Source organism: Sphaerodactylus townsendi, linkage group LG14, assembly GCF_021028975.2.
Source record: "Sphaerodactylus townsendi isolate TG3544 linkage group LG14, MPM_Stown_v2.3, whole genome shotgun sequence".
Taxonomy (NCBI): domain Eukaryota; kingdom Metazoa; phylum Chordata; class Lepidosauria; order Squamata; family Sphaerodactylidae; genus Sphaerodactylus; species Sphaerodactylus townsendi.
In genome coordinates this window covers 39929194-40172986 of record NC_059438.1, presented here as the reverse complement: position 1 = coordinate 40172986, position 243793 = coordinate 39929194, and the positions used below count along the sequence as shown (strand labels likewise).

The window sequence follows — 243793 nt, the reverse complement described above, 5'->3', positions numbered from 1 at the left end:
CTCAGGGCACGCACAAACAGTCGCCCTCACCCTGCCCCCCCCCCCCCCCACACACATCTAGACTGGCCTGGGCCGCTGGACTCGATTAATAGCATTAAACCTAAGACCTAGTTTTGGGGAAGCAGTGTAGGTAACCCTGTTAAGCGCTGCTAAACCCCACTGATTTTCATGTGAAGAACTAAAGTGCGATCCTTTACCTGGGAGTAAGCTGAGTTGCTGGCAATGGGGCTTGCTTCTGAGTAAACCCTCCTAGGGTCGTGATTCACCCATTGGAAGAGTTGCACGGTTGCTTCAAAGCAAAGCCACCAACTACCACCAAGCTTACTTCTGAGTAACACACGCCTTGGAGCCAACTGTTTTTTCTAAACTAAAGCCTCAGCATTCTGGTTAAATTGCCGCATTGGCACTTTGCGATAAATAAGTGGGTTTGGGGTTGTAATTTGGGCACTCGGTCTCGAAATGGTTCGCCATCACTGAGGTAGGATGATGTGATACTTAACCTGAATTAGAAGTTTAGTAATAGTTCAAAGCCACTGAGATTTATTTATGGTTTTAATTAAAAGTGACAAAGGGTTCCAGTCATGCCTGCTTTGGATCAGCAGCATTAGAAGGTTTTGCCAAATAGCCTAAAAACAAAAGTTCAAATTGCATATTCTTGTCACTGCTCAAAGACTCCTAATTACATTTTTCAAAATGCTGCGGCGTCCTTCCAAAGGGCTTCCAGCTGTCTCCAAATGTTACCTTCAGCGCACAGCATTAATAACCAGTCTTGGCTTATTCAATGTCTTCCGGTCTGACGGGATGAGGCAATGGTATAATTGATTTCTTCTCTGTGTCTCGCGACAGGGCTTTCCTCATATCTGTGAATATGAACGCGGTGCAGACAAAAACAAGGACTAGTCAAACACTTTGTTGCAAAACAAGGAAATGGGAAATAAGAAATCAACAAAGTGAAGATTAAGCTGAAACACAACCAGTAGCGGGGGATGGGGAGCAGACAGGCACTTCCTGCAGGAACAGGCTAATTTTTCCTCTGTCTCTTATCACCTACTAAACTTGCCACTGAGGTCAGACAGGATCCTTCATAACTTCCCTGCTCCATCATGAAAACCCACAACACCCCATCTTAGTAGAAAAGCCTCCAGCTGCCAGTGATGGGACTTGTGAATTGCAACCCTGAGCAGATGAATTGTCTGTACAGTGCTCTCATTACAAGAATTGATAAGAGCAGCCCTCTATTTGATGGAGGATCTCGTTGTAGAGATTACACTTTTGCACAACGAGCAGCGTGCACGGAGGCATAGCACAGCGGAGCATATCCCAAACATGCGTGTGAGCTTTGGCACAAAGAAAAAGTCGGAGTCGGAGTTGTCAAATAAAAAGGGTATTCATTAGTGAACTCCATTCTGGCCCTTAGGGGATGGGGCGGTTTACAAATATAATAGATAGATAGATAGATAGATAGATAGATAGATAGATAGATAGATAGATAGATAGATAGATAGATAGATAGATAGATAGATAGATAGATAGATAGATAGATAGATAGATAGATAGATAGATAGATAGATAGATAGATAGATAGATAGATAGATAGATAGATAGATAGATAGATAGATAGATAGGTTCACTATTCTATTCTAATCTAGCTGGATGGGGGTAGATGCACTCTGCATCCGTCCTCTCTATGCACATGGCGATGTAGGTTAGAGATCAAGATGGAGAGTGAGAGAGAGAGTGAGAGAACCGGAAGGAAGGAAGGAAGGAAGGAGGAAGGAAGGAAGGAAGGAAGGAAGGAAGGAAGGAAGGAAGGAAGGAAGGAAGGAAGGAAGGAAGGAAGGAAGGAAGGAAGGAAGGAAGGAAGGAAGGAAGGAAGGAAGGAAGGAAGGAAGGAAGGAATCCCTAAGAATATCAGTCTAACCTCATCAAAGGGATAGTGCCAGCAGGATAGAGTAAAGGTGACAATCCCTGGGTCCCTATCTAGCATCTGACTTACTAGTAAAAACCCCTCTGTGGTTGAGGCAGGAAACAGCGTAAAGTCCTTCTCTTCCAACACTATTTACCCTTTGGGTCCTGAGATCCGGCCTGGTGCCTGGAATGTAACAATATCTACTACTGATTCTGCCTGTGTGTTTTGGGGAGCTCTGCCCTGCAAGATCCAATCTCTATGCATGCTCAAAAGAAAAATCAAAATCAGCATCTGAACGTAAGATTTCTGAAAGCATTCGCTATTGTCCTAGTTCCGTGGTGGCGAACCTTTGCTACTCCAGATGTTAAGGACTACAATTTCCATCAGCCCCTGCCAGCATGGTCAATTGGCCATGCTGGCAGGGGCTGATGGGAATTGTAGTCCATAACATCTGGAGTGCCAAAGGTTCGCCACCACTGTAGTTGGACAAACCAAATGATGCCCCAGAACTGTCTTGTGCCTCCTTAGTCTGCTTATGCGTCAGGAACAGCTGGGAATTTAGAAAACGATCCAGCTAAAAGTAAACATTCCTGAAAGATTCATCTCTTTTAGCAGAAAAACTATGTACATGCTTAAACATCTGCCAGTGAAGTGGGTCACCAGAGTGCTCATTTTAAACTGGTTCGTGGCTTCAATCTAGACAAGACTCACATGAACCAGTTCCACGCATATATTTACAGCCGTGCATCACATCAAGAGCAGCAATGCCGCAGGCCTTCATGACTCGCTCCCATTTGTCTGAACTCCAAACACTCACCGTAAGCATCTTCATCAGGCTCCCCGTTGCTGGCAGAGTAATATTCTAGCACCGTTCTGTACACGCTGTAGCCGAGTTGTTTGTACATATTCACGGCAACTTGATTCGATACTCTTACAAAGAGGTCCACAAAAAATCCGCCCTTTCTTCATCGGGGGAGACAGAGGGGAAAAACAAAAAGAGGGCACTGAGGCAAAACAGCAAAAAAGATTTGCAATAGTGCTATCTGACACAAGGGGCTGTATAAAAATCTACGGGAAGAAAAATTCCGACATTACACAGGCAACCTCTATCACAATTCAGACACCTCCCAAACTATAACATAATAACATTAAACACAGCAGGCCAAAAACAACATTTTACACAATAATAACTCAGGCCCCTTCCGCACACGCAAAATAATGCGTTTTCAAACCACTTTCACAACTGTTTGCAAGTGGATTTTGCCATTCCGCACAGCTTCAAAGAGCGCCGAAAGCAGTTTGAAAGTGCATTATTCTGCATGTGTGGAATGAGCCTAAGTTAATTTAAAACAGTTTACAAAATCTATAAAACCATAAAAACACAGCAGCAGAAATATTATATTATATGGTGCCCGATCCCAAGGCCGGGAGGGGACAGTAGTGCTAACTAGGTGTTATATCGGGCGTGCCAATGATGGTGTGGCACGCAACACAGGGGCATCCTGGAGGGGGAATCCATGGCTGGCCTCACCAAAAGCCCGGTGGAACAAAACTGTTCTACAGGCCCTGCGGAATTCACCAAGATCCCGCTAAAGCGGTTGACATAACATCTGTGTTGACAAATCAACTATGGACAAAGGTCATTGTAGCTGTCCCAGACCAGAGTGTTGAGCCGATGGAAAATAAAAGCCAACTGAACAGCTCTAAATCATGGCTGGTCCATCTTGTTTGAAAGCTCAAACTATTATTTGGGTCTAACCCACATCCAGCACACAAACCAAGGTTTGTTTGTTTATTTTACCCCTCGCTTCCCCTTCCCTTTTCCCCTCTCTTTTCCCTTTTAGCTCATCCCCCTGAGGTAACTGAGGTGCCATTGCGTATTGTGGAATTGGTTGTTTTAAGATTAACTGCAAACTGTTGTAAACCACTCTGAGCCTGTTTACAGGGAAGGATGGCCTAGAAAGTGAATTATAAATATGAATAAATAAATACATTTGATTTCTATCTTGCCCTTTCCTAGGATAGAAATATAAAACAATCACAAAACTTTGCATCAACTTTCACATAGATAAAAACCTAACTGGCTAAGATAGGGCACAAAAAAATCAAAACATCTTTCTTATATTGTTATTCACCATAGGAGGGGAATCGTTCCCTCCATGGTAAGGGTTCCCAAGACTATATACCAGGGGTCTGCAACCTGCGGCTCTCCAGATGTTCATGGACTACAATTCCCATCAGCCCAAACATCTGGAGAGCCACAGGTTGCAGACCCCTGCTATATACTAACAGCAGAAGACATGCACCTCTAGTAGGGTCCAGTAGGGGAGCCAATTGTTGGAGAACAGTTGCAGCCCTCAACAATAGGCCCAGTGGTGGGATCCAAAAATTTTAGTAACAGGTTCCCATGGTGGTGGGATTCAAACAATGGCGTAGCACCAATGGGGCTGGGTGGGGCACAACAGGGGTGTGGCTGGGCATTCCGGTGCGGTACGTTAATAATTTCTCTGTGACTGTAAACAACTCTTACTGTAAAAAAAAGCTCCTAATTTCCAGCTGGTATCTTTCTGTCCACAATTTAAACTCATTATAGCAAGTCCTATCGTCTACTGCCAACAGAAACAACTACTTCTCCTCTAATTGACTGCCTGTCAAATACTTCATACTTTCAAATAATTTTGTTTCTAGAAATCAAAAGAAGGGTACTTTCCTTAAATAAGGAACTTTACCCTATTACTAAAACATGTTTTTAAAACAGCCCAACAGGGAGAATTATCCCGTTTTCTACCTTCGCTAACCAGCCACATAGGAAACAGCAGGACTTTATGATTTTTTGGACCTAATGGAATTTCTAACAGAAAAGCGGACCCATTTAGTAACCCCCTCTCGGCACACACAGATAATTAGTACCCCACTCTCGGGAACTGGTGAGAACCTGCTGGATCCCACCTCTGCATAGGCCTCTCCATCTTACAGGCCCTGCAGAACTGAGCCAATACCCACAGGCCCTGGGGCTCTTTTGACAGAGTTCCATCAGGCTGCAGCCAGGGCCAAAACAGCCCTGCTCTGGTTGAGGACAACCAGGTCTCTCTCAGGCCAAGGACCACCAGGAGGCTGTTCCCAGATGAGCGAAGCGCTCTGTGTGGAGAGACTTGGCGTGATGTTTGGACTGAACCACTCTTAAAGACAACTGGAACTGGAAACAGGACTAAGTCGGACAGGGCTGAGGTGGTGCGGACCTAACTCAAGATGTAGCTGTAAACAATGTGGGGTCAGAACCATGAGATATGGGGAAGGGAGTATTACAGGAATCAGCACTTCCACCTTCAGGATTTAAAATCTACATCAGGTTGTCCTCACTATGTTGATGACACCCAGCTATACATTACACTGAACAAGTCAACAGATCCTGCCATCTCTGTCCTACGCTGGGCCCGAAATACCATAGCCACGCACAGAGCAATGAAATTGAATCCAGGTAAGACAGAGGTGAAGCTGGTTGGGCGCGGTTGCTGCCTCGGCAGCAGGTTGGCTTCCAATTACAGGTGGAGAACAGCTCTCCTTAAGGCAGGGGTGTCCAACTCTGGTGCCCCAGATGTTCAAGGACTACGATTCCCATCAGTCTCTGCCAACATGGCCAATTCGCCATCTGTGAACATCTGGGGCACCAGAGTTGGACACCCCTGCCTTAAGGAGAGCTGTGAAGAGCTTAGGAATCCTGTAAGACCCCCCCTCCTCCTGGAGAAGCAGGCAAGATTGGCAACAAAGAACACAATTTAGTAACTGCATCCAGAGCAGAGGCTTATTTGCTAACACAGAATCTCTCTGTCGGTAGCAAGACCCTGGTATTCCTCAGAGGTCTCCAATCCAAACACCAGCCAGGGCCAATCTTGCTCAGCTTCTGAGTTCTGATGACATCAGGCTAGCCTGGGGCTGTCCAAGTCAGGGCAAGGTACTAGTGCTTGCCTTACCCTTAAAGCCCATTGTGACTTGGGACCCAAAATCTGAAGGATACCCTTTCCCAGTACAGACTAATACAGTATCTCTACTCCCACTTCACAGGGCCTATTGACTCTTCCATCTCTGCTCAGGGTGTGTTCCGCTGCTACAGAGACGGTTTCGGTTGCCTCCTTCTGCTCTAGAGTGACCTTCCAGAGGTGAGGCATGCATCCATGTTCCATACCCTGAGGAGAGGCTGAGAGACTGTACTAGCCAAGAAGGTATTTGGCATGGTCTAAATAGCTCATAATATCATGGTTGGTCTCCAACAAGTCTCACAGGAAACGCAACCAGAATTTCTGCAGACCAGTACATTACTGAACAGATACAATTGCTTACAGCTTAGTAAACAAGATCTTTAGAGAACAGGATTCACCTTTCTGATATTTCTTCAAGCAACTCCATTAGCTTAGCAGCCAAACCCAGCCGGCGAAATTCAGGCGCGACAGAGAGGGCAGTAACGTGGCCATGCCACTCCTCTCTGGCCACTGAGCCTTCCGCTTTCCCCATAACTACGAGACAAAGGAATATGAGTTAGCTCATTTGAACTAGAAGAAGAAGAGTTTGGATTGATATCTCCCCTTTCTCTCCTGCAGGAGACTCAAAGGAGCTTACAATCTCCTTGCCCTTCCCCCCTCACAACAAACACCCTGTCAGGTAGGTGGGGCTGAAAGAGCTCCGAAGAGCTGTGACTAGCCCAAGGTCACCCACTGGCATGTGTTGGAGAGCACAGGCCGATCTGAATTCCCCAGATAAGCCTCTACAGCTCAAGCGGCAGAGCGGGGAATCAAATCCGGTTCCTCCAGATTAGATACACGAGCTCTTAACCTCCTACGCCACTGCTGCTCCTAGCACATGTCCATCTCACAGCAGCTTTCCCGTTATCTTCTCTAAAAGGGCAGAGATCGTTGCTGGCAGTAATTTAGAAAGTTCCAGTTCCAGCCTTTTTATTAGTTTGGCATAGTGCCAGGCAAACGTTTCACTATACAGCTTAGGCCAGTTCAATAGGCCTCATTTTGGATGCTGAAGGCCAGGGCCGTGCAGATACCACGATTTCTCACTCCACAGAATTCAGCATTTGCCACAAAATTCAAGGCCTTGAGAGGCTAAGCTTTTATTTATTAAAAAAAAATATTTCCAGTTCTTATGGCTGCTGAAGTAGGTTTAAAAATATGTGGACAGAAAACCAGAAAGCTGAACAGAGGTAGTTAAGAAGCAGCACCAGCAGGAACCATTTATCACCATCCCATCGTTATCAAGTTACTCAGAATTAGAAGATTTGGGTTAACCATGAAATCTGTCAACCATGAAATCATAAAATCAGACTTCTAAACCATTTGTCTTGTTCAAAATACAAAACAGGAAAATAACTAGAGGAGCCACTACAGCATATCATGTTTTACTGTCCAAATAGGGAATACTTAAGGTATAAGTATCGACCATTGTATACATCTTTTAATGTAGATATGACAGATGATCAAAGGATAAAGTATTTCCTGGGTGGATCAAATCAGGATTTTTCTGAATTAGTTGCCAAGTTTCTGTTGGATATAATTGGTACATCTGCTAAGGGAGATTTTTATATTAAATGATGGTTATTTGAACTGTAACTATGTTATTCTGGTTGTAAAATGTTTCTGGTTACAAAATGTTTTATTGTATGATGCCAATAAAGGTTTTGTGTACGCGTGTGTAGAGGAGCCATCTATACATATCTTCTCAGAAGTAAGTCTCACATTATTCATTGAGTCCTGGTCTCGAAACCGTCCTTAGGACTGCAGCCAAAAGCTGTCACCATAAATATATTTACTTGGGAATAAATTTCACTGAAATCGAATTAGCCTTGCTCCCAGATAGGGTATTCAAAGGAAAGGAAACAATTTAAACCCAGGAATGAGAGGAAAACTCTACTTACTGTAACCCATTAGTTCGCCACCAGGTGCTTCCGCAACAATAAAATACTCTGGCCAGTGGGCCAAGTACTGTAAGTAAAATGGAATCCCGTACTATGGGTATTGTAGTTAAGAAACTTTCACCCAAAAGTTGAGCTTCTTAAAATGAACAAAAGTAAAATACTGAAAAAACTGTCAAAGGCTTTCATGGCTGGACTCAACTGGTTGTTGTGGGCTTTCTGGGCTGTGTGGCCATGGTCTGGTAGATCTTGTTCCTAACGTTTCGCCTGCATTTGTGGCTGGCATATTCAGAGGTGTATCACAGAGAGAAGCATGATGCTGGCAGGGGATGATGGGAACTGTAGTTCATAACATCTGGAGGGCTGCGAGTTTGACACCTATAAACAAACAAATAACCACGGATCCTTGCTGGGTGACCCTGGCCCAGCTCACAGAGATGTTGTGAGAAGAAAGCCAAGGAGGGCAGAACAATGTTACCTGCTTTGGGTCCCCACTGGGGAGAAAGGAGGAGGAGGAGGAAGAAGAAGAAGAAGAACAAGAACTAGAAGAACAAGAACTAGAAGAACAAGAAGAAGAGGAGGAAGAAGAAGAAGAGAAAGAGGAGTAGTAGTAGTTTGGATTTATAACCCCCCTGTCTCTCCTGCAGGAGACTCAAAGGGGCTGACAATCTCCTTGCCCTTCCCCCCTCACAACAAACACCCTGTCAGGTGGGTGGGGCTGAGAGAGCTCCATAGAGCTGTGACTAGCCCAAGGTCACCCAGCTGGCGTGTGTGGGAGTGCACAAGCTAATCTAGTTCACCAGATAAGCCTCCACAGCTCAGGCGGCAGAGCTGGGAATCAAACCCGGTTCCTCCAGATTAGATACACGAGCTCTCAACCTCCTACGCCACTGCTGGTAGGGTATAAATGAAGTATACAAAACAGCAACGTATGAATAAATACAGGCGCACTTGTTCGGTGCGGCTCCCCAGTGAAGTTGGCAGCAAACACGAGCTTGCTTTCCATATAATTCATTAAAAACACGTCCCGGTTCTTCGGCTTCAGGCTAAAAAGGATACCGTCTCTGTGAGAGGGTCTAAATTGCTGCAAGGAAACAAAAATAAACGTTATCTAAAGCAGGGGCGACCAACTGGAGCCCTCCAGATGTTTGTGGACTACGATTCCCATCAGCCCCCGCCAGCATAATGCTGGCGGGGGCTGATGGGAATCGTAGTCCACGAACGTCTGGAGGGCCCCTGTCAAAACACAAGAGAACGCGAACATGAACACAACATGAACACAACGTGAGAACTGCTCGAAGCACGTACAGAGAAATACCAAGCGCGTGCTCGACACGCATCGCAGGTGCATGCCCCGTAACGTGTGAACAGGGCGACCGACCCTCGTGCGAGGCGAGTCCCAGGCTCGGTGCAGACGGAGACGCGCAGGAAAGAGACGCCCCGATCCCCACCCCCACCCCCACCCCCGCCTGCTGCCCCCTCCTCACATATTGTTGAAGCGGAAGAGGTCGTTACAAGTGAAAGCCCGCAGCGAAGTCATGGCGGCAGATCCTGCGACTCCTCCCGGGCGCCACCGAGGCTACTGAGGCAGGCTCAGGCCTTACCCGGCCCTTGCTGAGCCAGTTGCTAGGCAACCGCCCAGGAGGCGCGACCTAGGCGAGGGGCGGAAGGGAGGCCACGCCGCCTTCGTCATCACGCGGCGACCTCTGGACGGAGCGGGAGAAGGAGCGAAGAGAATAAAGCTCCGCCCAGAATCCAAGTGGAGGCTCTTGGGCGCCCCCTACCGCAGCCTTCGCTTTGGAGACTCTCTCTTTGAGGCTTTGGAAGAGCAGATCAATTTAGTTCATTGAACCCCACTTTTCTCCCCCAATTGGGAACCCTGATCAGCCTTTTGCCCTTAAATCCTCACAACAACGGTGTGAGGCAGGTTTATCTTTTTAAAAACAATGTCATTAAAGCTTTATCTAATTCATATGAGAAATGCACCCAAAAAGAAAGGGAGAAAAGAAAATATTGCATGTTGCACAATTTTTCTGAATTTAACAAAATTTTACAGAGAGCTTCTGACTTTCCTTGCTAAGTATGCAAATAATAGTCCTCTCAAACCCTTGCTTGTTTATCTGGTTTCTACCTACATGGTGAAAAACCTTCCATCTAAAAGACAGAGGAAAGAAGGGAATAATAATAATAATAATAATAATAATAATAATAATAATAATAATAATAATACTTTATATTTAAATCTTACAACCATCTTTGTACCATATACCCAAAAGTCAAGTTATTATTTTCAGTGTTCAATATATTCAATCCCTAACTTCCTTTCATCTTAAAATCCGAAATCCACTTATCTTCTATATATCTAGTCAATTTTACCGATTTGGCTAGATCCACAACTTTAAATTGTCATTCATAAATTTTGGGCACCTCCTCTAACTTTCACTTCTTGACCCATGTGATTCTTGCAGCAATAGAAAAATATCTAAAAAGTTCCGAGTCGTGGGATCCAAAAATTTTAGTAACAGGTTCCCATGGTGGTGGGATTCAAACAGTGGCGTAGCACCAATGGGGCTGGGTGGGGCATGACAGGGGTGTGGCCAGGCATTCTGGGGGCGGGGCATTAATAATTTCTCTGTTACTATAAAAAACTCTTACTGTAAAAAAAAGGACTTTATGATTTTTGGACCTAATGGAATTTCTAACGGAAAAGCAGACCCAATTAGTAACCCCCTCTCGGCACACACCAATAATTAGTAACCCACTCTCGGGAACTGGTGAGAACCTGCTGGATCCCACCTCTGGACCCATGTGACTGCAAGAATGTCTCTCCTGCTACATTACACTATGACAGGTTTGCTCATCAGAGCACTGTGCAGGTAAAATTGGCAACAGGTAAAATCTGCAACTGCCTAGCCACGCACATTCTTTTGATGGTTCCTACTGCCTTGCCGTCTCGACATAGTTCCCGCAAAAAGTTGGTACCTCGCTGACCCGGCTTGGCGTGCTTAATTAACAGCTGCTTGTTGATTCTTTTGCTCCTGGGAATGCAATTATCTCATCCCCTGGCCTTGGAGAGGTTTGTGGCCAGCAACTGTTTTGATTTTGGGAGGCGAGGGGGAGAGAACTCACCCAGGCATATAAACTTTGCTATGCTAACCAACATTCACTATTCATAGACCAACTCTTATCCAGAGGTGGGATCCAGCAGGTTCTCACCAGTTCCCGAGAGTGGGTTACTAATTATTTGTGTGTGCCGAGAGGGAGTTACTAATTGGGTCTGCTTTTCCGTTAGAAATCCCATTAGGTCCAAAAATCATAAAGTCCTGTTGTTTCCTATGTGGCTGGTTAGCGAAGGTAGAAAACGGGATAATTCTCCCTGTTGGGCTGTTTTAAAAACATGTTTTAGAAATATGGTAAAGTTCCTTGTTTAAGGAAAGTATCCTTCTTTTGATTTCTAGAAACAAAATTAAGTATTTGAAAGTCTTAAGTATTTGACAGGCAGTCAATTAGAGGAGAAGTAGTTGCTTCTGTTGGCAGTAGACGATAGGACTTGCTATAATGAGTTTAAATTATGGACAGAAAGATACCGGCTGGAAATTAGGAACTTTTTTTTAACAGTAAGAGTTTACCGTAACAGATAAATTATTAATGCCCCGCCCCCGGAATGCCCGGCCCCGCCCCCGTCGTGCCCCGCCCCGCCCCATTGGCACTATGCCACTGTTTGAATCCCACCACCATGGGAACCTGTTACTAAAATTTTTGGATCCCACCACTAGTTTAGACCTTAACAGTCTCCTTGCTTAATGTGGGAAAGTGGTAGGCAGGGTGACTGCCCCATCAGGTGCCCTCTTTCCAAGAATTCACCCCAACATTTCAATTTTTGTGACTTCTCATTGCCTTTGCCTGCTCTCTGGTGACCAAATAAAATACCTCATGTCCATCTAGAGAATAAAACCTGCTCCTGTAGTTAAGTATGTCCTTCAGAAACCATGTCTCCTGGTACTGGAAGAAATAACATACTTTTCCAGAAAAAGGTTAATGATTACATTGCTGTAAAAAAACAACCGTGTTCCATTATGTGCCGAAGGAACAGAAAGGAGCTTTGTGGTCCCTTGACAACACAAACTTTAGTGGGCTTGCATCTAAGATGCCATAAAGACTGGTTTTTTTATTTCTACTGTGAGAGATTAGTATGGTTCCCCCTCTTTCAGCCACAGATAAAAAGAGAAGGAGGTCATCTTAAGCATGGGCATGCTTCGGAGATGCCCATTCCTTCTTGGAAGCCCACCCACTCCACATACATGTTTTTCCTCAACACTGTCTCTCTCTCCACCCCTGTCTTTTCTCTGACGCATCAGAGTTGCCTATTATCAAAATCAGGGTAAGACTTCCTTTATGAGCAGCAGTGGCGTAGTGGTTAAGAGCAGGTGCACTCTAATCTGGAGGAACCGGGTTTGATTCCCCGCTTTGCCACTTGAGCTGTGGAGGCTTATCTGGGGAATTCAGATTAGCACTCCAACACACGCCTGCTGGGTGACCTTGGGCTAGTCACAGTTCTTCGGAGCTCTCTCAGCCCCACCTACCTGACAGGGTGTTTGTTGTGAGGGGGGGAAGGGAAAGGAGTTTGTAAGCCCCTTTGAGTCTCCGACAGGACAGAAAGGGGGGATATAAATCCAACTCTTCTTCTTTAAAGCCGAGGGCCTTTCTCCATTCTAACAAGAACAGCTGCAACCCAAAATTCACCACCGGGTCATTCCTAATACCACAGTGGAGTTTGAAATGGAGAATTATAGGCTGGTTCTACACTGTGGCAAGAGCTTGTTTTGTCCAGAATTAGAGAAGCAATAATATAGGGCATCAAAATACCTGGGATTGTTATAAACAAGCATCGCTTCAAGGCCAAGATGTTTCTGGGAAGGATTGCAAAGTGCCTTGAACAGATAGGAGGAGATATCTTCAGCTCATCGCAGTCCTGTGCTTCTGCAAACTCTATGCTGGGGATCATTAGGAAAGGAATTGAGAATAAAACTGCAAAGATTGAGTTCATGCCTCCTTTAAGCATAAAGCCGTAAGTGGTGAATTTGGAGTAATTGTGTTCAGTCTCCTGGTCAGCCACGCTATCTCTCAAAAAAAAAAGGATATCGAAGAGATAGAAAAAGTGCAGAGAAGGGCAACGAGGATGACTGAGGGACTGGAGCACCTTCCTTATGAGGAGAGGCTGCAGCATTTGGGACTCTTTAGTTTGGAGAGGAGACGTCTGAGGGGGGATATGATTGAAGTCTATAAAATTATGCCTGGGGTAGAAAATGTTGACAGAGAGACATTTTTCTCTCTTTCTCACAATACTAGAACCAGGGGGCATTCACTGAAAATGCTGGGGGGAAGAATTAGGACTAATAAAAGGAAACACTTCTTCACACAATGTGTGATTGGTGTTTGGAATATGCTGCCACAGGAGGTTGTGATGGCCACTAACCTGGATAGCTTTAAAAAGGGCTTGGACAGATTTACGGAGAAGTCGATCTACAGCTACCAATCTTGATCCTTCTTGATCTCAGATTGCAAATGCCTTAGCAGACCAGGTGATCGGGAGCAGCAGCAGCAGAAGGCCATTGCTTTCCCATCCTGCATGTGAGCTCCCCAAGGCACCTGGTGGGCCACTGCGAGTAGCAGAGTGCTGGACTAGATGGACTCTGGTCTGATCCAGCAGGCTCGTTCTTATGTTCTTATGTTCCTCAGTATCTCATTTCAGACAGTCTTCCATTCTGATTCCAATAACAAATTTCAAGCAAGTTTGGCCTTATACTGTTTCAATGCCAGTTCATGTGCATTTCTCAAAGGATACACAACACTGACCCTTTGTCCATGCTTTTTGAGGAGAAATATACAGGCCTGTTGTGGGGTTGAACCTCAGACATGGAGGTTCTAGTTTCTAACTCCGTGGTGGCGAACCTTTGGCACTCCAGATGTTATGGACTACAATTCCCATCAGCCCCTTCCAGCATGGCCAATTGGCTTCGCCACCACTGTACTTTGTTTCAGCCTGCACTGGACCCGGAAAAATGTCCTTTGATTGCTCTTATTGACAAGTGTCTAATATCTCTTGAAAATGGTTAGTATGTGGACACTTGTCAATAAAAGCAAGCAGAGGCTGCTCTTCAGCCAGGCCCAGTGCAAGACTGTACCACTTCATGGTTAAGGTGTTTCAGTTGGCCTCGTCTTCCAGTGATCCTCTGACCAAAAGGGAATTGTGCTAACCCCTTACCAGCTGAAACCCACCTGTTTGGTGTGGGAGAACAGCACAGAAGCTCCAAGTCCCTGTAAGCTCTGAATCTAGAGGTGGGGTGTTCCAGCCAAAGCAGAGTTGGAAACGCTGCTTAGACTCATCCTGCCTTATACCTGAGGCACTGAATTTCTCCCTGAGACCTGCCTGTGCATTTTAATCTGGAGGAACCGGGTTTGACCTTGTGCTAGTCACAGTTCTTCTGAGCTCTCTCAGTCTTGGTTTGACCTTGGGCTAGTCAATTCAATAAGCCCACGATAGTATAAAAATACAGTTCCAGTTAAAGAGTGAATAGTAAAAAAACTCCGTGCTTGTCATACATTCAGTTTACAAACTTCTGACAAAAACTTTGCCACTATAAGGCAACAATGAAAATCCTGACAATTTAAAAGCATAACTACTTTATCTGATTCAGTACAATCAATCATAGAGTCTATGGCTTGGGATAACAGACTGGATCGGAGTCCTTGGTATAATAAGCAGTTCAGGAGAATGTGTGGGATGGAATCCAGCTGTCCTATGCTACGGGACAGAACCTCTTATCGCTTGGAAGACCTTTCAGTCTTCCTCTATGTAGCGGAGATGGCATGATGTTAAATCTAGCCAGCATATAGGCTCTCCTGTGTATGGGATTTGTGAGCATTGTAATATAATAGGCTGGATATCCCTGCATAAAAGGAATTGACATATTCGTTGGTGAACAAGATTTATTTGCCAAGCTCTGCAGTTGTTGATAGTCCATTGCTAACAGCCTCTCTTTAATGAGGGCAAAAGTTTCAGTAAAGGTTAGCATATTGAAGGAGTCACTGTCATAACCCAGTTCCCCGATCTTTGCTGTAACAATTGTGCACCATTTTGAATGGTGGAGTTCGCTCAAGGTAAGTTGGGTCAATGAGTTTCTGGAGCTTCGGTTGTGAATATTTAACCAGAATTTTATAATGATTAGCCAAATAGTGGCCTCTATAGAATATTGGCCAGATTCTAAACATAAGACTGCGTACGGGACGCAGTTTGGCACGCCAAATAATTTGTGCAAGAATTTGGAGTGGAATGATTTGATAATGCTGTTATTCTGAAATAGTCAAACAGAAGCTCCATAGGGTAGCTGTGCTCTCACCTTCGCTTGGAAGACTTGCAAAGCTGGGGGAATATATTGGTTACCCCTGGAGTAATAGAACCTCTTAATGGCGCTAATACTTGATTGAGCCTGGGCCAGTGCATATTTTAGATGAGTGGACCATGACAGGTTGTTGTTAAACCAGAGTCCTAAATACTTGAAAGTTGTTACTTGCTCGATATAATGGCCCTTTATCTTCCAGGTTTGCTTTTTGTTACTTTTCCCAAAGACCAGAATCTTAGTTTTATCATAGTTCACCTGCAGATCATTTGTCTCGCAGAAGTTGACAAATTTATGCAGGAGTCTTGTTAAACCCACATGAGTGAGGGACAGTAGGGCTGTATCATCCGCAAATAGCAGAAGAGGGACATGCTTTAGGCCGATCCTAGGGCTATGCCCATCCACCCGGGCCAGGGCTATGGGGAGATCATACAAGAAGATGTTGAATAGTAAAGGGGCTAAAACGCAGCCTTGTTTGACTCCCTTTTTTACCTGGACCGGGTTTGATAGAAATCCCCTATGGTCTTTCACCTGGCATGAGTTTTGGGTGTGCAGTTGTTTAATCAGGAAGAGAAGTCTTGGGTCGATGTTAAGGGCTGCAAGTTTTCTCCAGAGTTTTTCTCTGTTCACCGAGTTGAATGCTCCCTTGAGGTCCAAAAAGGCCACACTTAATTTGGAAGAGCTGTTCTTGGAGTATTTATTAGCTAAGTGGGCCAGAACATGGGTCTGGTCTAGTGTTGATTTCCCCTTGGAAAAGCCCACTTGTTTGGGGCCGATAATACTGTTTTGCTTGACCCATAACTCTAATCTAGTCAGGAGAAGCTTAGCATATAGCTTCCCTATAATAGAGAGCAGGCTAATGGGTCGATCATTTGCTGGATCGTTTTGGTCACCTTTTTTGAATATTGGGACCAGCATGGAGGAAGTCCATGCCTTCGGCATTATCCCCTTTTCGTTGATCCTTGTAAAGAGATTTGCGAGCAAGTCTGCCCACCATTGTGGGTTTGCTTTCAATGTTTTGGGGATAATGGCATCGCTGCCTGGAGCCTTGTTTGACTTTAACTTCTGTATCAAGGGGATGATAGCTTGACAATTTACCGGATCCCAGCTTGGACCCACTGGGATTTCGCTGTCGCCATTGGCTTCCTTGGGCTAGTCACAGTTGGGTGACCTTGTGCTAGTCACAGTTCTTCTGAGCTCTCTGTCTTGGTTTGACCTTGGGCTAGTCACAGTTCTTCTGAGCTCTCTCAGTCTTGGTTTGACCTTGGGCTAGTCACAGTCCATCTGAGCTCTCTCATCCCCACCCACCTCACAAAGTGTTTGTGGTGAGGAGGGACGGGAAAGGGGTTTGTAAGCCCCTTTGAGTCTCCTTACAGGAGAGAAAGGGGGGATATAAATCCAACCTCTTCTTCTTCAGAACTGTTATTTGAGACATATTGTATCCTCATTTTATCCCAATTTCTGTACTCCATCAGTTACAATTCATGTGGAACGGGCAGAAGGAAATCCTGAGGTCTTGACACTAACAGAACATTTGACAATGAGCCACAGCTAGTATGCTGTCGGTGTGATCATGCCCCATGTGACATACAGAGGTGCAACAGGTGTGTTTTCAGTCCCAGCCCCCCCCCTCCCCATGAGGTGGACTATATAATACTTCCAGAAAGCCCACAGCTTGGCCCTACATGTGCAAAAAATAAGCGACTCCTTAAACAAAGTATTTTCTCACACACACGAAGGAACACACTACAAGGGATTATGTACAAAACTACCCCTTTATCCGTTACAAAATGCAATACAACATAAAAAGTGGCAGATGTGTGGCAAATCGACATAACGCATACATATCTTTACATACAGAATTTGCTTCCAGAGTCATCTTCTTATCATGTTAGTGTATTAAGGTATAATGACCCTCCAAAAAATTCAGCATACAAGAGCAATCATATGGTTCAGAAAATGACAGAACGATCCAGCTTGCCAGGATTCTTGAAAAGGAGGGATTTTTAGAATCAAGGTTTTCAAAAAGATTACAGTTACCTGGATTTTGGGGTGCCGTTGGTGAACCTGAATGTAGATTCTACTAAGATGATACTATTCAGCTGTCTAGTTTAACCGATTATCTAGTGGGATCCAGTGATCTACCAATGACAAGCAGAATTCCTCCCAACCCACCCAACATCTTTTATTTTCACCCCTTTCCCCCAGGTACAAGTTGACTGCCATAATTATACACTAGAGCAGTGCTGGCGAACCTTTTTGAGACCGAGTGCCCAAATTGCAACCCCAACCCACTTGTTTATTGCAAAGTGCCAACACGGCAATTTAACCTGAATACTGAGGTTTTAGTTTAGAAAAAAGGGTTGGCTCCGAGGCATGTGTTACTCAGGATTAAGTTTGGTGGTATTGGTGGCTTTGCTTTGAAGCAACCGTGCAACTCTCCCAACGGGTGAATCACGACCCTAGGAGGGTTTACTCAGAAGCAAGCCCCATTGCCAGCAACCGAGCTTACTCTCAGGTAAAGGATTGCGCTTTTGTTCTTCGCATGAAAATCAGTGGGGTTTAACAGCGCTTAACAGGGTTACCTACACAGCGGTACCAAAACTTGATCTTAGGTTTATTGCTAATAATCGAGCCCAGCAGCCCAGGCCAGCCTAGATGTGGGGGGGGAGGGGCACTCTGCGCGTGCCCACAGAAAGGGCTCTGAGTGCCACCTCTGGCACCCGTGTCATAGGTTCGCCACCACTGCACTAGAGGTTGGGATGAACAGATTGACTTTTTGAGAAGACCTCATTTGAAGTCACACCCAGAATTCCAAGTGATCACCACATTTAAGGCTGTGCAAAAACTTCATCCAAATTACTGTACATCGGCCATGTTTCACCTTTATGGCATTCTAAAGAAGCCAGACTTCAAGGGACTCACATCTGAAAGTTCTCATGCATTCAATTCCCTGTCTAAACTACACACTCCATTTCCTATTGCCTTTTCATCCTATGCTTATTTACAGAGAAGTCAGCCTCTATAAGCACAGTGGGCATTACCCTTAGGTAATAAGACTGCAGCTTAATCCTTTGGTTTTCTTGTACCTTTAGATGAAAACAAACTTACAATTACTACTTCCATCCCTTTAAAAATTGCTTTTTGCTTTTAGCCACCATCAAATACATTTCTATGTTGCTTGCTTCATGAATACACTAGTTTATTTTCTGCTGTTTAACATAACACATGTCAAATCAATTTGCACACCTACGATATAACACACATTAAAGTTCTTCATCACCTCCTTCATCCATGTTCTGCAAGCAGCCTGAACCAGCAGACTAGAGGAACCTTCGGGAGAATACTTTCTTTCAACTGAGTGATCGTCATCCAGTTTCTCTCCTCAAAAATGTCCAAGAGGAAAAAGAATCAGCATCACATTCGCAAACACGCAGTGAATCGCTGGAGGGTGAAAGCCCTCTAAGCTATTCACATTCTTTGAGCCCAATTCTCTACACAAGGATAATTAATACATATTAAGGAGCAATCACACCACTGGGCCTTGACCTGGATGGCCCAGCCTAGCCAGATTTCATTAGATTTCGGAAGCTATGCAGTGGTGGGATCCAAAAATTTTAGTAACAGGTTCCCATGGTGGTGGAATTCAAACTGTGGAGCAGCGCCAATGGGGCTGGGCGTGGCATGACGGGGGCATGGCCGGGCATTCCGGGGGAGGGGCATTCCTGGGCGGGGCTGTGGCAAGGACGCAGCCGCTGCGCCGGTCCTTGGGCGGGAAACGAATGCACGCAGGCAGGCTGCCACGCACGCCGGTGCACCTCCTACTAGACTGCTTCAAGTTCTGTGCGCTACTGCTGAGAGGAGGGGTGTAACTAAGGCAAAAATCACGTGGTAAAATCACCCATTAGTAACCCCCTCTCGGCACACACAAATAATTAGTAACCTGCTCTCGGGAACCTGTGAGAACCTGCTGGATCCTACCTCTGAAGTTATGTATGGTCAACCCTGGTTATTAGTGGATGAGAGACCACCGAGGGAGTCCAGAGATGTTACATAGGAAGTTGCTACGTAGGCAGGGCCGGAGCGAGGGGGAACTGCGCCTGGGGACGTGTGCGCCCTGTGCCCTGCCATGCCCCCACCCGCCCTAGAATGCCCTGCAATGCCCCTGCCATGCCCTTGCACCGGTGCGTGCCCGCTGCGTCACGTATCCCCCGCCCCCTTGGCACGATGTCACTGGGAAGAGGAAATGGCAAAACACCTCCGTCTGCCTCTTGTTTTGAAAACCCTACGGGGTCCCAATAAGCTGGCTATGACTTGGTAAGGTATTTTCCACCACCACAGAGCTGTAACTGTGAACATAACAGCAATACATTTTAATCCTAAATAGGTTCTTTATTACACTGTCTCAGATTCAAGGAAATCAGATCCAAGTATGTGAATCTTACTCCTTTACATTCACCCCATCTCCCCAATTTAATTAGATTACACTACTTGTTGGATAATCCTGATCCTTCTCTCTGTATGATAGTGGCAGACTTTCTCCTGGAAATTACTAAACGGCAGTAGATTTCCTTCGACCTAACATTTATTTTCTGTACTGTATATGCTTTTTAATCTGTTTTTATTATTGTTGTACTGTTGTCTATGCCAACAAAGGCTTGCTCTAATCAAATAGGTTCTTTGTGTTGTCTCCCTATATGCATTAATTTTTTTCCAAATACCCCATCTCTCCCTTCAACTGTTTATCCAAGATTGCAATTGACGAATAGTCCGTAAAACATCGTGTATCGGGTCTGCTAAAGGCCTCGGGCAGCCAACGCCCAAAATACTAACGGCTTTTGCAAAAAGCAGACTTTAAAAACAGACGGGGCAGGGTAGAAAGAGGCAAACAACAATACAAAACTCAAACCCCGCCAAAAAGGTCAAGGCACTCCTCTAAAACCAGCAAGAGATTTATTTTGTATATTAAACGTTTTAAAATATCACATGCATCATTATAGATTTCTATAGTTTAAAAATATTTTAAGAACCGTGACAGTTTACCTGCAACTGCTATAAAGTTTCTGTGAAATATATAAAGACACATCGCCTTCAGTAAAATAATAATAATTAAAAAAAAAAGAACTATTTTAGCGAAGGCTATTGCCGTCCATATAGAGTTTACAGATGCCCTGCATCGGACAGTATTGCTGACGCACGCTGGTGAAACTGAAGGAAAATCAGTCAGCATGCCAAAAGGTCTGCCCTATCACTATATTTAATTGAAAAACTGTGCTTGGACTGAGGATGAGAATAAAAGGCAGTACAGACCTGCAAATGGACATAGTGCAGTATATTTGAAAAGGTCTGTGGTGTGGTGCTCCGTGAATTGTGCATGGTGGCACCAACGGGCTGCCTACGTTATGCGCGTTATTTGTAGTCATGGATAGTGGCTTTACTAGGCGGGTGGATTGGAGTCCTACAGACCAGCTCACTCACAAGAAATGTTCGGTTGTGAGACAAAAGATATTTCCAGCAACTTTACAAAAATCACCAGCTTTATGACAAGTGGTTGCCGTTGTCGTTCTGAAAAACAGCTCCGTACGGGTCACTGTTGATACGCTTATAAACAAAATGGAAGACCTGGGGCTGCGGCCGACTGTGCAGTTCGGCTTTGATTTTTTGAGGATAAGTGTCCTCAGTCAGTTGCTGCCAAGTGTCATCGATGAAAAGAAAGAGGCTGTAGTCTTCAGGAGTGTCCACTTTGAACTTCTTCGCACAGAGCTGGCACACGTCCTCGGTGGTGATATACGGTCTCACGAGCAAGGTTTTCCCTGTGCAACCGCTACTTACTTCCTGGAATGCCACTCGAAGATAGTTCTGTGGAACGAGGAAAGATGTGGGGAAAATAAAAACTCACAATGAAGACCCAACAAAGATAACTCCATTCAGGGCACCCCTGCCATGCTATGCCCCCTCCCTGTCCCCGCACTGGCACGTGTTCTGTGTGTCGTGCGCGCGCGCGCACACACACACACACACACACACGGTGCTATGCCACTGACTCCATTCCTTGCCACTAGACATCACTCAGGGAGCTCAGCGATCTGAAACGCAATGACTTCTCTTGCTGCTAAGTCAGAGGTTCTCAAACTGTGTTCAGGAGTCTCAAACTGTGTTTTGAGAGCATTCCTTTGAACATAGTGATGTTTTCTCATGCTTGTGCATTGTAAGAGAAGATCACTAATCTTTCAGGAAAATTAAGATCTTGCTGAGACCGATAAACTTCCAAGAAGCTCAAGTTCAACCTTTTTCAACGTGACAGGAGATCTGAGGATTCATCTACCATTTCCTGGACCATTTGTGTTCTAGAATGCTCCGTTTAGGTCCGACTGCCTACCTAGTTCTGTCCCCAAGAAACTGGGACGCAAGTGGAGCATTTTAGAACAAAGATGGTCCAGGAAATAATGGATGAATCTCAAACCTCCTGTCATATTTATGTTGAGAAAGGTTATTTTGTGAGAAAACGAGGCCTCGTCAGCTTGACAGAACTGTGCACGGGATTAAATAGCAAGACACATTTCTTCTACCCACTACAATAATTGGGAAGCGCTAAAGGAAAAGAATTTTTAATTCCCAACAATAAAAACAAAAGGGAAAATAAACATCTACTGACTGAAGAAAACGCAATTGGTGGTGGTCGGGATTTGAGGAAGGAAAGAAAGGAAGGGGAGGTAGAGAGAGAAGAAAATAGAAATGAGGAAGGAAGGAGAAACAGAGAATGTGCAGTTAGAGCACTGACTGTCCTCAAACACAGGCCGAAACGTGGTTTCAGAATGCAACCACTGAAATCTTTTGTTTTCATGAGGCAAAACATCCCACAAACTTATTTTTGCTGGAGTGTCCTCCAGCGCATTTGAAAAGTTGCAATCCAAACTCACGTTTCTGGCCAAGTAGAATGCAGCGCGGCGAAACGTTAGCAACGTAACAAAACAACACTGGTTTTCAGAAAATATTTGCCCTGAATGGCCACAATCGGCACATAAATGCAATGGAGTAGCATAATGTTACATGTGGGTTGTATCTCATATATCTACCTATACATACATAAAGTGAGGGGGGGGGTATCTAACAGGCACATGCAAGAGCGGGCACTAGAGTGCGGGCAGGCATTCACTGCTCTAGCCACAGTGGGGGGAAAGGATCCGTTAAGGTCTGCAACCTGCAGCTCTCCCGATGTTCATGGACTACAAATCCCATCAGCCCCTGCCAGCATGGCCAATTGGCCATGCTGGAAGGGGCTGATGGGAATTGTAGTCCATGAACATCGGGTGAGCTGCAGGTTGCAGACCTTAAAGCAATGGTAGAAAAGGTACAGGAGAGGTGAATGTTCTGCATCCTCTTGCCATGTCTCTTTAAACATTACTCTTTAAACATTAAACAGAAATAAACATTAAACATAAATAAACATAAATCAAAGTTTATTTGCATGGGGCAGAGATATGAATGAAATCCCAATCAAATCTACAACCACTGCCTTTATTGGCATTAAACATTAAAATTACAAAGTACTCCAGTTTGAGTCACGTGTCCTCGTAACTACCAGTATTAGCAGAAACTTAGCCGCCTCCAGAGGTGGGATCCAGCAGACTCTCACCGGTTCCCGAGAGTAGTTTACTAATTATTTGTGTGTGCCGAGAGGGGATTACTAATGGGTGATTTTACCACGTGATTTTTGCCTTAGTTACGCCCCTCCTCTCAGCAGTAGCGCGCAGAACTTGAAGCAGTCGAGCAGGAGGTGCACCAGCGTGCGTGGCAGCCTGCGCCTGTGTGCATTCGTTTCCCGCCCAAGGACTGGCGCAGCGGCTGCGTCCTTGCCACAGCCCCGCCCAGCAATGCCCCTCCCCTGGAATGCCCGGTCATGCCCCCGTCATGCCCCGCCCAGCCCCACTAGCGCTGCACCACTGTTTGAATCCCACCACCATGGGAACCTGTTTCTAAAATCTTTGGATCCCACCACTGGCTGCCTCCACTATTGTTCATGAGTGCCGATCACTCAAAAGATACTCTTCTGTTTCCCTATCAGAAAACAGCACGCCCCCTTTAAGGAGTGGCTTTATTAATGTTCCTTGCTGGGGTACATAAAGTTTACTCCTGTCCTGAGCTTCATGTCTGTGGTGGGATACAAAACAACACCTTCCACAGCGGCCCACGTCTATCACTGTTCTTGCTACGAACATCACCACGGAGGCTGTCTTGCGCACACCTCAGTGGCAGCAGAAAAGTCACCACCTGGAAAACACAAATCGTACCTGAAAGTCATCAACAGACGGGATTGTTCTGTTGGTGGTCCTCCGCTTGTGCCACTGCCGAAGGGTATTGCGGGCTTCTGAACACAACAGGCGGGCCGCTTGTTCTTCTTGGAAGTTCTTGATTAATGAAAGGGCTCCATAAGCACTTGTCAAATAGTACCCGCCTGTGAAGAAGAAGAAGAAGAAGAAGAAGAAGAAGAAGAAGAAGAAGAAGAAGAAGAAGAAGAAGAAGAAGAAGAAGAAGAAGAAGAAGAAGAAGAAGAAGAATGTTCCAAGATCAGTTGGCGTAAGCTTGGTTAAGTCACCGCGTGAACGAAAATGCCACAATCAGAAGAGGACTTGCTGGCTTGTCTCCCACCGCTCTGCACAGCCGAATTCCAGAACCTTCCATGAGCCCAAGAGGCTCAGAAGAAAGCTCCAAACTCAACCCTGAGGAGCTGTGTTTCCATAATTTTCCTAAACAGAGAAAACTAGTTTGCTACCTGGCCCAAGAGCCCTTCTGAAGCTCAGAAGAAAGCTCCAAACTCAACCCTGAGGAGCTGTGTTTCCATTATTTTCCTAAACAGAGAAAACTAGTTTGCTACCTGGCCCAAGAGCCCTTCTGAGGCTCAGAAGAATGCTCCAAACTCAACCCTGAGGAGCTGTGTTTCCATAATTTTCCTAAACAGAGAGAACTAGTTTGCTACCTGGCCCAAGAGCCCTTCTGAGGCTCAGAAGGAAGCTCCAAACTCAACCCTGAGGAGCTGTGTTTCCATAATTTTCCTAAACAGAGAGAACTAGTTTGCTACCTGGCCCAAGAGCCCTTCTGAGGCTCAGAAGAAAGCTCCAAACTCAACCCTGAGGAGCTGTGTTTCCATAATTTTCCTAAACAGAGAGAACTAGTTTGCTACCTGGCCCAAGAGCCCTTCTGAGGCTCAGAAGAAAGCTCCAAACTCAACCCTGAGGAGCTGTGTTTCCATAATTTTCCTAAACAGAGAGAACTAGTTTGCTACCTGGCCCAAGAGCCCTTCTGAGGCTCAGAAGAAAGCTCCAAACTCAACCCTGAGGAGCTGTGTTTCCATAATTTTCCTAAACAGAGAGAACTAGTTTGCTACCTGGCCCAAGAGCCCTTCTGAGGCTCAGAAGAAAGCTCCAAACTCAACCCTGAGGAGCTGTGTTTCCATAATTTTCCTAAACAGAGAGAACTAGTTTGCTACCTGGTGTTAAATTCTAGTAGATGCTGCAAATTCACCAGGGAGTGTCAGGTGGCTCTTTGAAAAGGTATCTCATCAGCAGCTACACCCTTTTTTTTTTTCAAACCGCATTCCAGAAAATCCTGGAGCTCCTCAAAAGCTCGCCGGGATTCCCTCAGGCGACCAACAAGCTTCTCTGAACGCAGGCCGTTTGGCTACAAAAGAGTCTTCTGAAGCGTTTCATTCTGGAAATCACTGCGAAGGGCTGGCAGAATTGGAGCTACCTCCGTCCCTCGTAATGTAAGCTGGGACAGGTCATGTGGGACAGCGAAGTTCAGGGGACCTGGTCGACACGCTGCCCACCCCAGAGCCCAGCACCAGGACAACAGCAATTCTGTGGCATATTTTAGGGCAGTGGTGGCGAACCTTTGGCACTCCAGATGTTATGGACTACAATTCCCATCAGCCCCTGCCGGCAATTGGCCATGCTGGCAGGGGCTGATGGGAATTGTAGTCCATAACATCTGGAGTGCCAAAGGTTTGCCACCACGGTTTTAGAACATGTTCCCTGTAGGCAGAAAGTCTGAAAACCATTCAGCTACATCAGCCACCTTGGAGCATTAGGGCCGAATTTCTCCAGATTTCTCAGCATTCCTCCCTTCCCATGCCTTATGGACTGAGGGGGAGATCAGTGTACAATGAATTCTGCCACCCACTCACAATGATTTGCGGAGGGGGGGATGCTAGTATACACAGAGGAGGGTTTGAAGCCATTTGCAGTAGGGAGAGAACAAGAAGAAGAAGAGGAAGAGTTTGGATTTATATCCCCCATTTCTCTCCTGTAGGAGACTCAAAGGGGCTGACAATCTCCTTGCCCTTCCCCCCTAACAACAAACACCCTGTGAGGTAGGTGGGGCTGAGAGAACTCCCAGAAGCGATGACTAGCCCAAGGTCACCCAGCTGGTGTGTGTGGGAGTGTACATGCTAATCTGAATTCCCCAGATAAGCCTCCACAGCTCAGGCGGCAGAGCCGGGAATCAAACCCGGTTCCTCCAGATTAGATACACGAGCTCTTAACCTCCTACGCCACTGCTGTGTTTATTTTAAATTTGTATCCTGCTTTTCTCCCAAACAGGGACCCTGCCTAGCCCAGAAAGTATCAACAACCAACCTCTTGGCCAGAAACCTGACACTGTATGTTGTTATTTTGCTCTTGGGAAGGAAGGATGCTTGCCAGATTTAGCACTGGGTTGCTTTCAGCTGTTGTGGGGGAGGAGAGACCTCTGGAAGCCTTCACGGTTCCAGGCTGACAGTAAGCCAAAAATTTGCAAACACAAGGCGAATTTAAGAGGAAGGAACCCAGCGCTTTAAGAGACAAATCCCAAGTCTTGTTTTGAAATCTGAAAGATTTTTGAATGCGTTACCAAAAGCAGCTGGAAGCCAAGAGGTTCTAAGAATGAACTAATTCTTGTTATATTTCGCAATGTGTAGCAGGGCAGGTGTTCTCTCTTTTTGGCTGTGTATGATTGAGAAACTACTGCCTACGGAGCAGAAGTGGCGTAGTGGTTAAGAGCAGGTGTACTCTAATCTGGAGGAACCGGGTTTGATTCCCCTTTGATTCCCATGGGGAATTCAGATTAGCCTGTGCACTCCCACACAAGCCAGCTGGGTGACCTTGGGCTAGTCCCAGTTCTTCTGAGCTCTCTCAGCCCCACCCACATCACAGGGTGTTTGTTGTGAGGGGGGAAGGGAAAGGAGTTTGTCAGTCCCTTTGAGTCTCCTTCAGGAGAGAAAGGGGGGGAGGATACAGAGGTGGGATTCAGGGGGTTCTGAAGGTTCTGTAGTACCTGTTGTTAAAATATAAAATATCACTTTTTAATACTTAAAATATTTTTATTAAGTATTAATATTTTTAATACTTAAAATAAAAAAGTGATATTAAATATATATATTTTAATACTTTTTAACAGTCATTATTTGAACCCCACCACCATCGGAACCTGTTGTTAAAATGTTTGAATCCAACCACTGGGATGGGATCCAACTCTTCTTCTTCTAAGTACTTTTTCAATACCTGCCTTTTTAGACACACCTGTCAAAAAAGTGAGGTGAAAAGGCAGCCAAGGGGACAGCTAGTACAGCTCAGTGGTTAAAAGATGGAAGCTGTGTATCAGAAAGCCTCCGTTAAAGAAGAAGAAGAAGAGTTTGGATTTATATCCCCCCTTTCTTTCCTGCAGGAGACTCAAAGGGGCTTACAATCTCCTTGCCCTTCCCCCCACACAACAAACACCCTGTGAGGTAGGTGGGGCTGAGAGAGCTCCGAGAAGCTGTGACTAGCCCAAGGTCACCCAGCTGGCGTGTGTGGGAGTGCACAGGCTAATCTGAATTCCCCAGATAAGCCTCCACAGCTCAGGCGGCAGAGCAGGGAATCAAACCCGGTTCCTCCAGATTAGATACACAAGCTCTTAACCTCCTACGCCACTGTTTCTGCCATGAACTCGCTTTGTGGTCCTATGAAAGGTATCCTCTCAACTTTGCAGCTCCCTCTCCCACCCTGTCTTTGAATTTGGGAATGATAATATTACTGCAGCAGCAAAGAGCATGAAACACACAGAATGTCGCAAGATGCTAAATAAACGCAAAGTATCATGAATCAGACGCTTAAATAACTTTCAATGCTGAACTGTGGAACTGAGCAAAGAATACCCATATCGCTGTCTTTTTGACTTCTACAGATTTTCTAGGTAAAGCAGGTAAGCCAAGTCACACATGTGACCACTAAAAAGAGTGAAGAGGTCCAGTTTGAAACATACCATTCCCAAATCCCACTTCCTAAATTCTTGAGAATCTCAAAGATTGCACTAGCATTTATGGAATTCAATGCCTATTATTCCAGCAAATGTTTCTCTGCAAGTTCCAGACCAACACACTAGAAGCAATCCTGCACTTAATTCCAGAGGGCGGTTGAAAGGCGTGGCGTCGTCTTGTGTGAGCAGAAAAGAATGAAGCATGAAGACATTAAACTGGACAACAGTTTGGAAAGCTCTTCACAGTTTGGAAAGCTCTTTACTAAGAGGGAAAGAGGAGCGGCAGCGGCTAAGAGCAGGTGTACTCTAATCTGGAGGAACCGGGATTGATTCCCCGCTCTGCTGTGGAGGCTTATCTGGGGAGTTCAGATTAACCTGTGCACTCCCACACAAGCCAGCTGGGTGACCTTGGGCTAGTCACAGCTTTTCGGAGCTCTCTCAGCCCCACCTACCTCACAGGGTGTTTGTTGTGAGGGGGGAAGGGCAAGGAGATTGTCAGTCCCTTTGAGTCTCCTTACAGGAGAGAAAGAGGGGATATAAATCCAAATCTTCTTCTTCTTTGTTGCCAAAGGAACCAACCCTTTCACCTGCAACTGAAGAACTGCCTTACTAAATGCCAATAGGACCCTGAAGGAAGACTTCTGCTTTGAAAGAGGAACAATCTGCTATCAGTAGAGGCGTTCAGGAGCAGCAGTGGCATAGGAGGTTAAGAGCTCGTGTATCTAATCTGGAGGAACCGGGTTTGATTCCCCGCTCTGCCGCCTGAGCTGTGGAGGCTTATCTGGGGAATTCAGATTGGCCTGTGCACTCCCACACACACCAGCTGGGTGACCTTGGGCTAGTCTCAGCTTTTTGGAGCTCTCTCAGCCCTACCCCCCTCACAGGGTGTTTGTTGTGAGGGGGGAAGGGCAAGGAGATTGTCAGCCCCTTTGAGTCTCCTGCAGGAGAGAAAGGGGGATATAAATCCAAACTCTTCTTCTTCTTCTTGAAGGAAGCCAGCTCTAACGTGACTTATTCCTGTGACTCTAACATGACTTATTCCCGTGGCCTGTAAAAAATGCATAAAACACTAAAAGCTATCCACATTGGCTGAACCTTCACCTCATAAGAGGCATTTTCAGACTCTTGGTATAAAACCTATGGCCTGACCCTTCCCCTATTCACAAGAATGTAATTCAAGCCTCGCTGAATCCAACTGGTTGTTCAGCAAACAAAGACAAGCACAGCTAGCACTGTGAAGACGTGCTCCACCGAGACATATTTTCCCTCCTTCAAGGATTCTCATAAAACGCCTCCACTGATAGCAGATTGCTCCTCTTTCATTCTCCAAACAGCTAGAGATGCTCTCTCGACTTTTTATCTGTTTGGCTGGGATTATCAGGATGTTTTGTTTGTAAAAATTGCCCGGTGGCAACAAGTTAGGCACTCTGGGGTGTTTTTAAAAGCCTCAGACTATCAGCGGTTTGCATTCCTGGGTGGAAGAGTCACTGTCGGAGCTCCGAGGGCCTTCACCTTCTCCATGCAGCAAGGACGGGTCCAACAGTTCCATCATGTACTCAATTTCAGCATCCAGCTCCAGCATGTCACATTGGGCCACAACGTAGGTCAGCACCGGCAAGAAGTCATCCGCGCCGTACATTCTCCCTGGATGGGGAAGGGGGGAGAGGGAAAAAGCAGACCACAAAGATCAACCCAGCTCGCTTCCAAATCTTTTCACTGGCTTTCTGGTTTTTAAAAGCTATCTTTCCTACCAGCAGAGCATTCATAAGAACATAAGAACTAGCCTGCTGGATCAGACCAGAGTCCATCTAGTCCAGCTCTCTGCTTCTCGCAGTGGCCCACCAGGTGCCTTTGGGAGCTCATGTGCAGGATGTGAAAGCAATGGCCTTCTGCGGCTGCTGCTGCTCCTGAGCACTTGGTCTGCTAAGGCATTTGCAATCTGAGATCAAGGAGGATCAAGATTGGGAGCCATAGATCGACTTCTCCTCCATAAGACGCAAGAAAGAGCCTGCTGGATCAGACCAGAGTCCATCTAGTCCAGCACTCTGCTACTCGCAGTGGCCCACCAGGTGCCTTGGGGAGGTCACGTGCAGGATGTGAAAGCAATGGCCTTCTGCGGCGGCTGCTCCCGAGCACCTGGTCTGCTAAGGCATTTGCAATCTCAGATCAAGGAGGATCAAGATTGGTAGCCATAGATCGACTTCTCCTCCATAAATCTGTCCAGGCCCCTTTTAAAGCTATCCAGGCTAGTGGCCATCACCACAGGAAGCAGCATATTCATGCTACCTATGCGCACAGGAGGGGGAGGGTGGAAGGGGGCTTGACACCAGGCTCTCCTCGAGTGGGGGCACAGCCAGAGCCCCCCCAACTCATCAAGGCAGCAGATGCCGCTCTGCCTTCTTCAGACCGTGTGGGCTGCTCGGCAGTCTCCTCCCCACTCGGATTCCATTGCTCCGGCATGGTCTCTGCAGCAAACTCCAAGTCAGGTGGCGAGGGGGCACCGCAACTCATAAGCAACCCTAGTTGCTAACTGAAAAGACTCAGGAGCCAAGCTGACTTCTTTTAGTTAACCGCTAGGGTTGCATGGCGCCCCTCCCCCCCCCCCGAACTCCACTGCCCCAGTTAGAGGCCGTGCCTTAGTGCGAGGACACGGTGACTCGTGAGCAACCCTAGTTGTTAACTAAAAGGAGTGACTCAGCTAGTTGGCTTGGCTTCTGAATCAGATGTTGGTTTGAGCGTGTGTGTGTGTGTGTGTGCGTGCGTGTGTGCGTGCGTGCGTGCATGTGCAATTTCAGTGCTTGCCCCAGGAGCCATTTCCTATACCTGTGCCCCTGATGCTACATGTCCTGGATCTGCTTCTATAAATCAAACTGAAGTTCACTTGGACCCAGAAAGAATATGAACTTGGATCTGGCAAATTAACAGTATATGAACATACGTTTGCAGGAGTATAGATGTCCTATGAACAGGATAAAGTGCCATTAGGCTGGCCTAAGAGAGCCAGTGTGGCATAGTGGTTAAGAGCAGGTGCACTCTAATCTGGAGAACCGGGTTTGATTCCCTGCTCTGCTGCTTGAGCTGTGGAGGCTTATCTCGTGAACCAGATTAGTTTGTGGACTCCAACACATGCCGGCTTGGGCTAATCACAGTTCTTTGGAGCGCTCTCAGCCCACCTACCTCACAGGGTGTTTGTTGTGAGAGCGGGAAGGGCGATTGTAAGCTCCTTTGAGTCTCTTACAGGAGAGAAAGGGGGGATATGTTCTTATGATATAAATGTTCTTGAGTTCTTATGATATAAATCCAAACTCTTCATTTTCTCTAAGAGGAAAAGATCCATTGAATCAAAGGAATCAAAGTTCCTTTCCCACTCTGTCTTCCATAATCTATGAAAGTAAGGTGTTTGGGACAGAATCTGGTTGCAGCAAATTAATTAAAAAACATTCATTAATATTCTGCCTGTCTTCCCAGTGGGGACTCAAAGCAACTAAGGTCCTTTCCACACAAACCTTTTAAAACATTTTGAGGCAGGAAATAAAACGAAGATTTGTCGATGGAGTTCCACGTTGCTTTCTCCCTTTGATTCTGAAAATGTTGTATTTCTAGCTGCAAAATGTTTTCAGCTGATCCTCATTAAAAATGATTCTTTAGGCCAGTGATGGCGAACCTATGGCACGGGTGCCAGAGGTGGCACTCAGAGCCCTCTCTGTGGGCACGCGCAAACAGAGCCCCCCCCCCCCCACATGTAGGCTGGCCTGGGCCGCTGGGCTCGATTATTAGCATTAAACCTAAGACCTAGTTTTGGGGAAGCAGTGTAGGTAACCCTGTTAAGTGCTGTTAAGCCCCACTGATTTTCATGCGAAGAACTAAAGTGCAATCCTTTATCTGGGAGTAAGCTCGGTTGCTGGCAATGGGGCTTGCTTCTGAGTAAACCCTCCTAGGGTCATATTCACCCGTTGGAAGAGTTGCACAGTTGCTTCAAAGCCAAGCCACCAACTACCACCAAGCTTACTTCCAAGTAGCGCACGCCTTGGAGCCAACTGTTTTTTCTAAACTAAAACCTCAGTATTCAGGTTAAATTGCCGTGTTGGCACTTTGAGATAAATAAGTGGGTTTTGGGTTGCAATTTGGGCACTCGGTCTCGAAAAGGTTCACCATCACTGCCCTAGCTAGTATTTTGTTGTGGGCCAAGACGTCTAGGGCAAAAAAAAAAGAAAAAAAAAGCTACACTGGATTTTGAATAACAGAACTCTGAAGGCTTAGGAAACTGTTTCAAACAGTTACTTTGCCCATTCAATACAAAATGCGATCATGACATACATAAACAAAGAATACAAAATCGTGCTTTCCAATGTTCTTCACAGCGCACTTTAAAAGGAGAGCTTGTTGCAGTTTCAGTAGTCTGGTTTGGGTCCAAACCTTCCAAGTATCGAAGAATCAGAATCACATCTGGCAGGGTCAACAATGCAACCCTCCTCCAAGGATTTCACATCTGCAAATTCTGCAGTCGAAAGGATGCCAGACATGATACAAAGCCCTTGCAGCTGCCATTAAGACTTCATATCTGGCAAGCCTCAGGAGTTTTCTGCCTCCCAGATGCACACAGGCCCGGGGGGGGGGGGGGGCACTTATTATTTGTATCAGAAACTACAAATATTGCTTCTGGGAAGTATTCAAAAATAGATTCCAAGATCTACCTTGCCTTCTGACTGCTCTTTCCAAATGCGTTCCTGCATCTTTTGTCCCACTTCCCCAGAACTCCAACACGGTCTCCCTCTCCTCTCTCTATAACTGTGGTGGCGAACCTTTGGCACTCCAGCTGTTATGGACTACAACTCCCATCAGCCCCTGCCAAAGGTTCGCCACCACTGCTCTATAATCACTACAGTCACTCCAGAAACAAAAGGCAGCTGGAAATAAACTGAGCCAAAGTTTTTTTCATGCAGATGTTTTGCTCCGTGTCGGTGCTGTTTTCAAGACCATCCGTGTTATACCATCTTCTATTCCGCTTCTATAGTTCCCCAACCTTGGCTGTGATCTTTCCCACATCTGGTTCAGCAGGACCATTTTGAAAATACAGCAGTCAACGTGGACCAGAACAAGTGCATTTTTGCAGGTCCCACCAACATTGGCCCCATTTTCCCATGTCTCACGGTCTGCTTTCATCCATCCCACCTCCAAGAGGACCTTTTCTGGGCTTTTAAAATAATAAGGAATTGCTATATTGCTATAGCATTATAACAATCTATTGCCATGGTATATTAGCTTCCACCTTTCATTGGTTTAAAAATATAAGTCTCTAGCCCCTACATTGCAGAGTATCTGAAACCAACAGGGTGAGTCACTTGTGCTTTTTTAAAAAGAAAGCTAGAAACCAATAGATCATTATAATAGATTGTTATCATGCTTTAGCAAACCCAGTTAAAAAAACCCTTCCAGTCGAAGAAGAAGAATTTGATTTATATCCCTATTACTCTCCTGCAAGGAGACTCCAAGGAGATCATAAACTCCTTTCCCTTCCCCCCCTCACAACAAACACCCTGTGAGGTAGGTGGGGCTGAGAGAGCTCAGAAGAACTGGGACTAGCCCAGGGTCACGCAGCTGGCATGTGTTGAAGTGCACAGGCTAATCTGAATTCCCCAAATAAGCCTCCGCAGCTCAGGCAGCAGAGCGGGGAATCAAACCCGGCTCCTCCAGATTAGAGTACACCTGCTCTTAACCTGCTCTGAAATATTGGGTGGTGAGAGGCTGAGGCAAAGACAGTACGATTGGAACTGCCGTGGGAATGCACTGTTGCCACAGCAAATGCAAATGTATTATGAAATGCCAGAGAAAGAAAAAAGGGAGATTTCAAAACTCTGCTGGAGACAAAACAGTTGCTGATTTCCTCTCATTCTTCCGAAGCATACCTGGATCAAACAGGCTCAAAGTCTGCTGACTGAGGACATCATCCTCATCCTCATCCTCATCATTTTATTTTATTTAATATACCGCCCTATCCCCAAGGGGCTCAGGGCGGTGTACAGCATAAAAACATCACACATAAAATCGTCACAAAATTATTAGCATAAATACAATTAAAACAACAGTTATTTCCTAACATAGCGGCCCACGAAACCCTTGCTTAAAAAACCCTCCCCAGGAAAACATATATATATATATATAATGGGTCCCGATAATATGAGGGACCCATATTGTTGTTGTTGTTGTTGTTGTTGTTGTTGTTGTTGTTGTTGTTATTATTGTTGTTGTTGTTGTTGTTGTTATCATTATTATCATTATTATCATTATTATTATCATTATTATTAATTAGGTTTATATACCGCCCTCCCCCGGAGGGCTCATATGGGGCAGAGAGGAGGGGCAGGGCAGGGGCAGGGGGCACCCTCAGTGGCTGGTCTCACCAAAGGCCCAGTGGAACAACTCGGTCTTACAGGCCCTGTGGAAATTACCAAGGTCCCGCAGGGCCTGGACAGCTGGAGGGAGAGCGTTCCACCAGGCCGGCGCCAGAGCAGTACTTACCTGAATTGTTCTCCATCACAGTGTAAATCAGTTTGCAGACTCTCAGCAACAGCATAACTTTCTTTTCAGGAGAGTACATTTTCTGCATGGTCATGAACTTGACTTTAATCTTCTCAACATCCACGAAGTCTGGCGTGGGGACAAACACGCCCAGCTCCTGCGGGTTCCTCTGCCGGACAAGTTGAAGGTTCTCTTTCAGCTGCTTCCAAGAGCCGTCGGCCACATGGAACTCTTTCAGCATCGCCTCAATGTGGCCCTTGAGGGGCTTCAGGATGCTTTTGTGCATGGCCTTCTCCAGCACCACATCTGCAAAGAGACAGGGAAAGCCAGGTCAGTGTCTGGCAAAGAGCGTTCCTGGGGGAGAAGAGGCCGTGGAAATAATCTGCTCAAGCTGAAATAGTTATTAAACAAGAGTTCTGGAAAAAACATCTTAAGCAGCAAAAGGATTTCCAGATGCATTTTATCAGGAGGGAAAAGTGGAACTTGCATTTGACTTATCTTGAGCAAAGAGGAAAATGTGAAATAAACAGAGGAGCAGTTGGTGCAAACCAGAGTTGATTGCAAGATGTTCCGCTAACCATTTTTATCAGCCTTTGCATTTCCACTTTAATTTTTTAAAAAATATATGATGGATGTTGCAAGTCAAATTAGATCACTGGGCGCTGTGTGGTTTCCGGGCTGTGGGGCCGTGTTCTAGCAGCATTCTCTCCTGACGTTTCGCCTGCATCTGTGGCTGGCATCTTCAGAGGATCTGATGGCCGTGTTCTAGTAGCATTCTCTCCTGACGTTTCGCCTGCATTTGTGGCTGGCATCTTCAGAGGATCTTCAGAGGATGCCAGCCACAGATGCAGGTGAAAAGTCAGGAGAGAATGCTGCTAGAACCCGGCCATACAGCCCGGAAACCACACAGCACCCCAGTGATTCCAGCCGTGAAAGCCTTCGACAATACAAATTAGATCAAATTAGAAATGTATATAGAAATGTATACCACTGCACCATGCTGGCTCTCTACTGTTTGCCCATCGATTCACTGGTAGGACCAGAGACGTAGCGGGGCAAAATGGCACACCGTGCCCTGTGGTAGCTATGGCCCCCCTCGTGCCCCACTTACCTGAGCTGGCGGCAGTCCCAGGCAGCCTAGTGGGGCAGGGGTGAGGGGCGCCCTGCGGCGGCCCCACTAGGTCACACCTTCACCAGAAGGAGCAGCCTGGCGGGACTAGGCCTGGCCAAGGGGGGAAGCGGTGTGGGGGGCAATTTTGCCCTGCTCCCCCGTGGGCACCAGCCCCTCCTCCACCACACTGACTCAGATGAGCCAAGTTGGCATGGGGTGGAGGTGTGAATGCACTGTTGACAAGGCGAGTCTGCGTGGGGGAAGCAAGGGGGGCGCAAAATCCCCCCCCAGGAGTTGGTGCGGGGGAGGAGGGGTGTGGGGAGCAATTTTGTGCACACCCCCACGCGACAGGATGGCTGTGACTCCACATGTCCCCGTGGGAGCTCTGCCCCTGGGTAGGACCACTCTCTAGTAAAAATAAATAAATAACACCCACACAGAGTTCAAGCAGTCTGAATCAGATGGGCTTTGATCCAAACTAGACCTAATAAGTGGTGATTCTGCAAACCTTAAAAAGCAGACTTTTAGAACAGGAATACCATATCTTGTTGGGGCAAGCAAATAAATCATGCTCACCCCTTTCTGTTGGAATAGTACCAGAACAGAGGCACATAGCCAAATATCTTGAACTATTAACTGAACCCCAACAGAGATGGATTATTACAAGGGCCAGATGCAATACTTTCCCATCAGCCATTACAAAGGGTCGCTACCTATCTATCCCTCTCCAGGATCGGGTCTGTCCACACTGCAAAAACCAAGTGGAGACTCTTGCTCACATTATACTCGACTGTCCGAGATATGTGGGCATTAGGAATTTCTCTCCTGGGCAGGTCTGAGACAAACCTGAAGGAGATTCTGACAACTCTGTTGTGGAGCTTTTGTTAAATAACACAGAGGCCATGCTCCTGGAAAAAGTAGCAAAATTTCTTTTACAAGTGACAGGACTTTCTAAGTAACGTCCAATGCTAGATACAGTTTCTCTGTTGGTGTTTTGAATGTACTTTTGATCTGTACTTCAGAAATGTCTGTAACACTCTGGAGCCTATTTTAATATGCCCAATAAAGGTTGTTGTATTGTAAGTGGTGACAGTGATGGACTTGTCTGTGAAGTCAAAGTGGCCTCAGAGCGTGCCACATGACAGAGCTCAGTTCTATGGAAGCAGGGGACGGGACACAAGCTCTTCGCCACACTAAAATTAGAACGTTCACAGCCTGCAGTACCTCCGTTTTCTTTCCTTAAAGTTCAAACGCAAAGTAAACGTGTGCTGGCATTTTAACCTTTTTACAAGCATTCCAATAAAAATGCTCCCCCCCCCCCAAATGGATCAGAATTTGTTTGAATAAAATATTGAAACGAAGTTGTGTGCTTTACTGAGCTATTTTCTCCATTAGTACCTGCCTATTCTCTACACACCCCAAAAGCTGCAAATGTCTAGGACAGGGGTAGGGAACCTGCGGCTCTCCAGATGTTCAGGAACTACAATTCCCATCAGCCCCTGTCAGCATGGCCAATTGGCCAATTGGCCATGCTGGCAGGGGCTGATGGGAATTGTAGTTCCTGAACATCTGGAGAGCCGCAGGTTCCCTACCCCTGGTCTAGGAAAAGGGCCAGAGAAATACAGCGGAACCTCGGTTTTCATTGCCTTCGGTTTTCATCGGTTTCCATCGATTTTTTCAGTGAAAAATTTGCCTCGGTTTTCATCGATTTGCAGTCAGGTGCAGGGGTTTGTGGAGAAAAATCACCCGGACAAAGCTGTTGCAGGCCGTGTCTGCAACTTGTTGAATGACAATGTCTTGCCCCATTTCAGACAAATCTTAAAGAGGCGTCAGAAACAGACCTCTTTGGACAGCTTTCTCGTGCGACATTGGTCCACTGGCTCTGAAGCTGGTCCTAGTGTTATTGTTTGTTACTGTTTTCAGCATTAAACACTCTGTTTATTCACCAAAAATGGGTTGTTGGTATGTTTTTTGGAGTGTCTAGAATGGATTAATTGGATTTATATTGATTCCTATGGAAAAGTTTACCTCGGTTTTCATCCGTTTCGGTTTTCATCGATTCTTTTCGGACAGATTGCCAACGAAAACCGAGGTTCCACTGTATAGCCCTTGAACTTCAATGTCTAATTGAAGTGCTGCAAGCAACCATCCATACATGTGGATCTCTAGCTAGAAAACACTTTTCAGTAAAAACATTGAGCTAGATGCCAAAACTGCAGAAGAAACTGTGTTGCATTCTTTTGTTATTATGGGGAAAAAATTATGTTTGTTGGGTTTTGATAGCTGGCTAAAATACACACATTCCTCCCCTCTCCCACACACAAGCCGCCCCCAAAACAAGCCAATATCTGTGAAGCAAATGAAACTCTGTTTCTTCGATATGAGACGACAGACAATACACAGTCAATATTTGTAACCTTGAAGTAAATGGGGATGGGGCTCTTTTATCAGTTATGCTCAGCCTGGCTCCTGTTAAGCAACAGGCTTTACATTCCTGTTACCTTCCCCCCAATTGAAGCCCAGTTTCTGTCAGCATCACCATGAGGAAGTGAACATTTTGCCTCTGGAAGAAGCCTTAGAGAAGTGGAGGGAGTTAAAGAATCCCTCCAGGACAGTGGTGGCGAACCTATGGCATGGGTGCCAGAGGTGGCACTCAGAGCCCTCTCTGTGGGCACAAGCAAACAGAGTGCCCCTCTCCATCTAGGCTGGCCTGGGCCACTGGGCTCAATTATTAGCATTAAACCTTAGTTTGGGGGAAGCAGTGTAGGTAACCCTGTTCAGCACTGTTAAACCCCACTGATTTTCATGCGAAGAACTAAAGTGCGATCCTTTACCTGGGAGTAAGCTCGGTTGCTGGCAATGGGGCTTGCATCTGAGTAAACCCTCCTAGGGTCGTGATTCACCCGTTGGAAGAGTTGCTCGGTTGCTTCAAAGCCAAGCCACTGACTACCACCAAGCTTCCTCCCGAGTAACACTCGCCTCTGAACCAACAGTTTTTTCTAAACTAAAACCTCAGTATTCAGGTTAAATTGCGGTGTTGGCACTTTGCAATAAATAATCGGGTTTGGGGTTGCAATTTGGGCACTCAGTCTCGAAAAGGTTCGCCATCACTGCTCCAGGAGCAGCAGTGGCATAGTGGTTAAGAGCAGGTGCATTCTAATCCGGAGGAACCAGGTTTGATTCCCCGCTCTGCCACTTGAGCTGTAGAGGCTTATCTGCGGAATTCAGATTAGCCTGTGCACTCCCACACACGCCAGCTGGGTGACCTTGGGCTAGTCACAGTTCTTCGGAGCTCTCTCAGCCCCACCCACCTCACAGGGCGTTTGTTGTGAGGGGGGAAGGGCAAGGAGATTGTCAGCCCCTTTGAGTCTCCTGCAGTCCAGGGAAAATCACAAAGCCCTCTGGACCTCCAAAGTGTGAAGGGCACACTCCATTTCATTCTGTGGCTGGGGAAAGAATACGTCTTGATTGGGGTGAAGTTTCAAGACTACCTTGGGCCAGAATTCAAGGGATAGATATAAAACCATCCTTAAGTCAAAGGGTCTGGATATCACTCACTCTCCTGGCTAACATTATGGCGGCCACAGATTTGATGTTCATAAAGAGCAGTCTGAATGAGCAAGCAGCCACCGGTTCAAAGGGCTTGCCCATCAGTTTGACCAGCACTAGTGAGAGACTTAATTGGGGAGTAGGGGTTGGGCCGATGGAAACGAGTTTAACAAGCTTTCGAGGAACACTGTGGATTCTTTTTGGGCAAAGACTGATTTGCCCTTGATGTATATGTGTGGAAGAAGGCTACGGCTGCTAGATGTACCTTAAGAACATAAGAACTAGCCTGCTGGATCAGACCAGAGTCCATCTAGTCCAGCACTCTGACCAAAGTTGAGGTAATGGCCCCAGTTTTATTTGTAAAGTGAGCACGCATTGGCTTTTATTTACATATGTATAAGAACATAAGAATATGTATATAAGAACATAAGAGCGAGTCAGCTGGATCAGACCAGAGTCCATCTAGTCCAGCACTCTGCTACTCGCAGTGGCCCACCAGGTGCCTTTGGGAGCTCACATGCAGGAAGTGAAAGCAAGGGCCTTCTGCTGCTGCTGCTCCTGAGCACCTGGTCTGCTAAGGCATTTGCAATCTCAGATCAAGGAGGATCAAGATTGGTAGCCATAAATTAACTTCTCCTCCATACATCCATCCAAGCCCTTTTTAAAGCAATCCAGGTTAGTGGCCATCACCACCTCCTGGGGCAGCATATTCCAAACACCAATCACATGTTGCGTGAAGAAGTGTTTCCTTTTATTAGTCCTAATTCCTCCCCCCAGCATTTTCAATGAATGCCCCCTGGTGATAAAGAGAGAAAAATTTCTCTCTGTCAACATTTTCTACCCCGTGCATAATTTTAAAGACTTCAATCATATCCCCCCTCAGACGTCTCCTCTCCAAACTAAAGAGTCCCAAACGCTGCAGCCTCTCCTCATAAGGAAGGTGCTCCAATCCTTCAATCATCCTTCAATCATCCTCCTACCTTGGCGGAGTAGGAGGAAAAACCCCATGGAATAAGCTTGGGAGATGGTAAAAAATCTGACCAAGGGGGCGTGCTGGCTCACAATGAGAATCCTTTTCCAACGTTTTGAAAAGTTTGAAAAGCCATGTTGAAGGCTTTTTAACTTTTAGTAGTTCCAGTTTCTCAGGGAATGAATGGGCCATGCTGTCAAATGCAGGTTGTTATATGTTCAGGGGTAGGAAGGAGCCCTGCCACAGGAGATCATGAACATCTCAAAAACTGTAGCTTAATTTCTTTTATTTTATTAAGTTTATCTGTAAACTGTAGTTAAAGTGGGAAAGCCATTATTCTACACATGACCAGTTAGACATTGCATTTGTTTTTCAATGTCCACTGCCTTAGTAAAGCCTTACGTTTTATTTTGTTTTCTTTTACTCACAGCCCTGAAGCCTTTTGAATCAGCAAACCGTTCCCTCAAGCATCACAAGAACAACAAACTGGGCAGGTAGTAAGCAGTCAGATCGTTGTTAATTAAATCTGACTCAACAGTAACTCTCTTTAGACCTACCATTAGCTACTTTAAAGTAGAAACAGGAAGTGGTTTGATGGGGTGAGCAATTGCCCTGTGACTTCTAGAAGGCCCAGCTGTATCCTGTCCTGAAACCCACTTTTGCTATCTTTTGGAGCAGTGCAACATTTAATCAGGGGACACACACACACACACACACACACACACACACACACACACACACACACACACACACACAACACACACACACACATGATTGAGCTATCCTGAATTGATCTCTGGTTCCTCCTTCCTGTCATACTTACAATACTGCCCACCCATAACATTTTGCTTAATGAAACTTCACCCTCACATGCTATAGACTTTTACAGACTCGCAGGATTCAAAGGTAGATGGTCACAAAACTGATACCTCCTATCTTACAGAAGTGTGGCAAGAACTATAACTGGATGTGAAGCATTCTGTGCATTCAACATATGTAAATATATGTACTCTCTCTCTCTCTCTCTGTGTGTGTGTGTGTGTGTGTGTGTGTGTGTAGAATTCTGTCCATTCAAAACTTATTTTAATTTATAATTACTACATAGTACCAAACTGCAATATGTGTACATTGTTGTACTTGGGGTCTACAAACTACAGCTCTCCAGATGTTTATGCACTACAATTCCTGATGGGAATTGTAGTCCATAAACATCTGGAGATCCGGTGTATTGTTGAAGGCTTTCACAGCTGGAATCACTAGGGGGGGGTGTGTGGTTTCCGAGCTGTATGACTGTGTTTTAGTAGCATTTTCTCCTGATGTTTCGCCTTCATCTGTGACTGGCATCTTCAGAGGATCTGGACAGCTGTAGTTTGCAAACCCCTGTTCTAGATCGTTCTGGGTCTCATTTGTATTTTAAGATAGGCCAAGAAATTTACTAAACAATTAGGTGAAAGAACAGACACAACTGAATAATACTGGAGCAAAAAGTATCTCCTGGCTAAACCAAAGACTGGGCACTTGGTTTGTCTTAAAGTTATTCTGAATATAGTTATATAAACACACTGGAAACTGATGATGTGGACCAGCTGGGGCATTCTGAACAATAATAAATAACAACAACAACAAGCAGCCACCTTATTGTTAACATGCAGTTTTTCCACAATCACAGATCATGGCTGCCAACTCTCCATGGATAATCCTTGGTTCACTTTCTGCACCCGAGCCCACAACAAAGTTGAGTGCATGTGAACTTTTGCTTGAGCAAGCACAGCCTGGACAGGAATGAATCCTTCCAAGCGGATATAACTGCTTAGGGAAGAGAGAAAGCCGTGACTGGGACTCTGGACAGCATGCCAAGATGAAAGGGGCAATGCTACACAACTGGTACTTTGGAGGCTCTAAATACAAGCTTTTAGCAGTCATCCTCATTTTCAACGAGTGACTAGAACCAATAAAACACCAAAAAACACTGCAGGGCAGGCACGGAAGCCGGTGGTGCTTTGGCCAAAAATGTCTAGTTGGATTTCTTTAGCATATCAACAAGATCCTTTATCTGTGATAAAGATGAACGTGCTTCCAAGAATGTTATTTCTCTTCCAGGTGTTGCCAATAATTAATACCATAACATGTTTCACACAGTGACGAAAAGATACCAGCAATTCCATTTGGCAAGGCAAGAAACCAAGAACAAAATATAAGAATTTACAAGATGCAAAAGGGAGAGGAGGTTCGGCTCTGCCAAATCTAACGTTTGTATTTTGATGCAACTGTATTGGTGCGGATCAGAGAATGGGTGCTGTTGAAGAACCAGGGGGCATTCATTGAAAATGCTGGGGGGGGGGGGGAGAATTAGGACTAATAAAAGGAAACACTTCTTCACGCAACGTGTGATTGGTGTTTGGAATATGCTGCCACAGGAGGTTGTGATGGCCACTCACCTGGATAGCTTTAAAAGGGGCTTGGACAGATTTATGGAGGAGAAGTCGATCTATGGCTACCAATCTTGATCCTCCTTGATCTGAGATTGCAAATGCCTTCGCAGGCCAGGTGCTCAGGAGCAGCAGCAGCAGAAGGCCCTTGCTTTCACCTCCTGCATGTGAGCTCCCAAAGGCACCTGGTGGGCCACTGTGAGTAGCAGAGTGCTGGACTAGATGGACTCTGGTCTGATCCAGCAGGCTAGTTCTTATGTTCTTAAGAATACTAGACTGTTGGGCCTGGAGGGGTTTGATAGAAGATTTGGGTGGCATGGTTACTTGAGGTACAATAAAGCAAAGATTTATAAAGAATTTATAAATCATTATGTTAGAAGGAGTCTGCTCTGGGCATGGTTCAGATATAAAAGATTTACTGCAAGTGTAACTCCCTTGTGGTTGTCCCCAATTGAAGCGTTGTCAAGAAAATGAGTGAATATGCAGGAGAAATGGCTTACTTGCAGAGAATTTTTGCTGTACCAGAATGAGAAATGGGACATTAGCCACTCGATGAATTAAAAGATATAGTTAAAAATTGCTTTCATTATTATCAATTAGTAGAAACATTCAAAGCAGATAACAAAAATACAGGTTTTGCCACACAGATGACAGAATTTGAAAGGAACCTATGGATAAACGATGATAAATTGATTACTATAATGTGCAAGATGTTATTAAAGTGAGGAATCGGGGGTAAAATCAGAGCTGGTAAAATGGGATACAAATGTGGGGAGAAGGATACAAATGGAACAATGGCAAAGATTATGGAAAAAAAACATTTGAAATTTACAGCTTGTATAACTTGAAAGAAAATTATTATAAGATGATGTGTAGATGGTATTTAACACCAAAAGAGGTCTAAAATGTATAAGGGAATATCAAACAAATGCTGGAAATGTCAACAACAGGATGTTCTTTTTGTCAGATGTGGTGGACATGTAAACAGGCAAAATTGTTTTGGGATATGATTTTAAAAGAAATGCAAAAGATTTTGAAAAGAACAATTGAAGAAAAACCTGTTGAGGTTGATGGGGGAAAGTATTCCTGATCAATACAGAAAACTTTTTACGTATATGACAACTGCAGCAAGCATTTTATATGCATACAACTGGAGGGGCAGCAAAATTCCAATAAAACAAGACAGGATCTTAAAAGTCACAGAGTATGCAGAGATGGCACGGTTGATAGCGGTTATAAGAGACAAGAATACCGACAATTTTCTGAAAGACTGGAAATCCTTTGCGGACGACTTTCTGAAAACTGATACAGAGAAACAATGGCAGGATTCGACACTCAAATGAAAACAGCAGATTGGTTTAAGACAACTATAAGAAGGACTCAAAGTGAAAAAAATGTAGATATTAATTATAAGCACGGAGTTAGATTTATGCTTGGATCCTTAGTGAGGTAGCGGGACGTCACCATATATATGTGTAGGTGTTTGTCTATGTGTGTGTTTTCTTTTAATTTAGTATTATTATTATAAGGGGAGGGGGGGACCAGATCAGGATCTTTTCTTTCATCTTTCTATGTATGTGCTGTTCAGATGTGTAAATTATTCAAATTGCTTCAGGTGCATTACCAGTCATCTCAGCAGGCCTATCCCACAAGATTGTTATCTGAATTAGAAGACTTGGGAGCCACCTGTACTTCGTGGGCCATGCTGACAGGGGCTGATGGGAGTTGTAGTCCATGGACATCTGGAGGACCATAGGTTGGCCACCCCTAGACTAGTGCCTGAAGATGGAAGTAAAGGGCCCATTCCTTTCCTATAAACCCTCACCTGTCTTCAGTCTGCATTCTCAACCTAACACCTGAGCAGCTCATAGGAGGGAAGCAATCTGGCCATAGTGGGTCTATGCCAGTGGTGGTGAACCTATGGCACGGGTGCCAGAGGTGGCACTCAGAGCCCTCTCTGTGGGCACGCGTGCCCAGAGTTATCATGTGGGTGGGACGGAAAATCACCCCCCCACACACACACCTCTAGGCTGGCCTAGGCACAATCCTTTACCTGGGAGTAAGCTTGGTTGCTGGCAATGGGGCTTGCTTCTGAGTAAACCCTCCTAGGGTCATGATTCACCCATTCGAAGCATTGAATGGTTGCTTCACCAAGTTTACGCCTGAGTAACGCGCACCTGAGACCCAACCGTTTTCTCTAAACTAAAACCTCAGTATTCAGGTTAGAAGAAGAAGAAGAAGAGTTTGGATTTATATCCCCCCTTTCTCTCCTGTAGGAGACTCAAAGGGGCTGACAATCTCCTTGCCCTTCCCCCCTCACAACAAACACCCTGTGAGGTGGGTGGGGCTGAGAGAGCTCTGAGAAGCTGTGACTAGCCCAAGGTCACCCAGCTGGCGTGTGTGGGCGTGCCCAGGCTAATCTGAATTCCCCAGATAAGCCTCCACAGCTCAAGCGGCAGAGCGGGGAATCGAACCCGGTTCCTCCAGATTAGATACACGAGCTCTTAACCTCCTACGCCACTGCTGCTCCTACGCCACTAAATTGCTGTGTTGGCACTTTGTGATAAATAAGTGGGTTTGGGGTTGCAATTTGGGCACTTGGTCTCTAAAAGGTTCGCCATCACTGGTCTATGCTGGCTCTGCTCTCCTTTCTCCATGGCCATCTTGCTGTCTTCCGGACTCCCTGGCAGCCTCACTTTCTAGCCCGAGCTGATATGCCTCACGCCGGGGACAGAGGAAGAAGGAAGAGAGAGGGAAAAAAGGCACAGGGGTGGAGACAGACAGTCCTACAGGTTCAGAGACACCCGGATTATGCAATTTATATTAATGCACGAATGCGTGTTTGCTTTGGAGCAGTAGTCCTGCGGCTCTTTTGGTTGATGATAACTGCAAATGTGGCTCTCGAAGAGCTGTAGTGTGAGTAATAATTGAATGACACAATTATTCTCCCTCTGTCACATTAATGCTACAACTTGGAGTCCAAGCAATGAAACTGATCAGCAGGAGATTAAAAATTCACGCCATAATTTTATTGCAATGGGTCATTTTTAAGTGATGTTGTGGGCGGCTTTGCACAGAAAGGGGTGATATAAACGGGTTTAAAATAAAATAACGACAATTCAATATAACGTCTACGTTCAGGGACAGTGTGTATCTGAATAGCAGGTGCTACGAGTAAAACAGAAGGGAAGACTTTCATCTCTGCTGAATAACCTGGCTGGCCACTGTTAGGCACAGGTTGCTGAACGAGATGGACATCTAAGAACATAAGAACGTAAGAACATAAGAACTAGCCTGCTGGATCAGACCAGAGTCCATCTAGTCCAGCTCTCTGCTACTCGCAGTGGTCCACCAGGTGCCTTTGGGAGCTCACGTGCAGGATGTGAAAGCAACGGCCTTCTGCTGCTGCTCCTGAGCACCTGGTCTGCTAAGGCATTTGCAGTCTGGCAGAGGCGGAGTGCTCATAGGGACATGTGCGGTCACATGTCCCTGGCCACCCGCCAGCTGGTCACACGGGGGGCAGAGAATTGCCCCCCACGCCTCCCCTCGGCCCTGCCCTGCCAGGCAGCTGCTTTGACCAGTGGGGCCAAGGGGCACCCTGCAGCAGGCTCCTGCCAGCTAAGATAAATGGGGCGCTGGGGGAGCATGGTTGGTGGGGGGCGTGGGGGCGTCAGGGCGGGGCGCCTGGAGCAGCTGTTGCCCTGGGTCCAATTTCCCCCCTACGCCTCTGACTTCTGGCCTGATCCAACAGCACTCCTCTTAAGTTCACGATGAACACACATGAAACATAGTCCGTCATTTAAAATGCACTACCCAAATGCGTGTTTATTAGTGTCCTTGTGCAAATACTAACACTTCTCCATTTTTCCAATAACATCCAGGAGTAAATAACTACAGAATCTTTACATCTGGAGACATCACAGTTCTGTAAACCAGACCACTACGACCACAAAATTAAAACACCACACAGCCTGACCTAGAAAGAAAATTATTTGACAGCCCTGACTTTTGTTTGCCACAGGCATGCAGAAGCAGCAAAATAAAACATGCAATAGAAAGATTAGGTGAGTCTTTGTTCTATTGTCTGCGTGGAATGACTCAGTCTGCCTACACACAGCTCCGTGCTTCGGTCAGCAAACTTCTGATGTTCCTGCTTTGCTGTGGTTAGCTGCAGAAACCTCAAGAAGAAGGACTTCTGCTTGGCTCCATCTGCTTCTCTGCACAATCAGAGACTCTTCACTCCTCTATTGATTGCTCAACTACATGCAACCAGCTAAAACATATAGCCATTAACATATGGAAGTTGCCATTCCAGCCAGCGCCAACTTAGTTTCAGCCACACCCGTGCACCAAAAGGCAAGCCAGCCACAAGTAAACACGGCCATTTCTTTGCAAAACAAACAAACAAGCAAGCAAAAACCCCAGAGCCAAAAAGAAACGATGCAGAAACAGGAGAGCATTGGCAGTTAGACAACTCGCAGGAATCTCTTTCATAATACACCCTTAAACTATCTTGTGTTTCTCTCCAGTTTTTTGGATCTGATCACAGGATGTAACTTGTTCGCAATATATTCCCTGAATGCTGGATCAACAATGAATCGGCCATATGGAAACAGTTCCTCGATTCACAAACTGCCAAAGTTTTGGCGCAAAAACACATTGCCATTCCCAGAGAAAGCTGTTATCGGTCTGAGCTACAAACAAAAAGCCTGCCCCGGACGCCCGGCGAATGAAGCGAGGGGGAGGAAAACAGCTCAGTGAAATGAGCTCACAGGGAAAATATTTGGCTCCGAGGGAAGTTTACTACGAACACAGCCTCCCGGCCGTCTTGAACCAGCGCCACACAGACAGAGAGACACCATCAGGGGTTAAAACTGAATTTACAAGATGTTTTGTTCCTCCAAGATGACTTGTTTTGGTGGCTGCGACGTAGGCCTAAAATTTAGGCGTAGCCATTGTCTAATCCTAAACGTGATTTTTTTCAAAGGCACATACCACTTGGCTGAGTGTTACCACGTGGACGTAACAAGACTGCCACCTAAATCGTTTAGCATTGCAAGCATTCTGCATTTGTTCCTGGAATGCGCCCCTCTATTCAGGCACCCTTAACCTGACCGCTCCCCCCGCCCCTTCCTGGGGTGTCCGCTGTGAGCCTTGTTGCCTTGTTGTTGTCACACCGGGGCAGCCTGCGGCAAGCTCCTGCCAGCTAAGATAAATGGGGCGCTGGGGGAGCATGGTTGGTGGGGGGTGTGGGGGGCGTCAGGGCGGGGCGCCAGGAGCAGCTGTTGCCCCGGGTCCAATTTCCCCCCCTACGCCTCTGACTTCTGGCCTGATCCAACAGCGCTCCTCTTACGTTCACGATTAACACACGTGAAACACAGTCCGTCATTTAAAATGCACTACACAAATGCGTGTTTATTAGTGTCTAAACCAAATTGGTTCATCATTATTCGGCACAGAATCAAATTTTTAAATATCAAATATGATACTTAAAACAAACATAGAACTTCTTTTAAAAGATAGGTATCTTCTCCAATCTGTCTAATATTCGGCATGGTAGGATACCTATTGCTGTATTATTTTGCTTTTAACTTGCTAAACAGATCTATTTTTATTGCAATTTTATATTAGATTGTATGTTTACATTGATGTGTAGGGGTATTTACTGTCATTTGCTCTGGCTATTTCTTTTAAAAAAAAACTCTGAAGTGATTTGAATCCCTCGAAGTCAACTGTCAAGTTATGTGGACTATTTCCTTGCTACTGAACTATGCCTATTAAAGGTTAATAGATAAAGATAAAAGGTGTTATTAGTGTCCTTGTCTGAACAATCTCGTATTCACAAATTTTCACCTCAATAAAATGGATTTTAATTAGGAAAAGAAGGCACTGCTTTAAACTGCCAATAAGAAAATGTGGCCCTTTCCAATGGACACAGAAATAGGTATCTGCCAGAGGAACTTGTTATTTCTCACAGGTGAGTTTAGGCAAAGGAACTGCCCCATCACTTACCTATTTGGTCTTCTGGGATCAGCGATTCAATGGGGGGATCCAGCTCAGAGCTCTGGGACAGGTAGCTTTTGACTTGGGTCATGAACTGCCGGATCGTCTGGAGCAAGTCCGTGCTGGAAACGTGGCACTCTTTGTTTTCCTGCAGAAAGCTCACGTAGTCCTGCACCAGGCAGCCGAAATAGGTGCGCTTGTCTCGCGACATCTCCGCGATTCTCTTGATCATCCTCTTCTCCGGGGTCATGAAGGAGCTGAACACCCCGCTCACTTTCCGCAGCTGGGATTTGACAATCTTGGGGAGCACAAACGAGCTGCTCCGTTTCTTCTTGGGCTTCAGGGGCGGCGCCATGCTCTCCTGGTCGCTCTCTTCTTCGTACTCTTCCAAGCTGCTGTTGGTGTCTCCGTCGTAGGTGAAGAGCGGCATGCTCCGGTCGAAATCCAGCGAGTCCGAGGACGAGGTGGAAAGACTCATGTCGCTCAGCCGCTGCCTGCCTCCATTGCACTGAACCTGTGACTCAGAACAGGCAACCGAGCCTGCTAAATTTTGCTGAGGCGGGGCTACAGCTGGAATGCTAGCAGTGTCTGGCCCGTGCACGGAGTTACGGCTCGGCTGAGCTCCCTCTGAGAGCTTCGCGCTGCTCTCTGCCTCGAAAGAGAGTGCTTTCTTCTTCAGGCGAGGTGGTGGGATGGGGGTCGGCCTCTTCTGCAGCAGTTTTGAGTTCCAGTGTTTGTGGCGATCGTCGGTTTCTGGCACGCTTGCCTGGTTTATCGTCCTGGACAGCTGAGGGCTGGCGAGGAAGCTATGAATAGAAGGCGGGGGAGGCCGCGGCGGGGGGGAGCGAGACCTCTCCGGGCCGTTCACGTCTTGAGTTCTGAGGCAGGGCCTTTTCAGATTCCCCCCAACATCTTGGCTGTGTACTTTCAGGAAGAGAGGGTTAATAAAACACAAGGCTCCGTTGGTCTGGCTGCATTCCAGCTCTGAAGGCGTCCGGGTCCTGATAGAATGAACTCCATTTATGAGGCAGAGCTGCTGGGAGCCCTTGGAAACGCAGTCCGAAGGCACGGGCTTCTGGAGGGGCGGAGGGTTTTGCGGTCTGTCGTTAGCAGGGGAGCTCCAAAAACCTGAAAATCATTAGTGAGTTACTGTGAGAATGCAAATATTATGCAGCTGGGTGCTCAGCACGTTCGCTCAGCAACACTCACTCACAGGGGAAAAAAATATATCGTTAACAGGCAGCTGGAGTCACTTCCGGCCCTGAGGTGGAAAATCCAAACTGCATCCCTTCTAAAATTAACTTTGGGCAAGTCCTCTTGGGCAGGGCAAGCGTCACAGGGAAAGCTTCACTTGGTTTCCTAGGAGAACCAGGCCCTGTGTACTAGGGGTCTGACGGGTTCTCCCTATCTGCTGCATGAGACCACTGTCCAACTCAGCTTTGCAGAAGACATGTCTGTTACCACTGCCAAACTCTAGGCCAGGAGTGGCCAACCTATGGTGCTGCAGATGTTCGTAGACTACAATACACAGCAGCCCCTGCCAGCATGGTCAATTGGCCATGCTGGCAGGGGCTGATGGGAGCTGTAGTCCATGAACATCTGAAGCGCCATAGGTTGGCCACCCCTGCCAGTGGCGTAACTAGGCAAACTGAAGCCCTGGGCAAAACCTGAGTTTGATGCCTCCCCCAGGCGCGTGCCCAATGCAATGCGCACACCCCCCCCCTTGTAGCTACGCCCAGTGGCGTATCTAGGCAAACTGGAGTTTGGCGCCCCCCCATGGGCAGCCACCCTACCCCACTGTGACCAAGCAATGATTTTTTACACCAGATTGTTTCAAAGTCACCATCACATTATAGAACATGCCCCAACTCACAAATCTGAGCACAGCAATAGGCCATTCCACACAGCAGAAATAATTTTTTGAAAACATTTTCAAAATGCTTTCAAAATGTTTTATTACTGCTATGAAAACATTTTATGGTGTTGTATCCAGTACCCCCAATTGGGGGAAACAGCATCACTTTCAATGTTTCAAAGGAGAATCTGGGCTCCCTCGTTTAAACAAGTGATGCTGGAATCCACCCCCAAACAGCATCATTTTCAATGGTGTTTAAACTAGGGAGCCCAGATTTTCCTTTTAAATCTACCTTAATCTGGGGTTCCCAGTTTAAACAACATTGGAAGTGATGCTATTTTGGGGCTGATTCTCCCCCACCCTGAAACAGCATCACTTGCAATGTTTAAACTGGGGACCTCAGATTCTCCCTTTAAATCCATGTCAAAGGCGGGGGGATGTAAAAGGAAAATCTGGGGAAATTAGGGAGGTGCCTGCTGGCAGGGGTGCAATTGTTAAGCTGGCAGCACCAAACTTTCAGGGTATCTTTAGGAGACTCCCCTAATGATACCACCCAGGTTTGGTGAAGTTTGGTTCAGGGGGTCCAAAGTTATGGACCCTCAAAGGTGTAGCCCCCATCTTCTGTTAGCTCCCATTGGAAACAATGGATGATGGGGCACCCCCTTTGGGAGTCCATAGCTTTGGACCCCCTGGACCAAACTTCACAAAACCTGGGTGGTATCAGTAAAAGATTCTCCTGATGATACCTCCCAGGTTTGGTGAAGTTTGGTTCAGGGGGTCCAAAGTTATCGACCCTCAAAGGTGTAGCCTCATCTCCTATTAGCTCCCATTGGAAACAAAGGGGGATGGGGCACCACCTTTGGGAGTCCATAACTTTGGACTCCCTGAACAAAACCTCACCAAACCTGGGTGATAGCATCAGGAGAGTCTCCCGAAACATCCCTGAAATTTTGGTGCTGCTAGCCTAAAAACTGCACCCTCTGCAGGCCAAAAATGGAAAAAACACTGAAAATACAAAAAATCCCACAAACAAACCTGCGCCCCCCACAGGGCTGCGCCCAGGGCAACTGCCCACTTTTCCCAATGGGAGGAACGCCTCTGACCCCTGCTGGCAGTAGCTAGAGCAATGATGGCGAACCTTTTTGAGACCGAGTGCCCAAATTGCAACCCAAACCCCACTTATTTATCGCAAAGTGCCTACCTGGCAATTTAACCTGAATGCTGAGGGTTTAGTTTAGAAAAAACCGGTTGGCTCCCCTTCCTCCACCCCACCCGCTCGAGCAGGGGCCAGCCTGCTCTAGCCTCCAGAAAGTCCCGTGTGCCTCTCTCTGTGCCTCTCTAGCATCTCTGCCTACTCTGCACACACACCCCTCGGGCAGCGGCCACCCGGAGCACCGGCACCAGGCCCGCCAGCCAAGTCCTCCCTGCTCACCATGGTGCGCACATGTCGTGCTCAGTGGCCCAAGCCAGCCTAGATGTGTGTGTGTGTGTGGGGGGGTGATTTTCCGCCCCCCACATGTTGAACTCTGTGTGTGCGTGCCCACAGAGAGGACTCCGAGTGCCACCTCTGGCACCCATGCCATAGGTTCGCCATCACTGAGCTAGAGATTTCCCATTGTTACAACTGATCTCCAGGTGACAAAGATCAGTTAATCAGAAGAAAATGGCTTCTTTGGAAGGTGGACTCTATGACATCCTACCCCACTGAATTCCCCCCCCCCCCTTCAAAATCTCCAGGCATTCCCCAACCTGGAGCCGGCAACCCTATGCCTGTGTTCAGAAAGCAAAGGTTCTCAATTAAAGAGAGGCCTAAGAAAACAGGAGTTTCTCCTGAATCCCCACCCCCACCTCTCCTGTCCGCTTTCTAGCACTGAGTGCTTGTGGGGGCTGCGTAAAATGCAGGCTTCTGTTGCACTCACAATACCCATCGCAATGCTACTTTAACGGGTACACTTTCCCTTACCTGCATCATTTCAGACGCAACAAACAAAGTAGCCAATGCTGGCAGCCTGTTGCTTCAATAGCACAACGCCCTTCTGCACAAACTTGAGAGTGCTGTCACTGCCAGAGTTGGGAAATGCCTGCAGATTTGTGGGCGGAGCCTGGAGAGGGTGGGGTTTGGGGAGGGGAGGGGCTTCAGCAGAATGTAATGCAATAGAGTCATTTTCTCTAGACCGGGGTTGGCGAAGTTGTGGTGCTCCAGATGCTCACGGACTACAATTCCCATCAGTCCCTGCCAGAATGGGAATTGTAGTCCGTGAACATCTGGAGCACAATAGGTTGGCCAACCCTGCTCTAGAGGAACTGATCTATATCCTGGAGATGAGCTCTCCAGGTCCCACCTGGAGGTTGGCAATCCCAATCATGGCATGGGTTCCCTTGGAGGAATCCCAGAGCACCATATCAGCACAGTCATGTCATTTCCAAGTTTGCTCCAGAACGGACATTGCACCATTGCAGCAATGGCAATTTCTCATCCCCATTTCCTCCCACCACCCCACTGAGAAGCGGCAAGGCAGTGGGGCTGCCAGGCGTAGGGCTCCCCCTGGCAAGCTGCACTGCCCACCGTCACTCGGCGCAGCAATGGGGGAATTTTTTTTTTACAAAACCAATGTTGCTGACATTAATACATCTCATTGGGTACGACCTGGAAGGGACAAAGTGTTGCTCTAGGACAGTGATGGCGAACCTTTCTGAGACCGAGTGCCCAAATTGCAACCCAAAAACCACTTATTTATCACAAAGTGCCAACGCGGCAATTTAACCTGAATAACCCCCTCGAGCAGGGGCCAGCCTGCTGTAGCCTCCAGCAAGTCCCAGATGTGCCGCTCTGCACCTCTCTAGCATCTCTCCCGCCCCCGGCAGCAGCCACCTGGAACACAGGCACTAGGCCCGACAGTGTAGCTCTCGTTGTCATTACAAAATGAGGGGCAACTGCAGTACCACACAGAAGTTCTCTCTGCCGTTTCCTTGTCTCAGTCACTAACAGCCATCATCCCCTCTTCCAGTGGTGGGATCCAAAAATGTTAGTAACAGGTTCCCATGGTGGTGGGATTCAAACTGTGGGGTAGCGCCAATGGGGCGGGGCTGGCCTTTCAGGGGGCGGGGCATTCCTGGGTGGGGCTGTGGCAAGGACGCAGCTGCTGCGCCAGTCCTTGGGCGGGAAACGAATGCACGCAGGCGCAGGCTGCCACGCACGCCGGTGCACCTCCTGCTAGACTGCTTCCAGTTCTGCGCGCTACTGCTGAGAGGAGGGGCGTAACTAAGGCAAAAATCACGTGGCAAAATCACCAATTAGTAACCCCCTCTCGGCACACACAAATAATTAGTAACCTACTCTCGGTTCTCTGAGAGAACCTGCTGGATCCCACCTCTGCCCTCTTCTCTAGCAATAGAGAGTACCCAGTTCTCTCTTTTTAAAAAGTCTACAGCTCTTTAAACTGCGAAGTTATAAGGGGAAATGTGCAGCATGAACTTTTCCTCCAATAACTCCATGAGGAACAAGGTAAGAGACTTGCTTTTTTCTTTGAATGCCAGAAGCTAACAGACTACAGTCATGGCTTGTTATTAAAACAAACAAAAAAGATTTAAAAGGGGAAAACATAAGGAGAGAAAGACTAATGGGGGGGGGAGGAGGAATTCAGATTAGCCTGTGCAGATTAGCCTGTGCAGATTAGCCTGTGGGGAATTCAGATTAGCCTGTGGGGAGAAAAAAGGGGGGGGGGGAGGAGGAGGGGAGGCTGTTTCCAAGAGCAAAACAGCTCACCCCCACTGACGATTCTAGACTTTTTCGGAACTTACGGGTCTGAATCCAAGACTCTGCAGTCCACCTGTCAAATTTCAAGATCCCCAGAATCTGGGGAGGCGAGAGCTAAGAAAAACTTGCTCTGCAAGCCAGCAAAATAGCAGCATCAGCAATGTGTAATCTGGGACCACTTGTAGGCTCAACCGGAGTGAAATGCCATTCCCCCAGAAGTCCAGACCTTTATCATGCTACAGTAATGTAGCAATTCCTGTTTTCTTTTTTTAAGCCGGTGGGGTAAGAAAAATGGCACCAGTGTAGGTGGAACCTGACAAAAATGCACAGGTCCCCACCCTTACAGCACCCAAAGACTCTCCGGCGGCAGTCTCTCCCTAAGGGTTGCACCAAACCAAATTTGGGACATCTTGCATCAAAGCAGGGAAGAAGAGGAAGAGTTTTGGATTGGATTTATATCCCCCCTTTCTCTCCTGCAGGAGACTCAAAGGGGCTGACAATCTCCTTGCCCTTCCCCCCTCACAACAAACACCCTGTGAGGTGGGTGGGGCTGAGAGAGCTCCGAGAAGCTGTGACTAGCCCAAGGTCACCCAGCTGGCGCGTGTGGGAGTGCACAGGCTAATCTGAATTCCCCAGATAAGCCTCCACAGCTCAGGTGGCAGAGCGGGGAATCAAACCCGGTTCCTCCAGATACACGAGCTCTTAACCTCCTACACCACTGCTGAAGAACACAAAAGCAGGATGCCTAGAAAACGGCATCGTGTGGTTGCTCCTGAACACGCTGCCATGGTAAGGAAATCTAGGCAGAACAAAACAACTAGGTGGGAAAAGCCTTACAGCAGGGGTGTCCAACTCTGGTGCTTCAGATGCTCATGGACTACAATTCCCAACTGGCCATGCCAGCAGGGGCTGATGGGAATTGCAGTCCATGAACATCTGAAGCGCCAGAGTTGGACACCCCTGCCTAACAGGAACGGGGCCTAATATCTTCCTCTTCCAATTTCTTTTCTTCTAGCTAAGGGGACTGCAACCTGTGGCTCTCCAGATGTTCATGGACTACAATTCCCAACTGGCCATGCCAGCAGGGGCTGATGGGAATTGCAGTCCATGAGCATCTGAAGCGCCAGAGTTGGACAACCCTGCCTAACAGGAACAGGGCCTAATATCTTCCTCTTCCAATTTCTTTTCTTCTAGCTAAGGGGACTGCAACCTGTGGCTCTCCCCAATTGGCAACCTGTGGCTCTTCCCATCAGCCCCTGCCAGCATGGCCAATTTGTAGTCCATGAACATCTGGAGAGCCACAGGTTGCAGTCCCCTGTTCTAGTTGATTGAGTCTCCATCACGGGAAGGAGGAGGCAGTTTCAAGGCATGCAACGGCAAACAAGCGCAGCTCGGCAGCGAGCTCCCTTCCTGGGACACGGGCTGCGTGTACCAATCCCCAACAGCCCTCCCTATTCAGCCCAGGCCCTTGAATTGTGCCGTATCGTCCAGAGAGGAAAGAGGAAAAGCCAACGGGGACCCAGTTCAGAGAGGAAGCCAAACAAGGTGGCCCGAGGCTAGAGCTGAGTAATTAGGCGGGGAGGTTTCGGTTTCCTGAGTAGCTGCTTGCATTTCTCCATGAATAAGTTGTGCAAAATAGTACAAATGGCAGAAATATGCAAAAAAATATGCAAATGTCTTTTGGCTGGGAAAATTTAGATGGATTGGAGCTTTTTCTTGCTGCAGAATGTGCAACGCCCGGCTGCAGAACTTATTGTTTTTTAGTGCGCACAACTGTCAGGGGGATAGTATCTATGTGACTGAGATGCATTCCTACCTCAATGTAATTGCTTTCAACCATTAACCAATGCTGCTAAAAGATATATAAGAACATAAGAACATAAGAACTAGCCTGCTGGATCAGACCAGAGTCCATCTAGTCCAGCACTCTGCTACTCGCAGTGGCCCACCAGGTGCCTTTGGGAGCTCACGTGCAGGGTGTGAAAGCAATGGCCTTCTGCTGCTGCTGCTCCCGAGCACCTGATCTGCTAAGGCATTTGCAATCTCAGATCAAGGAGGATCAAGATTGGTAGCCATAGAGCGACTTCTCCTCCATAAATCTGTCCAAGCCCTTTTTAAAGCTATCCAGGTTAGTGGCAGCATATTCCAAACACCAATCACACGTTGTGTGAAGAAGTGTTTCCTTTTATTAGTCCTAATTCTTCCCCCCAGCGTTTTCAATGAATGCCCCCTGGTTCTAGTATTGTGAGAAAGAGAGAAAAATTTCTCTCTGTCAACATTTTCTACCCCATGCATAATTTTATATACAATCATATCCCCCCTCAGACCTCTCCAAACTAGAGTCCCAAACGCTGCAGCCTCTCCTCATAAGGAAGGTGCTCCAATCCTTCAATCATCCTCGTTGCCCTTCTCTGCACTTTTTCTAGCTCTTCGATATCCTTTTTGAGATGTGGCGACCAGAACTGAACACAGTACTCCAAGTGTGGTAGCACCACGGCTTTATATAAGGGCATGACAATCCTTACAGTTTTATTATCAACTCCTTTCCTAATTATCCCCAGTATAGAGTTTGCCTTTTTCACATATTTGCCTTTTTCACATATGTAACCAGTCTGCTATATGTAACCACTGCCTTTTGGAACATTCTTTCCTTGATCTTTACTTTATGGCTTCACAAGCTTTGTAGATAACTAGGCTTCCTCTGACACCCTGGTCCCATGGGAAACGGAGATGCATCCATTATCTCGTGGGGGCAGGAAACCAGGTGGCTCTCTCTTGCTATCTGCTGCCAACCTTGGGCTGCCTTAGCTCTGGGGGCTGTTTTTCACAACTTCTTGGGAAACTGGGAGGGGGGACTTGTTTCAGGGATAAAGGGGATGGCAAAGGTCATGTTTGTCAGAACTGGCTTTGCCAAGCTTGGGCGCTTTGTTGCCGAATCAATAAACGCTACTGATCAACAACACAAGAGTCTGTTTATTGGCTTAAGGTTGGAGACCTAACAGCCCTGGAGGAACCTGTATGTAGACATCCTCTGTATTCATGATGCCATTTAGATGGAGCAGCTACAGCTGCTTCAGAACAATTCCAGAGGACAAAACCTCTTCATTTTTACAGTCCAGCTGGAACTCATGAAAGAGCAGCCCAGCTACCCATGCCCTTCTTTGGGAATTGGCTAGACCAGCGTCTGAGCTCTCTAGGGAATGCCGATTTAATTTTGTGGATATCTGAACCTCCATCATCTGCCTGTGCCGTGAATAAACAAATACTGTGTAAAAATACCCTAAGTAAAATTATCCGGGCAAAAAAAGTACTTTTCATAAGCATTTACAACAGCTGTAGAACATCTTGTAATTGAAGAATGGTTGTAAACAAGATGGATGATCCATAGAACCCAGCGAAAAACCCGTATCTGCCCAGATGTCGCTACCAAAAAATCACAGATCCATTCCAACTGCTTCAGTATACACAAGCTATCCTCCCATGTATCTTGCCCCCTCTCGTTCAGGAATCACCAAACTGTAATTTTTTATAGTTTTGGGGAAGTGTGAGCCTGATATATCCTTCTACCAGTATATCTAGGAACTTTTATGCCCTCTGAGAATCTGCATGATGAAGTAGACAAGAATGCCAGACTAGTGCCGAGAGTAGAGTTCAAATCACTGCTCAGGTTAATTTGGGCCAGGAACCACATATCACAGGCCAGCCTACCTCATAGGGTTATTGTGAAAGAGGGACACGGGATAACTACCCTGAGCTTCTATGGGGAAAAGACATTATAGCTTTCTGGAGCAGGCAACCCTATCCAATGGTCCAGGCGACCGACTGCGACACCAAGGCTGTGCTGGCTTGCATTCCCGAGGAGGAGGAGGAGGAAGATTTGGGTTTATGTCCCCCCTTTCTCTCCTGTAAGGAGACTCAAAGGGGTTGACAATCTCCTTTCCCTCCCCCCTTCACAACAAACACCCTGTGAGGTAGGTGGGGCTGAGAGAGCTCAGAAGAACTGGGACAAACACCCTGTGAGGAAGGTGGGGCTGAGAGAGCTCAGAAGAACTGTGACTAGCCCAAGGTTACCCAGCTGGCATGTGTTGAAGTGCACAGGCTAATCTGAATTCCCCAGATAAGCTCAAGCGTCAGAGCGGGGAATCAAACCAGATTCCTCCAGATTAGAGTACACCTGCTCTTAACCACTACGCCACTGCTGCTCCTGGCGCTGTGAGAAGGCTTAAAATGCTAAAAATCTCCTTGCTGCTCGGAAGCCCCCGCTGGGCTTACGCTGGTCTGGGGGCGTGGCCAAGAAAGGACCCGATGTTAGTCAGCTTCTTCCTGGTCTTTGCTCTGCTGTGCTGGTGGCTGGGGCTCTGGGCAATGGCTGGGAGGAAGCCGACTGATGTTGGCTCCTTTCCTGCTCGCACAACGCCGGCAGGAAACCAGCGCTTTCCCACCAGTTCGGGGGGGGGGGGGAGCACAGCGCTGCCTCGATGCAGAGGCGGCAGCCGTGCGAACAGTGCCGCTGGAACTGTGTTTTTACCAATCCGGGGGTGCTGTTTTTGGCCTGTGTGGAGTGGACCCTAGTTCACGCATGGAGGGGAATGAGGTAGAAATGCTGTGACAGAATGGATGCCTCTTCTTCAGACTGTGATGTTTTGGAGTGCAGTGGCGTAGGAGGTTAAGAGCTCGTGTATCTAATCTGGAGGAACCGGGTTTGATTCTCCGCTCTGCCGCCTGAGCTGTGGAGGCTTATCTGGGGAATTCAGATTAGCCTGTGCACTCCCCCACACGCCAGCTGGGTGACCTTGGGCTAGTCACAGCTTCTCGGAGCTCTCTCAGCCCCACCTACCTCACAGGGTGTTTGTTGTGAGGGGGGAAGGGCAAGGAGATTGTAAGCCCCTTTGAGTCTCCTGCAGGAGAGAAATGGGGGATATAAATCCAAACTCTTCTTCTACTCTTCTTCTTCCTCTATGTTTACATACTCCCTGCAAAACATAAACAGCAAATCCAAGCAAGGGGAAGGGGTAGAAGCTCTCTACTGGCTGAGCTAACTTTGCATGGGTTAAATTAAAGATGTATTAATACTTAAGAACATAAGAACATAAGAACAAGCCAGCTGGATCAGACCAGAGTCCATCTAGTCCAGCTCTCTGCTACTCACAGTGGCCCACCAGGTGCCTTTGGGAGCTCACATGCAGGATGTGAAAGCAATGGCCTTCTGCAGCTGTTGCTCCCGATCACCTGGTCTGTTAAGGTATTTGCAATCTCAGATCAAAGAAGATCAAGATTGGTAGCCATAAATCGACTTATCCTCCATAAATCTGTCCAAGCCCCTTTTAAAGCTATCCAGGTTAGTGGCCATCACCACCTCCTGTGGCAGCATATTCCAAACACCAATCACACGTTGCGTGAAGAACTTAAAACAATCTGAAACAAGTTTTCTTTAAACAAAGCAAAATCACGAAAAAAAAGGAAATTTCCACAGATTTCCAGCTTTGTCTGCATGAAGCATTAATACCAAAAATGAAAATATTATGGCTTGCTATTTAACACCATAACTAAACTTGGATCTTTAAAGTTACTGTTAATGAAAGTCACACGAATCTCTATTGGATCTTATTTTAACAATCCTTAACCTTCAAAAACACTAGTCATCAATTTATTTTGTTCTATTTTGCCCAAATAATCAATCAAGGGTTTCCAACTGTCCAAAACTGTAACTGCTGTTTTCTTGAAGTAATGAAGTGAGTTTAGCCATCTCTGCCAACTCTAATATGATTCTTCAATTGTAGTATAGATTGACTTTTCTATTTCAGTGCATAAAGTATTCTTTCTGCTGCTTGTGATATATAAAAACAAAGTCCCATGTTTTATTTCCAGAGATCTATCCGTAAGCCCCAACAAACGGGTCTCAGGTTTCATTTGTATTCTTTTGAATTGTTGTACGTACTGTCCTCCCAACAATTCTCAGCTTTTCCACAAGTCCCGTATAAATGATGAAACATATTTCCATACAGCATTTTTAACGCAAAGAAAGTTCAGAGAGGAAATCCACCAGTCTCCTCTATCGCTATGGAGCTCTGCCTCCTCACGCTGCTGCCTGCGTGAACCATGTCTTATGTTCTTGGATAAACACGATAGCTAAAGAGATCCGTCCCAGACCCTCCAAGGCACCGTTTCTTAAGCACATGTCTCAGAGATCTTGCTCTAAAGCTCCACTTAGAAGAAGAAGAAGAAGAAGAAGAAGAAGAAGAAGAAGAAGAAGAAGGAGGAGGAGGAGGAGGAGGAGGAGGAGGAGGAGGAGGAGGAGGAGGAAAGTTTGGATTTATATTCCCCCTTTCACTCCTGCAGGAGACTCAAAAGGGCTTACAATCTCCTTGCCCTTCCCCCCTCACAACAAACACCCTGTGAGGTAGGTGGGGCTGAGAGAGCTCCGAAAAGCTGTGACTAGCCCAAGGTCACCCAGCTGGCGTGTGTGGGAGTGCACAGGCTAATCTGAACTCCCCAGATAAGCCTCTACAGCTCAAGCGGCAGAGCTGGGAACCAAACCCGGTTCCTCCAGATCAGAGTGAACCTGCTCTTAGCCACTGTTCTTAGCCACTACGCCACTCCTGCTTTAGTTTTTAATTACTGTCTGCTGAGGAAAGGAAACTTCACACAGGCCAACCCAAGGAAAATACTTACTCAGTCCCTGCTGAGCCACCTCTTCAAGCTCGGCCTCTGTCGTTGCTGCAGCGATCGCACGGGGCAGCCTCAAAGTGAACGGCAAGACGTCCCTTGTTTGGAAAAAAAGAATTATGTTTGTCAGCTTGCTCTGCGCTCCCGTGCATTTCTCCTCGCAAAATACGCAGCGGTGTCCAGATACGTGCATTTTGTTCGGAAGCAGAAATGTGCCCTCGACGACTTCCTTTTTTATTTCAACGCTAACTTCTCTATTGGGGAACCTAGGGTGTGTTTGTCTGAGGGACTGAGATCTCTTATTTTAACGTAAAGATGCAGTCCACTCGCAGCTCTGTAAAGAAACTGTTGCGCAACGCGTTACCGAAAGTTCTCGAGGGCCTGAAGCGCCTGCATGCTGCGGTTCAGTTGGGGGCATGCAAATTTTATGTGTGCGGAGGGAAAAATCTGGGTTACGAGAGAGCGTATGGCAGTGATGGCGAACCTATGGCACGGGTGCCAGAGGTGGCACTCAGAGCCCTCTCTTTGGGCACGCGCAACCAGAGTTACCCCCCCCCCCCACATCTAGGCTGGCCTGGGCCGCTGGGCTCAATTATTAGCATTAAACCTAAGCCCTAGTTTTGGGGAAGCTGTGTAAGCGCTGTTAAACCCCACTGATTTTCATGCAAAGAACTAAAGCATGATCCTCTACCTGGGAGTAAGCTCGGTTGCTGGCAAAGGGGCTTGCTTCTGAGTAAACCCTCCTAAGGTCGTGATTCACCTCTTCAAAGAGTTGCACGGTTGCTTCAAAGCAAAGCCACCGACTGCCACCAAGCTTACTCCCGAATAATGCGCACCTTGGAGCCAACCGTTTTTTCTAAACTAAAACCTCAGTATTCAGGTTGAATTGCCGGGTTGGCACTTTGAGATAAATAAGTGGGTTTTGGGTTGCAATTTGGGCACTCGGTCTCGAAAAGGTTCGCCATCACTGACATATGGGTTCCTGAGACAGTTTGTTGATGGGCCGTTGTTCACTGATACAGCACACTCTGTCCCAAACTAACCCCCTGGCATTTCCAGTCAATGAGCCAGTGCATGGAAGCATTTCAGTGGCGTAGCGCCAAGGGGGCGGGGCCTGGCAGAGGTGTGGCGGGGCGTTCCAGGGGCGGGCTGGGGCGCAGGGCACACGCATGTTCCCCCTCGCCACGGCTCTGCAGCAGTTAGAGTTCTGGACTAGGATCTGAGAGACCCAGGTTTGAATCCTCAGTCCGCCATGGAAACTTACCCTCTCAGCCTAACCTTCCTCGCAGGGTTGTTGTGAGGATTAAATGGAGAGGACAATGACGCAAGGCACTTTTGGTTCCCACTGGGGAGCAAGGTGAGGTATAAATGAAGTAAGTGCATAATGGATTTGAGGCAGCTAGGGTGGGAGAAACCTCTCAAATCTTGGGGAGCCACAACTAACCATAATAGGAAATTTTGTGACAGGCTATAAGGCAACTATTTATCGCTCATGGGAAATTTTACTAAGGGAAAATGCAAGCTTCTAACTTTTCAGGGGTCAGAATAGAATTATAGAGAGACCTCCTATTTACACTATGCCCAATGGCTTAAAACAGAAACATGTAAGAACAAGGACATTCACGTTTAAAAATGAAATTTTTGGTTATATGTAGAATACATAGGGAGAAATTCCAATCAAAAAATAATATAAAACAGTTTTTAATGAGGCAAGAAAATGGATCTTAAAACACGAAAATACTCAATGGGGTATAAATACAGAAATGGACTGCATATGTTTTCTGTGACTAAGTGCAATTGTTTTTTGTGGTTACTTCTCTTGCTGTATTTTGTGAGAGCAAAAACTTAAAGCTGTTGTAATGAGATGGATGTAATTAGTATCACCTGCATGTTTTGGGGAGCATTTATCTCCCAGCTATAACAAGCTAGCACACTGCAATTTATGACCAACTAGGGCTCTTGATAAAGGCAGTAGTGGTATCCAAAAATTTTAGTAACAGGTTCCCATGATGGTGGGATTCAAACAGTGGCATAGCACCAATGGAGCTGGGCGGGGCACGACAGGGGCATGGCTGGGCATTCCGGGGGCGGGGCATTGCTGGGCAGAGCTGTGGCAAGGATGCAGCAGCTGCTCCAGTCCTTGGACGGGAAACAAATGCACGCAGGCGCAGGCTGCCACACACGCCGATGCACCTCCTGCTAGACTGCTTCAAGTTCTGCGCGCTACTGCTGAGAGGAGGGGTGTAACTAAGGCAAAAATCACGGGGCAAAATCACCAATTAGTAACCCCCTCTCGGCACACACAATTAATTAGTAACCTACTCTCAGGAACCTGTGAGAACCTGCTGGATCCCACCTCTGGATAAAGGGATACGGTGGGCATAATACCAAGATAAATGTAAGGAAACATAAAATTGACTTGAATTATATTATATTCTATAAATGATTACGTGACATTTATGTGACATTATACATCCATAATTTAGATTCCCTCGAATGACTCCCGACAAGTCAGATTTGGAACTTCCAGTTCCAATGAAGAACTGAAAACCCTGCACAACCACAGATAGGGTTTGGGTCTGGCACATGTATAATTTTGTTCTGGAACATGTATAAATTCTCTATAAGTTATGGACATTTAAGATTTATGGACTCTGGTGATTTAAAAAAAAAGGACTTAAATGTTCTTTAAAAGTTTTTTGGGAAATGAAATTTGTATCTGTATTAGGAAATAAGTAGTACTATATAGGAATTTGTATATATGGTTCTGGTGGGTTTTCCGGGCTGCGTGGCCGTGGTCTGGTGGATCTTGTTCCTAACGTTTCGGCTGCATCTGTGGCTGGCATCTTCAGAGGTGTATCACAGAGAGAACCGGTACCTAATTATTATTTTTGTTTGTTTGGAGAACCAGTTGTTAAAAGCAGCTTTCACAGTCCCGGAGAAGAGGCGCTAAAAGCCCCGTCACACCCTCTCCCAGGGGAGCAAGGCGGTTTTCAGTGCAGCAGCAGCAGCAGCAAGGCCCCGTTGCCCCACTACACCCCCACAAGAAGTTTCTCCGCAGCAGGTAAGTGGGTGGAGTGGGGGGGCATGGCAGAGGGGGTGCATGCAGCCGGGGGGGGGCGCATGGCATGGGGGGGCAAACCAGTTGTTAAATTATTAGAATCCCACCACTGGGAGGACCTATAAAAAGAGAAACACTGGAGAAACACTACAACCCAGAGGTGGGATCCAGCAGGTTCTCACCAGTTCCCGAGAGTGGGTTACGTGTGCCGAGAGGGGGTTACTAATTGGGTCCGCTTTTCCATCTCCCCGCCCTTGCCTCCCTGAGAGGCATACTGCCTTTGAACGTGAAGGTCCCAAATAGCAATTGCGACTAATAATGTAACTCCCTGAGCTGGGTTAATCCCTTTCAGGTCCTGCAATTCATTGATTCTCAGCCTGTCGTACCTGTTATCTCACCAGTCTCTATCTAAGAACCTGTGTGTTTCACCATTGCTGTGTTCAGATTTGTGAGTTGGGGCATTTTGTATAATGTGATGATGATTTAGAAATGACCTGGTACAAAAAAAATTTTGGGGGGTCGTGGGGGGGGGTGGCTGCCCATGGGGGGGCATCCAACTCAGGTTTTGCCCAGGGCTCAGGTTTGCCATGGAACGCCTCTGCCCCCTTTGCTGAGGGGGGGCTGGCGAGGGAACCTGTTACTAAAATTTTTGGATCCCACCACTGCTACAACCCCAAACTCCGTACCAGCACAGATGCAGCCTGACTGGAGGTGTAGGGGCAGGAATCAGAGTTCTGCTTCATCCATTAGAATAGCCAGTGATGGAGTTTTCCTTGGAGGAGCAAAACCAAACAGCCACCAGCCAGTGGAGGATGCAGGCCAGGTGGAATTGGCTGCTGATGGAACTTGCGGACTCCCGAAGCTTTGTACCTCTGTTTAAAATCTCTACAAGCAGTAAGCTTAATTTTAATTTAAAATTATTATTATTATCACTTATTTTTACTATTCCATCTTTGTTTACATCTTCGTTACCCTCCTAGGGCGGAGTCCGGCCGTTCCCTCTTTTTGGGGAGGCTTTTAATGAATTGGGTTATGGGACGCCTGTTATTTATTGTTTTGACCGCTATTTTAATGGATTTTAATAGATTTTAGTAAATGTAACAATTGTTTATGTGGTCACTATTGTGATCCTTTGTTATACATTGTATATATGCTGACGCTGTTGTGCACCGCCTAGAGCCCATTGGGGATGGGAAGTCTACAAATCCAAATAAAGCGAGCGAGCAGAGCAGAGCCGGTGACCGGAGAGCAAACAAGCTAGCTAGATGGATAGATGGATGGCTGGATGGCTGGATGGCTGGATGGCTGGATAGATAGATAGATAGATAGATAGATAGATAGATAGATAGATAGATAGATAGATAGATAGATAGATAGATAGATAGATAGATAGATAGATAGATAGATAGATAGATAGATAGATAGATAGATAGATAGATAGATAGATAGATAGATGATAGATAGATAGATAGATAGATAGATAGATAGATAGATAGATAGATAGATAGATAGATAGATAGATAGATAGATAGATAGATAGATAGATAGATAGATAGATAGATAGATAGATAGATAGATAGATAGATAGATAGATAGATAGATAGATTGATTGATTGATTGATTGATTGATTGATTGATTGATTTTAAGGCTAGTTTAAAGACAATTCAGCCTCACCTGCTAATACAGTAGAAAGCAATCAGCCTGAATAAATCCGCAAAACTTATTCCAGATCCTTCCAGGGAGAAGGCTGAAAAACAAGAGAAAACAAGTTCAGTTGCTCAATACATGTTCCAAGAAACATTGTCAAGCATGCTTTCTATGCAGTAATGAATCTGCAGAACACAAACAATTGTTAGTAAATGAACATCTGCACTACCTCAGCCAAAATTCTGTAGCAATAGGCCTGACTTTTTTTTTAAAAAATCTGAAGATGTCTCAACAGTTCAGTAAATGGGTCACAAAATCTGAATTGCACAACTGTCGCAAATCGAAAAACCAGTCAGAAACCAGCTGGCACAGCCACCATCTTCAGGTAGCATGAGTTGAGGTTCCATGAATGACACATCCCACAGAAATCCTTTCAAGGTCACAGGTGTGCCCTGAGATGAGTTGTGTGCATCTAGCGGTACATAGTGAAACCCATTACATCATTATTTTCTCATTACCAATAAGGTGCTTTCTAATAAATGCAACTTAAATGGAAAGTGACGGATTAATATCTAGACCAGTGGTGGCGAACCTTTGGCACTCCAGATGTTATGGACTACAATTCCCATCAGCCCCTGCCAGCATGGCCAATTGGCCTTGCTGGCAGGGGCTGATGGGAATTGTAGTCCGTGAACATCTGGAGTGCCAAAGGTTCGCCACCTCGGATCTAGACCAGCGATTCCCAACCAGGGTCCCGTGGTACCCAGGGGTGCCGTGAGCATGTCCCAAGAGTACCGCAGCAATGCTACTGGCCCCCCTCACTTTTGCGGTGTCCCCCATTGGCACCAACCATATGGAGCTGGCCCAGGGGGCAGGGCCTGCCGCAAGGTCAGCAGCCACTTCCCGCCCTCCCACCCCCCGTGCTTCCATTCACCCTGGGAGGGGAAGGTGGGGGGTGGCAAGGAGGGGAACTGGGAGGGGAAGGTGGGGGGGAGGATGTAAGGGGTACCGTGAGATATGAAGAGTGAGGTCAAGGCTACTGTGATGTCGAAAAGGTTGGAAAACACTGATCTAGACCAGTGATGGCAAACCTTTTTGAATCCGAGTCCCCAAATTGCAGCCCAAACCCCACTTATTTATCGCAAAGTGCCAACCCGGCAATTTAACCTGAATGCTGAGGTTTTAGTTTAGAAAAAAAACGGTTGGCTCCCTCTTCCCCACTCGAGCAGGGGCCAGCCTGCTGTAGCCTCTAGCAAGTCCGCGCACACTGCTCTGTGCCTCTCTAGCATCTCTGCTTCCTCTGTGCCCCCCCCCCCTTGGGCAGCAGCCACCCGGAGCACAAGCACCAGGCCCGCCAGCGGAGTCCTCCCTGCTCACCGCAATGTGCGCACATCGTGCTCAGTGACCCAGGCCAGTCTAGATGTGTGTGTGGGGTGTGTGTGTGATTTTCCGCCCCCCCCCCCCCACATGATGAACTCTGTGTGTGTGTGCCCACAGAGAGGGCTCTGAGTGCCACCTCTGGCACCCGTGCCATAGGTTTGCCATCACTGATCTAGACAATCGCATGTTCAAAACAAGCCCCAAACTGGTGGTATATCCATCATCACAATTTTACAGATGATTCTGTTTCCATAGATTTTTTCCAGCCTGTGGCTCAGACACCCATGTTTTTCAGCTACTAAAAAAGGAAAACCGAAAAGCACTCGCAGGGGTTTTTCCCTTCTCTTTCCCTCCACCATGGCTAGTTCCTGAGTCACTTTTTTATCCTTTTTGGCAGACTCTACCCCTGCCTTCTCACCCTCCTGGCCAGTTTTCAAATGCTATTTTGGGTTGTCACAGCAGCTCCAAACATCCCCTGAACTTTGGTGTTTGGGATTTTGTATCATTTGTGCACATGCAGATGACATTATTAACCTTTGGGAGGAAAAAAGGTAGTGCCCAGTGCGAGATCCAGGCCAACAACAACCTTTATTTGGCATATAAAATAAGTTCTGGAACGTTACCAGACTTTTGTGATGTACAAAGCAAAGAATATGATCCAAACGCAGACAAAGAAACTGTATCTAGCATTAGAAGAAGAAGAAGAAGAAGAAGAAGAAGAAGAAGAGGAGGAGGTGGAGGAGGAGGAGGAGGAGGAGGAGGAGGAGTTTGGATTTATATCCCCCCTTTCTCTCCTGCAGGAGACTCAAAGGGGCTTTCAATCTCCTTGCCCTTCCCCCCTCACAACAAACACCCTGTGAGGTAGGTGGGGCTGAGAGAGCTCCGAGAAGCTGTCACTAGCCCAAGGTCACCCAGCTGGTGTGTGTGGGAGTGCACAGGCTAATCTGAATTCCCCAGATAAGCCTCCACAGCTCAGGCGGCAGAGCTGGGAATCAAACCCGGTTCCTCCAGATTAGATACACGAGCTCTTAACCTCCTACGCCACTGCGTTACTTAGAAAGTTCCATCACTTCTAAAAGAAAGTTTGCTACTTTTTCCAAGAGGCCCGTCTGTGCTGTTTCACAGAAGCCCCACAGCAGAATTGTCAGAGTCTCTTTCAGATTTGTCTGGGGCCAGCCAAGGAAAGAAATTCCTAATACCCAGGTATCTTGGACAGTTGAGTATAATGTGAGCAAGTGTCTCCACTTGGTTTTTACAGTGTGGACAAACCCAATCTTGGAGCGGGATAGATAAGTAGCGACCCTTTGTAATGGCAGATGAGAAAGTATTGCATCTGGCCCTTGCAATAATCCATCTCTGTTGGGTACATCTCTGAGTATCCAACTCAGTTAATAGTTCGAGATATTTAGCTATATGCCTCTGTTCAGGTACTATTCCAACAGAAAGGGGTGAGCATGATTTATTTGCTTGTTCCAAAAGCTCCAGGTCATTACTGACCCATGGGGTGACAAATCACGAGATTTACTAGGCAAACTATGTTTACTGGGTGGTTTGCCATAGCTTTCCCCAGTCATCTACACTTTATTGCCAGAAGATGGGTACTCATTTTATCTAATTCTTCAAAACAAAGCTATAACTACATACCGGAGGGAGAGCAATTTCCTATCTTAAGCTGCGGCTGGCCATGTTGCACAAGTTGAGCTTAAACCATGGCTATCAGGAACAGTGACAGAACAAACCTCTTAACACATATTAGAACTAAAATGTCTAGCAGAAGCTTTAGACCATGGGTGGCCAACCTATGGTGCTCCAGATGTACATGGACTACAATTCCCATCAGCCCCTGCCAGCATGGCCAATTGACAGTGCTGGCAGGCACTGATGGGAACTGTAGTCCATGGACATCTGGAGCACCATAGGTTGGCCACCCCTATGCTAGTGCGTTTGCTCTCCCAGCTGGTGTAGGGAGCAGCAGTGGCATAGGAGGTTAAGAGCTCATGTATCTAATCTGGAGGAACTGGGTTTGATTCCCCGCTCTGCCGCTTGAGTTGTGGAGGCTTATCTGGGGAATTCAGATTAGCCTGTGCACTCACACACACGCCAGCTGGGTGACCTTGGGCTAGTCACAGCTTCTCGGAGCTCTCTCAGCCCCACCTACCTCACAGGGTGTTTGTTGTGAGGGGGAAGGGCAAGGAGATTGTCAGCCCCTTTGAGTCTCCTACAGGAGAGAAAGGGGGGATATAAATCCAAACTCTTCTCTTCTTCTTCTTCTTTACGCTAGTCGGGTGGGGAAACGCGTTGGCGAAGCACTGTCCACAGCCCAATCCGCCATCACCCCATCGGGATTGGCTATAAAAGAGGTTCATTTCTGCTAGGATTCAACCACGTGGGCTTTAGAGAGTTTCACTGACTCAGTTGGTTTCACTGGAACTCAGATGCATGAAACTCCTCTGCCCATGACAGAAGAGCTGAGAAAACAATGTTAAAAGTGTGCGCGTTTTAAATTACTTACTGTACGCACTCTCTTTTATTGCAAATTCCTTGAGGCACGAACCCAAGTCGGTGGTTGGCAGACGCAGAGATAAGACTTTCTTTTGCATTCTTGTCGACTTCCTAACAAGGAAGGTCTATTAAAACAAGAAATATACACAAAAGCCAGGTCTTAAACAGAGGTATTAGCAATCTTTTGGGGAAAAAAAACGTCATTGCATCCCTTCCTTCCTGCTGAGTCAGTATGATTAATCATTGAGAAATTCCAACAGAGATGCCAGAAACTTCGTTAATATTCTACTAGGATTTGCTGTCCCCCTGTTAATTTGAGCATGAGCCCAGTGACCCATTCAAGACTAGCAGCGTTTATTTCAATTGGAGCTTTTGAAAATCATGGCCAACTTCTTCAAATATATATAGAATCATAGAGTTGGAGGGCCATTGAGTCCAATCCCCTGCCATGCAGGAATACACATACAAAGCACTCCTGATAGATGGCCATCCAGCCTCTGTTTAAAAACCTCCAAAGAGGAAGACTCCACCACTCTCCAGCAGCATTGTTGAACAGCCCCTACAGTCAGAAAGTTTTTCCTAATATTGAGGTGAATGAAGCTACTGGCCACCTGTAGTGCAGCGAAGCAACAGCCCAAGGCTTACCTGGGAGCTACCTTTGTGTCCACATAGCAGGAAGCAGGTGCAGAAAAACACCCTCAGCTCCCATCCTTTTTTCGCTCGCCACCTGTTCCCCCCACCCGCTCACCACCCGTTCATTCGTGTATAAGTCGAGGGGGGGGGGGGCTTCAGCACAAAAAATGTGCTGAAAAAGTAGACTTATACTCGAGTATATATGGTAGTCAATACTGGACGTGGTGGTTCAACCATCTCATCCAGCGTAAAGACAGCATTACACAGTGTGTGCGGGGTGTGGATGATGTGTGTAGTATCAACTTGATTTCAGCACTTCTTCAGTATTCCCAATTGTTACCCAGCAATATGGGATTCACATTTGTATCCATGCTTGTAGACCAGCTACATGGGATTATTCCTCGAGGGAAAGAGATCTCATTCACTGGGAGGTGCTCTTGTGTGAGAGTGTATGTCAAGCAGCTGACCAAGAGAGATGGACGTGGTCCCGGGTGTGAAACCAGTTTCAAGATTTCTAGAAGACAGAACATTTGGGACAATCAAACAAAACCTCTAGGGCAGGGGTCTGCATACTGTGGTTCTCCAGATGTTCATGGACTACAATTCCCACCAACCCCTGCCAGCATGGCCACTTGATGGGAATTGTAGTCCATGAACTATCCTGGAGAAACTCCCACAGCTATGTCTAGACCACCTCTACTCTAGAGAGTGACCAATAATGGTTTCCGGGCTGTATGGCCGTGTTCTAGCAGCATTTTCTCCTGACGTTTCGCCTGCATCTGTGGTTGGCATCTTCAGAGGATCATCCACTGAAGATGCCAGCCACAGATGCAGGCGAAAGTCAGGAGAAAACGCTACTAGAACACAGCCACGCGGCCTGGAAACCACACAACACCCCGGTGATTCCGGCCGTGAAAGCCTTCGACAAAACCTCTAGCTTTTAAAAGCTGAACGGAAGACGGTTCTTACTCCCGGAGGCTGCGTCTGCAGGACTTCTGCCGTTTCAGCATCGTTCAAGCCGAGCTGTAACCAAACGGGATGCGTGTGAAGAAGCTTATCGAGTACGCTGAGCTTACTGGGCAGGCTGTCGTATCCAGAATCTCGTGGGAAGCTTTTAAAATCTTTTTGAGCTGGACACAAATCGCTCATGTCTTTCTCCAGGCTGCAAAGCAACAGAAAGGAAAATTAAAAAGCCACAATTTACCTTTCTCAAGAGGACATCAGCACTTTCAAGACAAGCAGTTCTTTTAGTACTGACCTTTAGGAACGTATCATACCAGCAGGAGCAAATGTTCTTAAGACACTGGATGTGATCATGAATAAGATTACACAATAAGAAAGTCCATCCAATCTTCATTCTCTCCCCACACCATTTAGTGCTTTTAGTGGTAAAAGTCTCTGTAAAATAACTATGCTATATAATAGCTACCTACCTCCCGAGTGCAGATTTGAACCCGGGTCTGCCCAATCCTAGTTGGACCACAACGCTGGGCTCTCTCTTCGTGCTGCTGGGGATGTCTTGGAAAGCCAGATCAATTTCCGGGCAATTCTTACACCCATTCGCTTTTGTAAGGCAATCCTTGTGCAAACGCACTTATCCTTATCACTCTAGTGTCTTTGTGTGATGCAATGAATGGCTGTTTCCAAAAGCTTTCCACAAACTAATTGAAGTCTCAAGGCGGCTGAACACACACACACACACACACACACACACCTTCTGTTTCTCAAAGCAACCATGCAGAAGATCACGACTAGACTTTCCAAAGGTACAGAGGCAATTTTTTTTTCTATTCCTAAAGAATTCCTGAACAGTGTCTATGGACCCTTCGCTTAACTTAGCCCACTATGTTACTACCTCTGATAGGGAACAGCTGTTTGTACAAAAATTCCGGCACTGAAAATGCAGCCAGATGTGGAGCTGAGCAGATGTTTCAAGCAGCATCAGGCCATCAGGAGCAACATTTGCTCTGTAAGTAAGGTTACTGTACTTTCATAAGGATTATTGTGCAGTCCTCAAATGCAGCCTTTCTAGGATACGGTGCTCTTTATATAATGGCACAGACAGGCAGAGCGGCATTTTCTAAATACTGCCTCAAGAAGAAGAAGAAGAAGAAGAAGAAGAAGAAGAAGAAGAAAAAGAAGAAGAAGAAGAAGAAGAAGAAGAAGAAGAAGAAGAAGAAGAAGAAGAAGAAGAAGAAGAAGAAGAAGAAGAAGAAGAAGAAGAAGAAGAAGAAGAAGAAGAGTTGGATTTATATCCCCCCTTTCTCTCCTGAAGGAGACTCAAAGGGACCTACAAACTCCTTTCCCTTCCCCCCTCACAACAAACACCCTGCGAGGTAGGTGGGGCTGAGAGAGCTCAAAAGAACTGTGACTAACACAAGGTCACCCAGCTGGTATGTGTTGGAGTGCACAGGCTAATCAGAATTCCCCAGATAAGCCTCCACAGCTCAAGCGGCAGAGCGGGGAATCAAACCCGGTTCCTCCAGATTAGAGTACACCTGCTCTTAACCACTACACCACTGCTGCTCTTCTGGTCACGTGGAGGGCGCAAAATCAGCCCCCCACGTGTCCTGCTGCCTCGTCGTTTTCGTGTGCCTCAACCCCATCCGAGGCAAGCAAAAACGAGGCAGCAGGACTTCCTACTGCCTCCAAGCGCCTTCAACCCCACCCTGGACTCCTCCCTCCCTCCCTCCCCCCCTGCCGGTTGGGGTCCCAGCTGGCAGCCTGCAATGTCTTCTGATTGCAGGCTGCTGGCTGGGAGTCCAGCCGGTGGTGGGCACCCTAGACCTTGCCCATGTCCATGGTGACATGGGTGGGGTTGAGGGCAGTGGCGGGTGGTGGAGCTGGGGGCATCAGAGGCGGAGCTGGGGTGGTGAGGGGGCAGAGCCTGGGGGGCGTCCTGGAGACAATTTGTCTCCGGGCACCATTTACCCCCAGTACGCCTCTGGGAGGCACCACTTGAAGCCCTGAAGCCCCGATCGGCTGGGGTAGATGAGGCTTGGAGCAGAAAGCACACCCTGCACGCTCTCCATCCCAAGCCCCTCGCCAGCTTTGCCCTCCCAGCTTTCTTTGAGACTTTTGAAGTACTTTTCAGGGGTTTGCTGTCTTTCAGCAGAACCAAGAGATTGTACATGGGGTAGAGGGAGGGGTAGATGGCCTCTGTGCAGCCCCGACTCCAAAGAGGGTTTCAGAGGAGCAGCAGTGGCGTAGTGGCTAAGAGCAGTGGCTAAGAGCAGGTACATTCTGATCTGGAGGAACCAGGTTTGATTCCCCGCTCTGCCGCCTGAGCTGTGGAGGCTTATCTGGGGAATTCAGATTAGCCTGTGCACTCCCACACACGCCAGCTGGGTGACCTTGGGCTAGTCACAGCTTCTCGGAGCTCTCTCAGCCCCACCCACCTCACAGGGTGTTTGTTGTGAGGGGGGAAGGGCAAGGAGATTGTCAGCTCCTTTGAGTCTCCTGCAGGAGAGAAAGGGGGGATATAAATCCAAACTCCTCCTCCTCCTCCTCCTCCTCCCCCCCTCCTGACTGAAAGGCATCCTGTAATTCTTGTGCCAAAAGCAGGTATTGCAGAACCAATTTAGCACAGCAGAATCTGAGACATGGGATAAGAAAGCTGTACGCTTTACCGGAATGTTGACAAGCCGCCCCTTGGGAACGCAAGCAAAGGTTATTCCCACCCTAAGTCACTATTTCCTGGCACTGCCTTCACAATGGGCTCATTAAGTGACTTCACAATGAAGAGCTCCACGGCACTGCACCAGTGCCATAAGGGGAAAACCGAAGGGCTCGTGGTTTATACTTGCCAGGGAGGCACACAGTTACCAGGATTTCCCACTGGATCAGTGTTTGACTGCAGGAACACTGTCTGCGTTCTGGGAAGAAGCAAGCTATTTTTGAATAGAAGAATACCACCAGCATCTACCCATGCTCCAGAAACAAGGGCTCATTCCGCACATGCAGAATAATGCGCTTTCAAACTGCTTTCAGTGCTCTAGAAATCAAAAGAAGGAGACTTTCCTTAAACAAGGAACTTTGCCATATTTCTAAAACATGTTTTTAAAACAGCCCAACAGGGAGAATTATCCCGTTTTCTACCTTCGCTGACCAGCCACATAGGAAACAACAGGACTTGATGATTTTTGGACCTAATGGAATTTCTAACGGAAAAGCGGACCCAATTAGTAACCCCCTCTCGGCACACACAGATAATTAGTAACCCACACTCGGGAACTGGTGAGGACCTGCTGGATCCCACCTCTGATTCCAGACTCACCTTTGTATATTTGTGGGCCTGTCTTCCAGCATCAGATCTGTCTGTACCATTTCTTGTTTCAGTTCTCCAATTTCTGATGCGATTGTGTCAATCAGCTAGAAGAGTAAGAACAGTATGATGTCAAAAGAAGTAGAAGAGGCATGGAAAGGGAAACTCAAATGGATGATTCACTCCACATTACAATGCTTTTAACATGGTCAGATTTGGGCTTCCCTTCCGGGGGGGGGGGGGAGCAGGGAACCAGGGAGGAAGGATGAAAGGCAAGTACTATTCCTGAATCCAGGAATTATTAATGGTGAGTACAGTTGAAAAGTTATCAGGAAGGGCCACTGGATTAATCATATAACGAGCATTGACCATGTTTCCTTTGTATGGAAATATATGGGGAATTTGGGGGGATTTTAACTGTGTAATAAAACATATTTTTACTTTATTTTATACCATCAGCTTTGGCCTTATTTTATATCTCCACAAAACCAATTATACAGACAAAACTTCTAATAAGAGTGTGAGGAAACAACTGGGTTATGACAGCGACTCCTTCAATATGCTAACCTTTACTAAAACTTTTGCCCTCATTAAAGAGAGGCTGTTAGCAATGGACTATCAACAACTGCAGAGCTTGGCAAATAAATCTTGTTCACCAACGAATATGTCAATTCCTTTCACGCAGGGATACCCAGCCTATTATATTACAGCGCTCACAAATCCCATACACAGGAGAGCCTATATGCTGGCTAGATTTAACATCATGCCATCTCCGCTACATAGAGGAAGACTTAAAGGTCTTCCAAGCGATAAGGGGTTCTGTACCTGTAGCATAGGACAGCTGGATTCCATCCCACACGTTCCCCTGAACTGCTTATTATACCAAGAACTCCGATCCAGCCTGCTATCCCAAGCTATAGACCCTATGATTGATTACACTGAATCAGATAAAGTAGTTATGCTTTTAAATTGTCAGGATTTTCATTGTTGCCTTATAGTGGCAAAGTTTTTGTCAGAAGTTTGTAAACTGAATGTATGACAAACACGAAGTTTTTTACTATTCACTTTTTAACTGGAACTGTATTTTTATACTATCGTGTACATGCCAATAAAGGCTTATTGAATTGAATTGAGTGTGAGGAAACGGCTCCCCCCCCCCCCCCCCCGCAGGTATCATAGATTTGGAGGACTTAAAATTGCTAGAGGGACATCAGGAAGAGCTACCTGACCTAGGGATAAAAGATACCTTAACCCTGAGTGACCCTGAGAGAGGGGTGGGGTCGGGGAACTGATAAAACTCCTGGGAGCAGGAAGGGGAGGTCTATTTTTGCTGGGCCACTGAAGGAAGCACAGCTCATGCCTGGGCTCTGGAGTCCATAAGAAAAAAAGGGAGAGAGCAGCCATTTTTGGACCATGTGCTCGCCCAGGGAGCTGACCCAGTCTTCCAGGTAATAGGAACTCTGTGAGGATCATAACCTTCTACACTTAAGCGCCTACCCTATTGTAACATCTGCTAAGGTATGTCTAGAGAAGGATAGAGGAATTGCGTTTATATCTCATTTGTTTTGGAAACCCTCACTCGATCTAGCGCAGTGCTAAAACATACTTGTAACCATTCTGTTTTTAATAATTGGGGAACAGTTCTCTGAGGGCTAGAGGGCAAAACACATAAATCCCAGGTTAGGGACAGAGACAGAGTATACAAGTGTCTCTATGCTAATAGTAGAAGCATTCGACCTAAAATGGGGGAGCTGGAGTACAGAGTTTTGAAGGAGGACATTGATATAGTGGGCATCACAGAGACATGGTGGAATGAGGAGAACCAGTGGGATGCTGTTATCCCAGGTTGCTGGCGGCCCCCCCTGCTGAGGAAGGGATAGGACAGGGCGACATTGGGGGCGGAGCGGCCCTCTACATCAAAGAGACCATAGTGTCACATAAAACAGACAACGCAGGGGGCGCCGATTCCTCTACAGACGCACTGCGGCTATCAATACCAGGGGTGAAGCATAATTTAACATTAGGAATATATTATCGTCCCCCTGACCAAAGCATCAAGAGGATTCTGGAGATGGAAAAAGAAATTAGAGAGGCCAACAGCAAAAAAAAAATGTCGTGGTAATGGGCGATTTTAACTATCCCCATATAAACTGGAAAAATGCATGTTCAGGCTATAGTAAGGAGAGAACATTCCTGGATATGCTAAAATGACTGTGGTTTAGAGCAGATGGTTGTAGAACCAAACCAGGGGAGATGTGATCCCCCCCCAGATCTAATTCTATGTGGGACCCAGGACCTGCGCGGGAAGTCAGTGTTGTTGAGTCGAGCAAAACAGCGACCACAATTACGTTAACAGATTCAGTATCTCGTAATGCTACCAAGCGACAACTACTAATGTAGTTACATTTGCCTTCAGAAAGTGAAATTTCAAAAGATGAGGGGGATAGTGCGCAGGAAGCTGAAAGGGAAAAGCAACCGTGGCGAGAGTCAAAAATGTCCGCTAAGATGCTTGGAGGTTATTTAAAAACACAGTCACAAAAAAGCTCAGCTGGAATGTGTTCCTCGCGAGGTTAGAAAAGGCAGCCACCAGTCTAAAAGAAAGCCACCATGGCTATCAAGGGACGCTGATGAAATTATTAGGGAAAAAAAGATGTCTCTTAGGAAATGGAAGTCCAACTTAACTGATAAAGAATACCAGAGAGAAATCACAAATGGTGGCAAAAGAGAAGCAAGTTAGCTGTAAGGGGAGGCAAAAAAGGATTAAGGAGGAACACATGGCTGTGAACATCAAAACCAGCAACAAACAGTTCTTCAAGTACATCAAAAGCAGGAAGCCAAAAGCAAGGGAAGCCGTAGGTCCAAGTTAGATGACAAAGGGAACAAAGGGTAAAAGCTAAAAGATGACAGGGAGATTGCAGAAAAGCTGAATGAATTCTTTGCATCTGTCTTCGACTCCAAGAGGAGGTGAGGCAAAAAATTCCTGCACCTGAACCAAGCTTCTTAGGAGGCTAATCCGAGGAACTAACAAAAAAAGATAGTGGTAGACAAGGAAGAAGTTCTGGCAGCGTTACATTGATAAACTAAATGTTACCAAATCCCCTGGCCCAGATTGCATTCACCCAAGAGTTCTTAAAGAGCTCAAGCATGAAATTGCTGATCTTCTCACTTTAATATGCAACTTATCCCTGAAATCAGGCTCCATCCCTGAAGATCATTGAAGATGGCCAATGTCACACCAATCTTTAAGAAAGGATCTAGGGGGGACTCGGGAAATTACAGGGGCCAGTCAGTTTGACATCTGTTCCTGGTAAATTAGTAGAATCTTGCTCACAAAGATAAAAATTATAAAAAACATGTAGAAAAAAGCAAGACCTTCTGAGAAACAGTCAGCATATCTTTTGCAGAGGCAAATCCTGTCTTACAAACTTTACTAGAGTTCTTTGAGGATGTAAACAGGCATATGTGGGATATGTGGGAACCAGTGGACATTATTGTCTACTTGGATTTCCAAAAGGCTTTTGACAAAGTTCCTCACCAGAGACTATTGAAAAAAACTCAGCAATGAAGGAATAAGAGGGGAAGTCCCCCCTATGGATTAAAAACTGGTTGAGAAACAGGAAGCAAAGAGTGGGTGTAAATGGGAAATTCTCACAATGGAGAGATGTAGGGAGTGGTGTCCCCCAATTATCCAGATTATGACTAGTGCTCTTTAACCTATACATAAAAGACCTGGAAGTAGGGGTGGGTAGCGTGCAGGCCAAGCTCTTGCAGATGATACCAAATTATGTAGGGTGGTGAGAACTACAAAGGATTATGAGGAGCCCCAAGCCGACCTTGATAAATTAGGTGAGTGGGCTAAGAAATGGCAAAAAACGCAGTTCAATGTGTAGCAAAATGCAAAGTGATGCACATAGGGGCAAAAAATCCAAAACTTCACATACATGCTACAGGGGTCAGTGCTATCAGTCACAGACTGTGAAAGGGATTTGGGCTGCCTTAGTTGATAGTTCCATGGGAATGTCAACTCAATGTAGCGGCAGCTGTGAAAAAGGCAAAACTCTTAAGTGCTGGGGATAATTAGGAAAAGGAATTGAGAATAAAACTGCAAAGATTGTCATGCCCTTATATAAAGCTCAGAAGCAACCGTGCTATGGAGTACTGTGTTCGGCTCCGGCCTCCACACTTCAAAAAGGATATTGAAGAGATAGAAAAAGTGCAGAGAAGGGCTAATTTAGGATGATTGAGGGACTGCAGCACCTTCCTTGGCGAGGAAAGTGCTGCAGCGTTTGTGGACTCTTTAGTCGGAGTGGAGACGTCTGAGGGGGGATATTATTTAAGTCTATAAAATTATGCATGGGGTAGAAAAAGTTGACAGAGAGAAATTTTTCTCTCTTTCTCACAATACTAGAACCAGGGGGCATTCATTGAAAATGCTGGGGGGAAGAATTAGAACTAATAAAAGGAAACACTTCTTCACGCAACGTGTGATTGGTGTTTGGAATATGCTGCCACAGGAGGTGGTGATGGCCACTCTCAACCTGGATAGCTTTAAAAAGGGGCTTGGACAGATTTATGGAGGAGGCAGAAGTCGATTTATGGCTACCAATCTGGATCCTCTTTGATCTGGAGATTGCAAACAATGCAGCCAACGAGTCCAGCCAGTGCTCGGGAGCAAATGGCCGCCAGAAGGCCATTGCTTTCACATCCTACATGTGAACTCCCAAAGGCACCTGGTGAGCCACTGCGAGTAGCAGAGAGCTGGACTAGATGGACTCTGGTCTGATCCAGCTGGCTTGTTCTTATGTTCTTATGTTCTTACCATCTAGGCCTCCGCCGTTGTGGATGCGCTATCGCAGGAGTCTGCACCAGTGGAGCGATCCAAAAATTTTAGTAACAGGTTCCCATGGTGGTGGGATTCAAACTGTGGCGTAACGCCAATGAGGCTGGGCGGGGCACAACGGGGGCGTGGCCGGGCATTCCGGGGGCGGGGCATTCCAGGGCGGGGCTGTGGCAAGGACGCAGCCGCTGTCCCGGTCCTTGGGCGGGAAACAAATGCACACAGAGCGCCAGGCTGCCATGCCGCCGCGCTTCGGTGCACTTATCTGCTAGACTCGCTTCCAGAAGTTCTGGCGCCCACTACTGCTGAGAGAGGAGGGCGTAACTAAGGCAAAAATCACATGGCAAAATCCCCAATTAGTAACCCCCCTCGGCACACACAAATAATTAGTAACCTACTCTCGGGAACCTGTGAGAACCTGCTGGATCCCACCTCTGGTCTGCACCCTGTGGCTCTCCAGATGTTCATGGACTACAATTCCCATCAGCCCCTGCCAGCATGGCCAATTGCTGACCCCTGCGCTATTGTAATAGGAGGGCACCAGGAGGAAAGCTGGCAATTGGCAAGCAGCTGCTCCAACCTGCCCTGTGGAACCCAGGAGAGAGGAAACAGGGGAAACCGAGGCTCGGCCTCAGAGTTGCAAAGGAGGCTGGGGAGCCCTGACCCTCCCCCGCGGGAAGTTCCTCAAACAGTCAGGTGGTGGCAGCAGTTTACCCAGAGAGAGAGAAAGAAAGCCCTTTCCAGGGAAAGGTGCCAACCCCTGGTTGAGGCTAAGGGTGCAACAGGGCCTGCTGGGTAAAGCGGGTCTGTTCCGCCACAAAGAACAACAAGAGAGTGGAGCGCAGTTAAATTAGCAAAAGGCTGCAGATGTATAAGTCACAAAGGCATGAGTCAGCACTCAAAGGGTTCCTATTGCGAGAGTGTCTTGCAACATGGGTGTTCCCAGGGAAAGCACCACGGTTAGCAGAATAGGTCCACAGGATCTTAATCAAATCGGAGAAATGGTAGCAGTTGCTTAACTCTTCCACTAAGATCAGTGAACTTCAGCGTAGTTTTGGCTGGATTGATTCATGCTCTTTCCGTTTATAAAGCCCACAACGAGTTATATTTCCACACTCTTCCTAATGCAGTAATGGCGAACCTATGGCACGGGTGGCAGAGGTGGCACTCAGAGCCCTCTCTGTGGGCACGTGCAGAGTGCCCCACCTTATCCTGGAAGCTGGCCTGGGCGGCTGGAAACGATTAGAGCGTTGGGCTGCTGGACCTGGTTTTGGGAGGAAGCGGTATGGGTAACCCTGTTAAGCGGCTGTTAAACCCCGGCGGGTTGGCGGCAAAGTATTGAAGGACTAAACCGCCGCGATCCGGAAAAGCGCTAGGGATGGGAAGCTCTGTTGCTGGCAATGGGGACTTTACTTCGCAGAACAAACTTTCCCTCTAAGGGTGCGTTACTTCGTAGGACACATTGGAAGAGTTGCACAGTTGCTTCAAAGCAAAGGGACAGGGCAAAAGCACCAAGACTTACTCCTGAGTATACACGCCTCGGAGCCAACCAGTTCATGCGCTAAACAAAAACCTGAGCATAATTCGGGATCCAGAGGATGATTGGCGTGTTGGCACTGGGCGATAAATAAAGAATTAGGTTTTGGGTTGCAATTTGGGCACTTCCGGTCGCCGAAAAGGTTTTATCTCCTGCCCTAGTGGAACGAGGCAGGCTGGCGTTGCTATAGTTCTGCTAGGAAAAGGGCCACATATTTGGGGTGAGGCAAAACAAGGGTTTTCTCAGACCACGTGACGGTGCCGCGCTGACCTCGGACGGCTTTAACACAAACAAAAGACTAACTCTTAACATATCGTCAAATCAAGCGGGAACCATTCCTGCAGCAAACCACATTATTTTTCTGCAGGCAAAAAGCAGACTGGCTGCCAAAGGAGAAATCATCTCCCGCTCAAAAGGCCAAATATACAGCACAGCTTAATTTCGGTACAGGCAGATAAAGAACTACCATGTTTCCCCGAAAATAAGACAGTGTCTTATATTAATTTTTGCTCCCAAAGATGCGCTATGTCTTATTTTCAGGGGATGTCTTATTTTTCTGTGTTCTGTTCGTCGGGCATGCTTCCAAAAAAAAACTTTGCTACGTCTTGCGTACTTTTGGAGGATAAACATATATTTACGCACTTAGCAGCAAAACCTCTACTACGTCGACGTTCACAGAGGTTCAATCGTCTTATTTTCGGGGAAACAGGGTATCTTGCCATTGACAAACTCACTCTTCGGGGAAAGAGAGTTTCAAAGCATACCCAACCGAGTCAGATTCTTCCTTTGCCACTTGGTTATCCCTCTCTGACATTTTTGCTTCAAACGTTTATATCGTTCCCCCCCCCCACCCTTCTGATAAGTTCAAAGTAGTTTCCATCAAAAAAATAAATGACAAATAAAAAACCAACTTCCTAAAGACACAAATGGGTTAAGATCTGTGGTGGGATCCAAAAATTTTAGTAACAGGTTCCCATGGTGGTGGGATTCAAACAGTGGCATAGCGTCAATGGGGCTGGGCGGGGCATGGTGTTAAGAACATGGACGGCATTCCGGAGGTAGAACAGGCTGTGCGGGGACTGGTGGCAAGGACGCAGCCGCTGCGCGGATCGCTTGGGGCGAGAAGCCGAATACTGCGCAGAGCACAGGCACCACGCGCGCCGCGGCAGTGCGCGACTCCTGCTAGACTGGTTCAGGCAGAGGTTCTGCAAAGGCGCTGGCTGGGAGGAGGACGCATAACATAAAAGAGCAAAAGATTCACGTGGCAAAATCACCGGTGGCACCCTGTTGCGGAAACACAAATAATTATGGCGAAAATACTCTCGGGAGCCGCTCGTGAGAACCTACTGGATCCCACCTCGGCCTAGAGCCATGCAGAAGATCTGCTAGAAAAGAGACAGAAAAGAAAGACTTTCTACCATTTTCTACCTTGGAAAAACTTTCTACCATTTTCCGCCTGTTATATTTTTAAAATACTGTATACTGCTTGGCATCCCACTGGGGGGGGAAAAGGATATAGAATAGGACAAATAAATAATGCAACTTATGTTCTAGAGAAGGGATTAAGATCCTTCCTTGCCGCTGGCGTCTGTGGAACCAAAGGCATTGCAGAATAGATGATCTTAGAGAAACAGATGGTGTTGACACATAACACAACCCTAATATCACACCAACAATAAAACTGGATTGTGCCTCTTTTTTGCTGACACCGCCCCCACCCTCCTCCATCAGTACATGTAAGGCAGAGCAATACTTACAACAACTTATAACAAGAACACTGATTTTCTGGATCCGCGTCAGTCGGGGGGGGGGGATTCCTAAAGATTTGGCGGGGGAGCTGAGGGAGGGCAGAATTTGGGACTTCAGTGGGGTATATATATAAGGCCATAGAGTCCCTTAAAGGACCTGTTTTCTCTGGCGCAACAGATCTCGAACGTTTGGAGATAGGTTGTAATTCCAGGAGGTCTCCAGGTTTCACCTGGAGTTTGGCAACCCTAGCAGGCCCTCTCAGAGGCTCATCCCACCATCTGTTAAAGCCCTCCGCCATGATGAAATAAAAAAACAAACACTTGAAAAGGCATCAAAACGTGCCTACAAACCCATGAAACGCGCCAAATGACGGGCTAAACTTTAGTAAGTTTTGTTGAGGTCCACCCCAAATTTTGTCGTTAGTGGGCGCCATTGTGGTGCCTTAGCGGTTGCGAAGCAGTGGACTCTAATCTGGAGATCCGGGTTTGATTCCCCACTCCTCCACATGAGTGGCGGACTCTAATCTGAAGAAGAGGAAGAAGAAGAGTTTGGATTTATATCCCCCCTTTCTCTCCTGTAGGAGACTCAAAGGGGCTCACAATCTCCTTGCCCTTCCCCCTCACAACAAACACCCTGTGAGGTGGGTGGGGCTGAGAGAGCTCCGTAGAGCTGTGACTAGCCCAAGGTCACCCAGCTGGCGTGTGTGGGAGTGTACAGGCTAATCTGAACTCCCCAGATAAGCCTCCACAGCTCAGGCGGCAGAGCGGAGAATCAAACCCGGTTCCTCCAGATTAGATACATGAGCTCTTAACCTCCTATACCACTGCTGCTCCAGATGTGAACCAGATGTGTTTCCGCACTCCTACATTCCTGCTGGGTGACTTTGGGCAAGTCACAGTTCTTCGGAGCTCTCTCAGCCCCAACCTACCTCACAAGGTGCCTGTTGCGGGGAGAGGAAGGGAAAGGAGTTTGTCAGCCCCTTTGAGTCTCCTTATAGGAGAGAAAGGTGGGGTATAAATCCAAACTCTCCTTCTGTTTCTTCCCTCCTGCCTGTGCCCAATCTGGACCCATTGGTTGTGAAGAGTCTTTTTTATAATGCTGGGCTACTTGGACTTTGCTCAGAACCAGCCAGCTAGATCTTATAGTCCTGATCTGTGTTTGATCACACAGAATAATTATGCCCGATCAATCAAGGGATCCTGAGAACTCACCCAAACATGACATATTTAACAACACAGTGATTTGGTGGGTGGGAAGGAGGCCATTTGAAGTCATTATTGCATTGAGTGACAAGTACACAAATTTAGGAGACCTTGTATGTCAGCCAACATTATATATATAAAACAAACACACACATTAACGAAGGCTTTCACGGCCGGATTCAGCTGGTTCTGGTGGGTTTTCCGGGCTGTGTGGCCATGGTCTGGTGGATCTTGTTCCTAATGTTTCGCCTGCATCTGTGGCTGGCATCTTCAGAGGTGTATCACAGAGGGAAGCCTGTTACACACTGTTAAGAACAAGATCCACCAAACCACAGCTGCACAGCTTGGAAAAACCACCAGAACCAACACACATTACCATTTGATAGCAATACATAAAGCCAAGGGGCCTAGAAGATTTTTTAAAAATCCTTTTGCACAAGTATTTTATTTGCTTCACAGGCCCATTATGCATGGAAGGATTATTTCAGGGCTCTTCCAGGGGCGTAATGCTCATTGGGCAAAGTCGGCAGTTGCCCAGGGCGCCCCCTTGTGGCAGGCACCAAAAATGCAGGGTTTATTTGTGGGTTTTTTTGGTATTTTAGTGGGTTTTCTGTTTTTGGCCTGCAGGAGGCACAGTTTTTAGGCTAGAAGCACCAAAATTTCAGGAATGTTTCAGGAGACTCTCATGATGCTATCACCCAGGTTTAGTGAGGTTTGGTTCAGGGAGTCCAAAGTTATGGACACTGTGTTTCCCTGAATCAAACTTCACCAAACGTGGGTGGCATCATTAGGAGAGTTTCCTAAAGATACCCTGAAAGTTTGGTGCTGCTAGCTTAACAATTGCACCCCTGACAGCAGGCACCCCCCAAATTTCCCCAGATTTTCCTTTTAAATCCCCCACCTTTGGCATGGATTTAAAGGGAGAATCTGAGGTCCCCAGTTTTAACATTGAAAGAGATGCTGTTTCAGGGTGGGGGATAATCCACCCCAAAACAGCATCACTTTCAATGTTGTTTAAACTGGAAACCGCAGATTCTCCCTTTAAGGTGGATTTAAAAGGAGAATCTGGGCTCCCTAGTTTAAACACCATTGAAAATGATGCTGTTTGGGGGTGGATTCCAGCATCACTTGTTTAAACGAGGGAGCCCAGATTCTCCTTTTAACTCCACCTTAAAGGGAGAATCTGGGGTTCCCAGTTTAAATAATACTGTGGTGCGATGCTGTTTCCCCCAATTGGGGGGACTGGATACAACACCATAAAATGTTTTCATAGCAGTAATAAAACATTTTGAAAGCATTTTGAAAATGTTTTCAAAAAAATTTATTTCTGCTGTGTGGCATGGCCCATTGCTGTGTTCAGATTTGTGAGTTGGGGCATGTTCTATAATGTGATGGTGACTTTGAAACAACCTGGTGTAAAAAATCATTGCTTGGTCATGGTGGGGGAGGGCGGCTGCCCATGGGGGCGCGCCACTGGACGTAGCTACCAGGGGGCCGGGGGGTGCGTGTTGCACCGGGCACACACCTGGGGGGGACATGAAACTCAGGTTTTGCCCAAAATTCCAGCCCCGCCTAGCCACTACTCGGGCTCTTCACTGTGCAGTGGGCTTGCGCCCGTCTCCTCAAGCATTTCTGCTCGCAACGCTTTATGCGCCTGACCTACTTCCTGCAGCAGAGTTTGTCTACTGAACTCTGCTGGCTCTCAGTTCCTGGTTGTCTTAACTGCATCCATCAAATCAGTCTTAAAGGCTCAAATCTCTCCCCCACAACTTCTCAACACAAACATACGCACACTCACTCTTCCTGTTGCTGCTGCCATGGCAGGGAACACAGAGGCTTGTTTTAAAAGAAAGGCTGTTTTGGAATAAAGTTTTTAAAACCACAAAAGTAAAGCGGGGGAGGTGGGGTAAAGCCAAAAAGTGACCCTGTTTATACTACTGGTAAAGCTGTCCCATTCTGGTGGAGAAGCAAATTAAAGTTGTGCTAGAAGTGGCCTCCAGTGGAGACTCAAAGTGGCTTGCAATCATCCTTCTCTTCTCCATTTTATTTTCACAACAACCACATAAGGTAGCTTAGGCCGAGTATGTGTGGATACACTGCAGGAAGAACGCAGTCTCTTTCTCTATGGTGCCCTATATTATCCTTCCGTAAATTTGGTAGCGCCAGCCAGCCCCCCCCCCTGCCCGGAACCCAAGCAAAAAATGTGCTACCTGTCTGCTCTAATGGGCCTTCCAGTGTTTATCTGCCCCCTGCTGGACACAAAGACACAGCTGCACATTTACAATCATGAAGCAATCACCTGGCTATATACATATTTTTCTGCTGTCAAGTCACAGCTGGTTTAAAGTGACCCTGTAGGGCAGGGGTCTTCAAACTATGGCCCTCCAGATGTTCATGGACTACAATTCCCATCAGCCCCTGCCAGCATGGCCAAGTTGTAGGGCTCATGGGAATTGTAGTCTATGAACATCTGGAGGGCCATAGTTTGAAGACCCCTGCTGTAGGGCTTTCAAGGCAAAACACTTTCAGAGGCGTTTTGCTATTGTTGGCCCCTGCATGACATCCTTGGTATTCCTTGGATGTTGCCCATCCAAGTACTAAGCAGAGCTGACACACACACCCCGCCGACCCCCCCCCCCTTAGCTAGATCAGGCTAGCCTTGGACTATTCATGTCAGCTGGCTATATAGGCAAGTTCTGTGCCAGTCATTATGCTGGTGAGCGTGCATTAAATCTCCTAAACGCAGACTAGGTGTGTCCCTACTTCAAAGTGCCGCCTTACATTACAGAGAACAACAGACTTTTCCTCTATTTAAAAAGCTGCCCCCAAATGTTGTGGTTTCTTTTCTAGAATTGAATGGCAAATATATAGAGCAGTGAAAATGCTGGGGGGAAGAATTAGGACTACTACCAAAGGAAACGGTTCAACTCGCTCAAACGCGGTGATTGGTGTTTGGAATTTGGCGCCACAGGAGGTTGCGATGCATACCAACCTTGATAGCTTTACGGGCCTGATTGTAGACCGGGATGGAGGAGAAGTCGATCTATGGCTACCAATCTTGATCCTCTTTGATCTGAGATTGTAAATGCCTTAACAGTCCAGACGCTAAATAACAGCCGCAGAAGGCCATTGCTTTCACATCCTGCCTGTGAGCTCCCAAAGGCACCTGGTGGGCCACTGCGAGTAGCAGAGAGCTGGACTAGATGGACTCTGGTCTGATCCAGCTGGCTTGTTCTTATGTTCTTATATTCTTATGTGATTCCCAAAGTGGGCGCTACTGCCCCCTGGTGGGTGCTGCAGTGATCCGGGGGGAGGTGATGGCCACAGGTGCATTTGGGGGGCGATGAATAACTGTAAGGGGGCGGTGAAAGCATAAAAGAAAGAAGAGAAGATTTAGAAAAATTGATTTACTTTTATTCAGCTCATAACCGGCTTAACTTCAATTTCGGAACAACGTGACTGGACGCTATTCGGTTCCCGCATACAGGGGTTTGGCAATATTTTTTCTTGAAAGGGGGCTGTAGGCCAAACAAGTTTGTAACCACCGGATACAGGAGGGAAGACGGGCGTCCCGGTGAGCCCGCTCTCCATTCTTCCAGAAGCGGTGGGATACACCTCATCCTGGGCGGTGAAGAAGTGAGAATCATATACCATATCAGGCACTCCTCAAGGGACTTGTGGGCTTATGGGAGGAGAACAGAGTCACCAGAGATGCCTGCCTCCATCTCAAAGAATCTGCTTCTTCCCAGCCAAATGGAAGACAGGATCACCTCTAATGAGGTCTGCTGGGTCTCAGTGTCCTGGAAGATGGGTGGGGATCTCCCCATTAGCAAGGGTAGGGGTCTTGACCTGTATTTGTCCCAGCCATCTCCAACCCTAACACCAAGGCAGCCGAGGCTGACTGAGACTGGGCGGAGGAAGGAAGACGTCTCTAATGAGTCATTAGTGCCAGCTGCTGACCCTGTTAATGGAGCTGAAACTGAAACTAATGGCTCAGAAGCCTCAGGCTTCTGAGAGTTGGGCCTTCTGGTGTGTCACTAGCCCTATTTAACTGCCAGCCAGCTCTTTTGAGCATTCTCTAAGGGGCTTTCCCCACTGACAGAGTTGAACTGGTTTCTACCTAGGTTCGCCTCAGTGAATCCCCACTGCCACCGAGCTCAACATTGTTTTGTCTCAGTTCCTCCCCCGCCACCCAGAACTGCGACATCCTTGTCGCAGTTATGAACTATACTTTTCTGCCGGAACAAGGTCGATACCACTTCGAAGCTTCGAAGTGGGGAAGCATCGAAATGACACCTCATCTGTTCAACCAATCATGAGCTGCTTTTGTGGCATGCACAGAACAGGAGAGTCGTGGCGGGCAGAAAGCGCATGTAACTGTAAACTGCAAAACCTGTAAAAAAAAAGAATGCTCCCTTTTCCCGCCGTAACACAAGCTCCAATCACGATCGAGGAGCGAAACAGGCACCAAAATGATCCCGCCCACTTAGCTCGGTTCCAGGGGGCCAACTCAGTTGCTGTGGGGACAGCCTGGAATCGCCCTCCACTGAAGGGAACCGAGTCGACCTTAGTTCCCTTCTGTAGTGGGGAAAGCCCCTAAGAGGCAGTGGTATGTGCCAGAGGCGTAGCTGCAATGGGGACATCTGAGGCAGCTCACCCAGTGTGCCGCCACTGAAGTCATGTGTCGGGGGTGGGGGCGTGGGTGGGGCAGGAGGCAGCGTGCGGGCAGTTCATGCCCTGGGCGCAGTTCCTCCTCCCTTTGTCACTGGTACCTGCCGTAATCTCTCAGAGGCAGCAGAAGGCAGCTGAACAGAGAGCAAAAGGTGAGCTCTATTGGGGAAAGGGTTAGCCTTTAAACCATATCTTTAACAGTTTTTATCAGTAACAACCAATCTTTTGGAAGAGAGTGGATGGTGAGTTAAGAGATTTGACTGGGGGCAGAGGCTAGCTAAACAGGCAAGGCTAACACACTTGTTTTCTGCTGCTCCAGAGGCTAGGACAAGGAGTAATGGATTCAAGGTACAGGAAAAGAGATTCCACCTAAGCATTAGGAAGAACTTCCTGATGCTCAGGGCAGTTCGACAGTGGAATATGCCGCCTCAGGATACGGTGGAGTCTCCTTCTTTGAAGGTTTTTAAACAGGCTGGATGGCCATCTGTCAAGGGTGCTTTGATTGTCTGTTCCTTCATGGCAGGTGGCTTGGACTTGATGGCCCTTGTGGTCTCTTCCAACTCTACGATTCTAACATGATTCTAACAGACAAACAGCCCAGATCTTGGTGATCTCACACCTCCCACTCCTCATGACTTGGGACCCTCTGAACCAGTCACTGTTCCCAGCCCACCTGACTCTTCCTCACCAATGGGAAGGAGGCGCAGGCATATGAGCGACAAAATGCAAGAGAGAAGGAAAAGTCTGAGGATAGCCAGATGATCATTGCCGGCACTCAGCTCGGCTGAGGGTCCTGATTCCACTGAAGCAGCCGGTTCTCAGGCATGAAACAGAAGCTGAAAATTGCCTCTGAAGAAGCAACACATCTTGTTCTCGCTTCCTAAAACCTTGACCTGCCTGGCCGCCTGACCCTGAACCTGGACTGTTTGACTGCTGTGACTCACTCTGGGACAACCCTCCAGCCTGGACTCTCTCTGCTCCTTGACTTACCTGGACTGTTTTGACTATCCTCCTGGAAACTCCTCAGCTTGGCCCCCTCTCTCTACTCCCTTGGCTGACTGGACTTTGTGACCACGCATTACACCTTACCGCGCTCTTAAGGCCAAGGATTGGGAGTGTGGCCCCCGACAGGCGTCTGAGGGGGGATATGATTGAAGTCTATAAAATTATGCATGGGGTAGAAAATGTTGACAGAGAGAAATTTTTCTCTCTTTCTCACAATACTAGAACCAGGGGGCATCCATTGAAAATGCTGGGGGGAAGAATTGGGACTAATAAAAGGAAACACTTCTTCACGCAATGTGTGATTGGTGTTTGGAATATGCTGCCACAGGAGGTGGTGATGGCCACTCACCTGGATAGCTTTCAAAGGGGCTTGGGCAGATTTATGGAGGAGAAGTCGATTTATGGCTACCAATCTTGATCCTCCTTGATCTGAGATTGCAAATGCCTTAGCAGACCAGGTGCTCGGGAGCAGCAGCAGCAGCAGGCCATTGCTTTCACATCCTGCAGGTGAGCTCCCAAAGGCACCTGGTGGGCCACTGCGAGTAGCACAGAGCTGGACTAGATGGACTCTGGTCTGATCTAGCAGGCTAGTTCTTATGTTCTTATTTACTTGCATAAGCATTTTATTGTCATTGTGCACGCACAATGAAATTTACAGCAGCATTCCTCGATGCACACAATTTCAGACTCATACATCATACTCATACAATTTCAGACTCATCCCCCATCCTCACTTTCCTCTTCCTCCACCCATCCCTACACAGCCCCAAACACATCAACACGAAGCCGCGGAGTTTAGCATAGCCACAGCTCTAGAGTAGAAGCTGTCTCTAAGCCTCTTTGTCCTAGATTTGATAGTCCTGTATTGCCTACCAGATGGTAGCAGTTCAAAAAGAGAGTGTGCTGGATGAGACGGGTCCCTCAGAATATTTTGGGCTCCAAAGAACTAAAAGCACTTTCTTAAGAGAGGGGATTTCTTTCAGGTTTCCCAATTTCCGCTGCAGTCTTCTGAAGTTTTGTTCCTTGGTGCGGGGTGTCCGTGGACCCAGAGGAACACCACCTTCAGTCTTCAGAATGTGTGGTTGGATAGAGTCTACTGTCCAGTTGTTCAGTGAGAAATTAAGCAAACTTGCAGGCAACTTCCACTGAGATGGACAACAAGAACCGGCACTTCTTTTCACAGGCTGGCTTGTTGTGTTTCATTTTATTAATGTTTAATACAGTCAAATACATTTCAGGCTACCTGCATTTTGGTCCTGCATTTACTTTCCCCTTCCCTTGAAGTAGGGGTGGCCAACCTATGGTGTTCCAAATGTTCATGGACTACAATTCCCATCTGCCCCTGCCAGCCCCTACCAATTGGCCATGCTGGCAGGTGCTGATGGGAACTGTAGTCCATGGACATCTGGAGGACCATAGGTTGGCCAGCCCTGCTTGAAGCATACCTTGAAGCTGCCCTCAGCACAAGATTTCTGGCTAAGGTCCTGGAGAAAAGTGAAAGCAAATAAAAGCGGATCTTCGAATCAAAAGGGTCCCATTATTGCACATTGAGGTTGAAAGAGAGACCCTACAGCAGTGGTGGCGAACCTATGGCATGGGTGCCAGAGGTGGCACTCAGAGCCCTCTCTGTGGGCATGCGCAGAGAGGCCCCCCCACACATCTAGGCTGGCTTGGGCTACTGGGCTTGATTATTAGCATAATTATTAGCATTAGCTAATTGATTAACTTTATTAGCATTAAACCTAAGACCTAGTTTTGGGGAAGCAGTGTAGGTAACCCTGTTAAGCGCTGTTAAACCCCACTGATTTTCATGCGAAGAACTAAAGCGTGATCCTTTACCTGGGAATAAGCTCAGTTGATGGCAATGGGGCTTGCTTCTGAGTAAACCCTCCTAGGGTCGTATTTCACCCATTGGAAGAGTCGCATGGTTACTTCAAAGCAAAGCCACCGACTACCACCAAGCTTACTCCCGAGTAACACGCGCCTTGGAGCCAACCGTTTTTTCTAAACGAAAACCTCAGTATTCAGGTTAAATTGCCGTGTTGGCACTTTGCGATAAATAAGTGGGTTTTGGGTTGCAGTTTGGGCACTCGGTCTCGAAAAGGTTCGCCATCACTGCCCTACAGCCTTCAGACACTAAGCTTTAAGCATACTGTTTTGTGAGAAGAAGGTCACAAAGCTGATCAAATGTCTCAAACTGAACTCACAACCCGCTACATTTTTCTCTTGTCTCACCTTGCATCCTAAAACTCAAATATCAGCTTGCCTCCAAGCACTGACCAGATCCATGTAATGTCCACCCGTATCATGGGACAGGCACCCTGCAAGAAGGTCTAAGAACCACAGTTCTGGTATTCCCATATGGTGCGAGACATCTCTAACGCAGGACCACATTATGCCTGAACTCGCCTGTGTTAGTCGTTCCCTGCCATGGCAAAATCACAACCTCTTCACTGAAACTGCCGAGTATCTTGCAATAACTACCTAGAACATAGGTGTCAAACTCGCAGCCCTCCAGATGTTATGGACTACAGTTCCCATCATCCCCTGCCAGCATCATGCTGGCAGGGGATGATGGGAACTGTAGTCCATAACATCTGGAGGGCCACGAGTTTGACACCTGTGACCTAGAAGGTTTTGGCCAGGGGTCTTCAAACTATGGCCCTCCAGATGTTCATAGACTACAATTCCCATGAGCCCTACCACTTGGCCATGCTGGCAGGGGCTGATGGGAATTGTAGTCCATGAGCATCTGGAGGGCCATAGTTTGAAGACCCCTGGTTTTGGCTGAACAGATCAAAGCCAGCTTTCTTGAGGTTCTACTCCGGAAGAACAGCAACCATCAAAACAATGTCCTGCATTTTTGGTAAATGATGCTTTTTCCCCCCCTCAAGAGTTGTGAGATTTTGCTTTCTTCTTAGAACACCACATCCTCTCGGGCATCTTGGCTGTTTCCTTCCTATTTCAACAATTGTAGCACGCAGAGTCACAAAGAGAAACTTGTTCCAAGGCTTGGCAGAGAGCCAATAAGGGAAGCATATCTCTCATAACTATAGGAGTTTCTATACTGGAGTTTCCTCAAACCTTTATCAGCGGCAAAGGTGGGGGGTTTTTTTAATTACATATCGTCAGTTTAGTGTTGCAAATCGGAAATTTATTTCTAGAGCTGCACATCAGAAATTTATTTCTAGAGCTCTATTTTAAGCAGATAACACAGGGTTAAAATCTTATCGGCAAGCAAGCAGAAAAATAGAGGACGAGCAATTTGAAGAAATAGGAGTGACCACATGTAGGGTTTTCTTCAGGATCCAAAATATACAGCAGGCATTAATTTTTTAAAAAGTCAAGCTTCTACATCCAACAGAAGCATCATCAAAGTGGGCTGAAAACATTTGGTTAACACATGGAATACAGCTGGCATCGCACTGTTTAAACATTCCCACAATAAATGTATTTGCCGCACACGCACCAGTCTCACACCAATATTTCACGCATCAACACACACGGTAACCTATCTAGGGATCCTAGCCCAATCTGGGGATGTACGTTTAAAGACGTATGGATCTATTCAACATTTTTGATAGGCTGCAGAAACCATTTGTGCTAGACCAGTGTCTATGCAGAAAATTAACTTGTGTTTATTTACAGTAATGGCTGCTATTAGGTTTTAATGGGTTTAAGTTATATTTTTGTACTTACTTGCTGTCGTTGAGAACAGCTATATTGTGAGCCGCCTCGAGCCCTTCGGGGGTGAGGTGGCCTATAAAGCCAGCAAATAAATAAATAAATAACTCACTGACTTAAGTGGAGCTGCTTTTAAGACCTGACCTAACTTTTCACAGGTTCCCAAGAACTGTCCTATTAGCTCATCTTGCATTCCCATCATGAAACAGTTAAAAAAAACAGGGCTAGATCTTTTTGTTTATTTCTCAGTAAGGTATCCTGCACACTGACGGTGCTGTACACACAACAACAACAACAACAACAACAACAACAACAACAACAACAACAACAACAACAACAACAACAACAGAAGGCTTGGATACAGCTGCAACTGTATAACTCCATGCCACCTATTTCTTTAAGCATCTGATTCTCTGGTGTATCGCTTCACTACAGAGTGGCAAAGTTTTACCTACTTATTTGCTTTGTTTATATCCCACCTTTCTCCCTGGTGCCAACCCAAAGCACATGACATCATTCTCCTGTGTCATATGCTCACCCTCTGGGGAAGGTTAGGCTGAGACAGGGGTCTGCAACCTGTGGCTCTCCAGATGTTCATGGACTACAATTCCCATCAGCCCCTGCCAGCATGGCCAATTGGCTCCTAACAAGTAGTTTTCTTCTGCAGCCAATTGGCCATGATGGCAGGGGCTGATGGGAATTGAAGTCCATGAACATCTGGAGAGCCGCAGGTTGCAGACTCCTGGGCTAAGAGTATATAACTGTGTAATTAGCACAAAGTCACTCAAGCAAGTTTCCATGGCAGAGCGTGGATTTGAACCGGGTCTCCCTGATCCTACTCTAGCACTCTAACCACATTGACTTTCCTAAGAATCCTTATAACGGCAAAAGGACAAAACTCGGCACTAGAATCATCATGGCAAATGGTTGAATGCCAGGAACAAGGGCACCGTGAAAGCCTGTTGCTTTCCCCATCTTCAGCCGAATCGTCTCCCATGAAAAGGCAGCGATTGAAATGCCTGGACAGCTCTGCCCGTCCCTCTTGCCAAGCACAGAAGCTCGCTTCAGTCACCACAGCGTAAACTACTATTTCACAACTGAAACTAATTTCAAGAACTTCAGGGAAAAAAGCTGAAAATTTCATGCCTTTAAACACTACACTTTGGAAGTCTTCCAACCCGGAGCAAAAACAAGCAGCACGTTGCAGAAGTGTACGTTCTCTCAAAGAAAGCCTATAAATTGTCCAGAGTCAGAAGAGGTTTGCAAACGGAAATATTTACAGCCGGCTTGTTACTCAACCTTCAGAACAACATCAGAAGTATCGACTAGGCGTGGGGAGGAGGGGGGGACGACACAGGTCCAAACGCACACGTATAACTGGAATTCTTACAGGAAAAATCAATAACACGGCAAGAGGCTTACAAAGGAACATGCTTAATATGCTCCTGATGCAAACCTATCGCTTTCTGCAACATCAGGTTCAAATAAAACACATGGCTTTGTTTACATTGTTCTGTGAAACTTCAAAGCCCTGAACCAAGAGAACCCGATTTCGGCAGTCCCAAAGCCGAGCTTCTTGAGAACAGATCTGTCGCGGGCTCACACACAACAAATACCTCCCCCATCACCAAAATAAGTTGCAGTTTTGCCCCTTACCTTAAAGAAGCTCCCTCGTTCGTCAAGACACTGGGCTTCCATGGTTAAAACTGACATTTTCTCTGGGAAAAATCCAGTGGGCTCCTCCTAGAAGCAGAGACATTTTAATGGTTAGTCCAGCCTGTAGGAAATTCCTTTCTAAGCCACAGAAACAGTCACAACAACAGTTTTGCCAAGACCCCCCCCCCCCCCCAACTCCCTGCCAATTATTTCCTACCAGAGTCTTCGGCATATTCTTTTGGTCTATTCTTTCCTGTGAGCTGCATATAAAGACAAGGCTACCAGCACTTCCCATCCCAAACAATCCCACTAGTTGCTTCTGGTGGATGTTAACAGGCTGATTTTAAAAGAAAGAATGCAAAAAGGACATAATACGTGCTTTGTTTGCTTGACCTCAGCCCAAAGTTCACCCAGAGCAAATATTAGAGGGTCACCACAAACTTCTATTGCAGATTACGGATATAATGAGTTCTCGGGGAAGAAAATGCTTCGGGAAACTAGCACAAAATAAAGTCACTTGAGGTATACGGGAAAAGGACTAAGTGTGGGGCAATTACAGAAAAGTACACTAAACCCCAAACCCAATTTCCATGTCAGCTCATTAAAATACAGAGCTTCTGGGAATGTACAAAGAGCCTTTTCTCTGCCCTTCTATCAGCCTTTACCAGCATCCACAACTGTGGGCTCACAGTGGTTTAGAGTGATGTATACAGATCTCCTTTGAGTCTCCAAACGGACAAAGATGTGTTTTGGCAACTGTGCCAGGTCCAGCTATAAAATGCAAAATACAGGTTCACGCAGCCTCAGTTTGCCCTGGGGCCATGCACAAAAGGAAGAGAGATTTAAGCGGTCAACCTTCACTTGGTAACACTAGCCAAAATCGCTCTTTGCTTTAACATTGGTACTTTAAAAGGGGGGAAACTCTTGAGTTTTTAGAACGATACTTTCCCCTCCTTGAATGCTAGTAGGGTACAGCTGGTTTTGATCAGCAAAACCAAGCTGAGTTGAAGGGGTTAAACCCCATCTCCCTTCCCTACGTGGCCCAGAGGCCAAGAGAGGCAGCATGAGCCTGCAATTTACATTTTATAGTTAACAGTCACACAATCTTGTTTTTGCCTTTAGACACTCCAAGTTGAGCACACTGTGCGGATCAAATTCTACACCAAACTATTTTTCCTTCCCCCCTCACAACAAACACCCTGTGAGGTAGGTGGGGCTGAGAGAGCTCAGAACTGTGACTAGCCCAAGGTCGCCCAGCTGGCGGAGGGCACAGGCTAATCGGAATTCCTCGGATAAGCCTCCCCAGCTCAGGTGGCGGAGCGGGAAATCAAACCCGGTTCCTCCAGATTAGAGTACACCTGCTCTTGACCCCTACGCCACTGCTGCTCTCTCCTTCCCACAAAGGGGTTCAGATTGGGGGAAATGATGGGCAAAGGCTAGACAGATACAGGTCCCAAATCAGCAATAAGACAACATACAGGCACAGATGACAGGCCTTCAGACATCCCAGCAACTGCCTGGGAAAAAGGCACTTAGGAGTGAAGGGCTGGCGTGAGGGGTCTGGAATCTCAGGGGAAAACTGGGGATATGGCAGAACCTGCTTTTGGCTAGCAATAAGCTGATCGGCCGCCAAAGATAACTATGCAAGACTAATACTTGTGCTCTAAAGACAGTTCCACCAAATCTATACCCAAATAGGGACGCAGGAAAAAATATAACCCTCTGCTGTCAAAACTTGCAGCGGGAAAGTCTACTGGAGCCGAACAGGTTTAGTACACCTTCCATCTCAGGTTCACACACAATGTGGGGTTGCTACAAGACAGCCCTGAAAGAACTTCCATGCACCACAACGATTTTGCACTACAAAGTCCATTCACACGGGATAGGCCCAGTGGTGGGATCCAAAATTTTTAGTAACAAGTTCCCTTGGAGGTGGGATTCAAACAGTGGCGTAGCGCCAATGGGGCTGGACGGGGCACGACGGGGGCGTGGCTGGGCATTCCGGGGGTGGGGCATTAATAATTTCTCTGTTCTCTGGGTAGTAACCAGTGGCATAGCGCCCAGCGGGTGGCATCTTGCACCGGGAGTGTGGTGTGGCGGGGGCATTCCGGGGCGAGGGCGTGGCAGGGGCACAGGTGCAGTTCCCCCTCGCTATGGCTCTGGTAGGAGCCTTGGGCTTCCTCGGTGGCTCCCCATCCAAATACTAACCAGGTTTGGCCCTGCTGAGCTTCTGAGATCTAACCACATCAGGCTAATCTGGACTATCAAGATCAGGGCATATATGAAGATTACGAAGTATATGTGAGCTTTATATTTATTATTGAACCTATACACAAAAAGTAATCCCTGAAAATAAGCTCTATCCCAAATCACTATAATACCCTGTTTCCCCAAATATAAGACATCCCCAGAACATAAGACGTAGTAGAGGTTTTGCTGAAGTGCGAAATATAAGCCATCCCCCAAAAGTAAGACGTAGCAAAGTTTTTGTTTGGAAGCATTTCCGACGAACAGAACACAGAAAAATAAGACATCCCCTCAAAATAAGACATAGCGCATCTTTGGGAGCAAAAATTAATATAAGACACTGTCTTATATTCGGGGAAACACGGTACCTTCCAGGTATAGCAAGAAACATTTATTTTGACAGACAGGAGTGCATTCCCTCCTCAGAAAGGTTATATTCTATATCTGGTCCACAAATTCTTGGCCTGAATAAATAGCATTTTAAAAAATCTGGATCTTGGCAAACTACACTTCTTTTGCAATTAAGAACATAAGAACATAAGAACAAGCCAGCTGGATCAGACCAAAGTCCACCTAGTCCAGCTCTCTGCTACTCGCAGTGGCCCACCAGGTGCCTTTGGGAGCTCACCTGCAGGATGTGGAAGCAATGGCCTTAAGAACATAAGAAGGAGCCAGCTGGATCAGACCAGAGGCCATCTAGTCCAGCTCTCTGCTACTCGCAGTGGCCCACCAGGGTGCCTTTGGGAGCTCACCTGCAGGATGTGGAAGCAATGGCCTTAAGAACATAAGAAGGAGCCAGCTGGATCAGACCAGAGGCCATCTAGTCCAGCTCTCTGCTACTCGCAGTGGCCCACCAGGTGCCTTTGGGAGCTCACCTGCAGGATGTGGAAGCAATGGCCTTAAGAATATAAGAAGGAGCCAGCTGGATCAGACCAGAGGCCATCTAGTCCAGCTCTCTGCTACTCGCAGTGGCCCACCAGGTACCTTTGGGAGCTCACCTGCAGGATGTGGAAGCAATGGCCTTAAGAACATAAGAAGGAGCCAGCTGGATCAGACCAGAGGCCATCTAGTCCAGCTCTCTGCTACTCGCAGTGGCCCACCAGGTGCCTTTGGGAGCTCACCTGCAGGATGTGGAAGCAATGGCCTTAAGAACATAAGAAGGAGCCAGCTGGATCAGACCAGAGGCCATCTAGTCCAGCTCTCTGCTACTCGCAGTGGCCCACCAGGTGCCTTTGGGAGCTCACCTGCAGGATGTGGAAGCAATGGCCTTAAGAACATAAGAAGGAGCCAGCTGGATCAGACCAGAGGCCATCTAGTCCAGCTCTCTGCTACTCACAGTGGCCCACCAGGTGCCATTGGGAGCTCACCTGCAGGATGTGGAAGCAATGGCCTTAAGAACATAAGAAGGAGCCAGCTGGATCAGACCAGAGGCCATCTAGTCCAGCTCTCTGCTACTCACAGTGGCCCACCAGGTGCCTTTGGGAGCTCACGTGCAGGAGGTGAACGCAATGGCCTTCTTTTATTTCTTTTTATTTCTTTTTCAGAGGTCAGCTGAAAACCTAGTTCAAGCAGCCCACTGATATGGCTAAAGACAGGATTACCTTGAAATTTAGAGGTCAAAATCCAGGAACTGTTGCTAGTGCCAGTACTTAACACAGATCTCTTAATTCAAAAGTTGCCTTGTGTTACTCCAGCTGTAGCCACAAACAAAGTACGGGATTTGTATGTGGCGGGGGGAGGGGAAAGCCCCAACTTCCGTAAGCAGAGCAAAAAGGGATTTTGTTCATTCTCACAGGGTGGAACAGGACAACATGTACAGACTCGCTGGAAGCCGAGCACAGCGCAGAGCAACACGGAGACTGCTCTTTGCCTACATGGCCTTCTGCGCATTTTATGCACGGCTTTCTGAACATGTATATTTTTTATTAAAAGATTCAACAATGAGCGAAACTGATGGATCAGGAAAGCAATTGTGATTAATTAAGGCCAATGGCAAAAAAGTTACCGTATATACTTGCATATAAGTCGACTTTTTCAGCACATTTTTGTGCTGAAAAAGCCCCCCCCCCCCTCGACTTATACGCGAGTGAGGTGTATTTTAAAAAATATTTAAGGGTTTTTACTGTCGGCCTCCAGGGGGCGCAGTTTTTAGGCTAGCGGCACCAAAATTTCAGGCTATCATCAGGTGACGCTCCTGATGATACCAACCGGGTTTGGTAAAGTTTGGTTCAGGGGGTCCAAAGTTATGGACCCCCAAAGGAGATGCCCCCATCCCCCATTGTTTCCAATGGGAGCTAATACCCTGTTTCTGCAAATATAAGACATCCCCTGAAAATAAGACGTAGTAGAGGTTTTGCTGAAGTGCAAAATATAAGGCATCCCCAAAAGTAAGACATAGCAAAGTTTTTGTTTGGAAGCATGCCCGACGAACAGAACACAGAAAAATAAGACATCCCCTGAAAATCAGACATAGCGCATCTTTGGGAGGGGCAAAAAATTAATATAAGACACTGTCTTATTTTCGGGGAAACACAGCAGTAGATGGGGCAACCCTTTTGAGGGTCCATAACTTTGGACCCCCTGAACCAAACTTCAGCAAACCTGGGTGACATCATCAGGAGGGTCTCCTAAAGATACTCTGAAATGTTGGTACTGTTAACATAAACATTCCTCCCCTTACAGGCACGCTCACATTTTCCCCAGATTCTCCCTTTAAATCACCCCCCCCCTTCTGAGTGGATTTAAAGGGAGAATCAGGGCTTACCAGTAGCTGCTGCATTTCCCACCCTCGACTAATACGCGAGTCAATAAGTTTTCCCAGTTTTATGTGGTAAAATTAGGTGCCTCGACTTATATGCGGGTCGACTTATACACAAGTATATACGGTAATAAAAATAGAGTATATATACAGATCTGACAGTGTTCAATTTGTATCATTAAGCGAACACAGGCAGAATTTTTTCTTAAAAATAGACTGATTCTGCACGTGTGTGCCCTGTGCCCCTGCCATGCCCCTGCCACGCCCCTGCACTGGCGCGCACCCGGGGCAAGATGCCCCCGCCCCCTGGGTGCAATGTCACTGCTGGGATCCCTGTGGCATGAAGTAGCACAGTTTGCACAGGAAATGCAGGGTTTCCATGCACAGCCGAGAACCCCCCCCCCCCCAGAATCCATACACACACCCCAGGAATACCCCCCCACCTACCAAAACAACACGGCAGTGGCCTATTAGAGAATCCACTGTAACCGCAGCAACCTGGGGAATCCACCATAATGGTGGACAGAAGGGGGTGGGAATAGAACCCTTCCTGCTTGCCGTAGTTCATACGGGGAAGCAGGAAGCATCTAAAACCCCAGTTAAAGGAGGAAAAGTTGCTAATTCTTGAGGTTCTACTCCAGGTTTAGGCAAATATAACAGGACAGAAGCGTTTGGGGGCCGAGTTCTGTGGGAACTTCTTCCACATAATGCTTTTTAAAAGGGCCTGAACCGGTTATATGTGGCCTGTGCAAAATCACCCATACTGAACTGCTATGCAGTATTTCAACAAAAATGATGGGTCTCTGGAAGCTGAAGAGTAGGAACGTCATGCTGTAAAACACCGGAATAAATGCATAAATATAAGGTTGAGATCTGGCCCTCAAGCTCCATCTCACAACCTCCATGTCCAAGTTCCTGTTTGGAAAAGAATCCAGGCATGGTCCAGGTCATTCCAAAAGTGTGTGAATATGTGGGGGGGGGGGGGGGATTTTTTTTCTCAAGCAAGCAGAACTTTGAACATGTGGCTTTAATCTCTCCTCCACCGACTGATTTATTTCTGCACATCATGACCACAGAGGTGCTGAGGCATGGATTTAAAAAAAAAAAGATGGAGAATTTCTGCTCCCATTTCTCCTTATTGCCTACAGATTCTACCAACATCACAACACTATTTCAGATACTGGTTTGATAGTTTCTATGCAACCATCATGGCAACCTGTGTTCAGGCAGCTACACTAACCATAGTTCATTTAAACAAACCACAGTTTCATGTTATGTCTGAACTCAGGGTTCTTTATTGTTGAACACAGCCCAAGAACTTAAAATGCCCTGCATTAAATTATATCTACTCCTCAAGAGCATAACTTTCATTTTACAGAACTGGACAACAGTTCCATTTCATACTTTACTTTAAACCAGTGGTTCTCAACCTGGGGGTTGGGACCCCTTTGGGGGTCGAACAGCCCTTTCACAGGGGTCGCCTAAGACTCTCTGCATCAGTGTTCTCCATCTGTAAAATGGATAAATGTTAGGGTTGGGGCAGTGGTGGGATCCAAAAATTTTAGTAACAGGTTCCCATGGTGGTAGGATTCAAAATGTGGCGTAGTGCCAATGGGGCTGGGCGGGGCATGATGGGGGCGTGGCCAGGCATTCCAGGGTGGGGCATTCCTGGGCAGGGCTGTGGCAAGGACGCAGCTGCTGTGTTGGTCCTTGGGCGGGAAACGAATGCACGCAGGCGCAGGCTGCCACGCACTCCGGTGCACCTCCTGCTAGACTGCTTCAAGTTCTGCGTGCTGCTGCTGAGAGGAGGGGCGTAACTAAGGCAAAAATCACGCAGCAAAATCACCAATTAGTAACCCCCTCTCGGCACACACAAATAATTAGTAACCTACTCTCAGGAACCTGTGAGAACCTGCTGGATTCCACCTCTGGGTTGGGGGTCACCACAACATGAGGAACTGTATTAAAGGGTCACGGCATTAGGAAGGTTGAGAACCACTGCTTTGAACCCTAAATACAATTTACACTATCTACTGCTTATAGTGTTCTGCTGATGTTCTTCAGACATTGATATAGTCCTGTTTGTGCATAAGCGCAAATAAACAACATCCATTATAGCTAAAAAATATCCTAGTGAACTTAATCCAATCCTCTATTTTCTAAAAAAAATGAAAGTTGAACCATAACTGCTTGAACTATAAACAGGAAGATTCCCGCAAAGATACATTTGCAAGGAGAAATATTACATCGCCAACGTCTGTAGCTACAGCCCTCCTGGGACGTCCTTTTCACAACCTTTCCCATTTCTGTTAGGCAACAGACTTGCTGCGGGTGTTTCAACAAAAGCCTACGCACTACATTGGTTACACTGGAATCGAGTTTAAAGTTGGCAAAGCTTTATGCATTCAATCACGACACAAGAAAAAGTATTCAGAAACAGAAAAACAGCACTTTAAAGGACAGAATGCAAGGAGAACCAGCCCAGGGTGCTTTCAGGCCTAGAGCGGAAACGATAAGAGTTGGCTATCAATCAGAGAATTCCCGCCTCAGATCTCGCCTCTGCCTTGAACTCACTGGGTGGTCTGAGCAAGCCATATTCTCTCCTAGTCCCAGCTCTCTCCCATCTATAACATGGTGATAAAAATAAAACATTTTATTATTACAAGGGGTTTTTTTTTTAAATACACACATAAAGTGGCTTACAATATTAAAAGCTACACGACACGTTTAAAAGAGATAGCAGCCATTAAAAAACCCATAAAGATCAGGAACAGATTTAATTAAAAAACTGAATTGTTTGTTTATACGAGGCATATTGCTTTCAGCATTTTAAAATGTATTCCATAAATAGTAAATAGCTTATTAAAAACAGTGAAAACCAAAAATAGTAAATAGCTTATTAAAAACAGTGAAAACCAAATCCATTTATGACTGGGACAAAGTGCATTATTAAAATAAATTTGTTTACACAGCAGTCAATTTCCAGCTACATAAAGAAAGATCATTACTATTATAGTGACAGCGCAGTCCGAAACAGAGTTACACCCCTCGAAGACCACTGAAGTCAATGGACTGAGAAGGATATCATGCCGCACAGAACTGCATTTTGGATTACTGGTCATCTGCAGTCCAAGACAGGGCCAGTTTTCAGACAATGAAAACCAGAAAGCTAGATGGGGAAAAATATGTACATACGGGAAATGTGGAGAGTTCACTCACTTATTGGACGTGTGCTAACACGATACACTACAGACATCTGTCACTGGTTCCGCAATGTTCTATGGTTAACATTGCTATGTCCCAGGTGGGTCACCTGTGGAGGGTGGAGGTGGAGTTGCCAGTTCCAGATTGGGAAACCTCTGGAGATTTGGCGATGGAGCCCAAGGAGGACATGAACTTTATTGGAGTACAATACACAGAGTCCACTCTTGCACAGGTGTCAAACTCACGGCCCTCCAGATGTTATGGACTACAGTTCCCAACATCCCCTGCCAGCATGATGCTGGCAGGGGGTGATGGGAACTGTAGTCCATAACATCTGGAGGGCCGGAGTCTGACACCAATGCTCCAAAGCATCCATTTCCTCCAGGGGAAACTGATCTCTGTAGTCTGGAGAAGAGCTGTAATTCTAGGAGAATCCCAAAAATCCCCCCTGGAGGCTGGCATCTCTAGGCCCAGGCACTTGGGATGTTGCTATGGAGTGAAGCCATTAGTTCTACCTATCAGGCATCATTGAACTGTTTTGTCCCTACTTCCTGGTTCTTTGTTGATAGAAGATGATGGCTGGATGGGAACTTAAAACAAGGCCCAACGGCGTACAAGTTCCCTGCCCACATTCTTCATGTGTCCTTTGCTCAAGTGGTTTCTCTTTTAAAAAAGGGTTGCCTCCATGGGTGCATCAATTCACAAAGTAAAATGTAAAGGCACATTCATAAAGTGACTTAAAACCCAATCCAGAAGGGAGGGGGGCAGTGGTGGGATCCAAAAATTTTAGTAACAGGTTCCCTCGCCAGCCCCCCCCCTCAGCAAAGGGGGCAGAGGCGTACTTAGGCAAACCTGAGCCCTGGGCAAAACCTGAGTTGGATGTCCCCCCCCCCATGGGCAGCCACCCCACCACGACCCCCCCCCCCCAAATTTTTTGCACCAGGTCATTTCTAAATCATCATCACATTATAGAAAAGGCCCCAACTCACAAATCTGAACACAGCAATGGTGAAACACACAGGTTCTTTGATAGAGACTGGTGAGATAAAAGGTACGAAAGGCTGAGAAACCATGAATTGCAGTACCTGAAAGGGATTAACCCTGTTCAGGGAGTTACGTTATTAGCCGCAATTGCTATATGGAACCTTCACATTCAAAGGCAGTATGCCTCTCGGGGAGGCGAGGGCGGGGAGATGGGAAAGCGGACCCAATTAGTAACCCCCTCTCGGCACACACAAATAATTAGTAACCCACTCTCGGGAACTGGTGAGAACCTGCTGGATCCCACCTCTGGAGGGGGGAGCTCTGTGGCAGTGCCACGGCATCTTCACAGGGGTTTGCGTCAGTGCAGAAAGGAGGGAAGTTGAAAAACCCTCCTGCTGCCCAAATAGCTCCACAAACTAAACAAGGGCCCCTTCCACACAGGCAAAATAATGCGTTTCCAAACCACTTTCACAACTGTTTGCAAGTGGATTGTGCTATTCCGCACAGCTTCAAAGAGAAAGCAGTTTGAAAGTGCATTATTCTGCATGTGCGGAATAAGCCAAGCTTACACCACACTTTCCAGTGTTGTAAGTCTGCAGCCGCGGAGCAGTCCATTTCCAGGCTGGAAGCCCAGTGAAAGATGACTAAATTCGGCTCAACTCTTAGGAATGCCCCTGACCCACCCACCCCCTCTGTGCCAGGGTGTTCTGCCATGCCAGCATAGCTTTTGAGCGGTGGCCTCTTCTACGTGGAGCTGTGAGGTGCCCACTGGCCAGCATCTTTGCTCTCTCCCAGCACAGGTGCTACCTATGCCAGGTAGAGTGGGCAAACACACCAGCACGGTTCTGCACCACTCCCACGAGGCATTCCTACCCCACCCTACCCCCCGCCACAATCTAAATTGGCCCTCAATCATTTGAGAGCAATTGTTCATTTTTTTCATGTCTGTCGGGAAAAGGTTCTAACAAACATGGTTTTACCACAGAATTTCAGGCAGTTCCTAGAGGTGTCACTTCACGTTCCAGAAGTTTTCCTTTAAGTGGTGTCATGCCATTGTCCGTGCTGCTGTTCCTTTAATGCCCCCAGACCCCCGTCTCCGGCTGGCTGCCAAGCCCTGCCCATATTACTTTTTGCTCTCCTTTCCTCATGACAAGTGAAAAAACCAGCTGTTTTACCTCAGAACTTTACTTAAACTGAGAGAGAAAACATATACATTATATACACAGTATCACATATAATAGTTACATGCATGGCTCATGGTTTGTTACAGTTTGGTTGTGTTAATAGTCAGAGCACATTTATATATCATTTGGTTTAAGAAGTATACAGAGCACAGAGAAACATCTTTTCACTTAGTCAGGCGGTCTCAGAGAGTGTGTGAGGGAACAGAATACTATCAATGGATTTTAACTGTCACCTTTAGAATGTTTGTGCAGCTTCCCAGAATTCCATGCTGTTTGTGCTCTGCTGCATGCAAGCAAGGCTGGAAATTCCAACAGATTCTGCCTCCACCCACACACAATTTTTTCCTACCCTCTCCGCTGCCCCTTTATATGTCCATTGTCTTTAAAAGTTGACTTGCAGAGTTGTTAGTTTTCAAGAAATTTTGAAACCCTGGGGAGAGGGATCTTTTCCATGAAAAGGAAATTTTTTTTACTTCTTTACCAACGTGAAATGTATTATTTGTAACTTAGCATATCAAATTGTATTATGGGTTTCTGAAAAGGAATATGCAACTTACTGTCTGGCTAAAGTCCCCAATTATTTCTCTTTGAATGTTGTTTGCAGAAAGTAAGAACCTCATGTCTTACTGATTTCTACACTACAGATAAGACCTAGAACAGGATTTCTGTGGGTGGAAACACCTATGGAACAGGACTTTTGCCGCACAGGTCTTCTGTGGCAGCTCAAAATGCCTCACCAAAATCTGCAGGATTTCAGGAGAGTACCTTGTGTTGCCACAGGGAGCAGCAGTGGTTATATGCAAAAGGCAGAAATTCTTGCAACTACAGTGCGACATCTGATTGGATGTTCTGAGAATGTTGCTGATATCTTTGGAAGGTCAACACTGGTGGTGTAGCGTCAATGGGGTGGGGTGGGGTGGGGGCGCGATGCTCCAGGCACACACCGGTGCGGGGGCATAGTGTGGCGGGGGCGTGCCCCGGGCGCAGTTCCCCTCGCTGTACCCCTGGTCAATATAAAGTTAAACAATGCTCAGTTCAGCTACTTATGAAATTGACAAGCGACAAACTCAAAATAGTTATTGTGGAGAAGGAGAGAGAATGTCTGTTGAGGGCCCTGTGAACTAAATACGCAGAATTACGGAAAGTGTACTTAACTGTACTTAATTATTAATCAGATACTGTTTGCCGACGTCAACACGTCAGAGGTGGTTAGCACTTGTTGGGCTGAATTAAATGGGAACAATAACTCCTACTCTCCTTGTCAAAGGTCCTTTGATAAGCTTCTAACAGTTTCCTTTTAATAAAGGAAGTACAGAGCCTGCAAAAAAACAAAACACACAGTTCAACCTCCCAGTACTATCTAATTCTTACTTACATATTGGCCATGGTGGCAGGGGCTGATGGGAATTGTAGTCCATGAACATCTGGAGAGCCGCAGGTTGCAGACCCCCTGGTCCAGAGCAACAGTTTCAGTATATTACTCTGATCTGGATTTCCCTTCTTGCATACGCTCAGTCCCACAAGGAAATGCCACTACAATGCCATTATCTTTAACCAACAACAACCCTACCAGGCCATGGGCCTTCTAAGAGCACACATATCTCACATTCAGTGCAAGAAGCAGAGAAGGCCAGTGTGTTAGTAAACAGAAAGTCAGCGTGGTGTAGTGTTAAGAGTGGTGGACTCTAATCTGGAGAACTGGGTCTGATTCCTGACTCCTTCACATGAGTGGCAAACTCTTATCTGGTGATCTGGATTTGTTTCCCCCTTCTTCCACATGAAGCCGGCTGGGTGACCTTGGGCTAGTTACAGTTCTTCAGAACTCTCTCAGTCCCACCTACTTCTCAATGTTTCTGATGTGGGGAAGGTGTTTGTAAGGGAAGGAGTTTGTAAGTCGCTTTACGGTTAAGAAAAGCAGGGTATAAACCCAAACTCTTCTCTTCTTCTCTTTTAGTTGAATAGGCCAAAGAAAGAGATAAAATAATTCAACTCCCTTTAGAAGAAGAAGAAGAAGAGTTTGGATTTATATCCCCCCTTTCTCTCCTGCAGGAGGCTCAAAGGGGCTGACAATCTCCTTGCCCTTCCCCCCTCACAACAAACACCCTGTGAGGTGGGTGGGGCTGAGAGAGCTCCGAGAAGCTGTGACTAGCCCAAGGTCACCCAGCTGGCGTGTGTGGGAGTGTACAGGCTAATCTGAATTCCTCAGATAAGCCTCCACAACTCAAGCGGCAGAGCTGGGAATCAAACCCGGTTCCTCCAGATCAGAGTGCACCTGCTCTTAGCCAGTGCTCTTAGCCACTACGCCACTGCTGCACAGCGGTTCTCAACCTGTGGGTCGCGACCCCTTTGGGGGGTCAAACGACCCTTTCACAGGGGTCGCCTAAGACCATCAGAAAAGACATATTTCGGTCTTAGGAACTAAGACACAAATAATCTTATGATTGGGGGTCACCACAACATGAGGAACTGTATTAAAGGGTCGCGGCATTGGGAAGGTTGAGAACCACTGCTTTAGCAAGACAATATAATGCAATTACAACATGGACTGTGCAGGATGAACCACAAAGTGGTCTGGTTTCTTCAAGTTCACCATGTCTGATCACCAGGAAATGAAAGACAGTGAACTTCGTGAGAGCCCATTCATACGTCTAAAGCATAGGTGTCAAACTCGCAGCCCTCCAGATGTTATGGACTACAGTTCGCATCATCCCCTGCCAGATGATGGGAACTGTAGTCCATAACATCTGGAGGGCCACGAGTTTGACACCTGTGGTCTAAAGTGCCAAAAGAGGAGCTCTGGTTTCATTGCTTTTACTTCCAACATTACCTAGGAAACTGGATCCACAGGCGACAGCTGGATCCAGGAAGACTAAACATACTTCTCCACCCTCCCTAAAGGAAACTGGCAAGCCCTGTGTTGAAAATGAGACACACACACACAAAATGTTGTGAGTTCTTGGTTTGCACAATGCACAGCTCCACGAGAAGACAGCTCGTGTGAATGCACAGAGAGAAAAGCAGTGGCCAAATATATCTATCGACTGTTCCTCCCTTAAAAATGGAGCTGAGGTTTTGCAGTAGAGTTTCCAAATACCCACCTCATGTTTACATCCTGCCAAAGACCATCTTTCTCCTCTGGATATTCGTACTCAGAATTCACAACACGTCTGCTTCTTTTGCCTCTTGTATCCACCACAATGCTGGGGGGAAGAATTAGAACTAATAAAAGGCAACATGTCTTCACGCAACGTGTGACTGGTATTTGGAATATGCTGCCACAGGCAGGAGGTGGTGATGGCCACTAACCTGGCTTGCTTTAAAAAGGGTTTGGACAGATTGATGGAGAAGTCGATCTATGGCTACCAATCTTGATCCTCCTTGATCTGAGATTGCAAATGCCTTAGCAGACCAGGTGCTTGGGAGCAGGAGCAGCAGCAGGCCATTGCTTTCACATCCTGCCTGTGAGCTCCCAAAGGCACCTGGTGGGCCACTGCGAGTAGCAGAGAGCTGGACTAGATGGACTCTGGTCTCATCCAACAGGCTCTTTCTGATGTTCTTACAATTTCCTAAATTCAATTGTAAATCTTTAACCTTCTTTGTTGCTGATTATCCAACATTTCATACAATCTATCATTAAATGACTACTTTTGTCTTGGATTGGTATCCATGCCCCTGCCTCGGTGCCACCGTCAGCTCCTTTCCACAGGTCACATAAGACCAGTAAACAGGTTTCTGCCCCGAACCACCAAAAAAGACAGGCAGACAACCAGAAAAGTAGGACCATGCCAAAGGACCACACACTTACTTGAGTAGAATGATAAAGATACACCCAGTGTTTGGCTATCAGACTATTGTATTATTGTATTGTATTATTTGATTTATATACCGCCCTCCCCCGAAGGGCTCAGGGAGGGGATAATTGCTCCCTTATTAATTATAGTGCCTTTACATATAAGCAGAAACAGTTGCATTAGAATTTGCCAAAGAAAGGTATTCCTGCCTTAGACCCTCAGTCACATCAATCAGATTTCAACTACCTCAAGTTGTCAATACAACAACCTTTATTAGGCATATTAAAATAGGCTCCAGAGCACTACAGACATTTCTGAAGTACAAATCAAACGTACATTCAAAACACAGATAGATAAACTGTATCTAGCATTGCCTCAAGTTGTCCATGAAAGCCTAATATCCTGGATCAGACCAAACAGGGCATTCAAACATATCCACTCTCTAACCATTTGTTCTTGTTTGAGCTTCCCCTAGTACAGGGGTGGCCAACCTATGGCACCCCAGATGCTGGCAGGGGCTGATGGGAATTGCAGTCCATGAACATCTGGAGTGCCATAGGTTGGCCACCCCTGCCCTAGTACCTTAGGCTACACCCAAGTCCGTTACAAACCTCACCCTTCTGTACATAAGAACATAAGAACTAGCCTGCTGGATCAGACCAGAGTCCATCTAGTCCAGCTCTCTGCTACTTGCAGTGGCCCACCAGGTGCCTTTGGGAGCTCACGGGCAGGAGGTGAAAGCAATGGCCTTCTGCTGCTGCTGCTCCTGAGCACCTGGTCTGCTAAGGCATTTGCAGTCTCAGATCAAGGAGGATCAAGATTGGTAGCCATAGATCGACTTCTCCTCCATAAATCTGTCCAAGCCCTTTTTAAAGCTATTAAAGTACTATGTATTATCCCCTCCCTTTGTCCATGCTTTGAAAGGAACTCGTTTGCTTTTAAATTCTGCTGCTCACCCTATCAGGGACTACAATTGGTCCCTCAAGCATATTCTGACTTAGTATTCTCTGTCTGATGTGCAATCTTATTGGCTTCAAGCAACCTGTCTTTGTGTAGCAGCTGCTTAAGTCCCTGTGTGCCATGATGACACGCAGATTTGGTATTTTCCTCTATTGGATTATTTGCTGCCTGGATACTTTGACCCCTCCATGCTTCGGAAAGCAGGCCTATGCTAGTATGTGCGCAAATGAGCACGCCGTGGTCATCTTTACTTCCTATGTTGTATTTTCTTTGGTTTCCTACCTTTCGTCCTAAGTGAAATAACTTGCATATGTTTGTATTCTTGAAATGTGTGGCTCTTTGTAGAGCTTTCAAGTCCTGGGTGCTTTTGACTGTTTGAGTTCCTGATTTAGCAACCCAGAGTTCATAGTTCCCTCCACAGTGACCTTTATTCTTGGTTTCAGCTTATTCAGACCACAGTGTTCCTGCCAAGGCTACAGCGGCCCTTAAGCCATTCAGTCAAAGATGCCTTGCTTCCTTTGGGATGGTCACCACTTAGATTTGAATAACAGCATTATCAAATCATTCCACTCCAAATTCTTGCACAAATTATTCGGCGTGCCAAACTGCATCCTGTACGCAGTCTTATGTTTAGAATCTGGCCAATATTCTATAGAGGCCACTATTTGGCTAATCGTTATAAAATTCTGGTTAAATATTCACTACCGAAGCTCCAGAAACCCATTGACCCAACTTACCTTGAGTGAACTCCACCATTCAAAATGGTGCACAATAGTTACAGCAAAGATCGGGGAACTGGGTTATGACAGTGACTCCTTCAATATGCTAACCTTTACTGAAACTTTTGCCCTCATTAAAGAGAGGCTGTTAGCAATGGACTATCAACAACTGCAGAGCTTGGCAAATAAATCTTGTTCACCAACAAATATGTCAATTCCTTTCACGCAGGGATACCCAGCCTATTATATTACAGCGCTCACAAATCCCATACACAGGAGAGCCTATATGCTGGCTAGATTTAACATCATGCCATCTCCGCTACATAGAGGAAGACTTAAAGGTCTTCCAAGCGATAAGAGATTCTGTACCTGTAGCATAGGACAGCTGGATTCCATCCCACACATTCTCCTGAACTGCTTATTATACCAAGAACTCCGATCCAGTCTGTTATCCCAAGCTATAGACTCTATGATTGATTATACTGAATCGAATAGCGTGGATTCTGCTTTTAAATTGTCAGGATTTTCATTGTTGCCTTATAGTGGCAAAGTTTTTGTCAGAAGTTTGTAAACTGAATGTTTGACCAGCCAGCGAGAAGTTTTTTACTATTCACTTTTTAACTTCCAAGGACACAGCATTTTTTTTTTATACTGAAGTAGCCGTATATGCCAATAAAGGCTTATTGAATTGATTGACTGACTTAGATTTGAGGGTATCTTTAAACCAAATCCCAAGTCAGCCACTCCTTAGATGCAGAGGAAAGGAATGGATTTCTGCCTTACTCTCAAGTTGCCTGGTGTGAATACAGACTGGAGAGGTGGGTTACTAATCATGGATGGTAACACTATTACTTAATGGGCATTCCCCAGATTGGAGTCCAGTTTGTTCTTATGCCCATTACAGACTAGTCCCACAGATGCCAAATGCATGTATTTCTGGCCTTAGTTATATAAAGCTTCTGTACTATACCGATTTGGGTGAGCAGGAACAAGCTATTTAAAAAGAGAAAGAATGCACCAAACAGAATGAAAAGCACAGCTCCCTTAGGAACAAGGGTTTCTCTTCAGCTCATCAATTTTCTTGGCTAAGCAACAAGAAAGTCTAACAGCTTTTGTAGCATCAGCAAGTGATTCACCTACAGTTCATGCAATTAATACTTGCAAGAATCCACGACTGCTCCTGTCTCCTCAATCTTCAGTGAGGAATGCTGGCCTCTTCTTCTAAAATTCTCATACAATGTCTGCACAGGACAGCAACCCAACCTGCCTTTTGAGCCCACAAAACACTCCAATATTAACTTCTTGGAGTTCCAAACGTAAGTAGTTCTAGAAGGTGTGTCCTTAGACAATGCCAACAATCTAATCTCTCTGTAGAGGAGAAGTCTGGCCTTTTGGAATGGTAACAGAAAATGCACAACAGCCCAAATCTCTATAGTAGCTTATGATTAGCTATCCAATTAGATTGGGGGCCATTCTGTCCTTCTTCACCCAATACTACAACCCCTTTGGCAATTTCAGTGTCTCACTTCCCTCAGCCTCCCAAAATGTGTCTTTCTCTCCTCTCAAGGTTAGTTCCTGGGTTTGCAGAGCAGCAGTGGCGTAGGAGGTTAAGAGCTCGTGTATCTAATCTGGAGGAACCAAATTTGATTCCCCGCTCTGCCGCCTGAGGTGTGGAGGCTTATCTGGGGAATTCAGATTAGCATGTGCACTCCCACACACACCAGCTGGGTGACCTTGGGCTAGTCACAGCTTCTCGGAGCTCTCTCAGCCCCACCCACCTCACAGGGTGTTTGTTGTGAGGGGGGAAGGGCAAGGAGATTGTAAGCCCCTTTGAGTCTCCTGCAGGAGAGAAAGGGGGGATATAAATCCAAACTCTTCTTCTTCTAAAATATAAGATGCATCCGCTCTCCTCTATTTTCCCCAGATGAACATAAAGGTTTTGCTTGTGGGGTACTTAGATAGTACAGACCACAGGGAAGCCCCGTATAAATCCACACGACACACGCACAGGAGCTCTGAGAAGGTTGGGTTATTCTCACCAAAATGTTATCCCCCAGTGCAATAATTTTATTTTTTCCATGGAGTGAGCAAGGACCCATCCTCTTACACAGGGAGATTATACAGGCATACTTGTAACCAGAGAGACAGATAATAATTATTTTTGTTGTCAACATAGTTTTGATAGACATAGAGGCCCCTTCCGCACACGCAAAATAATGCGTTTTCAAACCACTTTCACAACTGTTTGCAAGTGGATTTTGCTATTCCGCACAGCCTCAAAAAGCACTGAAAGCAGTTTGAAAGTGCATTATTCTGCATGTGCGGAATGAGCCAGAGTGTTAGTAGAATTTAGGTTTTATTCTGTTTTTCTGTAAAAGGTTTTCCTTCCTGCTCTGAAAATGTATTACTCCCTGAGACCATTGTCTAAGTCACAAGCTTGCTGAAACAAAAGATTAGATTATGCAAAGGGTGGACCCAGAGAAACAGGATGCAAACAGTTAATGAATCAGGCAAACCCCTTTTGCATCTTGACATAGCCTCAAGTAACGATCATGCACACCCAGGAAAGAAAGCCTTACTAAAAAGTCTCTCCCAAAACTATAAGTTAGAAATACCCACTAGCAGCTAAATACAGGACAGAACGTCAAGGTGAAAATGCATAAGAGCTTGCAGGCAGACATCTGCGTTTATCACAAGGACGACTATCTGAAGGTGTTTCCTGACCAAAGATAAAAACTGGATGTCTCGGAAGAGGAAGCTTAATGGCCCTTGGTGGCCCTGTATTGTTATTGCATAATTCCATCCATGGTGTAACCTCCAAAATTTACTTATGGCTCATTCCGCACATGCAGAATAATGCACTTTCAAACTGCTTTCAGTGCTCTTTGAAGCTGTGCGGGATGGCAAAATCCACTTGCAAACAGTTGTGAAAGTGGTTTGAAAACGCATTATTTTGCGTGTGCGGAAGGGGCCTATAAGAAGTCTGTATTTTGTTGTGATCAGAGGGCTTGGCCATGCGCCTTGCTTGGTGCTGACCGAGCTGCTTGAATTCACTTCTTACTGAACGAAACTCTGTTTGACCGTATTAAAACTTTATTTTATTTTTCAATGTGAACTTTGTGGCTTCAATTTTATTTGCTGCCAAGCTGACATCGCTATTAAAGTTGCCCCTAGTAGTGGGTAACACACTTGGGGGATAGCCAGTGGTGGGATCCAAAATTTTTAGTAACAGGTTCCCATGGTGGTGGGATTCAAACAGTGGCGTAGCGCCAATGGGACTGGGCAGGGCACAATGGGGGCGTGGCCTGGCATTCTAGGGGCGGGGCATTAATAATTTCTCTGTGACTATAAAAACTCTTACTGTAAAAAAAAGTTCCCAATTTCCAGCTGGTATTTTTCTGTCCATAATTTAAACTCATTATAGCAAGTCCTATCGTCTACTGACAACAGAAACAACTACTTCTTCTCTAATTGACTGCCTGTCAAATCCTTAATACTTTCAAATACTTAATTTTGTTTCTAGAAATCAAAAGAAGGAGACTTTCCTTAAACAAGGAACTTTACCATATTTCTAAAACATGTTTTTAAAACAGCCCAACAAGGAGAATGATCCCGTTTTCTACCTTCGCTAACCAGCCACATAGGAAACAACAGGACTTTATGGTTTTTGGACCTAATGGAATTTCTAACGGAAAAGCGGACCCATTTAGTAACCCCCTCTCGGCACACACCAATAATTAGTAACCCACTCTCGGGAACTGGTGAGAACCTGCTGGATCCCACCTCTGGGGATAGCACTGGAGGAACAGGCTAAACTCAGAACCCTACTCTTATGACCCAAGGCACCGAGAATCAAGCCTGTTCCCACCTGTTAAGGTCTGCAGTGTGATAAGCCTGTGTTGCCATTACATGCCCCACATCGTCCTCCTCCTACTCAGTCACTGTTCAGGAGGGAAAAAAGCTACAGGAGCCGAGGTCTTGGACACACACACGTTATGCCCTGATTGCTAAAGGCTGTCTTTGTTTGCTTCGATTACAGTGACAAGGAAGTACACAGCGGCTCCTAGAACCTGGCCTCTGACCGAACCTGTTCAGCAGCATGAACAAAGAAACTGACACTCCGGTGCTCATTGTGCAGACAAAAATAACGGTGAGTTCAGCCATGCAGTCACCATGGAGACAGCTGTGTCCAAAAGACCATCACGATCTGACCTTCTCTGATCCTTATAGTGAGATCCCAGATCGACTTCGGTTCAGTGACAGGGCAGACTGCAAGCTCGTAGAACCTTAAAGCCAAAAACTCCAGATGAACTGGTTTGCAGCTTGCTTAGTTCATTAACCAGCTCTGAAAAGTGTAATTGAAGGATAGTTTGGTGACAGAACGCACTGTCAAGCCTTAGCCCACAAAGTGACCCCAGAGAGTTTTCAAGGCAAGAAACATGCAGAGGTGGTTTGCCATTGATGTTGGTTCCGCCTGAGCTAAACAGAGCAGCAAGAAAAGAGAAACATGCCTCCAATTCAGAAAGATAGGCCCCTTCCGCACACGCAAAATAATGCATTTTCAAACCACTTTCACAACTGTTTGCAAGTGGATTTTGCTATTCCGCACAGCTTCAAAGAGCACTGAAAGCAGTTTGAAAGTGCATTATTCTGCATGTGCGGAATGAACCTCAGATTCATATGAAGCAAGGCCTGTTCCCAGAGGGCCAGGTGCATTTGCCCAGCACACATTTCTGGAGAGGGGCTTGGGTTCGCACCTTGTGGACATACCACAAAGCAAACAGTTCCAACGTTTCTCTGACAAAGAAACTCAGCAAGTCACCAGGTGGGATGAAATGGAAGCTCTCCTTCCTGCAATGGAACTGGGGTAGTTTCGACTCTCTACAACAGACACCCAAGCAGCTTGCAACATGATTCCCCGGTTCTCAAGGGCAGGTTATGTTACCGCCCAGGAAAATAGCCAAAATATTTTCCTGAAGTCAAGTTACATGGCTACACTGGTTCCATGACAGGACGCAGAGACTTGTGTAGGTCAGAAGCCTCCACGAGGCTCACAAAGAACGTAAACGTGTGCTTGTACCAATGTTACATGGTTTCCCTCCTGCCTTTGCCCTCTTTAGATGTAACGAAAGCCCCTTTAGAGCTGAATTTATGATTTGCCCGGTGTTCAGGATTTTAGTGTGACTAGGTTCTCCAGTTAGTTTAAGATTTTGTCATTGTTAATTCAGGAGATTCTTTATGTGCTTGTACTGTGTTGTTTTCCCTAATGTTCAAGTTTAGAAATATCATTTGATATTTGTGTTTGTCAGTAAGAGAAGTAGCCTTAAGAAGCTGATATTAAGGGACAAGGAAGTTAGACCTGGGATGCAGCTTGGACCAACACCCAGCCGACTTCTTAGCAAAGACAAAAGACCCTCTTTGGTTTTGCTAATTAAAACTGATAGCAGCACCCAGAGGTTCCAGCCATTGGAAGACGTGCAGGGGCCACCATTGGACAATTTGAACTCCCCTTTGTTACAGAGACGAGGCGCGGGAGCCTCAGGACATAACTGAAGGAAACAGCCATCTGATAAAGGAGATAGCTGGGTGCGGTAACGAGCCCACCTAGATCTTCTGAAAGGACTTTATCTGCTATCCCTTCAGCACCATTGCGAGATCTCGCGGGAAGACGTTGACAGCGGGATTTCGTAATCCCATTCAAAAGTTGTAATTGGATCTTCTTTTTGTTTTGTTGTTTTCCTATTGGTGTTTGGTAAGGGACTTGCCCCCTTACCTCCCCTTTCTGCAAGACGTGTTTTCTCCTGCCCGAGCTGTGACCATCACCCAGTGGTGGGATCCAAAAATTTTAGTAACAGGTTCCCATGGTGGTGGGATTCAAACAGTGGCGTAGCGCCAATGGGGCTGGGTGGGGCACAATGGGGGCGGGGGCGGGCATTCTGGGGGCGGGGCATTCCTGGGCGGGGCTGTTGCAAGGATTCAGCTGCTGCGCCGGTCCTTGGGCAGGAAACGAATGCACGCAGGTGCAGGCTGCCACGCACACCAGTGCACCTCCTGCTTCAAGTTCTGCACGCTACTGCTGAGAGGAGGGGCAAAAATCACATGGCAAAATCACCAATTAGTAACCTCCTCTCGGCACACACAAATAATTAGTAACCTACTCTCGGGAACCTGTGATAAACTGCTGGATCCCACCTCTGCCATCGCCTCCAAATAAAACTCTTTGCTTTGAAGAACGCCGGCTTTCTGCGCCTCATTACGTTGCTGAGCTGAAATCACTTATTGTTACCCGAGCAACAGCGGTAACAGTTAGATGACCTTTTGCCAGGATAGATTTGCTATCTTCTGATTCTGTTCGGAGACATCTGCAGCTATGAAGTACAGCGAACAGGAGAAGCTAGAATCCGTGGCTCAAGTCACAGGGACAACCCAAAGTCTCTCGAAAGGAGCAGGTATTCCCACAAGTTCCTCTGCCACGGTAGAGCAAAGGAGACTTTTATACCAGTGTTGACTTCATCACGTAATGTGGTTCACATGGACTATCTGACCAGTCTACTAGCTGGCATCCCAGCTCCACTGTAAGGCTACCGAGCTGACCACAAAGGACAGTGACTATTTCCAAGCCCATCCTCATCCTTCACTGAAACAAAGCCTAGGATTGAACTGAAGAGCACTCTTTCCATTCACAGTTACTTCTTCCCCTTTCCTTCATTTCCCATGTCTCAGCATTAGATTGTCTCAGTTACTCTGTAAAGCACAATATGCTACATCACAATACAATGGAACCTCGGTTTTCGTTGGCAATCCGTCCGAAAAGAATCGATGAAAACCAAAACCGAGGCAAACTTTTCCATAGGAATCAATGTAAATCCAATTAATCCATTCTAGTCACTCCAAAAAACATACCAAAAACACATTTTTGGTGAATAAACATAGTGTTTAATGCTGAAAACAGTAACAAACAATAACACTAGGACCAGCTTCAGAGCCAGCAAACCAATGTCACACCAGAAAGCTGTCCAAAGAGGTCTGTTTCTGACGCCTCTTTAAGATTTGTCTGAAATGGGGCAAGACATTGTCATTAAACAAGTTGCAGACACGGCCTGCAACAGCTTCGTCTGGGTGATTTTTCTCCACAAACCCCTGCACCTTACTACAAATCGATGAAAACCGAGGCAAATCAATGAAAACCGAGACAAATTTTTCACTGAAAAAATCAATGAAAACCTAAACCGATGAAAACCGAAGGCAATGAAAACTGAGTATCTGATATTGCAGTATCTGATATTCCGCAGTATCTGATATTGCAGAAGATACTCCTCACTACAATTGCAAACACATTGCACAAAGTCAAGGTACATCAAGTCATCCTCCCGACTGGCAAAGAAGTCGAGGAACTCTTTGCAAACTTTAAAGAGCATTTTAAAGACCAGTTTGTGAAAATCGAATGAGAATTAAACGTATCTTCTGTCCTAGGGGTGAAGCGATACCTTTCAGGTTCAACAGCCGAGATCAGTGAAAAAGTCTATACACAAATGTGAATATAAGAGAATGCCTACAAATGCAACATCCACTTGTGATTATTACACTAATGAAATACTCAGTCTTATCATGTGTCTGCACTAGATCAGAGGGTGGTTCACTGGGACTAGGAGTTTCCCCCCCACGGCATCATTGTTCCCACATGCAGGAATTTAATTTTTTTGCCATAAAAGAAGTAACCATTGGCCAGTTCAGCAGAAAAAGGGTGTTACTGCAAGAGCACCCCCATAGCAGGGATTAAACCTGCTTTTTATTCGTGAGAGAAGTAAGATTTTCATCCAGTTCACTTTCCCTTATAGAAGGAGTGAAAACTGGACCTACTGTGTAGCTCCATCCATTCATCTGGGTATCCCTATACTGGGCTCCATTTCTTTGTGTAGCACTAGTAGGGAAGGAATGTTAAGGGCTCCACTGGATTCAATTATCTTTGGTAACACACTGCACATATGTATTGTCAAAGGCTTTCACGGCCAGAATCACTGGGGTGCTGTGTGGTTTCCGGGCTGTATGGCCGTGTTCTAGCAGCATTCTCTCCTGACATTTCGCCTGCATCTGTGGCTGGCATCTTCAAAGGATCTGAAACGTCAGGAGAGATGGCTGCTAGAACACGGCCATACAGCCCAGAATCCACACAGTACCACACTGCCCTTCCGATAATCACTGAAATCTTGTACACAGTAAGGCCATTAGGCAGGCTCTAGGTGAAATGCAACTGCTTTAACTCTTAAGTGCAACGCAAAGATGTGGAGTGCTCTGAGCTTTGCATAGCGCCACATGGTACACAAGCATTCTCGAAAGCCTTCATTACATGGGCAATTAAATTAAACTGTTTTTGTTGACTGGGAAGATTTCTGCAGCTTTTGAAAACTGCACATAGCTGGTGAAACATTTAATCTCTTATGATCACATTAAACAACTAATCTGTAACAGTCCAAACTGGTACCTTGCTGCAGAGTTAATTGTAACAGCACAGTGGTGTTTGCAAGCCTGTTAAATGTTGGAGGATCACAAAGTTCCCGGATGGCTACCATCCTGTGCCTTATAGTGTCCATTATGCAGTTTGGTCTCCACTTATTAGAAACCAGGGTGCGGCTTCAATTTTTCAAATATTTGATTAAATTTAATAGGGCTGAGTGTAGTTTAACCTACTTAATGCTTCCTGAGCTGCAGAAAACGAAGTGGTGGGAATCTATTACTCAAAAACTGAGCTGCTTGGGTTTAGCTTTTGAAACATTATTAATGTTGACGCCAGGGGAAATATTATCCCAAATAAAAATACGTCCTTATGACCAGGAACAGCAGTGGCTCTATCGTCGTGCAAACTCATCCTGTTCACCATCATATTATGGAATCTCTATAAAACCAGGACAGCCAGCCTATTATCTTAGCTTACTGATTGATCCTAGACAGAGATGGGTTTTCACTAGGGCCAAGTGTAATGTTTTCCCTTCGACACAGCACTATGGTCGATTTAGTCAAACCCCATATGCTGATAGAATTTGTAAAGTATGTAAAACAACTGTTGAAACCCTGGAGCATATTATATTCGACTTTCAGAAATATGATGTGTTTAGGAAGGACTGTTCTTCACTAGCCAAACCAATTTACAACAGGAAATTAAGAATGGTACAAATACTTAATTGTAACGATCTTCAAGTTTTACAAAGTGTTGTAAAAATTTTGGTGTTAGTTTTAGAGAAGTGATTGTTTATATTTTCCTAATATGTATGCCTAATAAAAGTTAACTAACTGAACTGACCACCATCCCATCAGAAAGGACAGACTCATTTTTACAGAAAAAATATCTACTTTTCAGACCCTGAACACAAGGCTATTTTTCAGTCCTGATTGCAGTGGTTATCTTCAGCTTTGGACAGAAGATCAAGCAAAGTTGTCATGAGGACTATCCAAGAAGATATAAAATCCTTTCCAGACATCCAGGCAAGGTTGAAGTGTTTCCCCTCCTTGAACCTAACACTACAAATTAGAGATAATTTGTTGCAACAAATAATCATTTATTCGCCACCAATATTTACTCCTTTCTTCTTTTTTATCACTGAATATTCACCTTTTGACGGAGCGAAAGTTAACAATGGTTCCTTCCACAAGTTCACCAAAGCAGTTTCACCATTCGCAAGTTGGAAACAAAAATTATGTCTGGTTTTATTTGGAAATACCAATGGTTTTAAAACTGTTCTGATAAACCCAGGAGTTTTTCAAAAGCATACCAAAGGTTCTTATGAGATAATTGCAGAAGAGTTCCTGGAAGCCCACACCCATTACATATCAGTGCGGAATTGAAGAGACAAACTTGAGCTGGCCTTTAGCTGCATTTCCATGCACTATCATGGCAAATAAAAAGGCAATAATTATGCCCTGAGTCAGGGGTGGCCAACCTATGGTGCTCCAGATGTCCACGGACTACAACTCCCACCAGTCCCCTCCAGATGTTCATGGACTACAAATTCCCACCAGCAACTCAATTGGGTTACATCAAGGGAACCCCACCTATGGTGCTCCAGATGTCCATGGACTACAATTCCCACCAGTCCCCTCCAGATGTTCATGGACTACAAATTCCCACCAGTCCCTCCAGATGTTCATGGACTACAAATTCCCACCAGCAACTCAATTGGGTTACATCAAGGGACACCCACCTATGGTGTTCCAGATGTTGATGGACTACAATTCCCATCAGCCCCTGTTCATGGACTACAATTTCCAATTGGCTATGCTGGCAGGGGCTGATGGGAATTGCAGTCCGTGAACATCTGGAACACCACAGGTTGGCCACCCCTACCCTGAGTGTATAAAGAGATATCAGGCTCTGTGATACAAACACCACCCTAAACTTATCTGCAAATTCTAAGCATGAAACCAAGTTGCTGTCACAAACAATAAGTCTGAAAGACTCTTGTCAACTGGAGGGGACTGGTGGAAAAGCAAAGCAAACCTTAAATTCTTCCATTATTGTCCCATCACAAATTCTTCACATCCACATTGTTGAAGCAAATAGAACTAGGCTGTTCTAGTTCAATTTTCCTTAATTGTGTCCACTTCTGTCAAATGTCTACATCTCCAGAGAACACTGTGGTATCACCTGTTAGCACACAAAAGATCTCTTGCAGTAAGAGCTCAGGAAAGCCCCAGGGGATCACCTGCCACTTCTTTCCCTCCAGTCTTCCTGCTTAGGGGTTAACCATGATCCAGTGTTCTACTCTAGAGCTCATACTGACTGGGACACAGGAAGAAGGAAGGAGTAGATTAGGCCATAGGAAGAGCGGACATCCTGCCAAAACAGGTTCAAGGATTCAGAAATGTACAAGTTTGGCAGACAGGCTTCACTTTAAAAACAAACATTAAGGTTAAGGCAGGTGCCAAATTATGAACTTCCTGGGCACTTCAAGGAAAGGAGGTAATGTGAGAACTGGCAAACTTTAAAATCCTGTCATTCTTCCTTAGAAGAGTGTTTAAAACAATCAGCCCAAACATTACTGGCTTCATGCGAGTGTGGCCAGAAACCCCTCCTTTCTGATAGGAGCAGTTTCCTTTAGAGGAAGAAAAAGATAAGGACACAGAGGCTGGACTTTGGGTAAAATGAAAAAGCTACCAGGGGCCATAAGGCTGTTTGGATACAGAGTATTTTACACCTACGAAGCCACAGTGGTAAATAAACTTAAGTGTAGGCAGGAAGTGCTGATAAGAAGTACAGTCCCTATCAATGCAATCCACCCTGCAAGGGCTAACATTTAACAGCTCCTAGCGATTACATGTATCTAAATATATGCAGCGTTAATAGTTGCAAGTCTGGATGATAGGCAGAGGTGGGATCCAGCAGGTTCTCACGAGTTCCCGAGAGTGGGTTACTAATTATTTGTGTGTGCCTAATTAGTTGTGTGTGCCGAGAGGGGGTTACTAATTGGGTCCGCTTTTCCATCTCCCCGCCCTCACCTCCCCAAGAGGCATCCTGCCTTTGAACGTGAAGGTTCCACATAGCAATTGCGACCAATAATGTCACTCCCTGAACTGGGTTAATCCCTTTCAGGTTCTGCAATTCGTGGATTCTCAGCCTTTCTTACCTTTTATCTCACCAGTCTCTATCTGTGTGTTTCACCATTGCTGTGTTCAGATTTGTGAGTTGGGGCATTTTCTATAATGTGATGATGATTTAGAAATGACCTGGTGCAAAAATAATTGGGGGGGGTCATGGTGGGGTGGCTGCCCATGGGGGGGGGGCATCCAACTCAGGTTTTGCCCAGGGCTCAGGTTTGCCTAAGTACGCCTCTGCCCCCTTTGCTGGGCGGGGGGGGGGGCTGGTGAGGGAACCTGTTACTAAAATTTTTGGATCCCACCACTGGTGATAGTAGTGTGTGAGTGCCCATGTGCTAGCTCTTCCTTCCTTCCTTCCTTCCTTCCTTCCTTCCTTCCTTCCTTCCTTCCTTCCTTCCTTCCTTCCTTCCTTCCTTCCTTCCTTCCTTCCTTCCTTCCTTCCTTCCTTCCTTCCTTCCTTCCTTCCTTCCTTCCTTCCTTCCTTCCTTCCTTCCTCCCTCCCTCTCCTTCCTTCCTTCCTTCCTTCCTTCCTTCCTTCCTTCCTTCCTTCCTTCCTTCCTTCCTTCCTTCCTTCCTTCCTTCCTTCCTTCAAGTCACAACTGACTTACAGCAACCACATAGGGTTTTCAAAGCAAGAGACATTCAGACTGACCTTGGCATTCCTTGGAGACCTCCCACCCAAATACTTGCTAGGGTCGACCCTGCTTAACTTCTGAGATCTGACAAGATTAGACTAGCTTGGGCGATCCCAGTCAAGGCATGCATTAGCTCCAGAGGTCAGAAAATACTTTAAATCGCTCCCTGTCTTGCGGACGGTCCACAGAGGGAAACGTTTTTCATAGGCAACTATTTAAGGGTGAACATCTGAAAACACTATTAATGATGCTTGTTCTCTGAGTCTATAAAACCCATTAGAAACCACAAAAGCAAATGAAATCATCTGACTTCCTTTGGTGCATGTTATACATTCTCGGGTTTAATCTAAATGCTTCTGCTAATTGTTTTATTACACTTTGGCCCCACATTAGAGAAATACTGCAACGGTTATTACTGTTCCCATAATCTGAGGCTGGCTAAAACAATCAGTCAGTCGGTCATCTGCCTTTTTAAATGTGCCTTGACATAAAAAGGAAATGTTAGAGAAAAGTTTGAGAGTCAGCGCAGTATATTGGTTAAGAGTGGCGGACAGGAGGCGGAAGAACTGAGTTTGATCCCTCTCCTCCAGATGAATCCTGCTGGTGACCTTAGGCCGGTCAAAGTTCTCTCAGAACTCTCTCAGGACAAGCAGGGGCAAGCAACGGCAAACCACCTCTGAACCTCTCTGGCCCTATGGGGTTGCCATAAGTCACCTGTGACTTGACAGCACACACACATACACACAGAGGAAAGTTTAATCCGAGGTCTACAACCAGAAAAAAATATATTTTCCACATTGGTGGAACACCACACATTTTCTCGGAATATATCATTCTCTCTCGTTATGAAACTAGGTGGGGCAGCCACCTCTGGCAGCAAACGTGGGGTACCACTGAAAATGGCAGATGCATCTGAGCCACATGGTCAATGCTTTCCCACGTCCCCTTGACCTAATCAATGTGAGAGGCACACGTGGCAATCCCCGCACCTTTCGTCCAAACCAAGCAATCTGACACAACCTGGAGTCTTCCAGGGCTATTCATTGTATTTATAGGTATACACAGTGGCGTAGCACCAAGGGAACACGGGGGATGTGCGCAGGGCACAGGGTGAACATGTGCCACGGATGCAGTCCCCCCTCGCTCCAGTATACATTAACAAGCAGATCACACTCAGGGAGAGTCAGCCATTAGTAATCTCAGGAGTGTCTAAGCTCAGGGTAGGAAATTGCACTGGGCTGTTTGTAAGCACACATACATCAACAGGGTATCTGTACCACACAGGCGCACTTGCAGGAGAGGCAAGACTGGCGGTCACTTCATGCTGAGCACATGGTCAGCGGCGAGCATGGCCTGGCTTCTTCACATGGCGGTGGAACGACCCTCAGAAGCCCACCCCTCTGTTCACACTACAACCTTTCGCCTCAAGGCTGCACCAGTGACATATCTGCCTAGGAACTGGAGAGTACCCTCTGTCCCTGGGTGCCACTAATTTGGTCACATGGGGGGCGCGCGCAAAATCGCCCCCCCCCCCACGTGACCAGGAAGACGGCAAGGCAGCAGGAAGACCTGCTGTCTTGTCGTGTTCGGGTGCCCTCGGCCCCGCCCATGTTGTCATCGACATAGGGTGCCCTCGGCCCCACTCCCAAGCCGCACCCCCATGCTCATAAAAGCAAAGGAGCCGATGACGGAGCCCTGCAGTTGCATCTGCTCTCCCCAGAGGGGAAGGCAGAAGGGACTGCCAGCTGCTGGCTGGGAGCCAGGAGGGGGGCGAGACCTGAGGGGCGGGGCTTGGCCCACCCCGCTGAGCCCCGCCCCCAGGTGTAGTGGGGGCGCCCGGAGAACTGCTACCTCCAGGCACCGTTTCCCCCCATACGCCTCTGGCCTGCGCACAGAACTTGGGAAACAAGTCCACCCCAGGGCCTGTTCAGTTCCCCGCTTCCTCCATTTGTATAGCATTATTATTATTGTCACCATTATCATCACCATCAAATTTTGTTTAATATCACAGCTGTCAGTTCTTTAGCTGGTTGTCGGCCTTTCGTTACCATTTGAGCCTCATCCAGAGGCTCAAAGACGTTGTAACGTATCAGCAAAGTATTTGTGCAAATTCCAGCAGGACTTTTCTGAATCTGGTGTTATTTTTTTTCCCAGAAGTACCATGCCCAGAGAATGTGCAAGATGTTTTATCCAAGCCGGAGTAAATGTGAAAATGCTTGGAGGAAAGGCGGCTTCCTGGCAGGTTGGGAGCAATCTAGATTTCCAAAATCACTGCTTAATCGACAAGTTTTCCACAACCTACATGAATACATGAAGCTGCCTTCAAGTGAATCAGGTTTCTGGTCCATCTATCATAATCATCATCATTAATTAGATTTATAGGCCGCCTCACCCCCAAAGGGCTCGAGGCGGCTCACAATACAGCTGTTCCAATAACAGCACATAAAATACATAACTACAACTAACCACATTAAAACGAATTTCCACAGCAGCAATTTCTTAAAATTTCAATAACAAAGTTAAGAGCAAGCAAAATTAAAGGCAGGCGCCCGATTCTACTGCAGGGGTGGCCAACCTATGGCGCTCCAGATGTTCATGGACTACCATTCCCATCAACCAGGGCTGGGAATTGTAGCCAATTGGCCATGCCAGCAGGGGCTGATGGGAGTGGTAGTCCATGAACATCTGGAGCACCATAGGTTGGCCACTCCTAATCTACTGCAATGGTTTCCCACCAGGAGTGTGCCTACCTCGCCAGGGCGTTTGAGGGTACATGTAAAAAAATCACGTAGTGGGCTTGCTGAGCCCTTCGGGGATAGGGCGGTATACTAAATTTAAATAACAACAACAACAACAACAACAACAATAGGGGGGTACAATTTTAGAGAAAAGGATGGTCGGGAGGTTTGTGAATGAAAAGGGTGGGGAGGGGCCGCCAGCTCTGTTGCGACGGCCAAAACCAGTCCCGGGTCCCCGGTGGGCCTGCGGCCTGATCCTTCCCACTGGAGGCGGAGGGGGCTGAGCCAGGGGTCTTCTGCACGCCAAGCAGCCCCTCCCCCCACACAAAAGGAAAGCGACTCCTGCCTGCAAGGCGATCTCCCCCCCTCCCCCCCGCAACACGCAACACCCTCGAGCTTCCCCGCAAACGTCTTGCAGGTCCCTGGGGTGCAGCTGCAACCCGGCCGCCGCCTCCCCTCGACGGCCCCGCAGGAGTCCGCTCTGCAGCGCGCTCTGGCCGAAGCGCCCCCAAACAGCACCTCGCGGCGGCGCGGACCCCCCCCCCCAGAGCACTAAAGTTGCCTCCCCCCCGCTGCGTCGGGGAGGGCAGGAGCCGCGCGGGTCCGACGCCGCCGCCTTCCCTCCAGAGCGCGCCCCCCCCCGCCCCCTTACCTCGGGGAGCTGCGCGCGGAGGGGCGTCGGGGCCGGCCTTTGTCTTCGTCTGGGCCCCTCCCGGGGGAGCCCTGGCGACGCCTCCGCGGGGCCGGCCAAGCAGGGCGCGCCGTCGGGGTCTGCAGGCGGGTGGGGGGGGGGGGCGCCGCGGAGGAAGAGGAAGTCGCGCTCGGCCCCAGAGCACCCGCGGGCAGGGAGGGAAGGAGGGGAGGGGCGCGGGAGGGGTGGGGGGCGAGGGCGGGCAGGGGTCCGTCGGCGGCGGCTTCTCTCCTGGCGAGCGGGAGGCGCGCGGGGCTGTCCGGGCTGCGCTCCGGCCCCGACCCCTGGCAGCCGTCCCGGGTCAGCCCCCGCGCAAGGCCGGCCTCGGAGGGCGGACGGAGCGCTCGCGCCTGGCCGGCCCGGCCTCCCCGCCGCCGGCCCAAGGCTGCCGGGAGCCAGGCGGGGCTGCGCGCAACAGGCGGGGCGGCGGGAAGGATCCCCGCCCTCCCCCCCCCCCCCGGGCGCTTCGCAGCAGCTGGGAAAGCGGGGGGGGGGGGAGGCGGCCGGCTGCAGAACGAGGAGAGGCTGCGGGGGGGGGGGGGGTGCGTGGTGGGGTGCGGGGGGTGGGGCCCCCATGTTACCCCGCTCCCCCCTCCCGTGTCTGTTTTTTTCCGGCTATTCCCCCCTACTTGTATCTGAGCTTAGACTCTGGAAGGCGGCTCTCCTGGAACTCTTCTGGGTCTCGAGTCCCGCCGAATTCGAATCCAGCTCTGCTGCTGCTGCTGCTGCTGGACCGCCGCCCGCTGAAGCTAATTTGTCCCAGTGTAGTCAAGCAGGGCTGATGGATTTGATTCACCTTCTGAGCCTCCTCTGCCGGCTGCAGTGGCCGTCACTCTCGCAGAGGACACAGGGCAGGGATGCCATCTTCCAGGGGGGACCTGCGGATCCCTCAGAATTGCAGCTCCTCTCCAGACTGCGCAGGTCAGCTTCCCTGGAGAAACAGGACGCTTGGGAGGGAGGGTGGACTTTATGGACCGGATCCCACCGGAGTCCTTGTCCTCCCCTGACTCCACCCCCAAATGTCCACGAGTTTCCCAACCTAGACCTGGCAGCCCTACCTGACTACTCCAGCATTGGGGGACCTGGCAACACTAGAATTTGGGAGACCCGGATTCAAATCCCCACCCTGCTGAGGGAGCTGGCTGAGCAACCTTGGACCAGTCCCACACCCTAAGCCTACCGACCAGGTGAGGTGGTTCTGGAGGAGAGAGCCACCTCTCTCACTTTTTACTGGTCCCCATTGAGGAGAAAAAAACAGGGTATAAGAACATAAGAACAAGCCAGCTGGATCAGTCCAGCTCTCTGCTACTCGCAGTGGCCCACCAGGTCCCATTGGGAGCTCACATGCAGGAGGTGAAAGCAATGGCCTGCTGCTGCTGCTGCTGCTGCTCCTGAGCACCTGGTCTGCTAAGGCATTTATAATCTGAGATCAAGGAGGATCAAGATTGGGAGCCATAGATCGACTTCTCCTCCATAAATCTGTCCAAGCCCTTTTTAAAGCTATCCAGGTGAGTGGCCGTCACCACCTCCTCTGGCAGCCTATTCCAAACACCAATCACACGTTGCGTGAAGAAGTGTTTCCTTTTATTAGTCCTAATTCTTCCCCCCAGCATTTTCAATGAATGCCCCCTGGTTCTAGTATTGTGAGAAAGAGAGACAAATTTCTCTCTGTCAACATTTTCTACCCCATGCATAATTTTATAGACTTCAATCATATCCCCCATCAGACGTCTCCTCTCCAAACTAAAGAGTCCCAAACGCTGCAGCCTCTCCTCATAAGGAAGGTGCTCCAATCCTTCAATCATCCTCGTTGCCCTTCTCTGCACTTTTTCTATCTCTTCGATATCCTTTTTGAGATGTGGCGACCAGAACTGAACACAGTACTCCAAGTGCGGTCGCACCACGGCTTTATATAAGGGCAATATAAATACAGTCAGTCAGTCAGTTTTATTACGGCCATTAGGCCAGCAAAAAAGAGAAGAGAAGAACAAGAAAAAGAAAGAACAATAAATAAAAGAAAAGAAAAAAATCGAATTTGTACAGAAATCCATGGTATAAGTCTATACACAAAAAATATCATCAGCTTGTAGCATTATTACAGTCACCATCATGTGGTCTGGCCCTTGGTCCTAACATGATTCTTCGCTTATTATGTGCCAGCATACAAAATTTAGCTACCTGCTGAGATATACAAGAAACTCGGTCTTCCAGTAAAATTCTCACAAGGACTGAATCGGAATTAACTATAGTTAAATTTCTGTACTGAATGAACAATGGGTGAATTAAAGTCTCCCTTTCCCCTTTATGGAGTTCGCAATGCAATAGAATATGTAATACAGAGTCCACTTCCCCTGAGTTACAAACACATAATCTCCTATGCCGTGGGATTTTTTGAAATCTGCCCATTAGATTGGCTGATGGAAAAGCGTCATTTCGTAGATGTTACGTTGGACAGGTAATTTTTTTTTTATTTAGAAGCAGAGAAGCAAGCCTTTATTGGCATAGAAGGACAGGTAATATAAATACAGTAAATACTAAGGTCGCTGTTTACTTGGGTGTCTTTACCATCAAAGTCAGTGGGATTTGCTTCTGACTGAGCAGGCATTGAGGTTGGGGCTGTAAAAATCCCCTACACTCCTGCTGCGACATTAACCACCTTCAAAAGTGCAATTTCACAAAACGCCAGGTAGATAAATGGTACTTGGTGATAATTTAATTACAGTACCAGGTGAAACAGGCAAAACAGTCAACTGTTAATTTGACAAAGTGCTATCCAGGGTGGTTTATGTTTATCGCAGAATTCGGTTCGTGCGCGTGCCACACTGCCTCTTTAACAATCGCTCCTTAACAGAAACTTCAAAGTGGTGTTTTACTCCGCAGAAATGTCACAGATTGTCATCAGAGGCGCAGTGCAACCTTGCGGTGTTTACTCATGAGATCAAAAGTCTCTGCTCTTATCATGGTCGAAGCTGTGCTGGGTTTTTAGTTTGCTGCCAAGCTCAGCCCGCCAGTTTCGCAGGGGTGGAGTTGTTTCCTGTGACTTCATGCTGTTATATTATCCTCTGGCATTTTCCATCGGAGGATGCTGTAGTGCTTGAGAAGTGCTAATGCACACGGGCTTGACGCACGTCAGCCCACGGGATTCAAGGGACAATCCCCTGTATATAGTAAATACATAGTAGATTTTATTGTGTTGACGTGATCTTAAAACGTATTGTCAATGGCTTTCACGGCCGGATTCAAGAAGAAGAAGAGTTTGGATTTATATCCCCCCTTTCTGTCCTGCAGGAGACTCAAAGGGGCTTACAATCTCCTTGCCCTTCCCCCCTCACAACAAAACCCCTGTGAGGTAGGTGGGGCTGAGAGAGCTCTGAAGAAGCTGTGACTAGCCCAAGGTCACCCAGCTGGCGTGTGTGGGAGTATACAGGCTAATCTGAATTCCCCAGATAAGCCTCCACAACTCAGGCGGCAGAGCTGGGAATCAAACCCGGTTCCTCCAGATTAGGTACAAGAGCTCTTAACCTCCTGCGCCACTGCTGCTCCTGGCTGTTGTGGGTTTTCCAGGCTGTGTGGCCGTGGTCTGGTAGATCTTGCAGGTGAAACGTTAAGAACAAGATCTACCAGACCACGGCCACACAGCCTGGAAAACCCACAACAACCAGGTGATCTGAAAACTGTGACTCGCACAAAAGTGTCATTCATTGATCTGAGATTGCAAATGCCTTAGCAGACCAGGTGCTCGGGAGCAGCAGCAGCAGAAGGCCATTGCTTTCACCTCCTGCACGTGAGCTCCCAAAGGCACCTGCTGGGCCACTGCGAGTAGCAGAGAGCTGGACTAGATGGACTCTGGTCTGATCCAGCAGGCTCTTTCTTAGGTTCATCCTTTCAAAATATATGAATGACCATACTGAACACTGGTCTACCTAATCCAGGGGTCCCAATTTTTTTCTGGTCCCCACCAAGTGTTTTTAGGAAGTGGGTTGAGTTCCAAATGTGCCCACGGGCTCCAAAAAGTTGGGGAGCCTTTCCTAACCCACGACTGTCTCGGGCTGAGACTTTTCCCAGTCTTTCTATCTAAGCACCTGTACCTGTGGAGGCCAGGGGACCCACACACAGAAAAACAGGAACATGCCTTATACCAGTGGTGGCGAACCTATGGCACGGGTGCCAGAGGTGGCACTCAGAGCCCTCTCTGTGGGCATGCGCACAGAGTTCGCCATGGGGGGGGCTGAAAATTGCCCCCCCCACACACACACACATCTAGGCTGGCTTGGGCTGCTGGTCACGACGTGTAGGTAACCCTGTTAAATGCTGTTAAACCCACTGATTTTCATGGGAAGAACTAAAGCGCGATCCTTTACCTAGGAGTAAGCTTGGTTGCTGGCAATGGGGCTTGCTTCTAAACCCTCCTAGGGTTGTGATTCACCCATTTGAAGTGTTGCATGGTTGCGTCAAAGCAAAGCCACGGACTACCACCAAGCTTACTCCCAAGTAATATTTGCCTTGGAGCCAACCGTTTTTTCTAAATTAAAACCTCAGTATTCAGGTTAAATTGCCGTGTTGACATTTTGCGATAAATAAGTGGGTTTGGGGTTGCAGTTTGGGCACTCGGCCTCGAAAAGGCTCACCATCACTGCCTTATACTGAAATAGACCCTTCATCCATTAAGGTGAGAACTGTCTACTCAGACCGTGTATTTGGAAGGGATATTGGAAAGCTCTCCCCCTTTCGGCTCACCCGACACCTGCCATTTTAGCTGCCATATCTCTTTGTAACCAAGCATTTAATTCCAATGGCAGGTGACTGAACTTGATGGCCCTTGTGGTCTCTTCCAACTCTATGATTCTTACCATAGGAGCCCCGTGGAGTAGAGTGGGAAGCTGCAATGCTGCAGTCAAAGCTCTGCTCGCAAGCTGAGTTCGATCCTGGTGGAAATCGGTTTCAGGTCGCTGGTTTGAGGCAGACTCGGCCTCCATCCTTCCGAAGTTGGCAAACTGCGTACCCAGATGACTGGGGAGACGGTGGCAAACCACCCCATAAGCAAAGGCTGTCTAGAAAATGCTGTCATGTGACATCATCCCGTGCCCAGGAGACTCTCTTGACCTTGAGCGTATCAGCTTTGTAAAAGGGTCTGGTTCTGTTTTATGGATCATTTGTTCATGTTGCTAATGTTCAGTGCCTCGTTTTTTAAACCTGGTTTTTTAAAAATCATAAGCTGCCTCATGGCACAGAAATACTCCAAATACACGCATAAGTAAATATTTGGTGAGGGGTTAGGAACTGAAGAAGAAGAAGAGGAAGAGGAAGAGGAGGAGGAGGAGGAGGAGGAGGAGGAGTTGTTTGGATTTATATCCCCCCTTTCTCTCCTGTAGGAGACTCAAAGGGGCTGACAATCTCCTTGCCCTTCCCCCCTCACAACAAACACCCTGTGAGGTAGGTGGGGCTGAGAGAGCTCCGAGAAGCTGTGACTAGCCCAAGGACACCCAGCTGGCGTGTGTGGGAGTGCACAGGCTAATCTGAATTCCCCAGATAAGCCTCCACAGCTCAAGCGGGAGAGCAGGGAATCAAACCTGGTTCCTCCAGATTAGATACACGAGCTCTTAACCTCCTACACCACTGCTGCTCCTAACCTCTTAACCTCCTACGCCACTGCTGAATTAACAGATGCCTTTACCACCGCTGTCGTCTTTTTCATTGGAAATCCCATACTTCTCCGCTGCTTAAATTAACCAAAGTAAATATAAAAAAGACAGACCCTAAAAAAATAAAATATCAGTAGATCTCATTAGCAAGTTCAGATTTGGGGTTCCTTTGCATCTGTCCCCACAGCTGTTGACGATGGTGCTCTGCACAGTGTCCCAATACGCTAGCAGGGGATCGAGACCAGTCCCTCATTCCTCGTGATTCACAAATGAACTACACAAAGAACAGGCCTGGGGTAGCAGGTTGCCTTCTTCCTGCTGCCAAGACCGGACAGGCAGCTGCAGGGATTTTCTTGCTCTGCTCATCTCTCTGCAGCATTTTAAAGTAGTTTCGGGTGTGGCGTATTTCTGAGACGTGTGACTCACTCTCCCAAAAAGGGATATTTCCTGCAGTAAATTCCACAGTAGCACCAAAGCCAGTTTGGGCTAGTCCACGAGAGGCCAGTCTTTTTTGGAACTGTGACACAGGGTGGTGTGCACAACTACAAAATGGCTGCTGTGGGCGGGGGAGCCAACCACAGGATTTCAAACAGTGAGGTCACGCGTAACTCCTTCGACGTTGCAAGCAGAAGCTGTTAAACAAGATACCTTTTAAAACACATGTTATTGTTTAATAATATTTTCTTGAATGTTCACAGGTTATCTCAGTCACGCAATGAGGATCAGCCGTTGAAGTGACTTTAAAATATTGCTCAGCCAACCAGATCTCCGTTGGCCCTGTTGAGCAGAAATTCCACCTAGTCCTGCCTACCTCTTGCTAGGCGCAAAGAAAGGTGTTGGTGGCTGTCAAGGTGGGGATCCCTGGTGTAGCGGTCTTGTTGGGCTAAGATTAAGGAGTCCTGGGCTCAAGTCTCTTATTTCTTCATGATGCTTTTGAGTCAGTCACCATATCTCATTCTGATCTACCTTGCAAGGTTGTTGTAGTGATAAGAGGGAAGGATCTGGTTTCACTGGCCAGAGCTCCCTGGATAAATTGTGGAACGAAGACTGAACCAGATATAGAGAACTCCGGGGAAGGGATCCGTGGATGGAAATAACACACACAAAAATGTAGAACAGGATATCAAAGGGTGTGTTTCAACTCTGTAGGAATGTGGAAATCTGAGATAACTATCTGAAGATATTATCCTATCTGAGGATTTTACTCTAAGGCAGTTGTCTAAGATGTTTGAAAGGAATACCTGTTGGGGATGTAAGTTCTATATCGGATCTGTTTTCGTATATAGTTAGAGAGAATGTTGACAATGAGAAACATCAGGAGAGAATACTGGAATTAAATCCACATTTAATCTGTGGAATAATAAGTTGAAATCTGGATATGACTACCATTCTATATCCACTACAGAAAATATGTGTCAAGTACAATGGAATCTTCCGTTAACTGTAGCAGCAAAAATGTACCTAGCTTAAATTTGGTAACAGGAATTTGTATTGAAAGTAGAGTTGTGGTTACGTCAGGCATGGTATGTCATATTAATGGATAAGACATCTGTTTTAGATGAAAGATCCATTTTCTGTTTGTACAGTGTTGGTTACAGTTTGTTCAGTACTGGAACAATAAGTTTCTTGAGGAAGATGTTAAAAAGTACTTTAGATTAAATGTTTTTGATTAGGGTAAGTATTAAATACAACTTAAAGGAAGCATATTTTGTGTTCTAGATAAATTGTATGGCAGTGATATAATATGTTATCTATTGATATGTAAGAGATACTTTTCTACTTCCTTTTTAACCTTTCTAATAGAAAGTCTAATGAATTGGTTGTTGTCGAGATGCCTTGAATTTTGAGGACATTTGTGCTTACTTCCCGCTTTTTACATTGATCTGATCAAAGTGGCATCTTGATCCCAAACATGGTGCTCGTGAGCACTGTGGCTTGCACCAGGGTTTCCTAGTGCCTGCTTATTTTTTCCTGGAAAGCAAAAGGCCATTTCTGACTTTCTTCCACCTCATTGGAGCAGGAGTTGGATCAGAGGATCCCAAGAGGTGTCACTTTGAATCTTCAGGGAGTGTCCATTCAGAAATACCATATATACTCGTGTATAAGTCTAGTTTTTCAGCACATTTTTTGTGCTGAAAAAGCCCCCCTCGACTTATACACGAGTCAGCTGTATTTTAAAAAATATTTTAGGGTTTTTTACTTTGTCGGCCTCCAGGGGGTGCAGTTTTTAGGCTAGCGGCACTACAATTTCAGGATATCATCAGGTGACATTCCTCATGATACCTGCCAAGTTTGGTTCAGGGAGTCCAAAGTTATAGACTGATGCCTCAATTAATGTAATTTTATTGGTATCTATTTTTATTTTTGAAATTTACCGGTAGCTGCTGCATTTCCCAATTCTCTAATTTATAATGCTAAGTCAATAAGTTTTCCCAATTTTTTGTGGTAAAATTAGGTGCCTTGACTTATATGCAGATCGACTTATACACGAGTATATACGGTAACTACTCCCATGATATAATGTTGTTTGGTTTAGGATATCGCAACCTTCTATAATTGCTCTTATGGCAGCCGTTTTGTACTGACCCTGCCTCCCCTGGTAGCCATATTGTTGTGGCATCTCTGTCCTTTCACAAAATTCTAAAAGTGCCCAGGTTCAACAAGGTTTTTTAGCAGATTGTGGAAAAAAATTTTCCCCAAAAAAGGTGAATGTATTGTTTTATGGAGGTTTGAAACTGCTCTTGGGTGACCCAAAAGTTGTCATATTGGGCACTTTCGCACATGCAGAATAATGCTCTTTCAATCCACTTTCACAACCGTTGGCAAGTGGATTTTGCTGTTCCGCACAGTAAAATCCAGCTGCAAAGTGCATTGAAAGTGGATTGAAAGTGCATTATTCTGCATGTGCGAAAGTCCCCATTGGGCCACCTTTTCACACTTCATGCAAGAGCTGGCTTCTCAGATGCAAAACTAGGTGAACTTTTGAAGTGGGTAAGGATTTCTGGGGTTTCAGAAGTAACAGCAACCATACTTGTCTTATTAAGGTTTGGTAGCTTTCTGTTGTATTTTTAAAATCTCCTCTGTAAAACGGTAGATTTTTTTTTAAGCCTGTATATGGTTGTTGGATGCCACATTGTAAGGAGAGAGAAAGGATTCTGGATTGGCAGAACTTTTGAAGGCTCCAATTGCTTGACAAACAATAAATATAATAATATAATAAAAACAAATGCAAACTCTTCCATCATTGTACTGACTTTCACATCCTGCAGGTGAGCTCTCAAAGGCACCTGGTGGGCCCCTGCGAGTAGCAGAGAGCTGGACTAGATGGACTCTGGTCTGATCCAGCTGGCTTTTTCTGATGTTCTTCTGACTTCACTTCAGATGTTAAATACCAGAGTAAAAAGTCAATATTTAAACTATAATGAATAACAAGGTTGTACTTACCGACAATTGTTGTTCATCGGTGTCTTCTGTGCAGACACATATTGAGACTGTGCACATGCAGATGGGTTGAGGAACAGGAGTTTTTTCCCACTTTCGTGGAACCAAGGAGATGCCCCTGCCCTCCAAGTTGAGCACAACTTCCCCCCCACCTGTCATTTGCTACAGTATTCTCTGTTACCAGGTATAGGTGTGAAAGGTGTGGACAGTGAAGAACGTTAAAAAGAAGAAGGTAGATTTCTTTTGAACGTGCTGTTAGAGAAGAGTATTATGGATGCTGCAAACTGCCAAAGAGTGGCAGTGAGTTCTAGATCAAATCAGTAAATGGGTTCTAGACCAAGTCAAGCCTGAACTGTCCCTAGAAGCTAGAATGACTCAATTGAGGCTGTCGTACTTTGGCCACATAATGAGAAGTCGAGAGCCACTGGAAAAGACAATAATGCTAGGAAAGGTTGAAGGCAGCAGGAAAAGCAGAAGATCCAACATGAGATGGATTAATTCTATGAAGGAAGCTGTGGCCCTCAGTTTGCAAGACTTGAGCAAGGCTGTTAGCAGTTGAGATTGTTCAAGTCCATGGCTTCAGATGTTCATGAACTACAGTTCCCATCAGCCCTGCCACTTAGCCATGCTGGCAGGGGCTGATGGGAATTGTAGTCCATAAACATCTGGAGGGCCATAGTTTGAAGACCCCTGCTGTTAATGATAGAACGATTTGGAGGACATTGATTCATGGGGTCACCATGAGCTGGGAGTGTCTTGACAGCCCTCAAGATACACACAAACTGTCATGCTCTGGAGGTGTGGCAATGGCATCAGCTTCCTTCAGTTCCTGCTTGATACCCTGAACCCTCAAATGTGTTTATAATTTAATTCATTTATCACCAGCCCTCCTTTGGTAGGACAAAAAAATCCCAGATCAGTATCTAAAAAGCTAGCAAGGTTTAACACAAATTTATGCTAACAAAAGCAGAGTTTTGCCATTTATCCAGATTGTGCAAGTTAAATAGTTTTTTCGTGGCTTTTCTTCTTTTGTTTATCTCTCTTTTTCGGGGTGTAGTTTTTTTTTAACTTAATTTAGGGAGCCATCCTTAGTAGGTCTGCTCGGAAATAATTTCCAGGTTGTTCAATGGGACCATCTCTCAGAAAAGTGTCTTTAGGATTGCAGCCTTATAATCAGTGGTGGGATCCAGCAGGTTCTCACAGGTTCCTGAGAGTAGGTTACTAATTATTTGTGTGTGCCGAGAGGGGGTTACTAATGGGTGATTTTGCCACGTGATTTTTGCCTTAGTTACGCCCCTCCTCTCAGCCGTAGCACGCAGTACTTGAAGCAGTCTAGCAGGAGGTGCACCGGCGTGCGTGGCAGCCTGCGCCTGCGTGCATTCGTTTCCCGCCCAAGGACCAGCGCAGCAGCTGCATCCTTGCTACAGCCCCGCCCAGGAATGCCCCGTCCCCAGAATGCCCCGGCCATGCCCCCTTCATGCCCCGCCCATCCCCATTGGCGCTATGCCACAGTTTGAATCCCACCACCATGGGAACCTGTTACTAAAATTTTTGGATCCCATCACTGCTTATAATGCAACCCTATTCAGGTCTACTCAGCACCTCTCTCAGGTCTACTTAATAGAGTTTACTCTTAGGAAAGTCTTCTTAGGATTGCATGGTTCTGCTTTTGCTAAGGGGAAGGAGGTCGGATCTGTGCAGGGCAATGAAACTCCACTATTGGTGACAAGAATTATCATTCAGTAAGTCTGGTTTTTGCCATTTTCCCAGCCATGCTTCCTTCCAAGGCTGGCTTTGCGTTTTTAGGGCTGGAGAGCTGGTTTAAAACAATAAAAAAGAAAAGCAGAGGCCTTCGGAAAAAATGGAAGCTTTTCCACATGCCTGCAGAACCACAGCACAGATATGGTCTTGACACGTCTGCCCAGGATCAGAACTGTTTTCACTTGGCTTGAGATTTAAGGTGAGTTTTTACCAAGCAGGTGTAATTTGCCATTGCAGAATATATTCAGAGGTAAGTAAGATTAGGATTCAAGAAAAGATCTTCCTCTTAGCATAGGTGGCCAGCACCTAGTGCAGTGGTGGCGAACCTATGGCACGGGTGCCAGAGGTGGCACTCAGAGCCCTCTCTGTGGGCATGCGCAAACAGAGTGCCCCCCCCCCCCCACACACACACACATGATCTAGGCTAACCTGGGCTGCTGGTCTCGATAATTAGCATTAAATCTAAGACCTAGTTTTGTGGAAGCAGTGTAGGTCACCCTGTTAAGCGCTGTTAAACCCCACTGATTTTCATGTGAAGAACTAAAGCACGATCCTTTACCTGGGAATAAGCTCTGATGCTGGCAATGGGGCTTGCTTCTGAGTAAACCCTCCTAGGGTCGTGATTCACCCGTTGGTACGGTTGCTTAAGAACATAAGAACTAGCCTGCTGGATCAGACCAGAGTCCATCTAGTCCAGCTCTCTGCTACACGCAGAGGCCCACCAGGTGCCTTTGGGAGCTCACGTGCAGGATGTGAAAGCAATGGCCTTCTGCTGCTGCTGCTGCTGCTCCTGAGCACCTGGTCTGCTAAGGCAATTGCAATCTGAGATCAAGGAGAATCAAGATTGGTAGCCATAGATCGACTTCTCCATAAATCTGTCCAAGCTCTTTTTAAAGCTAAAACTTGCTTCAAAGCAAAGCCACCGACTACTACCACGCTTACTCCTGAATAACGCCCGCCTTGGAATCACCCATTTTTTCTAAACTAAAACCTCAGTATTCAGGTTAAATGGCTGTGTTGGCACTTTGCGATAAATAAGCGGGTTTTGGGTTGCAATTTGGGCACTCGGTCTCGAAAAGGTTCGCCATCACTGACCTAGTGGATAATTGCCTTGCAAACATGCCACCAATAATTTTTGCATTGCTTTTAGTATTCTTTGCTGCCCTGTAATAACTCGGTGTGTGCAGCCAAGATATCCCAGCGGAAGGATGTCTTTTCTTTTCCTGCTGAATGCTAACTTTGTCCAACTTTCAGCAGCTGTGAGGGAAATGGGCTCGAGGACTCGTCCTTCTAAAAGGAAGAATCACCAACTCCGTGGGTAAGAGGAAAGCTTATTTATCTGTGGTTTGTCAAAACGGTTTCCTTGACATTTGGTTTGTGGGAGGGGTTTTGAGGCCGGACCCCTGGCAGTGTAGTGCAGCAGTTACCACATCTGGGTGAGTAATGACTTTTAACCTACACAGCAAGATTGTTACGAGAATGAAGGGGAGATGGGGACAGTGTGAACTGCTTTAATCCCCTTAGAGCAGTGGTGGCGAACCTTTGGCACTCCAGATGTTATGGACTACAATTCCCATCAGCCCCTTCCAGCATGGCCAGTCGGCCATGCTGGCAGGGGCTGATGGGAATTGTAGTCCATAACATTTGGAGCGCCAAAGGTTCGCCACCACGGCCTTAGAGGAAGTGTGGGATCAATATGGAATAATATGTCCTCTCCTGCCTCGTGGCTCTGCCAGACTCTGCCAGGATATAAATGAAGGGGGCTAAATTACATTGTATTCCCTTAAATTCCCTTAAAGGAGCAGCAGTGGCGTAGGAGGTTAAGAACTCGTGTATCTAATCTGGAGGAACCGGGTTTGATTCCCAGCTCTGCCCCCTGAGCTGTGGAGGCTTATCTGGGGAATTCAGATTAGCCTGTACACTCCCACACACGCCAGCTGGGTGACCTTGGGCTAGTCACAGCTCTTCTGAGCTCTCTCAGCCCCACCTACGTTACAGGGTGTTTGTTGTGAGGGGGGAAGGGCAAGGAGATTGTAAGCCCCTTTGAGTCTCCTGCAGGAGAGAAAGGGGGGATATAAATCCAAACTCCTCCTCCTCCTCCTCTTCTTCTTCTTCTTCCTCCTCCTCCTCTTCTTCTTCCTCTTCCTCTTCCTCTTCCTCTTCCTCTTCTTCTTCTTCTTCTTCTTGTTCTTCTTCTTCTTGTTCTTGTTCTTGTTCTTGTTCTTCTTCTTCTTCTTCTTCTTCTTCTTCTTCTTCTTCTTCTTCTTCTTCTTCTTCTTCTTCTTCTTCTTCTTCTTCTTCTTCTTCTTCTTCTTCTTCTTCTTCTTCTTCTTCTTCTTCTTCTTTAAATGCAAGCCAGTATAACAGACAGCTTGCAAAGAATGGATAAGCTGTAGTAAGCGTGTTAATTCCACCCTGCAATCCCCTCCAAGTTCCATGGGCCTCTTTTCCAACGTTTCCTATCGCCTGGCCTTCAAGGTGGTCAAACAATTTTCCAAGACAAGGGGGGTGAGGAGACAGACTTGAGACATTGCAACTATTGATGAGAATTTTGGGCAGCTTTGTCCTTGAACCACTGGCACCCCAAGAGTCTTCCAAACAATTTGGCAACTGTCAAGTTCCCAAAACAACATTTGGAAGCGCAATAGGTGGCATCAGACCAGGAAGTCTAAGGGGGGATATGATTGAAGTCTATAAAATTATGCATGGGGTAGAAAATGTCGACAGAGAGACATTTTTCTCTCTTTCTCACAGTACTAGAACCAGGGGGCATACATTGAAAATGCTGGGGGGAAGAATTAGGACTAATAAAAGGAAACACTTCTTCACGCAATGTGTGATTGGTGTTTGGAATATGCTGCCACATAGGAGGTGGTGATGGCCACTCACCTGGATAGCTTTAAAAGGGGCTTGGACAGATTTATGGAGGAGAAGTCGATTTATGGCTACCAATCTTGATCTGCCTTGATCTGAGATTGCAAATGCCTTAACAGGTGCTCGGGAGGAACAGCCGCAGAAGGGGATTGCTTTCACCTCCTGAACGTGAGCTCCCAAAGGCACCTGGTGGGCCACTGCGAGTAGCAGAGAGCTGGACTAGATGGACTCTGGTCTGATCCAGCTGGCTTGTTCTTATGTTCTTATGTTCTTTAGTCTGACTGGGACAGGTGAAATCCTGTCCCAGGAGAGAACAGACTTGGGCCCATTTGATGCCAGAGTGCCACTAGTGAGTTGGAGTACGCATGGGTGTAATATTTTTGACAGTACTAGTTTTAACAGGGCATTCCTTTTACATGCCAGGTGAGTGTGTGAAGTCTACAAATATCCAAACTCGGGACAGGTAACATGAAGCTCAATTTGGCCCTGTAACCTCTGATTTAAGGACTCCCATGAAGTCCTACTTTCTGTCACACAAGCAGTAATGAAGGCAAAGTGTCTTCAAGCCCTTCATTCCGGCAACGACAACTTTAGCTTAGCAGAGTCCTTCCCTTAAGCCTGGAGTCTCCGTGGTGCACACTGACACCTTTTCTGGTAGCCACCAAGTGTTTTTAGGAAGTGTGTTGGGCCAGGTGGGCCTTTTACCCAGCAAGGCTTTTGATTGACTATTGGAGATTTTTTTGGGTGCTGTGTGGTTTCCGGGCTGTATGGCCATGTTCTAGAAGAAGAAGAAGAAGAAGAGTTTGGATTTATATCCCCCCTTTCTCTCCTGCAGGAGACTCAAAAGGGCTTACAATCTCCTTCCCCACCCATCAACAAACACCCTGTGAGGTGGGTGGGGCTGAGAGAGCTCCAAAGAACTGTGACTAGCCCAAAGTCACCCAGCTGGCGTGTGTCGGAGTGCACAGGCTAATCTGAATTCCCCAGATAAGCCTCCACAGCTCAGGGGGCAGAGCTGGGAATCAAACCCGGTTCCTCCAGATTAGATACACAAGCTCTTAACCTCCTACACCACTGCTGCTCCTGATGTTTCGCCTGCATCTGTGGCTGGCATCTTCAGGATCCTCAGGATCCTCTGAAGATGCCAGCCACAGATGCAGGCAAAACGTCAGGAGAGAATGCTGCTAGAACACGGCCATACAGCCCGGAAACCACACAGCACCCAAGTGATTCCAGCCGTGAAAGCCTTCGACAATATATTGGAGATTTGATTGGCCGTGTGGATTTTTAAAAAAATGTTGTTTTGGCAGTAACTGCCACCACCCCACCTGATGTTAAACTGCGACAATAGTTTTGTGAGCATCCCATAATGCAAAGACTAAAACTGAGCAGGTCCCGGGGCTGCCATTCTGTCTGTTTGCATTGGCAAGGTAGTAAGCAGAGAAAAGTGTTTATTCATAAACGCCGTACTGTTATAGTCAGATACATCACTAAATCATATGACGGAACACTGAAAGCAATTCATAATAATTCCTTTTTTTCCCCCTGATATGTTCAGAGACAATTATGCTGTCGCTTGTTTATAGTTATATAACACCTTTAAAAACACAGGTATGCAGAGTTCTGATTTCATATTACAGCAAACAGAAAAATTCATGCGGTCATTTTCTGTAAAAGTTGTACCTTACACAAGCAAGTGGAACAGCTATGCCAGCTAGAAACACCCTACCACAAACTGTAAAAACAGACATACAAAAAAAACACCCCAGAAATGATAAATACCTGTACAAGAAGGACAAAAATTATTGAAACTTATCTTTGAAAAAACTATTAAATATTTTTAATCTGCAACTCCACCAGTTGAACATTTCAAAATAGCTTTAGGAAAGGATATACAGAATAAAACTGTTACTGATTACAAACGTTTTGAGTATTTGTTTCGGCAGGACAGGGCCGGCTGGTCTACATTAATGGTTAGGTTACATTCCTTGGCCCTATTCAGGTCTATGGTTGGCTTCAACTACATACCCGCCTCCCTCGTGAATAGCATGAAACATTTATTAAGTCTTCAGCTGTTTAGGAAAAGTTAGTTGATTTCAAAGATGCTTCAGTATAATCATATTTATTGCTCTGCTGACTGAAGCATTGAGGCAAGTATTGTCAGGGATGAAGGGAATTAAGCACATTTACCTCGGGTTTTTGTTTTTTAAAAAATAACCCTCCGTACAGGTTTCTTTTGTTGGTTTGAGAATGGAGAAACTGCACTCAGTAATATAAACCAGACGGCGCTCATCTTGCAGACCATCAAAGCAATTGTTTTCCTGCTAAAACCAAAGAAGGGTGTAAAGTCCCACCTAGAAGGCCTCCCTTATGCAACAGGTTGCTCAGGTGGGTCTGACGGGCTACAAGTTGCCTGGGATGGACCTCTCTAATGACAAAAGCAAGAGAAGCTGTTTCCTGAGCACCTGCCTCCAACGGAGCTCTGACATCCGTTTAGGGTAAGGTGACCAGATGGTCACCTTTGTGAACCGGGATGCGCATCGCCAAGCAGGGAGCCAGCATCTACCTTCTGGGCACTGCTGTTTCTCGCCTCTGTGGTTCAGGAGCCGACGTTTTGCTTCCGCTTCCGCCCTGCCACAGGGCGGAAACGGCAGTTTCAGAAGGCCGCGTAGCCCGCGTCGACGCTGGGGAGGCTGCCCGCACTGCCTTTGCACCCCAGAAGGCAGCGGCAGCCTTCCAAAACTCGACAATTGAAATAACCCGCGGGACGCTGGCAAATTGTTTGACGGCGGGACTGTCCCGCCAAAAGCGGGACGTCTGGTCAGCCTAGTTTAGGGGCCCACTGCAAAGACCTGCAGCTTACCTGCGTCAGGTCCAACGCTGAGCTGAGTGCAGTCGTGAATGTTCCTGAGGACCTCTGAAAATTCACTCCAAACCACAAGCACTGTCTATGGCTAAGAGGCAGATAGAAAGAAGCACAGCTTATGAAAGGGACCAGGGGGCATAATACGGGCCTTCCACATTGCATGGTGATTCTTACGTCTCAGCACTTGATCCATACAGGTGCTTCAAAATTCCTTGGCCCTACGAGAGCTTCAATATGTGCACACACTTTAGAAGGTCAAGAAAATAGCTTTCAGTAGTCCAGATCCATATGGCTCAACAAAATGTTTTGAGAATATAAACATTGCCATTGCTAATATCTGGTCAGATGTGTTTGCAAGTTCACCAGCATGCTATGAAGGTCATAACTTTCATGTGTTCTAGTCCCCTTTTGCATCTGTTAGTCAATGGTATTCTGCCTCTAAACATGGAGGCTCTGCTGTCATAGCTCACAACTGTTGATTGACTTGTCCTCCATGCATCTGCTGAAGCTCCTAAACTAGGGGCCATCAATGCATTTTTTTATTTGGTAATGAATTCCATTCTGTAGGCTCGGAAATGAAATCAGAGCAAAGCTGTAATCCTTTCCATGCTTGTTGGGAGTAAGTGCCATTGAATACAATGAAACTTACTTCTGAGTAAATATTCTAGAATTGAATTGTACGGTTTATTGGAAAATACTGCCAGAAACAAAGGGTTTTTTAAGCAAATGGTGATATCTTGGCATACCAGAGTAGATTTTTTATCAGTGGGCCCCACATACCAATGCCCTTTGATATTGTTCTTATTCTATACACCAGTGATGGCGAACCTTTTCAAGACCGAGTGCCCAAATTGCAACCCAAAATCCACTTGTTTATCGCAAAGTGCCAACACGGCAATTTAACCTGAATACTGAGGTTTTAGTTTAGAAAAAACAGCTGGCTCCAAGGTAGGCGTTACTCGGGAGTAAGCTTCGTGGTAGTCAATGGCTCTGCTTTGAAGCAACCATTCAATTCTTCCAATGGGTGAATCACGACCCTAGGAGAGTTTACTAAGAAGCAAGCCCCATTGCCAGCAACCGAGCTTACTCCCAGGTAAAGGATCACGCTTTGGTTCTTTGCATGAAAATCAGTGGGGTTTAACAGCGCTTATCAGGGTCACCTACACTGCTTCCCCAAAACTGGGTCTTAGGTTTAATGCTAATAATCGAGACCAGCAGCCCAGGCCAGCCCAGATGTGGGGGGGTTGGGGCCACTCTGTTTGCACGTGCCCACAGAGAGGGCTCTGAGTGCCACCTCTGGCACCCATGCCATAGGTTCGCCACCACTGCTATACACAGTCACATCCTTCTAAGTCCATTGAAGACAATGTGGTTAGAAGGCTGTCATTCACCTTAAGATGATACTCTAGTGAGGAGTAGACCCACCTTTCTTTTCTGGGGGTGGATCACACCCCGCTCCTTGGACTTCAGTATCTATGACTGAGATGCGTCCACTCTATCTACTGTGCAGGAGGAAGTGAGACAAACACTTTCAAACAAAGCAATAATAGTCACACAAGCTACCCCCCGATATGATTGTCCTAAGCACAAGGTGGTGGAAAAGCATAATATTGCTCTAGTACAGCTCCCATTAATTTCAATAAATTTATGTATGAAGACATTATGGCAGAGTATATTTCTTAATTTTAATTCCTTGTCTCCCTTGATCTCATAATCAAATAAAGAATTTACTACAAAAGGGGGTGAAAAAACGAATTCACAATCTGTGAGGACTGTAGGGTACTATAAAGATCAAGCATTATTTTTTTTTTTGACAAAAATCGCTACAAAACGACAACTCCCAGAATGGAGAAATTGCTGACACTCATCACGAACCGTCTTTCCAATTTTAAAAAAGCTGTTTCATTCATTCTTGCGTACTTTCCACTTGTGCAAAACATACATTTTTTCTGTGCTTGCAGACGAATTGCAAACTCCAGCCCAAAGTTCCGGGACCATTCTGATGCACAAAGATCCCAGGACAACAGACTGTCTCATTCAGTTCAATGGAAGGGGCTCTCTAGAAATTCCATCAAGAAGGAGCAGCCATCATCATGGAAGTGAATGGGGGAGATGTTGAATGCAGGAAAGTTATGTACAAAGGCTTTATATGGTGGGAGGCGGACAAACAGGGGTCATTTCAGTTTCTCAGTAACTGGGCACTGTGGCATATAAATATGTCGGTCAAGGTATGATGGAGGGAATGAAAATCCTCTGCCAGGGACTGGGAGAAGAGCAGGAATTAGTGGCCCCCTCTGTTGTCACAGTCCAATCTTAATAATGGCAAAGGAGTGACATCTCTACCCCATCTAGCAGCTAGGACAGGGGTCCCTTTTTCTGGGGCCTGTCAAGTGTTTTTTGGAAATGGGTGAGGCCAGGTTGGGGTTTTTTTCCTAGCCAGACTTCTGACAAGGCATTAGGAATTTAATTGGCAGATTTTTTAGATTGTTGCTTTGGTGGCAGCTGCCACCTCGGCACAAGGATCTGTACTGCCTGACTGAACGTAAGCTGCAGCGGCCATTTTGTGGCTGGCTCTTCCACCTCGGCAGCCATTTTATGGCTGCGCCCACCATGTCATGTCAGAATTCCTAAGGCCGTGGCCAATTGGCAGGGGCTGATGGGAATTGTAGTCCATAACATCTGGAGTGTCAAAGGTTCACCACCACGGTCCTAAGGTGTCTGCAGGCTCAAAAACGTTGAGGACCCTTGAGCTAGGCAGAGATGGGAACTGGAGGCTCAGGCCTAGCTTCTACTAAAACCTCTTTAAGCTTTCTTTTTAAAGCTGGATGCCAGCCATATTCATAGGCATTGTGGAGAGAAGTCTGAATTGTCTTTTAAACGTATGCTCCTAGAAACAGTGTGGTATAGTGGTTAGAGTGTTAGACTAGAATTTGGTGGTGGGGGCTCTGAATCTTTCTTCTGCCGTGAAAGCTTGCTGGGTGACCTTGACTCTGTTGCTCACATTTGGTCTTCCTTACCTCATAGGGTCGTTGTAAAGATAAAGTAGAGGAGAGGAGAATGTGGTAAGCAGCTTTGGGGGGGGGGGATGGAATGTAAATAAATGAATGAATAAAAGACTGAAGAGATGCTCTCTTCTGCCATTCCAGATGACTAAAGAAAACATGGACTCCTGCCACATTTCAGGGTCATTCCAAGAAGCAGACAACATTTCCTCAGTAGCTGGTTACAACCTACATGATTGGATTTACAAGTGTGATGCTATGTTCCATAAACAGACAGTATTCCAGTCTAAATTCTCACCTTGGTTCAAATTATTCAAGAGCAATAATCTTAGGTCTCTTTATTTGTTCAGTATCACATAAAAAACCCTCAGGTTGGTGTTTCCAGACAATGCCGTCAGCAATTCTCACTGGACGTTTCTCCCAGGTTCCAATAACCTTGCGTTTGTGCATCTATGGTGCTCTTGTCCCAGAAGACCTGTCATGTTACATTTTAATCAAGAGGTAAATTCCTTGCCAAGACATTATTGAGTTCAACCTCCCTGTTAGATTTAGGCCCCTTCCGCACATGAAGAATTTTTCAATCTTTCACAATTGTTTGCAAGTGGATTTTGCTATTTCGCACAGTTGCAAAGTGCATCGAAAGTGGATTGAAAGTGCATTTTTCTGTATGTGCGGAAGGAGCCCTTAGGGCCAATAACAGCGCCCTAGGGACGGCAAAAACGCCGTCCCTAGGGAGCTGTTCACATGGGGGGCGCAACTACATCGCAGCCGTGTCGCCCTCGCTCCCCTTCAGCAGCGCGAAGCCGCCATTTTCCCACCTCGCTCCCCGAGCGAGGTTTTTGGAAAACAGCGGTTTCCAGCCTCTGCCCTGCAAACGGCAGCGGCTGGAAGGCGCCATCCCCCCCCCTTCCCGAACGACTTCCGAACGTACATCGCAGGGAAGGTACATCATTAGGGCGACGGCGCAGCGCTACACTGTCTTCCCTGCCTTTACCAGGACCGTTTGTGCGAATGGTCCCGGGGGTGTGTGTCGGCGTTGTATACGCCGACGCACCCCCCAGCGTGGCCGTGCGGAAACAGCCTTAGAGAAGCTCTCCTTTTTGCTATCAGCTTCTGACGCATTCATTTCTGAGAGTGTACTGCTTTTTGCCCTGGCAGCTAGAAAGTGACGCGGTAACATGAAGCATGCAGCCAGAAAGTGCAACAACGTTGTAAATTATAAATAAAGTTCTCATCATATTGTTTTCTTAGCATTCAAACTGATATATTATGTCAAATGTGATGCCAATGCTTGTGAGTTTTGTTTACCCAACTTCTGTTCTTGTGTTGTAATGGCCTATGGCTGCGTACATTACAATTTTATCGTATCTTATCATACAATATTTCCTCGTCAGTTTTGAACTCAGGCCTGCATGATGAGCCTATGACTGAACTGCAATGGCATTTTTATTTATTTACTTACAAAAATGAAGGAGCAGCAGAAAGCATGGGGGAACAGTTGTTGTGAAAACATGGTATTACTACTTCCATTGATCCACCTTTGTCACAGTAAGAAAGGGCTACGCAACTGTAGCGGGTAGAGTTTGAACAACTCTCCTAGGAGACCCTGAGCAAGTGTTACCTCGTGCTGCTTATAAAAAACAGTAAAAGTACAAATCAGTGTATACTGTGAAAGGTGGGCTTGCTCTACACTCTGGGTATGTGCTTGTTAGTGTTGTGGTATCTATGATAACCAATGAACTTTGACCAGCATGGAAGTTGGCATGAGTGATCCAAAGGTAAGGTGACCAGCCGTCCCGCTTTTGGCGGGACACTCACGCTTTTCCGCAATGTGTTTTTAAATTGTCCCGATTAGGCAATGCGCTCCTGCGGCCGCGTGTGCCTCCTGCGCTGCCGCACTGCCTTCTGGGGTGCTTCCCTGTTTCCCACCCTGTGACAGGGTGGGAAACAGGGAAGCGCCCCAGAAGGCAGTTCAGCAGCGCGGGAGTGCACACGCAGCCACAGGAGCACATTGCCTTTTGCAGCGCTACCTGGTTTCCCGCCCTGTCACAGGGCGGGAAACAGGGAAGCGCCCCAGAAGGCAGTGCGGCAGCGTAGGAGTCAGTGCCGCCGCAAGAGGCAGTGTGCTCCTGCGGCCACGTGCGCCTCCTGCCCTGCCGCACTGCCTTCTGGGGCGCTTCCCTGTTTCCTGACCGGGGAGCGCCGCAAAAGGCAGTGTGCTCCTGCGGCCGCGCGGGTGTGCACGCACCCCGCGTTACAGGAGTAAAAATTTGGTCACCTTATCCAAAGGGCCCCCAATCCACCAAGGATTTCTCCTGCACAAGACCCATTGCTCTGGACTCTGGTCTGCCCCCCCCCCCCAGTAACCTCAGTAGTGGTACCTGCACTGGAGAAGGTCCTGACAGGTTATGCTCAAAGGACTGAAATTTCTCAAATGTTAGGCTTTGATTCAGGAAAGCGTGTCAGCCAATGTCTAGTTCAGAGTGATGTCTTTACAGCATAATTTCCAAAGACAAGAATCGGCTTAAACATCCTGCCAGCGAACGGACAGCTTCCCTGATACAAAACGTACATTCTCAATTAAAAATAAATAAACATAAATATATCGATAATTTTTGAGGCCACTAAATGCAGTTTAAAACGTAAATGTCAATTTTGGGGAGAAAGAAACGTCAATTCGGCCTTAACACTAATTACAAAACATTAACACTAACTACAAAAAAAGTTACAAAGATGTGCTCAGTTTGCTCTGGTACTTTATACGCCTTGTTTTTGTTCTTTTCCTGATACAAATGTGAAAGCTGAAATTTTTATGCTTTTAAATACGAGCAATTGTCTCATAAATTAATGATAGCACTTACCAATTCATCAGTAGCTATGTCTAATTTCTATTCCTTTTCAGATGGCAGCTACCGTGTTTCCCCGAATATAAGACAGTGTCTTATATTAATTTTTGCTCCCAAAGATGCGCTATGTCTTATTTTCAGGGGACGTCTTATTTTTCTGTGTTCTGTTCGTCGGGCATGCTTCCAAACAAAAACTTCGCTACGTCTTACTTTTGGGGGATGCCTTATATTTCGCACTTCAGCAAAACCTCTACTACGTCTTATTTTCGGGGGATGTCTTATATTCGGGGAAACAGGGTAGCTACCTTCGGGCGGGGCTTCACATACTACAAAGTACATAAGGTACAAATCCAAATATAAATCTACCCATCCCAGTTTTTTTTAAAAAAAATAAGGGCAGAAATACTTCCGACAAGCTACTTGCACAACATAATTTCCTTCAGTGAAGATAGTTTAATACGGGGTGTCCAGTTCAAAGGACCCACAAAAATAGCGTCACCCAACTGGATCCACAAAACTTGCCCTTTGCCAGCACTGTTTCCTTCTGTTAAAAACAGGGCATGCCTCGCTTCACCCACTAAACAAGCAGAATATGAATTACATAAATGAGATTATCTGGGCTTGGCACTTGGGAAAATGTCACTTCCTTCTCAGGGAAGCCTCGTAATACGAAAAGTACAAACTGCAGTCGATTTCTGAGACCTCTGTGGACAAACATTCCTTTTAGCACCATGACAGAAACCAATTCATGCCATGTGCCAATAGCAGCAGAACACAAAAAGACAATACATTTGTCAACACGCAGGAAGACTACAGCCAAACAGATGAGGGCAGCCAAAACCTCTGCTCAAAGATCAACGCACCACGGCACAAAGGAAGAGTCGAGAGTTCAGAGATGGGGTCCAGGGCAGCAGATGTTCACTGGTAGTACAAAGTGAGTTCCTTCTTTCCAATAAAAAACAAAGACTCAAAAATGCACAGAAAATGCTCCCGAAAAACCTTTGTACATTATACAGCCTAATAGCCAAGAAGGGAGAGCCAGCATGGTGTAGAGTTAAGGTGTTGGAGTAGGATCTGGGAAACCCAAGTTTATATTCCTCACTGTCCCGCGGAAACTTGCTGAGACAATCACACACTCTCAACCTTGACCCTCCCAACATTTTGACCCTGTTAAGCAGAGGTGGGATCCAGCAGGTTCTCACAGGTTCCCGAGAGTAGGTTACTAATTATTTGTGTGTGCCGAGAGGGGGGTACTAGTTGGTGATTTTGCCACGTGATTTTTGCCTTAGTTATGCCCCTCCTCTCAGCAGTAGCGCGCAGAACTTGAAACAGTCTAGCAGGAGGTGCACCGCCGTGCGTGGCAGCCTGCGCCCGCGTGCATTCGTTTCCCGCCCAAGGACCGGCGCAGCAGCTGCGTCCTTGCCACAGCCCCACCCAGGAATGCCCCACCCCCGTAATGCCCTGCCACGCCCCCATCGTGCCCCGCCCAGCCCCATTGGCGCTACGCCACAGTTTGAATCCCACCACCATGGGAACCTGTTACTAAAATTTTTGGATCCCACCACTGCCTGGGGAGTTTGCCATAAGTCAGTTATGACTTGACAGCAGAGAGAGAGAGAGAGAGAGACGCGGATTCCGCATGGGCCAAAAACAGCAGTGTGAAAACGGTTTAAAATGGTGCAAAAGGGTTTACACTATTTTCACACCGCTGTTTTTGGCCCATGTGGAATCTGCCAGAGAGAAAGAAAGAACAACGGTACATTGGCTTCACTATTCTGCTCATCTGCAGCTAAAACCTGCCTAAGAGGTTTTAGTTTGATGGAGGAGTGGCAGCATAATAGTTGTTTACCCCCATATTCCACAACAACAAACAAGAGGAATTTCAGGAGGTACCCTGCAAAGAGGGTCATAGAAGTTTTAAACAATCATTACCTGTCCTGTTAATTTGCACAATAGACCTTGGTTCAGATTTAATGGTGAATAAACACTTCTACTTCCATAGTACCCACAGCTGCCTCAGAATCTGTGTAGTATTGTTTGGGTCCAGGAAACCAAAGCTCATTCCGCACATGCAGAATAATGCACTTTCAAACTGCTTTCAGCGCTCTTTGAAGCTGTGTGGAATGGCAAAATCCACTTGCAAACAATTGTGAAAGTGGTTTGAAAACGCATTATTTTGCGTGTGCAGAAGGGACCCAAGATTTGAAACTGTGCATTGATGGAAATCTTAGTTTGCTGGGCAAGAGTAACCCTGGTTCATTGGATGTCAAGTAATTAGTTAGGTTGCCAAGTGCAAGGAATGTAGAGTTGCCAACCTTTAGGTGGGGTTGGACATCTCCCTGAATTAGAACTCATCTCCAGTCCCCCTGGAGGAAATGGATGCTTTGGACAGTGGGCTCTATGGCTCCAAACCCCTTGACAAACCACACCCTCCCCAGGTTCCAACTCCAGGAATTTCCCATCCTAGGCCCCTTCCGCACACGCAAAATAATGTGTTTTCAAACCACTTTCACAACTGTTTGCAAGTGGATTTTGACTTCCGCACAGCTTCAAAGAGCACTGAAAGCAGTTTGAAAGTGCATTATTCTGCATGTGCGGAATGAGCCCTAGAGTCAGCAACTCTACTCTGAAGTTCTTTTGAGTCTCATTAACATTGGCCCCTTCCGCACACGCAAAATTATGCATTTTCAAACCACTTTCACAACTGTTTGCAAGTGGATTTTGCTATTCCGCACAGCTTCAAAGAGCACTGAAAGCAGTTTGAAAGTGCATTATTCTGCATGTGCGGAATGAGCCATTGTGATTAACCATATTTTGGGCCTCGTGTCTGAAATAAACCTTGTATCAGGTCTCGCATTTTGCAGAACCATGGTTCAGAGATTGAGTTTTCTCTGGAGCGAATGGGTAAAATGACACTGATCTTCATAGCATATAATACACATTGCATTGTGTGCAGCAAAAAGTAGAAACGATACCCCTGCTTCCACTGCTTTGTAAGGGTCCACCAGAATATTTTTTTGGGAGGGGAGAAGGTAACTGTTTAGGATTGCTCTGTATATCTGCTACTCTTCTGGCTGTTATTCAGACTCAGATTGCAGCCCTACATATTGCTCAGAAGGAAACTCCAAGTTAATTGGACGGAGCCTACTATTGAACACTGGGCTCTGTGGTATTTCAAACGGCTCTGCCAATATTCCCTAATCCTCGTCAGGGTTTTGAGGCAGTGGGGGAGTGTTCTTTGTGGTGTGAAGGGTACAACAGGAACTGTCAAGTTCAGGTTGGTGAATCGAGACAACTATCTGGCTAAGTCAAGGTCTCACTCATGATTGTCAGCCTGTCTGAATTCCAGATTAACTTTGTATGGGCCTAAAAAACACCCAGGAAAGGAATCCATTCAACTCTGGATTACTGGGCTGGGATGAGGGTTGTGTCTATGCCCATTATTTAAAATGTGCCATTATCTGGGCCTGATGGTCATCACTGGAATAGAAGTTCCAGTCTGTTTTGTTTCACCAGTATGAATGGTGAAACTAACAACGTTGTAGATTGTCGAAGGCTTTCACGGCCGGAATCCCTGGGGTGCTGTGTGGTTTCCGGGCTGTATGGCCGTGTTCTAGCAGCATTCTCTCCTGACGTTTCGCCTGCATCTGTGGCTGGCATCTTCAGAGGATCTGATAGTAGGAATGGAAAGCAAGTGGAGTATATATACTGTGAGGTGAGGGCCTTACCTTTTGACCTCACAGTATACATACTCCACTTGCTTTCCATTCCTACTATCAGATCCTCTGAAGATGCCAGCCACAGATGCAGGCGAAACGTCAGGAGAGAATGCTGCTAGAACACGGCCATACAGCCCGGAAACCACACAGCACCCCAACGTTGTAGATTGGTAGACGGCCTTGGTACAGCGCTCAAACTAGTTTGTGTGGTAGCTCACACAATCAGGGTTACACATAATCTTTACCCCCCAAAAACCCCTTTAATCTTGCCTAGGGGTGTTTGCATATTTCAAACTGGCACACGATACCTGTTTCATCCATCAAATAAGAAACGCATAGTACAAAAGTTTAATGCACCCTTTTAGCTATTCGCATCAGGAACATTTTAAATAATACCCAGGAAAATGCTAGCACATTTTTCAGCGATTCCATGCTTATTTACACACATATTACTGCTTGATTTTTGAAATATATGTGCCACAACTCCTTGGTACTGCTTGGTAATTCAGCATTCCTAACCCAAAACCTGGCAAGGAAAGCTGTCTCTTTGGTAGCAGCAAGCGCAACCTTTCCTCTCATTCGAAGATCCTGAGCATATACTTATGGCAAATGGGGAAGACAAGAATCAGTTTCAAATTGGGATTCAAATTGAATTCTGCCAAGGAATCTCTACAGGAAAGACTTCTCTGATAGCCAAAAGTTCTTTAGTTTCCTACATGCATTTGAAATAAGAGCCAAGTTGAAAACGATCAAAGTATTTGTGTGTGTGTGTGTGTGTGTGTGCTCGTGTACAGGGATTGTTTTTACACATCTGCTTCAGTGATTTCACAGCTGTAACTATCAACAGCTGTAACTATTGACAAGGCCATTTAGTGGTAAAAAGTTACTCTGACAACACATTTTTGGTACAAATACTACTGGTAACCTGTTGGGAAAACCATTCTTTGAATTTTAGATTGGAAACAAAGGAAATGTGTCCCTGGAAATGCCTGCAATCCATATTCTACCGATGATATTATGGTTATTTTGGGTAAAAAATAGTGATCATGTCAAGGGGCTGTTGAAACATACAGCAAATCAGAACTTATTTCACCTTAATAGTAGACCTGAAATTGGATGGATAGTTTTAGCTACATAAATTCCATTCATTTCAATTAGGTTTATATACCAGCAGTAGTTTGAGAACTGTGTTCCAGACAGTGGATGAATACAAACCATTATGGTAGGTTCCTGTATGGAACCATTAAGGAGACTGATCACTGGTTGGTTTCTGCCATTCAATGGGCGATTCCGCACATGAGTAAAATAGGTTCGACCCAGTTCCCTGAGAAGGGTACTGACCTAGGTCGAAGCCATTGTTGTTCCCCACTGCAACCAGCTTGATCTCAGCTCGGAGGGCGGAATCATCCTGTGCCTCTTCGCCGCTCCGTTCCGATTGGCTACTGTTCTACGGCCATGTTCCGTCTATCCCCACACACGTTATAAAAAAAACTGCCACAGGAATGGAGGGGCGAAGGTGCCGTTTTTTGATTGGCCAGCTGTACGCATGCCCGAAACACTCAGCTGTGATTGGCTGAATGGGGGACTCCTGGCACCAGAGATTCCGCACTTTACTGGAATTGAGCTGAGTTCCAGCGTGGTTCCCTGAAAAAGTAGTCGTTCCCAACTGGAGTCGGAAATTTGACCGTTACACGGGGCGAAGAGGGTACAAAACCACATCAATCCCAGTGGTTGTGCGGAGCACTTAGGTCGAACGCAGCTCGAACTTAGGTCAATAACGCAAGTGCGGAATCGACCAATGAGAATTTTAACATCATTCAGGCCCCGATCTGCAGAAGCAGAGGGGGTGATCAAATTCTTCCCACCTGTTGAAAGTACAAGACCAACTTACCAAGTAGTCTCACATGCATGTAAGCAGAACTCTCGGGGACGGGGGGGGGGGGAAGGGAGTGAAAGCAGACAGAATGGCAGGGGTCTTCGTCATCCTGAGTCCCCAGAGATGGAGAAGTCTTGTTATCAGTTTTCATATGATGTTTGGGTTGGGTCCAGATGGCATGCGGGTGTCCCCGGAGGGAATCTTTGTGGTTGGCTGGCTCTCAGCAGCCCAGACACCCACTGTGGTGAGATACCGCCTGGTTAGTGGTCACCTATATTCACCCAAAGTCTGGAATTCTGTTATGGATGCACGCCTTTACTACAGCCTATACATATCAACAGCAAGGGTCAGTTCATACAACCAAACTGGAAACGTCTGAAAAGAATGTGGATTGGTTAGACCAGTGGTGGTGAACCTTTGGCACTCCAGATGTTATGGACTACAATTCCCATCAGCCCTTGCCAGCATGGCCAATTGGCCATGCTGGCAGGGGCTGATGGGAGTTGTAGTCCATAACATCTGGAGTGCCAAAGGTTCGCCACCACGGGGTTAGACTCACATGTGGTGAACACGTGTTGTATGAATGGGTCTCCATGCACCGAAGTTTGTGGTCCACACTCACGAGGGTTCTAACATTATCAAGCAAAAGAGGGTGATGCGCAGCGAAACTATTTGCCTCTCTCTCGCACGCACACACATCATCATATGCTGAATTCTGCCTAGATCCATATTATCAAGGACTCTAGAACTTGAACAGGGAACTGTACACTATGAGGCTGGGATTGGAACTATATCAAACTGCCCGAGTCTGTATGTGCATAAGCTTAAGAATCCTTTATGGGCAACAAAAAGTATTGGTTGTGGAATATGGACCAATCAATAGTGCAGAACTGGATCCAATTCCAGCTTCCCAACGAACCTCAAAGTGACCTCGCAGGTAGAATACATAACCCAGGTCTGAATTTGGATGCAGTGATCTACGGTCCCAGCCCCATTTTGATATATTCAATCTACATTCTCAGGATTTGAACTCCGAGCTCCCTTTCATGACCTGCTTTGACACCACTCATCTTTAGTTCAAGCAAAGTACATTCAAAGCTCAAGAACAATATTCCTAAAATATTTGATTCCCTCCAACATGAAAGATCCCTTTCGCGCAATTTATCCCGTGTTGTACCAAGGGGTAGATAAAGGCTATTTCGTAGAAATAGATCCAACCGGCTCCATTGGAGCTGCCCTACAAATACTTGGGGAAAAAATAGCAGTTTAGGTTCTGAGACCGCTGTGGAAAAAGGTTCTCCAAGGCAGAACAATTGAGAACCACTTGTCTAAAGCAGCAGTGGCGTAGTGGCTAAGAGCAGTGGCTAAGAGCAGGTGCACTCTGATCTGGAGGAACCGGGTTTGATTCCCAGCTCTGCCACTCGAGTTGCGGAGGCTTATCTGGGGAATTCAGATTAGCCTGTGCACTCCCACACATGCCAGCTGGGTGACCTTGGGCTAGTCACAGCTCTTTGGAGCTCTCTCAGCCCCACCTACCTCACAGGGTGTTTGTTGTGAGGGGGGAAGGGAAAGAGATTGTAAGCCCCTTTGAGTCTCCTGCAGGAGAGAAAGGGGGGGATATAAATCCAAACTCTTCTTCTTCTTCTTCTTCTAAAGCAATAGGGTAGACATATTAGATTTGTGTTTATAAAACAGCACAAGAGCATAGAGCTTGGAAAAAGTCAAAGCAGGGTGACTGAAGGAATTATTGCAATTATTTGACACAGAAATGGTAATTAATATAAACACCCGTGAGAGTATGAGATACGCATAAAGATATAAACCAATTTGTCCTTTGTCTATTGAACTATGTCGTGTATGAATGCTTCGATTCTGCCAAGATGTCCACAAGACCGCCTGACCTAAGATGCAAGACAGCTCCAGAAACTACCAAATAATCACTGTGGGTATTGTAAGAAAAATCAAGGTGCTATGGTAAAGGGAGGTGACAGACCGGAAAGTTTTATTTCACGCTGTTTACCCAAAGGAAATTAATTTTATAAGTAATCAAACTTAAAAGTGCAAAACTGGTGGGTGGATAAGATTTTTCCCTCAGAAATCTGCTTTCATCCCCAACACTTCAGGCTTATCGGCTCTGTGCTAATAAAGACCTTTGTTGCTAATCTAGATATGAAAAAAAAATACCTCAGATATTTTACCTTGCTGGAAATTAATGGTTACACATCCAAAAAATATACACACAAGTAAAGCAGAAATACCTGGTTCTTAAATATAATGGAGACCGCCACGATCCCATGATTTAGATAATGGTAGAAACGGGATACTGATCAGTGGCCTATTATGGTTGCAGGGCTTACCCCGTGGCTCTTTTCTTTGCAGTGGGCTTTTCCTGCAGTTTTCAGTGCTAATTGGAGATTCTCCCACTGTGAAGCCTACCCAAGCCAAGTTACCTGCCATTTCCCTTACCTGCCACTTGTCTTGCCACCCGCCACTTTTTTTCCTCTTAGAAAAACCTCTTTGGGCCACTCTGCTGCCGAGTGTGGGAGGAACTGCTGTTAGGTAGGTGAGGAAAGGCAGGAGGGGTGAGCAAAACCACAGCAGGCTGAGCACATGCAACAGATCTTTGCTTTTTTGGTGAAGACAGTGGAAGAAATCACACTAAGGCCCCTTCCGCACACGCAAAACAATGCGTTTTCAAACCACTTTCACAACTGTTTGCAAGTGCATTTTGCCATTCCGCACAGCTTCAAAGAGCACTGAAAGCAGTTTGAAAGTGCATTATTCTGCATGTGCGGAATGAGCCTAAAAGAGGTTTTGGAAGCGGCAGGGGCTTCTCTGATCTGCATCGCAGCGAGTTCCAGATGAGGAGGGGGAAATGTGTGCGCAACCAAGAATCTGCCCTGAAAGGAATGTACGCTCACCGCAGGGCAGACTGCAAGCGCATAATAGGCCGGCGACTCTCCCAAAACGTGTTGTGTTTGCAAAATTATCAGGGCAAAACTATGCCAAGAATCATGGGGTGGGGGGCACAGGACACTGCATAGCAAATCTTTCACAACCACTTCAGTTACTCAATGGCTCTTTCCGCACAAATATTTTAAAACATTTTCAGGCAGGAAATAAAATGTTTCCTCCATGGAGTTCGCACTGGTCCCCCCCCCCCTTTGGTTTCAAAAACATTTTATTTCCAGCCTGAAAATGTTTTATATGAAACTCCTTTTACAACGATGCTTTTCTCTGAAATGTTTTCAAAACATCTTCCCTTGCTGTGTGGTCAAATATGCAATGTTTTATTTCTCCTACTCTGTTGTCCCCCTTTGGACTCTTACAGCTCAGCTTATTTCCTGCAGCCTCCGTTCTGAGGAGAACATCTTTGTTTCTAAAACCTTCCTCTTACAAAAACAAAACACCGCCCTCCCTCCCTCGTTCCTTCTTATCTTTGCTCAGTTTAGTTGCCTTGCCGCTCCCTCCCGCTCTTTCTGCTCAGAGCTAATTTCCCCAAAGGCAAAATGCAAACATCATTTCCTGATGAACCCACTGTTTCCCAAGTCCCTGTGCTGTCTCAACTTTCCCCCTTGTTTTGTTTTTGGACATCAACAAAATAACAAAGCTACGGCATAACACAAAAGTCAAATATTTGCAAGAGGGAAGTGTGGAGGGACATCATCGTAAAGGGTTTTGTTTTTAAGTGTTCTCGAAATGTTTTAAGAAACTTGTGCGGAAAAGGCCAGTAGACTGTATTCGTAATGTGCCGTTTCTCCAAGCTGTCACAACCTCCAGAAGAACATGGGATAAATGATCAGCAATTTTTGTAACAGCACAACACATCAGGAAGATTTCTTGAAATGTGGCTTGTGAGGATGACCTTCTTAGTGTCTTGTGCCCACTTTTGGCTGTACGAGGGGGGGAAAAATCCCTATCCAAGTCCAGTGTATCCTTTGCAGAGTGGCAAATGATAACATCCATAATAATATCTGTGCAAAATATGCCATTCAGAAACCAGTGTCTACAACTAATGCTTTAAAAATAAAGTAACTTTACAGACCCTTCCCCCATTTCTCAGTTCCCAGTACACCGAGAAGCCACGTTGTCCAGTTGATGGGAGTTTCTGTGTGGACCTGAACACACTTTGACTCAAAGCCTAGCGCTCAGACATGGATTTCCTCAGTCATTAACCTTGGGCATGACCTTGGGCATACATTCACTCTCAGTTCACCCACTGGAAACATGGGAATATGAGTGACTTAATTTCGCAAGATTCTTCTCAGGGCAAAGGAGGTCAGGGTCGTAAAGCACTTTTCCAAACTAAAAGTGCTACAGAAGTTATTAATATTTAAGAAACCACAAGAGGTCAATTCAGGCTCTGAATGCAACCTTGCATTACCAAATGTTACTGAATGTTAAAAACCAGGGCTCCACCTCCTAAGTATTCCAGGGCTGGTAAGATGAAAACTATTGCTTGGAAATACCACAAACAGCTTAGCAACCAAATCCTGATTGTAAGAATAAAGCAGCAGTAGTATTCACATGTATAGACTGCCTTCACTGAGGGTTTCTCTTGAATCCCTCTAAGATTTTGTTTCCTGTAAGGAAGCCATTTTGTGCACTGATCTTCCAAGTTTTCTTTCCACAAACACAATATCCACTCCAATACCGGGTACCTGGAACTGAGTTTCCATATCATCATTTCAGTCTTTTGAATCTTCCCCTGAAATGGAACACTTAGGATTAAGGAAGTTGCAGGAGAGTTTGTTTGACCTCTGGGGGGGAAAGAACGAAACAGATTCCTTCTGTTTTCCTCGAAAAAGCACCCAACAAAACGTACCCTCTTCTTTGTCACCTAGCAATAGTCTCGATTCATAAATTAGATAAGTCTTCCATCAAATAAGTTAAAAAAAGAAGAAGAAACGGTAGCAGTTGTTTCTCTGGCTCAGCGCCAGGGAGAAACTAGTTCGCTTAGACTCCAAGTCACTGTTCACAATATCTGAGTCTGTAAATCTTCACATCAGTGCAGGAAGTTTCCAGATATTTTTTTGTGTGTATGTGTGAAGGGGCTGGTTTAGAGAGAGGCTACACCCACACAGGAAGAGGGCTCGATGGACAGCAAGGAGGGGGTCCGTTATGGCCTTCTCGGGGCACCACGCACCACGTGGAGATGTCAACCGTGTTTCATATTGCACAGATAAAGAAGGGCGTTGCCTCTCAGCAGTCTTGTCCACACAATCAGTGATCTCTGCACATAGGCAAGTTCACAAACGTGAAAACATTAAATTCTGTCAGGATGGAGAAACACAAGAAGATGCCATACAGGAAAAGGCACACACACCCCAGCTTCTTATCCAGCTTCCATTTGTTCAAGTGAACACCGAACACCTACAAACAGAAAAGAGGAAATGTTGGTAAAGAAGCAGGGTACACAGAGACATAGAGCACCCACCCGTGGTGGCGAACCTTTGGCACTCCAGATGTTATGGACTACAATTCCCATCAGCCCCTGACAGCATGGCAGGGGTTGATGTGAATTGTAGTCCATAACATCTGGAGTGCCAAAGGTTCGCCACCACTAGGCTCATTCCGCACATGCAGAATAATGCACTTTCAAACTGCTTTCAGTGCTCTTTGAAGCTGTGTGGAATAGCAAAAAACAGTTGTGAAAGTGGTTTGAAAACGCATTATTTTGCGTGTGCGGAAGGGGCCCTAGACTCATCTAGGAAACAGCCTGAGTCGTTTTCTCTTCATAGAAAGGCCCAGTCACCGTTTGGCCCAAGCAGATACCCTGGAGGCCTTCAATGGAAAGTGTCTAAGGCCCCTTGCGCACACGCAAAATAATGCATTTTCAAACCACTTTCACAACTGTTTGCAAGTGGATTTTACCATTCCGCACAGCTTCAAAGAGCATTGAAAGCAGTTTGAAAGTGCATTATTCTGCATGTGCGGAATGAGCCTAGGAATCAATGTATTGTCGAAGGCTTTCACGGCCGGATTCAACTGGTTGCGGTGGGTTTTCCGGGCTGTGTGGCCATGGTCTGGTGGATCTTGTTCCTAACGTTTCGCCTGCATCTGTGGCTGGCATCTTCAGAGGTGTTATCACAGAGAAAAGTCTGTTACGCTTTTATTTATTTATTTAATATTATTTTTGTTTGTTTTATTTATTTGTTTGTTTTCACCGTTTGTGAAACAGACTTTTCTCTGTGATACACCTCTGAAGATGCCAGCCACAGCTGCAGGCGAAACTTTAGGAACAAAATCCACCAGACCACGGCCACACAGCCCGGAAAACCCACCAGAACCTGTCTACGAATCATTCAACACATTTTCTGAAGAGGGGAAGAATTCAAGGCAGGTACAGCTTACCTGTTACCTTGGGGTTTCATTTAATCTGTTATAGTTATCCCCTTCAAATCACTGGGGTTAGGGGCGCTGTGCCCTCTGCAATCTGGAAAGCCACATAAAATTTTTGGCCCTCCCTTCATACCAGATAATAAGCCTGAATGTTTTCTTTTTCTTTTAGTCTTAAAAATAAATTGCGTATATTTATGGTATTAAAAGATAAACTTTGTTGATATATGTTGATATTATACAATACTATACATATCTTTTATGCATTTCTGAGTTTCTGAACCTCTCCTGTGTCACCTGCTGGCCTCCCCCCAAAACTCCCCCCCCCCCAAATTCCCATTTAATTTCTTACGCCAACCCACGCTATTTCAAAACTGAGGTGGGGCAAGTCGTGATGCAGAAGGGTTAACTGGACTTGTGCCAGGTTATCAGAAAGCAATTGAAACATCTAGAAAATCAAACTTCAGTTGACTTGTGAACTGATTTGTGTTCATCCTATTATATAAAAGGCTAGCGCGGTGGCGACAACTCACTTCCAGCCCATCTCCACACTCGACTCGCTTCCAGCCCATTTTCACGCACAATCAAAATAGGGGAATGTGGCTGTTACCGGTTTCTCACCCTCTCTCATACTTGCCCTTCTCCCGCACCACTGAATAATTACAGTCACTGTACTGTCTGCAGATGCCTGAGGAGGTGCAGAAGTGGTATAGTGCCAACGGGGGGAAAGGGGGGTGCGCAACACACCGGGTGTGCATCAGTTCAGAGGTGAGGCAAGGGCATGCAGGCGTGGGTATGGCAGGGGCACAGGGTGTATGCGTGCCCTAGGTGGAGTTCCCGCTTGCTCCAGTCCCGAGGAGCAGACACAGTTGTAGGCCGCTTCCCATGGAAGGAATGTGACTACTGGCAGCTGCAACTGTGCCATTAACTGTTACATGGTAATCCAGATATCTGGGAACAGGAACAGATGTCCAGGAAGAGGAGGAGAAGGAGGAGAGAACTGGTGGCACAGGGCCAAGGGGGGAGGAAAAGAGGAGGGGTCCCCCCTTGGTAGGGGCCATTAACCCTTGCATGCTGATGAAGGTGTCCAGGAAGAGGGTGAGGATAGAGCTGGTGGGAGGGAGGAAAGGCAGGAGGGGCTGGCACATTAAACCACTGACAGTTTTCTAGAGCCCATTGTATCTGTTTGTGCAATGGGTTTTACTGCTAGTACAGACTACAAAGGAATTGGTTCTGCACATATTTCAAGTTCTGTGGTACATATTTCAATCTGTTTGTGGCAGATTGAACTAGTCTGGATTATGAGAGATACACAGTGGGGGCCCCTCACATAATCTACCATCTTCTTGAGATAGTGTTCCGCTCCTGTTCCAAAAAGAACGCAACGTTCCACAGCAGCACCAAGTTTTACCCAGAGCAGATCAGATCAGATGAAGACAACATATGATTTACTGCAAAGAGGTAGTCCTATTATTCTGTTGCAGCAGGGGTGTAACGAGGCAAACTGTAGCCCTGGGAAAAAAACCTGAGTTGGATGCCCCCCCTTCTCCTATTAGCTCCCATTGGAAACAATGGGGGATGGGGCACCCCCTTTGGGAGTCCATAACTTTGGACTCCTTGAACCAAACCTCACCAAACTTGGGGTGGGGGGTGGGGTAGCATAAGGACAGTCTCCTAATGAGACCCTGAAAGCTTTGAGACTGTGTCTTCAGAAATGTGCCCCCCCAGCCTGCAACCCCCATTGTCAGCAATGCAGAAAACTCAATGCAGAACAAAGATTCTTGGGCAAATTTCTGGGATGTTCCTGCAGGGGGCCCCCAGATACGCTGAGAGCCACGGTGCATTAATACAAAAACTGTGCCCCTGCAGGCCAAAAATGGAAAACCACTAAAAATACCCAAAAACGAACCCTGCATTTTGATGCCCCCCACAAGGTGATGCCCTGGGCAGCTGCCCACCTTGCTTAATGGGCATTACACCCCTGTGTTGCAGCAAAGTTAAAAAGGCACCCAGTGGCACCTTAAATATTATTGTTCCAGTATGAGATTTTGTGAGTCGCAGCTCATTTCCTTCAATATCATGTGTCCCTCTCTTCAAAGCTAGAAACAGGAGGATGGTTTACTTACAGTGAAAAAAACAGATGCCAGGAGTAAGCCCACAGAGTAGATAAGTCCCCGACTGTTCAATTGAATCTGAAAAAAGCATTTAAATAGTTTGAGTTATGCACTTGTTTCTAGTGGACATGACTGTGCTTATGACCTATAGGAATCTGTAACTGGAGACATTTACAACGAAGCACAAAACAACGCATCATGGCCTTTTCCATCAAAGAGGTTTGGCTACCCACAGCATACTGGGGCATTACCATCCTTGGTTCTGTATGTAGTAAACAAACAAATAACCTTTATTGGCATGTATAAACATTTAAAACTTTATAGAACAGTGGGATAAAATGTCTTTGCTAGAAACTTAGCCACATCTTCGGTTCTTCTTGGACTGCGATCATTTAAAGGAAAGCGAGTCTTGTCCATATCAGAGTTTAAATCAGAGGCGGGATCCAACCAGTTCTCACCACTTCTCTGGAAGTGGTTACTAATTTTTTCTGAGTGCCGAGAAGGAGTTACTAAAAGCAACCTCCCTGCCCAATTGGGACTGGAGAGGTGCGTGTGTCTTGAGGCTGCCACTGTTTTGAATCCCACCACCAGCCGGAACCTGTTATTAAAATTTTGGATCCCACCACTGGGTTTAAGTGATCAGGTATTCCAGGTGAAGGGAATCAATGAAGGACTAATTCTAGCAAGAAGGAGCTATACCGGTACGAATTTTGGTATAGCAAGATGATGATGATGATGATGATGATGATGATGATGATGATGATGATGATGATGATGATGATGATGATGATGATTATTGATTTGATAAACCGCCCTACCCCCGAAGGGCTCAGATGTGTGCTATGGTTTCTTTTTGCTTATCAAGGCAATGGCATAATCTGTCCTTTGATGGGATCTTTAAATATCTTCCCGTGTGTGTAGTAATGACCTGCATTTAACCTCCACAAAACAAGCAAAGGGCTTTTGGTCGAGACCATCTTGCATGTGGAATGTGCCCTCTATAGCTAGTCTCACTCCCTCAAGTTAGCATCTAGTACACAGGTGTCAAATTCGCGGCCCTCCAGATGTTATGGACTACAGTCCCCATCATCCCCTGCCAGTTGTGCATCCTGCTGGCGGGATGATGGGGATGACGAGACCTATAAAATCTGGGAGGGCGTCATGAAATTTGACCTAATCTATGACTTAGTACTATCTGCCCCCCCTATTAATGGCTACCTCCCCTCCATTTCTCCCTTTTTATTAGGGTTGAGAAGACAAATTTGCTTTGACCCATATGAATTAGTCTAGAATTGTAATTTATGAGTGTATTCAGTGTAGTTTTTTTTTACTGTGCTTTTATTATTGTAAGCCATTGTAATTCATTGTAAGCCGCCCTAAGCATGGCTCAGAAATTGGACGGCAGATAAATATAAAAACATACATATAAGAACATAAAAATAAATAAAATTCAATCCCTGCCTACAAGGATAGTTTATAGGGAAGAAAAGCAACATGCCAGCTTCTTGTACAACCAGGGTAATGGGCTCCCTCAGTGGCGTAGCTACAAGTGGGCGGGGGGGGTGCATGCATTGCAGTGGCACGATGGCACTGGGGGCATGAAAATTGCCCCTCTGCCCCCTGCGCTCAAGCAGGCCTGGCCCCACCCCACCAGCCTGGCCGTTTTCATCCAGCAGAAAGCTGTTTTCTGCCGGCTGGAAAAGGTAAGTGAAGGAGACCCTTGCAGGGAGAGGGCGGGCTGCAGGGGCGGGAAACACGTTGTGCACTCTGGGTGCGCTCCTATTCTGCTACACCTCTGGGCTCTCTAAAAGCACTCCATGAGTTGAATCTCTGCAGTGACTGAGTAGCCTGCCCTTGGCCCATGAGATCATATGTCTGGAATCCTGAGTGCAAAGAGGTCTAGGGCAACATGTTTGTCCCGGGCCAAGAGAAAGGATAACTGGGGAACCATTTAGGGTGCAATGGGGCAGAGCCACATTAAGAAGAAGAAGAGTTTGGATTTATATCCCCTTTCTCTCCTGCAGGAGACTCCAAAGGGGCTGACAATCTCCTTTGGGTTCCCTTCCTCCCCTCTGCACAACAAACACCCTGTAAGAGGTGGGAGTGCATTTGAGAGAGCTCCAGGAAGCTGTGGATTCAGCCTAGCCAAGGTCACCCAGCTGGCGTGTGTGGGAGTGTACAGGCTAATCTGAATTCCCAGATAAGCCTCCCACAGCTCAGGCGGCAGAGCTGGGAATCAAACCCGGTTCCTCCAGATTAGATACATGAGCTCTTAACCTCCTATGCCACTGCTGCTCCAATTGGAACCATTAAGGGTGCAATGGGGCAGGCCACATTAGATGGAAAAGACGTCCTTTTTCCGCTCTAGCTATATTTGAGTATACCCAGGACAGGATCCTGCAGATCTGTTGTGTCTAGGCAGCGTCTCCTCCTGGTGGAAGAAGCCATCTACTGATGCTAGGATAGCTCCATCTGAGGGGATGCCACTGCCATTCGCACAGCAAATCCACGAGACCCAGTCGGCATGACTGAAAAAACAATAGCTATTTGCAGTGTTAGTGGTGGGGAAAATGTTGTTCAGTTTGAACCAGAGGCAGCGGAAATGGCCATTTAGGCCATTACAGGAAAATGACAGCCGAACGTGTTTGGAAAGAAGGACCGCTCTGTTTGTTGGATAAACTCATCGTACTGCGGCTTCTGGTACAAAAGCTCAGCAGGGTTTTGAACTGTTTCTAAATCCTCCGAAACCAGATTGACTAGAGATGACGGCGGAATGATTCCATTCACTGAATTCCCGCCAGACTCCTCCAGTCGGCAAGTCAATTTATATGGAACACAAACATTCTACCAACGCATTTTTATAAGGACATGGTCTAAAGTTAGTTAGCTGGTGTATGGATCTGTTTTGTTTAGAGTGCAAGAATATTTTTAATGGCGAGTTGCCATTTGTTCAGGGGGCCGAGCGGAGAACTATCAGAGCACTGTTCTTCTTCCAATGGTGACGGGACGGCTTCCAGGGTCTGGTTGCTCAGCTGGCCTGACAGATGTACAGACAGAAGACAGCAAAAGCATTCGTCCATCCCCAGAAAGTAACTGTGAGGAGAAAGTTCACGCTCCCCATCAACAATGCGGCCCTTGTTTTGTTCAACAGCTGGACTGCTTAACTGTTCAGTCAATTTGCCTTTAACCAAATGAGCAATTCAAATCAGAATTTTCTGCCTCCAAGTGAATTTACTGAGTTGTCAGATCAGGAAATAATGATCCACGGCACATCAGCAGCAGTTTTACCCAGTTCTCTGCTAAGTTAAAAAAATGGCAAACTTTGAGGACAGTCGCAAAGTAGAATACAACATACCATGTTTCCCCGAAAATAAGACTGTCTTATATTGTCCGAGAGGGCTCTCCGGCGTCGGAATCCCCACTGGGGTGCTGTGTAGTTTTCGGGCTATGGTTGGCGTGCTTCTAGCATCTTTCTACTCTCCTGACGTTTAAGCCTGCATCTAGGTGGCTGCATCTTCCAGAGGATCTGGATAGTAGTATCACTCTGAAGATGCCAGCCAGAATCAGGCCAATTATCGAGAGAAGCTACTGCTAAGCTGCTGGCAGATACACCTTCCATTCGGTCTGAAATACACAGCACCCCAGTGAATCTTATATTAATTTTGCTCCCAAAAGATGCGCTGTAATGTCGTTCCATTTTCCGGGGGGATGTCTTATTTTTCTGTCTTGTTCTGTCTGCCGTCGGTACATGCTTTAAACAAAAAACTTTACTAATCGATCTTAACTTTTGGGGGATGCCTTATATTTCGCACTTCAGCAAAACTTCTACTATGTCTTATTTTCTGGGGCTGTCTTATATTCAGGGAAACAGGGTATCTTGTGTTTGTTTCATACAAATGGATTTATCTAGCAACCACATTTATCTTCAACTGGTGGGTCAAAACTCAGTATTAGTCATGTTGTATCGTCAAGTTGGCTCACTTAGGACCAAACTAAATGTTTGGACACGAGTGGACATATTGGTGCTTGTCTTGACTCACAGAAGAACAGGGTATCTTACCCAAACAGTGCTCTGTTATTCTGTTTGGCTCTGGAGCATTGGGGCAGGGGGAGCAGGGAGGGAACAGGACCTCACAGCCTCACACCTGAGTAGTTTTCACCAGCTGAAATAGCTACAGGACACCCTGTTATCCTCTTCTGGCTCCATGTGTCCTAGGAAAACCAAGTGCAGCCAGAAAATGGAGCAAATGGGCCCCAACACAACCATTTCTACTGACAAAAACTGCTCAGCTGGAGGTTGGAAACCCCTATTCCAGTGATAGCGAACCTTTTTGAGACCAAGTGCCCAAATTGCAACCCAAAACCCACTTATTAATCCAAAGTGCCAACCGGGCAATTTAACCTGAATACTGAGGCTTTAGTTTAGAAAAACTGGTTGGCTCCGTAAGTGCGTTATTTGGGAGTAAAGCTTGGGTGGTGAGTCCAGGGTGGCTTTGCTTTGAAGCAACCGTGCAACTCTTCCAATGGGTGAATCGCGACCCTAGGAGGGGTTTGTTCAGCAGCAAGCTCTTTCTCCCATTGCCCACAACCGAAGCATTACTCCCAGGTAGTTGGATCAGCAGCTTTTGGTTCTTAGCTATGAAAAAATCACTGGGATTTAACAGCGCTTAACAGTGCTTAACCTACACTGCTTCCCCAAAACTAGAAGAAGAAGAAGAAGAAGAGTTTGGATTTATATTCCCCCTTTCTCTCCTGCAGGAGACTCAAAGGGGCTGACAATCTCCTTGCCCTTCCCCCCTCACAACAAACACCCTGTGAGGTAGGTGGGGCTGGGGCTGGGAGAGCTCCCGAAGCTGTGACTAGCCCAAGGTCACCCAGCTTGGAGTGTGTTGGAAGTGCACAGGCTAGTCTGAATTCCCCCCAGATAAGCCTCCACAGCTCAGGCGGCAGAGCTGGGAATCAAACCCGGTTCCTCCAGATTAGATACACAAGCTCTTAACCTCCTACGCCACTGCTGCTCCCTAGGTCTTAGGTTTAATGCTAATAATTGAGCCCAGTGGTCCAGGCCAGCCTAGATGTGTGGGGTGGAGGCACTCTGTTTGCGCGTGCCCACAGAGAGGGCTCTGAGTGCCACCTCTGGCATCCGAACCATAGGTTCGCCATCACTGCCCTATTCCCTCCTCACAACATTGGAGCCAAAGGGGGCAAAGGAGCATAGTGAAGGTAAGATACACTGTTCCTCTGTATGACAGTGAGTTGGGACAGGCATAACATACTGTTTGGCAGTGGTGTACTGCTAATGGGGACATGGGGTATCCCATGGCGCATGCCGTTTCATCACGTGGGGGGGGGCACCATACCAGGCCTCTCCCACAGCGTGGCGACCTGGCCGGCACCTGGCAGCTTCCCCCATGCCGGGGCGCCGCTTGCTGGCTGAGCTGTTAGCGCCGCGAAGCTGCAGATGGCTCCCACCCTCCCCCCAGGGAGACAGGAGCCTAACCCTACTGCCCATTCAGCACCCACTCCCAACCCGCCTAAGCTGCCGGAGGCCCGCCCCCCAGTGGTGGGATCCAAGAGCCTGACAGTAACCAGGTTCCCTTGGGGGTGGGGATTCAAACAATTGGCGCTTGAGTGCCAATGGGGCTGGGCGGGAGGCACAATGTTGAAGTGGCGTACGGCATTCGAGGCGGGGCATGTAATAATTCTCTCTGTTACTGTAAAAAAAACTCTTACTGTAAAAAAAAGTTCCTAATTTCCAGCTGGTAATCTTTCTGTCCCATAATTTAAACTCACATTCCTAGCAAAGTTCTATGGCTCTACTGGGTCCAAACAGAAACAACTACGCTTCTCTAATTGACTGCCTGTCAGTACTAAATACACTTTCAAATACTTAATTTTTGTTTCCTAGAAATCAAAGAAGGGATACTTTCCTTAAACAAGGAACTTTACCATATTTCTAAAACATGTTTTTAAAACAGCCCAGCAGAGAGAATTATCCCGTTTTCTACCTTCGCTAACCAGCCACATGGAAACAACAGGACTTTATAGATTTTTTTTGGACCTAATGGAGATTTCTAGCGGAAAGCAGACCCAAGTGGTAACCCCCTCTAGAGCACACACAAGTAATCAGTAACCCACTCGGGGAACTGGTGAGAACCTTCTGAATCCCCGTCTACTTCATGCAGGTTGGCTCCACTGCCTATCCAGGCCCAGGGGAGGGGCAAAAGGGAGCCAGCCAGGAGGCTGCCACCCTGCCACCCGAGGCCCCGCCCCAGCCCTTCCGCCTGGCAGCTTCCCCTCAGGCCCGCCCCAAGGTCTGTCCTCCTGACCCTCCCTGCACTGGCTTCCTAGGAGTGGGGAACAGGAGGGACAAGGCGGAGAAACAGGCTGAAGTGAGGGGGGAGCATTGAGCCCAGTACACCCACTGCTGTTTGGCTCTCAGACCCAGTTGGAAAGGAGAGCAAGTGAAAAAAAACGACAAGACAGTGAGATAATATTGTTGTTCTTTTGTACCACAGACACGCCAGACATTAAAAAGTTCTAAGCAAATTGCCGGTCAGTTAAGTTCTATGCAGTTGTTCTATTTATTTATTTGAATTATTATAATTCAGTCACAAGTATCCTTTGGCTGTGTGTGTTAAAATAGTTTAAATAAATGGGATGAACTCAAATAGTCAACAAAAAGGGGCTAATTTCCCCGAGGAACATTCTCTGGGGAAAAGATCTGTTGGGACAGTTGGCAACAACAGGTTTATATCTCTGGAATGCGCTTTGACAGGAAGCTGAAGGGCCTGCAATAGACATCACAGCTGTATTTCCTGGAAACACTAGTTGGGCAAAAGTTTTTGTTGGCAAACACCACGCAGCGTTCATCCAGCTGACCAGCAGAGAGACGGCTCTCCTTCGGTTCAGGTGTCTGTTGTGCCACGTTGCAGGCAGCGGCAGAAATGTGAAACGGTACACAGCCCGAACTGCAGTTGAAAAACTGACGAGGAACCAGAGAAACCGACGCAACAGAACGACTGACGGAATAAAAGCAAAAAGGAAACTCCCTCTGCTGGTCATAACATTCTTCACAGCCCAGATTACAGGCAGTGGTGGCGAACCTTTGGCACTCCAGATGTTATGGACTACAATTCCCATCAGCCCCTGCCAGCATGGCCAATTGGCCATGCTGGCGGAAGCAAATGAAGTATGGTAATCCATAGCATCTGGAGATACTGGAAGTCGCCACCACTGGGCTAGTGACTCACAATGATCCTCTCCCCAATTCTGTTTGCTTCCGACAGACATGGAATCAAAGGATATATAGCAACTGTGGTAAAGACCTTTCTTTGCCAGCTACCCCCTCAATATGGCTTACACAGAGTCGGACCATGTAATTCAGTATTATCTATTCCAGCAGTTGCGAACCTATGGCACGGGTGCCAGAGGTGGCACTCAGAGCCCTCTCTGTGGGCACGCACACACAGAGTTCGTCATGTGGGGGGGATCTCCACACACACATACACACACACATCTAGGCTGGCCTGGGCGCTGGACTTGTTGATGTCGCGTGCACCCCTCAGCGAGCAGGGAGGACTTCGGCTGGCGGGCCTGGTGCCATGCTCAGGTGGCGGCTGTTGCCAGGCTGAGGCAGCAGAAGATGTTGAGAGAAGCGCAGAAGTGGCACATGTGGGACTTGCTGGAGGCCTTTACAGCAGGCTGGCCCCTGCTTTCGAGGGTTATTCAGGTTAAGAATTGCTGCATTTGGCACTGCGATAAATAAGTGGGTTTTGGGTTGCAATTTGGGCACTCGGTCTCGAAAAGGTTCGCCATCACTGATCGATTCCGACTGGCAGCAGGTGTCTAAGACCCCTGATTGAAACCCTTTTTGACTTCTGCTGAATATTCTGTGCCACATTTAGCACATGCAGCCAGTACACAAATTGCATGTATATTTCCACTGTCATCTGGCCCTCCAGCCAGGGCCTTCTGGTGTCAACACAATTCCGGTCCGGGATTGTGAGGCGCGAATGAGCGGCAGCTTAAAAATGGTAGAGGCAAGAGACAGAGTCAATACCGCCAGCCACACGCCTGGTGGTGTGGCAAAGACAAGGGCGAAAGAATAAAATACGTTCAACACCGAAGGCTGATCTCTAGCTGAGCTGGTCATTTGGCTGCTCAGATAATTGAGCAAGAGGGATCTGGAAGCTTCAGTCGGGATTGGGGGCATGCACAGATCCCACTCAGCCTACGGAGTACAGTTTTTTTTCTCAACTGGTGGGGAACGATCCCGCTTTGTGGTGGTGCCCTATGAGGAAACCCACTTGCTGCCCTCTCGTTAAAAGGAGCAGCAGTGGCGTGGGAAGGGATTAAGAGCTCATGTATCTAATCCTGGAGGAACCGGGTTTTGATTCCCAGCTCTGCAGCGCTTGAGCTGTGGAGGCTTATCTGGAGGAATTCAGAATTGGCCTCGTGCACTCCCTGCACACAGCCAGCTGGGTGACTGGGCTAGTGACAGCTTCTCGGAGACTCTCTCAGCCCACCCACCTCACAAGAGTGTTTGCGTTGTGAGGGGAAGGGCAAAGAGGAAGATTTATGTCAGCCCTTTGAGGTCTCCTGCAGGAGAGGGGATATAGATCAAACTCCCTCCTCCCTCCTCCACCCTCCTCCCTCCCTCCTCCTGCTCCCTCCCTCTTCTTCTTCTTCTTCCTCTTTTCTTCTTCTTCTTCTTCTTCTTCTTCTTCTTCTTCTTCTTCTTCTTCTTCTTCTTCTTCTTCTTCTTCTTCTTCTTCTTCTTCTTCTTCTTCTTCTTCTTCTTCTTCTTCTTCTTCTTCCTTCTTCCTTTTTTCTTCTTCTTCTTCTTCTTCTTCTTCTTCTTCTTCTTCCACTGAGTCCTGATAGTGTTGCAGAAATATGGAAGGAAAAGTAAACTAGCATGGGACGGTCTAGTACAGGGGTAGGGAAGCTGCGGCTCTCCAGATGTTCAGGAACTACAATTCCCATCAGCCTCTGTCCTTGTGAGAATTGCATGGAGCAGTGGGGGCTGATGGGAATTGTAGTTCCTGAACATCTGGAAAGCCGCAGGTTCCCTACCCCTGGTCTAATGGAGCTGAAGCCACTGCTGCTGCGTTTCTCAGACTTCTGATTAAGTGAGGATAGCTTTTCCGTTTCAGAGAGGGGGAATTAAAGCTGGGATACATCCCACTCTTAACAGGTGAGAAAGTTTCCACACTTGGCATCCCTGTGTGAATCACAGATCGGACTGAAAAAAAAGAGAGGCAAGACTAGGGGTGTGAATCTCACAAAGACACCACAGGCAGCTTCCCTCCCAGAGGCAGTGTGGCTTGATTCCACTGGGCCAGCCGCCAGAGGCCACTGCTTTCACCTCCCTGCCGTTGAGCTCCCAAAGGCACCTGGTGGGCCACTGCGAGTAGCAGAGTGCTGGACTAGATGGACTCTGGTCTGATCCAGCTGGCTTGTTCTTATGTTCTACGTATGTTCTTATCAGGAGCCCTTGAATGATCTAAGCATGTACTGTCGAAGGCTTTCACGGCTGGAATCGCTAGAGTGTTGTGGGTTTTCCGGGTTGTATAGCCGTGTTCCAGTAGCATTTTCTCCTGACATTTTGCCAGCCACAGGTAACATGCTGAGGTGATGCTGGTCTGAATGCAGGCGTAACATCAGGAGAAAAAAATGCTACTGGGACGAGCAACATGTTTCCTAGGAGAAAGCAACCACAACTACTCTAGATCGTACCAATCATGCCCAATAGAGAAACATATCAGAATATATATCTAATTAATGGAGCAGAGCAGTGGCTATAGTCAGCAAGAGCCTGTTACAGAGCATGGAAGCTGGGGCTGCTGCTAAAAGAAAAGAGAAGGTCCACCTGTATGAATCAGGAGGAGACCAGGAGAAGAAGCCAAGAGGGAGGGAGGGAGGGAGGAGGGAGGGAGGAGGAGGGAGGAGGAGGAGGAAAAGAAGAGGAGGAGGAGGGAGGAGAGAGAGAGAGAAGAAGAAGAAGAAGAAGAAGAAGAAGAAGAAGAAGAAGAAGAGCAGGAGTTTGGATTTATATCCCCCCTTTCTCTCCTGCAGGAGACTCAAAGGGGCTTACAATCTCCTTGCCCTTCCCCCCTCACAACAAACACCCTGTGAGGTAGGTGGGGCTGAGAGAGCTCCGAAAAGCTGTGACTAGCCCAAGGTCACCCAGCTGGCGTGTGTGGGAGGGCACAGGCTAATCTGAATTCCCCAGAGAAGCCTCCCACAAGCTCAGGCAGAGGCCAGAGCTGGGAATCAGAGCTTTAGTTCCCTCCAGATTAGATACACAAGCTCTTAACCTCCTACGCCACTGCTGCCCCTAAAGGATTCCCAGAGTTAGAAAGCTTGGTGGGGTTTAAAGAGAAGGAGGAGAATTGCCAGCCAGTTTTCTGAGACTTTGGGTTACCAGCAAGAAGAAGAAGAAGAAGAAGAAGAAGAAGAGTTTGGATTTATATCCCCCTTTCTCTCCTGTAGGAGACTCAAAGGGGCTTTACAATCTCCTTGCCCTTCCCCTGTGAGGTGGGTGGGGCTGAGAGAGCTCGAGCTGTGACTAGCCCAAGGTCACCCAGCTGGTGTGTGTGGGAGTGCACAGGCTAATCTGAATTCCCCAGATAATCCTCCACAGCTCAGGCGGCAGAGCTGGGAATCAAACCCGGTTCCTCCAGATTGGAATGCACCTGCTCTTAACCTACTATGCCACTGCTGCAAGGGAGGACCTGAAGGGGTGTGGGCAAAATGCCCCACTTCCAGCGGGCACACAGTGCATTGCTGCTAACAGTTCCTTCCTGTAATTTTACCACATTGTGCCTACATAATTTCATGTAATTTCAAACGAACACACAATGCTTTGAAGTACCAAGCTTGAGCCCACGTTGTGCTTTTAATGTTGCTATACATTTCTTGGTATTGCGTATTCCGAGGCTTTGTTCTCAACTGGGCCCTCTCTGCTGGACCTGCTGGAAAGGTTTCAGCCATGCCCACGTCTTCATCAACTTAAGAACATAAGAACTAGCCTGCTGGATCAGACTGGAGTCCATCTAGTCCTGCTCTCTGCTACTCGCAGTGGCCCACCAGGTGCCTTCGGGAGCTCATGTGCAGGAGGTGAAAGCAATGGAGTTCTGTTGCTGCTGCTCCTGAGCACCTGGTCTGCTAAGGCATTTGCAATCTCAGATCAAAGAGGATCAAGATTGGTAGCCATAGATCGACTTCTCCTCCATCAATCTGTCCAAGCCCCTTTTAAAGCTATCCAGGTTGGTGGCATGCCACCACCTCCTGTGGCAGCATATTCCCAAGCGTAATCCTGCGTTAGCGTGAAGAAGAAGTGTTTCCTTTTATTAGTCCTAATTCTTCCCCCCAGCATTTTCAATGAATGCCCCCTGGTTCTAGTATTGTGAGAAAGAGAAAAAAATTCCTCTCTGTCAACATTTTCTACCCCATGCATAATTTTATAGACTTCAATCATATCCCGCCTCAGACGTCTCCTCTCCAAACTAAAGAGTCCCAAACGCTGCAGCCTCTTTTCATAAGGAAGGTGCTCCAGTCCCTCAATCATCCTCGTTGCCCTTCTCTGCACTTTTTCTATCTCGTTATCCTCTTTGAGATGTGGTGACCAGAACTGAACACAGTACTCCAAATGTGGTCGCACCACGGCTTTATATAAGGGCATGACAATCCTTGCAGTTTTATTATCAATTCCTTTATTATCAATTCCTATCCCCAGCATAGAGTTTGCCTTTTTCACAGCTGCCATGCATTGAGTTGACATTCTCATGGAACTGCCAACTAAGACGCCCAAATCCCTTTCCTGGTCTTATTCCATTATTTACAAAATTAATTAGCATTCGGACAGTTTCCAGTTTGACAATTCATTCTACGTCCACCTGGTTGTCATGCAGTAGGTGCGGGGTCGAGGCTGGGGGTGTGTGAAATAGGGTTGAGCTGCCCGCCCAGAGGAACAGAGTGTGCATGTACCTCGGCCACAGTTCCCCCTCGCTTTGCTTCTGATGGAAAGTTGTGTGAGAAAGGAGATTCCCCCCTCCCCCTTCCCACGATTTCACTGCACATAGTGCTTAATTTCCACTCAAAACTGGTTAGCAATTTCCACTCAAAACTGACCTTGTGGGCCAATCTTCACCCTTCCTGAACCAGGAAAAAAAATTCATTCTGAAGAAGCAACTGCATGACCATCTCAGTATCACAAGCGAGGGATTTACAGCACTTCCTGTGTATTAGTTTCGTGTGTGGCTGGAAGGTTGGATTTTGAGCCAAACCGGTGGCGCGACGGGATTTCCACGTCTGGAATTCTCAATAGTTTTCAAATTTAACTTTCAGGCATGTGGTAGCCTGTTCTGGATCAGGACTAGAGTGCTTGGGGGTGGGGGGAGGATTAAACCTTCCCATGTGTACGACTGTCCTGGCTTGAAATGATCTGGGCTATTCCCACTTTTATGGAAATTGGCCCCAATAATGGACTTCATCTTAAGAGCTCATGTTAAGAGCTCATGTATCTAATCTGGAGGAACCAGGTTTGATTCTCCGCTCTGCCGCCTGAGCTGTGCAGGCTTATCTGGGGAATTCAGATTAGCCTGTGCGCTCCCACACACGCCAGCTGGGTGACCTTGGGCTAGTCCCAGCTTCTCGGAGCTCTCTCAGCCCCACCTATTTCACAGGGTGCTTGTTGTGGGGAAGGGGCAAGGAGATTGTAGCCCCAGGAGAGAAAGGAGGGATATAAATCCAAACTCCTCCTCCCTCCCTCCTTCCCTTCCTTCCTTCCTTCCTTCCTTCCTTCCTTCCTTCCTTCCTTCCTTCCTTCCTTCCTTCCCCTTCCTTCCTTCCTTTCCTTCCTTCCCTTTCCTTCCTTCCTTCCTTCCTTCCTTCCTTCCTTCCCTTCCTTCCTTCCTTCCTTCCTTCCTCCCTTCCTGGCCTGTATCTTTCGCAGCAATGTCTGAAGCTTTTCTCCAGCCTAAGAACCCTTTCACGAACTTAAGTGGCTCTTCTGCCACAGGAGGAAGGCTCCTTAGGCTCGAAGAAGTCTTCAAAAGTACTGAACGCGAGATTCAGAACACTGCCTTGAAAGTGGAATGGATACCTTTACAAGTAACTCTTAAATTGCTGGAAATCTTCATAGGTGCATTACTCAAAACCAACTAAAAGAAAACCAGTCAACAATAAATATGAAAAGGGAAACTGAGAAAGAAAAAGTTCCAGTAAACATAGAACTTACATAGGAGCCATAGTCGACTGCTAGGGTCTGTAAAGACCATGGAAGGCCAAGGCCGATCAGAATGTCAAAAACATTGCTTCCAATGGAGTTCGACACAGCCATATCTCCCATGCCTGCAGAAACAAGAAATCAGAACAGCCAGAATTATTTCCAAAGTGAGTATGCAATCCTAAACAAGATTGTTCTTGCAGGGTTACTACTGACGTTTTCTTCGTAAATTGTCTTCTCTCTTTGTGCTTTCCGACTTTGATGTTAGATGATGACCAATCATTAAAATTAATCATAATATTCACATAAAATTCCGATTGTACACCCGTATGTTATGGACAAAACATTTCACATCAGTCCAATTTGCTCACAGACATCAACGGGTTAAATAACGACGGTTTCATTTTGACAGAAATACACTCGTGAAAATCTCACCAAGAAACATGAACAGATTCCCAGAAACATGAACAGATTCCCAGCAAGAAGCAACCAAAGCTCAACAATCGTTTTCAAGGTGTTGGTTTTGACCTTTAAGGCCTTGCGCGGCCTGGGACCTCCGTACCTACGGGACCGTCTTGCCCCACATGCCCCAAATCGGCCTCTGCGCTCAGCAGAAACAAGTGCTGGTGATCCCCTAGCCCCCCTCAATGATGCGGCTGACCTCCACTCGGGCCAGAGCTTTACAGCTCTGGCCCCTGCCTCAGTGGAGCAGCTCTACCTCCAGCTACAGCTTGAGGCCCTCACCCGGATCTTAAAGAATTTTGGGAGCCTGCAGAGACGGAGACTGTTCCACCCGGGCTGTTATGTACTGCTGGAGACGCCCAGTCCGGCCGCTGATGCCCTCCTCTCTCCTCTCTTATAACATCTGTGGACCCTGCCATTCCCCCCCTCCCTTCTTCTCCCCTTTTTCTTTTTAGGGGATTGCTAGTAGGTCACCATCGTTAATTTTGATATTAGGATGCTGCATTTTAATGGGGTTAATTTTAGCATATAGAGCTATATTTAACTTTGATTTTATTTGTGCTCTATTTGTTTGTTCTGTTCGCCGCCCTGAGCCCTTTGGGGGGAGGAGGAGCAGTAGAAATAAAGTAAATAAAGTAGTAGAAGTAGAAGTAAGTAAGTAAGTAAGTAAGTAAGTAAGTAAGTAAGTAAGTAAGTAAGTAAGTAAGTAAGTAAGTAAGTAAATAAATAAAATAAAATAAAATAAAATAAACAAATCCAATCTAGGTACCAAAACTCAATAAAAAAGAGAACAAAGAAAAGAAGAACTCTCTAAGATGCCTAAGGATGGAACAATAAAAGATAAACATAAACTGCAGGTTTTATTTTCTGCACATCCTAAATGCAGTTCTTTGCATACATCAGGTTGAAATATCTCCTTATTAATGTATTGTCGAAGGCTTTCATGGCCGGAATCACTTGGGTGCTGTGTGGTTTCCGGGCTGTATGGCCGTGTTCTAGCAGCATTTTCTCCTGATGTTTCGCCTGCATCTGTGGCTGGCATCTTCAGAGGATCTGATAGTAGTATCCTCTGAAGATGCCAGCCACAGATGCAGGCGAAACATCAGGAGAGAATGCTGCTAGAACACGGCCATGCAGCCCGGAAACCACACAGCACCCAAATCTCCTTATTAATCCATATAACTTTCTGCCCACAATCAAAAGAGCAGGCTAGGCAGAGAGAGAAATAAACTCTGGGTTCACTCCTCATTTCAAACCAGACAGAATGTCAAGTCAAATAACATCTGAACAGACCTCCAGACAGAAACGCTTATTCTCACATGCAAGCCAACGTACCTTGTCTTGCGACAATAAGGCTCGCCATACAGTCTGGTACGCTGGTTCCAGCTGCCAGGAAGGTGATTCCCATGATCACGTCTGGAATACCCAACGTGTATCCAATGATGGTGACCTAAGGAAATGAAATGCACCTTCAGGATGTTTAAGCTCCTTAAGGATGTAGAGTAGGAAACTCTGGGCTGCATCAACGGGAGTATAGTGTTTATCGAGGGAAGTAATAGAAGAAGAAGAAGAAGAAGAAGAAGAAGAAGAAGAAGAAGAAGAAGAAGAAGAAGAAGAAGAAGAAGAAGAAGAAGAAGAAGAAGAAGAAGAAGAAGAAGAGAAGAAGAAGAAGAAGAAGAAGAAGAAGAGGAGGAGGAGGAGGAGGAGGAGGAGGAGGAAGAGTTTGGATTTATATCCTCCTTTCTCTCCTGTAGGAGACTCAAAGGGGCTTACAATCTCCTTGCCCTTCCCCCCTCACAACAAACACCCTGTGAGGTAGGTGGGGGCTGGGAGAGCTCCGAGAAGCTGTGACTAGCCCAAGGTCACCCAGCTGGTGTGTGTGGGAGTGTCCAGGTTAATCTGAATTCCCCAGATAAGCCTCCACAGCTCAGGCGGCAGAGCTGGGAATCAAACCAGGTTCCTCCAGATTAGATACACGAGCTCTTAACCTCTTACGCCACTGCTGCTCCATTCTGCATTGGTCAGATCCCACCTGGAATACAGTGACCAGTTCTGGGCACCACAGTTCAAGGAGGTTATTGACAAGCTGAAATGGATTCAGAGGAGGGTGACCCAAATGGTAAAAGGTCTGGATTCCATGGCCTATGAAGCTAGGTAAGCTTAGTCTGGAGCAGAGAAGGTTAAGGGGTGACATGGTAGCCATGTTTAAATGTCTGAAGGGGTATCATGTTGAAGAGGGAGCAAGCTTGTTTTCTCCTGCTTAAGAGACTAGTAAGGGAGACAAGGGGCAGGAAAACAGATTCTACCTAAACATTAGGAAGAACTAGGCTGTCCAACAGTGGAATACCCTGTGGTGGAGTCTCCTTCTTTAGAGGTTTTTAAACAGAGGCTGGATGGCCATCTGTCAAGGGTGCTTTGATTGTCTGTTCCTTCATGGCAGGTGGCTTGGACTTGATGGCCCTTGTGGTCTCTTCCAACGCTATGATTCTATGAAGTACCTATGGAAAAGCTTTCTGCTGGGGGACAGCATGCTCTACTTACCCTAGGTCTGCCAGTTCCAGCTTCCTGGAGATCTGGGGGTAGAGTTTGGGGAAGGGAAGGAGCTCAGCAGAAGCTACCATTTCTTCCAGGGGAATTGGTCTGTGCGGTCTGAAGATCAGTTGCAATTCCAGCAGAATCAGGGCTCCACCAAGCTTACAGCTTGTCCGCCACCCTTCAGTCACCTAACTGTACGCCTCCTTGCCTTCAGACCTGTGCTGCCCCCTCACGCCAATTTGTCAGGCACACTTTCAGCTTCAAAAAATCAATCTCAGACACCTTGTATATAGGGGGCGAGGCATGTCGGGGGCGGGAGGGGGCGCATGGGCAGTTAATGCCCCAGGCGCAGAGGTGGGATCCAGCAGGTTCTCACAGGTTCCCGAGAGTAGGTTACTAATTATTTGCGTGTGCCGAGAGGGGGTTACTAATTGGTGATTTTGCCACGTGATTTTTGCCTTAGTTACGCCCCTCCTCTCAGCAGTAGCGCGCAGAACTTGAAGCAGTCTAGCAGGAGGTGCACTGGCATGCGTGGCAGCCTGCGCCTGTGTGCATTCATTTCCGCTTGGGACCGGCGCCAGCTGACTGCGTCCACTGCCACAGCCCTGCCCAGGAATGCCTGGCCATGCCCCCATCGTGCCCCGCCCAGCCTCATTGGCGCTACGCCACAGTTTGAATCCCACCACCATGGGAACCTGTTACTAAAATTTTTGGATCCCACCGCTGCCTGGGCGCAGTTCCCCCTCCCTTCGTCTCTGCTGAGGACCGTCCAGAATTACAACTTGTCTCTAAACGACCAATTCCCCTGGGAAAAAGATGGCTGCTCCAGAAGGTAGACTTTATGGCATTAGACTCCTCCCCTCCCCTCCCCACCCTAAACCCCACCCTCTTCAGGTTCCACTCCTAAATCTCCAACAACTTCTGCAACCTGGAGGAGGCAACTTTACTTGTATATTTGCCCAACTTTTAAAAATTCCCTAAATAAAAGAGAGTCCTTAAAAATTCCTTGAAACTCTGCTCTGGAAGGACAGCTGCCTTAATGATTTTGACTGGAGTGCCGGCCAGCTTTTGGCCAGCGGAGTTCTACCGGAAACAGGAGGAACTGGCTACTCTCGAGTTGGATACTCTGCGGAAAGGATACGTAAGGGGTGGGTGTCAATCCACAGCAGGCATCTCGCTCAAACTATTTTTTGCCGAAGGAAGGAGCTGATCTTTGAAAATGATTTTACAATCTCCTTTTGGCCCGAAAACTGTTTTACAGGGTTCATTTTTAAGCTGCTAAATATTTAATGCTGTTCTTATGCTCCGGTTGGGGGTTCCGAAATCCAAAGCTTTAATAGTTCTCTTAATTTTCATGCTGTTTTATGATAAAAGCCGCCTCTAGCAGGTCCTTTGAAGTCAGTAAAGGTTTTGACCGTTGCGGGTGATAAAGACGTAAAGGATTGGAATGAACAGAAAACGGGCGAAGGGCAAAAGTCCTGCATCTGGAACTGAGAGAGGTTGGGAATTAGAGCTGGGTGCCGGAGGTTAATTGTACAGTTCAACAGAGTGCAACATACCCCGTTTCCCCGAAAATAAGACATCCTCTGAAAATAAGACATAGTGGAGGTTTTGCTGAAGTTTTTGCTAAAGCATCCCCCAAAAGTAAGATGTAGCAAAGTTTTTGTTTGGAAGCTTAGCCCGTCCGAACAGAACACCAGAGCATGCAGCTGTGGAAGCGGAAAAAATAAAGACATCCCTGAAAATAAGACATAGCGCATCTTGGGGAGCAAAAATGAATATAAGACACTGTCTTATTTTCGGGGAAACGCGGTAGTAAAAAAGGCCTGTCTAAAAAGGTTTTGTATTGTTAAAAAAAAGTGCTCTCCTCTACATTCTGCATTCACATTTCATTCAATGAGTGATTCTTTTTTTAAAAAAATAAACTTTGTTCTGGCTCAAGTTTTAAAAGTAAACCAGCTTTTCTCAGCTGGTTTACCTCTTGCTTTAGCCCAAGTGCTGTCTCCTCAAAGTTTTATTTCTGCTGATTTTCTCTAGGGTGCTGAAAAAGGCAGGAAAGAGGCAGAAAATCTTCTAGGGTTGGGTCAAACCTGCAGGGAATAATACAGCCTACAGGAAGTCTGTGCAAGGCCTCACTAGCATCCTGCCTTCAAGATCTTTCCCTCTTTAACTGATCTACTCCTGCCTCAAGCAAACTGTTGTCTTCCGCTGAAGGGAAACACAACTGAAGAGGATCCTGTCTGTGGGCTTCTAGGCATACGGCTGGCCACTGTTGGAAATAGGATGATGGACTAGAACAGTGGTGGCGAACCTATGGCACGGGTGCCAGAGGTGGCACTCAGAGCCCTCTCTGTGGGCACACGCAAACAGAGTTCGCAAGTCATGTGGGGAAATCGCCCCCCACACACATCTAGGCTGGCCTGGGCCGCTGGGCTTGATTATTAGCATTAAACCTAAGACGTAGTTTTGGGGAAGCAGTGTAGGTAACCCTGTTAAGTGCTGTCAAACCCCACTGATTTTCATGCAAAGAACTAAAGCATGATCCTTTACCTGGGAGTAAGCACGGTTGCTGGCAATGGGGCTTGCTTCTGAGTAAAACCCGTTCAAAGAGTTGCATGGTTGTTTCAAATCAATGCCAATAACTACCACCAAGCTTACTCCCGAGTAATGCACGCCTTGGAGCCAACTGTTTTTTTTCTAAACTAAAACCTCAGTATTCAGGTTAAATTGCTGTGTTGGCACTTTGCGATAAATAAGTGGGTTTTGGGTTGCAATTTGGGCACTCGGTCTCAAAAAGATTCGCCATCACTGGACTAGAATCATAGGTGTCAAACTCGTGGCCCTCCAGATGTTATGGACTACAGTTCCCATCATCCCCTGCCACCATGATGCTGGCAGGGGATGCTGGGAACTGTGGTCCATAACATCTGGAGGGCCACGAGTTTGACACCTGTGGACTAGATGGACTTTTATTATGATTTAGAACCTTTTCAAGTGGGCACATTTGGAATTCTGACATGAAATGATGGGCACGGCCACAAAATGGCTGCCACAGGAGGTGGTGGTACCCACAAAATGGCTGCCAAAGCTAAGATTCAGTGGCATAGCACAGGGCCTGGTGTTGTGGGGGCAACTGCTCCTGAAGCAACATTTTAAAAAATTCTGCACAGTCAATGAAATATTCAATAGTCAGAAGCTTTACTGGGCAAAAGCCCTACAAACAAGAAGGAGGAGGAGGAGGAGGAGGAGTTTGGATTTATATCCCACCTTTCTCTCCTGTAAGGAGATTCAAGGTGGCTTACAAGCTCCTTTCCTTTCCTCTCCCCACAACAGACACCTTGTGAGGTAGGTGGGTTGAGAGTCCTGAGAGAACTGTGACTAGCCCAAGGTCACCCAGCAGGAATGTAGGAGTGCGGAAACACATCCGGTTCACCAGATAAGCCTCAGCCACTTGGGTGGAGGAGTGGGGAATCAAACCCGGTTCTCCAGATTAGAATCCACCAGCGCTTAACCACTACACCATGCTGGTGGGTGCCAGAAAATGTGTTCTTCCGTAAGTTCTTCTAAACCAAGAGTCCCCAACATTGTGTCCACGGTACAATGTTGGGGACTCTTGGTTGAGAAGAACTTATGGAAGAACGAGATACCCGTGAAGCTCAAAAAGTTCGCCAGGTTCAATACGTACCATCCATACCATCACATAGGAAAAGGCTGCTATCCAAAGCGTGGAGGAAGCAAAAGTGACCAAGAACCATTTCTCCCAGTAGGGCTTATTACAGTTGGGCACCGTGAAGTACAGAAGCAAAGACAGGGGCCAGGTGAACAGCCACTTGGCAACTTCAATCTTCCCTGCTGCAAAAACAACACAGAAAGAAGGTAAGCTGGCATTCCTTCCACCCTGTTTTAGTTCAGAACATAAGAACATAAGAACAAGCCAGCTGGATCAGACCAGAGTCCATCTAGTCCAGCACTCTGCTACTCGCAGTGGCCCACCAGGTGCCTTTGGGAGCTCACCTGCAGGAGGTGAAAGCAATGGCCTTCTGCTGCTGCTGCTCCTGAGCACCTGGTCTGCTAAGGCATTTGCAGTCTCAGATCAAGGAGGATCAAGATTGGGAGCCATAGATCGACTTCTCCTCCATAAGAACATAAGAACAAGCCAGCTGGATCAGACCAGAGTCCACCTAGTCCAGCTCTCTGCTACTCGCAGTGGCCCACCAGGTGCCTTTGGGAGCTCACGTGCAGGAGGTGAAAGCAAGGGCCTTCTGCTGTTGCTGCTGCTGCTGCTGCTCCCGAGCACCTGGACTGTTAAGGCATTTGCAATCCCAGATCAAAGAGGATCAAGAACCTTCTCTCCAACACAACTCCTAATTCCATTTGAGCAGAGACGCCTGGCCTATTACCTCCATACCTTAATGAACCCACATGCAAGGAGAGCCCTTACCATTGCGCGTTTTAACGTTATGCCCTCTATTAAAGGGTAGGTTCAGCAATTTAGATAAATCCGCAAGGTGATGCAGTTGCAAACTTAATGTGGTTGAAACCCTGACTCACCAACTCTTGCACTGCACCAGATTTGATAACATCGGATCAAAATATACCAACCTACATTTTTTTCTTCCAATCTGGGCTGCCTGATCTGACTAGGTTATCTCTATTGTTAAACAACTCGGACCCCGGTCTTTGTGAAGAGATCGCCAATTTCATTGCGGAGATAGTTGAGAGTTCCCAGTAGAACGTATTTGTTGTGCTCCCCGTGGGGCCTTTTATCTATCATGTATCCATGCAATTGTTCCCGATTCGTGTAACTTTTTTCTGACTATGCCAATAAAGGCTTATGTATGTATGTATGCATTTGCAATCTGAGATCAAGGAGGATCAAGATTGGTGGCCAGAGATCGACTTCTCCTCCATCAATCTGTCCATGCCCCTTTTAAAGCTATCCAGGTGAGTGGCCATCACCACCTCCTGTGGCAGCATATTCCAAACACCAATCACACGTTGCGTGAAGAAGTGTGCAGCAGTAACACAGAACACCTCAACGCACTTGCATTTCTTCTATCCCAGGAGGCGCTTTAAGAATCACGACGAGAGCCAGTCTAGTGTAGAAGTTAGAGGGTCAGACTAGAACAGAGTTCAGATCCTCAGTCTGCTGGACAACCATGAGCCATTCTTACACTCTCAGTCTAACCCACCTCACGGGGTTGTTGTGAGGACAAACCAGAGGAGAGGAGCATGACGTAAGCCGCTCCGGGTCCCCGACGGGCAGCAAAGTAAGGTATTCATGAAATAAAGGCTCCTTCCGCACATGCACAATAATGCACTTTCAAACTGCTTTCAGTGCTCTTTGAAGCTGTGCAGAATGGCAAAATCCACTTGCAAACAGTTGTGAAAGTGGTTTGAAAACGCATTGTTTTGCGTGTGCGGAAAGGGCCTAATGGTAATAAAGGCCAATTTAAAGGAAGTATTCAATTTCAATTTTAACCTTTAATGGCATATAAAAGGAAGTATTCAAATATTCTTTCCATTTATTACCCAGATACCTCCCGCAAAGCACAGGCTAATTTGTTGCTCTGCTAATAAAAATGTAAAATTTAGAAGCGCAGAGGGCTTTTCTACGACTTCAGAAGGTGACACGATCGCATTTCTAAATCACTGAAATTAATATCTGAGAGTTCCAGTGGGCCCTTACATCTAGACCCGTGGTGGTGAACCTTTGGCACTCCAGATGTTGTGGACTACAATTCCCATCAGCCCCTGCCAGCATGGCCTGATGGGAATTGTAGTCCATAACATCTGGAGTGCCAAAGGTTCGCCACCACTGATCTAGACCCAGCAGCCTGTAGTTTAGCTCGCCCTTCAACTGTGGCTGACAACCAGCTTCCAGTTGTAGTGTGTGAACCTGGTTTGGAGCGGAAGTTTTAAGAACGCATGAAAGAGCAGGATTTAAATAATGTGCATCATACATGGTAGAGAAAAGGGTGTGTAAGGGCCGCTGTCCTCCTCCTCTTCCTCCTCCTCCTCATCGTTTTCGTTGTTTTCGTTGTCTTCGTTCTCGTTCTCTGTCTCGTTCCCAGCTTCGGCGGCGTCCTCGTCTCTCCTGGGTCCGCCGGCGCTTCTGTCAGCGGAGTTGCTGGGCCCAGATCCATTCTCCACGGTGCGCTTGATATTGATAGGAACTTTGATGGCCACCTCTGACTCCCCGTTGGTGTATATTCTGCTGTTTATCAGTCTCTGCCTCTGGAAGAGGGGGGACAGCAAAGCACAAGGATGCTGTTTTAACAACAATAATAATAATGATAATAATGATAATAATGATAATGATGATGATGATGATGATGATGATGATGATGATGATAATAATAATAATAATAATAATAATAATAATAATAATGGAAATAAAAAGGATTTGCAAAATTAAACATCCTAATTAATTGCCACTCCACTGCAATGGCTATGTGTTCACTTGCTTAACACACTAATCGCTGTGCTCAAGACACTCCTACAGTCCTCCCAGCACGGTGTAGTGATTAAGAGCAGACGGACTCTGATCTGGAGTACTGGGTTTGATTCCTCACTCCTCCACATGACCAGTGGACTCTTATCTGGTGAACTGGATTTGTTTCCCCACTCCTACACATGAAGCCTGCTGGGTGACCCTGAGCTAGTCGCAGTTCTCTCCAAACTCTCTCAGCCCCACCTACCTCACAAGGTGTCTGTTGCGGGGAGAGGAAGGGGAATGAGTTTGTACGCCTCGAGTCTCCTTACAAGAGAGAAAGGTGAGATATAAAACCATACTCACCTTCTTCTAACGTCCCACACCAAGCTGTGACATTAAGGGTTCTTTCCACCTCATGGGAGATGAAAAGGTTAAAGAGGGAATGAGACACCAGCAATGTCTGGGGCAGAAAAAGCTCACCACTCATACCCATAGCAGAGTGACTGGCCTCATTGCCCCCTACCCAGTGGTGGGATCCAAAAATTTTAGTAACAGGTTCCCATGGTGGTGGGATTCAAACTGTGGCGTAGCGCCAATGGGACTGGGCGGGGCATGCCGGGGGTGCGGCTGGGCATTCAGGGGGCGGGGCATTCCTGGGAGGGGCTGTGGCAAGGACGCAGCCGCTGCGCTGGTCCTTGGGCGGGAAACGAATGCACGCAGACACAGGCTGCCACGCACGCCGGTGCACCTCCTGATAGACTGCTTCAAGTTCTGCGCGCTACTGCTGAGAGGAGGGGCGTAGCTAAGGCAAAAATCACGTGGCAAAATCACCCATTAGTAACCCCCTCTCGGCACACGCAAATAATTAGTAACCTACTCTCGGGAACCTGTGAGAACCTGCTGGATCCCACCTCTGCCCCTACCCCTCTGTCACTGAGCAGACAAAGAATAACACTAGACTGTTTCCAATTTACAGACCGCAGTCCAAGTAAGTGAAGGGACGACCACATTATTTGAGATGAGAGCCCAGAACATACCTCATTGATCAACATGCGGCTGGCCATGGAGAGCCGGGTCCGGGGCGGAAAGTGACTCGTTATCATTATCCGGAGCCCCGCCTCTGAGAAGGAAAGCTGGTGGGGATAGGCCGACAGCAACTCATCCACCATGATGACGGAAGCTTTATGATGGAAGTTTCCTGTAAGCAGTTAACAGAGAAGGCGGGGAAGTGTTTGTGCATCGTTGAATGGTTTTCTTTTATTGGAAGGGTCTGACTTGCATTCTCGCCAAAGTTGGCGTTGGACAGTGCTGTCGAGTTGCAGCCAGCAATACAGCTCCCTATATAAAATCTTTGGACTCCCAAACTGTGTCCCCTATGCAGTGGTGGGATCCAAAAATTTTAGTAAGAGGTTCCTATGGTGGTGGGATTCAAACAATGGCATAGCGCCAATGGGGCTGGGCGGGGCACGATGGGGCGTGGCTGGGCATTCCGGTGTGGGACGTTAATAATTTCTCTGTTAGTAAAAAACTCTTACTGTAAAAAAAAGTTCCTAATTTCCAGCTGGTATCTTTCTGTCCATAATTTAAACTCATGATGGCAAGTACTATCGACTACAGCCAACAGAAACAACTACTTCTCCTCTAATTGACTGTGTGTCAAATACTTAATACTTTCAAATACTTAATTTTGTTTCTAGAAATCAAAAGAAGGATACTTTCCTTACACAAGGAACTTTACCATATTGCTAAAACATGTTTTTAAAACAGCCCAACAGGGAGAATGATCCCGTTTTCTACCTTCGCTAACCAGCCACGTAGGAAACAACAGGACTTTACGATTTTTGGACCTAATGGAATTTCTAACGGAAAAGCGGACCCAATTAGTAACCCCCTCTCGGCACACACAGATAATTAGTAACCCATTCTCAGGAACTGGTGAGAACCTGCTGGATCCCACCTCTGCCCCTATACAGTCCTTTGCTTTCAGGCAGGACAGCACCTTCTGGGGACCAGGGCGTGGGGAACCACTTTCAAATTCTGGGTACGCCTCTGTTTCCACTCTGACTTGCACAGCTTGGCCCAACTAGCGATGCCTGAGCTCCAGACCTGCGACTGGTGGTTACTAATCGAGGCTAAGATCTCCTCACTGGGCCTTGCCTGGGACTCCCTGCTCATGCTCGCCGCTAACGAGGTTTTTCGCCAACTAAAAAATCCAGGCTCACTGGTAGGCTGGCTTCCCCCATACATATTGGCCCTGGGTTTCTTTGGTGGTCTCCCACCCGAATATTAACCAGGGCTGACCTTGAGTCTTAGCAGTACGTGCGATGGAGCAAAAGTTCTTTCCAAACAAGGCATAATCACTGATGATATTCTTGTGATCATTTGTGAGATGATGTAAATCAGGGCTGGCCAACCTATAGTGCTCCAGATGTCCATGAACAACAATTCCCATCAGCCCTTGCCAGCTTGGCCAATTGGGCAATCCCAGGGGTGATGGGAATTGTACAGAGGTGGGATCCAGCAGGCTCTCACAGGTTCCCGAGAGTAGGTTACTAATTATTTGTGTGCGCCGAGAGGGGGTTACTAATGGGTGATTTTGCCATGTGATTTTTGCCTTAGTTACGTCCCTCCTCTCAGCAGTAGCGCGCAGAACTTGAAGCAGTCTAGCAGGAGGTGCCCCGGCGTGCGTGGCAGCCTGCGCCTGCGTGCATTCGTTTCCCGCCCAAGGACTGGTGCATCCTTGCCACAGCCCCGCCCAGGAATGCCCTGCCCCCGGAATGCCCGGCCATGCCCCCGTCATGCCCCGCCCAGCCCCATTGGCGCTACGCCACAGTTTGAATCCCAGCACCATGGGAACCTGTTACTAAAATTTTTGGATCCCACCACTGGAATTGTAGTCCATGAACATCTGGAGCACCATAGGTTGGCCACCTTTAATGTAGATGAAGTAAAAGTGCTGTATAAAATACTTTTATTCTTATTCATGAAGAGAGGCAGGTAAATGAGTTGCACTTGATTCATGGTGGCCTTACTCAAGTGATTAATTCCTCGATGAATGGGTTACAGTGGAACATTGGTTTTCGTTGGTAATCTGCCCGAAAAGAATCGATGAAAACCGAAACCGATGAAAACAGAGGCAAACTTTTCCATAGGAATCAATGTAAACCCAATTATTCCGTTCTAGGCACTCCAAAAAACATCCCAAAAACACATTTTTAGGTGAATAAACATAGTATTTAGTGCTGAAAACAGTAACAAACAATAACTTGCACCAGCTTCAGAGCCAGTGGACCAATGTCACACCAGGAAGCTGTCCAAAGAGGTCTGTTTCTGAATCCTCTTTAAGATTTGTCTGAAATGGGGCGAGACATTTTCATTCAAGAAGTCGCAGACACGGCCTACAACAGCTTTGTCCGGGTGTTTTTTCTACACAAACCCCTGCACCTTACTGCAAATCGATGAAAACCGAGACAATTTTTTCACTGAAAACCGAAACCAATGAAAACCGAAGGCAATGAAAACCGAGGTTCCACTGTATTTAGAAGAAGAAGAATTCTGGATTTCTATCCCCCATTTTCTCTCCTATAAGGAGACTCAAAGGTGCTTACAATCTCCTTTCCTCCCCCCCCCCCACAACAAACATCCTGTGAGGTGGGTGGGGCTGAGAGAGCTCAGGAGAACTGTGACTAGCCCAAGGTCACCCAGCTTGCATGTGTTGAAGTGCACAAGCTAATCTGGTTCCCCAGAAAAGCTTCCACAGCTCAAGTGGCAGAGCTGGGAATCAAACCCAGTTCTCCAGATTAGAGTGCACTTAACCACTATGCCACTGCTGCTCTTTAGATATTCATAACTTGTTTTAATCCCCAAAGCAGCCTGCAACATTGTTCTTCCTGTCTCCATTCCATCCTCACAACAACCACTCTGCAAGGTATGCGATGCCAAGCTTGCTACACTTCCAAAAATAATACTGATTAAGCTACTCAGTCAAGCGATGACTGTGGTTTTTTCCCCTTCATCCGTTGCTCACCTGGCTTCACACTTTCAGGCAGCTGGAAATAATCACCTGCTACTTGGCTTCCAGGTAAGCTCACACGTTTGCTGTAATGATGGGATTTCTGAGCTGCATTATTTTTGACAGGGTGTTCCCTGTCGTCTGAGAGAATGTCAGACATGTAATGAAGCCCATAATGTTATCAGCAATAATTTCCCCAGGTTGGATGGCACACAGCTGCCACTTAAAAAAATAAATAAAAGAAAGCTAAAAAGGATTGGAAAGAGGCTTTACTCTGTATGGCAAGTACCCACAGTTCCTTTGCTTCATCATTGCCACGGGTCAAAAAGACCTTGTAGTTTTTTAAAACAGTGCAAAATCTGGTTGTGGTGGGTTTTCCGGGCTGTGTGGCCGTGGTCTGGTGGATCTTGTTCCCAACGTTTCGCCTGCATCTGTGACTGGCATCCCCAGAGGTGTATCACAGAGAGAAGTCTGTTTCACACTGAGTCTAGTGAGAAGGGAAAGTTTAGTGGGGTATACTGTCCATGTCCCAGGGTGGGGAACCAATCAATAAGTGTTTGGGTGGAACTTGATATGCAAAGGTGTGGTTGAGTGCATTGTACTGCGGGTGGGGTTATCAATTCATTTTTTAAGTACTGGGAGCCAAGCTTTGCTAATTTTCAGAGTCTCTTCTTTCTTATTGAAGTTGTCTTGGTGTTTGTGAATTTCAATGGCCTCCCTGTGCAGTCTGACATAGTAACCTTCTGAATTGTCCAGAATATCAGTGTTCTCAAATAAAATGTTATGTCCAGTTTTGTTTAATACATGTTCTGCAACTGCAGATTTTTCAGGATGGTTAAGCCGACAGTGTCTTTCGTGCTCCTTAACATTAGTCTGAATGCTGCGTTTTGTGGTTCCTATGTAGACCTTTCCACAGCTGCAGGGTATGTGATAGACTCCTGCAGAAGCGAGGGGGCCTCTCTTGTCCTTTGCTGAGCGTGGTATCTGCTGTATTTTCCTGGTAGGTTTGAAGATGGTTTGTAGGTTATGCTTTTTCATCAGTTTCCCCATTTGATCTGTGATTTGCTTGATGTATGGTAGAAATATTTTTCCTGTGGTGGGCTGTTTCTCCTCAGTCCTCTGGGTTTCTCTTGGTCTTAAATCTCTTCTGATTTCTGTTGTGGAGTAGCCATTAGCCCAATCTAGGTGATTGATTTCATCAGAGAGGAGGTGAGGGTCACAAATTCGTTTTGCATGATTTGTCAGAGTTTTGATTATACCCCTTTTCTGTTTGGATGGTGGTTGGAGTTTTTATGTAGATACCGGTCTGTGTGTGTCGGTTTTCTGTATACTGTGTGGCCCGATTGGTGGTTGGGTCTGCGAAAGACCAAGACGTCTAAAAAATGCAGTTTTCCTTCTTTTTCAGCTTTCATGGTAAATTGGATGTTTGGGTGGATGCTGTTAAGGTGGTCCAGAAAATTCAGCAGTTCCTTCTCCTCATGGCTCCAGACTGTGAAAGTGTCATCCACAAATCCGGAACCAAGTTGCGGGTTTCCTGGGTGCTGTTTTGAGGGCTTCTTTCTCAAAATGTTCCATGTAAAAATTGGCTATCACTGGGCTGAGGGGGCTTCCCATGGCCACCCCATCGGTCTGCTCATAGTAATCGTTGTCTCATTGGAAGTAGCTGGTTGTTAGGCAGTGTTGAAACAAAGCTGTGATGTCATCTGGAAAAAACTGGTAGATGAGTGCTTTCACTGGAACTTTGGTGAACAGTGAAACAACATCAAAGTGGATAAGTCTGTCGCTAGGGTTGAGATGGAGATTGCTAATTTTTTCGATGAAGTGGGCTGAATCTTTAACAGAATGTGTTGTGTGTCCAATGTGACTTTGTAACTGTGATGTCAAAATTTTTGCTAGTTCATATGTGGGGGAACCAATCACACTAACGATAGGTCTGAGTAGGGTGGAGTCCTTGTGAATTTTCGGGAGTCCATATAACCGGAGTGAAAGAGCTTTTGACTTGCAGAGTCGTTGGCATGTGTCTGGTTGAATGGATGAGTTCTTAATCAATGTGATTGTTTGGCGAGTGATTTTCTTGGTTGTGTCTTGTTTCAGTTTATTTTATGTTGTGGGATCCAGGAGTTCTCTGATTTTTTCCCTTATATTGTTCAGTCTTCATGATTACTGTGGTATTTCCCGTGTCCGCTGGAAGTATGATGATTTCTGGATCTGAGCTGAGATTCTTAATGGGCTTTCTTTCCTTTCGTGTGATGTTGCTGGCGGGAAGTTTTGCTTTTCTTAATATTCTTGCTGTTTCTCCTCTTAGTTCCTCTGCTTCCTCTTCTGGAAGATGCCGGATGGCTGATTCTACGTTAGCAGTGATGTCTTCCACGGGAACTCTGGTGGGAGTAACAGCAAAATTGCCTCCCTTGGCCAGGATGGACGTTTCATCACTGGAAAGTTGCCGTTCAGTCAAATTTATAATGATTCTTGAAGTGTCCAATGAGGGTTTCTGTTGATGCTGATGTTTTTTTGGATTTTGCTGAATTTCTGCATCTGTCTTTTTGTGTGGCTAGCAATGTCTTTCCCCATTTTTCTGTAGGTGAGGTTGTCAATTTTGTCCCAGTCCTGGCTTCTCATTTGCAAAATTTGTTTGCCACTGTCAAGAGTGGGATAGGTATATGTACCATTTGCAACGAACCATGTTTTCAAACTGGTTCTAGCTCAGGGGACTGCAACCTGCGGCTCTCCAGATGTTCATGGACTACAAATCCCATCAGCCCCTGCCAGGATGGCCAATTGGGATTTGTAGTCCATGAACATCTGGAGAGCCGCAGGTTGCAGACCCCTGTTCTAGCTCTTTGAAAGTACAATCTAGGCGACTGTACAACAGTAAACTTGATAAAACTATAGAATTCTCCTACTTTTTTCTCCTTTGTAATTAAATTAGATAACTAATAAGTGTGCTGTAAAATGAAATGCAATAAGCATAGCGATTATGATTTTTTTGTTTGTATGCTTGATCTTGTCATCTGTTTTTTTGTTTGATTTGGATTAATGTTGTGATTGCATAGGATGAACTTGTATTAATTATCTTGAAATGCCAATTATTTGGATATATGACGATTATCGAGATAAACATTAAGTCTGAAAAATTTAAGCAAAGCTCTTAGGAAGAAACCTAGAGATTAAAATGAGATATAGCTTATCGAATGAAATAGGATGCATATTCTGAAGGCAAATTAACTCCTGAACTACAACAAGGAAGTCTATTTAGCTTTTTTATATATTTTTTAATCTTTTTAAAGACTGTATATATGCGATAATGTAAAATTATAATGATGATTGATGTCAGAGATTGACTCGACCCATATGTTTGTTTTTTGTATATACAAATAATAAAAAAAGAAAGTACAATTTGGCTACCACGTGAGCCATAAAATCCATATTTACCCACACCTACACAGCAGCCACTCAGGTTTTACTGTGATCTTTCCCAATACTTTAGAGCAAAGCATAAGAACATAAGAAACATAAGAACATAAGAAACATACTTTAGAGCAAAGCGGGTTTGCAAAAGATCAGAGGGAAAACCGGGGAAATCCAGAGATGCATGAACAAACCATGAGGCTGCGGGGAAACTGGATAAAATCCTGCTTCCCAAAAACCTGGGGTAAATAACCTGCATGAAAGACCCCAGAGGAAGAAAAGACAAGACACAGGTGAGGGTTGCCTGAATAATTCTAAGGCCGTTTCCCCACTTTTAAAAATGACGTCGGTTTCATCCAGCGTGGACCTTTTCAGCGCGGGGATTGTGTTCCCTGGCTTCCCCACTGCCCCGCGCTCTGTGCAGGGTCATCAAAAGGTGCCGTTTTCAGCAGCACCAGAAGTAATGGCCAGCTGGCGAGAGCGGCAGATTCGGGGCGGCTGCGTTGTCGCCACCCCTGTAGTGGGGAGTGCCGTTGGACCCTGCACTACTTGGCAAGAGTCGCAAGCAGCAAACGGTGAGTGGCCCTAAGTTGCAGGATCTCTCTCTCTCTCTCTCTCTCTCTCTCTCTCTCTCTCTCTCTCTGGGGATGTGACGCAGGGTTGCTGCTTATAGGAATGCTAAGATTGCTTACTAGGATAGGCTCTCTGTCCAATGTTTTTTTTCATACGCACAATACCAGTTGCCTTCCTTTAAACCTGCCTGCTGCTGAAATACTCCCTGCCAATTAGATACTGGCCCAACAGTCAGAGGCCCTGTCCGCACAGGCCAATACACATGGGTGAAAAGCAGGTCACACAAATCTGGCCTTGCCCTGGCCCGTTTGTGTGCTTTCGCATTGAGGCGTGGATCTTTTTGGGGGTCCCTGCCTCCCTCCGAAGTGCAGATGGGGGCCTGGGACTGCGATTCTCTTGTTGGATCGTAGCTGCCTAATGTGCCTCAAAGCAGTGGCTGTTTGCTCGGCCGCGAGGCGTGTTAAAACAAAGAACCACACATAACGCGACTCTTGAATAACCCAGGTTGCGGGGGCGGGGGTGCGCAGGGTCTGCGTTAGGAGCGGGATCTGTGCGAAGTTCCCCCCCAACCTAGGTTTTTTAACCGGTTTAATTGGCCCTGGCGGAACAGGCCAGAGTTCTGCAAACAAGCCGCACGACTTACTAGAACAGTTACCTTTCTTTAGTAATACCACTGTAGCATCACAGTTACTGTTGTCATCAATCTCGGGGTTGTTTGCTAATCCATTCACCATATTCGTAGCATTCTTTGTCCTTCTTCCGAAGACCTGCTGTAGGGGGGCATTGAACCTATGCAAAAGAAACAGATTTTCATCCAAACAGCTGCCTCCGCAAAGAAGTCTCGACAGCCCTTCCTTCATCAAGTTCAGGGGTCTGTAACCTGCGGCTCTCCAGATGTTCATGGACTACAATTCCCATCAGCTCCTGACAGCATGCAGGCCCCACGTCTCCATGGATACACGTGGATTTTGGCCCCAAAAGTTTTTTTTAAAAAAGGGCTGCGCGCGCATCGTGTACAGTCCACTGCTTCCTGATAGGAGGAAAGGCTCAACGTCACTATCAGCGGCGGGAGAAATGAAACCGGATTCACCCCCCCCTCCCCCAATTTCCCACCGCTGCACATTCAGAGCGCGTTCTTTCAAAAGCTGTACTTATTAATTAATTAATTAATTAATTAATTAATTAATTAATTATTAATTTTATATACAGCCCTCCCCCTGAGGGCTCAGGGCGGTTCACAACAAGGTTAAAACATACATTAAAACATAATTTACATATCAATTACCTAAAAACAGAACCCATTTTAAAAATGTGGATGGCGTCTACCCCCTCCCCCTCCTTGTGCCCATGGGAGGCCAGATGACCACGGTAGATGTATTTTGGGCTGGCCAAACGCCTGGCAGAACAGGTCCGTCTTGCAGGCCCTCGCGGAAGCCTCTGCAAAGTCCCGCTTGGGGCAGATCTCCCTAGGGCCTGTTCCACCAGGTAGGGAACCCAGGGCTGAAAGGCCCTGCCCTCGGCGAGGCCAGCCTGATCATTTTTGGGCCAGGGATCACGAGTAGGTCCTCCTTTCTTCTAGGATCCGAAATGACGCGTGCTGAGGGGTGGGAGGAAAGTCAGAATTGGGGTGACTGCGTTGTCGCTGCTGGTGTAGTGGGGAGTGCTGCAAGGCCCCGGGATATTTGCCGGGAGGAGCGCGCATCAAATCGTGAGTGGAGAATCGACCGATGGCTCTCTCTTTCCCCTAGCCTTGGGACTTCTGATCTGCCTTGGGACTTCTGATCTGATTTCCCCAGGGTCAAACTGACAGCTTCCATATCCACCCATCCCCTCTTCCTGTTTCTGTTTGGTCCGTGGTTATCTGGGGGAAATCAGAACTACTCTAACCATGCAAAGGTGGGTGACGTTGGGATTCATGGCTTCAAGATTGTGGCCAAAGTTTGCTGAAGGGCCTTTAACAACAAGTAGAAGTTCATAGTCGTTTCAAAGAAATGCAGAGTCAGGTCCCCCTGCGTCCCAAAGTTATGTGATTTCAGAAATCCAGTCATGTAACAAAACAGATAATCAATTTGGTTTTATTAATTAGAAAAATGCAGACCAATGCGGGCAACACACCTTCTCTTCATCCTGATTTCCAATTCCACTGGAATTTGCTAAACCAGGGGGCTTTCCCCACTCACCATATGTTGCGGGCTAATCTCGCCAAATGACCCGGGGTTCCTCAGCGCTCCCCACCACGGCGTACAAGCAGCCACCGAATCTGAGGTGCTCTACTACCCCTCAGCGCCGTCATTTTGGTTTGTAGATGGAGAGCACCTTTTGAAAAACACTAGCGTGTGGAGCGGGCGGTGGGGAACTCCGGGGTGACTCGGGTTTGAGGTTCCCGCCCTGCAAGTGGCGTGGAGCCTTTTTCCCCAACCAGGAGTAGTGGGCTGTTTCCGTGAAGGAGAAATCCACGTCATTTCATTGAGACGTGCAGACAGAAGCAGCAATCATTTATAGGCGAGTGGAGGGCAGACCTCGTGTGGAGGCAGGATGCAAGCTGGCCAGTGGGCTGCACTCACCAAAAGCGGCAGCAGAGGGGCTTGGAGAAGTGGGCATGTGATAAAAGCAAGAGGGCTGAGGAGGAGAAGGAACGAGGAGAGGGCTCCAAGAATGACGTTGATTTGTGGAGACGTGGCTACAGTATGCATTCTCGTGCAGAAGTGGATCCTACAGGGGAAAAGTAAAAAAAGTCCCGCCCATCAGCTGGCAGCAGCCAATCAGGATGACCCTGAGGCTGAGCAGCGTAGTGTGGAGAATCCTGGTGGCTTCTGGCTGATGATAGATCTCTGGGGTAGAAGCTGCAGTGGGGGACATGAACCCGCACTCAAAAGGTCCCGGTTTTTCCCACAGCGGTTTGACTCTACTCCCATTTTTTAAGTGGGGAAAGGACCCAGCATTAAAACCCTGAACAGTAAGCGGATACAGCCATCTTGTACTTACTTCATGATGAGAATGTAGATGAAGTACATCGTCACTAGAACTACTGACTCCCACCTGCAACCAAACCAGGAAGAAAAGAAAGCCAAGTTAGAGACAGGACTCCGTGGAACTGAGAGGGATTCTTTCCCAGATGACCGGGGCCCAGGGATTCCTATTCTCCTGAGGCTCAGACTGTGATTCAAGGGTCAGAGCCTAAAAACTACGGCATGGTGGCCGGCTAGAGTTGCTTCTGGAGCTCATTCTTATGGTGGCAGATTGAAGTTTGAGGGTTATCAGCAACCCACAGACCTCTTGTAAGACTTCTGTGCATGCTTCTTAGGGGGGGATCTGTCAGTTAAATGTATAATGCAGAGTATAATAGAGAGCAATAAAACCCCGGATAACAGTGTGTGTTTCTATCACGTTTGCTAGCTAAACAGGGAAACAAAACCTTCTATGCTACACTCACTATGTTGTTGCACAAGTCTCCGCACATGGCTGAAACAACACACACTGCTGACCAGAACAAAGAAACTGAGGCAACTTTTTATAACCTTAAGAACATAAGAACATAAGAACAAGCCAGCTGGATCAGACCAGAGTCCATCTAGTCCAGCTCTCTGCTACTCGCAGTGGCCCACCAGGTGCCTTTGGGAGCTCACCTGCAGGAGGGACTAGAATCATAGGTGTCAAACTCGTGGTCTCCTGATGTTATGGACTACAGTTCCCATCATCCCCTGCCAGCATGATGCTGACAGGGGATGATAGGCTGTAATCCACTAACCTCTGGAGAACGCTTGAGTTTGGCCTATATTACAAGTATACTTTGAATGTTTAGGGTATGCTTGGCCTCTAACTGTGACTGCACACAACCCCAGATACTATCGAGTGCAATTCCTAGTGGTTTACGGAACCACCACCCTTAATACTGCTATTTAGTGAAACATTACTACATCCTGTCTACTGGAATCACCAGGCCCCACCCTCAAAGTCTGGGATACTTGGGAACTGGCAATGCTATTACTGTCCCATGAGACAGGTGTATACATCCAGTTGCCTTATACCAGGAGTGGCCAACCTATGGTGCTCCAGATGTTCATGGACTATAATTCCCATCAGCCCCTGCCAGCCCCTGCCAATTGGCCATGCTGGCAGGGGCTGATATGATCCATAATTTATCTGGAAACCCTGCCACTAATAACAGATGAAGTAGAAGTGCTGCATATAATACTTTTATTCTTACTTATGAAGAGAGGCAGCTGAATGAGTTGCACTTGATTCATGGTGGCTTTAGTCAAGTGATTAATTCCTCGATGAATGGGTTATTCAGATATCCTAGGACAGTGGTGGCGAACCTTTGGCACTCCAGATGTTATTGACTACAATTCCCATCAGCCCCTGCCAATTGGTCATGCTGGCAGGGGCTGCTGCTGTAGTCCACTATCTGGAGTGTAAGGCCTGAATATCGAAGCCGAGAACAACTTAGCTGGATGCTGTAGAATAGGGGTGGCCAACCTATGGTGCTCCAGTTGTTCTTGGACTGCAATTCCCATCAGCCCCTGCCAGCATGGTCAATTGGGCTGATGGGAATTGTAATTCATGAACATTTGGAGCACCACAGATTGGCCACTCCTGCCTTATACTGAGTCAGATTTTTGGTTCACCACCATCTGTCTCGTCTTTTCTACTCCGCCTTATCGACAGTTGTCTCCAAGATCTCAGGTGGAGATATTTAACATCACTGGCTGCCTGATCTTTTCAACTGAAGACGATGAAGAATGAACATGGGACATTCTGCATGCAAAGAAGATGGTCTACCACTGAACTTCAGTCTATCCCAGCAGTTCTCAATCTGAGGGGTCGCGACCCCTTTGGGGGTCGAACGACCCTTTCACAGGGGTCGCCTAAGACTCTCTGCATCAGTGTTCTCCATCTGTAAAATGGATAAATATTAGGGTTGGGGGTCACCACAACATGAGGAACTGTATTAAAGAGTCACGGCATTTACTATATGAAGTGGGGGTTGGCACCTCTTTCGTCAGAAGAGAGGTCTAGTTTTGCCAGGTGTCTCAAGCCAGATCCAGATGCTGGGTGGAGCCTGATGGACAAGCGTGGTGGGCGGGAACGGAAGTCCTCAAGGGAAGCAGCAAATTGCTCCCTCTTGATCCTGGCCTCTCATTCCTGTCCCCGTGACCTTAGAAGGCAGCGAAGACCTTGAAACTTGAGGTCAGACTCTGGCAGCCCTCTGATGCCTCCTGCAAGCAGTTAATCCAAACGGAAGCATCAACGGAACAGCTTAGTGGGAATCGATGGGGAATGCATCCAAATCCAGTTAGTGCTGCTCACACAACCACCGTTCTAAGCTCACTACAGTTCCTGAATTGATATAAGCCCTCCATTATGGGCATTCTTCAATGCAATGCAATAAACTCGACTAAGGAATTAACGAGATGAGATGCAAGAGGCCCGTGATTGGATCTCTCAACTTTCATTAATTTTAAAAGCAACCGTGAGGGAAGGGGGAATCTGTGTCAGGGCTGAGGTGCATAAGCGGGGTGGGGGGTGGGGGGGGGGGGGAGTTAACCATTTGTCCCTCTGCAGTTGGTTAAACAGATACCCCCCCTTATGTTGCAATGACCAGCCCCCCAGGGCAAGGAACCCCCCAGTTTTCTCTCCCAGAAATCCCTTTCTTCTTTTTTTGCCACTGCTCTCTAAATGGGATTGGAGTACTACAGACCGTGGCACGAATTCCAAGGAGGGTTTCCACAGGCAGAAGTGGGAGAGGTTTCTGCCCATCTCCCCCCCTCCCCCCCCTGCAGCCCCCTTTTCCTCAGAAGCAGCATTTAAAGGGGCATTTTGCTGTTGCAGCGAGAAGGGGGAGTCAACGAAGTCATACTCCATTAAAATCCCTCCTGCCCGAGGAAATCTCTGTTGGAACAAAGTGAATTTCTTTGCAGAGACTGAAGGATGGGCAACGGTGACAGCCGTACCATTGCATGCTGGCAAACACCCTCGCTTTCCCCTGTCCCTCTGTCATCTCTACTTACACAGGGTTTCGCAGGTTGCTTCAAAAACCTGCCTGACTTGTTGAAGCAGAGATCCAGAGGGAAGTCAAAAGGTCTGGCAACAAGGGCTTGGACAGATTTATGGAGAAGTCGACTTATGGCTACCAATCTTGATCCTCTTTGATCTGAGATTGCAAATGCCTTAGCAGACCAGGTGTTCGGGAGCAGCAGCAGCAGAAGGCCATTGCTTTCACATCCTGCACGCGAGCTCCCAAAGGCAACTGGTGGGCCACTGCGAGTAGCAGAGAGCTGGACTAGATTATGTTCTTAAGGGCAACCCTGATCACAGATGCTGGCACTTTGTGCAGTTACAGCTCAAAAGACTTAGCACTGAGTTGCCATTTCCAGCGACGTCTCCGTGGCGACCGTAACACGCTGCCAGGATGTGAAACCCACAATAATAGAGTCTTTTTCATTTTGACAACTTTTCTTTTCTTTCTTTCTTTCAGCGCCGGCCTCTTAGAAGCACGCTTGATCACAAAGGGTCGCCCCGTTCACGTACGCCCAGAGCTTTCCACAGAGGTCTGTGTGGGTGTGTGGAACGAGCTGACCAGAAAGTGCTAGAAAAGCGTTCTTTTCCGCCTCTGCAAGGATTTATAAATGTCGCCCTCCTAATTAGGGGCCCCCCGTAGGGAAATAAATGGGACCCCAAACTGCTCTGACAGACCTTTTGTTTCCCGACAGCAACATGTATACTTACCAAGAAACTTTTTCATCATAAATAAACTGTGGAGAAAATGTAGGAAGATATATTATCATATCGGGCGGTCCATAAATCATCTCTCCCCCATCACACCTTGCTTCCTAGTACCGACTCCCCCCCCACCCTAGTATTTCACACATTTCACGGTTCCCTGCGTCTCTTTTTTCTTTTACACAACGCACAATGCACAGCTCCTTTTATCATAAGGAAGAGATTTTTTTCCCCCAGTAACAAATACAGAAATTTCCCTGAAAATAAGTAGCAAGAAAAGCTGGATGGAGAAGCAGACCTGTGAATCTGACATTCACTTTTAGCCAAAATACAGACTGGTGGTTGTGGGTTTTCCGGGCTGTGTGGCCGTGGTCTGGTAGGTCTTGTTCCTAAATACAGATTGGTGGTTGTGGGTTTTCCAGGCTGTGTGGCTGTGGTCTGGTAGGTCTTGTTCCCTCATACTAGACCTTTAGTAGTTGTGGAGTTTTCGGGCTGCGTGGCATTAGTCTGGTAGGTCTTGTTCCTAAATACAGACTGGTGGTTGTGGGTTTTCCGAGCTGTGTGGCCGTGGTCTGGTAGGTCTTGTTCCTAAATACAGACTAGTGGTTGTGGGTTTTCCAGGCTGTGTGGCCGTGGTCTGGTAGGTCTTGTTCCTAAATACAGACTGGTAGTTGTGGGTTTTCCGGGCTGTGTGGCCGTGGTCTGGTAGGTCTTGTTCCTAAATACAGACTGGTGGTTGTGGGTTTTCCAGGCTGTGTGGCCGTGGTCTGGTAGGTCTTGTTCCTAAATACAGACTGGTGGTTGTGGGTTTTCCAGGCTGCGTGGCCGTGGTCTGGTAGGTCTTGTTCCTAAATACAGACTGGTGGTTGTGGGTTTTCCAGGCTGCGTGGCTGTGGTCTGGTAGGTCTTGTTCCTAAATACAGACTGGTGGTTGTGGGTTTTCCGGGCTGCGTGGCCGTGGTCTGGTAGGTCTTGTTCCTAAATACAGACTGGTGGTTGTGGGTTTTCCGGGCTGTGTGGCCGTGGTCTGGTAGGTCTTGTTCCTAATGTTTCACCTGTATTTGTAGCTGGCTTCTTCAGAGGTGTATCACAGAGAGAAGTGTGCTACACACTACAGCCTTGGAGAAACAGAAATAGCTAGCTGCCCAGCTAATTGCCTAGGGCAGATGTAGCCACACACAGTTGGTAGCTGCTCTGTATTGGGTCTGTTGATATAGCCCCAATGGCAGGGGTTCTACAGGGTTCCAGGCAGAGAAGGAGGGACTTCCTTGGAGGCAGCAGCCTAGGTTCCTGCTTCAAAAGGAATTTCATTCACTCATGTAAACATGACTGAGTTTTGTTAGCTGAGATACTGCAAATGTTGCCAACTACCCCGACTTTCAATGCAGCAGTGTAGAGAGAGGTATGAGCTCTTGGGAGAAGTCATGTCAACTTGAGAGAGGAAGAGAGAAGAGAAGAAGAAGAAGAAGAAGAAGAAGAAGAAGAAGCAGAAGAAGAAGAAGCAGAAGAAGAAGAAGAAGAAGAAGAAGAAGAAGAAGAAAAACAAGAACAAGAAAAAGAAAAAGAAGAACAAGAACAAGAACAAGAACAAGAAGAAGAAGGAGGAGGAGGAGGAGGAGGAGTTTGGATTTATATAGTTTGGATTTATATCCCCCCTTTCTCTCCTGTAGGAGACTCAAAGGGGCTTACAATCTCCTTTCCTTCCCCTCTGTAAACACCCTGTAGTGGGTGGGAGCTGAGAGAGCTCCGGCTGTGACTAGCCCAAAGGTCACCCAGCTAGCGTGTGTGGCAGTGTACAGGCTAGTCAGCATACCCCAGATAAGCCTCCACAGCTCAGGCGGCAGAGCGGGGAATCAAACCCGGTTCCTCCAGATTAGATACACGAGCTCTTAACCTCCTACGCCACTGCTGTGGAAGAAAAGGAGAAAGAGATCGTGGACTGAGAAAAAGGTATACAGCTGATAAGGAACGAAAGCGCAGAGTGGGGGATTTGGATAGTGCAGGCAGCAGTGTGGGGTTTTCACTCGGGAAAAGCCACGTAGCGAGCAGTAGCAACCTTTAAAAGGCCCAGGACAGAAGCATGCCTCATGTATATGTTCCAAGCTCTCTGGACACAATCCGTCATATTCAGTGGCGTAGCGCCAAGGGGACAGGGGTGCAACGCACTAGGTGCGGTGTGGGGGCGTGGTATGGCAGGGCGCACGCATGCCCCGGGCGCAGTTGCCCCTCGCTATGACCCCGATCATATTATGGATTGCCAGTTGCATGCAGCACCACACGATTTTCTCCTTGCCCTGCTTCATTCCGAAGATTTCATAAACACAGATATTATTATCTAATTTTTGCTAAATGAACTTACTCCAGGGATTACTGTTTATGATTCCAAAGTTCTTTGCAGAAGTTGTAAAAGCTAGAAAGTAGACTACTGTGGGTTTTTATTTTGATCTTCTTTACTGTGTATCATTCAAATGCCAATAAAGGATGAAGAAGTCGTATGCCCCTTACTTCTTACAGTATACCTCATACTTTTCACATACGTTGCCACAGAGGTTGTCTGCTAATGCTTTTATGGAGTGGGTTTTTTCCTTTGTCCCCACAGTGGTCATTTTCCCTCTGCTTCCAGAGGGCTTTCTATATGTCTTGAATAAAAATCAGCACTAGCATATTGCAATACGAATATAACATTATACCAATATGTGTACAAGGTTCTCTGCATTTCCATCTTTCACTTCAAAACAAAATAAGTCTTCAACCCTTTTCATTGCAGATATATAAGGGGAAAGTCATCTCTGCAACAGCAGGTGCTATAGGGACACCGTGTCAGACAGGTGCTATAGCACTGATGGAGAACCTTTTGGAGACCGAGTGCCCAAGTTGCAACTCCAAACCCACTTATTTATCGCAAAGTGCCAACACAGCAATTTAACCTGAATACTGAGGTTTTAGTTTAGAAAAAACGGTTGGCTCCGAGGCGTGCGTTACTCAGGTGTAAGCTTGGTGGTAGTTGGTGGCTTTGCTTTGAAGCAACCGTGCAATTCTTCCAACGGGTGAATCACAACCCTAGGAGGGTTTACTCAGAAGCAAGCCCCATTGCCAGCAACCGAGCTTACTCCCAGGTAAAGGATCGCACTTTAGTTCTTCGCATGAAAATCAGTGGGGTTTAACAGCGCTTTACAGAGTTATTTATTTATTTATAATTAATTTTATATACCGCCCCTCCCCCGAAGGGCTCTGGGCGGTGAACAACACAATAAAACAACAATTACATTAAAACCCCATTAAAACAACAAATTAACAAAATTACATTATCTAAATTGCTTCCCCAAAACTAGGTCTTAGGTTTAATGCTAAAAATCAAGCCCAGCGGCCCAGGCCAGCCTAGATGTGTGTGTGTGTGTGTGTGTGGGGGGGGACTCTGTTTGCATGTGCCCACAGAGAGGGCTCTGAGTGCCACTTCTGGCACCCATGCCATAGGTTCACCACCACTGACCTAGATAGATAGATAGATAGATAGATAGATAGATAGATAGATAGATAGATAGATAGATAGATAGATAGATAGATAGATAGATAGATAGATAGATAGATAGATAGATAGATAGATAGATAGATAGATAGATAGATAGATAGATAGATAGATAGATAGATAGATAGATAGATAGATAGATGTGATCTGTAAGGAGAGACTGAGAGGGTGCCATAGGTTCGCCACCACTGTGCTATAGGGACACCGTGTCAGGCAGAAAGAACTCTGTTCTTCCTTGGTGTTCACTACCACCCCCTGAGCTAACAATCTGCAGAACATTACATGTTATAGGGCTGTGGTGGCAAACCTATGGCACTCCAGATGTTCATGGACTACAATTCTCATCAGCTGTGCTTCCTCACCGATGTACAATGTACTAGTTACAATGTAGGGAAGCATTCAAAAGTGCCAGCATGGTGTAGTGCAGTGGCGGCGAACCTATGGCACTCCAGATGTTCATGGACTACAATTCCCATCAGCCCCTGCCAGCATGGCCTCATCTCTGCCCAATTGGCCATGCTGGCAGGGGCTGATGGGAATTGTAGTCCATGAACATCTGGAGTGCCATAGGTTCGCCACCATTGGTGTAGTGGTTAAGAGCAGTGGCCTCTAATATGGAGAACTGGGTTTGATTCTCCACTCCTCCATATGAGTGGCAGACTCCTATCTGATGAATCACATTTGTTATGGGCCATCTCTCAGAACTCTCTCAGTTCCGACCACCTCACAAGGTGTCTGTTGTGGGGAGAGGAAGGGAAGGAGTTTGTAAGCCCCTTTCAGACTCCTTACAGGAGAGAAAGGTGGGGTAGAAACCCAAACTCGTCTTCTTTTTCGTGCATTCTGAAACGTCCAAGTCCCGAATCCTACTGCTTCATTCGGCGTCGATGCCTAGATCGGCCGCAGCACATCCGAGTCACCACTAGTCCGCGCTCACATTCTGTACTTCAACTTCCCTTTTCAGGGTTTTTTTCCCCCCTCGGCTGCTTCCACCAGGATGGCCACAAATGCTGTGTTGGGTAGATCTGCCCTGTCACCCGTGCTGCTCTTACAGTCGGGAAAACAAAACAAAAACAAAACGCCAACCATCTGCGCCGTCACTAGCTTCTCTGCCAGTTCTTGGCTCATCCCCCCAACTAAAGGCCTGAGTCATGCGTTTGTGCTACAGCAAGTTTTCAACGTGCCGGTGCCGTGTCAGGCAGAAAGAACTCTGTTCTTCCTTGGCGTTCGCTACCACCCCCTGAGCTAACAATCTGCAGAATATGTATTGAAGGCTTTCACGGCTGGAATCACTGGGGTGCTGTGTGGTTTCCGGGCTGCGTGGCCGTGTTCTAGCAGCATTCTCTCCTGACGTTTTGCCTGCATCTGCGGCTGGCATCTTCAGAGGATCTGATGGTAGTAAAGCAAGTGGGGTGTATATATATCATCATCATCAACAACAACCACCTTTTATTGGCATGAGTTTAAAATACAACAGAGAGGTTGAGGAGAATCAAGTTAAAATAGGTAGGTTCAGACATTTCCAGCAGTTAAAACAAGAAATAAATAAATAAACTAAAACCTGTGGCGAATCTGTTGTGCCAGCGCCAGGAATTTGGCAACGTCTAGGAATCTCTGAGGAGACTGATCACAAAGCAGATAGAAAGATTTGACCTTGTCTGATGAGTAGGCATAGTTCTCAGCATATGGGTCTATATATTGTCTTCTAGATTAAGCATATAGTTCGCAATCTAGGAGGATGTGCTTTCAATGGCTTTTTGTGAGCAGGGACACGTTCTTTGTTGGTATGGGATCTGGAGAAATCTGTGGCTCAGGACTGCTGAGGGTAGGACGTTCAGTCGGGCTAGCATTAAAGTACGTCAGAGGTACGGCGAAGATATATTGTAGAAATACCTTGGTAGCCCTTTACTGAAGGGGGGAAGGTAGGAGCCCTCCGGTAAAATGCCCTTCACGTGCTGAGTAGAAAGCAGTTGGTTTTCAGCGTCAAGTAGCCTTAGCGACAGAAGTTTGACTATTTGCGCTCCGAAGATGCCAACCACAGATGCAGGCGAAACGTCAGGAGAGAATGCTGCTAGAATACGGCCATAGAGCCAGGAAACCACACAGCACCCCAGAACAGTACTCTGTTGTGAAACGCCCACATTTTATTTACTCTACGAAGGGTCTTTCATAAGAAAGTTGCTGCAAACTTACCAAAATAAGTGCAACGACAGAGAAGGTATAGTAGACTGAATCCCTCATGAGACACCAGGACGAAAGAACAATGACCTAAAAAACAAACAAACCAGAAGTGAACGAGTGGGCCTGTTCCATGCCAAAATTCGTATCATCCCATGGCACAAAGGAGATCCACAAGGGAGATCTTGTCCTGACAGATGCATTGCCGGTGTAGAAGAACCATATTTCCACAGGTGCCACACTTTTTATTTTCTGAATAGTTTTCAAACTAGGGCCCCTTCCGCATGTGCAAAATAATGCGTTTTCAAACCACTTTCACAACTGTTTGCAAGTGGGTTTTGCTATTCCGCACAGCTTCACTGAAAGCAGTTTGAAAGTGCATTATTCTTGTATATCTTTCAACTGTTTTTCTTTTAATAACCAGAATGTTAGTATTCTTATGTTTGTGTATGATATGTAAAATTTAATAAACATTATTATAAAAAAAATTTTTTTTAAAAAAAGAAAGTGCATTATTCTGCATGTGCAGAATGTGCCTAGGTATTTATGAATAGGCTAACGTACACAAATTCTATTTTTTTAAATAGTTTATTTAAGTTTCAACATAAAATAAGAAGGGTAACAGTACATACAGAGTTATTAATCTCTGAGAACATGTAGCAAGAAAGTATACCATTGTCTATAATATTGAAGTTTGTTAATTATTCTTCATACTTCTTTATTGTCATTTTATCTCCATAGCCTTGAAGATTAAGTATTTTTGTTCCCTTATTAATATATACATTGTCTACTGTAATAACAATAAGAAATGGAAAATGAAATAATAAGTACTAGAGAAAGAAAAGGGAGAAAGAAAGAAGGAAGATTCTTTTAATCTTTACATATATATAGGAGGAGTAGTAGTTTGGATTTATATCCCCCCTTTCTCTCCTACAGGAGACTCAAAGGGGCTTACAATCTCCTTGCCCTTCCCCCCCTCACAACAAACACCCTGTGAGGTAGGTGGGGCTGAGAGAGCTCCAAGAAGCTGTGACTAGCCCAAGGTCACCCAGCTGGCGTGTGTGGGAGTGCACAGGCTAATCTGAATTCCCCAGAGAAGCCTCCACAGCTCAGGCGGCAGAGCTGGGAATCAAACCCGGTTACTCCAGATTAGATACACGAGCTCTTAACCTCCTACGCCACTGCTGCTCCCCAGGATGAATTTTGTCTTCACTTCTACATATGTACATATGTTACTGTGATGAGTAAAGAAGAGAATTAGAGAGTGAAAGACAAGAGAAAGAGTAGAATTGTGTAAGATAAGTCCCATCTATTCTATTATAGAAAAGGCTAGCCATGGTAGCGATGAGTCGCTTCCAGCCAATTGCCATGCACATAGGGATTGGGGGGCGGGGCTTATACAAAATGCGTAAAAACAACACCAACGAAACGGCAGGATGTGGTGGTTACTCGCTCCGTTGCATGCTCACCCCCAGGGGTATACCGCCTATGGGGTGGTAGACCTGGACGCCGACGCCTGCTCCAAGCGGCAGACCTGGATGCTGGCGTTGGCTCTGAGCAATAGACCTGGATGCTGGCGCGGGCTCCAGGGAGTAGACCTGGGCTCTGGGCACCTGCGGGGGAGAAATGTTTGTGTGTGTGTGTGGGGGCGGAAGTGTGTGTGTGTGTGTGCACGCGCACGTATGTGCTCCATTTTTTCTAGATAGGCCTCTGCTCACCCCTCTCCCTTACTGCTGAGTAGACAGATAACCTTTAATGGCATGCGTTACAGAGTGTAAGATAAAATACAGAGGTTTAAAGGATAAAACACAGAGCAAAAATTAAGATCGTTTATGACCATGCATAAAAACCTGGCCGTTTGCTCTAGAAGAGCCATTTGGACCTGTTTTCCACGGCCCCAAAGATCTACCGAGCTGGAGAGGTGGCTCTGCTCTAGTTCAGCCCCTCCACTCACCTTTCCTTTCAGCCCTGGGAGGCAGCTGTGCAGGGCAGGGAAACCCCCTCTGCCCGATGGAGTGGGCATCTGCCTGCTCCATGGGGCCAAGGGGGGATGGCTGCTGTGGGTATGGCAGAGGCGGGATGGTGGCTGCTCTGGAGGGACATGTCCATGCTACCCTCCGACCTCCATGGGGCGTAGGGCAGAGTGGGCGTGCCCCTCCAGCCCTACGCTGGAAGGAGAGGTGAGTGGAGGGGATGCGAAAAGGGGCGCCCTCACGCACAGAGCCGCCTCCGGTTCGGCCCCTCCACTCACCTTTCCTTCCGGCGCTGCTCTGGAGGGCTGGAGGGACGCGCCCACGCTACCCTCCGACCTCCAGGCCATGTGGAGCCGCAGTATAAGGCTGAAAGAGCTGCATGCGGCTCTGGAGCCGAGGGTTGCAGACCCCTGCTCTAGAGCACAGGTGTCAAACTCGCAGCCCTCCAGATGTTATGGACTACAGTTCCCATCATCCCCTGCTGGGAACATAACATTCCCCTGTTATGGGAACTGCAGCCCATAACATCTGGAGGGCCGCGAGTTTGACACCTGTGCTCTAGAGCATCCCTGGATTTGTTGTTTAACAGATAAACAGTCTTCTGAGGCCTGTCCAGCACTCTAAGCCCATCACTAAAGTGGAGAGAAACTTCATTCTGGGCCCTTTATGAAGGGGGCAATAATACAGGACATGATGTACAGTTTCTGCAGTTTTCAACGTGCAGATGCAAAAATGTTCACTATGGGGTGTATTGGAACCTCTTCCATCCCTCAAAGCGGAAGGAAGCACCCTGCATCTGGCCAAAATGCTGGCACGTTTTTCCCTTCCAAGAAACTCTACTTCTGAATAATTACACTCTGTAGCTTTTGCAGTTGCCTGCGGAGGAGCATGGGCAGGCGTTGGCCACTCCCTGTTAACTGAGGCATGCTAACTTGATGTGTGGCAATACAGGTGTCCAGGGAGAGCAGCAGTTGTCTAGGACAGGGGTCTGCAACCCGTGGCTCTCCAGATGTTCATGGACTACAATTTTAGGAATATTGCTCTTGAGCATTGAATGTACTTTGCTTGAACTAAAGAGGAGTGGTGTCGAAGCAGGTCATGAAAGGGAGCTCAGAATTCAAATGCTGAGAGTATAGATTGAATATATCAAGGTGGGGCTGGGACTGTAGATCACTGCACCCAAATTCAGACCTGGGCTCTGTATTCTACCTGCGAGGTCACTTTGAGGTTTGTTGGGAAGCTGGAATTGGATCCAGTTCTGCACTATTGATTGGTCCATATTCCACAACCAATACTTTTTGTTGCCCGTAGAGGATTCTTAAGCTTATGCACATACAGACTCAGGCAGTTTGATATCGTCCCAATCCCAGCCTCATACTGTACAGTTCCCTGTTCAAGTTCTAGAGTCCTTGATAATATGGATCTAGGCAGAATTCAGCATATGATGATGTGTGTGCGTGCGAGAGAGAGGCAAATAGTTTCGCTGAGCATCACCCTCTTTTGCTGTATAGTGTTAGAACCCTCGTGAATGTGGGCCACAAACTTAGGTGCATGGAGACTCATTCATCATCATCATCATCATCATCATCATCATCATCATCATCATCATCATCATCATCATCATCATCATTTGTTTAATTTAATTTAATATTCATGCAACACATGTTCACCACATGTGGGTCTAACCCCGTGGTGGCGAACCTTTGGCACTCCAGAAGTTATGGACTACAATTCCCATCTGCCCCTGCCAGCATGGCCAATTGGCCACGGTGGCAGGGGCTGATGGGAATTGTAGTACATGAACATCTGGAGAGCCGCAGATTGCAGACCCCTGAATTCTGGCCTATCATATCCAGGAGGAAGGGCAGTTTGCTCTCAGTGATGCTTATTTTCCACGAGTGCCTCGTAACGCAAAGAGATGACCCCCTACTTGCAGTGCGAAGTGGTACAGTCCATTTTACCAGTCATCATTTTGCTATCACATTTCTTCCCCTGCTGCTGTCTGTGCAGATGACACTTTGTCTATGTAAAAGATAAGTTCTCTCTGTGTGTGGCTGGCATCTAGGTCATTCCAATCACCGGCACAACGCTGACCCTTTGTAAAAATCCTGCCTCTGGCTATAATCCCCTGTGAAGTGAACTTGACCATGGATGCTAGCCCGCGGTTTCTCTGAAAACACTGTGGAGTGTACGACTGCATTCATCATCTCTTTTGCTTGGGAAAAAATCACCCTCTGCACAATATCTCCGACCACACCAGAGGTTAGATGGTTCAGCATGTGTCGTAGACCAAAAAAACCCCACAACCAGACCCAAAGTCATTTACATAGGTAGAGTCGCATACGAACAATTATCTTAACAGAGGTCAAGAGCTGGGCCAATTGGAATTACTTTTGGTCAGCAATCTGAGTGACTTATAGTTGGTAACATCAAAGCTTAAAAGATTAAGATGCATGCAAACGAAAAGGCAGGAAAAAAAAGCGGCATCAAAAATGCATCCCCACCATTTCAATACACAAATGCTACCTTCCTTCATGCTTATAAAGAGGGGAGAGAATTTTAGTAGTTTACTAGTATGGAAAAAAAGAAATTAAATACAAAAGTTAGACTAGAGAACTTGCAACCACATGGAGGCTGATTACAGATGGGAGAGCTTATTTCCTCTCTCTCCTGCCATGTCATCAGGCGCACGCCCGAAGTGATCTTGCTTTCCCCGGAAAGAAGAAGAAGAGAAGAAGAAGAGTTTGGATTTATATCCCCCTTTTCTCTCCTGTAGGAGACTCAAAGGGGCTGACAAACTCCTTTCCCTTCCCTCCTCACAACAAACACCCTGTGAGGTTGGTGGGGCTGAGAGAGCTCAGAAGAACTGTGACTATCTAGTGCATGGAGTGCACAGGCTAATCTGAATTCCCCAGATAAGCCTCCACAGCTCAAGAGGCAGAGCAGGGAATCAAACCTGGTTCCTCCAGATTAGAATGCTCTTAACCACTACTCCACTGCTGCTCTTCTATGCCACTGCTGCTTGGAAAGCCGACAGCAAGAGCAGTAGGGGCACGGTAACTTCATTGCACGTCAGTACAAGGAAGTTTGTTACGCGCTACTTGTGCTACCTGCGCAGGGCAACTTCCTTGCATGTCAGCACAAGGAAGTTTGCCACACAGGGGGTCCAGTAGCCAACCCACCGCGGGAACCTCCTGTGTAATATGCCAGTGAGCACAAAACAGATGCTGGAATCAGACTTCTTAAAATCAACAGAACAGGCAACATGGCCACCCCACATTAGAGCCCACCACTCTTAACCACGACACCACGCCTCTGTGAGGTTTTTCAGCTGGAGAACTGATTTCCAAATCCCTCAAATTCAGCCTCCTCACTGCAGAGAAGGGCAACGAGGATGATTGAGGGACTGGAGCACCTTCCTTATGAGGAGAGGCTGCAGCGTTTGGGACTCTTTAGTTTGGAGAGGAGGCGTCTGAGGGGGGATAGGATTGAAGTCTATAAAATTATGCATGGGGTAGAAAATGTTGACAGAGAGAAATGTTTCTCTCTTTCTCACAATACTAGAACCAGGGGGCATTCATTGAAAATGCTGGGGGGAAGAATTAGGACTAATAAAAGGAAACAATTCTTCACGCAACGTGTGATTGGTGTTTGGAATGTGCTGCCACAGGAGGGGGAGATGGCCACTCACCTGGATAGCTTTAAAAAGGGCTTGGACAGATTTATGGAGGAGAAGTCGATCTATGGCTACCAATCTTGATCCTCCTTGATCCGAGATTGCAAATGCCTTAGCAGACCAGGTGCTTGGGAGCAGCAGCAGCAGAAGGCCATTGCTTTCACATCCTGCAGGTGAGCTCCCAAAGGCACCTGCTGGGACACTGCGAGTAGCAGAGTGCTGGACTAGATGGACTCTGGTCTGATCCAGCAGGCTCGTTCTTATGTTCTTATGTATGTTTGTCTGTTAATATTTATTAAAAGTGAAAGTCTGTTTCTCCTGGCATGTAAGACCAATTTCCAGTCCTTCTCTCTTCCCCCAGTTCTGAACTCTGGCAGTTTCATGACTCTGTTGGCCTCTTGACATTTATTAAAAACAAGAGCTCTGTTCTCTTGGCCCATAAAACACATACCTGCCTTTGAGAAAAAGTCAGGTCAGCGTAATTAACCATCTATTTTGGTGCCCAAAATAAATCACCCACTCCGAAGATTACAGCACGCTGACGGGAAAACAGGTCTTGCATAATTTCTGTGATTATGCCTGTTTGGTCATAACAGCTCAGCGGACAGATGGCGCATATGAGATCAAAAGCCAGCTTCCTTGAGCTCTTTGCCTTTCGCTGAGGCCCGATTACTGTCCCTGTGAGTTTTATGTAAGAATTCCACTGTCATATGGCTGCTTTATTAACTGGTTATTGTGACTTATGGTACTCACATCAAATGGGCCAGAGAGATGCTTTCAGTGGAAACAAAGGTTCTGTTTAGAGCAGGGGTAGGGAACCTGAGGCTCTCCAGATGTTCAGGAACTACAATTCCCATCTGTCAGCATGGCCAATTGGCCATGCTGGCGAAACTGATAGAGGTATGGTTCCTGGTATCTGGAAAACCTAGTTTAGAAAGATAAGACACGCGTCGGACATATACTGAACCCACACTGAGATTCTGTACCTATAGCAGTGGTGGCGAACCTATGGCATGGGTGCCAGAAGTGGCACTCAGAGCCCTCTCTGTGGGCACGCGCAAACAGAGTCGCTCCCACTCCCCATACATATCTAGGCTGGCCTGGGCTGCTGGGGTCGATTATTAGCATTAAACCTAAGACCTAGTTTTGGAGAAGCAGTGTAGGTAACCTTGATAAGCGCTGTTAAACCCCACTGATTTTCATGCAAAGAACTAAAGCGCAATCCTTTACCTGGGAGTAAGCTCGGTTGATGGCAATGGCACTTGCTTCTGAGTAAACCCTCCTAGGGTCGTGATTCACCCATTGGAAGAGTTTCATGGTTGCTTCAAAGCAGAGCCACTGACTACCATGAAGCTTACTCCCGAGTAACGCATGCCTCGGAGCCAACCTTTTCCCCCTAAACTAAAACCTCAGTATTCAGGTTAAATTGCCGTGTTGGCACTCTGCGATAAATAAGTGGGTTTGGAGTTGCAATTTGGGCACTCGGTCTCAAAAAGGTTCGCCATCACCTATAGCATTCCTTCTAGATTTGCAATTGGGTGCCCACTCTATCTGCCCAAACTTTGCCTTCACACTCTCGCCCTTTCCTACACCACCCTCCAGCCTGGCTGTCGCTCTCTTCTTCATTCTTTAAAGCACCACATGCCTGTTTATTCAAGCATGCATTCCTTTGTTACCTCATTAAAATAAATAAAAATGCTTTAAAAATGCATGCAATTCACCAATTGTATTGTTCCCCCATGTCTATCCCCCCTCTATAGTTCTTTTATAGTTTTTAAAGCTTTTGTTATCTTTTAATATTTAGGCTTTTACCCTGTTTCCTTTATGTCCTCATATCTTTTGTGTTCCTAATTTCCTTTTATCACTAGTTTATATATACACACGTGTGTTTGTGTATGTGTGTGCATGCGTGCGTGCGTGCGTGCGTGCGTGCCAGCATGGTGCAGTGGCTAAGAGCAGGTGGATTCTAATCTGGAGAACGGGGTTTGATTCCGCACTCCTACGCCTGAGCGGCAGAGGCTTATCTGGTGAACCAAATGTGTTTCCGCACTCCTGCATTCCTGCTGGGTGACCTTGGGCTAGTCACAGTTCTTCTGAACTCTCTCAGCCCCACCTGCCTCACAAGGTGTCTGTTGTGGGGAGAGGAAGGGAAAGGAGCTTGTAAGCCACCTTGAGTCTCCTTACTGGAGAGAAGGGTGGGGTATAAACCCAAACTCCTCTTCTTCTTCTGCTTCATATACTGCTTCACTATGTCTTATTCTTTTAGTTTTAGTTACTTTATGCTGGTCTATGACTGTAATAAAAATTGATGATGCTGTTTTGGGGCTCGGAGAAGGGACAACAGCTTTGAGCATGTTGGCAGCCCAACCCTCAACCGTCCTTTTAAGCGCTTGGCTCTGGAGCGAGCAAAGCAACGCAATTTCAACTGCATACTGATGAGCTCTGCATCTCCCTGCCTGTAGCTCTTTCCACAGACACACAATCATACCTGGCTCCAGGGTGACTGTCGAGTATTGCCTTTCCCCCTGGCTGCAGGTGCGCTGTCTGCCTGGTTTTATCATTCTGTTCTCAAACTGTCTGCATGCTTATCGTCCATAAAATGATTCACAGAGACATTATTATGTTAAAGGGCTCTTCCACTGGTCCATTGTCTGCTCTCTGACACCCATTCCAACTGTAGGGATGCACTGCTGACCCAGCAGCACCGTAAGTAGAGCGCTGGCACACCGGCGCTCCTACGGCCTTCTGGTCGCACCGCTCCCCCACCCCTCATCCCCCGATGAGTCACAGGTCATGAACTACCTGGCTCACAACCACCGGGTGTCCCGGACAAAGGGACAATGGTCTTGCCCCCAGGTGAGGATTAGGCCCAGACGCTGATGCTCCTCTCCGCACGTAGCAGCCAGGTGAGATCATGCATCACATGATGATCTCTCAGTCTCCCGCTCTCCCGGATTTCCCCGTTCAGCCCTTCTACGCGCCCGCTAGAATCATAATAAAGGTGCCAGGAACCAGCAGCGGCAGAGTAAGCTAGGAACGGACACCCGCTCCCGCTGCTGGCACTCTCCACCAGATGTTATCACCCAGCGTCTCGTCGTTCTTGCGCTGACCTGTGATCCGCGACTACAAGCTGGTGCCGAAACCCGGGAATCCTCGAACCTCCACCCTGCTTACCGTCGCCTGGGAAAGGGCAGCGGTACCGGCGTCAGCTGGATCGGCGCATCCAGGGACCACCTTCGGTATCGCCCGTCCGCTGGATGGCGCATCCAGGAACCCGAGTCCTAGGACACTCTCTCGTCCGACGGAACACCGGTAAGTATGGGAGCTTGCAAAAGCAGGGCTTATGACAAGCACTGCGGTTAATCGAACTACAAAGCGTTAGCCGAAGCGAGCAGAGGTCCCCGTAAAGAGAGGGGAGCTGCGCCAAAGATTGGTTGACCGAGAGATTGAAGCTCAATGTCCATAGCTGGTACCCGGAGGGACATTGAATCTTAAGGATTAGAGAAAACCTTTCGAGGCGCTGCACTCTTGGCGCAGAGCCTCGGCCATGGGCGCCCGGTTGTGCTACTGCTACTGGCCCGTGGAGACTAATGGCAATGCTATGTAGCCATCAGCCTGCAGACCCTGTAATGGCTCCCTTGCTGTAGGCCGCCCTCCTTTTCGATCTTTCAACTTCCAGTTTCACCCGAATTTTCTCTCTATCCTCCTAAGAAGTTGGGCGCCTGTCCTCGCTTCTGCCCTGCTGCCCCTGCCTCGCCTTCAAATTCTCGGCGGCACCGGCGCTTCCTCCTCTGCTCCGTAGCCTTCATTTTCTGAGAGCCACAGCACCTCCACGTCAAAACATGCGGCACGTAATGGCGCGGGTTTCAAAACCCTAGCATGAGCGTTATTAACCCGCGACCTGTGAAAAAAGGAAACCCTGGCGGGGAAGCGATGCCGATATCACTGCATACTACGTTCACTTCACGGATACCGAGGGGGAGGGTGGCATTGTCGGCGGGTTGTCCCGGAATACCGCCCTTTAAGAGATTATAACATCCTCACCGAAGGCTCCGCCGAAAGCGATGCGAGGCGGTAGGAATCACCAGCCTATGTGATGAGGCATTGCTAGAGGCAGTTAAGCATGAAGGAATCACCCTAATGGTTCCGGATGACTGGAATACCACCTTTCGCGCATGCTTTTGAGCCCTGCACAATATGTGATCTGGGAAAGCGAAGGTTCCGCTCAGCAATGTTTTACCCGGCTTCGAGGGGATTCGAAGGCGAGCGCCTTACACCTTGCCAGCGCCAGCTTGCACGGCCGATGCCTTCGCCAACCCCAGCGATCAGATTGTGCTTGCCAGGAGATAGCCCTTACCGGTGCAGCCTCTGGAGAATCGCCTACAAAGGCGTTCATCAAAGGTTCCCCAATGCCGGCCAGCCAACCCAAAGTTTTCTCCATGGCATGCATCCGGCAAAAAAACCCAAGAGCCCTACGGCTGAATTTGTGAACCTTGGGCTCCAGGGAAGGCTCTCAAGAGGCAGAGTAGATGGCGAGGAGGCCCAAAGCGAGGCTCCTCATGCGCCTACCGCCGTAAGGAAAACGCACTCCACTGAGTGCCGCTAAGAGCAATCCACGGGCCTAGGCAAAGATCCTGAACTGGCCGACATGCTTAAGGCTTGCCAGGGACATCCGGATCCTCCGCCCACCAAAGCTAGCGCTCCTCGCCGCCAGCACTCTCTCCACCGCCAGGGAACAGCCCCAGGATGATGTTGGCTTTAATTGCGGCTAAGGAATTCAGGACACTTCCGGAGGGAGTGTAGGCAGCCCGGCGGGGGGGCCTACAATCCCGATGGAGGAGGGTCACTCTCCCAAGAGGCAGCGAAGGCCCACGAGGGCAGCCAAAACCCGATGCCCCGGTGCCAGAAAGGCTTCCACTGGAGAAGCGACTGCACACGTGTCCGAGGAAACTGGCGCGTAGGCATCTCCACCCAGCCTGGGACCAAGGAGGAGAGTACTGGGAGGCAGGCCCAAATTTACCAAGACCCACACCCAAACCACCCCCCTCTGCGTGGCATCTGGCTCACGTGCACCCAGCCCATCTCCGCTTCAAGTTCCCCGCACGGGGTCCTGCGTCACCCCAACCCAGATTTGGCGACCCCATCCCTACCGGGACCATTGGGCTGGTGCTGCCAAAGGCCTCCGCCGCTGAACAAGGGGATTGTTCATATTACCGTCCGGAGTAATGGTGACTCCACACACCAGGAGACCCATCCCCATCTCCAAGTCTGAAGAGCCGAACATCCCGCCCAGGAATTTGCCGAAAGCCGGAACCAGCTGCTTTGGCACAGCTGATCACTCCTGCCCCATCGCTGCCCGCCATCGGCGCCTTAATAAAGGCCACGAGCCCCGGCAAGCCATCAGGAGTAGCCCGGTACCACCATCGCAGCGGTGGAAACACCCATCGGAAGCTCCCGCCCATATCTGGAGCTCACCATGGAGGGTGTCTGTTCAAGGGAGCCTGGTGGACACCTGGCTGATCTTGTTGACCCGTCATCGGAGAGCACGGCGAGGTATTATAGCCTGACCAGTGGCCAACCGAGACCTATCGCACATCTGGGGGGGTGGGGAAGACAAACGCGAAGGCGGGCGTCCGCCCGGCTCGCAGTCCACAGCCAGGGCTCGAGCGGCAGCTCACAGTCCGCCCCATCATTCCGGACATCCATGTCAATCTCTGGGGAAGGGACCTCATGAGCCAGGTCAAAACGACCCTAGTCTGGGATGGATAAACCCATCACACAGACCATTGATCATAATTGTGCCTTCCGAACTCATCCTCGAACTTCCGCAAAGAAACTGTTCCCTCCTTTTCCTTTTCTCTTCCCTCTATTTTTTCAACCAATAAAGGCGGGAGGGCCAATTGGCTGACTGGCCCTCCCTGGATTAAAATCTGGGCCCGTCCTGGTACCGCAGCACTGCCAGGACAGGCCCCAGTTTAAAAAGGGGCTGCCGCCATTATGCCCCTAATAACCAAACCTGCTTGGGTTGTGGTTGCCCAGCGCCTGGCAGCTGTATCAATACAATGTCCAAGGCCAGGCGCTTAGCCGAAACTACGCCCGCATAAGGAGGTGGTTTTGTTGCGGCCTTTCCCCAAGATGAATTCGATTACAAAATTCAGCACCATTTCCAGCCTCTGGGCAAAATTTAACAGCACCAAGGTCCACGGTAAAGTACATTTTTCCCTGCAAAGAAAGGCCACTTCCCCCCCTTTGTGTGTGGAGTTTCACCTAATACGCCCTGATTAAGTTGCTTTTGCCATCTCCTGGATGCATCCACAGCCCCAAAAAGCGCGTCAAGCCCTCTTTTATGTTGCAGAATTAGCATGCATACCCACAATTCCCCAGGGTCAGCTTGCCCCCCCTTCTCCCTCGAGGGGCTCCGGACCCTGCGGCTCTGGCGCGCCTTACCCTGATGGCGGCTCTGAAGCCAGCTTCCATCAGGATGCGCCACCACCCTCTGCCCTTCCTGTCCAAACGAAAATCTAAAGAAGAGGAGAAATGGGCGCCCCCCAGTGAGCTGCATTAAAGCAACCCTACGCAGGCTGCAAGATAAACGCTTAAGTATATAGTCTTCTTATACCAAACACTAAAATCAGCAACAAAACTTGATCTTGACCTCCCGCCAGCGGCTCTCCAAACCTGGCAGCGACCCGGCCCCCTCCTATAACCTGGGGAAGGGTGTGTTGTTTCAGATCCCCTTCTTCCTACCAAGATCTCCGGTAGATCCCGACCTTCGCCATAGCATGACAGGCCAGCCCACATGGAGATAAAGCGCCAGGAGGAAAACAAAAAACAACCCCATCCCGGAGATGGAGCGGGCATCTCTCTGGAGGATCCCGCCCAGCGTCGCTCAGCGGGAGCGCACGCCACCAACGGCCTTAAGAGCGGTCCAAGGACCGGTCATGACCCTGGGGGAATAATGTTCAAACGCAACCGCCAGGCCAAGCTCAAAGAGCTGCTGCGTAAAGCAAAGTACCACCCGAGGCGCCCGAGAACCTGTCTGTTGCGCAGCCCTCTTTGCAATCATTCACTGCCAACTTTCGGCGAAAGCCACGCATCCTTTACTTTCGCTGTTCTGCTGCCTTCCTGCGGTGGCAGTGACGGCCACCCCCTGGCTTGAGCTTTGAGCAAACCAACATCTGGAAGCAATTTGCTGCGTGCTGCCATAGACGTTTAGATCCTTCTGCCTGGAGCCGAGGTACCTACAGAAGTCGAGGAAATTCCTGCTAAGCTCCTGCCTGCTCCCCGTTTGCAGAAAGCCCCTGGAAGAGCTTCCACCAAAGCGAGGAGTCTGGTTTAAAGCCTTTATGAATGCTTCATCCATCAAGTACTCTATGAAGGTGCTGACTGGGGACCCGTCGTCCAAACCCTCCCGGCGGTGCTCTCTCCCTTGTCACCAAGACTGTCGCCAATCCACAGAGTCCAATACCTTTCGCGCCGCGCTTACATTGCCGGCGCGGCAAGGCCGAAGAGACCGACCAGGGCTACCCATTCACCCGGCTCCGACCCAGCTGGAACTTCTGCAGCGCACGGGAGGGACGATTCCCGTGTAATGCGGAAATGTCTTGCTCCCCAAAGGAGGTTGGTTCTGGACTTCGCGAGGGAGAGAACTTTCAACTACATCCCTGCTTTCGGCTTTCTGCGGGACTCTCTCTGTTGCCTTAGCAGCCTCCTGCCATCGAGTCCTGCCTCAGGCTCCACCCGGAGCCCGGACGCCTTACGTCGCCGCCAGCTCCACTCTGCCCCTCGACCCCTCTTGCGGAGGCGGCGGTTTGCCCTCTCTCGAAAGCCCGAGGAGTTAGATGCTCCTCGCGACTTCCCTAGTGGGGAGTCCACGGACTTCCGGCTTCTTACAACGCTAAGACCGATTGGCCGGCTGGCCTGTGCCCTTGCTTGAAGATCCATCAACATCCACCTCCGTTGCTCTGGATGCTCTCGCCGCAGAGCAGCAGGCACTTCGTCAAGCGACATCAGATAATCGTGCCGCTATTGATTATGTGTTGTTATTGCATCACCAAGGTTTGTGAGAATGTACATGATATGTGTTGTTTTAATCTTTCCTGACAGTAATTCCCATTTTGATTCATATTATGAAAGTCGCGTGAACTGCAAGATGTTGTATCTAATCTGAGGGTATGGCCGTTTTACCCCACTGGTGAAGGTGCAGCCCTCTCTGGAGCTACGGCTGCGAGGGGATAGTTAAAGGCATGCTATTGTACAGGCTCTCTTGCATTGGCTTGATTGTTGATGCCTCATTCGTGGGATCTTGTTTCATTCAAATGTATATCTAATATTGCCTGTAACATGTGCCAGAAACCCCTCGGTGACTTTTCCCTTACATACGCCCATGACCAAGTTCCTAATGTTGCACAACTGCAGCTTCGACCAGCTAACTGGCCAAAGCGAAGTGGAGGAGATGAGCATCGCTTTAAATCACCCCTAACATTTGACCTCCCTTCTAAATGTAAAAAAAGGGAGGAAGGATGTAGGGATGCACTGCCCTGACCCAGCAGCACCGTAGAAGTAGAGCGCTGGCACACCGGCCGGCATCCCTGACCTTCTGGTTCGCCTTACCCGGCTCCACCCCTCATCCCCGATGGAGTCACAGGAGTCATGAACTACCTGGCTCACAACCACCGGGTGTCGGACAAAGGGACAATGGTCTTGCCTATTCTTTTAGCAGGTGAGGATTAGGCCCAAACGCTGATGCTCCTCTCCGCGCGCATTAGCAGCCAGGTGAGATCATGCATCACATGATGATCTCTCAGTCTCCGGCATCTCCCGCTCTCCGGGTTTTCCCCCCGTTCGCCCTTCTACCGCCCAGCTAGAATCATAATAAAAGGTGCCAGAAGTTAACTTTCAGCAGCAGCGGCAGAGTGTTAAGCTAAGGAACACGGACACCAGCAGCTCCTGCTGCCTGGCACTCTCCACCAGATGTTATCACCGCATCACCGTCTTTCGTTTCTTAGCCGCTGACCTGGCGGTCCGCGACTACCACCAACCCCTGGTTTTTCCATAAGTTGAAGAAAAATGGCACTCCTGATTGGACTGTCCCGGTTGGATTCACTTTGCCCTTTGTCCTATTCGGAAGCTTATAGAAAATTAAAAAAGGAGTCAACTTCTATTTGGATAGAGAGTTCTCTACCTAATCACGCGAAAGCCAAGAAAACAGGCTCCCCTGTATTTTTCTCTCCCCATTTGAGCGGGGCCACTTAGCGCACACTACCTGGATTGCTTAATAAACCCTGCTCAAAGGAGAGCCATAATGCTTGCCAGGTTTAATGTTATGCCTTCTGCCTTGTTACATGCGCAGATGTAATAAGCAAGAAAAGGCTAAAGGAATTTATTGCCTTGCCGATGTAATGATAGGCTCCGGATTACGAATCTCTGGCCCACCAATTACTACACTGTCTCAGATTCAAGGATCAAAAGTTAGATAGATAGATAGATAGATAGATAGATAGATAGATATAGATAGATAGATAGATAGATAGATAGATAGATAGATAGATAGAGAAAAAGATAGATAGATAGATAGATAGATAGATAGATAGATAGACAGATAGATAGATAGATAGATATTATATTTTCATTTTTGTTAATTTAAATGGGAATATTATTGAATACTTGTTAATCTGACATTGGAATATTAGCCGAGGCTTTGATAGACTGTTTTATTGTTGATGTTATGATCAACATTGTATTGCTATGTTTCATTGTTCTATCTTACAATGTTATTGTTTCGCCCTAGGTCCTTCAGGGGGAGGCGTCTCTAAATTAAAAATCCAATCAATCTTTCACCTGGACCAAAGAATCTTCTTCTTCTTCATCTCCCATATTTTTCTTAGAGCTGTTTGAGTGAATTTCAAGAGGGAGAGAAGATAGCAGTAGGAGGTGGGAAGAGGGGAGCTGGAAGAATAGAGGCTTGTGGAAGGAAGAAGAAGAAAAGAAGAGTTTGGATTTATGCCCCTTTCTCTCCTGCAGGAGACTCAAAGACTTAATCTCCTTGCCCTTCCCCCCCCCCACAACAAGCACCCTGTGAAGTGGGTGGGAGCTGAGAGAAATCCGGCTGTGACTAGCCAAGGTCACCCAGCTGGCGTGTGTGGGAGTGCACAGAGCTAATCTGAATTCCCCAGATAAGCCTCCACAGCTCAAGCTGACTGAGCTGGGAATCAAAAGCTCCAGTTCCTCCAGATTAGATACATGAGCTCTTAACCTCCTATGCCACTGCTGCTCCTTGAAAGGAGGAGGCCTGAAAAGGGCAGTAGTCTATATTCAACAAAAAAAAAAGTCCACGGGCACCTTAAAGACTAACAACATTGTTCAATACAAGCTGTCATGGCCTCCTGCCAGCTGACGAAAGCTCATCAGAAAGTTAATAGAGCCTAGCAGAGGCATCCCAGCTGAGATCCAATAGACCTGAACTAGCACAGGCTTCTGGCTCAAAGCTAAATAACAAGGGCTAAAAGAAGATGCTAGCAGCTATGGGGTCTCAGATGTAAGCCATTTCAGACAGAAGGCAGACTGGCCTTAAAGAGGCTCAGGTTACAGGCTAGGAATTGCAGAGTCTTTGCAAGAGCAGTCCAGGCAGAAGTAGCTCTGAGGAATAAAAGGCCTTTGGCTGAAACTGCAGCTGTGGTCACAATGTGGGTTCTTTCTGACCTGTGCTATACTGCGTTTCAGACCCGGTTGATACAAGGCCAGTTGCTTGACCACCGATTCTTGACTTCTTATTGCTGTGTACCTTCCCTGGCTTCTGACTCCTGGTTTATTGCTCTGGACTCTCTCTTGGTATCTGTTGAAACATTCCCTTTGAAACTATTATCCAGCACAGAGTCATCTCACAGAGCCTCCTCAGTGCTACGTATTTTAACAGGGCAGCACACCAACCCCTTGATCAGCACGTGAGCCTTTGAATCTGTACGTTTTGTGGATGAATATTATTTAGAGGTCTTTCAGTCATCACAGGACTTTGATTTTATTTTTGTAAGAAGGAAGGTGCCTCTTGCTAGCCAGTCCAATACTTTGCAAACCAACTCACCTTGCAGGGTTGTTGTGAGATGCAGCAGAGGAGGAGAAAAATGTCAGCTGCTTTAGCGTGACTGGAGTATAAGCCGAGGGGGCTTTTCTCAGCCTTTAAACAGGGCTGAAAAACTCGGCTTATACGCGAGTATGTACGGTATGACCCTGTCCTCTGCTCCTCACATTCAGAGGACTCTGCCCTTCAAGGGGATATATGCTGGTTCCTGGTCCAAAGCCCAGTTCTTGTCCAGCATCAACAAAGTGGGGTGCCCCCAGGACAAATGCACATACAGACACTAGGACCAAGCCCAGTTCTTAAACTAACTGTCCCTTTCACCTCAGAGCTGCCCGCCCCGACATACTGACATTCTGCCAGATATAACTAAGCCATCCTGTTCTTGATGTCCAACTAAGAATTTTGAGGCAAGAGACGTTGGTGGCCACAAAAAATGAGGAAATGCTAAGGAAGAAAAGGAGGCGTAATACACGTCACCAGTGGTGGGATCCAAAAATTTTAGTTACAGGTTCCCATGGTGGTGGGATTCAAATTGTGGCATAGCGCCAATGGGGCTGGGTGGGGCACAACGGGCCGTGGCCGGGCATTCCGGGGGTGGGGCATTGCTGGGCGGGGCTGTGGCAAGGACGCAGCTGCTGTGCCGGTCCTTGGGCGGGAAACGAATGCATGCAGGCGCAGGCTGCCACGCACGCCGGTGCACCTCCTGCTAGACTGCTTCAAGTTCTGCGCGCTGCTGCTGAGAGGAGGGGCGTAACAAAGGCAAAAATCACGTGGCAAAATCACCCATTAGTAACCCCCTCTCGGCACACACAAATAATTAGTCACCTACTCTCGGGAACCTGTGAGAACCTGCTGGATCCCACCTCTGTATTTTGACCTCTACTAACAGAGACATATGGACTTGTTGGCAATCTCTGAGGGTGGGGTCTGGCCTGCCACCCCCTTTTCAGAACAGACATGCAGTTGCACTTCTTGATCAGCGCACTGCTCACTTCTGGGTCAGGCCCTGGGGATTTTTTTTAATTGAACCGCAGCCAAACTCTAATTTCACACATGTGGCTGCTGGCCCCGCCTTTCTTCTGGTATTCCTGTCTGCCCCCTTTCTTTCCTGTCTGTTATCTTCCCTGTATGCTCAGTTACCTGACTGGCAATTGGCTCTACCTTCAAACTGACCCACTAGTAATCTAGGCTTAAGTAGCGGAGACACTGACAAATTTCTCCTTTCAGCCGGGATTTGTATAATCTAGATCAACAGAGGGACAGTGGAAGTGTGGCTAATAATGGGTGTTACTCTGCTATCAGCCAAGCCCACACACTAAATAATGATGCCATTTCACTTGACATTCCACTTAGTAATGTCTGTAGCCTTGTATTTTGTTCATTAGCAGCACACATTTTTGCAGATGTCTCAGTTAATGGCTTATCAAGCAAGTGTGTACTGTCGCAGCAGCTAATTAACTTGTGGGTGGTATCAGGGTTACAGGGTACTTAAATGTATCTTGGAGCCACCCTCCTTTCAACGACTTCTAGAGAATCCTTGCTCAGGATACACAATGTTGTGTTGTCTCGTAGCAATTCCAGTATTTGTTAGAGAGATTCCTGGCGAATGAAGGGCCTGTCGGCATGGCTGCTTTCGTTGATGTGGTGTCAAACCAAGCACATTTGAGTCCGGGATGCAGACGTGGGATCCAGCAGGTTCTCACAGGTTCCCAAGAGTAGGTTACTAAGTATTTGTGTGTAGAGAGGGGGTTAATCAATTGCATTTTGCCATCGCGGATTTTTTGCCTTAGTTACACCCCTCCTCCTCAGCAGTAGCGTGCAGAACTTGAAGCAGTCTAGCAGGAGGTGCACTGGCGTGCGTGGCAAGCCTGTGCCTGCATGCATTCAAGGTATCTTTCACCCAAGGACCGGCGCAGCGCCCGCGTCCTTGCCTGCCAGTCCTGTTCAGGGAATGTCTCCACCCCAGGAATGCCCAGCCACGCCCCCATCGTGCCCCGCCCAGCCCCATTGGCGCTATGCCACAGTTTGAATCCCACCACCATGGGAACCTGTTACTAAAATTTTTGGATCCCACCACTGCCTAGATGTCAAAACCAATTCATATGCAGCTGAGAAGGAGTAGGGCAGAGATGGAGGGTGACCAAGGCAGGGTAGGTATCCTCGTCATTCTGACTAGCAAGTTAGCTCAGCTGAAAAGTTTTTATAGGGGTCAGGGTCAGTGGTGGGATCCAAAAATTTTAATAACAGGTTCCAATGGTGGTGGGATTCAAACAGTGGTGCCGCCGCACGCACGCACCTCCAGTCCCTATTGGGCAGCAGGGAGGTTGCTTTAGTAACCCCTTCTCGGCACTCAGAAAAAATCAGTAACCACTTCTAGAGAAGTGGTGAGAACTGGTTGGCTACCACCTCTGGTCAGGGTGTATCATCTGATCTAAGTTAGCCTACTGGAATAAGAAGGCTTCCAAGTCTCATGTGACTGATTTTCCAGTTATTCTTTCATTTAGTCAGATCTGGGTCATGTTTCTATGCCTCGGTGGTTCGGGAACAGCTAGTGGGCTTGAGTCCTGACACTTAAAATGGCAGGGATTGTTTTTCCTACCAATAAGGCAGATGGCTGGGCCTACAGTCAGAGGTGTAGCTGGGCCAAACTGCGCCTGGTGCGCAGTGTGTTTTTTCCGCCCCCCAGGGCCCCCCGCAGCGCCCCCCCCCCCCGCAGTGCCCTCCACCCCCTTTTCCACACTTCCTTAGTTCCTTTTCTTTTTCTAGTACTTTTTCAGGCTGAAAAAAGTGGCCTCTTCACAGTTCAGGCTAAAAACTCCCTGAAGAACTATACTTCTCAGGAGACCTTGTGAGCCCCTGGGTCTCCTGGGAACTGTATTCCTCAGGCCATTTTTGAGCCTGAACTGTAAATAGGCCGCTTTTTCCAGCCTGAAAAAGTACTAGAAAAAGAAAAAGAACTACGGTAAATGTGGGAAGGGGTTGGGGGGCACCGCAGGGGGTTGCAAGGAAAAGGGGGAGGGGCCGGGGACGATTTTCTGCCCCAGGCGTGCACCCGGTGCGCAACGCCCCCCGGTCCCCTTGCTACTCCGCCACTGTCTGCAGTGGGTTGATACATTCTGTGGTGTGGAGTGCCACCTGAATATGGGTTATCAATGGAGTACCAGTGATTCATCTAGTCTGTTGTACTGCAAGTATTTGGAAGTGGACCAGATTCACTTATCTACAATTCACACACTTATTAATTTTATAACAAATTGTTATAGCTTCCTTCAAAGAACACTGGGAATGGAAATATGGTGAGTGATTATGAAAAGTCTCTAGCAGCCAGCTGAAAACTACAGTTCCCATGGTTTTCTGGGAAGCAGGAATTACTGTTAACCCTGTTCACCGTTTAAAGGCATTCCTTTGGCATCCTTTAAGAACCCGCAAGCAGTTGAGTCTTTTGAAATATCGAATCATTTGAAATAATTGACTGAGGATAGTATTTTGTTTAAGCTGGCCCTTCTTTACAGAATGTGTTCTGTTTTTCCAGGCTGTCTACATGTTCTATGCTTTGGCGATCGTTTGCGATGATTTTTTTGTCCCTTCATTGGAAAAGATTTGTGAAGTAAGTGTCTGTTCGAACTACCTTCCTATTTTTTATTAGCAGATTGCAGAGAGCCAGAATTATAATCTTTAATTTCCTTTCCATCATCTTTGATGTCTAAATTGTTTGACTGGCTTGGCAGCACTCATTTCTGTCAGCAGATTTCTTTGACAAGAAAACCGTTCTGTACCCGGCACCTCCTAACCAATTAATTCTGCAACACGGGCTATTTTAAGATTTTCAGTTTTGGCACTCGCATATACCAGGCGTAAAAAGCCCGGTCCTCCCAATTTATATGATTGCAAATTACAGGGACATCCCCAACCCTCAACCCCCCCAAAAGCTCAAGTCTTACAAGAGTTATTGAATCAAAGTCCCTATGAATAAATGTTAACACTAAAGAGAGAGGTGAAAATCAGCTCAGACTGATTCTTTGCCAATAGATGAATGGCGTTGTTCTCTCTTTGGAGAGAATATGCTTGCTAAATTCTGACAATGCATGTTAGCACCACACTCGCATACTAACTCTAAACCAGGCACATTATTATCAGGCTGACCAGACGTCCCGCTTTTGGCGGGACAGTCCCGCCTTCAAACAATTTGTCCTGCATCCCGCGGGTAATTTCAATTGTCCCGATTTTTGGGAGGCTGCCACACTGCCTTCTGGGGCGCAAGGCAGTGCGGCAGCCTCCTGCGCGTGCGGCCGCAGGAGCGCACGGCCTTCTGGGGCTTGCCGTTTCCCGCCCTGTGACAGGGCGGGAAACGGCAAGCCCCAGAAGGCAGTGCGCTCCTGCGGCTGTGCGCGCAGCCACCTACTCCCCGTCCCAGTTCACAAAGGTGACCATCTGGTCACCTTAATTATTATCTGATTGACAAAAATATATCTATATGCCACAGAGGCATGCCTGAAGTTCATAGGTTTGTAGGCCTCGCTGACGTAAGTTGGAACTTGACCTTTTGGGACATAAACAAATTCTGTTCTGCTTTGGAGAAGATTCCAAGATCCATTAGTAGCCTAGGGATCTTTTGTGTTTTGCTTCCATTGAAGACACTCTCCCTCTTTTTCTTCACAGCGTTTGCATCTCAGCGAAGATGTTGCAGGGGCAACGTTCATGGCGGCCGGCAGCTCTGCTCCAGAACTCTTTACCTCTGTCATAGGTAATTTAAATCACCTGTGCCTTGATGCCACTGGGAAAGGCTTAAAGTGCAAGCTCGGCTATTTGTACTGCTACTCTCCAACCAAGACTCACAACGGAATTGCTGTTATATATGAATGCCAATTCATAGATACTTTTAAAAGCGTAATATAAACAAAAGCGAGGCTGCTACACAGTGAAAACAAGCTAAAACAAATCCCCTTGCCAGGGGAAATCCGTTGAAAGTTTGGCAATGTCAGGGCTAGGCAGAAGCTCCGGCGGAGAGGATTCCATGGAAAAGCCCTCCCTCCAGAGGTGGGATCCAGCAGGTTCTCACAGGTTCCCGAGAGTAGGTTACTAATTATCTGTGTGTGCCGAGAGGGGGTTCCTAATTGGTGATTTTGCCACGTGATTTTTGTCTTAGTTACTCCCCTCATCTCAGCAGTAGCGCGCAGAACTGGAAGCAGTCTAGCAGGAGGTGCACCGGCGTGCGTGGCAGCCTGCGCCTGCATGCATTCGTTTCCCGCCCAAGGACCGACGCAGCTGCTGCATCCTTGCCACAGCCCTGCCCAGGAATGCCCCACCCCAGGAACGCCCGGCCATGCCCCCGTCGTGCCCCACCCAGCCCCATTGGCGCTACACCACAGTTTGAATCCCACCACCATGGGAACCTGCCCTATTTAACGCCCTATTTTAACATTTACCTTAATTCCTTTTCTTTTTTTAGTACTTTTTCAGGCTGAAAAAAGCGGCCTCTTCACCGTTCAGGCTCAAAAATGGCCTGAGGAACTACAGTTCTTAGGAGACCTTGGGGCTCACAAAGTCTCCTGGGAAGTATAGTTCCTCAGGCAGTTTTTAGCCTGAACTGTGAAGAGGCCGCTTTTTTCAGCCTGAAAAAGTACTAGAAAAAGAAAAGGAACTAAGGTAAATGTGGAAAGGGGGTGAGGGGCCATGGGGGTGGGCGGAAAAAAAAACACTGCGCACCGGGCGCAGTTTGGCCCAGCTACTCCTCTGCTGAACCCAACCTGGTGGAATGCTCTGTTTAGTGAGCCCCGGGCCCTGTGAGATTTGACTACAGTTCTGCAGGGCCCATAAGACAAAGCTATTCCACCAGGCCTATGGTTGAGGCAGCTACAGTGGAACCTCGATTTTCGTTGGTAATCCGTCCGAAAAGAATCAATGAAAACTGAAACTGATGAAAACCGAGGCAAACTTTTCCATAGGAGTCAATGTAAATCCAATTAATCCGTTCTAGGCGCTCCAAAAAACATACCAAAAATACATTTTTTGGTGAATAAACGTAGTGTTTAGTGCTGAAAACAGAACAAACAATAACTCACACCAGGTTCAGAGCCAGTGGACCAATGTCGCACCAGAAAGCTGTCCATAGAGGCCTGTTTCTGACGCCTCTTTAAGATTTGTCTGAAATGGGGCAAGACATTGTCATTAAACAAGTTGCAGACACGGCCTGCAACAGCTTTGTCCGGGTGATTTTTCTCCACACGCCCCTGCACCTGACTGCAAATCAATGAAAACCGAGACAAATTTTTCACTGAAAAAATCAATGAAAACCGAAACCGATGAAAACCGAAGGCAGTGAAAACCGAGGTTCCACTGTATTTAGAAGAAGAATAATTCTTCCTCCCTCTTCTTTTTCCATATTCCATCTGGAGCATCTGTCTCCTTTTGAGGGGCATTGTTGCGTTAGGGGGATCTTAATTATTGATGGTTGAAATGCTTTGGATGCCATCTGTGGATAGTAATCTGATTTTAATGTATGGTTTTATTATATCGTTATCTAGAATGACATTTATTATATTTATTGAATATGTTTTGATGTTGGAGGCCACCCTAAGCTTACCAAGGAAAGCATGGCATACAAGTGTAATACATCAAATCAAACGGCTGTAGACTGCAGCAAGAGCTATTTTTGCAAGTCACTCCTTGCAAGAGGGGGTCTTCCGCTAACACCTTCCGCTCAATTGGAGGGATCTGAATGCCTCTGTTTTTCCCCCCTCAGGTGTGTTTATCACAAAGGGAGATGTTGGGGTCGGAACCATTGTTGGCTCTGCTGTATTTAACATCCTCTGCATAATTGGGGTTTGCGGCCTGTTTGCCGGACAGGTAAGAGCATGAATAGAAATGGTAGTAGGAAATAATTAGTGTTTATTCAGGATGTTGATCTTCTTGCAATGGAGAGATGGGTCATTGTATTAAGTCTGCATTGTAGTGAACTCACTGGTTGGATTTTAGTATGCCCCCCCTCCCTTGCATAGTTCAAAACAGACTTGTAAACAAGTACTGTGGTGGATCAGCCCTACCTTGACTTTCAGGCCCTATTTCACCCAGCCCTTTCTCAGGTGTTCTCAGCTCCTCCTGGGGGAGCCTCTCTCTCTCTCTCTCTCTCTCTCTCTCTCTCTCTCTCTCTCTCTCCCTTTCTCTCCCTCTCCCTCTCCCTCTCTCTCCCCCCTCTCTCTCTCCCTCCCTCTCTCTCTCCCTCTCTCTCCCTCTCTCTCTCCCTCCCTCTCTCTCTCCCCCTCTCTCCCTCTCTCTCTCCCTCTCCCTCTCCCTCTCTCTCCCTCTCTCTCTCCCTCTCTCTCTCCCTCCCTCTCTCTCTCCCTCTCTCTCCCTCCCTCCCTCTCCCTCCCTCTCTCTCCCTCTCTCTCCCTCCCTCTCTCTCCCTCTCTCTCCCTCTCTCCCTCCCTCCCTCCCTCCCTCCCCCTCTCTCTCTCCCTCTCTCTCCCCCTCTCTCCCTCTCCATCTCTCTCCCTCCCTCCCTCGCTCTCTCTCTCCCCCTCTCCCTCCCTCTCTCCCTCCCTCCCTCCCCCTCTCTCCCTCTCTCCCTCCCTCTCTCTCCCTCCCTCTCTCTCTCCCCCTCTCCCTCCCTCCCTCCCTCCCTCCCCCTCCCTCCCCCTCCCTCTCCCTCTCTCCCTCCTCTCTCTCCCTCTCTCTCCCTCCCTCTCTCTCTCCCTCCCTCTCTCCTCCCTCTCTCCCTCTCTCTCTCTCTCCCTCTCTCTCTCCCTCCCTCTCTCTCTCACTCACTCATTCACCCCTGGTAACTACTGCCACCACCTGAACTTTGTAGGAATTTCCCACTGGGGAGGGTCAGGGCCCCCCAGCTTCCTTTCCAACTCCGAGGCCTTGCCTGTCAGTCTCCCTCTTCCCTTCTCCTGGATACCACAGGGATGGTTTATGATCTGATGCACCCCTGAAGGAACAGCAGCTTGCCAACTGCTAGCCTTCCCCCCTGCTGGCGTCCTCCTTTTAAAATAGCATGTCCAAGACAGCGGAGGTCTGTGCGGTACAGAGAACTGCTACTAGTCAAAAAGAAAATGTTTGCAAGCGTATGATCAGCACAGTACCAGATTGAGCGAGGGATCCAAAAGAAACGAGATATAACCGTAACTCCTCTGTCCCTTCCTCTGTACCCATGCTATCAGTTGTTAAAATAGGACAGGCTCTTCAGCTTAGGATGTTCCGGCTGCCTACAGATTCTCCATTACCGGGAAGATATCCTTCAGCTCCTTGGCTGAGCACATGGTCAAAATGGCTGCCACCTCCAAAACTCCAGAACTCCAGCAATGAGTTGGGCATTTCCTTGGAGGACCTGCTAATGTTAACAGAGCAGGAGGTCTATGGGGCTATCAAGAAGAGACTTTTTGATAGAGAGTTTCAACAGGGGCTAGAGGAAGCTAGTAAAACCTGTTACCCGATCTCTCTGGGAAAACCTGTGGATAGATTAATTGTAGCCCGGTACCTTTGTCTCCTGGTTGAGGCCTGGTGGCGTAGAGCAATCACCTTAGCTAGGTGTAATGCCCTGCCTTCTTCCTTTAGCCTTGGATGCCACCTTGGAATCCCACATAAAGAAAGGAAATGCCCGTGTGGCATGGGTTCTGTGGAAACAGTATCTCATATGCTGTTGAATTGTCCTTTTTATGAGATAGGTAGGAAGAAGCACATAATCCCCTTCCTGCATGGAAGCGAAGGCATTACAGAGAAACAGAAGGTTATATATCTTTTAAACAGCCACAACTACGAGCTGTTGGAAGCGGTGGCTAAATTTTAAAATGGTGTTATTTTAACTCGTCAGAAGTTGTAAAGGCTGTTATTATCTTGCAGTGTTAATGTTAAACTATTTATATGCCATTAAAGGTATTTGAAATCGAGTAGCTCTGTCCCCTTCAAAGGTCCCAGCTAAAAGAGAGCTTCTTCCTTGCTCCCAAGAATCTTATCAGTTTCCAGTTCCCACCCCCCCGAACCTGGTCAGTCTGGGTCAAGGAAGATTTTCCCACTGACGCCAGGTGTTCTCTTCCTAGGGTCCTTCTGCAGGGACGTACCAGCCTGGGGACATGGGGACACCCATGTACCTGGACGCACGCCTTTTGGTCACATGGGGGGTGCCGAATTCCCCCCATGTGACAAAATGGCATGCGCCTGCCCACCACAGCGCCCCTCCCCCTGTCCAGCCTCCCTGCAGGCCAGCTTCTGCCCTCCCCAGGCTCTGGGGAGAGCAGAAGCCGGCATCCAGGGACGCGCGGGGGGCACTCTGCCCCTCCGCCTGGGCTCCCTGCAGCCAGGCGTCTGCCCTCCCCAGAGCCTGGGGGGAGCAGCAGCTGGCCTCCAGGGATGCGCTTTTAAAAGCACAGAAGCCAGGGGCTCTGTGGGCTCGGGGGCGTGCATGCATATTCTTGGGGGCGAGGTTCATGAAGCCATCCTGTATTTTGTACGTTTGTAACCGTGGGTATTGCCAGCCAACTTGAGCCACAGTGAATAAGCTGGGTGTAAATATTAAAATTAAATTAATATTTGAATTGGCTCCCACTCCGCTGTCTAGCGAGTTGGCAGAAGAACCATCTCCTCTTCCTCCATGCAACATATTCCTCTTAGAATGTTCAGAAAGGAAGGGGGAGGGGGAATCGACCTCATTGGAAGAATTTGGGAAAAGGGAGGATTTCGGTAGGATGGTTTTTAAAAAACAAACAACCCTCATTTCAGCTTAAGCATAACATGGGAAACGTGGTGCTCCTTAATTCTCAGAAGATGGGTAGCCTTTGTTTTAGTCACAGGTTTTGTTATTTTTTTAGAAGTTTTATTGAATAACCAACATAAAACTAACATACATTATTTAAATATCGTTGACATACTTTACATACACTACAAATAATAACATTACTTACTTTACCTATTAGCAACTCTACTACCTAACATCTAGCATCATTACCTCTTTATCTTATATAACATAGTAATTTTCTAATCTTCTCTAATTCGTTTTTTCTTCTACTTCTTAATGTCATCTTGACAACACCTTATTTCTTGACTTCCTACTAGCTTTATTCTTGAACAACTAAAGTTTTCTACTTTAATCTTTTCCCTTTCTTATTCATATTTTTGCATATACTCCAACTCAGATTTATAAATTTATAATTATATATTAAGACAAAAGGAAAGACCTAAACAAACTTAATCCTTCACACTTTATACTTCAAATAATACAATAACTTGTAATATCTTTACATTCTTTTCTAATATTCATATCTTTCAAAAACAGAGCCTGTTTTGTTATTTTCTGCAGCAGGTCAGTATTAATAGTGTCATTTTAAAAAGCTCTGTGCATTTCTGTGCATTGTCAGAAATAAAGACCCATTCAGAGACATGAAGAAATGTAGCTTGGAATGGCTGCAACCCATGGGCTCATCTACAATGCTGTTCTCAGCATAGGCCCCTTCCACACACACAAAATAATGCATTTTCAAACCACTTTCACAACTGCTTGCAAGTGGATTTTGCTATTCTGCACAGCTTCAAAGAGCACTGAAAGCAGTTTGAAAGTGCATTATTCTGCATGTGCGGAATGAGCCATAGTTACATCCTTCTACGGGGGTAGCTCTGCTTAGAATTACTCTGCCGATGCTTTGCAAAAATAGTTCGACAATGACCTTAGTATCCTCAGCCTAAGGCCGTGTATACATTTTCAGCTGTGAGCCCTCTATTGACCCACACTTTCAACACACACAAGATCTCGATAGGGTTGGGGTTTTGGGGGGGAATCAGCTGCTGCGTTTGGGGAAGGAGCAATCGTGGTACAGTGTAGATCAGCCCGTCCTGTATCCATTGCCACACTGTGTGGCTTTTTCTTACAGTAATAATAGCAAGCCTTTATTGGCATAGACAACAGTACAACAATAATAAAAAACGGATTACAAAGCATATGCAATACAGGAAATAAATGTTAAGTCGAAGGAAATCTACTGGCGTTTGGTAATTTCCAGGAGAAAGTCTGCCACTATCATACAGAGAGAAGGATCAGGATTGTCCAACAAGTAGTGTAATCTAATTAAATCGGGGAGATGGGGCAAATGTAAAGGAGTAAGATTCACATACTTGGATCTGATTTCCTTGAATCTGAGACAGTGTAGTAATTGGTGGGCCAGAGATTCAACCGAGCCATCGTTACATGGGCACAATCTTTTAGCCCCCGTCGTGCCCTGCCCAGCCCCATTGGTGCTATGCCACTGTTTGAATCCCACCACCTTGGGAACCTGTTACTAAAATTTTTGGATCCCACCATTGCTGCAGAGTATCTTTTGATTAACATTGTATTTCTAAATGCCACAGTTGATTAACTGGTTGGATTATTTCTGGCGTCACCTGAATAGGGCTGGGGGCCTGCTAGACCCCAAACTTGTTTCGAAGCTCAGCAGAATCCAGCTTTTCATCACTGCAGGAGAATCATCTTCCCCAGTGCCTGGTTTTTGGAATCAGTTTGCCATGCACGCTCAGCTTGCAAGCCGTGCTCGCCACATAAACAGCTGTCAACCTTGACGTGCTCGTAAACCCACTTAGTGCATCAGGGTAACAGAGTTTGATTGAACGAATGCCAGCAGATGTCTTTTGATTAACAAACAGCTTTCTCTCCCGCTTGTGGTTGTTGCGTAATTGAGGAAACTCGCCTGATGTGCTTTTTTACCATATAGATTACAATCTGAAAGCAAACTGTGTATATAGCCTTGTGCAAGTGCCCATAGCTTAGACATCATAATTTTGCTAATTTGCTAAGTATAAGCCAGCGTCTCCTTTGATCTGATGAGTAAATTATATTGCTTCCTAGAAAACAAAGTGCTGTGAAAATGGATTTGGTCAACCATTGGTCAACCGTTGGTCAACCGTTGCCTGTACTTGGTCATTCTCAGTTGTGACTCCCACCTTGCCTGAGGAGGTCAGGAAGGCTGCCATGCTTTTGTCATTCCAGAAACTACATAAAAACTGAATTATTCAAGAAGGTGTGAGGCCAGAGCCCATGTCCGGCCTGCACAGCTGTTTTGAGAAAAGATAGGTTAGAAACAAACTCCAAAAAAGCATCAGACATCTGACATCAGAAACAAAACAGAACATTTTTACTAAACAGAATATAGAAAATGACAGAAGGTAACCCCCTCTGGATGTTCTCGAAAGAGAGACACCCCCAAGGGAGAGGCACATTCTGGGTGCTCTCGAAAGAGAGACACACCCACCATACGAAAGACCTTAGTCTTTATAGATACAAAGAATACATACGTCACAGTTCATCCCCATACCCACGTACATAATCCATACCCCTTTCACGTGCTATAAGCATGAACCTTAAAATCCCATTGGATGATTCTGTCTCCTTGTCACATTAAGACAGCCTCTATTCTACGTATCACATTCCTTCTGTTATTCAAACGCTGCATGCTGTTTTCTCACGTCCCTCTGCCCATATGCAAATGGCTGCAATATAACTAACTTCTGCCTTTTCTTGTTTCCAATAATACTTTTTTCCTACTTTTCTAAGTTTGCTCCTGAAGAGAGATACCTCCCAAGGGTATGCAGGTTTTTTACCTACATTCATTCTCTAAGATCATAAAACTTCCCTTTTCCCAGTTTGAAATTATTTTACTTTAACAGATTATACAAACACTGATTCTAAAAATTATACCATTCAATTCTAATACAATAGAATTATAGTAAAATACCAGTAAATATGAATCTCTCATTATCATTTCTCTGTTCATTTAACATATATATAAAAACACAATTGCATTTCTGTGGAAGTGACAGAGCCGTACTTCAACAGAATGATTCAAAATGGCAGTTATAAAGGGAAAGGGACTGTGGACTATACTAGGCTTGGCCAATATCTTAAATATTCGGTAAAATTCAGATTCAGGCTTATTTGGGCATAGAAGTATTTGTATGCCCGAGTAAGCCCTAATACCAGATTGGGTGTGCCTGAAAATATTCAGATATCCAAATATATTTGGCTCTGATTTTTTTTGGGTTTTTTCACATTTTGGCCTGCAGGGGGCACATTTTTAAAGCTAGCAGCACCAAAATTTCAGGGTATCATCCAGAGACTGTCCTGATCAGGGGTGTAATGAGGCAAACTGTAGCCCTGGGAAAAAACTGAGTTGGATGCCCCCCCACAGGCAGCCACTCCACCACAACCAATTTTTTTGCACCAGGACATTGGTGCCTGCAGGGGGTGCATTTTTAGACATATCAGCACCAAAATTTCAGCGTGTCATCAGGAGACTGTCCTTCTGCTACCCCCCAGGTTTGGTGAGGGTTGGTTCAAGGAGTCCAAAGTTTCCAATGGGAGCTAATAGGAGATGGGGGCTAATAGGAAATGGAAAACCACTAAAAATACCCCAAAACAAACCCTGCATTTTGATGCCCCCCCACAAGGTGGTGCCCTGGGCAGCTGCCCACCTTTCCCAATGGGCATTACGCCCCTGGTCCTGATGATATACACACCACTGTGTATAGGGGGTATTAACTGCCCATATTACCCTATTGCTATTACTTAATATTCCAGTGATGTGATGCCATTTTTTACATTGTATTTGCATTCTAAATCACGTAATAATCTTCACTTACTTTAGATGTCTTTAAGTCCTAATCCTAGTCCAGTACTTGTTGAAGCAGCGGATTTACTCTGAGTAGACCACCTTGCAGGACGCAATGTAGACAAGAACTGACAGACACACAGTCACTAGTGCAGTTCTATTTATTGCTATCAACTGACAAAGTGCTTCGCCAGACCACAGGTGTTGGCAGGCACACATCACTCTGTTGTCTGTGCTATCTATATACATATGTGGTACCAATCAGATGCCCTTACCTTATCAGGTTTTGCACACGGTACATGTTGTGCACTCAGTCCTAATGTGCACACGGCACCTGCTAGAAGGAGGGTCCAGCTGTCATTTAGATTTTGCTCATCTAAACACATGTTCTGACAGTTGTGGGGCCCCCCTTTAATTAATGGTAACTATGAAATACGATCAGTATTCATATTGCCATTAATTATAAAGAAGAGAGCACTAATCATTCAAGTTAGTTCCGTGAACCATTTGACATGTCTCCTCACGCAACTGAAGTTGCATGACTGAGACAATCGGCACTGGCCAAGAACAAAATCCTTTCAAACAAGTCATACATACAGGTAACAAATGGATAACACAACAACCCACAATTAGCAGACAAATCAGTAATAGTCCTATTACAAAAATATCCTTTAACCAAGCAACATTTGGCAGCCAAGAAGTTAGCCAAGGCCAACCTCCACCTGAGGCCACCTGCGTATTTTGGAGCAGTTGTGTTAAATGATGTAACTGGTCATCAATGGATTTATTCAAATTGTGAAACGTTACTTTGCATGCCTTCCTTCCTACAACAGTACAAAAACCTCCTTGTTTCGCACTGAATCATTTCCATATTGGTCAAACAAAGCTTGAGCATGTTTAACCCAAAGGTTCTGCTTGGGGGATCCCAGAACCTAGTCCCCTTCATTGTGACAGAGTCATCTGGGAGATCTTTTGCACCGGATTGGCGCCCTCTTGTGGTACTGTATTGTAAATACAATCCCGTTTCCAATGGCCGAAGGCTAGGCACTTCGAACACTGCGACCTCCCCAGCCGAGGTTTATTTCCTCCTGCCTGCTCCCACGGAGGAGGGGGCTTACGCATATTGGCTGGAAAGCACCTTGCTCCTGTCTGAGGCTTTTGAGAAAAAGCAAGCGCTAAGATTTTAGCTTGCTGTTTTGAGTCCTCAATTGGTCTATTATTATAGATCTTATATGCTTTTTCTAGAATTTGGGCTATAGGCAAAGCGAGATTCCCAGGATCTTTCTGGAGTTTTTGTCTGATATCTTGAGCACAGTTTGCTATAAACAAGTTAACCAGCATTCTATTATTTGACACATAATCAGGATCGATATCAGAATTATTTCTGAAAGCTGTTTTAATCCTGGCCCAATATTCTCCTGGGGATTCATTTTCAGATTTCATCTGGGTGCAGCCATCTGTCGGATTTCATAGGGTGCAGCCAGATTGGTTTTCTTAGGAACCCCATGCTGTAAGCCATATTCAATGAACTTGTAAAACTTTTGCAAAGCCTGTTCCTGTCCAGGATGATTAATATTCCATCTTGGGTCAGAATCAATGGGGCAACAGATCTGGGGATCCAATTCAAGAGTCTTTATACCTAAAGCCCCTTGGCTTTCTGATTCTGCTTTCTTTCTAGCAGCTGACAAAACTAGCCTTTAATCTTCTTCTGTCAGCACCAAATCTAGAATCATCATAATGTCCTTCCATGTACATTGGTGCGATTGAAATATGCCCATTAGGAATTTTGCTGCTTCATATGGCTTTTCCCTGAACACAGGGCACTGGGCTTTAATGGCTCCTAAATCTGTGGCTGAGAATGGTTTGAAATTAAAGACATATGTTGGTGTTATTACTCCTTCATCTGTCTCAGCTGCCACAGATGTGGAAATCATTGGTGCCATCCTTACTGAGTCAGACTGAGGCAAGGGAGGGTAAATTTTTCATATGGAATATGGGGGTGGACACCCTTTTTCCTTCCCTTCAACCTCTCTCTCAATCTCCCCCCTGCCTGGTTCATATGGGGTCAAATTCTGAGTTACAATTTTGCTTTTATCATCACAAGTAGATATCACACATTTTTTTACATACAGAGGATTATTTATCAATGCATAAAAACATGCCAGATAATTCTGTTCTGTATACTTACATGCCTGTTGACAAAAGAGGCTCAGTTTAACGATTACATCACGATCTAAAGACCCTTCTGACGGCCATGTAACTCCCCCTTCCAAAGCATAAAGTGGCCAAAATTTTTGACACAGGTTAGAAAGTTTTTTCTTTTTCAAAGAAGACAATCCTAGTTTCTTCCAGTGTTTTAAAACACATTCCAATGGAGTAAGCCCCTCTGGCTTCCCTGGTTGGTTTCCCATGGTCCCCGTGACCACCTACTTTTCTCAACGTCCTTGGAAAAGATTTTTCTTCCTGCAGTCAGCCCTTCTGGCTACCCAGGATTTCTTACAGTTAGTCCAGCTAACTCCTAAGATTTTGGGTTTTCCTCCCAAAACCTAAACCAACCTTTAAACCTCCAAAGTTTACCTTTTAATCAACCTTCTTCTTTACCCGGTCTTTCCGTATAGGCTGTGAGGTGGCGATGAAGCAATTTTTCGCAGGCAAAAAGGCCTATGTGTGCACTATAAATTGCTTCACCCTCACACACAGCCCTTTTGATGGTCCCAATTTACTGAAAGGAGGCTTGACTGACAATTCAGATGAAGCTTTCCCTTCCTTAAAAAAATCCTGCCACTTACAGTTCACAAAAAGAGTCCCACCGTGGTCGCCAAAACTGTGGGGCCAGGACCGCGTCTCTGGTCCTACACAGCTGAATTAGTTTAAGAAAAACTTAAAGTTAGAAAACACCCAAGAAGCAGTTTTGAAACAGAAGATAAGTTTACTGGACAGCATAAGTATCTGACCAGGGTGTCCCCTTAAGTAAGAGGCACACCCACTTCATACAAAGGGACCAATTTTTATAGATGCAAAAATACAGACGTCACACAATCATCATAATAAGATTTATGTACATAATACATACCCCTTTCACGTGCTACAAGCATGTACCTTAAAATTCCATTGGATAGTTCTGTCTCGTCGTCACATTAAGCCAACCTTTATTCTACGTGTCACAAATGCTTCTGTTATTCCCACGCTGCATGCTGTTAGATCATGCCCTCTCTGCCCATATGCAAAGGGCTGCAATAAAACTAGCTTCTGCCGTCAAGAATAACTTGTTCTTCTGTTTTTCTATGTTTGCTCCCAGAGAGAGAGCTATACCTTTCGGGCATGCAGGTTGACATACTTTAGGATCATAAAACTTTTCTTTACCAGTTTGAAATGATTTAACTTCAAATGATTGTACAAATATTGATTCTAACAACAATTATATTTTCGATTCTAAGACAATAGAATTATGATCAAATACAAGTGAATGTGAATCACTCTTATTATCATTTCTGTGTTCATTCAACATAAATAGAAAAACACTTTTTCCTTATTTAATTAATCACATTGATTTAGCTATCCCCTATTGCTGGTTCTAACCCAGAAAAACAAGGTTATAAATTTATATGGCTTCTGTCACATAGTAACCTGTAGTTACAAGATCTTAAAGATGTTATCTGTACTTGCCTGCATATTCACTGAGAAGCTGCTAACATGCAGGCCTGCTGGTCTCTTTACACAGAAACCATTTTGATTCCTCAGATCCTTGGTTCATGCAACTTCCATGTTTCTTGATTAAATACAAATTTTATACATTCTGGTCCATCTCCACACAGTACTTATCACAAGTTTCAAACCACCTCCACCCATCTCTTGCCTTAAAAATCCCTGAAATAGAAAGTCTCGGGGTTGCCATGAATTGACTGAAACTCAGTGACACACTTTGCATTATCTTAGCACTGCTCTTATTTCAAATGAACCAAAGGCATTCCAAAAATCCCTAGTTAAGGTTATCATTTCTATGTATTGCCAAAGGCTTCACAATCAGAAACAACTGGCTCCTACGCCACTGCTGTTTTCCACAACTCAGTGTCAGAAACTGGCTGCTATCAGAGGAGACCTATTTACTGTGCAGTCCCCAAACAGTTTCAGATCCAGTACGTTGTAGGGGTTTGCGTGCTGATCTACCTCAGAGAGCTGACATGAAGATAAAAAGGAAAGGAGAAGGCCACTGGGTCCCCACTGGGGAGAATAGCAGGGTATATAAATGAAGTACATAAATAAAGTAAATTAAATGATGGATAACTTGTATGGAGAGGCAGTGAACTTCAGAAGTGGAAAGGACCCTTCTGCTTCAAAGGATCCCAGAAAGGTCTAACTGGCCACTGTTGGAAAGAGGATGGTAGAAATACATAAGCCTTTGATCTCTTCTTAGTTTTTTAAAGGTAGAAGTCTGTTATCTCAGGATCAAAAACACTTGTGATCAAAAGGCTGTTGTTTCCCTGTGATCAAAAATACCATTGCTTCCTCTCTAACATGCAAGTCCCTCTACACCACTGGCGACAACGTTCCCCTGGTTGCAGTTGGGGAAGAAGAGGCGTTTGTATGGGAAATCATGGAACTAGGGATCCAATTTCCAGGTTCTGCTACAGAGCTTTGTAATAAAGCTCTAGCGTTATTTTGGAATAGAATGTCTTTGTGTCCCTGCCTTCTTAGCTTTAAAAATAGAAGCTTTTTTCTTTTATTTAATCAATTTTTATCTTTATTTTATTTTATCTGTGTCTTGAATGTTTGAGTTGCGAAAGTATTATGGTTGATTTATCATTGAGAATTGTATTTAGTTACAGACAAAGGTGTTAGAAACGTGGTTTCAAGACCTCAAAAGTATATCATGAGCACATTTGGGAAAAGGAGCAGTCTTTTATTAAGATACGTTCTTGCAAGCACAGGCGTCTGTCTACAGACAGGCAAGCGAGCCAACTGCAGTGTGTAACCGTCGCCACCCAGATACTTTCTCCTCTCTTCACCTCTGATTGGGTTACAGGGATATTGGGAATTGCAACCTCCCAACTCCATCTACTATATACAACACATTATAGACCCCTACTCACATGATTTAAACCCACTCGCAAAACATAAGAACATAAGAACAAGCCAGCTGGATCAGACCAGAGTCCATCTAGTCCAGTTCTCTGTTACTCGCAGTGGCCCACCGGGTGCCTTTGGGAGCTCACATGCAGGATGTGAAAGCAATGGCCTTCTGCTGCTGCTGCTCCCGAGCACCTGGTCTGCTAAGGCATTTGCAATCTCAGATCAAGGAGGATCAAGATTGGCAGCCATAGATCGACTTCTCCTCCATCAATCTGCCTAAGCCCCTTTTAAAGCTATCCAGGTTAGCAGCCATCACCACCTCCTGTGGCAGCATATTCCAAACACCAATCACACGTTGCGTGAAGAAGTGTTCCCTTTTATTAGTCCTAATTCTTCCCCCCAGCATTTTCAATGTAAGCCCCCTGGTTCTACATGATCACTATTTTCAACTTTATTCCTCCCAGAGGTGTGTCTTTTAATATGGATGAGCATGCGCAGTTTAGATTACCTTGTAACTCTTTGGTACGACTAAACTGTCACTTCTCCTCTTGTGGTTGGTACGTTAGCCAGCTAGGGAGCTATTCTTAGCCTTTTGAGGCATTGGCTCTTCCTGTTTTTCTGCTAGTCCGGACCCCTCCCTTTGGTTCTTTGCAAGCAACTTCCTTTTTTATACATCCATTTTGCAAACATAGCTATATTTTCTGGCTAGTGAGCATTCTGCAGCTTTTGGCTCTTTTTACAGCACATTTTTGCGTTTCTAACACCCTTTTTAACTAAGAAGCTATTAATGTGGGTTTTTTGCACTTTACATAACCCTTTACTTATTAATCTTGAAAAAGCAATATTTTCTTTTTGATAACAGCATCCCTTTGTCAAAGCTACAGGTGCACCTTTTAACATTTTGGGTTTTTTTTAACCCCCAATGGTTTTTTCCCCAGATTTTTTTCTGTAAACCTGGGAGTGGGTTTGATGTCTGTAGAAAGATCTGCCTTGCGTGTTCATGGCTCCAATCTCTAGATTGTCCAGGTTGAGAATTAGACTGTGATATATGATTATAGGATAAAGTGACCAGATTTTCATGTTTGCAATGCGGGGCACGCCCGCATCCGCGCGCCCGCAGGAGCACACTGCCTTTTGCGGCACTCCCCGGTCGGGAAACAGGGAAGCACCCCAGAAGGCAGTGCGGCAGCGCAGGTGGCGCATGCGGCCGCAGGAGCACACTGCCTTTTGCGGCGCTCCCCAGTTTCCCGCCCACAGGGAAACGCGCTGCCGCACAGTTTCCAGCCCACAGTCTCCTGCGCTGCCGCACTGCCTTCTGGGGCGCTTCCCTGTTTCCCGCCCTGTGACAGGGCGGGAAACCGGAGATAACGCCATAAAACGATCTTCAGCTCCCTAACGACTCGTGCATGCTCCTGCGCTGCCTAATCGGGAGAATTTTAAAACCCCGCGGGACGCGGGACACATTGCCCAAAAGCGTGACTGTCCCACCAATAGCGGGACCGCTGGTCACCTTATGATAGGAAAGAAGATAAACAGGAAGAAGTCAAATCCAGGAGAGTGCTAGTCTGCTGTAGCCAAAATAAGACTCTTGCGTAACAATTTCATCATGGCACAAGCTTTTTGTGAGTTCGAACTCAATTCATCAGCAGCATGTTATATTCAGTTGGCAGAACTACAAATTGCAGAAGGGGAGACAAGCTATCACAAAAACAGGACAGAGGGATTGTGACATTATGGCTGTAGTCCTAAGGGTGTAAACCATTGAATAGAATTGGACTTACTTTCAGGGAGACCTGCTTAGAATTACTCTCTTTATCACGGAGCACAAATAAAAACAAGATCCAGACAAGAGTAAAGTATGCTGTCCCAGAATGTCCCAGACTTCTCCCAATTGGCCGTGCTGGCAGGGGTGGATGGGAATTGTAGTCCATGGACATCTGGAGCACCATAGGTTGACCACCCCTATATTAGAGGCTTATCTCCGCCCTGAGCCCTTAGGGGGAGGGCGGGTTATAAATTTAATATGATAATAATTGTGACATTGTATGGATTTTACTGTTTTATGTTGCAACCTGCCGTGAGCCCGTAAGGGAAGGGCAGCCAATGAATGAATGAATGAATGAATGAATGAATGAATGAATGAATGAATAGTCCTACCATGATACAATGCTGCCTGTCACTGGCACACTATCCCAGGTCCCAGCGAGATCAGTGGTTACTGGCAAGATCTCATTGGCTGCCACACAATAGTAGCACTTGGCTTGTTTCATGAAGGTATTCTAGTTTTAAGGTGCCGGTATGTGCTTTCCATAATTTTAAATTGCCCGCTGCATGACAACACTCGTCCTCATTTAATTCGGCCTCTAATGGCCAAAGGAAATAAAAGTCCAGATAGATCTCTCATCCAAACTCTCTTGGCCGATAAAAATGAGACGATAACAGCTTCAGTAGGAATCTTTTTGGCCACAGTTCTGATGGAAAGATCCCGCATAGAATATTCTGAACTTAAAAGAAGTGATGCCTTCTGGACCATGTAATATTAGACTGTCTTCAGAGGTCTGCAACCTGCGGCTTTTCAGATGTTCATGGACTACAATTCCCACCAGCCCCTGCCTGGCAGGGGCTGATGGGATTTGTAGTCCATGAACATCTGGAGAGCCGCAAGTTGCAGACCCCTAGATCTGCTTTCTGTTGTATTTAATATGCCATCAAAGGTTTCTGAATACCGAATTTTACAATTAACAAAATGTTAAGGTATTTTTACAATTAACAAAATGTTTCCAGCCGCTTGATTCTTTTCCTGTTCCTTCTCAGCTCTCCACGAATTCCCGAGTGACATCTTCACAAACGAGCACCGGCGGCATGGAGCAGTCCTCTTGCACGCTTTCTGTGTGAGTCACCATTTTCCAATAATACAAATGTATATATTTTCTGCTTGGATTATTAAGGATGGTCTTAGTCACTTTTCCCACAAAGGTCTCTGGGTGAGGGGGTGAAATGTGGCAGAAGTGAGAAGAGGAGGCAACATATAAAATCAGTCAGGAGTTTGGAAAACCAATCAGTAACACGAAATAACCTCCAACATTTTAGTTTTAGAGCAGAAAGGAATATCTTGGGTGCTGTGTGATTCCGGGCTGTATGGCCGTGTTCTAGCAGCATTCTCTCC

General features: G+C 46.8%; 4 protein-coding genes across 8 annotated transcripts; 1 reads left to right on the top strand and 3 right to left on the bottom strand.

Annotated features, from left to right (window-relative positions):
- Window positions 1–539: 539 nt before the first annotated feature.
- Window positions 540–9482, bottom strand: NAA20 (N-alpha-acetyltransferase 20, NatB catalytic subunit). Of its 2 annotated transcripts, none has more exons than XM_048516282.1 (6): window positions 9308–9482; window positions 8880–8904; window positions 7824–7914; window positions 6285–6420; window positions 2727–2872; window positions 540–860 (listed from the first exon to the last, which is right to left on the bottom strand). In XM_048516282.1, exons 1-6 carry the CDS (start codon window positions 9358–9360, stop codon window positions 775–777), a joined length of 537 nt encoding a protein of 178 aa, XP_048372239.1. In that variant the 5' UTR covers window positions 9361–9482; the 3' UTR covers window positions 540–774. The 2 variants fall into 2 exon arrangements, with proteins under 2 accessions (XP_048372239.1, XP_048372240.1); XM_048516283.1 differs by lacking the exon at window positions 9308–9482 and adding an exon at window positions 9129–9266.
- Window positions 9483–19755: 10273 nt separating this feature from the next.
- On the bottom strand, window positions 19756–126287 carry RIN2 (Ras and Rab interactor 2). Of its 4 annotated transcripts, none has more exons than XM_048515804.1 (12): window positions 125640–126287; window positions 94179–94265; window positions 73850–73944; window positions 70543–70735; window positions 68951–69065; window positions 65086–65158; window positions 60356–60447; window positions 48081–49199; window positions 34010–34315; window positions 29003–29134; window positions 23512–23675; window positions 19756–21079 (listed from the first exon to the last, which is right to left on the bottom strand). In XM_048515804.1, exons 1-12 carry the CDS (start codon window positions 126252–126254, stop codon window positions 20759–20761), a joined length of 3312 nt encoding a protein of 1103 aa, XP_048371761.1. In that variant the 5' UTR covers window positions 126255–126287; the 3' UTR covers window positions 19756–20758. The 4 variants fall into 4 exon arrangements, with proteins under 4 accessions (XP_048371761.1, XP_048371762.1, XP_048371763.1 ...); XM_048515805.1 differs by having other exon boundaries at window positions 68960–69065; XM_048515806.1 differs by lacking the exon at window positions 125640–126287 and adding an exon at window positions 94396–94463.
- Window positions 126288–155685: 29398 nt separating this feature from the next.
- SLC24A3 (solute carrier family 24 member 3) lies at window positions 155686–215341 on the bottom strand. The gene is made up of 15 exons (XM_048515370.1): window positions 215249–215341; window positions 214810–214910; window positions 207197–207269; window positions 206712–206855; window positions 205258–205332; window positions 199548–199573; window positions 195804–195857; window positions 193474–193607; window positions 185863–186023; window positions 184353–184626; window positions 182075–182241; window positions 177190–177304; window positions 175405–175517; window positions 162171–162236; window positions 155686–159078 (listed from the first exon to the last, which is right to left on the bottom strand). The coding sequence occupies exons 1-15, from the start codon at window positions 215339–215341 to the stop codon at window positions 158929–158931; spliced, it is 1746 nt and encodes a 581-aa protein (XP_048371327.1). The 3' UTR covers window positions 155686–158928.
- Window positions 215342–225506: 10165 nt separating this feature from the next.
- Window positions 225507–243522, top strand: LOC125443345 (sodium/potassium/calcium exchanger 3-like). The gene is made up of 6 exons (XM_048515368.1): window positions 225507–225575; window positions 226628–226712; window positions 228711–228814; window positions 231007–231075; window positions 231189–231269; window positions 243442–243522. The coding sequence occupies exons 1-6, from the start codon at window positions 225510–225512 to the stop codon at window positions 243520–243522; spliced, it is 486 nt and encodes a 161-aa protein (XP_048371325.1). The 5' UTR covers window positions 225507–225509.
- Window positions 243523–243793: the final 271 nt, after the last annotated feature.

What these genes read in the sequence shown, in the direction of transcription:
- SLC24A3 (XM_048515370.1), bottom strand. Translation starts at nt 215,341, where the DNA reads ATGCATGCCATGGAGAAAACTTTGGGTTGGCTGGCCGGCATTGGGGAA. An exon ending in TAGGCGGTATACCCCTGGGG is followed by an intron (nt 205,333 to 206,711) that starts GTGAGCATGCAA and finishes TTTGTTTTTTAG; the next exon opens with GTCATTGTTCTTTCGTCCTG. An exon ending in CTGTCGTTGCACTTATTTTG is followed by an intron (nt 199,574 to 205,257) that starts GTAAGTTTGCAG and finishes TTTTCTCCACAG; the next exon opens with TTTATTTATGATGAAAAAGT.
- NAA20 (XM_048516282.1), bottom strand. Translation starts at nt 9,360, where the DNA reads ATGACTTCGCTGCGGGCTTTCACTTGTAACGACCTCTTCCGCTTCAAC. An exon ending in CTCTTCCGCTTCAACAATAT is followed by an intron (nt 8,905 to 9,307) that starts GTGAGGAGGGGG and finishes GTTTCCTTGCAG; the next exon opens with CAATTTAGACCCTCTCACAG. An exon ending in GCCTGATGAAGATGCTTACG is followed by an intron (nt 861 to 2,726) that starts GTGAGTGTTTGG and finishes TCATATTCACAG; the next exon opens with ATATGAGGAAAGCCCTGTCG.
- LOC125443345 (XM_048515368.1), top strand. Translation starts at nt 225,510, where the DNA reads ATGTTCTATGCTTTGGCGATCGTTTGCGATGATTTTTTTGTCCCTTCA. An exon ending in GCGGCCTGTTTGCCGGACAG is followed by an intron (nt 228,815 to 231,006) that starts GTAAGAGCATGA and finishes TTCTCTTCCTAG; the next exon opens with GGTCCTTCTGCAGGGACGTA. An exon ending in ACCTGGACGCACGCCTTTTG is followed by an intron (nt 231,076 to 231,188) that starts GTCACATGGGGG and finishes TGCCCTCCCCAG; the next exon opens with GCTCTGGGGAGAGCAGAAGC.
- RIN2 (XM_048515804.1), bottom strand. Translation starts at nt 126,254, where the DNA reads ATGGGGGCCCCACCCCCCGCACCCCACCACGCACCCCCCCCCCCCCCG. An exon ending in AACGAGGGAGCTTCTTTAAG is followed by an intron (nt 73,945 to 94,178) that starts GTAAGGGGCAAA and finishes TTACTCTTCTAG; the next exon opens with CTGATTGACACAATCGCATC. An exon ending in GCTTTCTACTGTATTAGCAG is followed by an intron (nt 60,448 to 65,085) that starts GTGAGGCTGAAT and finishes TTTCCAAACAAG; the next exon opens with GGACGTCTTGCCGTTCACTT.